Source organism: Ornithodoros turicata, chromosome 3 (assembly GCF_037126465.1).
Source record: "Ornithodoros turicata isolate Travis chromosome 3, ASM3712646v1, whole genome shotgun sequence".
Taxonomy (NCBI): Eukaryota; Metazoa; Arthropoda; class Arachnida; order Ixodida; family Argasidae; genus Ornithodoros; species Ornithodoros turicata.
The window spans coordinates 88,286,541-88,574,898 of NC_088203.1; the positions used below are offsets into that span (position 1 = coordinate 88,286,541).

At 46.7% G+C, this 288,358-nt stretch overlaps 1 protein-coding gene and 1 long non-coding RNA gene across 2 annotated transcripts in view; one reads left to right on the forward strand and one right to left on the reverse strand.

Moving 5' to 3' along the window:
- Positions 1 to 727, forward strand: part of LOC135387445 (uncharacterized) — a 1,057-nt gene extending 330 nt beyond the window's left edge. The window contains exons 1-2 of the long non-coding RNA XR_010421117.1: positions 1 to 66; positions 547 to 727. The exon at positions 1 to 66 is cut by the window's left edge and continues 330 nt beyond it. This is a non-coding gene — a long non-coding RNA (uncharacterized LOC135387445). The remainder of the gene's footprint in view (positions 67 to 546) is intronic.
- Positions 728 to 5,062: 4,335 nt separating this feature from the next.
- LOC135388777 (zwei Ig domain protein zig-8-like) lies at positions 5,063 to 233,481 on the reverse strand. The gene is made up of 5 exons (XM_064618568.1): positions 233,050 to 233,481; positions 20,721 to 20,929; positions 18,337 to 18,498; positions 15,493 to 15,849; positions 5,063 to 10,769 (listed from the first exon to the last, which is right to left on the reverse strand). Exons 1-5 carry the CDS (start codon positions 233,171 to 233,173, stop codon positions 10,650 to 10,652), a joined length of 972 nt encoding a protein of 323 aa, XP_064474638.1. The 5' UTR covers positions 233,174 to 233,481; the 3' UTR covers positions 5,063 to 10,649.
- Between the last annotated feature and the right edge of the window lie 54,877 nt (positions 233,482 to 288,358).

A 288,358-nucleotide genomic window follows, 5' to 3' on the forward strand; every position in this document is an offset into this window, starting at 1 on the left:
TAGGGAGCAGACGTATGTTCTCCGCGCTCGCTCAGTTTCTGCCTGGAAGTTGCCGCGGGGGAAAAGGTGAGTGAGTGATTTGACGCGCTCCTTTTCTCGTATGTTTGCCGTGTTTAGCGGTGACCGCGCTCGTGTTAAGCCTTTTCTCGCATGTTTAGACTTGTTTTGCGGTGTCCAAGCCTGTTGACGCATGTTTAGCGATGTGTGGTTCCCGCCTTGTGTTAGCTGCATAGTGTTGTGGTTAGGGCTAAGCGATCGCCCCCGTAAGCCTCTTTCCTCGTATGTTTGCCGTGTTTAGCGGTGACCGCGCTCGTGTTAAGCCTTTTCTCGCATGTTTAGCGATGTGTGGTTCCCGCCTTGTGTTAGCTGCGTAGTGTTGTGGTTAGGCCTAAGCGATCGTCCCCCCCGTAAGCCTTTTTCCCCGATGTGTACTGTTTTCTGTTTTAGCAGTAGCGGTTAGACCTTTTCTCTCGCATGCCTAGACTTGCTTAGCAGTGCTGTCATTTTTACCCGCCGCTAGTATCTTGTTCTGTCTTTCTCGTCTAGAGCTATGATGGTGGCGCCATCTGGTGTGATGCCTTGCAACTAAGTGGCCACCTGTCGTCGATCTCTGCAACTGCTGGGTGCAAACTACCAACATGGCGGACGCTGGTCACTCGGGTGTTGCGGAGCGGCTTCTTCGCCGCGGCATCGTTGATTTTCGAATAAATTGTTTCTCTCCACTCTATTTCTATCTTTTTATTTTATTTTCTGCCTATTTTTTTATTTTTTATGACCACGATTATCCGGAAACGCACATCTTGGTCTGGACGCAAGATAGACATTCCCCAATTAGTGTGATGGCTCCCTGGAGGGTGCTGATTAATGTGGGGGGTCCCAATTAGCTCTAATTGCTAATTAATGGCGTCCAGGCCAGATGTGCGTTTCCGGATAATCGTGGTCAGTACTTACTACTGATGATGGGGACACACCGGGTGTACTGATGCGCGCCTACGACTGTTCGCTCTGCATCCTCATTTCCACTAATGCCCACATGACCTGTGATCCACTGGAAGACGATAAGTGGCCCTGTGCGCTTGCTTTCCTATAGACTTGCAGAATTTCAATGACCACAGGCCTGAGAGAACCACGGGGCCCCATAGTTGCCACACACTGCAACGCAGATCTGGAATCCGTAAAAACGACCCAGGAGCGAACAGGGCTGTCAGTAATTTTCCGCAGGGCGAAAAGAATACACTTAAGCTCAAGCATTGTTGACGATGTTTTATGTGAGATATGATAGTCATCTGAAATTGACTCTAAAGATGTACAACCGCAAGGCATGTTCTGAAGTAAAAGTGTTTGTCCCTATTTTTCTTCGTGGTTCTAAAAAAATACCATATGGTAATTGTTATTCTGGAATGAGTAACTTCTCCATGCGGACGGAAAGTGCAAACTACACCTTGGTGCATGTGCACTCGACCACACTTATATACAAGGAGATAATATGTGCGCAACGTCAACGGCAGCACAATAGCAACAGCAAAGATATACGCTACAGCGGCAAAATATCACATCATCACACACGCACAGTGTACGAAACTGAATAGACGGATTCCCAAAGAACACTGTCGAATAAAATTCACAAGTGCGGTCTGTTGTGCATCCCTCTTGCTGGAGATAGACCTTTTGACATTGTAAAGGTGTTAGGTGTCTTGCTGTTGAAGCGTGTTTGCTATCTAATTACTGTAGCGGGTCGTGGACAACGACGAAGATGGCCACGCCGCCTGGAGCACCGGCCTCAGTTTCACCGGCGCGGCCATGGAAACAGGCCACCGTCATCGCCTCTCCGTGGCATACCATCATCGCCGGTCGGGACTCATGTTGAGGGACACCACCCCCTCTACATTTGGTGACCCGAACGATGAACATCAAGTTCGGCGCAATTCGGCCCTTCACCATCCCAAATTTCTGACCACACCATCGACGAGCAATACCACGGCACGCTATACCTGGAAGCCATCATCATTACTCGGCTCATCACGATCACATCCCGCCCGACACGCCGACCGCTTCTGTCCACGCTACCGATCCGACCGACCCGACCATTCCGCAACGACCCGGCCGCTCACTGACCATCGCATGCGCCCACCGGTTCACGGCTTCCAGGGACCGACCTGCGCTGTCCACGGCCCCCGGCACACTCACCACCCCCCGCTTCATTTCTGCATCTCAAATCGCATCCGCTGCCGGCCGCGACACCTGAGCAACGTGCTCCCCGCCGGTTTCGGCAGTCGCGGCCGTCGACGCCACGGCACGCTTCAGCCGGCGCCTCGGCACTGCTCACAACTACGCAGCCTCACTTCCTGGGACCCTACGAGCTCTCGCTCCTGTGGCGGTTGCGGCACCCCAGACTACGACTCCAACGTCCGACCACGACTTCTGCGACGTCAACGCTCATTTCTCGAAAACTTCATCTCGGCCGCTCCTATCAAGCTCATCAACCTCTGCCTGCAACGTGTGCTGTGCCACCCGTGGACATGTCCAGCAGTGCGCGTCATCCCCGGTCGCTCCTGCTCTCTCTCCTTCGGTGTAGACGATCGTTCTTTCTCGCCGCTCCGCGTCTGAGGGGGGTGCACTGCAGCGGGTCGTGGACAACGACGAAGATGGCCACGCCGCGGGGGATGACGGTGGCCTGTCTCCATGGCCGCGCCGGTGGAACTGAGGCCGGTGCTCCAGGCGGCGTGGCCATCTTCGTCGTTGGTCCACGACTCGCTACAACTGAATAGGAATAGCTGCGACGTCGCGATTCGTCGCTTGGCAGCCGGTGGAACCGCATATCCGGCGGTTGCCATTCGGCAGCTTTCAACAACACAGTGACAGACACTTGAGGTGATGTCGAGGAGCACGCGAAGGTCGTCGTAGCTCGGACTTCCGTTTTCCATTGAGAGACCTATTGGATCAGTGAAGTCATAAATCATATGGCAGGTCGAGTGCTTTGTGTGCTTCTTGTTTTTACGTAGATATGTCGTTTTATGCGGAGTGTGTTGCATAGTCGCGTGACCCCTTTAGACGGCGCCCTGCGCTGTGAGTAGTTGAGCGTTTCACGTCATGCAATGTTGCGCCCAGCAACAACGGCAAGCCGGTTTTCGTCACTACCACCAGTACCACCACCATGTGCCCAGACGAGATGAGTTAAGTTGAGAAGAAAAAAATGAAGAAATCGAAACTCATTAGGAGAGCTGGCTACTCCAGATCACTTCGAAAAACACCAGCGGCATGGCCGAGTGGGCTAATCCCCCTCTCCCCCACTCCTTCCTGCTGTCCTCTCTCCGTCTCTCCATATCTGTACGCCGCTCATAGCCACAGTTGCTTCGCGGCGTTAACATGCAGTCAAAAAAAAAAACTTTCAAAAACAAAAGTGGTTAACTATACTATGAGTGACAGAGAAACTCAGTCAGTCACTCACACACTGTCCACACATACTGTTACACACACTATCAGACGCACTGTGTCCTCCGTTTGACGCTTGTTTGACGCTTGCGTTTGACGCCCCCTCCCCCCCAGTTCTAGTCAGGGACCCTTTCAAGCTCTGTTTTAGGGTTTTTCTTGTCAGGTTCCTTGTACGATATTTGCAAACTTATATACCTATAAACCTGGGCACGTATAGTCTGCAAGGCGCAGGGCGGACCAGTTTCAACAGACGACTGCAAGAAGCCGTCAACCTTTCAACTCCAGACCGTGCGCTACACAGGTGTGGTGTATCGGCTCAAGCTGTCCTGTGGCAAAACGCACATATGTCAGTTAGCACGCGTCGTAAATGTAAGGCTGTTGGGTATGTGCGCTACAGGGCTAAGGGGGCACCGAAGGTACGTGTCAGACAATGTCCCATATAAAAGAACTTTTGAACGATTGCGAAGTTTTGTGGACATCCAGGAAGGTAGAGCACAGGGAAGATAATGTAAGCTACCTCTATCTATCTTTCCGGGTATACCAGTGCTTAAGCACGGAGTCAGTTTTTCTTGCCTAAGTTGACCTACTGCGAGGCTGCCCCTGGGTAAAGTCAGTCTGATAAGGGGTGCACTCACGGATCTTCGGGCATGTATCCCAGTTGCGTGTAATAAAACAGTGATGGTAGGGAGTGCTGCCCGTGTTGTCCTTATTCGCTCGTGTGTATCTGAATCGTGCACACCCAAGTTGTGAATGTGATCCTAACACCAGCATCTGCTTTTTCATTGAGTTAAAGAATGGCAATTGATGACAAGGCACCCAGTGCCTCGCCATCACCTTTTCCTGACCTGCCATTCCGCCATAAGCTACCCTAAGGTGTCGTCCGAGATATGCAACTGGTCGTTGGTTGGCCGTTCAGTGTTGTGTTCGTCCTGCTATGTTTCACTGCCCCAGCTACTGCCACGTTACTTTCGTGTTCAGCACATCTGTTGATGATGATGATAATTCAGGTTTTTATGGCGCACGGACAACTAGGGTCATAGTGCGCCAAAGCTATGGTGAAAAGACAATGGGGATGGTTGGTGACAATGTAAAAGCAGCAAGATTAAACTAAAAGCATAGTTTTAGAAATGTTTAGATAGTAAAACAAGATACATGAGCAGCTCTGTGCTTATTCGAACAAATATATTCTCTTTAATGTGCAGTCCAGTTAGGGCTGCTTATGGACGATGCGAGGACACAGCTTGCCTTCAGCCCATCCTTGTTTCGTGATCTAGGAATGTATCCTGGAGTTAGATACATGAATATTGTTCTGTGTCCAGACCCATATTTATCGATCCTTCGTAGTGCATGAAGAAGGTAGCGTCTCCTTGAGACTCAGGAGTGGGGATGATGCCGAGGACGACAAGGAACAGAAAACAACGGAGCTGTCTCTGTTTCGTGTCGTTCTCACCTTCATGCCAGTCTTCAGTCTCAGGGAGACGATACCTTCCTCACGCAAAGACCAGTTCGCTTGCTTACGAGTCATGCGTTCAACATCGTACTACGATAAGTATGATCATCTCTAGGATCGTGTGCTCTGAAGCCGTTAATGCTGCAAAACGTGCTTTAACAAATGTCAACATCGCCAGGCCACTGGCACAGATATGCAACTTTATTCCATGCATCAGCATGATCGAGTCTATGTACACATCTTTATACACAAAAGAGATGAACAATCCACATGTTTACATACAGCAGATCTCCGTCAGCAAACATGTACACGGTGGCAGAATTTGCCACTTCAAACGGGAACGGCCTTCGAGTCTCGACAACAGAGAACAAACAACGTCCACACATCCCAAATGTTAGGCGGGATATTCCTCAGGCATTCTACACACACAGCCGAAAGTCGTGAAGTGCATACATAATGACAGTGTCTGACGTCATTCCTACAAGAGAATGTACTCGTGTAGTTTTTATAGCAAGTCTAATTCCGCTCAACTTCCTTACAGAAGGAAGGAAGCACTTCCTCTCGTGGCGGAGTGCATCTAACGCTCAGCCCTCTTTGAACTACTAGAAGCAGTTATGTACAGGTCATTGTCGATTTCTTTAGAGTAGGTCAACTTGAAGAGCCTAAAGTGGTTGACAAAACATACGACGAAATATGGAGAAAGGGTACAGCGATTAAATGTGTACGACCGTCGCAACTCCGCAAAACCTTCTGACGGATCTGAGGCAATCAGAGTCCTTTCTTTGTACGACAAGGAATGGACGCGTCTGACACGAGCGGATTCCTTTCTTCTTGTCCACAACTTGTTACACGCAGAAAGCTAGGGCATGTTCGAAAGCACCAGAACAAAAGAGAATGGAAAAACGCCCCGGAGAGAAAAAAAGAGAAAATTTTCGGATTGATGCTGGGGTGGGGGGTATGTTTGTTGTGAGGAATAACGAAGGGAAACGTTATCCAAACATGAGTCGGCTTGCTGTTTCATTAACAAGAAAGAAAACAGCCTGATGCGTAACCATAATTCTCAGTGTTCCCTAACTGGTCGCTGTTTGGGGAGCCATCATACCATGCAAAGGTGCCATTGATGCGCGTTCAACTCTCTTCTTCTCCTTGTTTCTCCATTCAATTCAATGTTCAATTTCTCCTTGTTTTTTTTTCTTACAAACAAACAAACAAACTCTCTTCTTCTCCTTTTTTTTTTGTGTGTGTGTGTGGGGGGGGGGCTATAGTCGTGAGCATACCTGGGTAGTAATGTCATTACTGTAGTGAATTACTTTTCCTGGTAATTTGTAATGTAATGCATTACTTTTTACATTGTTATTTGTAATGTAATTTAATTACACTTGGCAGTAATTTTAATGACATTACTCATTACTTTTTACACAAGAATCGAGTGTGTGTTCTGTGTTTGCACTTGGCAGAGTGTTGGGGTCCGACGAGTTAAAAGAATTTCAACGCCCACTATGAACGGTGACACACTCAATCGGCACGGAGAGCCTCAGTTCCCTTCGACGAGCCAGTTGCCTTAGTTAGGGCACCCACAAACAAACGTTCTTCAGGTCAACGGTTTGTAGCCTTGGAGAATCATTGTTTGCGGGTCCCTTCCTCCAGACAATCTTCCTGTTGTCGTGATACTTTGTGGCACCTTCGTCTCTACATTGTGAAACGATACGTCATACGTGGCACACTAGCCTGACATGTAGAAGAGACAAATAGAAGAGCACTAGCTAATTGTTGTTGCATTATCAGCATACATTTCCCCGAATTTCGGGGAAGGCAAGCTTCGTCAACTTTTGTGTTTTTGTCCATCGTGGCCTTCCACAAAACTCGGGAACATGTATGCCAATAACGGCAAAGTAATGACTTTGTAATGTCATTACTTTTCGTAGTATTTGTAATGTAGTTTCATTTCATTTCAGTTGCAGTAATGAGTAATGTAATTTAATTAAATTCTAACTGGAGTAATGAGTAATGTAATTTAATTACATTTTAGAAGTAATTAACCCAGGTACGGTCATGACGATGCCCACTCGTGTGCGGCCAACAACAGCAAGCTATTTCGGCACCCCCTCCCCCCGCCATTGATGCTGTATTTCATATGTGTCCTACCGTCGAGACACCATTAAAGGGCCTGACAATGAAAGGACTTTCTGCCCCGAATCTAGAAAACAAACGCGATGACACCGGAGCGTGCAAACCAGAGAATGTGTGCCATAACAAAGTAGGCAGGAGGGCTTACAACAAAATAACACATCTATGACCCTTCACAACACGTTCGAATCTCAAAATAAGAAATGCATACAAATAAGGTGTAGCACGTGGACGGCAAAATGTTCACGCAGATACCATCGAAGGAGTGTGTGTCATATACTTCATGCCTGCTTTAATTTTCGCAGCATTTGAATAAGAGATGCACGTTCGCAACGTCGATGCCTTCTTGGCCTTCCCTCGCTCCTGACGCTTCACTCTCAGGTCCTCCTATCAGCTCATGGAGCTCCTCACACCTAACTGAGTGGAGGTATTTGAGGGTATATCCAACTTCATCACATGCAATACTCCTTGTGGTTCTTGTGACATTCTCTTCCAACGAATGTATAGGCATCTTGTTGCCGATAAGTAGGATCCGAGATGTCGTCCTGAGTTCTTCGTACGCGGCATATTAAGTAGCTTTTCTTGAGCAATCCCAGTGCTATGACCAGGCCAGAGGATTGATGACATCAGACATTTTCTTTCCTAGACAATCGTTCAGTACAATTTTGTGCAGTTGCTGAATATTTGATTGAGCACAACGGTGAGCAAAGTGCGCACGCAGCGACAATTTAAGACATAAGTTTCAATTAACTCTATTGTTTAACTCTATTATTAATTAACTCTAACGTTTCGCGCGGCTGTCCCTGATAGCTGTAACCATAAGATGTACCTCAGAGAGCCTTCAGTGTACTCTCCCGACCGTAGGAACATCAGGACGAGCAACAGACCCTTAAGGGAACCTAACATGATGAAAACAGCGCTAAAAGACACAGGACGAAGATGTAGACAGCATAGGACAGATGTGTTTCAGCGATGTTTTCGTCATGTTAGACATTTAGCAACTTGGCCAATTGTTTCACTATCATGCCTTAAGGGAACCATCAAACAGTCCTCTTACATTTCTAACACTTTTTCTGGGTCAGAAACTAAGACAAGAGGTCTGTGTCCTTGTAACATCAGGAGCAATCACATTATTGTCACTCATCCATAGTCAAGAGCACAATCCTTAGAAAGGACAGTTAAACGAAGTGCAAAGTCAATACGCAGGGTGACTAGGGGTAAAGTTGTTGCCGCGCTTCCTGCAACGGTTACTTACCTTTCGATCGTCAAATTGCACAACTGTGGTCCTGTTCAACCTAAAAACGGCAAGCTTAAGCCCTGTTTTGCTTCTTCCAATTGGCTTCAATAGGTGTCCGCATCGCACTACGTTGTGCAACAAGGGGTGCACCGACACGAGGACTATAGGCGGTGTCTGCTGGAGCTGCAACGTAATTTCTCCGGCGGAGTGATCTGTTAGGCATGCCGTGCTACATTTCGTATCGCTTTTAGGTTATAGTTTCCTGTTATAAGTTGAGCAGTGGGGTGCGATAAACTGTGCAAACCGAGTCTAACATCTGAGCTGCGCCTATTATGCATAACACAGCTCGAAAACCATCGGGAATGTGTTCGCCCGGATGCGTTTTCGCTAGACTTCTTAGAGGCGCATCAACTCTTCGCCGTCTGCTCACCAGGGCTGTCAACACTGGATACTTTTCGCGAAAATGGTTGCTTTCTTGTCCTTGTGGATTCTAAATATTTTGATTGGCTCCTTGACTAATCCCTGGAGACTTTTACTTGATTTAACTGGATTTTACTGGATCACATTGGATTTTACTGGATTTAAACGAGAATCGGCAGGGAATGTCTGTGTCGTCCCTACTTGTGGCATGCCTAGACCAATTCTCGTTCGTTTATGAGAAACAGAATGAGAATTGACCCTTCGTGCTCACTTTTGCAAGCCATGTCCAGTGCTAGGCCACTGGGTGCTACACCTTCGCCCTCTGGTTTTTCTGAAAACTCTTTCAACACAAAAAGTTGAGCTCGATGAGAAAGTAGTCAGAAAGAATCATCCCTGTCCACTAAAATTGTTTCTTTTGCAGCCAACAACGCCACTAGTCAGTGCCTGGCAAGTAGATGCTTTGACATAATCCTGTAATTCCGTGTGTGCATTGTGCTGTATTCAGGCGTGTCCATTTTGGGGTATCATCTGCCAGTACTTTGTACTTGTACTTGCCCTCGTTTCGTGTAATGTTTTCAAAGTGGAACGCTGCGTTCGTGGTATGGTGGCTACTTTGGACGCAGCTACGTCTTACATAGGAATACTTTTGGCAACTTTTCGTCACTGAGACGGCTATATATTTCACGTCATCTTGTCCCACGGTGAGTTGGCTCACATCTCCATTTTTCTCTCCTAGCATAATCACCATTATAACGAAAAAGAAACTGGGCGCACGTTTCGTGACCTGCTCCTGAATCGGCAAAAAATATGTCAACCATTACAAACGCGGTTATCACTCTGCTATTCCTAAGGTGACAAAGCAGAAGTCCTGCCCAATGCTTGTAATTTATTCCGGGGTAATAGTGTCCACTTGTTATGCGGTGACATGAGTGCGACCGGTTTGTTGAGTGATAACTGAGTGCACTTCAAGGGACAAAGATAAAACATTTACACATCTCTATTAGCAGCAGCACAGCGCAACACTATCGGGAATTCGGATGAGTTTCGCTTTCTTTCCATCGTTAGTCAAGAAAGCCGATGATCACCATCAAAACATGCCTCCCACTAAAATAAAAGCAGAGTTGGAGACGCCGCTTATGTTCGCCTCTCTCTCGTGCAAAACTCACTATGGATATTCGTCTATGTATAGTTCAATGTAGAAAGACACCGCTCAACGTAAAACAGAAGGCGCGTCATTTTTTGCAAATATTGACTCCCGCAAGGCACATAATCGTTGCAGGAAGCACGTTGAGGAGCTTGTTTTTGCAAAAAGCAAAAATAGCTTTCAGTTATGAAAAAATATGGAACACGTTTGATCTCAAGAAACTTAAATAATGTTTAACTTCAAAATACTCTTGATCACATAGTCGTACAGAACGCAGAAAGTATTCAGCGTATGAAATTTCTTATCTTTACGCGTGGTCTGCGCAACGTCCTAAACACTGAAATTATATTCGACACACCTTGACAAATTCAACCATATGTTTATGAGACCTTGCGCCATTCCACCTGTACGAGACGAAAATAATTATAGCTGATATATTTTGCCTTTGAAAGCTTGCACCGAAACTGCCGAACTTCGACATGCTGCGCCATATGTCGTGAATTCTAGGCACTGTTAGTTCTTACTCCATGTGAGCATTCCATCGACTGATAAACACGCAGTTAAACTGCACACCTCATGCTTTCTTAACACGTAAGCATTGCACTTCACTGTGGAATAGCACGTAGACGTGAGAGAAACCCCGTGCTATCCTCAAATGCAAGTACGTTTGGCACTATTCGCAGTAGATACTGGCACCGATGTCGTGCAGCACCGATTCCAGCATTGCCTCCAGTTCGGCTGGCCTCTGGGACGGCGGTAGGTGAGCACTTAAGTTTCCCGGCACGGGAGCCGCAGTGTCAGTGTGGCTGTTCACTGGCAGGGCTTTCGCTGACCTGGTATCACCTCTTGAGCTGGCTCAAAGCCACGAGCGCGAGTAGGCCGATACAGCAGCAAGCGGATGACAGAGCAGCAGCTCCAGATAATGAAGCTGTTGTTCCTCGCTGTATAGCAGCTGGCTTCTCACCTGAAACAATGCATAACTGTGAGACTTCTGTCATGCACATCGCTTTCGAGGGTATCCACTTTCTTCAGGCGCGCACAGATATGCAGGAAGCTGTGATATGGTGTGGCTAGGCTCAAGAAAACATATCTGTATATCGGTTTTCGATCATTATGCTGATAATGGATCAGCACCTGTCATAAAGATGATGCGTGGGTATTGTAAGTGCACCGTGTAACATACCGAGTGATCCGCAAACAAAAGAGCTGTAGAGATGACGGCATTCCTCTACAGCTCTTTCGTTTACTAATAGGACCTAGTTGGAAACAGCTCCCCAGCTGCCTCTAGTGTAGGGCCCTGTAGCAACACATTGCAAAGGACGAAGGGGTCCCGCACCACCGTGCGTCACATGGCGCGAGCCTAGTTGTTTTCAAAAGGAATGGCCTGCCTTGAGCGTTCTGTCAGTCTGGGTTCTGCGAGCCCTTAATAAACATCGTTCCTCGATTACGATGGTCTATTCTATCTGATCCGCGAACGAAAAGATAGTGGTGCGTATATTAGTTGAAAGGCGGCTTCGCCTTTTTCAACTAATATACGCACCACTGTTTAGACCGTTAACAACATGCAGAATTCATAACCAGAACATCGGAAACTTTGATAAGTCACTGCGCTCCACACTTTCTCGCACGTTGTGGCTGTGGTAGGTGCTGAAGCGAGTCACGCGACCACAAAAAGGAACCTTGCAGGAGTGACGTACGGGACTAGCAGGGAAGTTCAAATCTTCCATGGTTGCATGGAAGCTTAAAGGATGGTGCCACAAGCAGCAAGGGCCATAATGGCGTCAAGCGGACATGTTTTCTCTCACGAAGTAAGTTAAGAAACTGAATGATAGATAGACTGTAGTAAACATTTCAGTAATTTTGTTGACTGCTAACTCTGTTGCCGACACAAAATCCGATCATCAACACCACAGAATATCCCGTGGATGTACGATTAATGCCCTAACGCGCGTGGTGGGATTCCTACGTCCGATGCATGGTCTTCTGACATCCAATGCGGATGAAGATACAATATACGTATAACGTCCAGCACGGATATCCATGGGAATGCCAAATCTAGTTCGTATGTGCCGCGCAGGTGTGCAGGCTCTGTCGACCGCGAGGGAACTGCCTTAAACAAATATACAAGGCTTTTTTTTTTTTTACCGAACTTAACGAAATTTAAGTTCAGCTGGAGTGATTGCCTCAGATCGCGCTCACACAGAAATGTCTGTAGATTTGGAAAATACCTGCGAAAATAGCAGAATAGTAGCTGTGCTGGAACACCACATGTCCGGTAAAATTCAGTCACCAAAGCAACGAAAGAATTCGAAAGCGGAAATAATTTCTACCTGTCGCGTGAGACTGTTTAATGTAAGTATTCCGCCAGCAAGTGGTGTTAGATGAAACCACAAAATTAAGTAGACATATTCGAACTATTCTCTTATTTCGAGAGGTGTATCTGCTCTCGTAAATTAATTTTCCTTGTTATTCATATTCTCTGCGGACCTGTTCTAACCGCCATTGGCTATGTTTTGGCTGGCCAGCTGACTGGCTGGTTGTTGGAGTAAGTGGAGCGGGTGCTGAGGTGTCACAAGTGTGTTTTATGAGTGGTGATTGGTAGAACTACCGACATTCCCCATTTGATCCCCCTTCAGGACGCACATTCCCCGGGGCGTCAGTCGTGACGTTGCCCACCTATGTGGGGCCGACAACGGCGAGCCCTTTCAGCATCACCACCACCGCCATCGCTCCCCCTTCTGTAGTAGTTAGGACATCTGCGGGATTCAACGACCCGTGCTGTTAGTACATTGTCCGAATTTCATGTCGCTTTGGTCTGCTGTGTTCTGCATGAGATAGTTACTCAATCTGTAAATTGGGTTTTGTTGTTGTAGCTTCGTTTAATGAACTGTTCATTTTAACACAATGTTAGATCAATTTGACATTGACGTCCCAAACAGTCTAACGTTGTCACTTCAGCAGGACCGTGGTGCAAAGGCAGAAGTGGGATATTCTGCATGAAGAACAAGCATCATATCGCTGGATGAGTCGCGCGGGTGTGCACAAGCTATTACATATGTATAGCAAGTCGATATTCAATATGATGTTCAATATGAGCTTTGTTCGTTGCCCAAAGTCGAGCAGCCGTGCACCGTGAATGAATTCACGCAGTGTTCCCATAAATCATCTAAGCAATTTTTTTGTATTGCGTGTTGCTACTGCTGCATGTTTTGTATAGCGTGTTGTGCACTGCACACATCAATCTACAGTATTGTAACTCTCATTCCGCCTTGTACCTGCGTGAATACTTTGTTCCTTAATAAATATTTTCTACTTTACCCCATACTGATGTTGTCGTTTATTTCCAAATTCCATATAATGCCCCAAAACAGATCATACAGCAACATCCATAAAACATCCCATCATCGTCTCCTCATTGTCCCTGCAGATATCCGTCGAACATCTCTCCTCCTCCTTGTTTCTCTCCTTGTTTCTCTCACTTGGACCATTGGCCGTAGATATTACGGATGACACGCATTATCCATAGGATATCAGAATATCCGGTTTCGGACATACCACAGATATCCATAGGGCGGTCTTTTGTTGTTGGGTTTGGAGTTCACACTGCACAGTTCAGGACTGGGCTTTACCAGTTTAATATCCCTTTAACGCAAGTGTCATTCATTTCGTTTATTGGAGCTGTGCAGTGTGCACCCCAAACGGTTTTTTGTGTGCAATAACTAGGTTACGGCACATTTGCCGGCAACAGAGTTATCAGTCACTTGCGAGTAAAATTACGATTTTTTGACAGTGTACGAACACACGCAACGGATATCGAAAACACAAAATGTACGACAGAAAGATGTTTCAACTTGCTCCCACCGACTTGCTTGACACTTATTAACACATAGTAGTTGTTCTTTGAGAACAGAATGTGACAGCGAATATACAAAGTTGTTCCTGTTAAATTTTTCTGGTGAACATATAAAAATACTTAGGCTTCGCCCCCCCCCCCCCCCCCAGATGCCCAGGCATGGCGACTTGCCTGGCGCACTGGTATGGTGTAGCAAGGTCACAGCTTAACTACGTTCGTCTGCTTCAGTCAGAGCCGTAGCGAGGCAAGTTTGCGTCCAGAGCAGGGTAAATCTGAAGCTCCCACCCCCCTCCCACTGCCGTCAGAAGCCATGTAAACAAAGAAATGAAAACGCTTATTTGCGCTGCCGAGATCGTAAATTCAAATACTCTTCGTTCCCGCTGTATCCTGTCCAGCCAACCAGCAAGGGCCTGCCGTTCCTGCGCCCGGGGCGGCTGCCCCTCTCGCGCCCCCGTCGCTACCCCTCCCCCCGGCTCTCGCTTCAGTAGTAGGTCACAAAGAAGGACACTCTGTAAAGAGAGGCGCTTGATTCACAGCGAAGCTCGATACGAACGAGAAATAGGGGGATATGTTTATTAAAAAGAAAGGAAGGAAAGGAAATAGGGAATAGGGGCATATATTTATTAGACCAAAGACAAAAAAGTGGGAAAGGTCAGCCAAGCGAGACGTTGGCTTGCTATTCCGCAAAGAAAAAAGAAAAAGAAATGAAAGAAGAAGGGAATAAATAAAAAGAAAAGAAACGACTTTGGAAATAAAGGATAAACTAACAAACGGTGAAAGACGGATGAGATAGATTAAGGACAAAGATGGCAGATAAAAATGACTAACAAACGATGAAAGAAGGATTGATGGAGAAGAAAAGGATGGCTTACAGAAGAAAATTACGTTAAAAGAAAAGCATGAGGTTAATGCGTTGAGGGTGAGAGTGCGGCACTGAAGAATGAGATTGCACGACTGGAGTTCACAGGCTGCTCATAAGACCTGAATCGCTCAAGAAAGGGAATAAGTAATAGTGTGGTCTGATAAAGTCATCATGACGAAGTAAATGTTCGTGCAACGTACGGACATTTGAACGAACATGGGAGTGCTGCCATGTATCACATGCCCAAGGATAGAAAGACGGACCTAGTAGAAAATGTCTTGGTGACAGCTTCACGCTAATAGAACTTCTGGTTCTACGGCTTTTCAGTAACGAGCAGAGTTTCCGTATATATTTCTATATGTATGACAAACAGCGTTCGTAGTGAATGTGATACAAATAACATAGTGGACAGTAGCAATCATAACGTTATGTGTATATTGCCGACAAAGTTTGCAGACAGGAGTTCCACATTTTTCTTTGCGTCTCTATGACTGCTAATCGAAACTTTCCTTAGATGACATGGCTACCAGCCTACCAGCTATAACTCTGAGAGTGAAACTTTCAACAATCCCTCCATTTTGGAAGGGGCATGTATTATGTACGCCATCGCCACGCTCTCTGCTATACGACAGACGAATACAAATTTATCTGACGAAGAAATATTGGAACCAAATTATCCTGCTTTTTTAAAATAAATGAACCCACCTATCCATACGATGCTGAGAAACGTCTTCACTCTGAATCGGCACAATCAAGTTCTTTATGGATCCGGATTACGGCACATGCGACCCGAAAGTTCTGGAATAATCCGCGCGATTTCTAGTCGAGTTTGGTTGAATCCAGAACATGGCTGATCATGCTTCATCTTTGATCCTGGCGTGGTTTCAGCATTCTCAACGCGTGCCGGTGTCGTAAATCTTACAATAACACCCCCTGTTTAGTGCTAACATTGCGCGTATTCCATGACCTCACCATTGAGCACAAAGACGGCGACAGTAACGCTGTCCGCGTTAGACGGTCCACAGGTGTAGTTCCCCGAGTCGGCGGGCACCGCGTCTTGGATGATGAGGCGAGAGATGGCGGCGTTACGACCCGCACGACGAACCATCGTCTCACTCTTCGCCGTATCATCGTAGTTTATCATGCGGTTGTTGTGGAACCAGAAGACGAACACCGGCGGCTCTGGGCTCTGCGTGATGACGCAGGTCAGGTTGATGGTGGAACCCGTCTTGAGGAAGAGCTGACCAACACCATTTTCCACCTCAGCCCGGGCTTCCAAGATGCGTAGATGAACGAATAGGCTCATCTTGGGATCCGTGCTCACCTGCAACGAACTGATGCCTCAAACACTCGGAAAGGAAACACAGAAAGGTCACTCAAGAGCACGTCATCACGTCATCGAACGAAGACGGATTTCTTTTCAAGGATTACAAGCGTGTCATTTCTACTGCAAGACACATGCTCCAATTGTGGATTCTTTCAATGAGAACATCTCCATGGTAGTTGGTCAAATCATCTTGTTCAAATGCCGTATGGAAAATATAGATTCCATCCCACCTCCCGCACGATGCCCTCTCCACCGGGCATGACTCAACCACCTCCTTGTACTTGACCTACTGACGGCCGCCAGGTGGCGGGACCCACCGATTGTGACGTCATTGTACCATTGTATCCAAGTGTCATTTGTCATTCTTCAGTCCTGAAGAAGGCGGAGCTTCCGCCGCAGCGTTGACTTCCCCCTTAACTTTCCACTACTAAAAATAACTCCCCTTTTTAGTACTTCCTACATCTTCCTTGTCTGTCTCAGATTTTGTTAGTACCTCTATATATTATATATATATATATATATGAAAAGCAGAACCTTGTTTCGGTGGTCATTGTGATCATTTATTTCTCACTTTTACCACACGTGAGTTCGTGAGGCGTGCCAGAGAAGGCAGCGCGGAGGGAGAACTCGCCCTGAAATACCGAGAGGGGGAAGGAGCACAGTGCCGCCTCATGCGTCGAAGATGAGCTTTAACTTGCGGAAACAAAACAAAAACAAATATATCGGGTGACTCTATCGGAACTGGCCTTATCTTAGGTTGCATTTTCTGTTTCCTTTTAATCTTTTTCCAGGACGCGACAGGCGATAGTGTGCTCTTTCTCCCTCTCACATTGGGGGTGAAAGAAAGACGCGTCTTCTAAGAAGCGCAATGAACAAAATAAAGAAAAAAATGGCGTTCCTTCACGAATTTTTTGCGGGCGATCTATCGAACGGATTTTTGTTCTGAAAACGGCTACGGTATCAGGTGACCGAAAGGAACAGATGTTCTCATTGGGACAACTTTGTAGCTTTTATAATTAAAAAGTTAATTAATGAAAGTTAATTAGGACATTGCCTTTGGACTTTGCTAATGCCCTGCTAGGGAGTGCCCTTTAGCATATGCTATATTGCAATTGATTTCATCTTGGAAAAAGTGTTATATATATTTTTTTTAAATCTGTTCACACTTAGCGTGGACACCCTGTATATATATCTATGTAACTGAAAAGAGCGTTTGCGAAAAAGAGGCACACAAAATCCATCTTCTTTTCTTTTATATTATATGTAGACGCATATTAAGTTTCTTATTTTGTCTTGCATCCCTTGCGCCCCCTCGTACAAAATTTTAGAATTGAGTTGCAAGACATACTGATGGATCAAAACGTTTCCCAATAAAAATTGGTTATATAATTTTGGAGATACACAAGCGCAAGAAACGGTAACATGGGAAAGCTTCGGTTCACCACGACATATCCTCTATTTTTTATCCACAAAACCTATTGGACCAGAATTGCAAGCTTCACCAGCAATTACGTTATGAGCTTTAAATACGAGGGTGATTCACTAAATAACATTACAACTTTAAAATTCTGGACGCTGCCTCACACTTAACATTCTAGCTGCGGGTGGTAGTGCATGTCTTCTACTCTGTATACGTTGTGGTTAGCGACCTCCGCGTATGGCACGTGCAAGCACGTCAGAGCTAATTGAAAATGGCTGCCCCGCTTCAGGTTTGCATCTCGACGGTGGCGTCTGCGGCCCGTGGTGCAGGAGCTCTTTGTGTCGTCCCCGCCCCAACATGCGACTCTTTCCTGGGTCTCTGTCTTTTCTGTGGCGACTTTTCCGCAGGTGGTCACCGCGGAGGAAAACCGGAGAGCCTGTATGCGCCGCGCTGTGGGGTGCAGCTTTCGGTTCTACAGCTCAATGCACACATGAGACCCAGAGCTGTGTAAAACATCCTGGAACCCGTTAACACTTTCAGGTCATGCCGTCGCAAGCTCTACCGTATCAATCAACGAAGCCTTTGACTGAGTTAAGGCGGAGATTTGGGCAAGTTGGTACATAACTACGTAAAAACAGCGCAGAAACGGGACACGAAGAAGACGGGAAACGTGCACACTGTGTGTGCACTTGTTTCTTGTTCGTGTCACGTCTCTGCGCTGTTTTTATGTAGAAGCCTTGACTTTGCTGGTAATTTGACCGTTTCAGGAAAAGGGTTTATGGCATTTCATTCGCATGCGGCACCTGAGATAACACTTTTGCGCAACACCTGCATGGGAATTTCGCGCCCTGAACTTGTGAAGGCTGAAGGCTTCACAAATTCAGGGGTTCTGCAGTAACCCCTTTAACCCCCCTACCGTCACCCCTGTACATAATAATAATGAAAATCAACGATGTCGGTGGGACCACCGTGACTGATCTGACGCGAAACCAGCCGCCCCAATTGGTTCGGATGGCTATAGTGCATTAATCCCCTAATGCCCCTTGCCTCACTATCCTCAATACCTGACACTCGTAGAGGCCTTGGTCGCTGAGTTGTGCATAACGTATCTGCAGCGCCCAGTCGTTGGAGCGGTCCAAGTGGATGGGCTGAAAACGAGGGTCTCCGATATACGTATCCAGCCCAACCGTCAACACGTGCAGGTCCCTGCGACGGATCCATGTCACCTGCAACCCATAGAACGGTATGAGCAACGTGCTGACACATACACCGATCACACTTGACAATATGCACACACGAGCACATTTCGTATCGCTATGCAAATGTAAAATATAGGAATGAAAACAAATTCGTGCCAACGTAAAGACACTACATAGGATGAACTGTAATAACCAACTTGTTGAAGTACCTTACGTGTCATATGTTCCGCTATAATCATTGTCATGGTCTTCGGAGGCAGATTTAAAACAAAAGAAGAGACTACAGCCATACAGTAAGTATGGGCCGTGCAAATAATGGCTATAACTCTTTATGCGCGTGATCTCCACTTCGACTCCAACAACTGCACTCTCCTCTGTATGTGTGACCTCCCCCTCAGAAGCACGTGGAAAAATAATTCTAGGCGTGGTCTTAAATATGAACGAAAAAGAATACACAGAGAGGGAACACTTCATTTATCCTATGTCACATTTTTGTTTCAGATGCACACACAAGGACTTTACGGCCCCCTATATCGGAAGAGTGGCTGACAGGAGACCCCGTCAAACCACACAAACTTTCAAGACTCAGTTAGGCAAAGAAATTGTAGTTTGCTTATTACTTGATACTCCCTTTCTTTTTTAGTGACGTACCTACAAGCCCTTACCTAACTCATTCCGAGGTCACCGTTCTACCAACGCATGCAGAAAGCAGTGGTAAGCTATAACCAGCAAAAGTGTTATTTAGGACCAACGCGCGTACACAACTAAAGAGACATCACCCATCGACTGCAGCAGCCAGAAACTCGGGCCCCAGTGCGTCAGAACAGATCAAGCATGTGTGACATGCTTCATCTGGACCTGCATGATGTACTGGAGCCCCATAGTATCGATGTATGCAGTGTAGTAAGTAGTAGACTTAGTAAGTAGTGCAGTTAGGTGCACGCCCGTTCTAGGGCACTTTGGTGCCAGCTCAGAAGAACCCCTCCATCTGAACCTGTCACCGTCCCTGCTGGTAAAAGGTGCTGGTAAACATGACTTGTGCGTCCGTAGTCACCGTAAAGGGAATCTGCGCAAGCAACTCTGTAATTCTCATGTTGACCCTTACTGTACGTTGTGTTGGGTTTCTCCGCCGTATAACCTGCTGTTGTTCAACATGTGCCGGACTACATACCCGCACTTACCGATTCAACCAACGGCGCGGACTTTTCCTCATCTACTAATTTTGCTAGTTGACTTGGTGAACAACTGTGCCCATTGACAGCCCTTACGGGTGCTGTCGACAGCGCAAACTACGTAGCTCATGGAGAAGAACCACACCTTTGGAAAAGTCGTTGCAAGAGCAACCCCTTTCTTACTCCGTTCTATCCACTTTTCCCCTTCTTGGGATAAAAATGAAAGTAATTGCGAATATATTTACGCGTAAGCTGAGACAACCGCTTCTGGTGCCTTCACTGCGTTGCAAGTGACATCAAGTGTTCTTGGAACATTGAGTGCACGCAGTTCTTACGCTATGTTAAGGGGACAGCGCACACGTGCATCGATGATAGCTTGTCATATTTTCGTACCTTAAGAAGCTGACTTATAGGATATTTACTGCATGGCGCGCGTCTGCATAACTACAGGTAAATGATCCCACTAAAAATAAAGAAAAGAACAGTTCGCAAAGGAAGCCTATCCGTAAGATAAGCAAAAACTAAGTGGCAAGAGCACTGCGCCATATTGTTACGAAAAGTCACCTGGCACACATCTTAAGTAAGGTTTAGAGTCACTAAATAAGCTACGCTTCCGAGTATCGACACTGAGTACCAAGACCGAGCATGCGCCATCTTGTTTCCGCGCTATGCTACCCACGCGCGCTTCAGGGAACTTAAGCACGTGATGCCATCTATCGCGCGCGGGTGAAATGTTCCTTTCGTTTACAAGCAGCTCATCAAAGCTGACAGCCTTGAGGTCCCCCTGACTACCTCGGGACGCTCCAGTTGGACAATACATGATCTCACAACAATCATACACACTTCTCTCTCCCACAGGGTGCACTATGTTGGCCGTCTTTGATCCACAAATGGATCCAAATGGGGACGGTACCGGTGTGGTGCGGAAACAAGATGGCGCTCCTGCTCACCCTTGGACCTCAGTGTCGATACTCTGAAGCGCAGCTTATTTAGTGGCTCTGGTAAGGTTCAGTCTGTTACCGAGAAGCCACAATATGAGCCCGTTCGAGAAGAGTGAATGAATATTAAGTCACTCACTGTTTTGTCACCGAGGTTGCTGACAATGCAGTTGAGATAGACGGTCTGTCCTAGTTGCGTGGTTACGTTGTGAGCAGGACCAAAGGAGGGTTGCGTGTGGCCGGGCCAATAGTCGACGAAGCCACCACCTTGGAAGCCTCCCTGCAGCTGCGGGGTTCTTCTCGCTCTGCCATCCCAGTCCACTGCCCGAGGAGGTTTACCCCAGGTGCCTGCCGGATAAAACATCGTGGTGAATACGTACATTATAAGACAGGAGAGATTAGCTAGACGAATGACGGCTTGCTATTCCTCTAGAAAGAGACAGAGTAGGAAAAAAAAGTATGCGAATAAATTGGCGTTGAGCAACCAAGTATAGAATCATAGCAAGTACAGCTCACAGTTTCATGTCCCTGAGAAGGTTCTTCCACCGGAAGATCATCCCATGAAGTACTAAATGTTCAAGTATATCGGTGTGGTTGATCCAGCCGGTGTGGTTCAAGTATATAGGCTTATCAATGCGGTGCTTATCTTGCCACGAAAAAACAAGGTCGATCTACCTGTCCAACCCTATGCAATCGAACTTTCAGTATACATTCATTTCCTTGTATCCTTTAGTTGTTCAAAATCGAGCCGGCTCAAAATGCTTTACAATTTGAGAGTTTCGTGAATACACACTACATACAGTATCATGTATGACAAGTTATCCACTATGACATTTTTGTATTGTGTGATGTGCACTGCATTCGACATAATATCTCCCAGAGCACCTGCAGCGTTTTCTGAGAATACCCCATGCTTAACCACTACAATGAATAAACAGCTAGGAAACTGCTCTCCATTGCCAGGTGAACACTAGGCAACCCATTGCCACGCCTTAAATCCTACATCCTTACGCAAACAGCCATGCCAATGCGTCAGCAACAACTTTCCGCTTCACCCTTCTATGCCCTTTGTCAATATTACTGCATGTGTCGTGCGGAATTTCGCAAACAATCGCCGTATATTTTCTCTCTTGTAAACTTCAGACTCTGTTGCCCGTATTCACCAGTCCCACTTAGCCACTGGTTTAGTGACGTCTGGTTTAAGTTGATCACGTGATCTCTCCGGCTCTGAAGTCCGTTTGACCACAACGCATGCGCATTATTCACATTGTCACGAGATGGGTGAGGGGAGGGAGAAATTAGCAGACGACGGAAGAGCCGCAAAGAGGAAGACTCCCTTTCTTTTTGTTTGTTTGTTTGTTATGAGGTTGATAAAGAATAGTTCAGGCGGCGCTGGCTGGCGCTGCTACAGGTGGTTGCGGGATGGTGTGTGGGTGGCCGGCGGTTAAGCCTGCCTTTGTGTTTGTTAATATGACCGGTAAAACAATGTACAAAGAGCGCGTTTGCCATGTTTTTGAAGAGGCAGGAGTACGTATTCTCGTGGAGGCGATCGTTGTACTTTTGTCAGTGTTCGGTCGTCGATTGTGGTTGCGTATAATAACTGCACCTCCATGGACCATCGCTTGTTTATCGTTTGTTGTGCTGCATATGTGGTGAATTGCAACGACAGCCTTTCGATCGCTGGGGCATGTCAGCAGCGTGTTTTTACGCTTTCAAGTCTGGTGTCATGTGCGCAGCGTGTGTGCAGGCGTATCGTAACGGTAGGCTGCCTGTAAGTAAACAGCAATAACATTGGTGCAAGGGTGGCCATATCCTGCATCGGGCTCCCACACGCATAACTTTTATAGCGTTATGCTTTCAAGAAATTGACGTGGTACTTTACAAGGTGTCACAAATCTGCAACGCGTTAAAGCATCGCTTCGCTGGCTGCGTTTGTTCGGGCGCACGACTGAAAACGAACTGTGCAGTCCTGTTTACATCCGCGTCCTGTGTGTGTGCGTGTTAGCGCTGTTTTCGTTATGTTACCCAGGGTGCCCCTGCCTGTGAGTTGTGTGGAAGTTGCCAGTGTCGTGACCTCCTGTCGTTCTATCAGTGCGGTGCTATGGTTAATTGTGACCTCCTTTATCTCCGTATCTCTGCATATAGCATTCTTGTACAAATCATCAAGCACTGAAGTGATTTATTCTGTTCAGCTAACAAAGACTGGCTGTGCTGTGACTGTCAGTTGCTGGAATTTAACAGAATGGGAATGTACACACTTGTCCTACAGTCATATATTGAGCGCACTTGACATCACAGACGCCATATCTGCAAAAATAAAAGGGCACACTTTAGTGTCGTTACAATAGATCCGAGCCATTCAGAGTTTGTTGTTTATTGATACCACATACACAAAATACAAACAATCTTCTCTTTGCTGTTAAAATTGGTCAAATATCTCGTACAGAAGGTCTTATTTGTCTCAATAATGGTGTTTCAAGGGTGGAGCAAACATACAATGGACACAGGCAAACACATACAACAACAGCTGCAACATCAGCTACAAGCAAATCCGTGCTGCTATTTGCATTGTGCTTGCTTGTTCAGAGTCATATATTATTGAGGAAACGCTTACATACCTGGTCAGGGACTTTTTCTGCGCTCATTCTTTATAAGCTCCTCTCTTGACTTCATACTGGCATTGTAAACAATCTCACTTCCATTATCATTGCACCATTACATGCCAAACAATCACCACCACCAACACCTAAAAACTCCCCACAGCTGATGCCATGCTATAATATGCCAGCTGAGGCTTTTAATTTAGACTTTTTGTTCAGAACGAATTTCTATGGTGATGCAGTTGCAGTTACCACTTCAATCTGACACAGATAGCTCAACTTTGACAGTAAAATCACATGAGAGGCCCGTGTGAGCTCTGCTTCTCCTTTGGCAAGGCTGCTCTGAGAACTGCCACTGTCCAATTGTGCAAATTAAGGTATTGCACGATTACATCAGCAGCTCTATACAGCGTTCTTGAGAATTTTCTTTTTTAGCTTTTAAGTCATGCTATAGTTCCCTGACTGTTCCCAGTTTTCTACACTGTCCTGTATTGCAGACAACCTGAAATACAGATGGTAAAGCTCTGAAAAATTTGTGCATGTGCCCCATGCATTTGTGCACTGCGTAGTTACGCAGTTATAAACTGCACAGCTGTGTGTTGAGAGACTGTGCTATTTCTTGAGAAACAACACCATGGAATATCAAAGCAAACAGCAGCACTGATCATTGTCTGCTAGCTTTCTGCATTGATATGTAATGGACAGTAAGTGGAAGGCTGCAATGGACAAATGAATGCAATGCAAATAAGCTCATATAAAGAAAAGAATGAAACTTGAAATCAGATGCATCTTATCTACAATGTGCTGCTATTATTTTTTAGGAAATACAGGATTGTATATCTTTCTTCCACATTTTATGTTATCTTTTGAGACACTTTGGCAGTTGTAACTTTGCAAAAGCCGACATATTCATTCAGCTGTGTCAGCACAAAGCTACACAACCAGACAGTATATTAGGGTAGTGAACGCGGTGTACTGCATCATCAAGGACAAAGTCTGGGAGCAGAAATGTGGGACATTGCTTAATATTCAGAAAAATAACATAGATGTTTTTGCATGGCTGACCACCTAACTTCAATAGCCAGTGATTAACATGCGATGTCTTCAGCTGGTGTAGTCTGGAAATTAATAGGTGACGTATGGGGAGGGGGGGATGGTTTGCAAGTTAACAGCACCCAACAGCAACAACAGTTTCACAGATTTTGGGCAAACACATCTATGTTGGCACACAGGAAGGGCATATAGTTATTTCATTACTCTTTGTTGAACTTTATGTACCCATAAGGGTGCATTACAAAAAAAAATGAGAGCGGGCAGGGTTACAAAAAGAAACAGAGGTAGAGGTAGTGCAAAACTCCTCTTTAGAAGAAAGGAAAAATTCTGCATACACAACCGCAATATTCCTGAAGCAATGGTTTCTACTCTTACAATGACATGTTTTTCATGCATTTAAGCAGGGTTAGTCACGTTCCAGCCACATATCTGTACGACAATTAGTTTTCTTCACGTTTTGCATTGAAGAACTGCTTTCCTGAAACAAACTAAATAAGAAGGTGTAACTTATGTCACAGGCATTTTGTGCGAGTTATGCAGTAAAACTAGTATGCTTGAGGCGCCACATATTCTCCTGGTGATGATGTGAAGGAAGGAAGCTTCAATCTTTCAAAATGTAAATGAGTGCCGTAGTGTCTTGCATTGTAACAGCATCTATAGGCACTCTTTCCTGTGGGCTTTCGAGTGACAGATTCATACATATTAGAATCATTTGTAATGATGCTGATAACATTACACCCTTAATTACATCAGAATTTTGTGACGGTAGTATGCCCATATTGCGTTCATTCTTCATTCACTGCTGTGCATTTAGGAGTGGAGTGTGAGTCAAGGCAGAGGTGAGCTAGTAAGCAATGGGAGTACCTGTTCCTATCAGGTAATATACAGGACATGTCAAAAAGGAAGAACCGTGGGCACTTAGCACGTACCTGTACTGGTGTAAGGAGAACGAAGTTGCAACATAATTGAAAGTACAGTGAAGTGAAGTGTATATTAGAAGTGACCATTGGTTTGGTTCATGCAGTATTACTACAATTTCTACTATTTTATACTTATTGCTCGAACTCAGCTATTTAGAACACATTGAAGACAGACACAACAGAACGAAATTACAGGCATTTGGGCATTCATGATAAATAGAGGCATGGTTGCAATGTGGATGTGAATGCAGATGTATAGAATAAATCTTGTGACCTGATTACACAGGGGCGTGTTTTTCTATTCTTAAGATTTGCGCCTTACAGCATATGAGACTACACAACAAGTGCACAGATCACACCAGTGTAAAGCTGGAGTGTCGTTGACATCCGTGTCGCCACCATGTCATGACATCAGTATCATGACAGCTGTCAACAATGCATAGCATGTGAGATTTACAAGGAAATCTTGCAAAAAATGAGCATGCCTGGGTTCTCAGATCACATGATCTGTCATACATCTGCAGTCACATCATAATGATACCCATGATTTAGCACAGACAATACAAATGTCAATCTGCCACGTGGTGACTGTCCTCAGCCTAGCTGCGTTTCAGACAGATCAATGTACTTGTGCGCCGCAGTACAAGGTGGAAAAACAGCACTACAAATAACAACAGGTCCCTGTGATCTACATATATTTCACAGTACTGGTAATTGTGTTACTGGTTCTCTTTGCACCGGCTCAGACACGCCCTACATGTCCTTCCATCACAGTTCCCTTTTTCATGATCTCTATTTGCTCGTTATGTGTAACAGATAGCATTTCCGATATTCAATCACTCTTCATGTCCAATGTACAGCAGTAATTTCAACTCTTCAGTGTTGGTACTTCCTGTGCAGTAAGAGTGTCAGCTAGTGGTTCTGCTTTTCATGCTAAACTGCCCAATGGAATTCCGCTCTGTTGCACTATCAATGCATTGGAGTTGTGTCTCCATGCACAATGTAGTAAATATTTCTTTTTTCCATAGCATGTGGCATGGGACAAACATCTGTACTTCACAACAAATACTTGATATCCTTAATAATAATAATCCTTATGGAAATGCGTAACAAGTTTTATTGATTTAATGCAAAGAAACAACTCAAAAGCATGAGGTACAGGCACTGCTGTGCCCATAACAGATAATTTGGAAGAAAAGAAACAAAGTGTTGGACATACACAGTGCTGCTCACACAATGAAGGGGAACACTGTGTGAATCATGGTCATGGGCTTGTATTGGCAGTAATCGCATCCCAGAAATATGTTGCTTTGATAAAGTCTGCAGCCAGGTTCCTTGTGTTTTGTCTCTTGCGGTGGCAGTCTACAAAGCCACATCTACTGTTAGCAGATGATAAATGTGAGCATAAAAGCAAGTAGCTGTCACCTTGAATATTTTCTATTATTACAGTACATCATCATTGCAGAAATGGTGGTTGTTGGCATATTTGCCCTCCCCTTCTGGTGTGGTGTGCTGGAAGTGGTAGCGCACACATTTTAGCTACACATGTACTTACATGTGCGTCCTTATAAAATTTTGAGACCTTCACTTCTCTGTGGATTTTCTCCTGAACCGGCAAGGTGAAACCTGCTCACAATTTTGCATGCAGCATCTGCACACACCTGACAGTGGTATCGACATCATGACTACATGGGCTGCTTGACACTCTAGTGTTGTGTTTATATGCCCCGTGAAGGCTCTTATTTGTCCATACAAATTCGTCGACACAAAACATTGCTCACAATATTTCCTTGTATGCCTCTGCGGGATATTTCTACCTGTACTTTTATCGAATAACCAAGTCTGATATCCTAAATACACGCTATTTTGTCAAAATTTCTCCCAGTCGACATATACAGCAGCACTCTGCATTGAAGCCGATAAGCATAGCCAGATCTCACCAGCACAAAATTGCGCCAACAAACATGCTCATAGTGATTTCCAAAAAACATTAGTGCTTTCATAATGACAGAACACAATAGTGCTTTCCTATAGGGCTTGCATCTTTCTGGGCAAGCAAATCAAGCTTCCAAGGGGATCTAGAGCTTCCTCCATATGTAGTCCTTTCCAGAGTCGGATCTGAAATATTGTACCTTGTTAATGCACTGGGACATCCAACATATAACTCCAGGTACCCTCTCAATGCTACTATTTTGGAATGTCACTCATAGCATTTCAAAGTCGAGCTACGTGCTTGATATTTGTGCCTCTACATGCTGGGTAACATGTACCATACTCCGCTGTATAGCTGTAAGGCACATGGAGGTATAACTGCTCCATGGAACCTCCCCTCCCTCTTGTGACCTCCGTTTAGTTTAGAAGACAAACACGATGGATGCATTTTTAACAGGAAACACTTAACAGTAATCTAGGAACACAAAGCTCGTTCACAAGTATCAGCGATCACTGAAGTGTGCAGCAAGTCGTTAAATGTATCAATCAGAACCAGTAACGGCAGCACAGTACGAACTATTGTTAGTGATGTATAACAGAGGCACTAGGGGCTGTATTAAAAGTACCACGCACAATCAGCGTCGTTTTTGTTGCTGGAAGTAACAGCTGTTTGTGCACGACTTCCTGTCAGCTTTGGATCGGAAAGTGACTTGTGTCTAGCTGCCAATGTTGACATCACTAAATTTGACGATATTGGTCCTAAATTAGGAGAGCGGATTTCAAAATTTCACTTCATACCGATCGTTAAGTTTTAACTCACTGGCGGGTTTATTACTTCACTTACTTCGCTCACCTGTTCCTCACAACGTTCTTTTTGCTTAATTTGCGCAATTTCGACTTGAAAACTATTGAAAACTTGAAAACAGCGTCCAGCAAAAACTATTTTTGGGTTGTTTCTCGAAAGGCTCATTCACAGCTGCTCCGCGGTAGACCGGCTTTAAACTACCCCCATCCCTAGTTTAAATCAGTCCTATGCAAATACATGGGAGTTAGACCATCGCTAGGCCGCCGGGTTTACGTCGTGTGAACGGCGAACGAAATGAGACGTTGAGGGCAAATATTGATTGGAGTGCAAAAACATTCGCCTTACAAACGCTTCTAGTAGCTTTATAAGTCAAAACTTACCTGTATTTCGCCGAAAAATTTCCGTCGAAGCGTAGATTAGGCCTATGTGTTGAGCACACAAACTCCATGGAGGCCGCCATGGGCCTCACGGTAGCCGGGTTAGACCAGCGGGGTGGTTGTTCGTGATTGGCGGACGAAGTACTCACGTGATCAACTTAAACCAGACGTCACTAAACCAGTGGCTAAGTGGGACTGGTGAATACGGGCATGTGAGTGCGTGAGTTCGGCGTGAGTGAATGAACTCTGATGGTGAATAATTTACGTGTTCGTGAAACTTTCTTCCAGCACTTTACCTCATTCATAGCATGCAGTACGATGAACTACCCGAGAACAACAACGGCGCGATATGCCAAACTTTCCATGTCTCTCTCTCTCTCTCGCAACCAGCTAACCAAGCACCTTCAACATATTGTTGCACTATTGACTCCACTATCAGTCACAATGAGTGCCTCCGTTGCCAATTTGATGGCATATCAGATGAGCGAAGGATCGATATTTAAACAGAGAGAGACAGAAAATGAAGATCATTGTTCCATAAATGCGGACCATGCTAATCCATAACACGTAAAGCTGACTGCTCAAGCGCGCGTTTGAGCACTCGTCCTTTTTCTACGCATTGCAATGCATTGGAGTCTTATCTCAATCCTCCACGAGACGCGACCTAAAAGAAAACCAAATAAAGGATAAGACGATTCGTGAACACGGCAGTGACTTTCCCAGTCAGCTAAAGGTCTTATACTTTTCTTTTTATCGGGATTGAGGAACACTATATGTACTTCCCCATTTTGCGTCATTTTGCTGGATTGCGCAGCCGTCGCAATTTTCGATAGCGCTTAGCCAGCTTTATGTGGAAGCACGCTAAAAACGAAGTGAGAAATCCAATACGCGACAGTTTGCAGCTAAACAGAAGAAAAGAAAAAGAAGTGCACGGCACGAACACGAAAAACGTTCATTGGCCGGGCAACGTGCGGTTTGTCCAACTGATTTGGCTAATGAGCGCAGGCAGCTCATTTCCTTAATGGTGCAAAAGTGTCTGAGAGAGAGAGAGAGAGAAAGAGAAAAAAAAGGAAAGCGAGAGCGGAATGAAGAGTAAAACATCGGTACGCTTCGGTTCTTCCTGCGAACCCCATTTATTACAGGGGATGGTTGCACGCATTAAAAAAGCTTTATTGTCGATTGGTACCTGACCTTCCCCTTGGGAATTCAGGCACAAAGTGTCAGCACCTCCATTAATGTCCAGGAAGGAACGCTAATTCATTCCAACTGTTTTCTGTCCTTGCGCTTCGCTTCACCCTTGTATGGTCCGATAATGTACGCTCTCAAGAAACAATTGCACTTCCGGGAGAACCCTTAAAATGTAAAAAGTACTCTTCATCTGACAAAGAAATGGTGATATAGAACACTATGAATTTGATGACAGATGGCTATGTGCGAAGAATTTTGTGCAGCCTCCTGGTAGCCAGGGCACTCACGCACGGGGTACATCAGGGTGAAATACTTTCTTCTGCCCTCTTCCTTTATAAATGTGGTGCGTAGGTCTGTGAGCATCTATCTACGCCAACGTTAACATCGACAGAAGATATAGTTTCAAGGCGTATAAGCTGTAAGATAAACGTTGGAGGTGTTACCTCATCTACTCGGCCGCCCACACCCACGGCGCCTATCTTGTTCTCATGGTCCTCGGTCAGGCAGCTCGAAGAACAGCGCATTAGGAGTCAATAGCAGTTCAGTCAGTGTTCAGGCGAAAGGAGGGCAACTCATTGACAGAATGGCGTAAATGCAAGCTAGCTGGTGGATAAATTCCATGATAGGCAAGCCTGAGCGATGAGCAAGACACGTAAACAAACACAAACACGAAGGCTCAAAACCAGCAGGACGTTTAATTGATAACAACGAACTTCATGAACATGTAGACGGTGCGAGGGAAGACAGAGAGAGGGGAATAGGGAATTGAGGACAAAATGAGTTGAAGGTGGCCAAAGGAGGCGCTTGAAGGCCGGGTGGATACATACAGACGGCACACTAATACAATTGCCCACACTCTGTATGGCCAACGCTTCTCTCAAAAGACGTTTTCGCCTGTCTGGTTCCCACGCCAGCACCGCCGTCTGGGACCATAGCGGTTGACAATTATTACACATTCTTAGATGATCCAACAAATTTGAATCTGGGCTGTTTTTATGCTGGCCCAAAATTTGGTTAAGCAAAAGCAAAAAACAGCCCAGATTCAAATTTGGTGGATCATCTAAGAATGTGTAATAATTGTCAACCCCTATGGTCCCAGACGGCGGTGCTGGCGTGGGAACCAGACAGGCGAAAACGTCTTTTGAGAGAAGCGTTGGCCATACAGAGTGTGGGCAATTGTATTAGTGTGCCGTCTGTATGTATCCACCCGGCCTTCAAGCGCCTCCTTTGGCCACCTTCAACTCATTTTGTCCTCAATTCCCTATTCCCCTCTCTCTGTCTTCCCTCGCACCGTCTACATGTTCATGAAGTTCGTTGTTATCAATTAAACGTCTTGCTGGTTTTGAGCCTTCGTATTTGTGTTTGTTTACGTGTCTTGCACATCGCTCAGGCTTGCCTATCATGGAGGGCAACTTAGCAACTATGGCGTGGCTTTATGTAATTTTCAGAAGTGGACACATGGTGGGAGGCTAAGAGAAACGAGAGGGAAGGAAGGGTATCAGTGGGCATCCTGAGACGACTTCCAGGGAAAACCTATCATCTGAAAACCTGCCGGAAAACTAGGAAAATGGTCGGGCAGCACGGTCGGTAGTAGGATTCCATCCCAGCATGTTTCAGTGTGTAGCATGACCTCTGAGTTACCACTAACGAGCCCATGACACATTTTATTGACCAGCTGAAACAACGACCGCATATCTAGATGTGGGTGACATGCTTCTACTGCAGGAACGACTTTTTTTCTTTTTTACGCTGGCTGGAGGATGGGACAAGATGCAATGAGTTTTTGGGTGGGTGTGTGCTTTTTTTTGTATTGTTGACTCTATGAGATGAGCCACAGAAGATTGTGTACTCATCTTCCTAAGCTTTCCCTAACCATTTATCCCGCTTGTTACCCCACTGTGTGTGTGTGTGTGTGTGCTTTTGCGAACAAAAACTTGAAACGACAGAAACAAAAGCTAACACTCAACAAAGAGTGAAAGACCTCGTCGCGTTTTTGCTTTTATATTAACGTTGCAAAGTTAACGGTGCGCAACCGCTTGTCGGGTACTGAGACGCTTCGTATCTTTACATTCTTTTCGAGGGACCATGAGAGTTGTAAGCGTTCTGACAGGAACGACCAACGCACCCAAATGTTCAACGGAGACGCCAAGCCGCGAAGCTTGCAGAATGCGGGATTTCTCGCTCGTCTTTCTGCCCGGTGCTTCCGTTGCACAATATGTTTCGAGAGCAACAACGACGAAAAAAGGACAAAGACATGACGCTTTGCCTTTGGCCCGAGTGCCGTCCAGATATCTCGTTCCACTATTCCGCGTCCTCACTTTTGCTTGAACTTATGCGACTGCAACATTGAACACGAAGGAAACTAAAGAAGCCGGGCCCTACTCTATTCGACGCTGGCCCACAACACGTGACATCATTGTATTTCCTCCGAAACGTGTTTCACTTTATACGAGCGAACGCTTGGTTCTCTCCGCAGTATGCGGCTAGACTTGCGAAAGAAGTGTTGTTTCTTCTTGGACCTTCCCGTTTGAGCTGCATTCGGTGGTAAAAAAAAAAAAAAGGATGGGTGCAGGAAGGAAGTTGCACTGCCAAAGTCGGAAACACCCATTCGAATCACGTCGCATAAGCTCAGTGGAGCCCGGAAGGAATGGCTTTGTCTCGCGGGCTTCATGCAAAATGCATACGACGCGACCGGTGCTGTTCAAAGGGAAGAAAGGCAAGTTTCCCGGTTTCGGTGGGGATGAGTGGCGGTCAGCTTTGATGTGCCGCCTAATGAAAAGGGAGGAGTATTGTGCAGAAACTTTTCCTGTGTGCATTAGCGATGCTCGATGCGCATTCCGGATCAGGTGTTCTTACCACTGGGATACGGAATTACGTTCCGAAGCGGAGTTTGATCGGTCAAACGAGGATAGTTGCTATTCAGTTCTCTGTCGTCGATGGTCTTTTGATGAACCCACAGAGGATGGGCGTATAAGTGCTGTGACGGAAGAGGGCGCGTTTGTGGTGTGGGGGGATGCCCGCATCGTTGAATAGCACGATTTCTTGTACAAAAAGTTGGGTGTGCAGTAACGCAAGTAATTCATGTCGCGTATGAATATTTAAAGGGTGTGCACCATGCTACGTGCATATGAGAGCCTTTTCGAAGACCGTGAACCCCACAGAAAGGAAGGCAAGAACCGTCCTTTTTTAATGCCCATGTAGAATCATATCTGTTTGAGATTATAAATAGAGAAGGGAAAAAAAAAGTCTACCAACCAGCCCGCTTGCTCCGTAGTTCCATGTCCCTGACTCTAGATAGAAATTTTGATAGCCGGTAAACCGTGCAATGAGAAGGACAGCTGCCCTTTGTAACGAGGGTATAGGCCTAGCTGTGTCATGATTTCCGCAGAATTTGTCCATACGTGATGATGGTGCTAAATGAACAACTTTTCTTCCTGGTCATCTATCCACAATTAACAGAAGCGCTTCCCTGACGAAAGAAACTGCACAGCAGAAGTCGCAAAGAGAAAAGCAAGCAAATGAATAAAGGGAAAAAAGATATCCATGAACTCTGGCAGCAAAATTGGATGACCAATACTGATGCTGCCCTCCCATTTTCTACACGCCATGTTTCCGAAGATTACTTGCGCTATGAAAGTTGAAGAAAGCAGAAGAGGGCATTGTGCTTTACGTATATACCTTTGCACTCAAGTGCGTTCTCAGCGTCAACATGTGCCTCGCTAGAAGACAATGCTACAGATTAACTTCGAGCAACGCTGCCTCAATAGACATGTTGGATTTCAGTTTAATCTTTTAAATCATTCAGTGCTTTCACACGTCAAGCGTCCTGGAACACCTGGTAGCACCAGTGCGACCTACGTTTCCATTGTTTTCTTTCTGTTTCTAATCTAATCTAATCTAGTTGACGTTGAATGTTTGGTAGCCGAGTGAAATTAGCGCTATTCACTTGCCCAAAACACAAGTGAAACGTGCAATATCATATATCTATGAGAATCCCAATATCTTTATGTTTGGAGTTCCATGACAGTTGGAGGAAAGGACGGGTCGGGCTCTGTACCCGCTTGGGTTTAGGGGGCGGAATCCCACAGCGCGTAGGGTCACCAAATCTGAGAAAGTCTAGGAAAACTCCAACAGTGGTCCTTTTCCTTTTCTTCGTCTTTCTTGTCGGGAGACTGACATATAAGTATAGCTCACCATAATATAAGCCCGAGTCAGGCCTCCACAGCTCCCCGCATTTGCGGCAGTAGAAAAATAAAATCACGTCACAGTCACGTGGTATTACATCGTCAGGCATCATGACGGATGCCCATTGGCCGCAGGAGGATGCGCGCTCCGGGATTGGTTGATAAGGTTTCGAAATATTGACAGTTCACTTTTCGCGGGCAGTCGGCCAGGCGGGCAGCTCCAAGCAAGGTCGCTGCGTCTCTGCGGCTCGCCGATGTCGGTTGACCACAACGACCAAAGAGGAAGTGTATGCACGGGTTTGTTCGTGAGTTGTAGTGACTCTGGCCATGTACTGATCTCCGATAAAGTGTCAACCTACGGACATTCTTGCCGAGTCGGAACTGGAATGCTTGGTGAGTTGACGCCTGAGGAACACTTTAGAGCGCTGTCGCATTTTCAAATACAGTGACTAAGAAGAGAGTGTTCGTAACGACAAAAGTATTTCCCGTGACTGTGTGACCCACGGTGCAGCGCCAGAATGAGAAGAAGATGCTCATCTGTGAAACGCACGCACTCGTGGACTTCGCTCGCCTCCAGAAGTAGACTGTGTGTGTGCTTTGCAAGTTCGAACTTGGTTTGGTTGCTGTCTATTCAAGGAACGAAACGTCCTGTACGCACGTGAATATATGAGTCAAACATTTGAGTTTATACGTTGCATCAATAAATATGTATTTAGCCTATCAAAAATGTCTTAGTTATTTTGGAATAACGTGCGCCAGATATGAAAACCAGTAGAAGTCAATGGCAGCCAGGGCCGGCCGAAAGCCGAGCCAAACGGAGTGGTTGCTGATTGGTTGGCTGCTAGGCATCACGACGCATTTTCATTGGTCGTATGTCCAGTGTTGCCTGAATTATCTCAAAGTATGGGCTCTATGGGGAGCTGTGGGCGCCTGCCCGAGTCTCGAATAAGTTAAATGAAACAGGAATGCCCAGTGGATGTTATTAGAGGGTTTTAGAGAATCGTAAGCGCACCCCTGTTCCAACTCCCTATATGTCTTCCGAGCGCGATACGAAACACCCTTTGGAATGTGTTAGTGAACATGCGTACAAGGAAGGACGTCTAAGAAATGTGCCCCCCCCCCCATATACACACACACGAAGAGAGGATGATGAGAAATATAGCAAACAAACAGAGCCATTATGTAAAATGGACTACTATATGTAGATTATCCATGGCTACAGCTCTTTTTCAGTTACACATTTCACCTCAGATGTCTGGCGACGGAAAGCCACGAATTAATATTGTTACATTCCACGTGCTTTCCTAAAATTATCCTTCGCTATATTCTTCTGTTGCACACTAGTAACTGACCTTCGTTCACCCACATGAAAAAAAGAAGAAAAAGAAAACCCGATTACGCAGCCAACACACCCATAAGCGCAAGCGCATACTTGTAGACTGCACTGCAAAGGCGAAACCCCTTCCTCCATGGATTCCCTCGCTGCACCGGAAAACAGGATAAAATCACTTCCCCTACCCGGGGGGGGGGGGGGGTATGTTTATCGAGAAAGGAAAAAGAAGAAAGGAATTTATATCCTAGTGCATTTAAATCGTCGCTATAAGAAAGGCGGGAGAAACCATAAAGCGAGTGCAGCAACAAGGTCTGCAGTCCTATAAAGTCGCCATTACCTCCATATGGTGGCATAAATAAACAATCCTTCCGGGAGAACAGAAACGACTCGGCTCGCTCACTAGATATAGACCAGCTATCTAGCTGATTTACGTGGCCGGAAGCAGCCAAGAGGCGGCGGTTTCCGGTGCCGAGAAACCCATTACGTTGACACATGACAGCCACTTTTCTCGTCCACTGTGCATAGTCGAATGCTGCCCATAGCGGACAGTAGTAGCCGTATGAACCATTATATATGTAAACCATCGCCGTGTACATACAAACTGCAATATGAAAGAGAGTATTATAAGGCATATGCCTGCATTGGACACTGGAACACCGCGAATGCTGCAGATATAATTTTAAATACTATATGAATGAATAGATGAATGTGGTTCATATTCGCAACGCCGTGCCGGGAGGTCTAGAAAATTACGGATGGATTTGGTGCTTTTGAATTCAATTTTGTCTCAGAATCTACATTTCATTTCTTACAAAATTACTCTCGAATTTCATTTTGGTTTTCATTCAGTACAACGGGGCATAAAGACAGCAGAGCACCAAGCACAGCTTTCTTTTCATTATTATTGTTTGTTAATATCTGCGTGACATTTTTTTTTGCCCGACATGCGGGGAGCTTGCACAGAAAGCCCCGAAAGCTCTCTTCACGTTTCTGGATACCATAGGACTTCGATCAATATTGTTAAGGGGCTCATTATCTCATTCCCCGCATCACCAGCAGCAATGCGGTAGAGTATCGCCCCTGGCGATGAAACTCCCCAGTGATTCAACATCCCGAAATCAAGTTGTTGTTTTCCACAGAAAGTATTCCGAATCAATACCATCTTGTGTTAGCATACTGTACTTGTTTACAGCTTAAACACGGACACAGGAGCACCTCAACGCTTTCCACGCCAGTATGGTCCCATGCACGCAGTGAAAAGGTCTAACGCGCGGTGTTCCGTGCCTCACGGTGGGCCTTACTGTGCAAATGTCATCTCGGAGTTGTGTGACATTTGAATTGGAGCTTGACCCAGGACATTCAAGTAAATCCCCCCCTTCATACTTTTTTCCCGTCTTTCTCTTGTCTTTCTATCGTACCTCGTGAATTCATCAGCGGAAGAGCTGGGACATATACCGAAGCTTACTGAAGAATGAAGGTGCAAGGAGTCTCCGTCGAATAAAGGTCGTGTGCAGTCGTACAGAAAACGAGTCAAGATGGGGGGGGGGGGGATATATGCTTATTAAAGATAAAGAAAGGGGGAAAAGTCAGACAGGCCAAGATGGCCAGAAAGGTAAGCTTTTGAGAGCTCATAAGTGGAAGCACCGTTTCTTTCAAAACGTCCACCATAAGAGTATTTTCTGCGAGGTCTTAAGTTAAAGCCTGTCGTAAATGCGTCTGTAATTGAGGCTAGTTTAGCTGGTGGCGTTCTATTGCCGAATGAGCTCCATGCCGATATGACGGCGTATGTTGTTCGGGGAAGCTCCCGTCGCGGGCAGGCCATCACAGCGCGCTCTGTATTTGCCAAGTAGCGTCGGAGGAAAACCCAGGAAGAATATCGCGACACCACAGCCGGTGTCGGAAGGTGGATCACTACCCTGTCTCGGCGTGCAACAGTTTTTATTGCGATGTGTGGTGCTACGAAATGAGAGCATGACGTGGTGAATAATACTTTGTACAAAATTATGTACATTTCGTAATGTAGTGTGCTTCACAGAATATAGGATAGCGTGTGACCCATGCACATGCCAGAAATTACGAGCTTCACATTAACAAAATAATCGGCTGTACAAATATTATGCACAGGGGCGCAACACAACAACTACAACAACAACTTTATTTTTAAGATGACGAATGGGGAGCTTCATCGCCAGGGGCGCAACACAGGAGTAAGATTAAAAATAGCTGGAGAAAAAAAATGACAGAAGAAAACAACTATTAAAGGGACTGTAAAGTGAAATATAACCACCATATTTTAAGACTGTGTGATGATGATGACACACAAATCGTCACCTCTCGTGTCGTCATACTTTACGTACTAATTAATTCTGAACACTTATAGAAACCGAACGGTGGCGACCTTCTACGCTCGTCGACGACAGACTGGGAGTCGACCGCGGAATGGCGGACACATATATGATATTGAGGTACTAGATAACGTATCTGAGACAGGTTACTAATTACTATTAGACCTGCTTTGAAGAACAACAGAAACTCTGGAGAAGTTCGGTTTAAACTGTTGTAACGGTTGTATCGTGTGTATCCCTTTGAGAAACATCTGCGCAATGTGTGCCGTCTGTTGCATTTTCCCCTCTCCTGCATCTCTGTGTCGCGTGCTCCTCCGCCACAACCCTGGTCCCGGCTAGAGTAGAATGACCAGAAGATGTGAAAGTCGCTTTTTAACGCATTTTGTGAGCAAAACCTCGCATCCAGGCGATTTCTACGGATGTCAGGTTTGCGTTCTAGCGTTCCGGGATGCACCAACCACAGGGGTGGCATCCAATGTGTTGCTCCGTAGACGAAAGCGTGCTATGCGAACGCAATGCATCCTGGACAGGTCCTGGTCGCACGTCACAGCAAACGTCAAGGCACACGTGACCTTAAAGATGGCGGCGTCCGTGATCGGCGGCCAAACCGTTTGTAAACAATGCGGTTGTTGTTTCTGCGCGACGTTTTGGATGTCTTTGGATAACGGTAATTATTTTTATCCGATAATCTCGCAGTAAAACGCGCAGTTTTGCACATGAGGCCTCGTACTGTTGACGACTTCCAAAGATGTGATGACGACCGCGCGTTAAGGTCCACTGAGCCGATGCGATGTACTTAAACTAAGGAGAAATGGGCTACCATGTTGCGGAAGAAGCACCGCGTAGTTTACGCTGGCAGAACACGTTCATCTCTTGGCTTTATGACGACGGAAATATGTTGGTAAGCGGCAAAACATGTAAAACAAAGTCACATGATATCAAAATGACGTTTTCTATGACGTGCGACCAGGACAAGATGGCAGTTTTGCCAAAAGCACCCGCTTGAGGGTAGTTACAACAATGGCGGGTTTGACCCCGTGGCACCAACCGTGCAGCTTCGACGACGAAACGCTACGCCTTACAAGATGGCTCGCCTAGTTGCTTGCGTTTTAAATAGATGGTGCGTGAGCCGCCGCAGGGTTGGCAGGTTGGGAGTCCGCAAGTTTTCCTTGGCGCAGGAACCGGAGAAAAGGTCCCCTCAAAAGTCCGTCCCATGAAGTTATACTTTATCGCTCGTAATTCGAATCAGTGACTATTAGACCGCGAATTTTCATGTAATTTTTTTTTTTTAAATTGGTGACATGGTCTTGTACTTGAGCGCTTAAAACACGATTCTGGTCCAAACCTATGGGACTGATTAGAAGAGTTCTGCAGGAATGTAGCAGCGTGGAACTTTCAGCTACCGAGCATGGAAAGAGGGAAATGTATTGTAGCGACACAACCTCGGCACCCAGGAACTCGACACCACGGAGATTATCATGATTCATACCTAAAAGCGCAGTTTGAAATTTGGAATTTTCGACGCATTATTTTTAAACTGATCTATCGGATCTATCGGATAACTATCTATCGGATCGGACGTATGTCCTCTTCCTAGTTCTGGCAGTTAGCTCTCTTTCCTGAACCAGGTACTAACGGCCAGATAACCAAGGACACTTCCCTGTCAGGTATATAGGCCACTGCTACAAACAACAACAACAATTTATTCTGACGATGAAGTGGGGAGGTTTTCCACTCCAGGAGTGGAACGCTACCCCATAGCTAGAGGTCTACTATGAGTGATGACGATGACGACGAGAGATGACGGTGATGATAGGTGATGATCGGAGTGGCGATGGCGATCCTGATCGTGATGGTGGGAATGTCCGAGGGTGCTGTCGGGGTCACAATGAGTCCTTTAGACCAGTCGCCTAAAAAAAACAACTACATGACGTAAGGCCACCCTGGAGTGGGCCGCGGTGTCCGGCCCGAGGATGCACGGCAAGTTGAAGGGGCGGCAGCCAAGGGTGGCAAGCTGTCATTGCAGTGTACACTTCTCGTTGATATACGTCCGACAGCGGAGGAGTATGTGCTCTACATTGGCAAGTACACCACACTCGTTGCAAATAGGGCTAGCCTCACAGCCTAGCTGGTAGCGATAGAACGGGGTGAAGGCTGTAGAGGAGGTGGTGTTCCCCTACATGAGTCCTGACCGGCGATGATGGAGTGTCCCAGCGGGCAGATGGACGTGGCCTCACACTAGGACGGTGCCGGTAGAACTGCCGTGCCAGAGCCGTAGCGCGTGGCAGCAGAGGCACGTCTTCGTCATCACACACGGGCCGCCACATCACTCCCCCCCTCAGACGCGGAGCGGTGTAGAGCTAGCGGTTGGGGTCCGCGTCGATACATGAAGAGGAGGAAGACGGGCGACACGTGGAACAGGGACGACTTGTTCAGAAATCGCAGTAGCAGCAGAATGGTTGGTGCGGGCAAGCGCTGACCGGGCGGGTTCCAGGGGCGGTGTGAGGGAGGTATGCCGAAGTAATTCAGAGAGGGGCGACAGAACCGCGACCGGTTCGTGAGCGCTGGGCTCGTAGTGTTGTCGCCAAGGAGACTGCGGGGAGGACCATCGTGAAGCACGGGGAGACCGGGAGTAAAACTCACTGTGGCCTCCGTGCGTGTCCCCGGTGGAACGTTGGTCCCAGAGCCTCTTGACCGCATGTGGACGAGCTGCCAGTGTCTTGTATGGAAGCCTGGTGGGAAGGCGAGGCGGGCAGGGTTCTTGGACCGCAAGCGTAGCAGATGCGGGTGGGGCGGTCGACAGTGGCGTACCGCGACCGGTACAGGAGCGTGATGCTCGGGAAGGTGCCGCTGGTGGAAGCCCGAGGAGTGCCATCACGAAGCGTGTGGCGACGTGACGTGGAGTGTGGGACAATTGCGACGTGAGCTGGGTAGATGGGTACAACCACGGTGTTTCGCGGCCGGGCGTTGCGATGAGTGGAGCCGCGGTGAATTGACGTCGTCGCCTAGCGGTTCCTCGGTAGAACGTTGCACCGTACCTTCGGAGGTGGGCTTGCAGTAATTTGGGATGGTGCTTGGCCGAATTACGCCGAACATGGTGTTCATAGTTCGGGTCACCAAATGTAGAGGAGGTGGTGTTCCCCTACATGAGTCCTGACCGGCGATGATGGAATGTCCCAGCGGGCAGATGGACGTGACCTCACACTAGGACGGTGCCGGTAGAACTGCCGTGCCAGAGCCGTAGCGCGTGGCAGCAGAGGCACGTCTTCGTCATCACACACGGGCCGCCACATCACTCCCCCCCTCAGACGCGGAGCGGTGTAGAGCTAGCGGTTGGGGTCCGCGTCGATACATGAAGAGGAGGAAGACGGGCGACACGTGGAACAGGGACTACTTGTTCAGAAATCGCAGTAGCAGCAGAATGGTTGGTGCGGGCAAGCGCTGACCGGGCGGGTTCCAGGGGCGGTGTGAGGGAGGTATGCCGAAGTAATTCAGAGAGGGGCGACAGAACCGCGACCGGTTCGTGAGCGCTGGGCTCGTAGTGTTGTCGCCAAGGAGACTGCGGGGAGGACCACCGTGAAGCACGGGGAGACCGGGAGTAAAACTCACTGTGGCCTCCGTGCGTGTCCCCGGTGGAACGTTGGTCCCAGAGCCTCTTGACCGCATGTGGACGAGCTGCCAGTGTCTTGTATGGAAGCCTGGTGGGAAGGCGAGGCGGGCAGGGTTCTTGGACCGCAAGCGTAGCAGATGCGGGTGGGGCGGTCGACAGTGGCGTACCGCGACCGGTACAGGAGCGTGATGCTCGGGAAGGTGCCGCTGGTGGAAGCCCGAGGAGTGCCATCACGAAGCGTGTGGCGACGTGACGTGGAGTGTGGGACAATTGCGACGTGAGCTGGGTAGATGGGTACAACCACGGTGTTTCGCGGCCGGGCGTTGCGATGAGTGGAGCCGCGGTGAATTGACGTCGTCGCCTAGCGGTTCCTCGGTAGAACGTTGCACCGTACCTTCGGAGGTGGGCTTGCAGTAATTTGGGATGGTGCTTGGCCGAATTACGCCGAACATGGTGTTCATAGTTCGGGTCACCAAATGTAGAGGAGGTGGTGTTCCCCTACATGAGTCCTGACCGGCGATGATGGAATGTCCCAGCGGGCAGATGGACGTGGCCTCACACTAGGACGGTGCCGGTAGAACTGCCGTGCCAGAGCCGTAGCGCGTGGCAGCAGAGGCACGTCTTCGTCATCACACACGGGCCGCCACAAGGCCACGTTCAGACGTAACCTGTGGATTAGCGACTTCGGGTGACGAGGAGGCTTTGCAGGTAGACGGTATGACAGCGTTGGGTCTACACTTCGCATAGAGGACCTGACATTGCCACAAAGAGCATCTTGAGTCATCCTGAAAGTCATGGGTCAGCTTTGACGTGCGCCATCCCAAACCCATGAGCAAGCCATATTATCGACGGCAGAATACACATCTTTTTCCTGTATTTGTATGAATAGTCTTGCTAATTCTAATATAAACGAACTGCCATTTTAAGGAGTATGACACGCATAGGATTGACGTGGGGACGGAATGATTCCCGAGCAGTGTGGCCATAGTACGTAGACGTGATATTCTGTGTATTGGGTGCTGTGCTTTCATAGCGAGTACAATGCAATATCTTCATCGATATGATACCTCATATATATATATATATATCTTTTTTATGATATCATATTCACAGATTTCTTCATAGATATGCAATATCTTTAAAGATTTCAGTTCATAGTTGCATGAGCTCAGGAGCGTTTAATGTACAATTATTCGTACTTTAGTGAATGCACACGGTACGCTGTTTTAAAAACTGTGTTGCCAAGAAGCACAAACCAATAAGAGAGCAGGAACGAAGCAATCTTTGTGGGGTGACCTTTTGAGGGGACCTTTTCTCTTCCACTCGAAAATTTGACAACTGATTGCTGAAAAGAATGCTCAATGTACACCAGGCGAGTATGTACCTGAAGTGTCCAGGTTACAAGCTTTCAGAAAAGTACAGAGTTTCTACAAGTTCCCATTCACTTTACAGTCCCCTTAAAGGAGCATTAAAGTGGTATCTAACATGGCCAAAAACTGCTGTCATCTTGTAAAGCAGTACGTGAAAAGCATTTCCACAAAATATTTCCGTCCAAAGTTCTTTCACCATGGTGCACTTAATTTGGAAAATCGCTGCCGCGGTGACAGGCCGGAGCGCTCCAACTGCAGACCACACCCACTCTACTGTAACATTGGTGGTTGAGAGCCCCTCATTCGTTCGTAGGAAAAACCGTCTCCTACGAACATTGGAAGCTGTTTCTTGTTGACTTCTATTCTTTATATGATTTATATAGCGTTTTCAAAAAACAAAAAAAACAAAGCATATATGCAGCCTGAGAAAATAAGACAATAATAATAATAATAATTTTTATTAGTGCCCAAGAACGGCCGCTAAGGCCATGGTGTTGGCGCACACAATACACATAACTCACAGTGGATACAATACAGACATAAACGCACAAATAATTATGTACAGACATATATATATAATACATAGACATATATATTATTACGGATTACGATCACAAGAGTAATATATCCGTGGCTCCTGTGCAATCTCAGAATTCACAGTAGCAGAAAGCAAGCGATGGCGGCGGTATTGTGGCGCCACCTGTTAGCCACTGAACCAACTGCGCGGTGAAAACGGTCGGACATGCTGCACACTGTCGAGAAGCACGGAATTTTCGCTGTACAAGCGCAGTTAATTTCAGGCTGCACCACTCGTTCTTCCCGTGGTGTCTGCGGTCTCAAAAAATCGTAGTTGTGTCGTGGACAGCCTTCAAACCACGGAGGAGAAGTAAGGAGACCGAACTCTGCCGCGCCGCCGTTGAAAAAGTGTGGTCCCGATTCCTCGAGTCTAATTGTGGCCGCGGCGCGGCGCTCGCGCTCCGTCAGGTACTTGCTCCTCTGAAATGACGCGCTTGTAATGCGCTGTGTCAGACTTACTAGTGCGTCCAGTGCAAGCAGGAAAAAATATTTTGATAAAGAAACACGATTGTCGTGTATCAATGAACGATCTCTCTTTGCATTTTTCGCCAGGAGTTGTTGTTGGTGCAACGCGGGAGGCTTTCATTTTACAATGTGGGGAAGCCGCCGTCAAGGGGGATCCGCGTTTGCTCGAGGCTTGAATGTCTAAATAAGCGTAGTGCTCTCGCAGTTAAGAAGCTGTTAAGAATCGCGGAAGTATGTTTTGTTTTATTTGACATCAAAAGACACCCGAAGGAGCACAAAGGTTGTTGTTTGACATCGTACAGGATGGTAAGTTGCACCACTGCGAGATCTACATTGTCAATGGTGTGCACTGATTATTATTACTTCCCACGAACATCTCGCAGGGAACATCTCTGAGGAAATGATGTAATTGAGCACATTTGGATTCCAGCTGTTGCACGACAGCGTCGTAGCGCGCGTTTCTACCACACGCTTCGCGTGCACAACGCTTTGGGAAGCCGGAGCTTTTTGTCGTAATTGTGAAGCATCCGCTAGGGTACAGAGGATAGGGTTACATTTCACATGACACCATACACAAATTTAATACCAAGGTGCCAGAACGCACTTTCATTCACAGGTTTGCAAACGCGGTAGAGGACTGTGTACACGTACTGAGTCCGTACAGTTTAAGGAAGAGATTCCCCAAGACGATTTTCATCTTGGTGTCCGGTTGGGGTGTGAAGCCCATATCTACTGGATTTGGGGCTTTTTTAGCTTGGGTAGAATACCTGGTGTAAACGTTTTGAGCAGCATGCTTGTGCTGAAGTAAATTGAAACTCCTAGGCATGGAACTGAACATCAAACTCAGTGTTATCCAAGATGTCAGTGTTGGACAACAAACATTAGACTTTCTCTTCTGTTCCCAAAACGTAGCATAGCGTGTCACTAAACGTCGCCATACACAAATTTTTCTTAATTGCTTTACACTTACGCAGATAAAACTTTCCCAGTCCCAGCTTATGCGGCGACACCACATATAAATTCTACATATTCCGAAAAGATCGCGTCCGGAAACTTTAGAGATCTTCAAACATATCATTCTCTCCACGCCATTTAAATGCGTCTTTTCAGCACAGCCTTTGCTTCTTTTGGAGTAGGTCCCACCTATGACACGAAAATGAGGCAACAGAAATTGCAAAACAAGATTGGAGCTGACCAGAAAACATTAACTCATTGTTGGAGAAAGCGTTGTTAATTTTTATAACACAAACACTCGTTTTTAACGCTTCTTAGTAGAGTATTCGAGGACAAACAGCGCATTGCCTTGCAGGAGATTTCGCGGAGCTAGTACCGGAGGGAACGCGAGCGCCGCGCCGCGGCCAACAATAGACTCGAGGAATCGGGACGTCATTCTCCAGCCGAGTTCGGTCTCCTTACTTCTCCTCCGTGCTTCAAACTCTCCATTTCGGACATCACGTAGCCGGAGAACGCATGGCGTCTCCGAAGCGGTAGCAGACGCTCCGGCCTGCGCGATGTTGCTCACCTCGATCATGTGATCCCAGGTCCAATGAGGAGCGTCCTCACCACTTACGTCACATAGTGACGCGCGTGGTGGCGCTCATCACGTGCCTATCGTGAAGGCGAAGGAGGGTGTTTCGCGCACGGTAGGTTCGGGGAGCTATTGCAGGCGTCCCAATTTCGTTACTGTTGCACTAATTGTGGGAAAACCGTTTTCGGCCGCCTAACATTCCATACTGACCAAGAACATAAACAAAGTTGTGGGCCTCTAGACTGCTCCTTTAAGTGATGAAAACGTGCGTCCTACGACGGAATACGGGATATGGGCCGTATCGTTAGCATCATATGCACGTCAACCTACCCGGAACACATACAAGCTCAACGCGAGTAGAGTATACAGAAGCAAGCCACACCCAAACCTGTCCGGGGGGTATTTTCAATGGAGAAAAACAACGACAAAGGGCAGGAAGGAAGCGTGCAACATCACTACTTAAGTAAACCCGTTTCTTGAAGCTGCGATGGAGAACGTCCCAAAAGAAAGTAGCATCCCTACATGACACTGAAGCGAGTTTAATGGCTTCTTCGTCCAGAAAATACGACGGTTTAAATTGGTCTATAGCACCTAGAATCATATGTTGCGGAACCACACATGGAACGGTAACGTTCCAATGGGTAGGCAGTACAAGGACGTGTCCATTTTCCATCTCATGGTTATAGGTCAAATCGCCAGCACCGCACCACCAACTGGGTGGGGTTCAAACATCATACGGTACACTGAAGGCAGAAATAGCATATCTATATATGAATGGATTATGAGATGATCGCTTCAGATTTTGTTGGTGCTTTTTTAATATGAATTTTCCGTAAAATCGTAGCCCGAGGAAATCTGATCGAGTCTATACGGCTTCTTTGAACCCCGAGATAAGCAACAGCGTGTCGTAAACTCTTGACAGGATCAGCTAATCTCGAAAAATGGCGGAATTGGACTAGGCTACAAAAAAGGGTACAGCTGTTCGCTCACAAAGCACACACTGCAGACCATCTGACGAACAAAAGGGCGCAACAATCCCGATCCACCCAATTTCACTGGTGAGAGGCAGAGTCCTGCGTGGGTCAGAATTTTGGACCCGCATACCGAACCGTACCCGCGAGTGCAATAACCGGAACCCGCGTTAGATTCCAAAATGAAACCCACAACTGCCCGCGACCCCTACATTATTTTTTTCTCCAAAATCGCAGCTATATATGGGCAATGTTGGTCCAGTACTGCTCCAGTATTGAGCCAGTATACCCGATATCTGGCCAATATTGGGCCAAGATACTGTGCTACTTGTGCCGTGCTGGTGTCAAATATGACACCAGCGTCGACCCACGCAATATTGCAAATCGAGATCCGAATCTGTAGGAAAGTGTGGGTTACACGCTACTACCTGCGGGCCGTGCGGGATTCGAGCAGGAAAGGGCTGCCGCAGGCACATCAGCTCGTAGTACGTAGGCTGTCAAAGAAAGGCGCATATGCTCCTGTTTGCACTCGATTAATGTGTATTTTTACGACAGTACGTGCAGTAGCTAATGCGGGAAGTAAAGAATGTACATATTTGCTACATGCGCACGGTCGCATGTGGAAAGACACCACGTGGTGTTTTAGCGGCATTAAGAAGCGTCCCTAAACGCCCCGAGACTCGCGCACAATTAAGCTCAATACCCAAATATCTAGGGGCTTTGCTAGACCGCCGGGTTTGTTAGGAAGTTGGGTGCAGAATTCCACCTCATTAGCCACGATCCGCAGCATCTTACGCGAGCTAATGCGGTTGCCGCTAGCATCGCAAAGCCTTCGCACGTGGTATAGCCTAGTGCACAATGTATGCTATAAAGTGCTCTGGCTGCATAACTTGTTCAGGCAAAGACTTTAATTTGAAATGTGTGCCTTCGGAAACTGTGAGTATGCGGATCTCCCAGGGCTGAGCGACGGAGTGGTTCATTGTAAAATGCGAAAAGAAGAGGTGAAAGTGGGCACTCGTCGTCGCACCGAATAGTTTATGAACATATAGGCCACGGGAAGCAGCACTGCTTTTGCAACCGCGTGTTGACACTCCGGTATCACATTTGAAGCCCATCTAAACGCGACGCGTCATTTCGTTTACGCGACGCTGAAGCTTGAAAAGGAAAGCATTACTCACTTCATCGAAATCGTCCTCGAGACCCAGCTGAGTCAACGCCGCTGACAGCTCGAAGGGACAGCAATTCTGCGGCGGTGATTCTACCACGTGCGCATTTGTAAACATCGTGCGGGCTTTAATAGCGTCCCAAGAACATGTGGTATTAGCTCCTGAGAGAGGAACAACTTTATTTTAGATGATGAATGGGGAGTTTCATCGCCAGGGGCGATACTCTACCCCATTGGTGCTGGGGATGTGGGGAATGAAATAATGAGCCCCTTCACAATAAGGATCGAAGTCCTGTGGTGGCCAAAAAGGTCGAAAAAGCTTTGAGGGCAGGGCGTTGGTGGGCTGGATTTGGCCAGGGACCAAGCAATTTTGTGAGAGAGAGAGAGAGAGAGAGAGAGAGAGACAGGGAGGGAGGGGAGTCCAGCTGATTAAGAGACCCGGAGAATGCAGTTCGGAACGGTTTCCCGAGAGAGAATAGCTAGAGTCCTTGCGACTATTTTATAAACTGGATTCACCAGTCTTACGAGGCGATCTCTGCATCTTGTTTCGTAGGAAGACGCATGCATTTGTAAACGATTGGGATAGTACGATATTGCAATAGAATGTACTATTAACTACTCAAGTCAAGAGCAGCGCTAGTGAGTCTTTAAAGGATTTGTAAACTTTGGGCGTCGACCGATCAGGACCGGGAGGTTTCCAGGACAGGAGTGTGGCGATGGCTGCCACCACGTCATCAAGTGCAATGGGGTCACTCAACGCATCCACTACACCTTGAGGGACTTGCGGCAATAAAGCAAGCTATCAAGGCGCTGTATTGGTACTTGCTGCACGGGTTTGCGACAACCGGATATTCGGGAAAAGTAGAATGCAGGAGGAGAGGAAGAATGAGGAAGCAATCTGGTATGCAGCTAAGACCCCTGCTGAAGAGGCCATACTTCACACAGTTGCAAACTCGAATAAATAAAATCTCATCCTGTACAGCATGACGGATTTGAGCTGCTACTTAGCATCCTGTGGGCCGTTCATTATGGACAATTATCCGATCACGCTCTCTCGCATTCGATGTGCTACGAAACATCAGTACGCCACCACAATAATAATAATAATAATAATAATCAGCTCGTGTTTCTGCGGCACTGCGCCACTATATTTCGATGCATCAAATCATGGATGTCTTCTTTCAGCCGCTGAATATGCTTAATACAGTCAGAAAAGGTCACTGGAGTTTCAGTAGGCACTTCCTCGGTCAGTCAAACAGGAGACCTCCTCTTCAGCTCCGGAACGGGATCAGATATTAGTAAAACGTACCGGCTGCTCCGTCATCATGTTGTCTAGCACCAGCCTCGATTTACTCGCCATTACATCTGTCTTGGGAGTAGCAGTGGAGTGACAACAGCACCGGAAGTACACATCCGGCAGGGCTACCTTCCGAAAAGTTATAAAAGACATGGTTCGTCCCCGGGAATATACTATGCTAAGCTGCTCCTGAGAGGCAACAGTGCTTTGTTGCATAGTTATAACATCAAAGCGCTGACATCTAATCAATCTTAAAAGAGTAACACATTTGTCCCGCCGAGAAAGACCTCGCACGTTGACTGTGACTACCTCGAAATATTATTGCCCGATTGAACGTATCCCTTCTTTCCGGGCATGCCGCTACGCTACCAGGGGATGACATGCTCACCCAAGGACGTCCTGAGAAGTGGGCCCTTCTTCCTGCCGTTGAAGCACGATCTGATACAGAGCGCCATATAACCGACTCGTTACGCTTCCGAGTAGACCGCCCCAGCTGCAGAGTGCTCAGCATACAGCTCCGTATCTTCATACCATAATGGAACTGATACGTCCTCGGAGCCATTATTCCATGTTTGCGCATCATTCAATGTTGTGCTTGTTGTGCTGGAGTGCTTGATGAAGGACTTGCAGCTGTTGTAGGAGCAGGATAGCTGTAGGTACATCCCTGGAGGAGAACTACGTCGAACGGAATGAGATCTCTCGCCGCATCACGGACTAGTGGTGCAGGTGCGTTCCTTACGTCGGCGCTTCAATCTTGGATGTCTGCTGCAGGATGACTAGTAGGAGAATCTTCGAATAATAACGTGAAGTAGATTTACACGTAAGGTGAGTCAGCCTATTTGTGTGGACAAATGCGGCACGTGCCGCAGGGTAAGGAGTATGCGGACAGTTTCGACCACATGGAGTTCTTTTGACGTGCACCGGAAATCTCCGACACACGGTGCTTCAGGCAATGTTTACCTCCCCCACATTGCTACCATCCTCGGCCGAGATTGAACCCGCGATCTTGAGCTCAGCCCAAGCCAAGATCGCGGGTTCAATCCTGACCGAGAACGGTAGCGATGTGGGGAAGGTAACAGCTTCTTCACGCTTATTTGCCTTCTCTAGCTCAGCGTCCATCTCCGTTGCGTTATCGTTTTCCTCGAGGACACTCACAGCGTTCGACTGCTGCTGCGTATAGGTTCGTGGGAAGACTGGGACACGTGGCCAAACATGCGGCGATCTCGAAGAATCCTATCTGCATCATTTACGTTTTATTTTGTATGCAAATTAAGATTGATTGTCCTGTAACCTAACGATCAATACGGGCGATATGATTTTTGATTTTTTTCTTTCAATTATTCCTGGGTGACATTTGTAGCGCAAAATATAAACATATTCGCAAAGCGGAACTCCACTCATATTTTCAATATGTGTTGAGTTATTCTTCCTCCCAAACTTCTGTTCGGTGTGCTGCTTCTCTTCCGAGTGTCAAGCGAATCCAGCAGAGTGACTAATATTCAGGGAGTGACTGAGTGATTGAGTGAAAAGTGATTCTACAAGGTGTGGAACGAACCACATAGTTGAAACCGAAGCCCGACTCGCTAGCCGACGGTTACGCCCGCGCTACACTGATGACGTCACCAGTGCAGCGACAACAGACATGCGTCGTCAAACGGCACGTTGTTGAGGAACTTGCTAGGGGTTCCATTTCGTGCAGGAAGAAATACAAAAAAAATCCGTTTAAAAATCATCCAGTGATTGCATTCTGGAAGAACGTTGCTTCAAGTATGTTTTTACGAACAACAACAATTATATTTTGACGATGAAGTGAGGAGGTTGTCCACTCTAGGAGTGGAACGCTACCCCATAGCTAGGGCGTTTAATAAGAGTGATTACGACGATGAGAGATAACGATGATGATCGGAGTGGCGAACGCGATCCTGATCATGATGGTGGGAGTGCCCGAGGGCGCTGTCGGAGTAACAATGAATCCTTTAGGCCAGTCGCCTAACAAAAACCAGCTACATGGCCGCCCTGGAGTGGGTCGTGGTGTCCCAAGGGCCGAGGATGCACGACAGGTTGAAGGGACGGCTGTATATTTTTACAAAAACAACAATTATATTTTGTTGATGAAGTGGGGAGGTCTTCCAGGCTTCCATACGCTTCCATATCACTCGAAGACTTGTATAGGTTCCTCGTTGGGGCACAACGAGCGCAATTAGTAACATTATACTGCAATTGCCTGCAATGCAGCGCTTTGTACCGCAGCCATTCCTCCACTGCACGGCGATGGGGGGAAAGCCACATCCACAAGGGATTAAAAGGTATAGGTACAACAACACTCTTTTCTTTTATTTGATGTGCACTTTGAAACTAATAAATCTAAACTGAAATCCGCACGAAGGGCAAAATTATGAGCGCAATTCAATGAAAAGCTTTGGTGAATAGGGTTATTTTGGTGCAAATATGGTGAGCTAGTTCAAATAAGTCACTGCTACGATATAAGCTAAGCCAACCGTTCAGCTCGAATGATCCGTATTACATCGCTTCCTTATTTCAAATAGAGTTTCGAGATGTTCGGGTAAAATAAATCAGTTCAAAATCGGCGACTTGAAGCTCTATAACTGTGTACTAGGACGAAAGTTTAAAAAAGCTAATTTTATACGCAATAATATATTATAAAACAAAAGAAAGCAATATTAGAGAGGACTGCAAGGTAAATCTCAGCAAACAGGCGCACGTCAACAGAACCCCAGGTGGTTGAAATTATCCGCAGTACTGCCCTGCGGCGCGTGCAACATGTCGCCACACATATATACATAGCTTGCACGTGACGTCACACCATAGCTTTACCCGTGCTTTTTCCCTCTTTTTGGTGTACAGGCGTACCGTGCCTATACGCGTGCTACTTTTCCCTCTTTCTGGAGAACGGTGCAACCTATCTGTAGGCAGACTTACATGTAATATACACTACCATTACCATTTATTGTTATTAGGCCTTATTGCACGTCACTGAAACGCAGAGAGCGATAACAAAGAATGCCGTTTAATGTGTTTGACGCGTTTGACATGTAAATGCAAACCGGAACTTATGAAAGTTTCGGTTTTACGCGAACACAGTACGAAAACCTTATCAATGCTGCCAATTCGCTGCCATTACGTCTTCAACTTATTAGACTACACGCCAGTCAGCTTAGTAAAGTCTCCTCCTTCCTCCTCAGATAAACATGACAGTACCAATGAGGAAGGATCATATAACAACAACAACAACTTTATTTGAATGATGACGAGTGGGGACTGGGCAGTTTCATGGCCAGGGGCGATATCGTACCCTATTGCTGGCAAGAACGCTATAAACAACGACGCGCCAATCGACTTTCATTCTTTGCTTATATATCCACGCAGATTGTGGACGCGTTTAGTGTACCGTAGGTAATGTCACATTGAAGTTATCCACAGTGCACTCTCTAAGCGGGATAGATAAACAGGGCATGTCGGTAATGTCGAAATTGGCTCGACGTTGTTGGCCACACGTTAGCGGGCATCGTCACGACCATAGCAGAAAGGGGTGAAGGGTGAGAGGCGAGGTAAGTACAGCACGGATGTGTCCGATATGCACTGTGGGTGGCGAGTACGCTAGAGGTATCTTTGCGCTAGATCCGGTAAGCAGGTGGTGCTGGTGGTGCTGGTGGGACTGCTTGCCGTAGGCGGCCCTGATCGGATGGGCAACGTCACGACTATTTCAGGAGGGATCGTGCGTCCTGCACCAACTTCACAGGGAACTATGTCTTTAAGCAGGTGATGGTGGTGATGGTAAAAGCAGGATGGTGAAGCCGGTAAGTAGGGGGGAGGGGTAATGGCAGGATCGGCTCGGCGTTGTTGGTCACACAGAAATGGGCGTGGTGACAACTATAGCAAACAAGAAAAAAAAAGAACGGGTGGAGGATGGAGGACCAAGGGTAGGGTAAGAATACGTAGGGGGTGTGTGAGTTCGTCGGAGACGGCAAATGCTAGAGGAGTCGTTGAGCAAGACCCGCGTGCTGCAGAAAGAGAACGAGGTTTCTTGCTTCAGCGGAACGTTCGTCATAGGAACCAACAGGGTAGAGGATGTCCGCTATCGTGCTGGTCGGCATGCCAGCTAACGTGCCTATAAGCAAGTGGTGATGGTAGTGACGGTGAAAGGGTTCTCCGTTGTCGGCCTCACAGAGGATTGCAACGTCAAGACTAACGCCCAGGGCCGACAAGGAAGGGGGGGGTCGCAGTACCTTGCCATTGTTGGCCGCACTCAGGTGGGCATCGTCACGACTATAGCAAAAAAAAAAAAAAAGCAGAAAAATGGGAGACGAGAGTTGACGATTTCGAAATGAGGCCTAGGCAGGATGAACGATACTGATGGGACGGAGGTGTAGATGAGAGGTGCACTGGAGTGGTATTTCCACGAGGCCCGTTTCTTCAGGAAAACGCACGAGGTTGCGTGTTTCTGTAATTCGCTCTGCATAAGAACCTCCGGGGAAGAGGACGTCTGCCACTATGCCAGGCCTGGGGTGGGAAAGGTGAGGTGCCGATAGGCAGGAAAGGGGGGTAATTGCAGGAACGGCTCGCCGGATAGATGATGAAGGGTGGAGATGCGTAAAGAGTGCATAAGGGTGCAGAAGGACCACCGGGGTAGAGGATGTCCGCTAGCGTGCCCGAGCTGGAGCGAGGGACATGGGCTTCGCGCGCAGAATAGTATACTCGGCAGTCTCGTAGGATGTGTTCGATTGTGTTAGGCTGTTGTCAGTGGCCACAGCAGGCGTCACCCCTAGACCCGATCTTGAATAGTTGAGAGTTGGTGAACGCGGACCCAGTGCGGAACCTATGGAGCACGATCTCTATGCTTCGAGGAAGGTTTTTCACGCGAAGAATGGGGCGATGATGGTGCATGATGTCCCGTATCCCAGGGTGGCGCAGTTCAACAAGCGGCTGAACGGCCATTTGCCTGTCGGTGTCGTCCGGAGTTGGCAAAATATTGCTGCACCCCAGGTGTGCCGAGGACGCTAGCTGGTCCGCCCTTTCTCTGCCGCCGGCACCGACGTGGGACGGGATCCACTGGAATACGATATCACGTACGGTTTGTTTATGATGAGCGCACGATCTTCTAATACTGAGCGCTAAGATGTTGTGACACATGGGGTTCATCACGACTCATAGAGCGCTTCTCGAGTTTGTGAGTAGGACTGCCCTTGCGAACCCTCGCCCCTGAACCGCAGCAGCTGCGTGCTGGAGAGCCAGGAGTTCAGCAGTCGTAGAGGATGTCCGGTAGCGCGATGTTCTCCCTTGCCAGGCCACGTTCACTGATGGCGTGTGAAAGGCACAAGTAGCACTTTTGGTACGGTCGTCCATAGAGCCATCAGTAAATTCTAGAGCATGTGAGTGGTACACGTCACTTATAAGGTTCTCAGCCGCCACTCTAGCGACCAGGGGGCTACATTCCCTCTTTTTATGAATGCCCGAAACGTAGAGTGTTATACCGTAGAGCGTTGTCTAAGTACCGGAGCCACCTAAGCTCGGAATGAATACTAACGGGCTTTTCCTTGTCCTCCAGATAAGTCTGGGTAATCCCAGAGAAGCTGGGTATTCCAAGCGCCGTTCTTATTCCTGTCCGATGGAGCCGCTCAAGAGCCTGCCAATAAGCGGGAAAGGGGGGGGCGAGGGGGTGCACGCCCCTCTGTGACACTTGTCTCTTATGATGTTAATAATTGTCACAAAATGTGTGCGCGCCTCGCACTTTCTACAAATCAGGAGGGATAACGGAACCAACAATCATTTTATTTTGGTGATTATGAATGCGGAGTCCATCGGCAGAGGCGATGTCCTACCCCATCGCATGCAGTAATTTGTTGAAAATGGGACGATCAGTCTCAGAGTGAGAAGTGAAGTCATACATCGTCCAAAAAGGTTGTATTGTTGAGCCACAGAATTAGTGAGCCCATCTTCCTTATCGCTTTAGCGCACGGTTCCCTACATCCTCCGGTTAGTAATGCCCTTAGGTGGGCTGGAGTTTACCATAGATCAAGTCGTTTTGCCACAGTGCTGGGGAGTGGTCGGCACTCACTGTGATGCTCATGGCGAACTTCAATCTGAGGGTGTGATGTGATGTGATGTGATGGTGAAAAAAAAAAAAATATTGGTCCAATATTCGGCCTAGATGTGCTGCTTGGGTTGATATCATCGAATGGCTGAGGACCCAGGAGCTTTACAAGGTCAAATGGCCGGCATCCACGCGAGCCGGAACTTGGTTCTAGTGTCCTGCCTATAGTGTCTAGCGCTGTACCATTTGCAGTGTACGTGATTTGTTCGTTGATTTAGTGCGGGAGATGCAGTACTTCGAAGGCTGCGTTACCAGCGGTCTACTCCTTACTCTTCATTGATTCATCATATTGACTCGTTAAGCTCCAGAAAGGTACTATTCCAATATCTAATGAAACCCACCGCAAAACTGCGAAAAACACTCTGATTCCTGAGCATGCTAAATCTGCGCAAACACTGTACATTATGCACGGCAGGTGCGCTCAATATCCCATTTTCCTTCGCTGATATTCATTTGGAGAGAACACGGCCGCGTGTTCTGCAGATCATTATCCTTCATTCGTGAAGAGATTTGCTCCCGTCGGAAATGTTGATAAGCCTTCGATGTCGTCCCCCTCCCCTCCCACACACAGGGACGTAAGCAGGTCCACTCGGTTCACACAATCACCCAACAGAGCGCATTTCGGAAGTCATCAAGGGCACGCATTCCTCAACACCACGGCGGCTTAATTGGAGTGCGCCGAAGGGACTTCCGCAGGATGTTGAAGCCGCAATGGGCAATTCTCACTTGCCATTACAGGTTACGCTGTTTCAGCATCCCTTACCGGAACCCTTCACCGTACGGGCACAAGAAACTTGTTCAACCACCAAAACAGTGCGCTCTTCTATAAAAAAAGAAAAAAAAAAAGGGTGGAGCAGTTACACCTTTTAGTAGGTAATAGTTGCCGCATATGTTGTGCCTAAAAGGTTACAAAGTTCTAGCTGCTACCTACGATTGATAGGGTTAACGCTTCTTATCCGGTAAGCGAGGGGGCGTACGCCATTTTGTAGCAATTTGCATATATGATAATTGCTTTTACCACCCTTTTACTCCCTTTATCAGACGCTATGTTGACCTAGGTGCCAACTATAGAAGTTACTCCCTTTTCACTGCTTCTCTTTCTTAGAGTTTGTAAGGGCCTCAGGAGGAGTGCCACGGATATTTCGAACAGCGGCTGTTCTTCTTGTGTACAACGGCGTCAACATTTACATCACATTTAAAGAGCTAGATTTAATGAATTTGAAAGGGTAAATATATCGGCCGCTCTCGTCCTATAAGGCTCTCCATTTAGCATTTCGTCGCCGGTTCACTTGATTTTCTACCCAACGACACAAACAATGGAGTTGCATTGGCTCATTGAGCTCAAGATCGCGGGTTCAATCCGTGCCGAGGACACACCAGCGTGAGGGCTCGGGGTAAATCTACCGGATTTCGGTCTCATGAACCGTGGTATCGCTCTTAGCGCGGCCTTGCGAATCCTTCACCGAGTGGAGGACACACCAACGAAAGTATTATAGGGGCACTGGATGGGACCATTCGTACGGGGGCCTTCCTCGAGCATCAACAACCCGTGATCAGCAGTAGTACCGCAACGCTTCCACGCAGCTATTTGTGCATATCAGCAGAAACTGTCGTCCCTTGTTCCTGCTTCCAGCCTGGTGTCAACTTCGCCCTCATCTATGGCAAAACCAGCGGCAAGGCCGAGCGGGTTAAAGCGCGCGTCCCTCTCGTTGGTGGTAGCCAAGGTCGTGCTGAAGACTGGGAGGGGGTGGGTTCGAATCCTACCAGCGGTTGTGCTGTCTGAGGTTTTCCCTGGGTTTTCCGAAGACTTCCCAGACAAATGTCGGCACAGTTCTCCATGAAGTCGGCCCAGGACGCATATTAACCCCTGTCCCCCACCTCTTCCTGCTGTCCCCGCTCCATCTGTCCACACCTGTACGCCGCTCATAGCCACAGTTGCTTCGCGACGCTAACACGAAATTTCAAAAAAATATATGGCAAAAAAGGTTCTACAGAGCACGGTTGCAACGAATGAGAGTCTGTCAAGGCGGGTGGATCATGCGTCAAATATATCCTGGACAGCAAAAGCCTGCTCCTGGCTTCCCGGACCTCTGCAGGACATTATATGGTGTTTTGCTTGTGCCATTCAGCCAACTCGGGAGCGCCGCCTCCACTCGTGGAGCATTACTACATCTGAGACTTGCCCCTACTGCATGCACACATTGGGAGGCAAACGAGCATGTTGTATTCAATTACCACATTGCACGCATATTCTGGAGCATAGCTAGACGATCCACATGCATCTGTGGTCCCGTGCAATTTGGTCAACGTCTTCCGCATCGTCTAAGTGTGCTGTTCACCGCGTGTGGCGCAGTGGTGTCGCGGACTGCTCGTTGTCGGGCAGTAGCCCAGCGCCGACGTACAGGTCCTGTATCCCTCTTGCTGCGAAGGACGCGTGTTTTGCTCACGAATGTATTGCAACGTGTGCTACTCGGCCTTGCTGAACAGGAGTTCCTCCGCAAGTGGCGATCTCATCCTTCACTTCTTGTGCGCGAATAGATGTGTAATCCTAATGGGTGTATGTATATTGTATTGCACATACTATGGGTTTTATGTACTCATCTATCTTGAGTGCATGTCAATGTGTTTGTGTGTCTATTTACAGAATATGTAGACAGTATGCTATACGTATATACTGTAGTATACTATGTTGACAGATGGTCATCCCAGCTGAGACAGCATTGCTTACAACACTGAGTATTTTCGAGAGAACCTTTGCTTCATTTTTGTTGGTTTGGTTTTTGAGAACAAAAATGACGAATAAACGGCTGGCTTTGGCGAGGCGCGCGACAGCACATTCTACTTCGCCACTCAGTCAGTGAACGGAACACTACCGTCTACCTGTAGCTGCCCAACAAGGGCTATGGGCCCAGGAGCGCAGTCACAGCTGCAGCAAGAGGAAGGATTTTGAGCAGCCGCAACACTGCTACTGCTTTTTGAGGAGTCGCGCCGGAAGAGATTGACTGAAGATGGACGAGGCTTCGAAGAGCACCCATGTCGAGAAACTGGAAGGGTACAACTACCCGACTTGGAGATTCAAGGTGACAGTCTACCTTAAGACGAAAGGTCTGTGGACAGCAATTCAGGACGATCCGCCGATAGCCACGGAAGCCAGAAGCTCTTGGAACAAGGATGAGGAAGCTCTGAATGTGATCGTTCAGACGTTATCAAGTAGCCAAACCACCTACGTGATTAACCAGACGAGCACCAAATGTGCGTGGGACCGTCTGGAGCAAGTTAATCGAGGACAAGTCCTTCAAAAGAAGTTAGCCCTCCGTCGTAAGTTAAACTCAGCGAGATGGGACAAGCGCGCCGAAACGGCCATCCAGTACATGCAGCGCATCGGGTCGCTTGGGGAGCAGCTTCGGGTTCTCGGCGATAATGTTGAGGATGCTGAGATCGCATCAATTGCCATTCAAGGTCTACCGATGGCGTACCATGGAGTAGCGCGAACGTTTGATGTTTGTTCGATCTCGGACCTTACACCGGAGAAAGTTAGACACGCCCTTTTACGGGAAGAACGACAACAGACCGAAAATGAGACTGCCGACGAGGCCGCCTGCAAGGCTCGTACTTACCACAAGCCAAGAGAGGAACACTTCAAGTGTTACAATTGTGGAAAACCCGGCCATGTTGCAAGGAACTGTCGCTCCAACGGCAACGGACTGGCGAGGCAGTCCAACTACCGTGGGAACTTGAGGACGAGGAGAATCCCGCCCATGGACCAGAGGTGGGCAGTGGCAAAGAGCACGGTTTGCGAGAACTGAAGAGGCAGAACGCCTAGCGGAGAACTTTGCCTTGCGGACCACTTCAAGTGATGAGCTCAATTTAGCCAGAAACACCAGATGGTCAATAGATTCAGGCGCAAGCAGTCACATGACCGGTTGCAAGGACTTACTACAGGATTTTAGAGACAACACTGCCAAGAAGGTATCTCTAGCGGATGACATGGAAATCGCCTGCGTAGGTACAGAGACTGTCTTATTCAACGTCACAAGGAATGGCCAGCGCAACAGGTTGTCTGCGAAGGATGTACTATATGTCCCGAACATGGACGAGGACCTAATATCCGTGTCAAAGCTGACAGACAAAGGAATGGATGTTAACTTCTCAGGCGAACAGTGTACTGTTTATCAGAATGGCAACTTCGTTTTTGAGGGGTTAAAGGACGCAGGAGTCTACAAAATGCAAGCCGAAGTCGTGGTACCGCAAGAACAGGCAAACGTGGCAGACAACCCAGCAGCAGGATGGCACAGGCGGATGGGACACTTAAACTATGACACACTGAAAGTGATGGCCAAAGACGGATCGTTCGAGGACTCCTGCCAACCAACGATGATAACTGCGACTATTGTGTGCTAGGGAAGTGCACAAGGCTCCCATTCAAGCCAACCAAGAATGTACCCCGACAAAAATACTAGAACTGCTTCATATGGATCTGTGCGGCCCCTTCCCGCCATCCCTCGCAGGGAGCTGGTACATGCCGGTCATAGTCGACTGCAGCAGGAAGGTGACTGTTCATTTCATGAGGACGAAGGATGAGACACCGTCGGTTATACAGAACGCCGTTGAGCAAGCTGAAACTCAAACCGGCGAGAAAGTACAAAGAAACCGGACGGATAACGGTGGTGAATTTGTGGGACGGAAATTAGAGCACTTTCTCAAGGCAAAAGGAATCGCGCATGAGAAGACAGTACCATACTCTCCCGCGCAAAACGGCGTTGTCGAACGCATGAACCGGACTTTGGTAGGAACTGCCCGTGTGCTCCTTGCGGACGCCAAACTGCCGGAAAAGTTCTGGGCGGAAGCAGTAAACGCTGCGGCACATGTGCGAAACCGGTGCAGTAAGAGGGTACTGCAAGGGGCCGTACCAGAAGAGGTATACACAGGACAGAGAGAGAGATAGAGATTTATTTTATTGATCCATCAGTGTGTACAAGTTAATTTGGTAGGACCGCTAGGCGAACCTGTATTGCGGTCCCGCAAATCTGATGTAATGCTAAATGTGCATACAAATTAAATATATAGATGAGCAAAACAAAAGTAACAACACTGTAAGTACAGTCCTACATGAAGAAACAGTGTCAGTCACGACAAAAATATGTTATCTCACATCTTGCTTGAGAGCATATTTCTAAAAATATGAAGGCTAGTCGCTTTTTTAACCTCAGATGCAAGTTCATTCCAATTTTTGCCTGCGAAAGATCTAAATGAATGTAAACCATAATTAGAACGTGGACGAGGAAGTTGAATACAATAATCTTTATTCCTTAACGTATACGGGCCTGTGAAATAACTAATCGAGATTAATGAGGATTTAACCATGTTATGAAGAAGTTTATACATCAAGAGAAGACACTTGTACTCGAGTAATGTGAAAACATTAAGAAATTGAAAGGCGAAGGCAATTGAGTCAAATGGTGAAAGACCCATTATAATTCTCAAAGCTTTTTTCTGAAGCAGATACAGCGGCGTAAGATTTGATTTGTATGTAATACCATATGCTTCGATACAATAAGAGATATGACTATGGATGAGAGCGAAATAAACATTTAACGATACACTGATAGGAACTAAATATTTTAGGCGGGACAACGCAAACAACCCTTGTGAGATTTTTTTTCGAACGAAATTTATATGAGGTTGAAATGTTAAACACGGGTCTAGATATAACCCTAAGAATTTTACTGTATCTACTGCTTGTAGCCGAGTGCCACAGTAGCTAATGTCAAGATTTTGATGAGCAATCCTCCTCTGCCTGGGGTGAAAGACCATATAACCAGGGTGTCGAACCGAACCCGAACCGAAAACCGTACCCGAACCGTTATTTTTGCCGGAACCGAACCCGAACCCGAACCGAAATTTTCATGACACTGTTGAACCCGAACCGGAGCAGAACCGTAAAAAATAATAGCGGTAACCGGTTCGCAACAAAACGGTTCGGACATAAAAGAAGTCAGCATAAGAGTTCCTCTCTATCCCCGAACGAAGACACATTGGTATCATCATCACGCGCCTATATCATAAATTTCAGAAATGTTCACCTAGCAGTCAGACGACGACGTATAGTAAGTATACTTTCAGCGTCGTTTTAACATGTTGAAGAGCAGTTGTCCTTGTGAGTGCCGCGGCTAGCGCCCCACGCACGCGGTGCGGCGTCTACTCTTCAGAGACCAGGTGCCACGCGGACGAATGAAACACGAATGGAGTAGGCCAGTTATATAGCTCTACAGGACGAATATGTGATCAAATAAGCGCCCAAGATTTCCCTTTACACGTGAGCAGCACAAATTAAACAAGTCAGAAACATGAGAAGTGGAGAAGGAGCGTACGCAGAACGGTGCCTGTTTGATTGGTCGTGCTTTGAAAAGTAAATGTGGTTCTGCTTATTGGTAGCGCAGTTGTGTCGTCGTGACACATTGCCGTTGTGTTGTGGATTAACAAGTACACTGCTGTGAGCTCGGACAGAGTAAGGCTTGCAGGCTTATTTTCGACATGCTTCAGTACGGTTTCAGATCGATTCACGCTACGAAGGCACTGTGCTGGCAAGTACTGTCGTCTATGTTACGCTGTCCATCTTATTAGGCTTCCTTTAAGTGTATCTTGCTGGCACTGTGCGTGTGAAAAAATATATTTTGGGAACAGAAAGTAGCAGGACTACACCGCTTCAACGGCGTGAACTCTAGTTGCAATAAGTGTTCATCCATTTCTCATTTCTCTCACTAAAGGGCTACCTCACCGCTAGAGACGTCAATGCAGACAACAGCAGTAAGCTATTAGCCACGCATTTCCTGATAAAAGCAGTTTTAAGGAACATATATAACGGAAGCGTTGAACCGGTTCGCGAACCGGTTCGGGGCTGCGAACCGGTTTGCGAACCGGTTCGATTTCTGGCCTGGCCGAACCGGAACTAACCGGAACGAAATCAAAACAACGCGAACCCGAACCCGAACCGAACCCGTATTTTTTGCGGTTCGACACCCTGCATATAACACGACTTTTTTAAATTAACTTTCAGCTTATTTGTCGCCATCCATTGGGAAAGCCTGTTAAGAACTAGGTTTGCCTTTTCAAAAATTTCATTTATTGACATGCCATCAACAAATATGTTTGTGTCGTCCGCGTATAATATGGTAGTGGTTTGAAGTACCTCAACGAGATCGTTGACATACACTAGGAACAAGAATGGGCCCAGAACAGAGCCTTGTGGTACGCCACACGTAACATTTTTTAAAGATGAGTAATCATTATCAATTATGACATACTGTTTTCTACCCGTTAAATAATTTCGCAAAAAGTCGAGCGGAGGACCACGAATTCCATAGCACTCAAGCTTCTTCAATAAAATTGTATGATCAATTAGGTCGAATGCTTTTGTTAGATCGATGAAGATACCCAGGGTTAGAATTTTGTTATCAATGTTTTTTTTTTTTTTTCAGGTATTCAACTATATCCACCAAAGCAATTTCTGTAGACTTCTTTTTTGTGAAGCCATACTGTGAAATCGAGAGCAAATTTTCTCGCATAAAGAATTCTTGAAGCCTGGTTAGAATGGTTTTCTCAACAATCTTACTAAAAATTGAGAGTAACGATATTGGACGAAAATTGTCAACTAATAACAATAATAACAGGAAGGAAGCAGACAGTGAGCTATTTCAAAGTCTTTGGATGCCAGGCTTTCGCATGGATCCCGTCGCAGGAGAGAACGAAACTCCAAGCTAAGAGCAGGAAAAGCATTTTCCTGGGTTACTGTAACGACCGCAAATCGCACAGGCTATAAGACCCAGAACGGAAGGTTGTCTTCGTCAGCAGGGACGTCAGATTTCTTGAGCATCGAAGAGGTTCGGAACTCCTACAACAAGGCAGCAGCGCTGACAGGACCGCTCCTAGCGTCACCTTTTACGACACCATTCAGAATAGAGAGGCAGGTAGCTCCGATGCCTTAGAAACGCCTCCCCGCTCAGAAGAAGACTCTGAAGCCACCAGAGAAATGTCAACGGCTTCAAGTGAGGTCAACAGTTCCAACAGCGAGGACAACCCTGCACGAAGATCCAGTATAGGCCATCACGCCCGCCTCAGCGATTGCAAGTTGACCCTACAAAGAAAAAATACTGCGAGACTGTGGAGCCTTCTACCTACCAGGAAGCATTATCTTCACACGATGGTCCAAAGTGGAGAGAAGCAATGGACGACGAGCCAAGTTCACTTCATGATGCGGGCACTTGGACCTTGGTTGACAGGCTACCTGGGATGAAGGTTATAAGATCCAAATGGGTCTATAGGATCAAAAGGAATGAAAAAGGAGAAATACAAAAATATAAAGCCCGTCTAGTCGCCGTGGGTGCAGGTCAGGTCCAAGGTATCGACTACTATGAAACTTGTTCACCAGTGGTGAAGCTGACGAGTCTCCGTATGTTATTAGCTCTGGCATGGTCATGCGACAACTAGATGTGAAGATGGCCTACTTACACGGAGTCCTCTAAGAAGAGGTGTATATGGAACAACCACCAGGCAGCAGTAAGATGGGGGAGAAGGTTTGCAAGCTGCAGAAGCCCATCTATGGATTAAAACAATCTGGAAGAACATGACGTTGGACAAAACGCTCCGTGAACTTCATTACAAACGACATGAGACGGACAGGTGCGTGTACGTCTTGCAAAACGCAACGGACAAGGTTCTCCTCAGTGTTTATGTCGATGACATGTTGATGGGCGCAAACAACAAGAGCGCACTCAAGAGAGCGATCGAGCAATTGGGCAAGAAAATCGACTTGAAAGACCTGAGTGAACCGAAGTACATCTTGGGCATCGAGGTCAATTATGACAAGCGCCAACGGAAAATAACCATACATCAGGAGAAGTACATAAAAGAGATTTTGGGAAATTTTGGAATGGGAAATTGCAAGCCAGTGAAGACGCCAATAGAAAAGGGACGCCATGCACAACTCACATCCAAGTCAGAAGATAGTACCGCAACGAGGGTCGATAGAGACCACGAAGGGAAAGACGTGCCTTTTCAAAGTCTGATCGGAAGTCTCATGTATCTGGCACAAGCGACGCGACCTGATATTGCCTTCGCAACAAACTTCTTAAGCCAATTCAACAACTGTTACAACGACACACACTGGAAGATGGCAAAACGTGTACTTCGCTACCTGTCTGGAACCAAGACGATGGGAATAACCTACACAGCTTGTGGCTTACCAACTGTGGGCTACACGGATGCAAGCTTCAATGAGGAAGAGACTGGGAAAACGAGAAGCGGCTACGTTTACACGATATCCAAAGGCGCTGTTAGCTGGAGATCCGCCAGACAGCAGGCCGTGACACTTTCCACATGCGAGGCCGAGTACGTTGCACTCACAGAGTGCATCAAGGAAGGGAAATGGCTGAAAATGTTCTTGAACGAATTTGGCCTACAGAAATACTCCACAGGAGAAATGTTGTTGTCATGAGAAATGTTGTTGTGGTTGTCATTGCGACAACCAGTCCGCCATCAAACTGGTGGAGAACCCCGTGCACCATCAAAGGACAAAACATATCCACTTGAAATATCTCTTTGCTAGGAACGAGATCGAGAATAAGGAATTTAAAGTCTCCTTCGTACCGACAGAACGCATGATCGCCAACGCCTTGACAAAACACGTACCTCACCCGAAGAACGTCCTGTGCGCCCGAGGTTTCGGACTTGACGTCTCTTGAGGACACCGGCCACAGTAGCGTATCAGCTGGTTTGGGTGGGAGCATGTGGACAGATGCTCATCCCAGCTGAGACCGCATTGTTTACAACACTGGGTATTTTCGTGAGAACCTTTGCTTCGGTTTTATTGGTTTGGTTTTTGAGAGAGAAAAAAAAAATAAACGGCTGGCTGTAGCGAGGGGCGCGACAGCACATTCTAGTTGGCCGACACTACCGTCTACATGTAGCTGCCCAAAGTATTGTCAGGTTTATTCTCCTGCTCCCCGGTACAACGTACTATTCTCCTCCACACAACATGGCCCCCCAACCTCCCCATCCTTCTCCCTCCTCCCGGAAGCCCCGCATCACGTGTCCTCACTCCCGCTCTCACGAGACCTCGCGAGAGCGTACATTAATTCTGGTTTGGTTCTCCTTCACAGTATATAACTTGATTTATTGGTTGTTTGATCACTTCCCTGCGTCTTGAACAAATTTCCCCACTACAGTGATCAATGCGCGTTAACGAACCACAGGATGTCGAAATTATCCGCTGTCCTGCCCCGCGGCACGTGCAGAATGTCGCCACACCGCACAAAGGTACGCTGATTCCCCTTATGTGTAAATCTACTTCCAATTATTATTATATAATGCGGTAGGAAGGAGGTAACCGTGTGCAACGAGTCTAGCTCTCTTGGTGTCAGTTTCGCAGAGACTGTTTTGGGAAATCGCCAGGTATCGCTGTAAACCAGGACTGGCAAGCGACACGGATATTTTGACACTGTAAGCATACTAGTTATGCACACCATTTTTTCATAGCTCTAAAATAAAGCGGGAAGTATAATTTAGATTTAATGTGTATTTAATACCGTCGTATGTCATTTAACATGAAATAGTTGCTAAACATTTCCTACGATGGGGATTTCTCGGCTATTCTTTTTCTCCAAAGGTGCTCCATTTTTTCATGTGCCCACTGTTCAAGGGCTGATCTGGTTTTACATCTATTCAAGGTCTCTCATCCATGTGTGACATATAGTAGCACGGGAACTAGTACCCTCGTAGCTGCCTGACCCGTAACTGTAGTCTTGCAACAATGAGTTAGGCCGTTTTGAAGCAATGCTAACCTCCCGTCACGTCATTTCTGATTGCCATTTAGTGGCACCCGTCCGGTAAGTAATTATGAGCAATGAAGTATCTAGTACTTTTATGGAGTAAGCGTGCTTGACATGCGTAACACACGCTGAGCGAAGTTATCCTCTTGTTATTTACTCATTCACGTAGATTTCCTTCTCTGATGCAGCACAACTGGCTTTGGAACGTTCCTTCGCATTATTTTCCGCATGCCTACCAGATTCTCTTCGTGCAATGAGATGGAGAGCGAGTTGGCTGAGTACCATGATGAGAGAAAACACAAGAAGACACTGTCCCTTGTCCGTCCCTGTCGTCTTGAGCGTTCTCTCATGAAGATTGCCGCCCTGCACAAGACATTCCTTATGGGGAGAAAGAAGTTGCTTATTACCGCACGTGTCGCTCTGTGTGGCAACACGTGTGAAAGACCTCTCCGCACACAGAGACAGAGGGGAAAAAAAAGGTAACCTGGGGGCGACGTTCTTAGAAGTACATCGCCATAGCAACGCAAGGGGGGTCGTCGAGTCAAATTAAGTCCTGAGCAAAGACTGTGGTCGTCGGAATTGATCTATTTATGGCCCAGGAGACGCCCAGCTTGATGTAGGACGCGGAGACATTCCACAAGAAATTATGTGCTGTGGGTTACTGGGATGGAACACGGGCCAACGGGGGCTTTTTATAAACTGTCGTCGGCAAGCTGCCCTCCTCAGATAACGAGAAAACGCCTTTCGACGACTGCATGACGTCAAGTGCAAAATATGGGACATATGCCAACTGGATGTGCGCAGATGAAACGGATTAACAACAAGCAAAGGCATAAGTTGCACTTCGTGTCAAATTTTGCTCTACGAAAATTATGAAAAGGCACAATTTCCCTTCGCAAAACAATAAAGTAGCAAGTGTAGTGGCAGTTCGTGATCACAAGCGTACAAATTATTATGCAATTACTACTCCGGTACTAGCGCGGAAAACAGTTTCATGTATCAAAGACGTAAATTCGGTGTTTATTACGGCTGCGCATGAGAGTCGGCACTTCGTCGTCTACAATCGGGGGGTGGCGCAGCGAACGAAATGGTTCGCGCAGTCACCGCTTCACAAAATTTTGGCGCTTGCTTGGAAATGTGGGACCGCTGATGTAACGTCTTCTTTTTGTGTTAATTCTATTTTCTCTTGGCGCGCGACGGGTCAAGCGAAATCTTGTACAAACATATGACAACTCGTGCTCACCCATGCCAAGTCCAATACTGTAAACACGCATATCGCGCTCAGCCAGACGGAACAATTAGTGGCGCGGCTTTTGAATGCGCACAGGCTGTCCAGCTGTGTCCTGAACTTCTTCGTCGATCTGTTGCTGTTCCGTGCTGTGTTGTTGTCGGACGAAGGGTTAGTCACCAGTCGTTTCGTGTGATTTCTGCAATGCTTGCGCATATAATAAATGAAATTCCTCGTAACACAAAAAACCTAGGTTGGACACGACGCGGTTGAAACACGTTGGTGTCAACATGTTATAGCCTACCGACATTACGCGGCAATTGCGAAACGAAGCGTGTTTTCGTTATTTCCTGTCATCCTGGGCTTACAAATTTCAGACCACGTTGTGGTGGTGCAAAACGCTTCATTTACTTGCACAGTCAACGGAAATGAAATAAAACTGCAAAGAGGCTGCATAACTTTCCCATATCCTTGGACATCAGTGGAGAAGGACGAAAAAGGCAAAAGAGAAGAACGAAAGAGAAGAAAAACAGGGTAGTGGAGAAAAATGTGTGTGCGTGGACCGTAGCTGCTTGGAACGTAAAGTGCAAATGGAGGTTTCCAGTTTGGTCGTGTATATAATTCGGGCCTGTTGTGCTCATCCTGGTAGTCACTAACCATGGCCCCAGACTTCGCCCAAGCACAGATCAGCATGCCGTGAACTGGGTCTCTGATGTTTCATTCGTCTAGAAGTGACCTTCAGCTCGTGGTTCTGTCAGTCTGGATCTCGGAGTGAGAGCATTTCATAACAAATTGTCATTGTGAGTGTCATCTTGCCTATCCGCGCAAGAGCTTCCAGAAATCCTTTCTATCTTTCTTTTTCGTCCTCGTCGTGGATGCCGACATCACATGACCTTGTCTCGATTAGCAAAAGGCACACGGCACACTGATTCCAATTCTTCTGGCCTGGCGTACTTCCTTCTGTAATCGGGAACTCTAATTCGCATGCTTCGAGGATAGCGAGGGTCAACAAGCTCTGGCAGGAGGTAGTCGTTATAAATTCGCGCAAGGTACACCACACTTCTCTCGTTCCAAAAGGCATCGTCCTCTCTCCTGTACGCTTGCTACCGTCCGCCAGTTGGTCCTGATATTTTGCGAATGTTCCGGTCACTATACACGGCATGTTCAGCGCGGCACAGAACTGAGCATGGGCTCAATATCGCGCTCCACTAGAGAGGACTCCCAAAACTACAGCGGTGTTCACGTCCATATGATCTTGTCCGATGCTTGGTGGACGCTGAGTGTCAGCCACACCCTTTAGTCTGTACATTTTGCACTGCAGTGTTGTTCACTGCGCAATCCTTTTCTGCGTTCAGAAATGACTTTCATGTCCGCAAGTGCACAACAATGGGTGATGGATTCCGAGCGCCTTGAAGCTACTGGACAGATGCATTAGTGACAGGCAGACGTAACTGAAGCCCACAATACTGACATGTAACTAAAGCCCGGAATATTCAGTCATATCTGAAATACGCACTTCGCTGCTGTGAAAGCGACGTCAAATTGCACAAACAATTGCACATGTGAATTTGTATGAAAGTCCAGCCTCGGTATAGTCGTGTCCCTTCACGTCGAAGTCCTCGGTACTACGGGAGGGAGGGAGTAGAAACAATGTTCAGTTGGTTCAGCAATGGTTGGTTCATGAGCTACCAGCCTGTGCATAGCAACGCGGTCGCAATTCTTGGCGTCAGTGACGTCAAGAGGGAGTATCCTCACAACGCATTCTTTAGTAATTTCTTAGCCGTTTTCTGCTCAGGATGCAGAAGCACAGACGACGGGTGATGCCAGCGCCCACGAAGGTGCACATGAAGCGAAAGTGACGACACAGAATTCCAGAATACGAGGCTGTACAAAATGCATACGTGCTGTAAAACATACTGGGGATGCCTACTTGGACCCAGTGTATTTTTCTCTGTAGTCTGGATTTCTGACTGGTGTACTGCGGGAATGGCGAGGATCAACAAGCTCTGGCAGGAGGTAGTCGTCATAGAAACGCTGCAGGTGGACAACCATGTTGTCGTTCCAAAAGGCGTCGTCCCTGTCAATCCTCTCCACTGAGACCTTGCTGGCACCTGTCCAGACTACGAAGAGGCAGTACTGCAGGCCTGTCACATGGAGCTGGCCCTGGACTTGGTGCCAGTACGGGTGCGTCCACTTCAGTTTTAACTTGCCTTCCACCTCAGTGCAGTACACAATCTTCTTTGAGTAAACAGCCTCAACAGGAGTCATGCCGTATGCCGACGATGGACATTTCACTTCGACAAGGCCGTCGTCCGCAATCAGGCCGTCGGGGCTGGCTGCCAGAAAGCTACAGACCTTGTCAACGAAAAGACCGCACCCGACTGACTTCTACTCCCTCGTAATTTTCCAACTCCGCAATCGCAATGGGCTCATACCTCCTCCCGTGCCTCAGTGAAGCGGTATCGATGTCCCAGTACGTAACTGCACCCACACGACTTGTAGAGGGGCGCATCCTGCATACTCTAAGCCGGCGTTCACACGGGGCAACTTTTCCCAGCAACTCGAAGCAACTCAAACCAACGTCTTTTGAGCAATTTGGAGTCCACGTTCACGCGCAGCAACTCGGTAGCTCCACCCACAAGCAACCTTATGGCGACCGGACAATGTGGGTTCGAATCGAACTGGTGGAATCTTTTCTTTAGCTGCTGTTTATCAGATTTCAGTCAGTTTTATTGCCCCAATAGATCATTATTGCCTTCCAGAAGTGGCAACTGATACGTTTCCGTGAAGTTCGTAAAAAAAGAAAAAGTTATTTTTCAGCTGCACCTGCAGGATTTGAACCCATGAACCCACGAACGAAATCCGCAACGCCATCGGGAGTCACGTGGCAATGCTTCCCTCTCTGATTGGCCGATGCACGAGCAACTTCTGAAGTTTTCGGTCGGGGTGCGATTCGCAGCAACTCTGAACAACTGGAGTTGCTGGAGGTTGCCGGCTGACAGCAACTCCAAAGTTGCTCATAGTTGCTGCAAAAAGTTGCCCCGTGTGAACGCTGCCTAACAACCCTGTTCGGCACTCATGAATTATTTCCATGTCCGCAAGCGTGCAATTTAACGTTTTGCAATTGAACATTTTCTTGCATTCCTGTTTTTAAAACACAATTTCCAATGGAGTGAGGCTAAACGCGACCGTCGCGGCGTGATATGGAGAATGACATGCCACGTTCATGCCTCCCCCCCCCCCCCCCCGAGAAAATAAACATCGATGAATGAACAGCTCATGTATAGTATAGTCCGTTCACGTATTTGCGGCTGCGTGTGCTCGTGCTCCTGCGTCACAGTCAACGTCGGCCTCGTCGTCGACCTGCACGTGCAGCGGTATAGCATTTCCAGCGCTCAAATTGTTGTGTCTTGTGACAATACCCTCCATGAGAGATCGCAGCACTGCGCTGTAGGGTGCCTGAATGCGCGCTCTCTCTCCTCCTCCTTGACAACTCTCTTTCGCGTTATGAGACGACGACGAAGGAGGAGAGCGCGCGCATTCAGGCACCCTACTGCCCTGCCTATTCCGAGACGGTAAAATACACGGCTGACTATACCCGACGAAAACTCATGTGCCAGGTCAACGCCTTAGCATAGATGGAATCTTTTTGGTGGTGGTCGTTCTTCACATATTTTTTTAGTACTTAATGATTTTAGATTTGTGATTTTCGCTCTAGTTATTTTGTGAGCGACCGAAAACTTGAAAGATGGTAGGCTCCGAGTCTTTCGACGCCGGCACAAAATTTTCTGAGCCACATATCAAAAATCCAAAAACATTAAGTACTAGATATTCGTTCACTCTTTCATTCAAAAGAAACTCGATCAAAATCGAGCAGTTATTGACGGCGCTAGACGAGTTGGAAAATGTATGGGGATTCCCATAGTCACGCGAGGGGTGATGCACCGCCTTAAGCAAATGTCACGAAATGGAAGCATCCCTTATGCTCAAACCATTGTACACATCAACGGCAAAAAAGGCAAGGGAGCGCGGGACAGTGCGTGCGTTGAGAGACATACGCCCAAGACAAAGAGTAAGAAGACAAAGACAACACGACCCCAAACACAGCAACCCTTCAATGAGAAACAAACTATAGCTACACTCTTTAAAATGGACTTCACCATATAGAATGCTCCTAGCCAACCATCATCTCGAATGATGTCGTTATCTGCCCTGGTTTGTTGATAAAGGGAGGCGTACGCCTCTTTTGTGACACTTATGCTGTTCATAATTGTCACAAAAAAGGCGTACGCCTCCCGTTTTCAACAAATCAGGGGCGAGAACATTGTCATTCAGGGTTATGGTTGGCTAGGAGCGTGCTATGTGGTGAGGTTCATTTCTAAGAGTGTACAGGGTGTCTTTTTTTTGTTTTTCTATACAGATTTTTCATTAAAAAACTATAAGGGCTATAGACATCCTCTTTTCACTTCTATCTTTTATCTTCTATCTACTTCTATTAAAAGGGAACAGAAAATGCAACCCAAGATATGGGCCGTTGCTGAGTACCGAACGATCCATAGACACTGCGTGTGTCGCATAATCTCTTCCTCCATTGCTGACAATTTGCTTTTCGCATTATTTCAAGTGATTTCGACGGCAGATATACGACGTCGCTGTTGCCCAAACGGAAACCATACACCCACATGGTCCAGCGGGGTGTGTCCTCCTCGTCGTTCACAGTTGGCTGAGAGAATTGGATGGCGATGACGTAGGCCCGCTTCGAAGGCGTATATCCAGCGGTCACGCCCCGCTATTTTTGTCTGATAACTGCGCCCCCGTTGTACTGAATACGGTTAAAAGTCGATGTGTCTACGATAGTGAGGGATCATGAGAACGGTTTCCTGCAGAGTACTCGGAATTCGCGAAAATCATTTCATGGTCCCTTTAATTTGCTATGGCGTTTTCATCCTTTCTTCATCATCTCCATATAATGTTCCACGTGCAATGGGGTAGGGTACCGCACAGCCGCGGTGAAACATCCCATCTCATCCCCATCTCCGTGCCACCGGCCTCTCGACCAGCCTCTAAGGCCCTTTTGTGTGTGTGTGTGATTCTTTTCTTTCTTTTTTGTTTTGTTTTCTTTTTATGGAAGGAATAGCAAGTCGGCCTATGCCTGACTAACCTTTCCTCGCTTTTTTTTCAATAAACATACCCCCCTCCCCACCACCATCTCATCGTCAGCATCTATTGCTGTTGTTGATTGAAGGAATTTGTAAATGTAGCAACCATCCCATCAGTGCGTCAGTTGCGGACTCTTTTTGGCCATAGTGAAACGGTATATATCACATTTCACAAGTGGATCATGTAAGGTTGTAAACCCGGCGGTATTATGATGATCGAAATACCGTATACCGGCAGATTGTTTCATAGCAGTGAAATATCAGCCGTCATCAATGAAAGCGCAACGCACAGCGAACAGCAGAGGGTGCCTGGACCGAAATTTGAAATCAATCGGGGCTTTTTATGTAGCCCAATTCGGTTGCTAAATTCAGCAGGATTTATCAGTCTAGTTTGTGTAACGCAAATAGTTCTTTCCTATTCAAACGCCAGGACAGAAGAGGAAAGTGGCCATGTGGCACAGGAGCACGACCAAGCGCGATTTTACATCATAGGCGCTCATGTGGCGCAGATTCTTAAGGATATGGGAATCGGCACGCGTTACATTTTACAAAGCGCGGGGACACTGGGGTGCACGCTGGACCGTTCAACGGTTAACGCTCGGCTGCTCGCCCTGTCTAACACGTATTCTATTGCGGCTGTTCGAAATACCAGCCACATTAATGTGTTTCAAAAAAAGCAGATGTCAATTAAACATCGCTTTACTGCGAACGAAAAGCGCGATAACAATAAACGTGACTGATTAAAATTGTGGAGCTGTATGTATGCAGATGCACCATAGCGTGGATTCCTAGTTGTCATATGCCATTTTTCATGATTACGCATAATACGTGGTATACCACGACCATGCTATGGAGCTGACTCCTGCGAAGTTTGGTGTCCCAGTTATGAAATCATTCAACCTGTATGTCTTCCTTGAGTTTTTGACAGATGTGCGGTATGTTAGTCCTGCATTCTTTCAGCTAGGCTAATGTAATGGCAGCTGAGAGAAATGGAGAAATGTGTCTCTAAAGGGTGCCGTGTCTACCATGAAAGCCGACATGCAGGGTTTGCTCGCGATGTTCACCTGCATGTGACATCCCCTTGCTGCATTATCGGTAATTTGTAATATTGGCATTTAATTGCTCCCGGAGTCTAGACTGACTTGCAAGTCAGTCTGACTTGCAAGTATGTCAAGCAACCCACAGGTATAGGTACCCTTTATCGCTTCAATCCGGAAGCCGAGGCAAAAGGCTGGAGAAGGTTTGTATACGTACCGGAATCAGACACACTGAGTACTTAAAGTACGAAGTACTGAAGTACTGCTTTAAGTACATTTCCGAGTACTTGTACTCTACTTTAAGTACATTGCAAAATGTGCATTTTTACTGTAATTTAACCAATTTTATCCGGTACTTTGCCATCATGTACTTTAGTACCTGGTAACTGCAACCTGAAGTACCTGGCAACTGGTAATGCAAAGACAAAATTCAATATCAAAGAAGATGTCAAGAAACTTTTTCGGTGATTGGAAATAGCATTTGTTTAAATTAGAATGCATTGGCCAAGCGTTTGAAATGTTGAGAAGTCATCATCGTTAAAAGCTTTTATATTAGTTAGCAGTTAAATATGATAAAGATGAAAATACATACGCATGTTATATGCACAGCGACCGCGAAAGGCACCTCGGTGATTAGTGTTTTCTCCAAGGCTTGATTTTATGGCTATCATTTAGACTGTTCTTTCCATTAGCAGTCGTAGTATGAAATAATCCTTCTCTTTCAGCATGCCTGAGTGACTTCTCATTATTACGAGAAGAAATAAAAAGAAGAGACTAGGAGACACGTGCGATTTGTTTTACGTTTTACAATGCTGCGGAATTTTTATTTTATTTTTTCATTGTGCATCATATTTCGTCGTAATTGATAATGTAAATTTGTTTTTTGTGTGGCATATGTCAGGATGCAGCGGGAAGTGCTCGGAAATGTAGAGTGCCTGTCTGCTTGCCTTTGGTTTCTTGTCTTTTCCTCTGGGAGCGTGTTTTCTTGATTCACGTTATACCAGGACTTCGCTCTATAGCTCAGCCCGTGTGCTTATTAATGCAAAGTGCACCACGTGTGTGTTTCGGTTGATATTCATGAGTAAGATTCACGCTCCAGGCCTGATAACTATGTAGCACTTGCCAAAAATGCTAGCTCAATTTTCATTTTTCTTTCTTTTCTTTTTTTGTAAATCTTCATAAAGCCATAATTTTCTTACCTTTGGTCACTACGTCACACTGCAAAGTGGAGTGATAGGAACAAATTTTTGGTACCTCAGTTGAAGTACTTGAAACTACTAAACGGTAATTTATTTTAAGTACATCTGCAATATGGTACTCTATGCACTGTACTTAAAGTACCCGTGACGCTATGTACTAAGAACCTTACTTTGAGCACAATTTTTGCCCATATCACTGACACTAACAACACGTCTATGCTGCTAACAGGAGATTGCTCATGACATGTCGTAATTTACATGGCGGCATTTCCAAGGCATTTGAAGATTAAACGAGAGTGTCTGCGGGGGAAATCCTTACATGAAAGGCAGTTAACCTTCGGTTAACATTAGGTGCACGAATTCAATACATCTATATACGTTACCTTATCTATCACCAAATGAAAAATTTGTATTTGCCTGCCAAAAAACAAAGTCATGTCTAATTCGTGCTAGAACAGCACAGCTATTATTTGATGTTCTTGCGAACGTAGTCGTGGCTTGTTGAAGCGTAGTAGCTGAAGCGAGGAATATGCAAGGACACGTCAGTCATAAACCGAAGAAGAATAAAGAAAATTGAGTAAGATAAAAATGGCCCAGCAGGATGGTCAAGGAAGAGGTGGTGATGGAGGAGGAGGAGTGAGGTCTGCCTGCTGAGACAAGGCGACAAGTTTCACTCCTTTGTGAAAGGGGAAGGGGAGAAAGGGGAGTGAAAGGGGAAGGATAGAGGGTCAGAAACTAAAAGAGATGGAAAGTTAGAAACATGGGGATATAGAAATTAGTAAGAAGGGAGGGAGAGAGAAGGAAAACGTTCACGACAATCCCATAGAGGAAACGAGAGCTAGGGGCGCGTGAAGCTAAAGCTAGGAGGAGGAAGAGGTGGTCGAAGACACACGAGTACACACGCGAGCCCCTTTTATTCGCAGAGTCCTTCGTCGTCGTTCGATGCCGCTGAGGCTTGCGATGGACGGGCCGCAGGGCTCGATAGTACAAACGTAACAATGCCCATATAAAGACCTGTGTTGAATCCAAAGTCACATTTCACAGTAAATATATTTCTCTGAATTACTTCGTTGTTTTTGTGACGTGTGTTGGCCCGCAAAGACAACTAAATAATTACTACGAAATTATTATTGACGAAATAATATAATAATATATTATTGTAAATATAAATATAAATAGCGCATGTTTTGGTTTCTCGGCTGTACCATTTTACCGAGTCTAAGGGACTTCACCTGAGTTAAAAACAAACAAAAAACAAGGGATAAACGCAGATTTCAACGTGAAACTTTGCCCACCACAGTGACGTCAGCAGCGACGACAGCGGAGTGCAGTGCATGCTTTTCTATGAAGCACGGTGCATGCATCATACGTGTGACATCAAACGTGCTGGTTGTCCACGAAGAAACCCCATTCGGAGTTCGAGGGGCAAAAACCGCCAAAATATTCGTCCATATGAAATATCAATCCGTTTAAAAGCATCTGCTTGTTGGATCGCTGAACAACAACAACAACAACAAATAAGTGATGATGACATAGTGGGATGTTTCGCGTCGTTGAGTCAGCTCTTCCAAACATAGCACTTCTCGAATAAAGTGTATCAAACTCCATATGTGTATGTGACACCGAAATATGGGCACTGACCACTTTAAGGGGAGTAACCGCTATAGATAACCACAAGCACGACACCCGAAGTGATTGACGTGCATCTCTAGGACGCTGCGCAGAAGTGACACTCCGGACAAATAAAAATAAAAATAAAAGCCTGCATATTTTATTTCCTTTGGTTTGGTCTTCCCTCTGGCTTGGTCTGCTTGGCCGTTCTCTAATCCGTCTTACGTACCCTTTCATAACTGTGCATTGCGCTTAGAGTATACGCCCAAATAACTCGCTCTGAAGCTTTTTGGAAGCTGTCTGCACGACCGTTTTCAGTACGTGGTCGCAAATGGAGTGAGTTCTGAATTAAGGAAGGTTGACTGTGGTGTACCCCATGGTGCCTGGTCGGGTCCTGTGCTATTTTTGCTTTTATTAATGATGTGGTAAACGTTTCTAACAGTGCCGTGCTTACGCTTTACGCAGATGACACAAATGTGTTTTTTAGTAGTTCGTCTTTAGTATCGATTCAAAGTCAGTTGAATGCATTCTTATGCGCTCTGGACGCCTGGATGAAGGCGTCCAGGCGAAGGCGGTTTGAACTTGAACGTCAGGAAAACAAAATACATAATTTTTAGGCCCCGTGGAAAGCTGCTTCCCTTTGAGCCGGTGATTACCTTAGACAATTGTGCTGTCGAGAAAGTACAGTAGTTACTCTTCCTCGGTGCAATCTTCGAAGAGAACCTCTCAATGGACAAACTATGTTCGCTTTTTTAAGTGTGAGGCAGCCAAAGCAGTAGGCATTTTGAACAGAGCACGGTATATACTCCCAGCAAAAGCCAAGATTACGTTCTGTTATTCCTGTATCTATATACTCTCATATTTACTACTGTATGCTGGCATGATGTTCCACAACATCCGTGAACCAATCTGCTCTGCAGCGTATGCAAAATAAGGCACTCCGTGCTATCGGTAACATTTCCTTCGACTCATCTGTACAGCTTGTTCTGAGTAAATACAACCTACTGGATGCTTATGACATCTTCAGGCAAAAGTTACTAGTAAAAATATTTACTGAATTTACTTATCACCCTGATAGGTTTAAGACTACTTTTGCTAAGGTAGGCTCCTCTACGAGCTACTATTTATGAGAGGAGAAGCTTGCAAGATGTAGAATGGACTATATACGGGCGCCAAAGAATGAACAACCTTTTATAATGAGCACTATAACCTTATTCATACAAGCAGATCAGTGGGCGAACTGAAGCGACGGTTACGTGGTAACATACTGTAGAATTTACACTTTGACTTTGTGCTCGCATTGTTTCTTGCGCAATCGCGGCTGCCTGCGCCACCTATCCATAGTTCACAATTGGGTAGCAGTAACTACCTCGAATAATTGGCAGACAGACCAGTGCTCACTGAGGGGTGTACGAGTATTCCCGAAATAGGCCAAGCCATCGTTCCACACCGTATAGCTTCTAGACTCCTTTCTGATCCGAAAGCCAACCTGGTTGTTGGCGATCTGTACCCATTTTCTATAGCGCGTATAATTCACGTTCATTACCCGTTCAGTGGGCTAACATACTAATTTCGTTGGTCACATTTCTGTCTGTTAGAGATTTCGTTTCAACGGAATAAGATTTTTTTTACAGCGGAGCTCAATGCCCCGATCAGGGACATAGCAACAGACGACCTACAGGAGGATATAGCATCCCACACCGGAGGTCCCAGGACCCGACGAAAAAAAAAATCCTGGCAACGCCACTGGCCCTAACCTATTACCAAGACGGCCAAAGTATTCTCCAACATAATTTCAAGTAACTTCAAAAACAGATCAAGTGGCACGAATAGCCAACCATCATCCCGAAGAACATCGCTCTTCTCTCACCCGATTTGTCGAAAACGGAAGGTCTTTTTGTGACACTGTGCAGTTACGTTAATTATCGCTAAAGGGCGTACGCCCAGCGCCTTCCACAAAGCAGGAGCGATCAGGAGAATCAAGAGAGGAGGTATCATTCTGCGCAATGGTTGGTCTTGAAGGGGAGGGAGAGAGATATTTATTAGAACAAAAAAAAAGGAGGAAAAGTCAGCCAAACTGTATGTCGGCTTGCTATTCCGCAAAAAAAAGAGAGAAAAGATAAAAGAATGAGGAAATAAATGATAAACTAAGAAAATGTGAAAGAAGGATGAGATAGATTCAAGATAAATAAGATTTAAAAGAGAAAGATGAGGGTAGTGTGTATGAGGGTATGAGGTGAGAGTGGGGCACTGACGAATGAGATGACACGACCTCAGTTCACACGCTATGCATGAGACCTGTGTCGCTGAGGAACATCAAAACTGCCTTTGTCACAGACCGCTGTGTGAGATGTCGTACCGAGCCGAGCAGAGTGGCCAGAGAAAAGTCTCTGCACCACGGCTCGAATAGACGTCGTCCGAGCGTGGCTCGAAGGGCGTCGTATCTGCGGTAGCCGAGGAGAAGATGTGAAATATCAGCTTCAACAGCGCAAGTAGGCCATTCGTCCGAGCGGAGAAGACCCATTTTATAGAGACGCAGAGGGAGGGGTCCTGGCGACATTAAGTTGTAGTCGGTGTAGAATAGATGCTTCTCGAATCGAGCACTGCTGTCTGCCAACGAAATCCATCGATGGGTCGATGGACCGGAGGTGATCGTTTCATCGGACAGCGAAGTTCCTTTTTGAGAGTGTAGCACGGTAACGTCGAAGGGCAAAGCACAAATGTTTGCAAAGCGTTATAGGTTCCCCTGTGACGGGCATTTACAAGGCGATAAGCGCGTGCACCACCCACCGGTCCGATTCCCTCCATGTGGAGCCATCGTCGCATCTGGCCCATGTTCTTAATTAATGTATCATAGATAATCCACAAGTTTCCCCAAAGAAGACAGCAGACGAACGAGTATCACATTCATATCGTGTGCTCGTGTTGACACCAAGCATTGCTACATAAGTTTTTCACGTGCGGAAGAAGTTAAAAAGCCACCGTTTTTCCCTCGCGAAGCGGTCGCCTACACAGCTTTGTTTCTGCGATCCCGGCGTTAAGTGCAACTGAGCAAAGATGGCGCCACCGCCAGCCAATATTCCCGTTGGCACAATAACAGCCGTCGCCGTTATCAGCTTTTGGCGAAAACATCCGATGATGTAGCCTCCCTTTTTTCTTTACTCGTTGGTCCCGTCGAAGGGCAAAGCACCGTTGTTGTGAGGCTGCGGTCGTAAATTATATGCGGGAGGAAGCGTACAGGAAACAATCAAAAGCGGTTCGGCAGGAGATTAAAGAGCCGTGTAACGGCATACAAGCATGCATCGCACTTTCCATTCAAATTACGCGATCTTCAGAGCGGTTATACAACGGGGCAGAGGAGAGGCACTAGCATTTGTTATTCGCCCTGGTGGCGGCTTTGGCAGTTTGCGTTCGATGCTTTAGGAAAATGAGGACCCCCCCCCCCCAGGAGCACTGGAAGTTTGTTTTTAAACGTGTTATGTAACGTTACATAACGTGTAGTGTAAGCAACTGTGGCTATGAGGGCATACAGACGCGGACAGATGTAGAGAGGACAGCAGGAAGGGGAAGGAGGGAGCAGTGGAAGTGTGGAAGAGAGTCTTGACACTCGTGCTCACTCACGGTGCTACGTTGTACTATATGGTACATCTATAGCTTCGTGCTCTACAATTCGTGAAACGGAATTAACCGAGACGAGGAGCAGTTTATTTCGCTAATAATAAACACGGCAATGGCACTGCGAGGCCATGGTGGTGAAGGCGCAGGTGATTTATCCAGCCCCACCCCTCACACCTCCCAACAGCGCCCCAAATGTTTGGCGGCAACACCTTCCTTTTGTTACCTGCGCACCCCCAACAACCTTCGTTGTTTCAGCATTAGACACGTGTCGACAAAGATGCACAGACCTATAACGACCGCAGTGCTTGCGATTCTGGATAAACCATTGGGGTGCGCTAAAGTGATCAATTGAGTAAACTCATCCAATCCAGTGACTTAGAATTGAGCTAGTTGGGATCTGTCTTGATCTAACACTCTTAGTAATGAACTTCACCGCATAGCATAGCTCCAAGACAGCCAATAACGAATGATATCGTTATCTGCCCTGATTTGTTGAAAACGGGAGGCGTACGCCATTTTTGTGACAATGACGAACAGCATAAGTGTCACAAAAAGGCGTACGCCTCCCATTTTCAACAAATCAGCGCAGATAACGACATATCATTCGATATGGTGGCTGTCTTGGATGAAGACACAGATGTGGGAAGTGACAGCAACTCCGCGTCGCCTGATGGGGGGGATGATACTACGACACACCTGCCACCTTCAACGAACCTCGTGAATACTGGCACACACGTGATAAGCGATAGCGAGAGTTCTACAAGCAATGACATAACTACATCAGGGAAGCATAACCACGATACAACCGCGTCAAGGGAAGGCTTTGTTCCGACAAAGAAGGGAGCCAAGTTGGCAAGCGACTTGCAGCGCGAACTGAAGCGAGATCTGTTCGGAGATTCTGAAACCTCGTCAGATTAGAGTACTCCAAACATGGGTGAATAACAAATGGCAACTTGCTGTGCATCTCGTGCTCCTCTTTCTAGCAATAGATTTGCGAGTACGCACTCTCAACGTACAGGGATTTCGGAACCCGGATAAGTAGGCGGAAGTGATCAACTTTACCGCAGCAGCCAGAATAGACATTCTCCTTCTGCAGGAAACTAACTTTACTACAGTGCAGGAGGTTTAGTCGTTGAGAGAACTTTTCGTGTGAACTGTTTTTTAAGCCTTGCATCCACTCGTTTCACGCGTGTAGCAGTGATTGTTTTTCGCTGACCTTTGCTATTAGGAGCTTTCTCCACTCTGGACAGCGAGGGACGCGTCACTGATGTAGACATGAACATTGCGGGAAACAACTTCGCATAGTTAATGTATATGCCACTGCTCAGATGAACTCCACGAACGCACTCTTCGCCGACCTTGATGTGTATCTGCTAAGCCCATATTCTACATTTCTCGGGGGAGATTTCAACTCGTCTTGAATGGTGTGGGGGATGTGCGAGGGCCTTGTGCTGGACGAGCTGTATATGGAATGTACCTGGTACGGGAAGTCTTTACAGCGCGACTGTGGCACCTCGCACACGTGAGCGTTCCCCCGAGCTCTGTTGTCCCCTTCACTACATTCAGCCTTCATCAAATTATTCTGGCTGGTAAGGCACACTACGTCGCACCACCGTGGACGCTATTTGCAAGTGTTCATCCATTTCTCCTTTCTCCAGCTAGAGCACCTAGCCACTAAAAACGTCAATGCAGACAACAGCAGTAAGCTATTAACCACGCATTTCCTGACAAAAGCTCTTTTATGGGAGATATAAAACGGAAGCGTTGAACCGCTTCGGGGCTACGAATCGGCTTGCGAACTGGTTCGATTTTTGGTGCGGCCGAACCGGAACTGAACCGGAACGAAATTCAAGCAACTCAAACGTGAACCCGCACCATACCCGTATTTTTTGCGGTTCGACGCCCTGCCTAAAAGGTTGCAAAGTTATATACCTGCTATACCTGGTTGAAGTCGGCACAACAGATTAGCGCAAATCCCAAAACAACTTTTAGTTGCAGTTGAGTTTGAGTTTGATTATAGAAAAAAAAAAACGGAAGATATTGAATTCGTCACTGACGAATTCTGCTACTCCCACAAGGAGAAAGAAAAGGAGCTTGTACCTCTGGAAGATCCCCGGAGGTCGGGTGGTCTCGTAGAATAGCGCGTAAGACAGCAAACAGCAGGGGCACGATAATATCTAGTACTTCTGATGACAATCTGCTACAGTTATCTTTTGCGGTTTGTCTAGGAGCCCGATGTAAGGACTCTTTCGACCTGGTATTGTACGCTGAAGTGGTCTTCCTGTCGGAGGGCTCAGGGAAGGACTCCTCGAGATGTTTCAAGCTTACGTGAGATTTAGAGCGTGATTTTAGTTGCAGTTATCTTAGTCATCTACCTTCAGTTCTTGTACACAATGTGCTCAATGCCAATTGCACTGTCAATGCTGGGAAAGCTACACTCCCTGAAAGTGCATTGCTTCTGTGGTTTTAATAACAGCTCTTACGCACATGTTCTACTGCACTTGCGAAGAGGCGGTAGCAGATGAGGTTACCTTTACACCCTTTCATTTACACCCTTTCGTCAGACGCTATGTTGACATAGTTACCACCTTTTCACCCCCTTTTTTTTCCTTAGAGCGAGAACTTTCGCTGCACTACGCTAGACACCGTACGTATGTGCGCTCACATTTCTTAGAGCCTCGGAATTAACGAGCGGTTAAACAACGCGGAAAACTGAACCAACATAACGACTTCTGTTCTAAGACGATGTCGCGCTCCAGGTGTCCATACAAGGCGCAAGTTGCAGAGATAAATGCGCGTTATGTAAGTGTGCCCGCAGTTGTTGCGGATGTCCGAGAAAGCGACGTCATTTGGTCTCTTCGGTATACGCGTTGAAATTTTTAATACCGTAGCCAGGCAACCACAACAACGACAATTATATTCTGACGATGAAGTGGGGAGGCTTTCCACTCCCGGAGTGGAACACTACCCCATAGTTAGGGGGTCTAATATGAGTGACGACGATGATGAGAGAAGGCGGTGATGATCGGAGCGGCGATGGCATTCGATCGTGAAGGTGGGAATGTCCGCGGACGCTGTCGGGGGTCACAATGAGTCATTTAGGCCATTCGCCTAAAAACAACCAACAACATGACGTAAGGCCGCCCTGGAGTGGGCCGCGGTGTCCCAAGGGTCGAGGATGCCCGACAGGTTGAAGGGGCGGCAAGCTGTGATTGCAGTGTACAACTCTCGTTGATCTAAGTCCGACAGCGGAGGGGTATGTGCTATAGGCAAGACGCTATATGTATGCCACAAAACGTTTCCAAACGACTTTTACCAGCGACATGGCCGAGTTGGTGGTATACCAGCAACTCGGCATACATTTTGTGGCATACATTTGGACCTTGGCTATAGGCAAGGTCGTTCTGAAGACTGCGAGGTATGGGCTCGAATCCTGTACCAACGGCTGTGCCGTCTGAGGTTTTCCAGGCTGGTTTTCAAGCAGACTTTCTAGAGGAATGTCGGCACAGTTCCCCCCGAAGTCGGCTCATGACGCATACTGACCCTCGCGTCTCCATCTCCTTCCTCCTGTCCTCTCTCCATCTGTCCACATCTGTACGCCGCTCATGGTCACAGTTGCTTCGCGGCGCTAAGACGGAATAAAAAGAGACTTTGTCTCTTCCTGAGATAGTTGCCCTTTCCACAGTAGAGTGTCAGTAAGCTACAAAGACAACAGTCGAGTCAGCGAAAGGAAAAGATACAAAAAATTGAAGGGAATGTTACGCAATTGTAACGCGACTGTCAGCGTCAGCTGTGTGGGAATTGAATCGATATTTCATGGTTCTTAAAATACAATGGTTGAAATGGTTGATCATCATATGATGTCTACCCCGGCCAATCCAGTCGTGCCTTCGTAATGTCCATCTCTATGCGACCGGAGATAGGAATAGAGAGGACAAAACACGTCGCAACCACATTTTAGTAACACGAAAACATACAGTGACCACCCGCAACACACCCGCGGTGGCGCCATTCGACATGGCTACCCAAATTCATTTAATGATTTAATAAACTCTACCTGCTTATCTGTAAGCGAGGCCGTGGCTCACCAACACACACAATGTCCCTTAGGAGCGTTGTTGTCCTGCCTTTCAGCATAGTGCGGTTCTAGTGTTCCTGTTTGTGTAGAGGAGCCTACCTCCACAGGTAGCTCTCCTGCTTGATGGCCATACACATACAATGACAATACACACACGGTGTAACATGCAAGGTAGTTCTCCTGCTTGATGAAAATACACACGGTGCAACCTCCATAGGTAGTTCTCTTACTTGATGACAATACACACTTATCTTTCTTCTCTTTGATCTTTATCGTCTCCACGACTGGGCGCACATGCCGGTCTTTCGATTTGCCGATTATTTGCGTAGACTGATACTTAGCCTGACACCCGCAAGTAATGACATCACTAGCTAATTGCGAGCCATTAGTGTCACTCCGCTTAACCTTCGCTTGGTGCTCCCTGACCCCTTCGTTAATACATCTCTCTTCCACATCCCTCTCTTTTCCACAGGACAGCGGAATGGAGTAAACTAACCCCCACCATACAGTCCGTGTACATTTCCCGGTGCCGTATCGAGCACAAGGTATCCTTAGGAGACCGGGAAAACATTCGTAATATTAGAATATTAGTACATCGTACGCAAAGGCGATAGCGTACGTAACAGATAGCGTAGTTAGTTCTGCGCACTGCGCGAAGCTCTCTTTCGGTTATAGGTATGCGCAGAACCGTCAACGCTATCCCTTACGTACGCTATTGTCTTTGCGTACGTAGGTAATAGAATGGTGGTTCTGCGCACTACGCGAAGCTCTCTTTCTGTTTTACACCCGTGCACAGGACCACAAACACTCTCCCTCACGTACGCAAAGGCGACAGCGTACGATGCACTATGTCACCCCTTGCATCGTACGCTGTCTCGCCACCAATCCAATCTCTCCGCTCTTTCCAGTCCATTGGATGTGATGGATGAACGTATTCTTTTCTCAAATGCTTTGTCATACGTGCGAGCTTAACCGCATTGTATATTGCTGGTTGGATTACTCTGCGGGTTACTGCGGTTGGATTACCTGTAAAATGTCACACACGTCCAGATTTCGAATGATAGCTCCTGCACAAATTGCGATAGGCGCGTGAAATTACAATATGTGAGAGAGCAATCAATTTTCACTAGTTTGCCGTCAGGATGCCGTTTATGGACCGCTTGACGGCCAAGATTTTGTGGATGTGACATAAAGCGGCGTGCCGTTCACAATAAGCGTGGCACGTCAATGGTGGTCGACGAGGGCCCAGAGACATTTCGATTCAGCCTTGGCCAGTTTCATCTGCCCACACCAGGAAGCGAGCAAGAAATCGCAGTTCAGCTTATTGGGAATTTCCAGAGATGTGTTGTAACTACTTTTTAGTAGTTTAACTATAACTACTAACTATTGCATCAAATTGTAGTTTAACTACCAGTGTAACTACATGACCCCCCCCCCCGTGTCCCCCACTCCTTCCTGCTGTCCTCTCTCCATCTGTCCACTCTGTACGCCGCTCATAGCCAGAGTTGCTTCGCGGCGCTAACACGGAATAAAAAACATCACAGCCGCACTAGTTAAAATTAATTTGCAACAACTAGGATGTATAGTTGTTTAACTACATTTGTAACTACTATGATATTTTGTATTATATCTACGGTCGCTTAGGCGTACACACTTCCTACCTCTAAAAACAGAACTTCACCGCATAGCACGTTGTGCGCCAACCATTGCCACGAATGATAGGGTTATCGCTTCTGATTCGAAGGGAGAGGTGGGCGTACGCCTTTTTGTGGCAATTTGGATACATGATAATTGCCACAAAAAGGCGTACGCCCCCGTCTCTCTTCGAATCGATAACCCTATCGTTCTTGGCTATGGTTGGAGCACAGCGTGCTATGCGGTGAAGTTCTGTTTTTAGAGTGTAGAAATAGTGCGTGGGTGCATGGGGAGCGAGAAGAGAGTGGGCTCCCACACTCGGAACAATCACAGCACAGCAGGCGCCCCTCCATACCATACTGATGTAGTCGTAAGTCATGCAGTGATACAGTAATGGCCTCCAATCTGATGACGGAGGGGGCGTAAGCTTTTTGAATGTTCTGTGTCTGCCGATCGTTACGTACCTTGATTAAAAGACAAGTACAAAAGACGTACTTTCTGCTCATGTGCATTTGAAACAGAAAATGACGCCAGTGCCCAGTGCTCTCTAGGCCCCGTGCGCTCTGTGCTATGCGTACTCTAACCAGTCTAACACAACCTGTTTGACTGACCAATGCTCCGCCAGCCGACAGTCCTGTCGCAACATGTTGGATACTGTCCTGACTCCCCGTCGAAACCCCTTCTCGCCCCACGCACTTCGCGCTCTTGCGCCAGGCAAAGCATGCATCTCCATGCATCTGCGTTGAGCATTGCAGTGCGTCATGCAATTCTCTCCCTGAATGAGAATGCCGAATGGCTTTTGCTGACTGCGTCAGATCCACCGCGCTGATATTTTGTGGAAAAAGGGCAAGGGTGCAGGCCAGCTGGTACATGGTGAAAAAATGGAACCCGAGAAAGGGACAGAGGTTGGACGACACGACACGTTTGTGAATGCGTGTGATGCGCAAGATGAAAAAATTCTGAGAGTTGTCGCTAATAAGCACAAAGAAAGAAGGCCGTGACGCACACGGACGGCTAAGTGAAACCAATGTGAAGTAGTTGTAGCCCGCTGTAACCTAACTACTGTAGTTAACACTACAAAAAATAAGTTTAACTCGTAGTTGTAACTACCATTTTGCGAGTAGTTTCTAACTACTTTTAAATACCGTACAGTAACTAGGGTTGCCACCTTTCGGAGTGAAAAATACCGGCCGAGGGAGAGGAGGTGGAATAGAGGGAAAGGAGGAAAGGCTCGTGGGTAAGGGAAAGTGGGTGAGGAACGCTCTAGCTGGCTCGACACAACCACGAACAGCTTTGCACAACCAGTGCTCTTGTCCCCGCCGAACACAAGACGTAATGAATAACAATGATAATAATAATAACAACGAATAATCGTAATAATGAATAACTAAGAAAACGACTGGTGACTGCGGAAATTTGGTCTGTGCTCCAGATTTATTCAAGCTGTAGTGGAATGTTGAAGGAAAAACCCCGTAAAATCCCTTATGAAAGGTCTTGAGCCACAAATACCGGCAAAAGGCTGCCGGTATCACCTTCTTACCGGCAACCGGCAGAGCGCGCAAATAACCGGCCGTGCCGGTATAATACCGGCCTGGTGGCAACCCTAACAGTAACTAGTTAACTACAAGTAGTTAACTATTGCTGTAAGCAGGGTGTCGAACCGAAACGTTTTTCGTTCCGGTTTTCGTTCCGGTTACATCATAAACGATCCGGTACCGGTTCTGCTCCGGAGCAAAAAAATCATGAGCAGAATTGGCGGACACCCCGATTTAGTTCACGAAAGTGGCACCACGTGGCGTATCTACCTTCAACTCTCCCTCATGTTCTTTTCCCCCTTTCTTCCTATCCTTTCCCTTGTGCTCTTCGATACCCCGTCGGTAATCCCGCTGCCATACGCACAACGGAGTACAATGTGCTCTTCTGGCCTAGATCTTCAAGTACACCAACAAAGCTGTGAAAACCAGTAGAGCTTGGCCGTGTCGTGTGTTTTGAGATTTTGCCAGTCGTTTTCCCCCTGCAAAGGAGTCGCGTTTGACAAAATCGTCTGCGAGGTTTCTCTCGGACTGCCAAACAGAAATTTCACGAACTTTGTTGAGTGATAGCGCATGGTGTGTAAAAAACAAAGTCCGAGCTGCTATGGGAGAAAAGAGAAAGGTCCCGTGCGCGCCTACGCGGTATATCGATGTCCGTGAATACAAAAAAAAAAAGAGAAAAAAAAGAACCGCATTACCTTTACTGCCCGCTATGGTTTAGTGAGCATCGTCATGAGAAAATGAGAATATGTCACAGCCTAGCGAGTTATGTTTTAGAAGGAAAAAAAGAAACAAACAAGCTCGTTTCAGAGTAAAGTTCTGGTTTCGGTACCAGGTTTCTTGTCTTGATCGCCCTACAGTATACGGGGAAATTTCGATATCTGCGTGTATTCCGTATTGTTAGCTGTGCTCCTAACAAATGTTACAGTTAGAAGAAATTTTGTCATTACACGAAAAATATAATCATCTGTTTTTTTTTTAATCTCCAATTATAAAGTGCAGTATCAGTTACTGCGCAGTAGGTGTATTCGCAAGATTTCAATCTATGCAAAAGGTGAAAACAGTTCACTTTTGATCGAAGTCATCAATAATACAAGGACAAATAGAATGTGTCAGCGTAGCATGTCGTCTTCTTTAGTGCGTCACTGAGGACAGAAAGAAAACCGAAACAGAGGCCGTCGTGAAACCACAGACATGTACTCAAAAACGCTATTCTCTGAAATGTAGCAGGTCACTGTTTCTTCGTGCAGAGGTACATTTCTCGTACTGGGCTCACTTCTTCGATACCAATGAACGAGCTTCGTGTGTGTATGTGTCGTCCCCTCCTTTGCTTTTTCAGTCGTCTACGGGGCCGTCTCAGACTATCGGATTGACAATTTCAACAGCATTGTCCATTATTGTGTTTGACATTACGGTGCAGGGATCCAGGACAATTGCTCACCGGACAATTGGTCACCAAAAAACTGCTGAAGCCGGATAGTTGCTAACCGCCTCTTTCACCGCACTTATATGTCACGATTTTTGTTCTCAGATGTCATAATATTATCATAATCAGTCCGCGCCACGGAATGCGGTAAGGTGGTTGCATGCTTTGCCCCCCCGCCCGCTGGAAGCACAGGGCTGCCCCCCCCCCCCATGAAAAAAATCCGATAAGAACGCCCCATGGACGCAGGTCCTGACAAAGACTCTTCAAGCGTGCCTGCATCTCTCGCCTGAACGACCTCTCGCCTCCCCGTCTTCACTGGTGGATTTCCTAGCTATTTGAAGCAACTTAGACAGCTAAAAATGAAGTGTATCTAACATTAAAAAGTCAAGCGCCATAAACGCGAAATCAAATCACAATATAAGTGTGGTGAGAGGCCCGGTGAGTAATTGTCCGGCTTCAACGGTTCTGTGGTGAGCAATTGTCCGGCCTCAGCAGTCTTTTTTTTGTGTGTGTGTGTGAGCAATTGTCCGCGCCCCACGGTGCAGGACGTCTCGGTGTACGCACATTTTGGTGTACGGACTAACGGGAGTAGGACAAAATGTAGTTGTGGATGTGAAAGAAAAAAATTATCCCGCAGGCTCCTGCGCGCCCAAAAGTACAAGCGCATGGTTTCGCACGGCTCATGAAACACATCACAACTGACCAGGTGGTGCTACCATTTGTTCTCCCGATTTGTTAAAGTTCGGAGACACATTTGTTTTTAATGAGTTTATGTCGAAAAGTCGAAGGGCGGATTATAACAAGACCGAAAAATAAAGAGTTCCAAGAGGATGTCGCAACTATTAAATGTATCTTTAGGAGTAAGTGAAAGGCCGATAAATACACTAGATTATTACACTAATGCTTCGCCTTTACCGACATAACCCACTAGTACGGGAGTCCTACCACGCTTCCATGCTTGTGCACATGTATGCTTCAGTCATGCGTGTGGTTAAAAACATGACGTTGAAATTTGATGTTCCTCTCTAGCCGCCCTCCCTCACCAGCCGCAACGAAGTGTGTTCTCCTGAAAGAAACATTTTTCTGTTGTACTGTGTCACTGAACGCGACACATAACTTGAGAAAACAGCGGGCAAAAGACTTGGTGAGCATTTGTCTGCTTTGAGCTTTCGTACTGTGAGCAAATGCCCTGGATTCGCATTTTTGAGCGTGCAGGAGCCTGCGGGACCGTTTTTATTTTATTTTTCGCCCACGCAACCACCGACCTTTTTTTGCTACACCCAGCGGGATCCAGGACATTTGCTCACCGGACATTTGGGCACCGTCCGAATGCTTAGGGCGGACCAATGCTCAACAGGATTTTTACGTGCGTCCTGTTTTCAAAAATTATGTGTCGTGTTTGGTGGCAACAGTATACCTAATAATAATGATAATAATATAATAATAATCATCATCATCATCGGATCCGGACATTTCGGTGCATAACGTTGCTGACGTGTCCCGGAAAAACGGTCTCGGGAATGGCTGTCACAATGTCGACATATCGTAACAAAATAAAGGGAAGAGGGCGGCTTGGCATCAAAAGTAGTGTTGTCAAGGAGTTTGGTTTACATAGAGAAGAACGTGCTTTACGTATTTTTTGTGTATTATAAATTTAAGACCTGATCTGCATGTGTTTGTGGTCTCTGGTGGCTTTTAAACATTTGGGGAATTTTCTTTCTTAATATTCTACACCCCACGTTCTGGTCGGTGCTGTACAGATATTTATTTTTTGCTTATTTTTTCAAGAGTAGATGAAGAATTGCTTTGTCATTTTGTAGTGAGTATTATCTCGAAAAGGGTATCCTCAAGGTACGGATACTATGCAATTTGAATTCCATTTGTTAGATCTTGAGTGGAAGCATTTGATTAGATGTTATTCCCATTGTATTTCTACATACTTTTTCCTCGGTGATGGCCGCGTATTTTCAAGGCCTAAACAACGACATAGAATTACCGTGGTGCCCCTCCAAAAGCTGTTAGACTCGCTAGCCATAAAATTATTGCGGTGTCCTACAATAATAAAATAATTTCAAATAATAAATTACGTGATTGACAATTATACAGGGTGCTTGCTCTCACGTGTCCAGAAATTTTATTTAAAGCGAACGATAAAAGAGAAACGAGCTCCATTTTTTAGCTACTTGAGAAAGCAGTACCTGTTGCTTACACAAGTAACAGAAAAGTACCACTTGGTTTTCTTTTATCGCTCGCTTTAAATATGATTTCTGGACACTTTAGAGCATACACCCTGTATACTGCTTCTGTGGTTTCACCTCAATCTTTTGTTTTCGTAATTCGAGAGCAAAAGCTGACTGACTGAACCTATGCGTAGTGCAAGTCGGAGTACATTAAACGTGTTACTTTTGTCGCTCAAGTCAATTTTTTTTTGTATAGTGTTTCGTTTACTGCGGACCGCATTATTTTTAACATAATTCATCACAATGAATCACTCCGGGGATGGCCATAATATGATAAAATGGCTTATTCCATGCTTTAAGACTTTTGTTCCATTTATGGAAACTTGAAGGGCAGCGGGAAGGTGCAGAGTTTTTATCGACACCAGAACGCGGGAACGCGACATGGTAACTTGGTAAGCTTTTTGGAATACAAGGGAAATAACGGCTAACCAAATGCTTACACCAAAGCGGTAACCGACAAGTCCTCAACAAATTGAATTAAAATTGTATAATATCATAATTGATATTGTTTGTTGCAATAAAATGAGTTGAGTTGAGTTATCAGTACCTTGAATATACCCACTTCGAGATAATACTACAAAATGACAAAGAAATTCTTCATCTACTCTTGGAAAAAGGAAAGAAAAATGAATATCTGTACAGCAGCGACTACAACATGGGGCGCAAAATATTAAAAAAGAAAATGCCCCAAAAGTTTAAAAGCCACGACAGACCACGATCACATGCAGAATAGGTATTAAACCTATAATAGTAAACCAAAAAGCACGTTCTTCTCTATGTAAACCAAATTCCTTTACAGCACTACATTTTATGCCAAGCCGCCCTCTTCCCTTTGTTTTATTACGATATGTCGACATCGTGGCAGCCATTCCTGGGACCATTTTTCCCGGAACCGACGTTGCAGTGATCTCCAGCCCCCGCCGCTGTAACGCTTTGCACCAAAACGTCCGTGCACCGAAATGTCCTAGACCCAGTAATAATAAACTATTGTCCCAGGAGAACGTACTGTGCAAACATAGTAAAAATCACTTCTGCCACTAGAGTTATAGTAACAGTTACGTTTTTAGAGTAACGCGTGCAACTCTGAGAATAGCATACAATACAACAAGTGCAGACGCCCATCACGGCTTTCGTACGTTGACTTCGTCGAAACTAACATTCCCATTTTTACTTTATTCACATCACATCACATCACATCACATCACGCTTTCGTACGTGCATATGACTCTTAACGTTTCAGGCCCGTATCAGGCCAGGAACTTGAAAACACGGAAACACTACATTTCACGTCTTTGTTGCATCGCACTTGTTATTTCTAGCTTGTACTGCAGAAAACCAAACTAAAAATTCCACTGGGATGCCTTTGCTTTGTGTATTTGGGGAGAAGGTTGCTGCTTCCTTTTCGTGGTTCCAGAGCAAACTGTCCAGCGGGGTGCACAATTCCCTTATTTCAACTTCTGCGTCCCGGTTCTTTGGCAAGAAACAACCGGCTCATTTCAACCGACCCCAATTCACTCGTCGCATTGCTTCTCCCGGCGAGTCAGACATTCCTCCATTGTCGCGTTCAACCTAAGAATGGCATTGTCCGTGCATCCTGTTCTCCCTTCATGGGAGTTGGGACAGGGAACTGGGCTACAACCTCTGTCACGTGGAAGGCCTGTAGAAATTTTTAGGTAGTGTACGTCACAGGAAAATTCAACCATCAAATTATGCCCATATTATTTATAGTCCTGAGGTATAGCCATGCATTTGCAATGACTTGTGAAAAGCACATAAATCCCATACAGCATGTGTAAACTACAATTGTCTGCGCCTTGTGCCTTTCACATATAAAACATTGTTGCGTCTAATTTACTTATACTTCGCTACCGCAAAGAAGAAACATTAAAACACAAAGAACATTAAAATCAGGGTGAATGAATTCCAGAAGTGAGCGGGGTCAACCACGTCATTGAGGTATATTTAAAATGCTGTAAATACAAAATGTATTGTCACATGCCACCAGTGACAACCACCATGCCAGTGGCACGTTGCGACTTTCCCTATTATATTCTGTAAAATTGAAGGAGCCATGCCTTTGTACTAGAACCTCAATCACTCTTCCAGAGTAGAACAACGAAATTAACCACGTCGTCACGTCAATTGACGTCGCACGTCAATTGACGTCGCACGTCAGTGTAAAATGTACAGACAACTATATTAATTTATGACATCTCAAATACCTGTCAGATAACGTTCAATCACGCTACAAATGTGGTACAATTATCAATGTGGTAGTCTCACCGACCAAACGCTCAAGGCGTAAAAATGCTCACCAAGCTTTTTGCGTTCCTGTTGTTTTCGCAAGTGTCGTAAACAAGGAGAAATGGCCAAGAGAGACCGAAGGGCACGGCCAGCCGGGGCGTCGGTACCTCTTTTCCCTGAATTGTTCGAAATCGTTATGTGTCGTGTTTGGTTTGTAGCACAGTATGAAATGTTTGTTGCAGGAGTACACACTTTGTTGTGGCTTGGGGGATCATCATGTTTTCAACCACGCGCATGACTGAAGCTCCTTACAAGTAAAATAATTCAAACACGTGCACAAGCACGATAGGACTCAACTGGTAATGGGATATATCAATAAAAGCTGAGCAGGAGCGCAGGGCATTTATTGGTCGTTCATTCACCTCAAAAGATATCTTTAATAGTTGCGAAGCAGACTGATTTAACTAGTGAAAATTTCGCGTGACTGACAAGTGTAAAAGTGTATAAACATAGTGCAGTATAAGAATAAGCGTGGTCGTTTCGTGCCGTGAACTCTGCTTTTCTTTTTTCTTTCTTTCTTTCTTTTTTTAATGCTTCAACAGCTACATAGTATATATGGTGAGATGCTAGGAAGATTATCCGTATATTCCTGGTCGGTGAACCTTGGAAAGGTATTTTGTACTTCATACCTCAGGGAGCGGTGCTGATGTGACGTGGTGTTCTTCTGTACAGATAGCGAGCACTAGAAGGATTGTGCACTATGCCGACTAAGCAATTTTGGTTCAATACCTCCAAACAACAAAGAAAAGCGAGTTGGATATATAGGGCTACAATGACTGACAGCATCTAAGATTATCACAAACTTGAGTCAATGGAGTCATTATTGTCTGTTATAAGTTATTACCCAACAATTACCATTACCCCCATCGCAGGAAGACTGAAGCTGGTCTTTTAGCAGCTGTTGGACGATGTATTGCTTCTAAAAAGTTCGAAAAAAATGATTTGAGGAATATAACAATTTATTATTCGTTATACGATGACTCAATGGAAAGGATGAAAATAAATTATGAAACTGTCAGGGTAAAATCGAACGGATGAGCAAATGTCCGGTCTTAGCTAATATAATTACTTAGTCTGTATATTATTAATTAATATCCCAGATTATAGGACCCGGGTCTCGTTCCCCTGTTGCACCCACTGTCAGCGCATTTGCTCAAATCTTCGTCCAGACGGGCGTCTCAGACGCCAAAATGACATTTTGATCAACTTTGATTGAATTGATAATAACACTTGATATAAAATTGATATCAGAGATGTCATCATCTAATTATTTAGTCTGTATATTATTAATTAATATCCCAGATTATAGGACCCGGGTCTCGTTCCCCTGTTGCACCCACGGTCAGCGCGTTTGCTCAAATCTTCGTCCAGACGGGCGTCTCAGACGCCAAAATGACATTTTGATCAACTTTGATTGAATTGATAATAACACTTGATATAAAATTGATATCAGAGATGTCATCATCTAATTATTTAGTCTGTATATTATTAATTAATATCCCAGATTATAGGACCCGGGTCTCGTTCCCCTGTTGCACCCACGGTCAGCGCGTTTGCTCAAATCTTCGTCCAGACGGGCGTCTCAGACGCCAAAATGACATTTTGATCAACTTTGATTGATCATAACTCTTGATATAAAATTGATATCAGAGATGTCATCATCTAGTTATTTAGACTGTATATTATTAATTAATATCCCAGAGTATCGGACCCGGGTCTCGTTCCCCTGTTGCACCCATGGTCGGCGCGTTTGCTCAAATCTTCGTCCAGACGGCCGTCCCAGACGCCAAATTGACATTTTGATCAACTTTGATTGATAATAACACTTGATATAAAATTGATATCAGAGATGTCATCATCTAATTATTTAGACTGTATATTATTAATTAATATCCCAGAGTATCGGACCCGGGTCTCGTTCCCCTGTTGCACCCACGGTCGGCGCGTTTGCTCAAATCTTCGTCCAGACGGCCGTCCCAGACGCCAAAATGACATTTTGATCAACTTTGATTGATAATAACACTTGATATAAAATTGATATCAGAGATGTCATCATCTAGTTATTTAGATTGTATATTATTAATTAATATCCCAGAGTATCGGACCCGGGTCTCGTTCCCCTGTTGCACCCACGGTCGGCGCGTTTGCTCAAATCCTCGTCCAGACGGCCGTCTCAGACGCCAAAATGACATTTTGATCAACTTTGATTGATCATAACTCTTGATATAAAATTGATATCAGAGATGTCATCATCTAGTTATTTAGACTGTATATTATTAATTAATATCCCAGAGTATCGGACCCGGGTCTCGTTCCCCTGTTGCACCCACGGTCGGCGCGTTTGCTCAAATCTTCGTCCAGACGGCCGTCCCAGACGCCAAAATGACATTTTGATCAACTTTGATTGATAATAACACTTGTTATAAAATTGATATCAGAGATGTCATCATCTAATTATTTAGTCTGTATATTATTAATTAATACCCCAGATTCTCGGACCCGGGTCTCGTTCCCCTGTTGCACCCACGGTCGGCGCGTTTGCTCAAATCTTCGTCCAGACGGCCGTCTCAGACGCCAAAATGACATTTTGATCAACTTTGATTGATCATAACTCTTGATATAAAATTGATATCAGAGATGTCATCATCTAGTTATTTAGATTGTATATTATTAATTAATATCCCAGAGTATCGGACCCGGGTCTCGTTCCCCTGTTGCACCCATGGTCGGCGCGTTTGCTCAAATCTTCGTCCAGACGGCCGTCCCAGACGCCAAATTGACATTTTGATCAACTTTGATTGATAATAACACTTGATATAAAATTGATATCAGAGATGTCATCATCTAATTATTTAGACTGTATATTATTAATTAATATCCCAGAGTATCGGACCCGGGTCTCGTTCCCCTGTTGCACCCACGGTCGGCGCGTTTGCTCAAATCTTCGTCCAGACGGCCGTCTCAGACGCCAAAATGACATTTTGATCAACTTTGATTGATAATAACACTTGATATAAAATTGATATCAGAGATGTCATCATCTAGTTATTTAGATTGTATATTATTAATTAATATCCCAGAGTATCGGACCCGGGTCTCGTTCCCCTGTTGCACCCACGGTCGGCGCGTTTGCTCAAATCTTCGTCCAGACGGCCGTCCCAGACGCCAAAATGACATTTTGATCAACTTTGATTGATAATAACACTTGATATAAAATTGATATCAGAGATGTCATCATCTAGTTATTTAGATTGTATATTATTAATTAATATCCCAGAGTATCGGACCCGGGTCTCGTTCCCCTGTTGCACCCACGGTCGGCGCGTTTGCTCAAATCCTCGTCCAGACGGCCGTCTCAGACGCCAAAATGACATTTTGATCAACTTTGATTGATAATAACACTTGATATAAAATTGATATCAGAGATGTCATCATCTAGTTATTTAGATTGTATATTATTAATTAATATCCCAGAGTATCGGACCCGGGTCTCGTTCCCCTGTTGCACCCACGGTCGGCGCGTTTGCTCAAATCCTCGTCCAGACGGCCGTCTCAGACGCCAAAATGACATTTTGATCAACTTTGATTGATCATAACTCTTGATATAAAATTGATATCAGAGATGTCATCATCTAGTTATTTAGACTGTATATTATTAATTAATATCCCAGAGTATCGGACCCGGGTCTCGTTCCCCTGTTGCACCCACGGTCGGCGCGTTTGCTCAAATCTTCGTCCAGACGGCCGTCCCAGACGCCAAAATGACATTTTGATCAACTTTGATTGATAATAACACTTGTTATAAAATTGATATCAGAGATGTCATCATCTAATTATTTAGTCTGTATATTATTAATTAATACCCCAGATTATCGGACCCGGGTCTCGTTCCCCTGTTGCACCCACGGTCGGCGCGTTTGCTCAAATCTTCGTCCAGACGGCCGTCTCAGACGCCAAAATGACATTTTGATCAACTTTGATTGATCATAACTCTTGATATAAAATTGATATCAGAGATGTCATCATCTAGTCATTTAGATTGTATATTATTAATTAATATCCCAGAGTATCGGACCCGGGTCTCGTTCCCCTGTTGCACCCATGGTCGGCGCGTTTGCTCAAATCTTCGTCCAGACGGCCGTCCCAGACGCCAAATTGACATTTTGATCAACTTTGATTGATAATAACACTTGATATAAAATTGATATCAGAGATGTCATCATCTAATTATTTAGTCTGTGTATTATTAATTAATATCCCAGAGTATCGGACCCGGGTCTCGTTCCCCTGTTGCACCCACGGTCGGCGCGTTTGCTCAAATCTTCGTCCAGACGGCCGTCTCAGACGCCAAAATGACATTTTGATCAACTTTGATTGATCATAACTCTTGATATAAAATTGATATCAGAGATGTCATCATCTAGTTATTTAGATTGTATATTATTAATTAATATCCCAGAGTATCGGACCCGGGTCTCGTTCCCCTGTTGCACCCATGGTCGGCGCGTTTGCTCAAATCTTCGTCCAGACGGCCGTCCCAGACGCCAAATTGACATTTTGATCAACTTTGATTGATAATAACACTTGATATAAAATTGATATCAGAGATGTCATCATCTAATTATTTAGACTGTATATTATTAATTAATATCCCAGAGTATCGGACCCGGGTCTCGTTCCCCTGTTGCACCCACGGTCGGCGCGTTTGCTCAAATCTTCGTCCAGACGGCCGTCCCAGACGCCAAATTGACATTTTGATCAACTTTGATTGATAATAACACTTGATATAAAATTGATATCAGAGATGTCATCATCTAATTATTTAGTCTGTGTATTATTAATTAATATCCCAGAGTATCGGACCCGGGTCTCGTTCCCCTGTTGCACCCACGGTCGGCGCGTTTGCTCAAATCTTCGTCCAGACGGCCGTCTCAGACGCCAAAATGACATTTTGATCAACTTTGATTGATCATAACTCTTGATATAAAATTGATATCAGAGATGTCATCATCTAGTTATTTAGATTGTATATTATTAATTAATATCCCAGAGTATCGGACCCGGGTCTCGTTCCCCTGTTGCACCCATGGTCGGCGCGTTTGCTCAAATCTTCGTCCAGACGGCCGTCCCAGACGCCAAATTGACATTTTGATCAACTTTGATTGATAATAACACTTGATATAAAATTGATATCAGAGATGTCATCATCTAATTATTTAGTCTGTGTATTATTAATTAATATCCCAGAGTATCGGACCCGGGTCTCGTTCCCCTGTTGCACCCACGGTCGGCGCGTTTGCTCAAATCCTCGTCCAGACGGCCGTCCCTGACGCCAAAGTGACATTTTGATCAACTTTGATTGATAACTTGATATAAATATCCCGGAGTATCGGACCCGGGTCTCGTTCCCCTGTTGCACCCCGGGTGTGCCCTTTGGATATCCGGAAGGAATAGCCCTTCGCCTTTCGAACTCTTTCCGAGTTTAGACGCATGCGTATTACGATAATACTAGAACTTAGTGCGCGGGACGCCTAAGAACAGATTCTTGTCTGGGACGCATCTTTAAAGGCCCAGGGTGCATCAGGGTTAACACTCACACACCGTGCGGTGGTTGATATGTGGCCTGGAGGATGTACAGATTCAAAATAGGCGATGACATTTCAAAAATTTTACTTTCTTTGTCGAAAAATCATAGTCCAAAAATGGGCCCTGTGCAAAAATCGACGAAATCCCCATAGGCGCAATGCATTAAAATTCATTTGACCTGGGTGCACTAGATGTACATTCTGCTACTGCCATTCTTGTTTCCAGGGGTTCTTTACATGTTGTTCTTACTTCTTAGACGATGACATCTTCAAATTTTTATTCAGTTTTGGTGTTAATTGGCGTAAACACAATTTCTTATTGTATTCCTGTCCTGTAAGGTCGCTTCCCGCAAAGCAGTTCGGTATAGCGGTGGAGCGTGCCGACGGGAGGGTGACCGCGAATTCTGCGAATGAACGGTTCATACCGGTTTTTAACCGGTTCCGCTTCTGCTGGAAATATTCATCCCCATAAAAAAAATAAATGTTACAAAATGTAAACCCGTTTTTTCCGCATACATGGTATTTAATATTAATAAACAGCTGTGAAATTGGTGGCTCCTGGTTCCTGTAGGTTAGTGTCTGTTCAAATGTGCTTTCTCCTTTCTCGAAGCACATGCTACAAACGGACTTGTTTGTTGTGATGTCATACGTAAAGTACTTTCTTGATGGATTGGAGCGATCGCGTCCTATCCGAATGTCTGTTGCTAGTGTCTAGCCAGCAAGCACCACCGCACGAGTACGACGCAAATGGAACACCTTCACTCACAAACGCGCTCGATGGCTCCGTTTTATTTTCTTCGTGTCCTGCCCACAAAAGAGTTGCCATTTCGCACGAGCTTGCCCTCGCATATACGTAAATGTATTCAACTTAGCTGCTTTCAAACACGGGACGCGTTGCGCGACATTACCGTTAAGGAAGCCGTTACGCAGCCCCCTTGGGTCGCTGTTTAGTTGAGAGTTTGCGGGGATCAAATTAAAACGAACATTACGGCACATTGCTAGAGAGTCACATGTACCTCTAAGTCTGTGTGCGTGCGCGAACGATGAACCATTACAAAGGGAGCCTAAGGGTCATAGTATATCGACATACATTCCACCGTAACCGTAACCCTCGTATAGTATCCATGACATGACTTCAGAGCACACGACGTCTGTTTCATTCGCCTATCCGTATTCCAAACTGGCGAAGTTTTTTCTTGGACCGAAAACCGTTAAATATATTTTCCGGTTTCCCTCCTGAGCGAAAAAAACGTATACGGTTTCGATTCCGTTCCGGTTCGCACCAAAATAGCGTTTTTTTTCGGTTTTCGGTTCCGGTTTTCGGTTCGCTCCGACACCCTGGCTGTAAGTGTAAGTGTGCTTATTGTGCGGCCTTCTTTCTTCTCTGCTGTGTTTGTGCTTATGCTTGGATCACACTCTGCGATGGTCACGTGACGCCTGTGTTCCGCGGCCGTCGACCATGAGATCTCAGGTGGGTCTTGCTCACGCTGTAAAATAATCCACTACAGTCTGTGTGTGTGCAATCACACTGCCACAACAAGTTTCTATAGGTACCTGTGTAACTACCGGGAGGTATAGTTTAATTAGTAGTTTAACTATACCGCAATTTCCGGCACATAATGCGCGTGTCCTCGTCGTCGCACTCTGGTTGGAGTAACGATTGGAGAGGGAAAGAGGCCCTTGTCGCTCTCCCCCTCGTTTGTTTCTTTATCGCACCGCGTCTGCCGAGAAGAAACGTTTCGGCGGACGCACTCGCTCAATAGGGAGATTCAGAAGATTAGAAGGTCTTCAGGATAACGGTTCCGAAAACATGTTGAGTCAATCACCTGATTTCTTTGAAGTGGCTGGCATCGCCTTGCCGATCTTTGATTTGACAGAGCTTCCTTTATCGCATAGTTTTCGTAGAGCGCTTCCTATGTGCTAAAACTTGTGTCTGCACTGCACTCCTCGCGTGTTGTCGTCCACGTCGTCCGGGAAAACGGGCAAAACGAACGCCACGGAGTTACAGCGTAGGCGGTGCGCCGCCATTGCTGCAAGAGCTGCAGACGCGATGGGCAAAGATGATGAACCTAAATGGAGTGCGCCCGATAATGACATTACACTCTGCCAGATGTTCAGAAATGCCCACCAATGAGTGCGGTGGATTTAACAGGAAGTGAACACGTTTCCAGGCGAAACCCGTGTTTCTGCACGAGGCCCATGACAACTTATGGTCGAGTGCCGCTGCACCGACCGGACGCAAGTCATGTACGGTCACAACGCACGCACAGTCCTTCGTCTGCTGCTACGCAAGGGCATTTCGTACACGTTTGGTAGTGGCCCAAACAGTAACGCTACATTAAAGGGACCATGAAATTATTTTCGCGAATTCTGAGTACTCTCCGGATACGGTTCTCACGACCTTTCACTATCCTAAACAGATCGACTTTTAACCGTATTCAGTGCACCGGGGGCGCAGTTACCACGCAAAAATAGCATGGCGTGACCCCCGGATACATCACTTGGGAGACGGCTTACGTCATTAACATCCAGTCCTCTCAGCCGACTGTGGACGACCGGGAGCACACACCCCGCGAGGCCACGTGGGTGATGGTTGCGGTTTGGACAACAAACGACGCTGTCGTGTATCTGCCGTCGAAATGAGTTGAAATATGGCGAAACGCAAATTGTCAGCGATGGAGGAAGCCATTATGCGACGCACACAGCGTCTATAGGAATCGTTCCGTACGCAGCAGATCCCGAAAGACCACCGACGGAGACATTTTCTGAGGAAAAAGAAGCTCAGAGGGGAAAACGTTGTTCCGCTAACCATGCCGTCAGTCAACGGCTACATTACACTTCCAGCAGGTTCTACAGTGTTAACGAATAGATACGATCTTAGCTCCAGGTCAAATTAAAACATATATCACGACGGAATTTGCAAGGTGGCTTGCTAATTTTGTGATCTGCTCGCAAAAGACCGTTCGCTAACCGGCAGCATGGCCTATGTTTGATATTACGGCCAGTGGTGGTGGTGGTGCTGGTGCTGGTGAGAGCGCTCGCCGTTGTCCGCCTCACATAGGTGGGCAACGTCACGACTGACGCCCTTGGGGAATGTGCGTCCTGTGCCGACTTCTCAGGGAACTGTGCCGACATACATCTGGAAGCGTCTGGGGAAAACCCAGGAAAAACCCCATACAGCGCAGCCGGCACTGGGATTCGAACCCGGCTATCTCCCAGTCTCGATGTGACATGGCCAGCTAACGCTAACCACTCAGCCACGCGAGCTGGTTACGGCCAGTCCGCCATCGCAAGCATAGTAGAAGCCGCCGCTCACGGCCCTGGTTAATATAGAATATTTTCGCTGGTTGAGCAATTGTCAACTTCATCTTTCACGGGGGAATGCTTCAGTACATATGAACAAATTGAAAGTAGTCGTAGGCTTGTCAGATATCCTTTCATGGTCCCTTTAAATTCTTTTCCCTCATGGCTAAAAGCTTTGGTTCCCTGGTTTTGGTTCCGAGGACGCGAGCAATTTGGTGCTCTCAGGGTGCCAGTCGCCTAGACCTGGAGCCTTTCGTGACGGACGTTAAAGGAGGTGTCGGCACAAAGCACGCAGTTGAACTGAAGGAACTGCGATCGGAATACTGGGTGCCTGAAATACATGTAACCGGGATAGTTCGTTTTGAAACAGTCGGAAACATTAAAAAATAAATGTAATCGAATTTTCCTGGCTCCTCCCGGCTGAATTCGGGCAACGGTGTGCGGATCAACGTCACTGAAGGCATATGAAGGCAGGCTGTTCGTCACAAAATGCGGTGTTCCGTCTTGGAATCTGCTGCAGAACACTCTCTAGAAACACCTGCCTCCATGCTTTCGGTGCCATCGGATAGCAGGGTTGAAAAAAATCCGGTTATTTTAAAAACGATCCTCTCCAGTGGGCTTTTTTGGATAAAACCCGGATATTTTTGGAGAATATATATAAGACTAGAAATGTGACACAGAGTAAAAACAAATGTGCTTTGCTGTTCTTGATTTCGGGTGACCTCTCATAGTTTGTTTACGGAACTGCCTGTCCCAGCAACATTGTAGCAGTTTCTATTGTTTTCCGAAAAGTGGAGTTCCGTGCACGCGTGGTTGAATGGCGTGGACCCTACACGCCTGGATTAGCTGCCGTGTTTCGACGTACTTCGGTTACAGTGCCCTCCAGGAAGCGGAAGAAAGTCTCTCTCTTAATGGGCAGAAGTAGAAGAAAGCGGGAAAAAGTGAAATCTGAAAAGTTATAAGTTAAAAAAGTTAGGTTACAAAGTTAAAACAGCTAAAAGCTCATGTTGCGCATACCTGGGCTTTTGCAAACAGCCAACACTACAAGAAAATAAACCAGGAGTTTTCCGTGTGACGTTGAATTCAGACTGTCTTTCACATCACATCTAAAGAAAATCTCTAAAAAATCCGGATAAAATTGTGCAGATAAAATATAAATAAAAAGCCACCGGATAAAATCCATGTGGATTAAATCCAAACAACCCTGTCGGATTGTAACCAGCCTGGCGAAGAAATCAGGTGAGCGATTGAGAATCTCGCCGGCAATGCCAGTTACGTCACGGGAAGAGGCGAAGCAGGGAAGGGCTGTTTCAACGTCAGTCGATTTCGAATTCGATGTTTTTGACGTTTTCTCAAAAATGACAAGCGAATTTTGCGAAATTTTTTTAGTGTTTCTTCTTGGAAGGCATCTCCAGGTGGATACCACATTGGCTTTATAATTCCGTATTCTTCGCGGACACCACCTTAAAATACGACGCACCGTGTGCTGAGTTTTTGGCGCACGATAAAATTGTGGCGCTACGCATGATCATGGTTCTGTTTTGACAATGTATTGTGCGACTTATTTACTGTGACAACAATAGTTGAACCTCTGTATGCAATAAGGGGATAAGTCGAAAAATCCCAAACCGAGAAAAGGGGCCTGATCAGATTGTCCGTCCCAATGACGCACATGCATTTCCCGTTTCTTACTCTCCTGTAGCGCGGCCAATAAATTGCAATACGGTCCTAAATTTTCTTTTGCAGGCACATACTGGTATATGTAAATGTCATAGCAGCGAAAATTGTGTAAACGGGATAAGTCGACTTATCCCCTTATTGCATACAGAGGTTCAATTATCACAAGCTACTATCAAGTGATAATTCACCTCACCGTGATGCTGCCTCGTTCGCTGAGCATGAGCACTGTCTGGCTGAGCTAGTGCGCGATATATAGGCGTATATATACACTTTTCTTTTAAAAGTGAAATTTTCGGTTGGTGCGTGTTACCTGCCGGAAATTACGTTACACGCTATTACCCATGATCACACGATTCGGCTTCCCTCGATTCGGCATCGGGCTTCCTCGGATCACTCGATTCGGCTTCCCAGTTTTGGCCTTACATGTGTATAGGCGTATAGAGAACGACATGACCACAGCAGGGACGGTCCCAGCGAAGTACTTTGGGAGAGGGGGGGGGGGGGACGTCTGCGAGCCTTTTGCCAGTTGCTATTCATTTGGGTGCGAGGGGGGGGGGGGGGTTATGGACACGGGCTCAACCTTTTCTCACACGAAATCCTATCACTGGTTATCCAGTTTAGGTCTTATGAGTAACAAGTTTGGGGTGCGCCCACTTCGCCCTCCTTGAGAGTGTCACAGGGAAAGAGGCGAAAACTGGATCAGGCTATGCTTTTTTTGCCTTGGGACCGCCACTGGGCCACAGAAAGAATGTGTAGATGATTCGTGGCCCTACGTCGCAAGACAACTATATGAGCGTGAGCGACGCCTCAGCGGTCGCTCTACGGATTCATTTTGTCCACCTATAGGCTTCCTTAACGCCAAAACCGCAGCGCACCGTATTTCACGTTCCTCGAGGAAGACGGCGTGTCGAAGCGACTTGTACCCTGCCACCCAGACGCAAAACAAAACGCTTTCGTTTTACACCACCAACAGGCTTTTACTACTAGCAACGCAGTTTTGTTTACAAAACGCACTGTTTATTTCTACAGAGAAGACAGACATGAGAAGACAGAGAAGCGTTGCTGCGCAACGGGCCCTGTAACTAAGGAACGCAAGCATGCCGCTCTGCGTTATGAAAATATTATTGGATAACCCTTGCGCGGGAAGACCTAGCTCGCAGCGTGCATTATAGCACCTTTATTTTGCCCCCCCCCCCCCACCTCACACACGCTATTCTACAACACTGCATTAATAATTCGCGGTTTTACATCGCGGGACGCTCTCATAACGAACGACGCCAAAGTCGTCGATCGGCGAATTTTTTTTTTTTTTTTTCATTTTAATGAGCTGTACAATAACGGGTCATCTCAGCACACGGCAGATCGCACAGGAGGACGACGTATCTATAAGGAATTCGGCAAGATTCACAATCGGCATTGGTGGTCAACAATTCAAATAGTGAAAAGTCCCGAACGGACGTGTGCCGGAATTTAAAAAAAAAATGCAACGTGCAAGAGGGGGCAAGAAAGTACTTCCGACGAGCAGGAAAGCACGCAGAGTATGCGCGACAGTGAATGATCAATGAACATGAACGAATTTTTAACAATGGACATGCCTTTGGTCCCTGAGGGCATGTAAATAGATTAATAAACATGGGATGTTAGTCAGCTTGAAGGAAGATCCCAGTGAAGAAGGAAGACACGAAGCATGCAACTGCAAGAGCGTAAGAGTGTCGTATACGTTTGTTTGTTCGTCCCCCTGTCTTTTCTACAAACTCAGTGATATGCTGCCTGCGTTTTGTTTACACGAGCTCGCTTGCATGATCATTCTATGCTCAAAATGCTTCCTTCTCTCTTTGCGTCAAAAAGCGCAACAACGTGAAACGATAATGACAGACCAGTTCAAGATGTCCCGGCGTAACGGCTTTCGATATAAAATCTTTACACGCAGGAGGGCGCAACGATCTCTCATCCAACGAGAAAGCAGACGAGGACTAAGCTGCAGGCTTTCTGCTTCGTTCGGTGGTGTATAATAATCGAATGACGCGAAGAAGCATCGCAAAGGTCATAAGAACTCGCTATTCTCCTCGATTTTTTCCTCTCGACGTAAGACAGTCAAAGCGGCTGGGTCGTTGGAATGTGTTATTTCTTGTTCTTTGTATCGCGGGAGCTTCTGCGACCGAAAGCTGCCAAATGTCGCAGTGTCGGCTGCCGGACAGCGAAGGCTGTTTGCCGAAATGCCACGCGAAGGAATTCCTGGGAAAGCGACCAATCCGGGAAAAAGAAAGAGAACACTATATGTAGCGTCAGAACTAATATATATATATATCTGTCGTGCACAAATGGCTCGGAAGTCATACAAATAGTCGACGCAAGGAATCGTGATCAATGTTGGTTTGTCAATATTGAAAAGCCGGAAAGATGTTAGAGGGCTATTCCGGGTATCGATGTAAGTTATGTTACAGAGAGTGTAATAAATTTACGACTTGTCTAATGTGTACATGTTCGATTCGATTTATCTTCGATTAGTTGTTCGTCACTGGGCCATAGCGGTCAGTCTGTGCATTGCCATAGGCATTCTGAATAAGCGTTAAACGCAAGAAATCGATACTGGCAACAGGGTATGATGAAACGCAAGCTGTCGTAAAGGAACAATTAGTGAGATTGAACATGGCTCGAATCCCTGTTTCATTCCATCAGGACACACAACGCGAGATATTTTTTTATTGCGCGGTATATTGTCACTACGCAATCAGATAAAAAAAAAGAAGAAAGAAGACAACTCTCGGAGAAAGCAGCCCCGGACGGAAGGCACGCTCTTTCCGCGTGACGTCCTCGGCGCTCCTTGTTTGTTTGTTCTCCGATCAGTGGCTGCTTATACCCACTGCAGCAGCGCCTGTCTACGTTACGAGTCACATGACCGGCCCTGCCAGGGGAAAGCTGACGTCACGACGTACCCTCCTCCTTCCCCCTCGCTCTCTTCGTTGTCCTTTCCGAGAGGAAGGATTATTCAAAGGAGCGCGCAACAGAGGATCACTCGCACTCCAGATCACATGAGGCCACATGTCGTCATTCTTTGGCAAGAGGTCATTTTATTTGTTGCAGGATACGCAAAAAAAAAAGGGGAAAAGAGACGGGATGGTGGGGGGCACGTGAATGCTCCTTTAAGGTTTCCTTGGGGGAAGTGACCGCACAGAATCTGAAGACTCAGCAACTCGTCCCCTGTTAAGGACTACTGTCGTCTAACTCCTATGATGCCGAATGTCAGGGACCAGATTACACACAAACCCAACGTTTATTTTGGAGCTGCTACGTATCACAACTTTCTTAGGGGAGGGGGGTGACGATGGGTAGACGAGCGAGTGTGCGCATCGACAGTGACTAAAAAGTTCGCACCCGTGAAGGGACCTGCACCAACATCAACAATGTTAACATGTATCCTTTGCCATGGTTCGATCGGCCATACCCACGGGTGCAACGAAGCTGAACATGGGTCTCTGCATTCATCCTGGCAATGCGGGCAGGAGCCCACCATCTTTACAACCCCGCGATGGCTGGCATGTAGTTCGTTCAAAACTCTGGACCGTAGCTCAGGAAGTACTACTACACGCATACCCCATATGAAACAATTCTGTTGTGAGGACAGCTGGTGTCGTCGAACATAATAACGTTTCATGTCCTTATGCTCGCTGTGATAATGCAACCCTTTTACAGTGCTTTCCCAGACCTTGCACAAAATACGATCTGCGTAGGTTGTTCTTGCAATCTCTCTACTAGTCACAGGCAGTGTTGTTCATCCCAAACCTACGAAATGAGCCTCCTTCCCCTTCGTTGGCCCGTTCCTCTGGAAGTGGAAGTCTGGAAAGACAGTCGACCACCATATTTTCCTCCGATGGCTTGTACTTCAACGCGTAGTTGTAAGCTCATGGTGTTAAAGTGCATCGCTGTAATCTTGCAGCTGTGATTATTTGGCATTCCGTTTTTCGAACCAAAACTCATTCGGAGTAGTTTGTGATCAGGAAGTGGCGTCCGTATACAAATAGAAGAGAAATTTTCTGACTCCAAAATCAAGCACAAGTGCTTCTTTTTCTACTTCACTGTAGTATGTCTCTGCGCTGGTAAGTGTCCTTGATGCGTAGGCTAAAGGACGGCTCGTACCATCTTCATACACGTGAGAAAGTACGGCACAAACATCGTCAGGGCTGGCGCCGCACGCCAGTTGCAGTGGCTTGTGCTTGAAGTGGCTTGTGGCAGTGGCTAGCGCACCAGGACTTCAGTTGAAGTGGGCACCTTGTTGAACGCGGCTTGACAGCTGCTGTCTCACGTCCACGTAACTTCTCTTAAAGTCTCTTAAAGTTCTCTAACTTCTCTCGGTGTCCAGAATGCCATCGAGGTAACAACATACTCCTGGGAGTGTCTTCACGATATTATACATTAACTTCTAGAATATGGAAGGTGCAGGTGTAATTCCGAAAGGTAACCTGTTCACCCTGTACAATCTCAAGTGAGTATATATGGTGAGGTACTCTTCGTCCATCTCTACCTGTTGATAAGCACGGCTCAAATCTATACGTGAGAAGCCTGCCCCACCGGCAATATCTGCTAGTAGCTCGTCTATTCGTGGAAGCAGATACTGCACTTTCGCGACAGCCGGATTTGGTCACCTTGTAGTCGCCGCACAAACTAATAGATCTGTCGCGCTTCACAAGGGGGACCACTAGCGTAGCAACGTCGGAAGTTGTAGTTCGAGTTATAACTCCAAGCTTTTCCATAGCTTCAAGTTTGACTTCTACCTTCGGTTCCCTGCCCGTTTATTACGCCATTTTACCTTCCTCCTGCGTACACTCCGCCTCAATGTGACTTTTACCCCACAAATGTACGCTGTGACACAAGCCTCTGCTCCACCTGCGGTGTCGTGGCGAACACCCAGCACGCAAAGGCGGATACTGTGTGATGAGCTTGCTCGTATCAGCAGGAGACCACTCAACTTAGCTGCACTCCTTGGCCCCCATGAAGATCCTGTGCTCCATCGTCGGGTTCTTCACCTGTTCATGGATTTCCTGTTGTCCACTAGGTTGCTCCAGACGCTTTAGTTTGTTCTCGTGTTTTCATCCTTCCCTCATCGTCTTCATATAATGCACCGCGTGCAATGGGGTAGGGTACCGCCTCGCCGCGGTGAAACACCCCATCTCATCGTCAGCATCTATTGTTGTTGTTGTTCTACCTTCTTCGGCCTTAATGCATATGGAACGTGACGTGCTTTCAAAAATTTCGGGGTGGTTCCCTCCAACAACTGTAACTTCGCGTTCTCGTTGGTGGTGGATCCTAATCGTTTGAAAACAGCTGTTTATACCTGTCAAGCACCTGCTGGAGCGCTTCGCTCTTGACTGACATTCCTGGGATGCACTAATTCGGTTAGGAAGTCTCCAGTTTAAACGGACATGACTTAACCAATTCCTGCCACTCATTGGAGATCCAGAATGCTGCAAAACATGCAAAGTCAATTCGTGTTCAGCACCGTTACGACAGTAATTATGCCCAGTGATTTGACAGCTTCTCCCGTGTACATACCCAAAATGATACCTGTAGGTCACAGTCTGAGTGTCAAAAAATTCTCTCGGTACGAACGTTCAGAGATGACAGACACTGGTGCTCCGGTGTCTCGTTCCATCTCTAACGTATTTTCTTGCACGGTCATTGCGAACCGGATGGGACATATCGATCCTGCGTTTTTGAACAGCTCGAATGTTGTCAGGTGAATCTTCGGTTCCCAAGTTCAAACTTCGGAAATACCTGGGCGCACGTTTGTGGTTACCGGGGACCTTTCTTTGTATTGCTCTTACAAACCCCTTGTAAGTGTTGTTGTCTACCATATTTGTAACAAGTAGCGTTCCTGGACGAACAATGGTTTACGGCATGTCCATAAAGACCACAGCGAAAACACGGAGATGCTGCTGCGTTCGACGTACTTCAAGAGTTTGTTCGTCCGGTGACCTTTTGTGCTCTAAATTTGCAAAGGTGTGCCTTCTGTGGACTAGCACTGTCGCGGCATGTAGCGTTTGTAGTGTTTTTAGTCGCCCGTTCCAGCGAAAGAGCTTTCTCAACCGCCCGTTTAAACGTGAGCTTCTCGTCCTCCGAGGAAAGGCTTTAGTGATTGTCTAAACGGTATAATCCGCATACAAAGCAGTCGCGTAGAACTTAATCCAAAGTAGCTCCAAATCTGCAGTGGTGTTAGATGCTTCAACTCTGCCACAAGCTCGGCAATGGTCTCCATTTCCTTCTTCACTTACTTATGAAACCTAGCACGCTCGGTATCACACAACGCCTGCAGAGAGAAATAGTCTCTAAGAACTTCCGTGAGCTGTTCTAACTTCTTCGTGTCCTGCTCAACGGGCGCTAGTAAATCAACTAGCAAGCTGTACGTTTTCGAACATATAAGACTTATGAAAGCGTATAGGCGGTGTCAAGCTCTTCTATCTTGTTAACCTTGAGATCGCCACAAGTCGTTTTTCGTAACTCAACCAATACGAAGTAGCTTCGTCAAACGGTTCCAAAAATCCTACGGAACGTGACATTGCGTTCTGTGGAGCTCTCGTTTCGCTTGCCATAGAGAAGAAGCTTTGGAAACTACATACTTGCTGGTCTATCAAATATCCACGGTATAACTACGCTGCTTTACTGCCTCTTTCGATTCGGCATCCCATCCTCCCGTCGCCAACTTTCTTGTCGTGTATCTCTAATGATGCCGCCGAATCCTAGCACCCGTTTGCATAAAAGTTGCGCGTGCAGGAAGCGCTGCCAAGGAGTATGACACCCGTACTAAACTTTTATGCAAACGGGCCCAGAGACCAGACAGCACACAAACCCAAGGTTTATTTTGGAGCTGCTACGTATATGCTACCATAGTACGTCTCTGCGCATGAGACAAAGAAAAGGTTGGAAAAAGAACGTGACAAAGCGTCTGTCCACTCAGAAAGCAGCAATAAGTGGATATTCGCAGGCGGGGCCACAACACTATGGTGAAAAGATGAAGCAACGTGGTGGTGGTGGTGGTGCTACTGAAAGAACTCACCGTCGTCGGCCCCACAGAGGTGCCTCACTGTCACCCTGAACAGATTAACCTCATGTTTTTTAAACTCATCTTTTTCTTTAATCCATCTCATCCTTCTGTCACCGTTTGTTAGTCATCTTTTTTTAGAAGTCATCTTGGTCTTTAATGTATCTCGCTCTTCTTTCACCGTTTGTTAGTTTACAATTTATTGTCTCTTTTATTTTGTTTTTATTTATTTTATTCTTCTTTTATTTATTTTTATGTTTTCTTTGCGGAATAGCAAGCCGACGTCCCGTTTGGCTGACCTTTCCTCTCTTTTTTCTTTGTTCTAATAAATATACCCCCCCCACACACACACAGGGGTGGGTGACGTCACGACCAGACTTGTACGTAACGGGTAACGGGTAATTGCGTTACTAGTAATCAATTACTTTTTTGAGTAATTTGTAACGTAATCGATTACTTTTGGGGCCCAGTAATTTTTTGAGTAATTCAATTACAATCTTCAGTAATCGATTACCAAGTAACCGATTACTTGGAAACTAAAGAATCCACATTGTTCGGGACGCACAAACACATATATGGGATGATTTACCGCCGCGAGAAGACAAAACCAACTGCCCTCTGCAAGTTCGGTGCAAGGCAGCTGTCTTATCTCTAGGACTTTTCCCGCAACAATTACTTACCCGAGGACCGCACGTGTAGTGTATTTTTGAGTCCACTGTCCTCTCCCCATTCATGTGTACTATCTATCCGTAACCCGGCCTGTATGCAGTAAGTTGGACTGTAGGTTGTACCGTGAACCTGCTGAGTCATTTGTGGGAGTTCCAGTTGGAACTCTTTTCTGCTTTTGCAATTCTGCTTCAATGCTGACTTCGTTTTTGCTTCGTTTCGCTTCGTTTTTGCTCAGTTTCCTTTTTTTTGTGGATATCTTTTTCTCTCTATCTTTTTTTTATATCGTTTTCTCAGATATCGAAAGTAATTGGCAAAGTAACGCGTTACTTTTCAAGGCGTTACTTCATTACTTTTTCCGGCAAGTAATTTGTAACGGTAAAAAATTACATTTTCTTACAAGGTAACGGTAACGGTAATCAATTACGTTTTTTAGTAACGTGTACAAGTCTGGACTAACGCACTCGGAGCGTCCTGGGCCGACTTCTAAGGGAACTGTACCGACATATGTCTGACAGCGTCTGCAGAAAACCCAGGAAAAACCCCCAGAGAGCACAGTCGGTACCCGGATTCGAACCCGGGTACCTCCCAGTGTGAACGTGACATGGCCAGCACGCTGACCACTCGGTCACACGAGCTGGTGAAGCAACGTGGACTTCACGTGCAGTTGTTGTGGTACCTTCTTTGAGGGGGTATTCAATGAGACCGTTCTACGTGGACGAGGGGAAAGGAAAAAGCTCATGGGCTGCGCGAAAGGCTGGCCTACTTGCACAGCGTAGCCGATTGCTAAACAGAATAGAAGTGACGACCCCCCGAGCCGTGCTTTGGCCAGCGGATCATCCAGCGAATAAAAGTACACAAAACATGCACCCAAATACATTACAACTAAAGGGATATTTTAATCACACCGGCGGTGAATCGTCCACCTCATCATTATCCAATGTGTGACAAACGTTAATCAACGTTTATTGAACAGAAATACAAAGAAAAGACACCAGGAACCACTGTCTGGAATCCCAGAAAATCCAGGAAATCCTCTGTCCCTTACTTGCTTGTCCTCGAAGGACGAATTCGAAGTGTGTAAACGGCCTCGCGTACCATAGAAAGAAGCAACGGTTCCTTGAACATGAGGAATACAGAACTGATGTCGTCCAGATGGTTACGTCTGATGTTTGTGTATTCTAAAAACAGTCCAAGTACCGGGGGTAGACATTTATTAAAATACGTAGGCCACACCGGCAGCACAACAGGATAAAAACAACTTAAAATATGCACTAAGTGTTAACGTTTCGTGGCCTATTCAGGCCCCATCTTCAGAATGAGGTCTATCCGTCACGCGTCAGCTATTTAAACAGGGGGGCGTACCTATCTGGAACCGGACCCGGATGTTTGTTAATTTTTGTGTATTCCTCTGGCTCAAGGAAATGGTGCCCCTTTCTACTTGCTCTTCCTGTCAAGGTGACCGCACTCTTGATACTCTCTGGATCATACATCGTTTATCACGCAAAAGGCTTGCCACTGCCGCCACCTTACTTCTTTCTGGAACCACTGTTACGTAGTGACGTGCCTGAGTTCCAGGACCCAATCACCAAGCGCGAAGTGGTGACAAAGCCAGTTTAATCATAAAAAAAGACAGCGTAATTCGCTTTTAAAGAAACTGCAATAATAGAGAGTTTTACTAAATAGTATGCTATCGCCTTTGCGTACGTAAGGGATAGCGTTGATGGTTCTGCGCACGCCCATAACAGAAAGAGAGCTTCGCCACCAATGCTATACACCAATGCCATACACTCTAAGAAAAAAGGGTGTGAAAAGGTGGTAACTTCTATAGTTACCACCTAGGTCAACATAGCGTCTGATAAAGGGCGTAAAAGGGGTGGTAAAATCAATTATCATATATCCAAATTGCTACAAAAAGGCGTACGCCCCCCTCGCCCACCGAATCAGAGGCGGTAGCCCTATCGTTCGTCGGTAGGAGGTAAAACTGTGCAACCTTTTAGGCACAACGTATGCGACAACCATTAGCTCCTAAAAGGTGTAACTGCTCCACGCTTTTTTTCTGAGAGTGTATGTTACGTACGCTATCGCCTTTGCGTACGATGTACTGAAACTCTCTAATGAGTTCAGTGCCACATCACATGGCACGCCACCCTCGTGCCCTTTCTTCGTTGTCTCCTTGGGCCAGGCAAAGGACGACGACGGTACATACATAACAGGCACCCAAATCAGCTACACTTTCACACCTTTATTGTTTATCAGTTTTAGTGATCATTTTTTGAACATTTTTACTTGTGTATCTTTTCCGATTACCGTATATTTTATTGTTTGTGAATTTGTCGTAAAAATAAGTATATAAATAATATTTATTTTTAAGCACCGCTCCAGTGAAAAGTGCTCCTGGCTATGATTTATTTCAAATTCATACCCACGCTTGGTAAACATCTTGTCACAAAGCTGTCTTGAAGTCCGGATATATCGTATCATATTTGATGTTTAATATCTAATACTAGTCTGACACAAGCGAAATTCTCATATCCGGTTTGTGTATCCGGTTGGTATGAGGGGCACAGAAGACACCTCGAACAGAAGAACAACCTTCTGCTCGCAATATCTTCCGCAACGAATGGCCATGTCTACCGAACTCATTCGGAAAGCGCAAGAACTGAAATAAAAACGAGGAATCGCATAACGCCAAATTACAGAAATGCAGATAATACGGAGGCCAGGAGCAACCAAGTTGATGCGTATTTTATATCGCTTGCTGGTGATTTCAAGGATGATGAATAGGAAATCGTAAGGCTAAAGAGAAAAAATATAACACAGCTGATGATGCTGTGATAAAGAAAAGGAGAAAAAGGGGGGAATAGCGCTACTTCGATGTGGTGGCGGCATCGCTTTCGTTTATCTTCGATGTGAACTGTATATGTGCTTCAGTTCAGTGGTACTGCAAGGAGGTCGACACTCGATCCAGAAATGTCATTCATGGTAGCTTCGTTTTTTCTACCAGCCAACGAAGACACTACTTAATTGATTCCGGCTGAATTTCCTCTTACGGTAGCCGGTAATTATACACCATTATCGGTAAAGTGTCCTCACCCAATTACCATATGTGAGGTGTTGTGGAAAACGGAAGCACGTCCTATTGTCCTGTGAATGCAACAGTGAAGCCTGTCGCCACCTGCAGTCGCACTCGGCAGCGCTTTGGCAGTAGTACTGGCCTTTCAAGCAGCCCCTCATTGTCTTCAGAGTGATTGTGATTGAGTGATTGAGTAAAACTCCTTTGTAATATATTCCTGTGTCATCCAAGCAGGTATCGAGCTTTGGAAGCTAGCGTTATCGCTGGAACAAAGCGGAACCTTGGATGTGGTAGCATATGCTATACAGATAATGCGGAATGGGTAGAACGCTACAGCCAGCCCGTGCCGCCGCCGTCGTAATAAAGCAGCTGTCTAGAGGAACACAACTTTCTGTTTTTGGTCGGTATAGAATGTGAGGTGCCCGTAACCGTTTTCGCACAATCAGTACAACCGTAGCGAGCTCGCGACGCCTACAACAGCACCCCGAATCTCCCGTGCGCGAAACACACTCCTTCACCTTCGCTATAGACACGCGACGAGTGCCGGGACGCGCGTCATTTTATGGGAATGCTTTTGATACACTGCTTTACTACAGCAGCTTTTGGCCATGTTGGGATCCCACTTTAATGCTCCTCTAAAGCGTTAGCACACGGTGGCAGCGATCCCTGGAGTACAACGTTGCATTTGAGAGGGGCGACGCTGGATGTGGGCGAGGAACACTCGTCGACAGCGAAAGTCCTCCAACTTCACGGGCTTCACGGAATGGCGCTGGTGGAGGAAACAGTCGAAGATTCCCTCTTCGCACCTGTGAATGACGAGAAGCCTGTACAAGTTCAGGTCCGTACTCTCCTGCACTGCAGGAGCGAGATATTTTCGGGACGTTCGACCTTCGATCGAATAGATGAAAAATATGAGATTGCCCGTGACAAATTTGAAGCACGTTTCAAACATTATCGGAACCTTGTCCAGGAAACAGCGAACTTTCAACTGCCGACGGCAGACCCAAGTGGAGTCTGTGGATGGCTACGTGGTTGCCTTGCAGGAGCTAGCTGTTAGGTGTGACTTCGGAGCCGTGAAAGATCGGACAACAAGAGACAAGTTCGCCGTAGGCCTAAGCGATAGGAAGTTGTCTGAGACCCCCCAGATCGATTCCACGTTAACGCTGGAAAGAGCGTTAGTCAAAGCAAGGTTAAAAGAGGTCGTGCAGTCTCAACAACGGAAATTACGGAACGAAGTCCCTGAGAGCGCAATCTATACATTGTATACTCACTGAGTTGCTCCTCCGACGAAGTGTTCGGTATTGATTTCGTAAGGCGTCGATCAACGTAAACATGGATTTCAGAAACCTAGTCATCAAGTGGGCAGAGACGGTGCCCTGGACTCATTCAACTGTGGGCGCACCAGATATTTTGCGAGGGTGTGCCGCGGGTACCTGCAACGTTATCGGACGACTCTAAGCATCCAGACGGACCGGAATCATAGAAAGAGTAGCAACGTGATGGTAAGTAATTGTTCTGAGGTTGGAACATACAAAGGGACAAACAAAACAGAACCCTCAAGGGGAGACAGAACAGTGACAACTTCCTGGAGACATAACAGTTGAAATAAGGCAGTCGTTGGAAAAGCCAGACAGCTGCGGGATTTGAACCGCGCATCTCTCGATTACCGGTCGAGCGCTTTGACCAATTCGACCACGCTGGCATCCGCTTTCCGCGGATGCCAGCCCCAGGCCCCAGCCCAGGCCCCAGGCCGACATGCCTGGAGGCCTCATTGGACCGACGGGACACGCATTCACTCTCACGCTCTCGCCAACAGTTATCCTCCTTTCACACACACATACATACTACACAAGTACGAATCGCGGCATCTGGTGAACATGATGGAAAGTAATTGTTCTGAGGCTGGAACGTACAAAGAGACAAATATAACAGAAGCCTGAAGTCGCCTGGGGACAGAACAGTTGAAAAAAGAGTAGCATCGCTTGATTCCACTCATTTCTTGGATTCGGTAGTCACAGACACCAGGAGAGTATAACCTCCCTTTTCGTAGGAGTGCTTACATAGGACGTTCCGCTGGAGGTGAAGATTGATTTCGGAGATAATGTAAGTGATATAGTACATGATTTTCCTTGGAGTTCCTGAAGAACTCAGACCTGCCGAACTGCTACAAGGGCCTAATAATGTTGCGCTGAGAAGTTTCATGCGGAGATACGACGGCAAAACACATCAGTTATCCAGATGGTTCGTGTAGGGACGAATTTGAAGACTCCACTTTTAGGTATCTCAGCCCCGGTGGGGCGACAAGTTGTTAAGTTGTCAAATGGAGCAGGCCTCACTACAAAAGATAGACATAAGCACGCAAACCTGTTTAAGGGCCTTGGAAAAATGTCAGGGGAGTACCGCGGGGAAGACTGCCCCTTTTGTTCTGTTCCTGCCTCCCAAGGAGTTCTCGTACCATTGAGACGACTGGTTATAAGTACGAACTTAACATTAGGGAAGCAACTGGCATTATACGAAAATAGAAAAAAAAAGTAGAAAACACACTGTATCCCAATCGCTAAAGAAGCCGTCAGGAAGCATAAGGATATGCTTACCCAACTTGATAAGTGTGTAAAACGAGAAATATTTATTCACTTTGGAAGAGTATTGGGGGAACGTCGAACAAGCAACGTTCTTCAGAAAGCTTCACGCAGATTCTGGGTTTTCTCAGATACAATTTAAACAGTCAAGAACTTAACCTCTTGATCGCTATTGCTTCCGCAGATTTGCTTTCCCATTACATCGGTGCCCGAGAGTTTGCGGAGGAAAACGGCGCAGATACTGGACAACTTGCCTGGGGTCTTAAATCGAATGGACGATGTACTCTTTTTCGAAACGATGAGAAAGGAACGCGACAGCCGTTTGGGGAGCAGTTATGGAGCGATTATTGCCAGAGAATGTCAAGTTAAATCCTGAGAAATGTGACTCCCTCGAGAACAAGATTTCATTCCTCGGCGGAGCTATTGGCGAGCACAGAATTTATCCCTCCTAAGGTTGATGCGGTGAGAGCCCCGAAACTTCCACGCAAACTTTCCAACTTACGGCGAATACTCGGCAATGCTGAACCATGTCGCAAAGTTTACCCAGAATATATGTCGGTACATGAGACAATTGATGTTCTGAGGCTGGAACACATGGAAAGGACAAATACATACAAAGCCTCAAATGCCTAATAAATTTGAGAGAAGGAAGTCACTGAAAAGGTTAGCCAGCTGTAGGACTGGCATTGCGTAGGACTGACTGTGGACGGTAGTTTCGGCCTCCGTTCGTGCGTTTCTTGGACACTGGTTCTCGGGCATGCCTAGCAAGCAGCTTTCGAAGAGCTAAGAAAGAAGCTGTCCTCAAGAGACTACCTAGCAAAGTACGACCCCACAATTCCAACAACGGTGTCGGTTGACGCATCTTCCTTGGGGGTGGGACCATTCTGCTCAGGCTGAACCTTCCGGCGGGGCAGTCGTTTGCGCCGTCAGTGGACCTCAGTCTTGGGATCTCACAATCGTTATCGTTACGTTTAAACATGGCGCGCTCCGCCCGCTAACTCCGGCTCCGGCCCGCGAATCATCGGCGAGTACGAGTTTGGATGGCCTCTGAGATGCATTTTATGAAGGTGCTTCAAAACTCTCCATTTGCGGTGAACTGCGATTGCAGCTCCGTAAAAGTTAGTCAGTATTCCTCAGCCACATCACAGGAACAGTACGATTAGTTCAACGTATTTTCGAAAGTATAATATTATAATAAAGAGTCCTAGTGAATCATAAGCTCCCCAAGCAGCACAATGTACTGAAACTCGAGTGCAATAGGGGTGGACGGTATGTCTTTTATCAATTGTCTTCAGTTTCACGAGTCTGTTCAAGGCCTTCCACCTACCCGTCCACCCCTATTGCACTCGACTTTCGGTACATTGTGCTGCTTGGGTCCCTCCCATTCCGACTCCGTGTCGCTGTCAGTCAATCAGATGTCATTAACGTGACGTCAGCCACTCCCTAGGAATCAGTCAGATTGGCTTATCATCCCAAGCAGCACCATGTACTGAAAGTCGAGTGCAATAGGTGTGGACGGGTAGGTGGAAGGCCTTGAGGAGACTCGTGAAACTAAAGAACACTGATAAGACACATACCGTCCACCCCTTTTGCACTCGACTTTCAGTACATTGTGGTGCTTGGGATGCTCCCGGAAACGTTCTCGTGAAATATCTACACTGTTAAAACAGAACTTCACCACATAGCTCGCTCCTAGCCAACCATCATTCCGAATGATATCATTATGTGCATTGATTTGTTGAAAATGGGAAGAGGCGCCTATCTGGGACAGATTATCTTGTCCCAGATAGGCGCCTCCCCCCTGTTTTGAACAAATGATGACACAGAATGATATCATTCGGTATGATGGTTAGCTATGAGCGAGCTATGTGGTGAAGTTCTGTTTTGACAGTGTATGTACACCTAAAACTGGCTATTGCTTATAGGTCCACTGTTACAAAAGCAGATAAGGGAAGCAAACCAAACGTGGACGATACTTTCGAACAAAACACATTGACCTCTGGAATAACCTGCCGAACAACATAGTGACGATCACAGATAACTCACGCTTTCAACAGTCTCTGATAGAACACCCGTAAAAGATTAACACTGAACTAACCCAGGCAGCACAATGTACTGAAAGTTGAGTGCAATAGGGGTGGACGGGTAGGTGGAAGACCTTGAACAGACTCTTGAAACTAAGGAACATTGATAAGACACATACCGTCCACCCCTATTGCACTCGACTTTCAGTACATTTTGCTGCTTGGGAACCTGTTAAAAGTTTCATTATCATTATACTTATCTTGATACTTTCAATGTAGGTTGCACGTTAATAAGATGACAATCATCATCATCGTCATATTGTTTGGTATTTTTTATTCTTTGAGTTAACGTTGTATCTTTCCCATTGTGTTTTTTTACTGTTTTTTTTTCTTACACAGCATTACTATGTTCTGTTTCGCTTATGTCTCCCCCTTATGTAATGCCCTCGGGCCTTTAAGGGAGAAATAAATGAAATGAAATGAAATTTCAACTCTTCACGGCCGCTGCACGTTCGACTGGGTTTCGTTTGCAGAAGCTACCGGCCTCGGTGGCTCAGTTGGTAGCGTGTTCGAATTCTGATCCCGAGATCGCGGGTTCGAACCCGGCCGAGGACGCCAGCAACTTGGTGGCAGGGTACAAGTTGCTTAGACACGCCGTCCTCCGCGAGGGACGTTAAATACGGGGTGACGTGTGATGAGCTTTCATCGCACGTTAAAGAACCCTCAGGTGGGCAAAAGCAATCCACAGACCGACCTCTGTGGCGTCGCTCATGATCGCAGTTGTCTCGCGACGTAAACACCCAATTATTATTATTATTATTTTGCAGAAGGTACACGATCACTTGGCGCTTTCTTGGCGAGGCTGTAACTGTACGAAGCTGTGACGAGACGAGGCTGTAACTAAATGTCGGGCAGCATGCACACTTTGAATGCCACCAGTCCGCGAACAGAAGTGATCCTTCCCAAAGAGTCCTGTATTGTTCAGAGGGCACTCTCTAAAAAACACGAGATCCGTACTGCATGGTATAAAGTGCCACCTGGAAATAATAAGCGACAATCTCCTTGCGTTGTTCAGCGGTATAAAAGAAGAAAAAAGCCAGCTGACGTTATTCCTTTAGGAGTGTTGCATTCGTCGTTGCATTATGTGCACTCCGTTGCACTACCCTGAAAAGATACATTCTATCCCTCCTTATTTGGGTAGCGGTCTCTATATTCGCCATCTGTTTTCTTACGAGATTGATGCGCGGTGTGGGCCAACGGCATCATTTCACGCTAAGCAGCTTCCGTGTTTTAGGCCTTTTCTTTCCGCAGCGCGCCAGAAACAAAGGATATTCATTCTAAGATAAACTTATGAAATTATCGATTCCTCTTGTATTTATGCAGAGGCAGTACGGTGTACCCGAGATAACAGGGTTAATTAAATTTTGTGAGCTTATACAGGGATGGTTCTTCGCGTATGCAACTAATTTTGGACAAAAGAATGTTCGAGAAAAATAGATACCACAGAACTATTGCATCCGACAACTATCGCATGAAATATTTACAATGCGGGTTCCGTGAAAGCTTTAATGTCATAGCTGGCGATTAAACGAACTCAATTTCGTCAGGAGCGTGAAAATAATAAAAAGGAAGATCATCGAGGAAAGGCCGGCACGCATGCTGCATGTTTCTGTGAATACCGCGCTGCGTAAGACTCTGCGTGGCCCCACACCGTGAAAAAATACGCCTGTCATACCGCATGGGGCGCAAATCCCGCCGCTACGCGCACAGCGGGTTTGGCGTATGTGCTTTACGAAGTGTTGGCAACATTCTCCAAACCAGACCATTCACCTAATGTCACGGAAACCTGGTGCGTTCCCGGGATGCTATACCACTGGGACCTACTCGCGATCGCACCAGGTGAAATATCCTCCGTCCTTAACCTCTGGATAAAGGTGAGACGAATTCACCGGCGAAAGTTTTCCGGCCGCACAGCGGACACTTAGCAACACCGTTCCGGACAAATAAATGAAGAAGAGTGGTCGGGCTGCCCTATGTCAATCGACACACGCCCCATGCGCCACACAATGAGACAAAGGAGAGATGCTAGTAAAGTTAACAGCAACTAATTTAATTAATGCAACAATTTCTATCTAGAATTACGAGAACACTATCAACAGCATGGTTAACATTTGTTCAAATGGAGAACAGACAACGGTAACATCGAAATCACAGGTCGGTTAGAGTTCTAGTACGTATAGGGAAGGAAATGGAATCAAAGTCTTAGCTGATTGATGATTGATGCTGGCAGTCTTCAGATGGTCCTCTTGGTGTGGCTGGTAGACAAAGTCCAAATCGATGATCACTGCACACACTTCACTTCACCAAACGATATTGACAAACCATCGCAGAGGGAATAACTGTTTTGAAATTGAATTTTGGGGAGCTGGTGCTGAGACGTCCGACTTCTGGTCACATGTTTACCGACTGCCCCGAAACAGAGGTCCTCAAGAGTTTTATTCGGTGTCGCATGGCTTTGACGTCTTTGTCAGTCGCCGACGTCGCATACCTCTGGCGCCTAACACACACTTGCTACAATGCACTTTAATTGATCACAGAAGTGGAGGGACACAACTGGTAAACAACGGAGGAGGAGGAAACCCCTAAGGTCCACCGCAGACATTGACTCTTAACTATTTGCGGGTGTCCAAAGGAACGCCGCTACATGTGTTTTTCATACAGCTACGAGACTTCCGCAATCTCTTGTTACACAGGTACAAGCCCATCAAAACACCGTAATCGGTGGCGACGGCATAAGCCGCCAGTAACGGCTGGTACCAATTTACCCCGTCTACGTGCCTGCTTAAGTGCTTGCCCCGTCAAGACTGAGCATAATACTTCTATTGTACACAGCCCTTCTCCGAACAAACGGACCCATGTGTAGGCGACAATTTTAGCCACTTTGGCTCTGGCCACGCGGGTCCGGCTCCTCGGGCGTCGTTAGAACATGACAGAAATGCCGCCGAAAAGGGACAAAATTGCCCGATTCCGCGACACCTAACCAGTCAACAATACAACATTCTGCTCTCCTTCCTGTTCTGTCCTGAAATGGTTGTTTTTGTGTGCGTTCTTTTGTAATTGATTTGCATTCGGTAAAATAGACCCTCACGAGCGAACGTTGTTGTACTTGGAGATGTCATTCCGCAGCTTTTTCGTAAGAGCGGCCATTGCTAAAAAGGAAGTAGGATGCTGGACCGGAACCAAAAGTGAGTTATTGCGCCGTGAGTGGTTGCTATGGACGCCCATGAACTGACTGCTGCGTAAAATATCAAACCTGCTCTGATGCACCGAATCACGCGCTCCGAGCAGCTACGATGTATAAAATTTCGCGCTGGGCGTGAAAAACTCAGCTTTTACGCAAGAAAAACGCACCATGCGGTGCGGCCTTCACATCGTTAATTTTCATTACTGTAACTTCTCTTCGTGAACCTCACCTCTTTCACCTCATTTTGTCAACACATCTGAACAGTTACTGTCACGGCAAGGTATAGTATGCGTGTTACGTACTCTCGTTTGAAACAGCGCACATGGGGTGCACGCTTTGACGACAAAACCTGTTTCTGCGATCTCCGACGGTGTTCCTAACTTCCTAATCAACCAAAGCTTGCCACTGCACTTTGTTAAGTCATGTCCTTTCTGCCCTTTCTCTACACGGGTTTGGTTGCGCTCGAGTGAGAGGGTAAATAGTGACCCGTTCGAAACCGATTCCTGCCGTATCTGATATCAAAGTGCGTTCAGCTCGCTGAAGGCTCCACAATCAATAATCATGATGGCTCAACGATCGCTTCGTGACCGTGCGCTCCATAGCAATTATTTGTACACGTGCCTCTTCTGTACGGACGACAAGGACATAAGGACACAACGCCCTCCATGCTCTGCACAGTAGACGTAGTCCTATGTGTTGTCGTAGGAAACGACAACAAAAACAAAGAGGTCTTAAGCAGTACAATGTACTGAAAGTCGAGTGCAATGGGGGTGGACGGTATGTGTCTTATCAATGTTATTTAGTTTCAAAAGTCTGTTCAAGGTCTTCCACCTACCCGTCCACCCCTATAGCACTCGACTTTCAGTGCATTGTACTGCTTGGGGTACAACTGTGTTGCCTAACCTTTCATTCCAACTGTAACACTATAGAAATGGAGAGGGGTTAAAAGTTGAACAGGTTCGGTTCATTCTTGATCAACAACAAAAAACCTGCAGAGATAAAGGACAGACGGCAAACACAGCGCACGCACCGAACTTCAACCGTGGTATTTTATTTATACAAGCATGTCATAAATACCCTTAGTATGTTCACGACCCCTGTAAGATGCCCCCAAGAGCCTATTACTCTGATATCTTTATCTGTTCATTTTATTTTCTACCTAGGAAAAGGAAGTTTATCGTACGCAAAAGCTGAAATGTTAACGGTAGAAGTGGAAAACTCGTACCTGTAAACCTTCCGTACCAACATATAGTACTACTGGTAGTACTTGGTACTTCCGTACCAGCTTGCGACTCTATAGTCCGTGGTTATAAGTGCAGGTTAGAAGAAATTCCCTAAAACTACATAGACAGTTTTGCACCTCGTGGTTATAGATTGCAATGCTTAAAGCATGCCTGTAATATAAATTTTTCGTGAGGAATTTTATTTATTGATTCATTTACAAAGTACTGCCGGTATACCGAGATGCCAACTGCACGAGTGGACTACCAATTAGTAGAAATAAAGCAAGGAACATAATCCCTCATATTCACTCATAATAAGCCAGTCCCACGCAAATCGCGGCATACTTCTCTCTCTCTCTCTCTTTCACCATTGCCTTCATCATCACGAAATGAGATAAAGAGTCACGTACCAAGGGTCCTATCCACAGTGGACACAAACCGCGCAAGATAAGCATTGACAATTACCAGAAATAGAAGATTATACTAACACATGCTAGAAAAGAATATGCCTTTGTCGGGTTACGGAGAAGACCATTTAATTAAACGATGGCAATGAATCGCACAGACAGCAATGCGTTTCACACTCTCTTCACAGGGGGAGTTCTTGAAATTGTTAACTGTTCAGTAATAATGCACTATATGACGGTGGTGATTAGTACGTTTTGTGCATCCACGTGGGAAACAAATGTACTAGTCGTACGAAATTTTGATATAAGTACCAGTACATAAACAAAGCAGCCTCATAAAGACGATGAAAGATGAAAGTCACTGAAAAGGTAAGCCAGCTGTAGGGATCGAACCCACATCTTCTGGATTGCCGGTCCAGGGCTCTACCAATTGAGCTAAGCTAACACGCCTCTCCAGCGACTTTCGGGGTGCGTCATCTGAAGGGACGACAAACCAGCCACTCACTCTCACTCACCCTCCTTTCTCTCTTACATTTTTGTTCACTCATACACACATTCGTACGACGGAAATCGACGCAAGCGGCACCTGTTGAACAAGAGATAAACTTCTTAGGCAATTTGAGGCTTTGTTTTTATCTGTCCCTTCTATGTTGTTCCAGCCTCAGAACATCAGTTTATCTCTTGTTCATAAAGACAGCAGGACGCGTCTAATCGGTAACGTCGTTCTATGGACGACACCTCTCGAAAGCCAGCCACCTTACGTCAGCCAGGTCTATTTTCGCGAGCTCCCTCCGTACATATGCAACCGATTTCTCGCCGTCTACGAACCGTCGAGAGATTAAATATAGGAGGAATTTGACAGCGTCTCTCGTGGAAGTTCACCGAAACTGATCTGTAGCGGACGCCATAAATTATGAATTATCAGCTGGATTTGTCCGGAAAACAATCTTTCCTCAAAAATAAGACTTATCGTAACCAGGTCCACGTGATTTTGCGAAGTTTCACCGTCAAAGGCTGCACGAACCCTGCAGACGGTAGCGAATCAATCGTTAAATTTATTGCTGCGCACTTTGCAGATTACATTACACATCAACGTCTCTTCGGAGTTTTGTTCGGGGCAGTACAACGGACGTCGTCGAACACATCTCATGAAATATTCACCGATACAAATGACCACCATCTCGTTGCAAAATTAATGATATCGTTTCCAATTTGTAGGCGATGGCAAACAATATATTTTCGCTGCTCCTATAGTAACATCGAGCGGTCAGTATGAAAATTTTATGCGCCAGTACGTAACGCAGCGTATGCTTATGTGTTATTACTTGCCCCGCGTCCTTCCTGTTCATTCTGACGAGAACAACGTCGTTAACGGCCTGATTCAATGTGTCGTGTTTGTGATGACATCCATCGGCACTTCAATGCCAGCGGTCGCGCTGCAGCAGCGTTAGACAGCATTAGGGAAAGTACACACGCACTCTCCTGGAAGAAACACATGCTCTTGGGAAAGCATATGGTTCTGCCAGTGCTGTACGTAACACCGTTACCGCAGTCGATACTTTTTTCGGTATAGAAGTGCGGATCGTGATACTTTTTTAGATCGGTGTGGGAAACGTTTTTTCGTAAAAAATTTATGGTAACACGACCTTCGTATCGTTACCGATAGCGATGTCTTTTTAGCGCCCCACCTTCCTTCACCGACCATATTTCTTACTGCTGCTCATCGTCAGCCTAGCGCTCCAACAAGAAACCTGTGGACACGCCTACGTGCTCCACAACGGGAATCATACCAAACGCATGTTCACTTTTTCTTCGAACCTGGAGGAAATAACCGCGCTGCGCTCAACAAAAAGGTTGAGTGCAAACGAACAGAGGTTAAGACCTTGACAGCGTACTCTGGATTCCACTGCTACGCTGCCGTGTCGCCCTGAGTCACGGTCACATATACTGCAGTATTGTTGACTTCGGAGGACACGTTTCCTCGGTCATTGGACTCCACAGTATCTGTGTACAGAGTCCGAAATATAGACCAGTATGCGTTGATTTCAAGAACCTTGACATTATGCACACGGATCTTTCCCCACAAAACCTGCCTCCCCCCTCACTGTCCTCGCACCATTCGCTAGGCTAGGACGTCTAGTTTGTAGGTGTCCTTTTATTAGCTCACGAAAGAGCTCGAAAAAGTATGTGTGCCCAACGCCACAGAAGTTTCGAGACTAAATCCTTCGGCAATGGTATTCGCGTATTAACAGTCTCTGTCCCTAAGAGGTAACATCGGTCTATCAGAGAGTGCTTCGTTTCCAAGTCGGGAGAAGCTCACGGAAGAAGATGCGTGACGACGTTAATCCACCTCCAAAGAGATTAGGGGGAGAGTATTTCGACGCAGAACCCGTTGACGGAAGTTTGCTTTTCGTGCTCAACAAGGCTGGAATACCGATTACACCCTCTTTGTGCTATGAGGGGTTACTCCACCCAGGACCGTCTCGTGTCCTTTCCCGGAAAGGAAAAGAGGCCGTACCGACAAAAAGGACACATGTTCACGTAAAATACGATTTTCTTATGGTGTATTCCGTAGGATTTTCCCCTTTCTGTCTCGTAAGAATACCCCCACGCCCATGGCAACCCATTAGGGCAGTGCTTCCCGAACTCTGCTACCCTGCAGCCCATGAAAAATAATATAGCGTCGCAACGCAACTGCACGTCTTTTCGCGATGCCAGAAGCTCTTCGGTTTCAGCGCGTGAACCATGGGCCTACTGCGCGGGGGCTTCGGGACTTGGGCCCACCCCCCGAAAATTTACTGGATTCCCCCCCCCCCTCCCCGAGTGGCCAGGCACCCAAACTTGACGCTCCCTATCACACAACTGCGCTACAAAAAGGAAAGCGCACGTCGCGGAAGCCAACAGCAACCCAGTTTAACACAACAAAGCCTTTATCATTTATTTTTATAACAAATCTCCACTTCATGTCGTATTGCGGCTCAAAGGAACTGCCTCTTTCCGCCTTCCTTCATGCTCCTGCATGCACTCTTGCTCGCGTTCCGTCAACTACCAGAGAGAAATGAAAAATTTAGGGCGATCAACGGGATTCATGCGACAGAAACTAGTTTCCACCCCCACCCCCCGTTTCGCCCCTTTACCATGATCACGTCTTGTTCGGAATCACATACACACAGTACAGCCTAACCCACCGCTAACACGACTATGACTTCTTTTAGACCCCTTGTTAGCCAGACCTCGCTTCCATAAGGGTAGTGGAGTTGCCGGCCCAATGTAGAGTTGGGCCAACATCTCCATATTTTTCTTTTTTCTTTTACCATTCAACCAACGACTACGGAGCCGATCTCCATATTTTTCTTTTTTTCACCAACCAATCAACCAACGACTACGGAACGCGCGACACGTGTCCGGACCTGCACGGGAGAGAAGCGCATCTGCCGACGGCCGAGCGCTAACCTGCGCACGCCCGTTGCATTCCCTTGTGTAGAACCGTGAGGCATTGTTTCGGCGATGCTTTGAGATACATCGTGGTCACCGTGCCCTGTATAGGGTTGAACTTCACGGAAAGAATTTACCGCGGCGCTTTGTTATTATTTCACGGTAAGTCTCACTTGAAATCTTATAACTCGCTAGCACACGCGTGTCATATATAAAAGGGCTGCACTGTCACTTGCATTTCCACCGTGGCACTACCGTGTCTAAAAATGTTTCCTATCTTTTTTCGTGGCCTACAACTCACGCGAAGTCAGCCCGGTTGTGGTGGTGGTCGTTGTTTCACTGAGCAGTCTGCCTCCCTCATAACCGACCCTGACGGTGTGAACGTTGCGCAACGTAGTTGGCGCTGAAATGTTATTTGACACTTGAGCTAGATTGCATCAGCCGAGCTAGCAACGATCGCAATTTTTTTAAAAGTATTCAAATTTAAATGGAAATAAAATAAATGAAAAATAAATTCATAAAAATAAATTTAAATGAAAATTCAGTGCCCCTACTCATGAGGAACAGTCATTCCTACCGGCATATGTTTATTTATATTTTTAAATTTAAAAATATAAATGAACACGTGCCAGCAGGAATGACTGTTCCTATGAGTAGGGCCCTGAAATTTGGGGAATAAGAACGATGGCAATAGGCAGGCAATAGACCTCTCCCTGTATGTAAACAAATGACGTCATAGTGTTCGACAGCCCCACCAGTTTGGTAGAGTTGAACTATGCTCGAAGCTATGAGGGCGAACAAGGTCGCGCACGAAAGCCACGGTTTTGAGGAGATTACGATGGTCCCTACAAATGGCCATTCGTGGAACCCAGCTCTCCCCTTCCAATCTGTTTCGGTTTCAGTCTGTCTAACGACGTCATGATGACGTTCCTCGGGTAGAGGTTTATTAGGACCTCAAGAACAGCAAAATAGGCAATAAAATACAAAACTAGGCACGTTAATCTGGTACGCTATTTGGCCTTACTGGTGCTTCAGAACGCTCCCATCCAGGGAAAAAGGCTACGGTACCGTAGAAGCTTTGACTTCTTGCCGACCTTGGTCTAGCAGACCTTTCCTTTTAATAAATGTATATCCCCCCCCCCCGTCCTTTTGACTTCTTACACACGAATGCTGAGGCGGCCTGGAACCACGTGGTATGGAATACTATTTTTAGTTCTCCGCCCCCGTAGATCTCGAAAGGCCAAATCTTTTCATCAAATATACATGAACCCCTTCTAGAAAGCCAAGGTACTGAAGGAAACCAAACGCAAAAAAAGACAAAAAAGCGCAAACACCCAGAAACGAAAAGCAAAATGAAGCACTCAGCATGAGACGGAAAGGCGCACTCGGACTTGTACATCTAAAAAAGGCTGCTATAACATCTGATAATGTTCAAAAAGGCTACAGTTCGACAGAGTAGATAAAAAGGCAGGCAACTAAATAAACTACTTATAACCAATGTGAGCTAGTTTGTTACATCAGGGTTTGTGAAAACCATGGCGGAGTTTGGACACAGCAACTCTGAGTTTCGGCGCGACGTTGAGCTGCGACGTGTACTGTGTTTTCATCGACAGCGCCGCAATAGGCCAAGTTCGCATACGTATGCCGTGGGAAACGGAAGAAGGCTCCTTTAGCACTCGTGAGTGCGTACTTTCCTGCCAATCCTGCCCAAAATTCCGGAAGCGACTTAAGGGCGACCCGCACACAACGTTTTCTCGACGCAAAAACGCCGAGCGCTCGGCCCTTTTACCTGCCTGGCCGGAAATGGCCGTCTGCACAGCCGCTCAGCTATGTGGGCATCTACGGTGTGGACGCAGACGCCAAGTACGCGCAAGTGGAAGACAGAATGGCCTGCTGCAGGAAGGGGACAGAAAACAATTGGGGACACGGGAGCATGTGCTACAAAAGGTATGCCATCTCACTTGCAAGACATTGTTCGATTGTTGTTTCCCTCTGGCCTAGAAATCGCTGCAGCCAGCAGAGTGTTCCGGACAGTCTGGTATATATTCTGCGGCTGGTTATGTCAAACAAAGTACTCATTCCATTTGCTTTTGTGCCTGCGTCGTCCGTTTCTTGTCGCGACTCATTCATTCTCGACGAGCTGAAATGGCAACATCAGCGGGAGTCCAACTCGGGAGAACAGCGGACGGAAGCGGAAGGACAAGCAAGAGATTTCCACGCTGATACTCGATGCATTTATGCAAGGTTATACTGCACGTTTTTCAAATATCTGTCACGCATTTTATGCCAGCCTATACTAGCTGACACTCATGACGGGAAATACCGCTAGGGGCCGAAAACACAAGCTTCTTTCTAATTGCGTGTTAGCGCCGCGAAGCAACTGTGGCTATCAGCTGCGTGCAGATGTGGACAGATGGAGAGAGGACGGCAGGAAGGAGTGGGAGACAGGGGGTTGGTATGCGCCCTGGGCCGGCTCGAGGGGGAATTGTCCCGACATTCGTCTGGAAAGTCTTCGGAAAACCGAGGGAAAACCTCAGACAGCACAGACGGTGCCAGGATTCGAACCCATGTCACCTCCCGGTCTCGGCGTGAAAGGTGATCATCCTAAGCATTATGCCGCGAGAGCTGGTAACACAAGCTTTGCGCAGGCTGATAGGCTGCGTCGAGAAAACGCCGTTCGAGGGTGGGCTCGACGTTTCTCTGTCGGGGAATGACGCCACGACCTCAAAGCTCTGCGTCGAGGGAACGCCGTATGCGGTGCCCGCTTTAAGCGGAAATTGTTCCTTTTTCAAGTTATCTATAGCCGCTTCGCGATCCTGCACTGAACCTGTCGCGACCCACAGTATGGGATGCACAGTGCTTTTTGTTGTTGGGGGGGGGGGGGGGTCGTTTTCTTTCCGGGAAAAGCTGCCCAGCAGTAAAGCTGATGTGCCCCATAATTATGACTGTCACACTAATAGTCTCCAACACTATGTCGGCGCTCACAGTTCCACGGAGTTCCACGGCTTCATTGATGCCCTTCGACTACTATACTCCAAGCGCTCCAACTTATGCTGCCAGGCACACGCATGCGCACGCCAAGTGAGCCTCCCTACGAACGATTCTTATATTTGGTCTTTTATTTTACTATGACCCTTTTCAGCACAGCCTACTTAAGTTCTTTTTCTTTCAAGTCGCGCATGATACGGCAATTCGAAGTATCCAGCTTCTGGAAAAATCAGGCAGTCTGAAAGCTCGCTATTATCTTTCCACACGCTCCACGTGCTCAGATTTCCGGCCGTTTACCCGTACTCGTCCAAACAGCTTAAGCACAAAATGAATCACGGGAGAAACAAGAATCTTTCGAGCCATGAACTCCGGATGACATTCCGTTTGCCTCGCACCATTGCCCTCCTCAACAGGCAAAAACGGAGAGAAAGAGGACAAAGCGATCGTTACGGAAACAGTCGGATGCACATATGCGCCTTGTGCTCATTTCCCTGACTGTTATTACCTCAAGGTAGGTGTAAACTTCGGCGGAAACGCGACGTAAATTCCTCGTAAAGCATGCGCTCCGTATCCTTTTCATCTTGAGTCGAACCGTGAAAAAACGCGATATAAGGCAGGAAAGACGTGGTTTGGGCAATGTTTGTCCCTGCAAACGTCCAACGTGGAAAACAACTCAAGGAATCCGCGAAATATATTACCCGGCGTTGTATCTGCAACTGTTCCATTTCGTACGTAAAACAAAACAACGGACTACAAGGTGATCAAAATGAGTATATTTCGTAGCAAGTGATAGCTGTTCTCCTCCTTTTAAAAGCAACTCTACATAGCTCGCCGATCATTCTCAAGTATCGTGCTCCATTAAAAAGTGTGGCTTACAATATCAAAATATGCGATTCCGTTCTACTGAGCGTATTTAACAAGAGAACATGCTATTCAAAAAGCAATAATCCGCGCCGTTCTCCTTCCTTCTTGGTATTCAGCTACGTCACGAAGTTCCCACAAACAACAAATCCGCAATCTAGGCGCTGGAGATCAGTGACGCTACGGACCCCTGGCCAATGACTGGGCTGCGTCGAGACAAGCCGTTGTGCGCGGGGTCTACAGCATTGTTCACACTGCCGCGTTTCAGAGCGTGTGGACGCGGGCTAACGTTGGTTACCGTAGCATCGGACGCGTGCGAGACTTTCCGCCCTTCCATTCCGCAGTGAACCAATCGCCGCGTGCCGCGCATGCGTGTTGAGGCGCTTCTCCTCCGTGTGAGACGAATACGCCATAACAGTAGGCCATCTTTTCGCGCAGTCCCTTCCGCGATTTCCTTCCCTCGTCATCCTTTCATGTGAACCTTTTTCGAATGGGGTAGGGTCCTGCACTCAACGCAGGGAAACATCCCACAACATCATCATCCATTCATCTATGTTGTTGGTGTTGTTTCGCGCAGTCCCAGTATCCGCAGTATTCGCGTGCACTTTGGTAAACTGCCACCGTAACTAATGTGAGCCTTAATGGGCTCCTCTTAATCCTCCTCGTGAACTGCATGTAACGTTGTGTTAGTGTTTATTTTCTTCTTTCTTTCTTTCCTTTCGTTTTGTTTCTTTTTGTTTCTGTTTCCTTTTCCTTGCTTTTGTTTCTTGTTTTCTTTCTCTTTCCTTTCTTTGTTTCGATTCCCCCTTTTTTCTTTTTCTTTTTCCTTCCTTTTCTTTTTGATTCCCCTTTTTGTTTTTCTTTCTCCTTCCTTTTCTTTTTTGTTCTCCCCTTCCCCCTTGTTCCCTTTTTTGTCGGAATAGCAAGCCGGCTCTTTGCCTGGCTAACCTTTGCTTTCTTTTTTTCTTAATAAACATATCCCCCACCTCCTCTTCATCCTCACAATAAGTCAAATAGTAACACAGTAAGGAATGGAAACGGAACAGTTACGTATAGAGTACATTGTATTTTCATCTTTCAGAGACGCACCTGTGCAGCACGGGCGTGGATTGTTCTGCTCTTCGTTAGCCCTAAGGTAACCCAGCTATCTTAAACCCGAAATAACTCCTCACCTTCAGGCCGATGGCCAAGAATGGTGATGGTGGTCGTTCCGGTCTCCCCGGAACGCACGACGCGGTTCCCCGAGGCCGTAGTCGCTCCCCGGTACGGAGAAACCGGTCGAACTCCGCCCCTTGCGAACGGACACTTCTGTCGCTTCAACAGCCTTCTCTGGCCGAGAACCGAACATCAGGCACAGAAGTGTATGACGTAAGTCAGACCAGTGATCCAATGAATTGTGATGAGGGGGGGGGGATATAGGTTTATTGCAAAACAAAACAAAAAACACGAAAGAGGGGAAAGGTTAGCCTGGCTCCAGCAGCCGACTTGCTATTCCCGCTTACAAAAAGGAAAAGGGAGAAAAGGAAAAATAAAGTGAAAGAAGAAAAAAGATAGACAAATCGGAAAGAGCGAAAGAAGAGGCGCAGTCACAGGCTCAGCGCGAGCCTTGTGTCGGTAAGGAAGCGTACGAGTTCCCTTCCGACGCGCCACTGAATGGGGCGTTGCAGAGGGCCCAGTAGCGTTGCCAGTGTGACCTCCCTGAGCCCTAGGGCAGCTTGCCGCTCCATCAGAGTGGCACGGGGAGCGGCGAACAGGCGACAGTGGAGGAGTAGGTGGGAGGTGTTGCCCTCGGTAGAGCAGGCTGCACATGTAGGGGTGTCAAGCGTGTTGAGTTGGAAGAGCCGTGTTGGCGTTCGAGCCACGCTTAATCGAAGACGGTGGATAACGGACGCCTCCCTCCTCGTGATGTTTGGGGGAGGGACGTATTGCATTTTTGGGTCGATGGAGTGCAGAAATGTGTTGGGCGAGATGGCACGTTCTGTGAAATCTTGGACACAGCGAGAGCGCAAGCGACGTATTTGGAGCAGGCAGGCAGACATTGAAAGCGGGATGCTGAGACTCAAGGCAGCCGTGGTATGGGCACGTTTCGCAGCAATGTCGGCACGGGTATTTCCGGGCAACTGACTGGGTACCCACTGGAGCCGTACGCTGTGGCCGGAAGCCAAGAGCTCGTTGTATCTGGCGAGTACAAGCGTGCGGAGATCGCAAATAGCACTGCACCGGTACGGCGCGAAGGTCTCCAATGCTGACTTGCTGTCCGTGAAGATGGACCACGAGTCGGCCTGTGAACCGGATATGGCGTTGAGCGCTTCATAGATGGCTGTCAGTTCCGCTTCGGTGGATGAAGTTTCATGCGGCAGCTTGAAAGTCTGCGTAGTATCGCTGTGAGGTATGTAGAAAGCTGCAGACGACGCGCCGTACACAACCGAGCAATCTGTGAAAATTCATTGAAAATTGTGATGAATCACTCGACCAAGATATGGGGGACCCTTTCACGCTGGTGACTTACAAGAAAAATAGGCCTCAAGGCATCCCTGTATTGTTCAAGCCAGTTGACCCTGGAAAGTCGTTTTGGAAAGTCAATCCCAACGTGGTAGCGAAGACTATTCGCTCTGCGGCCCAGGAATCAATTCTCCGTCATCGTGTCAACGCTGATGGCTCCATGTGCATCTTCGTCCAGACGGAAGGGGCAGTGTCTAATCTGATGACCCTTAGTGAAGTGGCTGGGGTGGCAGTTACTGTCACCATCCCCTCCTCATACGTTAATAACATGGGGAAAATCTATGACGTCCCACTGGAGTATACCGACGAGGAACTCACCTCGTATTTGGGAGAGGATGGCGTCATAGCCGCTCGGCGTCAAGTGCGGCATGTCTCTCATGAAGATGGGTCGGACCAGTACATCCCCCTTCGAAATGTCATATTGACCTTCAAGTCCAACAGAAGGATACCTGAGGAAGTTAAGTTTGGCTTCTCAACGCATAAGGTGCATGAGTATGTGGAAGGTCCAGTGCAATGCTATCACTGCCAGAGGTTCGGTCATCTTGCTCGAAGCTGTCGATGGCCACCATAGCTGGGCGTCCTGACTCATGAGGACCCTCATGAAGACGCCTCACCCTCACCTCATCGTCGTGAGGTGAGGGTGAGTGAGGCCAGACCACGCTGAATGTTCCTCACGAGGACAGTCGTGAGGCATTGTTCCTCATGAGGCCCACTGTGAGGGCCCTCATGAGGCCAGTCGTGAGGCCAACGTGAGGGCCGTGAGGCTCCTCACGGATGAGGCCGTGAGGCCCTTTGTGAGGAACCTCACGGATGAGGCTGTGAGGCCTTTCGTGAGGGACCTCACGGATGAGGCCATGAGGCCTTTCGTGAGGGACCTCACGGATGAGGTTGTGAGGCCTTTCGTGATGGACCTCACGGATGAGGTCATGAGGTATTCCGTGAGAGATCTCACGGATGAGGCCATGAGGCCTTTCGTGTGGGACCTTACAGATGAGGTGATGGGTTCGGGCTCCTCTTTGCTGATGCCAAACACTAACGTTAAACCTCACTGTGACAGTAACAACTGTTACCGAATTTATCGAAGCACCGCACGAAACCCTATAAACAGTTTAATGTCGCGCAGTATAATTGGTACCAACTACTGACACAGTAGTTCAACGCCGACGTGTCATGTGAACATGACGGAAAGTTCTTTTGAGGCTCATGTGCCTACTTGTGACTTGTAAACACGTCAGGTCATAACGGTATTCACGAAGCGAGGGTTCGTGAGGATGAGGGGATTGAGGCCATGAGGGTCCTCATGAGAAGAAGGTACGTGAGGCCATGAGGGCCCTCATGAGGTGAGGGCACGTGAGGATGAGGACTCGTGAGGCCACGTGGATCCTCATTAGGCGAAAGTACGCGAGGCGCCGTGAGGACATGAGGGCCCTCATGAGGTGAGGACACGTGAGGATGAGGACCTCGTGAGGCGATGATACATGAGGCCATAAGGGTTGTGAATAGCCTCATGAGGTGAGGACATGTGAAGATGAGGATGGTGAGGACTCTCGGGATCCCGATGCCCTGAGGTGAGGTTTGTGAGGGCAAAATTTAAAATGGAATGTGAGGGTGAGGGTAACTGAGGTTTAGTTACTGGTGAGGAAAATCTGGTGAGGGTGAGTGAGGCCAACAAAGCCTGTGCCTCGTGAGGTGAGGATGAGTGAGGCCGCAGGAAAATGCACACCTATGATGGCCACTACGGTGCAAGTTCTGCTCTCAGCCGCACACGCTCAAGGAATGTACAGCGCGGCGCCAACAGAAATGTGCAAACTGCGAGGGACCGCATGCTGCATCGCATTCTTTATGTCCCCGGAAGAGGGCAGCTACAGGGCGTTTTCAGGCTCGTGTTTTGACCAACACCCCTTCCCCTTCCCCTGGGATCAGGAAGGCACGACGTAGTGCACAAACGGACGGAGGTTCAACTTTAGGTCTCCAGGCGGCCAAAAGTGGTCGACCACAAACTACTGCGAGATCCCAAAGGGCACCTCAGCAGGTCTCAAAACCAACAGTCAAAACCCCCAAACCACAAGCATTTAAGCCTCAACCGAGTAGGCATGTGCGGCTCCTAGATAGCCAGCATGACATCCCTAATGCTACCACTCCTCTCCGTGCAACTTTCCACTCCTAGAGTGGAAAACCTCCCCACTTCATCATCACAATATATATGTTGTTGTTGTTCATCTTTTAGAAGTCACATTAAAGTATGAAATTCGAAGCCATCCGTTGTCGATAACGTCAGCTATAGCTGTTTCTCTGTTTCATTTTTTTGCTTTTTTTTGTTTCTTTTTCCAGCTTGAAACTGTAGGCAAAGCAACAATAGAGTGCGTAAATAGGAGGTTGTTTCAGTACTCCAGGATGTGTGCTGTGAAGGACTATACGTATCTTTCTCGAATCGTTTTTCATATTTTTGGTACCCAATTTGAAAGAGAATGGAGTTTTTCAGTAATGAATTCTGCACACAGCCTCCCGGCTCCACAATAACTACACGGCTCCTGTTCGTGTGTATATTTATTATTTTATAGTATATCAAGATATTTTATGGTAATAGACCTCTCCCTGTTTGTAAACAAATGACGTCATTGTTTTCGACAACGCCACCAATTTGGTAGAGTCGAACTATGCTCGAAGCTAGGGGCGAACAAAGTCACGCCCGAAAGTCACAGTCTTGAGGGGATTACGATGGTCCCAGAAAGGGACGCGACCTTCTGTCCTACTTTTCTTTCAATAGGAGGCACCGAACAAGTGGCCACTCGTGGGACTCAGCCCTCCCCTTCCGTAACGTGCTGGCTTGCTGAGCTCAAGATCGCGGGTTCGATCCCGGCCGAGGGCGGTAGCAATGTGGGGGAGGTAAACATTGCTTCCAGTACCGTGTGTCGGAGATTTCCGGCGCACGTCAAAAGAACCCCAGGTGGTCCAAATTATCCGCAGTCCTAGCCTGCGGCACGTGCAACCATGTCACCACACTGCGCAGACAAATGTTACGTGTAACAACACGGTACCATTATTTTATTAAACCCCCTTCCGAATTGTTCCGGTTTCAATCTGTCCATAACGTCATGATGACGTTTCTCGGGTAGAGGTCTATTATCGTCATTTCTTTGCTGTGTGGCCCTCCATGACGTGGTCAAAGGTCAGTGCGGAAGATCGCGCAGAGGAGGACCCATTTCCCAGGTGGCAAGGCAGCAGTTTATTCTAGCGCGGTAAGGATACCGAATAGTTCAGCATCGGTGGATGACATGGCGTAGGGCAGTAGTAGGGCAGGCAGGGCACTACACTGTGTCAGTTCTGAGGCGTTGTGCACTTTCTTACGCCCAGCGTCGGCGACGTAGCACAGTCTAAGTGCAGTTTGCATAGCTGTTTAAGACGCGCGTTTACGTGGTCTTTGCAATGACCTATCGTAGTTCATTCGGACCAGGAATACAGGTGTGCATAGAAAATTCCCTCTCTTCCCTTATGATATGGTATCTCTGATGCACCTTCGACATCGCAGACCGTCGAATAAAGGAAGAACAAAAAAAAAGAAAAGCTACGAAAGGAAACATGCTGTGCCCATCGTATTTTTTGGGATGCGTGTAATACACGTTAATTTACGTTCTTACGATCGCTTGCCCTTTTTGCTCGCGTGCCCTCTGTCCATGTCTGTGCACTGGTTATAGCCACACTTGCGTCGCGGCGCTAACCCAGAATAAAAAAGAAAAGGCCATGCACAGTAAATCATTTTATACATTTTTTTAAGCACATGCTTGTCTCATGGCGCACTGCATTTTTTACACCATGCAATGTGGGTGTTTTCTGAAACACCCTTTAATTGCGTGTATTCCACATAAAATACTCTTGAAGTTGGTGTTGAAAAACAAGAACACCCTTAAAAGGGGGGTATTCTATTGAAAACGTCCCTTATGATAAGAGTACGAGGTAACTAAGTTCCTTTTTTTTGGTAACTTGTAACTTAACTCGGTACTTTTGCGCCGTGGTAATTTTCAGAGGAACTCGTTCCTTTTTCAGGTACCTTCGCCAAAGTCACTTAAGTTAAGTTCCAAGTTACTTTTAACTCGCTTTTCACTCACGCCCACATGTTTCCTTACTTCCTCTCTGGTTCCTTCATGAAAGTTTTTGCCATAAAACGTGATATTCAATCAATGACAGTATTTTATTCAGGAAGTAAGAACCGCTGCCATCGAAATGAAGCTGAACCATTGTGCGCCCACAGGGAGTAAGATGCATACGTTCGAATACACCTCTACCAGAGAAGCGTCATCATGACATTGGTAGAGAGACTGAAACCGAAACAAATCAGAAGGAGAGGGCTGGGTTCCACGAACGGGCACTTGTTCGCTGCCTCTCACTGAAAGAAAAGTAGGGCCGAAGTTCGCGTCCCTTTAAGGGACCATATCGTAATCCCCTCAAGACCGTGGCTTTCGGGCGCGACCTTGTTCACCTCTACGCTTCGAGCGTAGTTCAAATTTTGGCGCTATCGAACACTATGACGTCGTTAGTTTACAAACAGGGAGAGGTCTATTGTTGGACATAAACGAAAACGATCTAAGCGTGTTGCACTCTCCCGCAGGCAACTCAAGGCCAACTCAAGCTATCTCAACTGCTCACGCGCGCTGCACCTGCATAATGCTATTTTGTGTTCGAAGTAACCTGGAAGTAACTCGTCCATTTTTTAAGTCACTCAGTAACTGCGAGTTACATTTCAGGCTGAAGAACCTCGTTATTAACTTAGCTTCATTTTGCACACGGTAACTTAACTTGTAACGAGTTCTTTTTGACGGGTAACAACTCAATCTATGCTGAGGATGAAGTGTTTTCTGGCAAATACTCCTTCTCAAATTGCTAATGAAATGCTAGTTCCCCGCGGCAGCATGCCGAGCCATGCAGTCCGACGTTATTCCTTGTATGGCAACAACCATCCTGAACGCGGCACAGTTCCAGCCGTGGTTCCAACGTCACAACTTAAACCGGAGCGCAACGCGTTACAGACACCCCTCGTTCGCATAGCAACACTGTGAGTGAGTGAGTAAAAAAAAATAAGCAAATGGAAGCAACACAAGAGGTGAAGATCGCAGCGTCGTAATACCGTCCGTGCTCGTGCAATGAGCGGAGTCTCCATGCTGCGACCGTCAGACGATGCCAGCAATGCGCCCTTGCACCCTCGGTACAGCCTATTCTGGCATACCAGGTGGATCACATACTGAAATATAATTTGTTGGGGCACGTTCGTTAAGCGTAGTGCTACAGAACTCGTCTGTAACGGTGACGGGAATGCGTCTTTGCAATTGACGTACGCCTGCAACGAGTCAAAGATACCTGCTAAATTCCTGACATCCCTCCCTGTCAAATATTGTGTTTTAAACTCGAGCGATGTGATTACCTGATGGGCGGAGCTGTCAAACTAATATAATTTTTCTCTCACACATTAAAACACCATTTCCAACATCATATTCCCATCGAAATGTGGTGTATGTCCATATTATACCTGTAGTAATGCTCTTTTTACACCTTTTGCTTCAGTCTGCAGGATAGAAAATGATATTTTTATAAAAACACACCTGTTTTGGACGAATAAAGGTGTACAATGATATACGGTGTGGCGTATAGTTTCAACCCGTACAACAAAATTCACATGCCATACGTTATTCCAGGCACGCACGGACATCTGACAAGTTTGCACCTCCAGGTAACCAGAGAGAGGCTAATCAGGAAAGTGCAAGCATTCTTTAACGGCCCAGGCAGCACAATGTACTGAAAGTCAAGTGCAATGGGGGTGGCCGGTATGTGTCTTACCAATGTTCTTTAGTTTCACGAGTGTGTTCAAGGCCTTCCACCTACCCGTCCACCCCTATATTGCACTCGACTTTCAGTGCACTGTGCTGCTTGGGACAGCCCGCCACACGCTCCATAGTTAATAGCGCGGCTGTCCGTCGTCGCAGTTGTCTTCGTTCACGTAACACATACCTTTACACGTGTGTAGGATTTTGCTTTTGACTGTAGTGACTGGTCACCATACCTGAAAGGACAACGAGAGGACATTGAGAATCCCTACAAAACCCTTCTTAACTTGTCAAGCACTGCTTCAGGAGCGACTACGAACAAAATGTTTTCGCTGGTCTATTTGGTTGTCTTATCAACGTGCACTTGCATTTACAAAAACTGCGTGAAAAATCAGCCTAGTGCGAACCATGTGATCGGCGCTGTCCGATGTGCTGCCGCAATGAAGGAGCACTACGTGACAAAAGAGCAGCGTAGCGAGAGCCCGTGAGCCAGTCAACCGATAGGAACTCTGATCGGGTCTCCCACGTCACAGAGTGACGTCAATCTTACTCATTCGTTTACAGGATCACTGAATTTACTTGAGGGATATCTCGTGCCTCTCTGGAACCAAGAGCTCTCTCGCACGCTATAAGCTAGCTTACGATCATTCTTCTACTTGACCATGCCAATCTACCGCAGCCAACGACGAAAAATTTACGAAGGTGTCTTTCACTGCTACTTTAAAAGAGCGCAAAGCTTGCCCACTCAAGCAACAGGGGAATTTGTCATCCTGTCTTCCTCTTTCCTCAGCCCATCAGGACACGGTTATCAAGAAAGGTGGCCTCCAAGCGAACGGGTACGCCACAGAAGACGGACACCTTCAGATGGCCTCCTTTACTAACGCAAGACCAGAGGCCCCGGATAAATGTGCGGATCCACACGAGGAAAGAGGCTTGAGCGTGGTCAAGAAGTAAAACGAACGACAGGAGGTAGGTGTGGGCAGTTACGCGAGGGGCGCACCATAAATTTGCTCCTGTGGGTCATCTGTCCCCCACAACCGGCCATTTGATTGGGGATTGTTGTAGGGGCCAGCTAATACCATAGTTTGCCCCTAGATGGCAGTACAGGTTGGACGGGTGCAGAGCCGTGTATAAGAAGGGAATCTGCATGGCTATTGTGAGGAACCTGAAATCAACGAACCTGTCAATCACAGTTGCGCGCCTCTCATTGGTTTTGTTGTTACCATGCCCCCCCCCCTCTAGCGCTTGACTGCCACACAAAATGACGATGAAAAGAAACACGGTGAAGAGGAAATTTCCTGGCAAAAAAAATCGAAAACTACTCAGATTTTTTGCTGCAGATGTGCTGCTTGCGGCACGGTTGTTTGAGATCTGCACCACGTGGTTTAAACCATCTCGCATCTCCAGGTATTGCAAGATCATTAATTTTCAGTGGGGGAATCTATTTATTTTCGAGGAAAAGTCAGCCAGAAAGGGCGGCTTGCTATTCCTTATTAAACAATTCCTCAGTGCGTTTGTTTATTTTGAGTTAGAAACACGTGCAGCATATGGTCCACCTTCCGATATAATATTGGAACAACATGTTCCAGGGTAATCAAAAAAATATGGGCTGCAAACTACTGACAGGCGATTCCGGAGACAACCCTGTCGCGAGCAGTACATCCTCTGATAAGTTTCCGCTGCTAAATCAGTTTCAACTTATGCCATCGGTATCTATCCGAAAATTATATGTCTTATCGTTGTTGTTAGGCCTCGTGAGTACGGCGGTCACGACAGGCACTGTGCTGTACAATTTTCACTCTAATTACTGAATTTTATCAACATAAACATTCTTGCCCTTTTATTCCAACGAGTCATGTTGTTTAATTTAAGAACTCGTACCGACGACAGGATGAGCACCAGCAGGTGGCTCTGCCGGCAGCGGAACAACGACGGATGGCAGACGGCAGTTACCTGGCGGCAGTCTACGGGAGATGCAACAAAATCACTTCTGTCGGCACACTTCTGTCGGCAACATGCGAGTGCCTGTCACTGTCTTGAAGCATCTTGACGCTTAATAAATTTTTCTACAACAACAGTAAGGGAACAGTTGCCAGCGGTTCTAATTGTTTATAGTGATACGCTGACTGAGCACCATGCTCCTCTTCTTTCATCTGTTTATCTCTTTTTTAAAGGATAACAAGTCTCTAATCTTTCGCCTCTCATAAATAAACACATTCCCCCTCCTCCTTCGCCCGACAATAAAAAGCGTAAATCAATATGACGTGAGAAGCGTTGAAAGAAGGAATGAATCTCTTACAATTCCTCGCCACATAGTCTTCCTAAGTAAGGAAGACTATGTGCGAGACGCTCCTCTGTGCATGGTCCCCTCTTTTGGACAGCGTTTTCCCATCTCCGCATAGGGAAAACGAGAGCGCTTCTACTTGAGCATCGAAAAACGGTCACCAGATCGCCTTATTTCTAGGCCGTTTCCTCGCGCTATAACTGTCTGATTTGTGTTCTGAAAACGGTGATGTTACCGGCAATGTTATCTGCTCTGCGGTACATCCCTTCGTCGACACCAAGAGCGTGGAGTATCCTATCGGATAGTAAGTCAGCCTTGGAGGTCCTGGCATCGTATTCGCCCAAAGTTATCAACGACATCTACACGGGGATCCTTTGCCTGCACCGCTATGTTGTCGTCTCTAGGGCACAGTGTGTGGTTCCAGTGGATTTCTGGACATGTTGGTATCTCCGGGAACGCCCACTGTTCGTTCTAGGATACTTTGTATCAGTTGCTCGCCGATTCTGCAGCCAGGTGAACTCGTGCAGCTGGGTCTGTCACTTCTCTCCTGCTTACCTCGTCTGTCTGCCGGCTAACCATTCGCCGATACTGCACTCAGGCCTCTCTCCAAGGTGCAGTCAGGACGAACTCTTTTCTGCGATGGATTGACCCCACGATGCCTCACACACTGGTAGGCCACTACCCCAGGGAGGAAGAGTCCATGCTCCACAGGCTTCGATTGAATGTGGCGCGGACTCCACTGCTTCTCTATAAGATGTGCCAGCTTTCGTCACCCAACTGCCCCACCTGTCATGCTGAAGGAGACATTCCGCACCTGCCGCTCCACTGCAACCGTTACCGCCAACATCGTCTTCGCCTACGGTCGCGCATCGCTCGCCTCAGTATTTCGGACTTTTCCCTAGCTACGCTGCTAGGCCCCACACAACACAGTCAGGTGACAAAGGCACTTGTTCAGTTCCTGCGGATCTGTGGCCTTCTGGGTGAACTGTGATCAATTTCGTGGTTGTTTTCCTATTTTTGTTTGTTTGTTTTTATCTTCTTTCTTTTTTTTTTCTTTGCTGCGAATTGCGAGCCGCCGTAGCGCAGGCTAGCCTTTCCAACCTTTTTTTTAAGTATAACAAACATATCCTCCCCCAAGGAATTCCATGTCCTCATTGGGTCGATCTCGTTCTTTGATAATTATAAAGTACATTAACGAAATTTAATTAATGCGTCGTCACAGTAGCTCGCCTGTGCCCTTTTAAGGTGGGCCATTAGGCGTAGACTACATCGCCTTTGGTTAAAACTAGAAAAAAGTGATTTTTCTATTTTTCTAAAAATATTCTATAGTTACGTCGGACACCATGTATAAAGAAGCCGTGGATTTCTTTTTTTTTTTTCTACACTCCACTCCACTCCACACGCCAGCCTTTATTACACTCCAGTAGAAAAGAGCATGAACGAACAAATAAAACGAAGGACAACACATACACAATTAAGGCGGATGCGCGAATGGTGTTTCACTTGCTGAAACAACTCGTAAGCAAAACATTCCCCCGTTCTATGATACTTTATATCAGTTGCTAATTCGACCATCACGCTTTTAAACCTCGTAAAGCGTACGACGCATTCGAGCACGTTGTTGTTGTTTTCTTTTTTTACTTTTTTTGTCCCGAATACTTTGCTGCGCCCTTTAATAACGGTAGCGATGAACGCCGGCTTCGGGAAGCACGAGCAGCACGGAAAACAGAGGCCTCATCTTCCATTTTTACAGTTGCTACACGAAGCAGCATTTTGGCGAAGATATTGCGGCGGCAGCACCATCGGAAAGGCGGCGAGCGCACTTCTGCAACGTAGCTATGCATGCGTAATGAAGGAGATGCACCTTTTTTCTCCCTGTCTTGCTTAAAGTCGGAACGCGAAATATGCAAATTCCTGCGCACGGACGATGGAACTATCGCGTCGCCGAATTCTTCTGGGAGCGTCGGCGAAATGCTGTGCGGTGACACGAAGAGAGAAAAAAAAAAAAAACAGCGAAAGGGGGAAAAAAATCCCTCAAGAGGTTTCTTCGTCACACTAGATCACACACCACGCTTCCCTTACTTCTACTTTCATTTTTTATTTTTACTTTTTGCTCCTTTTAATCTCGTACATCGTGCCGTGCGTCTTCTTAAAGTAAGCTTCTGTGTTGTGGTTACTAAAATTGACTCCAAGGAATGCGTCTCGAGGTAGCATTTATAGTGGGTAGAAGGTAAAGGAAACAGTGTGAAGCGAGTGACAGATCACGTACCTATATTTGCGGCAAAGAAACGTGCGAGAGTCATCGCAGTTTTAAAGTGCTTCCGCGAGTAGCACAATTTTTACGCGGAAAGAATAAACAAAGATGTGGATATCTTTAAATCGATGGTTGAGATCAATACGTACACCGTCCTGACTCAAGTGTTTTTCCAATATCTCGAAAGGGTATGTGAATTTTTTTTTCCTTTTTCCTTTCGATTTTCCTACTACCGGGGTGTAGTATATTGTATTGCTCGAACGAGATTCTGAACTGCCGTTTTCGTTTTCATCGACGGGATTTTTAACTGCGAACAACCATCGGACATGACTCATATTTGATCCAATCCAATGAAATGCAATATCTGCGGCATACAACTAACCGAATGCGTAGATTCGATGTCGATGCTTTATTTACAAGCATATCAAACCGTAGAGAGGAGAGAACGGACAATGTCCTACTTGACGGAGCTTTATGACTGCCTATCTGCTGTTCCGTGATCAAAAATGCATTTTATCGATCCCTTCTAACTTTTCACGCTGCACGAAGTCCAACCTCCGCTACGGAGAGGCATAGCTCCGAAGAGTGAACGGATATTCTAATGGAGGCAGTCCAAGCGGCCGTTGTCCGCAAGAAACCTGCATGGAAGTGCGCCGTATACACAATCCGCGCCCAGTCGTCGGCTGACATTCAAACACGCAGTTTAAATCTGCCACAGCTGACCCACAGAGCGTCGAGGGCGCAGTCGCGTACGATGTTGTCGGTGAAATTGGAACGGCCGACATAACTCTCGCCGTCTGATATATAGTGCGGAGAAAAATCTCATTCGTCACCCCCGTAGCATCTGGCGCAAAAAAGGAGGAGGCCAAAGCCACGGCACGAATCGATTCTGACGTCTATGCCAGAAAGCTTAACCGCTGCCCTTGAAAGGACGCGCACAATGGAAGACTTTTCGGTGCGATGCTACACAGAGTCGTAATTCCAGTCTGCTGGTGCGTCCAGGATTTCGTCTGGCCACTCAATCAGCCACACGCGTTTCTTTTTGCTGGCATAAGAAGCCCCGCGATTGAGTTCCAGCTAACGACGTCCACGGGGCTTGATGCTTGTTGTGTTTTTTTTTCTCCTGTGGTCCCTAAAAAGCAGAAACTTTGAAAAGGACTCCGTGCCCGAAGGCTGAATAGGGAGTTTCGCGAGGGCTTTCGGCAAAGAACCTATTACATGCGCTATTCTTAGTCAGTAATGAAACGGCGTGTAGCCTGTTGTCCACATATTTCTATATAGGTTCTACAGCTTACCAACTTGTTGTGCCATTCATTCGCGGACATACATGAGCGGAGGATGTGGTTATTGACTGAAAAACGACCGTGATTGACAACCAAAATCGTTGCTCTGCGTACCCATATTCTGTACCTATACCTGTATACTCCGAAATAAGTCCTTATGCGTGCATCTGGCTCAATGTTAATGAGGAACGAGGGACAAGCGAGGATTGGACCATGACTTGTACAGTGAGCTACTCAGCACCAATTAAAAAATATGTTCTTTTCAGTGCATGCTCAGTAAAGTCGTGTGCGCTTGATGACCATATTGAGACCACACTTTTTTTTAGGAAACAATAAAATGTTTCGGTTTTGCATTACCCTTATCCGTTTCTTCTCTTTCTCTGTTCCCTGTTTTTTCTAGAGTGCAACCCAAGATAAAATGCGATCAGGCTTGCAAATTTCTAATTAAAGTATATTATGTAACCAAATTATTCGGTAGCAATACAACTCTTCCTCTACTAGCCAACAACTTCCGCATGTACAATACCAGCTAGAGGGCCTTCCTGTCCGGCACAACCAAGTGGACCGTGTTACAATTTTAGAAGTTGTGAACATAAAATAAGTCTGTTCTTCTAATATTTACGTCTCTTTCGCACAGCCCTTTCGAGCAAGTTCCTTATTTGAGCTATCGCAATGTGCCCGGCGGTCACTGGTCTCCTCTGCGTCCCAGAGGCAGGGCCGGCGATAGGGGGAGGGGCGAGTAAGGCGACCGCCTTTGGCCCCGCGCACGAAGCCCTCAACCAGGGATTACTTTTTTTTATAACATATCAAGTATGCACATAATCGTATGAAACAGGCCCCGCGATGTGCCTTGGCCTCAGGCCCCGCACAGCCCTAGCACCAGCCCTGCCTAGAGGCGACCTTAGGCAACACCACCGAGATAAGACAAGGCCCCTTCACATCCCCCTTGCACGTGGTAGTTTGATGGCCTCGCCCCAATCACACTGCGTAGTTGGTGTGACGTGAGTTTTCACGTCACACCAGCTACGCAGTGTGACTGGCGTGAGGTCACCAAACTGCCATGTACGAGCTAGGAGGATGTGAAGGGACCTTGTCTTATAGGTGTGAAGGGACCATGTCTTGACATGTATTATATATATATATATATATATATATGTTTCACACTAACGTTTTTCTCACCTGTGTTTTTAACGGAGCTAAAACGGACCTTTTGGAATCAGTGGAGCTCGATCGCCTTTAGCTTGTATTGTTGAAACAAACGGACGACAAACACGGTCGTGTGAAGCCAGCCTTACTCGGAGAATAGAGTCGCGGCACATAACACGCTCCCAGTGAACCATCCATCATGCATGCATTACTGCGTCTGTCAACCAGATATAATACCGGCGCCTGTATTAAACGCACTAAATACAGCGGAGAGCATCATCTACATCAAATTGGATCTTAAACGAGTATCACATGAAGTTAGAAAATAGAAAGGCTGGCGTACCAAATTGCGCAGACAGGAATAAGTGATGACGTTTCGAGCGAATGCTCTTCTTCAGATGTGTAAGACAGAAACCACCTATCATTCTGAAGAAGAGCATTCGCTCATCTGAAGAAGCGCATTCCCTCGAAACGTCATCGCTTATCCCTTCCTCCCCACTTTGGTGCTTCAGTCTTTCTATTTTCCGTGTTTTTCTCAGCGTACTTTGCCGGTACAAAGTTTACGCAACGCGTACGCCAACGGCGCATACGTTCCACAAAGTGACACAGTAGCAGCGAATGGAACCGTACGGACTTGTTAACAGGTGACTGGGTTACCTTGGCACATGTTTGTAGTCCGTACGGTCCCACTCGCTGCTATCTTGTCACTTTGAGGAAAGAATGCGCCAGACCGTGTTCCGTACACTTTTGTCCAGCACTGTAAATGACAGCCCCATTTGGATTTTCGTTCAGAACACGAAGTTGGGGAGCACCATCAAATAATACCTTTGCGCTGCAAATGGTCGCATATTTAATGCTGCATGTCGGCTGCATGAGTGAACATTAAAGGGACACTAAACAGCTCACGAATATTCTCCAATTATTACGCCCTATGAAAGAATGTAGCTCACGATATCCAATTAAGAAATTAATTTGCTTCTAGCGAGCGTCTTTACCACGAAACAATGCCGTTCAAAGAGCATAATCCGCGTGAATCTCTCCTTCCTACTCGGACAGCACCGACGTCACACGTCTCGCACATGTAACAAAGCTGCATTGCAGTCACTGGAGATGGCGGGGATTTCGGACTCCTAGCCAATGACGGGCCTCGTTGACACAAGCAGCAACGTGCGGGGAGAACCGGTTGTGGGAACATCGCTGTGACCTCGCGGAGCAATACAGGGCTGAAAATATAGTGCGCACATGAAATGGAATATTTTGGGCTTTTGGTACCTTTTTGATCTGGCTACCTTAGGATTGACAAGTGTAAATATGTTTAGAACTGATCTCACTACCCGATATTAAAACAAAGTCAATGTATAGGCGCCCTGCATTTTGAATAGTTGATGGTGCGCGACGTCAAAATGACGTGGCTCTATTGTCGTAGATTCGGATTTGCAGTGAAGTCCAATCAGGGGTTGAGCGACGAGCAGCGTTGAGCGATGAGCGGTAGAACACCAGAAAATGAAAATGAAAATAAAAATCACTGTGGGGATGCTTGACTAAGGTGTTGAAGAGTACTCGGCGAAAGGGCCACTTGTGATGCGTTCTTAGAGACGATATATCAGCTTGGTATCTCTCAGGAAGGAAGCCAGTTTTGAGCTTTTGACGCGTCCTGTCTTTCCCGTTCTTTTTTTTTTTTCTACGGACCTGCGTTAGTCGTTGCCCACCTTGCGAGGCCGACTTCGGCAAGCAGTTACACCACCACCACCACCACCACCACCTCTATTGTCGTCAGGGCATCGAAGGGCGGGACAAGAGCGCGAAAGAGTGCAGTGAATACTCGGTCGGTTTGGAGCCATTCTTTACTTTTTTTGATACAAAATGCATTAGAAAAAAGTGCACTTTGCATACGGTTATTTAGTATAATAGTATTTAATTTTAACCGTTTAATAGTATCCTGTGTGCAGAAACATTTATTTGCTAGCAATACCAAGATTTTCCGAATTTATAGCGACGCTACTACTTGTAAATTAAGTAGCGCGGAGCGGCAGTGGCGGATCCATACCTTGGGTTCGGCTCTTTGTTAAAGCGCGTAGTGCAAGAGGGAACACAGGGAAGTCAAATGTATAAACCGACGTTTTGGGGGCGATGCCCTCCCAGATACGCCACTGCGCAGCGGTATCTCATTATACTACGCTTTGATAGCGGGGGGGGGGATATATTTATTAGACGAAAAGGAAAAAAAGAAAACGGGGAAAGGTCAGCCAAACGGGACGTCGGCTTGCTATTCCAGAAATAAGAAATAATAATAAATAAATAAAAAGAAAAGATAAGAATTAAAGAAAGAAAGAAATAGGAAGGAATAAGAAAGAATTAAAGGAAGAAAATTAAGAAATAAGAAATAAAGAAAAAGAATTTGGAAATAACGAAAAACTAACAGATGATCAAAGAAGGATGAGGTAGATTAATGACAAAGATGACAAAAAAAAGATGACTAACAAACGGTGAAGGAATGATGAGATGAATCACAGAAGAAGAATGAGATTTCACGACTGAGTTCACAGGCTGTTCATCAGACCTGAATCTCTCAAGAAAGTCAGAACTGCTTTGGTCACAGACCGCTGTGTGTGATCTCGTACTGGGCCGAGCAGAGTGGCCAGAGAAAAGTCCGGATTGGTTTGGTAGCGGATTCAATACTAGCTGCAAGCTAGCCTACGATACATCTAATTCTTCTTCGACAATCAATACCCGTGCTTAACTGCAACATCATCCTGCGTGATTTTAGTGTACGTGCGCGTATGTTGCATGATCGATGAAGCCTGCAATGGATGGAGCGCAAAGTACGCACTGACCGTTTTCGCCTCAGCGTAACCAGTTAATCAGCGCCGCATGCGAACATGCAACAGACTAGCGCGTTCATCCTGCTGGGCTGCCTCGAAATATTCATGGCCGTCCACTTAGCACTGGCAGAGAGGCTGTGGCAGAGGCCATTTTGCGCCTGGCCGCGTGTATATGCCGTGCCCCTGTAAGTGGGAGACGAAAGTTGAAGGGTACTTTGCACAGCTCAGCCGCGCTACATAAACCTCAGGGACAGATTAACAATTCCAGCGTCGCTGGGAGAAGTGAGGGATATGGAAATGCTCCGCATTCTCCGCTGCATAACGCGTGCTGTATATATACATAGGACAGCTATTAGCGCACGCGAAAACGGTACAGAGTGCGTTTAAAGAGCGGCTGGTCTGTTTGGAGTCTCTTTCACGCTGTAGGTCATTCCTGTCGGTATGCATGCGCCAGTGAAGAGTCGTATAATGCATGTACCTATCGCGAACTGGGTCAGGGGAAATTATTCTCTGGCAACTGTGCGTCGAACTGAAGCACGGATAGGGGTATCTGCATGAGTTTCGTGCGTTTTGGTGTCTCTCTACGCGCGACTCCCGCTTGGCCTCGTTCCCATGTTGATGATGATGATTGAAAGAAAAAAATGGGGGTCCCATGGAGGTTCCCATGTTGATGGACGGCGAAGCCATTGGTTAGATCGGTGCGCCATGGCAGAAGCCTTGCGACTCGCGAAACAACGGTAACGCTGTGCCATCTCTTAGGCGAGAGCAGAGGCTTAGGAAGTGCCTGCCTTCCGCGTCCTCCTATGGCCGGCATCCTTGAGGCGGAGCCTCCTTCGCTCTTGGTCAGCAAACGCAAGGATAGTCGGTAGGACCAGGGGCAGTCAGTTTCATGAACAACGTCTTCAGGAGTAGTCCCGTGAAGAACAGCGCCAGTGACCCTTTGACAAAATGATAGGTGCTGACGGTGCTACCAAACCATGTAGGGTATCGGAATGACATCCTTCGCATTCGCTCTTCGCATGCAGTCTGCTGCCCGCGGTACGTGACAAACGCCTGAATCTCACGTAGATACGAATCAAGATAATGGTCTCAACGCATAGCGGTCGCGGGAGCAAAAAAACCTGCTTCGTGGCGAGACAATATTCACGCTTCCCTGCAAACGTCAGCGATAAAAAGATACAAGCATGAGATGTGGCTGTCCCAAACAGGAGTTCAAGTTCAACCATCCCACTTTATGAATTGTTCTGGAACGTTTCCAAAATCGATTACACGTGCGTCGATGATAGCATCATTTTGAAGGCGTATCGATCGAACGCGTGAACTCTAAACACGGAACTTACATTTTCGGAGCGTACAACATGCTGGAAGAACGAGTTCGAGTGATAAGTCTAATGTAACATCCTATATCTTTGTGATTTGCAGGGTATAAATGTCTGTGACGTATCCGTTCCACGTGTATCGCTGAGCTTCTCCTGATGTGACGGGGGATACATGTTTATTTGGAAAAGAGGAAAGGTCAGTCATACGCAGGGTCGACTTGTATTTCGCTCGAAAGAGAAACAACTGTGAAAAGGAGAGAGAAAAGGAAGAAACAAGAATAGCAGGAAAATGTGTACTAACAAGTGGTCGTCAATACATGGACCGTTCCCCCAGCTTATTCGCTGCGAGATCGCCCTATAGGGAGCGATACCGTCACCTTTCTAGTGTGGATAACACGGTGGCCGATGTTCGAAGCTGATGGTTGTTTTCCGTAATTCACCGGAAGATCACCTGTGCCGCGATGGCACCATACTGTTCAGTTCCCCATGCTCCACCTACTGCACTGAACGCCGAAAATAAACGTATAAAAGCAGACGACGACGCGACGAATACGGACACGTTACCCGGACACGGGATACCCACACTACGTTAGTCCATCGTTTCTCCGCAGCGCGCCGACACCGTTCGATATCGGGGCGAATAGGGCTGTAGCAGCACAGTTTGCACAGCGCCATTTCGGGCCCAAGCGGCCACGGATCAGACAATTGGTAGTCTTATCAGCGGGTTCTGCGTGGTGCTTCAAACGGTATGGCGCCAAGGAAAGCTACAAAACCAGTAGGAAATCCACACAAAAAGCGGTGCACCTTGCCAAGTGCGAACAACTCCATGTGGAAGACAGGACAGAGAGCCTTAGGTATGAACCCGTTTAATGGTAGAACAGTAAGAGAAGAAAAGGATCACGCGATGGAGCCATTGGTCGTCGTCTTCGGAATGGGCAATGTGGCAGGTTTCTACAGCCTGCCCCCGGGCGAGGTGTCGTGGTGCCCTGAGGACTCGAGCTTGTATATGTGCTGGATGGCGCGTCTTATGAGCTTTTGCTCAGGGGTTCGTAAGAGGCACACTCTGACTCTACCGTCAGAGCCTGGAAGTGTACGTTCGACTAACCCCAACTTCCATAAAAGTCTGTTGACGCCAGGTTCTTTGATGATGACCAGGTCCCCGACGTCGACGTTGCATTGACCTTTGGTCTTTGAGTGATGCGCGGAGCGGAGTTCTGTCAAGTACTCTTTCTGCCATCTTTCCCATACAGCGTCTATGTATGCGTCACGTCGTTTCCACATGGCGTGCATCGTCTTTTTCGACTGTGCAGCATCTTGCAGCACTTCTGCCGAAGGGGTTGAATTCGTTGCTGGTCTGGAGAGCAGTGGTCTTCCGATGATCATAGAGGCTGGTGTGAGTGGGACGGGCTCGGCATCGTCGGTATACACGAATGTGAGGGGGCGAGAATTAATCATTGCCTCCACCTCGGTTAAGAGGGTTCGCATTTCGGCAAAATCGATGAGTCTCCTCGAGAGAGTCTTCCGTATGGCGTTCTTCACTGAACGGATCAGCCTCTCATAAAACCCACCCCACCATGGGGCTCGTTCCACAATGAAGTGCCATTGGATGCCCCGTGCGGATGAATGGTCTTGAACGAGTGGATCTCTCAGGACATTGCGGATTTCGTGCAGTTCTTTCGCGGCAGTTTTGAATGTCTTCGCGTTGTCGCTGTACACGCTGCTGCATATGCCACGCCGAGAGGTGAACCTGCGGAATGCCTGGAGAAACTTTACAGCTGATGTGTCCTCGCAGAGTTCTATGTGTACTGCTCGGGTGACAGCGCAGGTGAACAGGGCTATGTGTACTTTGGTGAAGTACCTTCGATTTTGGCGCAGTGTCAAGGGACCGGCGAAGTCTACGCCTATCACTTGGAACGGGTGACTTCTGGTGATTCGATCGGCGGGTAGTTGTCCTTGGACTTCTGTGGAGGCTCGACTGTTGTTTCTTCTGCAGGTGATACAGCGTCCAAGTATCTGTTTGACTCTTTGGCGAGCACGGATTATCCAGAACTCTTCTCGGAGCTGTACCAGAGTGTCACGGACGCCGGAATGGAATACACGGTGATGTGCGTCGGTGATCAGGAGCTTTGCGTAGTGGGAGTACGACGGTATGATGGCCGGGTGTTGCTCCGAGAAGGCCTGTTGGCTGGCACTCAAGCGCCCGCCTAGTCTTAGAATGCGGTTGCTGTCAATGAATGGTTGCAAGTCACTTATCTTTGATGTTGTGCGTAGTGGCTGCTCTCTAGAGAGGCAGTCTAGCTCCTCGGGGAAGCTCGAGGCTTGGACGTGTCGAATCCAGTAGCACTGAGCATTTTCTATTTCTTCCGTGCTCAGTGGGCCTCGGTTGGTGTTGCGCCTCGCATTTTCGGTGAATCGAATCACCCAGGCGGTTACCCGGTGAAGCCGGTTGAGGTCGCTGAAGTTTTCGATGGGAATCAAGGATTCCTGAGGTGCAAGCATAGTTAGCACGATTGGAGTGTCCGGGAGGGTGTCGTCTGACTGTGCTACGGTCAGTGCTGTGTTTTCGTGTGCCGGCCAATCTTCCGAAGCTTGTTGTAGCCAGGATGGCCCTTCCCACCATAACTTGGAACTGATTAAATGCTGCGAGGTAATGCCTCTAGTCAGCAGGTCTGCCGGGTTTGACGAAGATGGCACATACGACCAATTGTTCTGTCCCACATTCTGCCGTATCTCTCGGACTCTGTTTTCGACAAATTGGCCTGGCTTAGTGGCGCTGCCACGAATCCATTGGAGCACGATGGTCGAGTCGGACCAGAAGTGATTCGTCGTTGGAAGCTTGAAGTTCTCCTGAAGGAACTTCGCGAGTCTGGAGGAGATAAGCGCTCCTAGAAGCTCCAGACGCGCGAGCGTCACGGTTTTGAGAGGAGCCAGCCGGGACTTTGAAGTGAGCAATTGTGTGGTAACTATACCTGTGTCGTTCACGATACGCATGTAGGCAACGGTTCCATAGGCAAGAGGACTTGCATCCGAGAAGAAGTGGAGCTCGGCGCCGTTTGTGATAGATGCACCTGGTGTGTAGCAGCGTGGCAGTTGAATGTCGTTCAGACGTTGCAGGTCGGTGTGCCATGCCTGCCATTTCGTCAGTAGGTCTTCCGGTAAGTTGTCGTCCCATGCGAGTTGACGTTTCCAGGTTTCCTGTAGAAGAATTTTGCCGGTTACTGTGCACGGTATGACGAGACCTAGAGGGGATTTCGGCTACAAGCGTTAGTGCCTTCCTTTTGGATACCGGGTTCTGGTTGTGCTCTTGCGACAGGGACTTAATCGGCAGTGACAATACGTCCTTCTCTTGATCCCATGTCACTCCTAGTACTTTGGTAGTGTTGTTGATCAGAATGGCGTTCGGCTCGTTCTTAAAGATGTCACGGAGTTTTGCGCTGTTGGAACCCCATTTCTGCAATGTCATGGATGCCTTGGCGAAGATGTCCTGAAGTTCTCGATACGTCTGACAGGCATCCTCTTCGTTAACTGCACCCGTTATGACGTCGTCTACATAGATGGCGTCTGTCAGTTGCTCGACGGTTGCGGGGTGTTCTTCCGCAACACAACGGAGATGGTGACGTAATGTTGCTGCTAGGAGAAATGTGCTGGGAGCTGTCCCGAACGTCACCCTTGTCATGCGCCATGTCTCGACGTCAGGCAATGGCTGATCCGACGTTGGTGGTGTAGAGTACCATAGGAAGCGGAGCGCATCACGGTCTTCCTGGCGAATGGCGATTTGAAGGAAAGCCTTTTGGACGTCGGCAACTAACGCAATAGGATGGAGGCGGAAGTTCAGGAGTAGGCTGAGTATGCTCGGGTTGAGGTTCGGTCCGGGATCGAGGTTGTCGTTCAGCGATCGTGTGAAGTCGTCATGCGAAGAGGCATCAAACACGATCCGGACCTTGGTTGTTATCCTGTCCTCCCGAATTACGGCATGATGAGGCATATAGTAAATATGAGCTTGGTCGTTTTTGTGGGCATCATGCGATACTCGTTCTGCCACACCAGAGAGTAGGTATTCGCGTATGGCGGTGTCGTACGTGGCGGCTAGATCGGGAGATTTCAACAGTTTCCTGGTGACTTGCGTCAAACGTCGCTCTGCTGTTTGTCGGTTAGGTTCCATGGAGACGTTTGCGCGCCATGGTAGCGACACCACATATCGTCCATTCTCCAGCTTAATGGAATCTTCAAATTCTTCCAGTACGTGACTGTCTTTCTGTGTTTCGGTGGCCGAGATGCCGATACTGTCCAAGGTCCATATACGATCCAGTAGTGTGTGGAGCTCTCCTGAGCATTGGGATACAGTGTTGAGCACAGCGATTTGGTGACAACTAGTCGTCTTGACGGAATATGCTGGCGAATATGGTCCCTGTAACGTCCAGCCGAGAGTGGTCTCAACGGCTTGTACTCCTTGGTGTAGGTGGTGCGTTCGACCGGTGGCGAAATCCCAATAGTGGTCGGCGCCGATCAACAGGCTGATTGGGGCAGGATCGTCTGGAGCGGTAGTATCAGCGAGCACAAGTCCATACGTCTTCATTTTTTCCGTTATTTCCGTTGACGGAGCGTCAAGAACCTGCGAACAGATTCGCTCGACTACCAGCGCAGTGATGGTTTGTTCTTCTATCGATGAATTGCCGAGTATATGAAGCTCGACGACGTTGACTGGCTGGGGGCGACTCACAGCGTGCCCGAAGGATCCTATCGAGATAGTTTCGGTATGAAGATGCTTGCAGCGCAGTGCATTGGACAGTCCGGTCGAGATGAACGTTCGCTGGCTGCCGCCATCGAGGACTAGTCGCGCGTGCAGGGCAATGGTGGATCCTCGGCAGCGTGCAGTTGCGGTCTGAAGAAGCACTCTATGTTTGGACGGGACTACTGTAGCCTTCAAGTTAACGGTCTGAGTGGCTTCATTAGGACGAGGACGGTATGAGGGGTCACACATGCTGGATACGTGCCTACCAGAGCAAGTTTTACATTTTGGGGTGCCTCTGCAGAGTTTAGCCGAGTGGTTCGGCTTGGTACAGCGGTAGCATCTACGTTCAGCGGCTAGCATCCGTTTCTTGTCTTGAAGAGGTTTGCTCACGGTACAGTCTGAGGTAAGGTGCGCCAAGCTACTGCAGAAGATACACTTCTCGCGTCTGGTGGTGCTCTGCAGAGTCGTCAAAGGATCACGAGAGCTTTGTTTGAATCGGGATTGAAATCCGAACCTTAAACCACCATTTCCAGAAGGAGCTTGGAACGTGTGATGGTGGACCTGCTCTCGGTAAGTTATCTAATTTCCCAGAAACGTTAAGAGCTTTGAAAGCGCTTTCGTGTGGAAGTCCTGTGGCGACGACTGATCCGTATCCCCGGTGGACTGATCCGTGTCCGTGTTTTCGCCGAGAATGCGTTTAAATTGTAAGGCGAGGTCCGTAGGGATCGCGCGCAGTAGAATAGGATATAGCATCACAGAATAAGATTTAATTCTAACGCCTAGGCATTCCAGTCCACGACGGTGCGCTTGAACAGAGTCGTACAGACTACGAAGTTGTGGGACCTGTCGGCTTGATTTGACAGGTTCGACGTCTGCAAGACTTTTCAGGTGATCTTCGATAAGAGCAGAGTCGGTCCCAAAGCGATCACGGAGAAGACTGATGGCTGTGTTATACGTCGCTGCCGTTATTTGTAAGCCACTAATTGCGTTTGCAGCGGGACCTTCCAAGGCAGCCATCAAGTAGTTCATCTTATCGCCGTCGGCGAGAGTGACATTGTTATGAACGATAGATTCGAAACGAGTCCAGAATTGCTGCCATTTGCCTTTCTGTCCATCGAATTTGACGAGATCAAGCGTAGGAAGGCGAAGGGTTCGACGCGGAGGAATGGCAGGAGCTTCGTTGGTATTCTGAGAGGAATTAACTGTGTGAGCAGCTGGAGGCGCCCGTGATGGGGAGTAGTTTGCCGTCAAGAAAACGTTGGCACGAAAGAGGGTTCTCCGAATCTTATCTTCGTACTCGAACTGTTTATCGTATTCTTGTTCAGATTCCTCTTCAGTAAAAAGGGGTGCGAGGGCATTGTCGACTTCGCGTAACGCATCGTCGATTTCGCGAAGGCGTGAACAGTTCTCGTCAATGTCATAGCGATCAGTGAGGGGATCGGTAGCGAGGAGCTGCTGGAGCTCGTTGACGACCGTAGTGGCTTGCGTTCGGAGGACTTTGCGTCGTTTGATCAAGTGTGAGCGGTCCATACCTGTGTGAGGGACGATCGATGATGACAGCCCTGTTGCCTTCTCGTTCACGGCACCAATGTGGAAGACAGGACAGAGAGCCTTAGGTATGAACCCGTTTAATGGTAGAACAGTAAGAGAAGAAAAGGATCACGCGATGGAGCCATTGGTCGTCGTCTTCGGAATGGGCAATGTGGCAGGTTTCTACACTCCAGACCATGTATTTGAAAGTGCCACGTCGTCTGCTAAGCTATATACCGCGAGTTGCATATTTTGTGGCGCTGATATTGCTGCTCACTCGCGCCACCAGGCCCGCAGAAACAGGTCTATACCACTATGTATCTTTATACACAAAATTACCTTCCGTATGAGGTCGTGCATCACGCAGAAGCCCCCCCCCCCCCCCCCCCCCGATTGCGTATGCTGAACAACAACAACAAATAAGTGATGAGCCCGTCCAATGTGGATGTATTTTCGGGTACTGCGAATGTACAAAATATTGCTTGGCTAGCAGGAGGTCAAGACATATCTCTCTGGCTACTTTCCTTAATATCTCATTGATAGCGAGCTTCAAATAATGAGCTTTGAATAACAATAGGTGGTGACGAAACCCGGCTTGCCGGGAGGCAAGGAGGTTAACGACGACGACGAAACTGTGCCGACGTAGGATTTTTCTGCTCCGTAGTCATTCTTACCAGAATCCCTGTTTCTGCCTCTACTACTGCTGAATTTCCCCCTCCGAGGGTGGACATAAGCAGGTCTTGCCCTGCTGCGCGACGCAGAAGGGGCTGCGTGCTCATGGAAGTGGTCGTGAACGAAGATCATGGGTCGTCAACGGAGGAGGTCAGTGCCGGCGACACTGATTCGTCCCTTAGCGGCAGTACGATCCTCCTTCGGAAGCGGATGAGCGATAGCCCCGCGCTTATCTCCTCTGACGCTGACGATGATGAACGCCCCTTCCAAGATGTTGCCAAAAGGGCACGAAAGACTGCCCACCCCAGCCATGGACGGCCTCCCAAACTTGAGGGAACCACAGTGTTGTTCGCGCCACTGGACCCGGCGTCCAAACTCGCAAACCTGAATCATCTCAAGCTCTCCGAATTTCTTGCCTCTGAGCTGCCAGGAAGGATTAAGGAAATACGACCCAACTATGCAAAGAACATCCTTGCTGTGGAAGTCATTTCCCTACCGGCAAAAGCGCCCCTCTTGAGGCTCGACAGGATCTGTAGTGTTCCTGTCCGCGCCCACGAACCGCGCCCCCTCAACTCGTGCTACGGTGTTATCACGGATATCGATGCCTCGCTCTCTGACGATCAGATAAAGGAGGCTATCAGGTCTGAGCCTCCGGTTCTTGCAGCAAGGCGAATACGGAAAGACGCAGGAGCTGTGAGACTCACTTTTCTCGGGTCACACAGACCGAAGGACATCAGCTTCCATCTCCTGACAATGCGAGTCAAGGACTACTTACCGCGCGCCCCACAATGCCGCAATTGTTTGAGGCACGGCCACGTAGCTGCGTGCTGCAGCCGGAGAAAGGTTTGCGCAACCTGCGGAGCGTCCCATGACTGTGCTGTCTGCCCGCAGAATGACCCCCTGTGCGTCAACTGTCATGGGAAACACCCAGCGACATCAAGCGAATGTCCCAAATTCAAGCTGCAAAGACGCATCGCCAGAGAGCGCTCGCGTTCTAGCAGCAGCTATAGAGCGGCCAAGGAACAAGTCCTAAAGAAGGATCACCGAAGGAACCGCAGACGAAGACGCCGAAGATCTGTGTCGCGGCCACCAGCCTCTACGCCTGCCGCCGCAGCCCCGCCGAAGCAACTTGCCTGGAAGGACAGTCACTTCCCACCACTACCCCCCCACGACAGTGCGCAAGCACCACCGAACTCTGCACCCAAGAGCTGCACGGAAGCGACACACTCCCATGTAGCCCGCCGCGCAACTCCCGCTTCATCGTCTTGCACCCCAGCTGACATGCAATCAGTGATAATTAGGCTGCTTTTCGTGGCACTAAAGGCCATAGTCTCTGCGTGCCCCGAGTGTAACGCGCTCACTGAAGTCCAATCGATCCTTCAACTTGAAAACGCAATCGCCCCCTTATTGCCAACCGAGCCGGTTGGGCGCTAAGCCCCGGCTGTGTGACGGCATCGCTCCCTGGACGGCGAAATGGCGGTGCCAACAATAGTGCAGTATCAGACGACAACAATCTTCCAGTGGAATTCAAGAGGCCTTCAATCCAAAATATCAGACTTTCGCCAGTTTGCGTGGCGGCACAAGTTCCACCTCATGTGCATCTCGGAATGCGGGCTCCGAGCGGATTTCCGTCTGTCGAATTATATCACATATGTCTCACAACCAAGCGGAACAAAAAGTCGGGCAGCCATCTTCATCCGCTCGGACATACCAGCTGTGCAGAGGAACATTGTGGCAACGGGCGCAGGGGAATACGTCTGCTGCTCGATTCGAGTGGGCTCCCGGGACCTCACAGTTGTCTCCCTCTACATACCACCTGCTGTCCCATATGATGTGAGCGACCTGGAGAACATCCTGGACAGTGTTCCTACGCCGTATGTCTTATGTGGAGACTTTAACGCCCATCATACCATCTGGGGCAGCGTGCGGTCCGACCCGCGAGGACAGCGGCTTGCTGCGCTGCTCGAAGAGAGGAACCTCCACATCCTTAACGACGGTTCCCCGACCTTTGTACAGTCACCACACCGATCGTCGTGCCTGGACCTGACGGTTGTGTCTGCTTCGGTTGCGCGGCACTTCACCTGGACTGTTGGCGCTGATATGCTTGGCAGTGATCATGCCCCGGTATTAATCAACATTCGCGGAGCACCTGGGACACAGCTCAAGCGCGCAGTCAAGAGGACCGACTGGCAACGCTACAGGGCTGCCGTTGATTCCACCTTCCCAGACCCCGTACTTGGGAACGCCAGCCACGGCGACTTCTGCCGCTTGGTGGTCGGCGCCACACACTGTGCCACGAGAGTGTTTCACCTTCCCACCAAGTTCTTAGCGGTCGACGCGGAGTACGCCAGATTACGTGCGATCCGGCGGAGAGCAGAGAGGCGGGCCCGGACCACGCATCTCTTGGCCCATATGCTGGAAGCGCGACGGATACAAAAAGCCGTTCATAGACACATCTGTAAATTGGCCAGAAATCACTGGAGGAACTTTGCTTCCTCCCTATCTCCGCGAACACCTCTGTCCCGACTATGGATGGTACTCAGAGGACTAGCCGAACCTGTTACCCAGAGAGACCCGTTCCGATCACTCTCCGTGGCCACAGGACGCTCCGAATTACAGCTGGCAGAGGAGTACTGCGGCAGACTTACGTCCCAACCCCCCGACGGCTCAGCGTCAGCCCGTGACATCCCGGTTGTCCCGGAACCACCAACTGAGCCCTCTCTGGATCAACCGTTCTCGCTAATGGAACTGGAATCGGCTTTGCGTCGCTCACCAATGCACACATCCCCCGGGGCAGATCTCGTCACCTACAAGGCTCTCCACAACCTCCCGCTGCGTGGACGACAGCTGCTTTTGCAGATACTCAACGAGTCTTGGTGCGCCGGCGCTGTGCCCCAGGAGTGGAAGGTGGCGGTTGTTGTTCCCATCCTGAAACCCGGAAAATCACCTCACGACATAGACTCCTTTCGGCCGATAGCCCTCACTAGCTGTGTGGCGAAGATCATGGAGCGCATGATTCACGCACGGTTGAGCTGGTACTTTGAAACCACGAGGTACTTCCCCGAAGCCATGGCGGGCTTTCGGCAGGGAAGATCGTCCATCGACAGCGTGGTTGATGTTGTGTCTAGCGTTCAACAAGCACAGTCTGAAGGCCAACTCACAGCCGCTGTTTTCCTGGACGTCATGAAAGCCTATGACAGCGTCCTCCACAGCGCGGTTGTCGCAACGCTGCAAGAGTCGGGTGTCGGGGCCCGCATGACGGCGTGGATCCGCGACTTCCTGTCAGATCGGTCTCTATTTGTGCGCACCACGCAAGGTGACACAGCCCCGTTCCCTGTCCATCGCGGCGTACCGCAAGGCAGTGTGTTAAGTCCGCTCCTATTCAACCTCATCATGGCTTCACTCCCGATGCACTTGTCTGAGCGCACCAACATTACAATTTACGCTGACGACATTTGCATATGGGCCTCTGCCATGCGACGTGACGCCATTCAACATCGCCTACAAGACGCCCTCAACACCATCGTGTTATACCTTGCCGATAGGGGACTACGTGTCTCCCCGAGCAAGACCGTCGGTATGGCGTTTACCGGGCGGTCATTCGCCCGCTACCCTCTTCATGTCTCTGGAACCCCTCTCCAATTCGTGCCGCACTGCAAATATCTCGGCGTAATCATTGACAAACGCCTGTCATGGTCCCACCACATCAAGGCACTCTCGGCCAAGACGTCCAACTTTGCGAACGTCCTGCGACGGGTCTCTGGACTGTCGTGGGGTCCGTCTTGTGACGACCTGCGCCGAGTACACCACTCCCTCGTGTTAGGCCTGCTGCGCTACAGCCTCCCGGTGTTGCACGGCCTGAGTAGGACTGGCGAGCATGAGCTCCTAAATATCCAGGCCCGCAGCCTTCGAGTGTGTCTGGGCTTGCCTAAGACGACCGAAACATACTCAGTCCTTGCGGAGGCACGTGAACCACCTGCAAACATCCTGCGTGACAGGGAGACCCTTCGAGTCTACACGCGGATCCTAACGCAGCACCCCTTCCACTATCTCCGACTCATAGGAAGTGACTGCCCCGACTCTGCCTTTGGTGGCGCTGTCGACCGCCTGCGGGTGGTTGTACCCCAGCCCTCTTCTACCGTGTCCTTTGCCCCTCCTCTGTGGGCCCTCGACCGGCCCTTCGTGTGCTCCACTATCCCCGGCCTTGGGCGAAAGAATGACACTCCTTCCTTTGTCGCACGTCAGCTTGCCCTGGAGCACCTCTCCACGCTACATGACCAGCGGCTAGCAGTTTACACCGACGGGTCGGTCGTACCTGACAGAGCGAGCGCAGCATTTTATGTGCCCCACGAGGACATCGAGCGCACCTTTAAACTTGCAAACGAGACGTCATCCACGGAGGCTGAACTCTTTGCCGTGTACGCGGCGCTTGAGCACATTTCCATCTCGCCACAGGGAAACTGGTCCATCTTTACAGATAGTAAGGCAGCGTTGGAGGTCATCAGCTCACACGGATCCCAGACGATCAACGACCTCCACGCAATGCCTATCTCGTCATACAACTCCGTTCTCGCCTCCGGTCATACCGTCTGGCTCCAGTGGGTTCCCAGCCACATAGGCCTCCCTGGGAATACCCGTGCCGACGCTGCTGCAAGGCGCGCACATAGCTGTGACAGCCCCATCGCAAACCTACCGCTCACGGCATCAGCTTGCCACCTTAAAATCCGTCGATGGTCTGCCTCTGAAACCCGCCACTTCATTGCAGACGCTATTCGATGCAACACATTTCTTCGAGCCATCGACCCCGCGATGCAACTTTACCCCTCCCAACACCTTACCAGGGCCGAGGAAACCCTCCTTCATCGCCTCCGCCTTAACGTCGCCTACACTCCGTCACTCCTGCACAAGATGGGCAGACGCGGCAACGCAAACTGCGATGCCTGCGGCGCCATCGCTGACGTAGCCCACCTCCTGCTAACGTGCCCGACGTTCTCGGCGCCCCGTGCCGCCCTCGCCCGACGCCTCCAAGCCTTGGGCCACCACCCCCTCTCGCTCGCTACACTCCTCGGGCCTGTCCCGCGCCCTGGGCAACGGGATGTTACCAAGGCACTCTTCGAGTACCTCAAGGCCACAGAAATGATGACCGCCCTCTGAAGCACAGGCGGCAAGCCTCACCGCCCGCAGCACATCGTTCCCATCGCGGCTTCTCCCGCATCTGTTTTTTCCTCTTTCTCTTTCTTTTTTTTAAGGAGTAGCAAGCCGGCACTTGCCTGGCTGACATCTCCTTTGTGTGAATAAACATATACCCCCCCCCCGGCTTGCCGTTGTTGGCCTCACTTATGTGAGCTGCGTCACGACTGTAGCCACGACGAGATGAAATGATGTGATAACCAGGGTGTCGAACCGAACCCGAACCCGAACCGAAAACCGCACCCGAACCGTTATTTTTGCCGGAACCGAACCCGAACCCGAACCGAAATTTTCGGAACACTGCTGAACCCGAACCGGAGCAGAACCATAAAAATAATAGCGGTAACCGGTTCGCAACAAAACGGTTCGGACATAGAAGTCAGCACAAGAGTTCCTTTTTATCCCCGAACGAAGACACATCGGTATCATCATCACGCGCCTATATCATGGATTTCAGAAATTTTCACCTACCAGTCAGACGACGACGTATAGTAAGTATACTTTCAGCATCTTTTTAACATGTTGAAGCGCAGTTGTCCTTGTGAGCGCCGCGGCTGGCCACGCACGCGGTGATGCGGCGTCTACTCTTCAGAGACGAGGTGCCACGCGGACGAATGCAACAGGAATGGAGTAGGCCAGTTATGTAGCTCTACACGACGAATATGTGATCAAATAAGCGCCCAAGATTTCTTTTTACACGTGAGCAGTAAAAATTAAACAAGTCAGAAACATGAGAAGTGGAGAAGGGACGTACGCAGAACGGTGCCTGTTTGATTGGTCGTGGTTTGAAAAGTAAATGTGGTTCTGCTTATTGGTAGTGCAGTTGTGTCGTGATACATTGCCTTTGTGAGGTGGATTAACTAGTACACTGCTGTGAGCTCGGACAGACTAAGGCTGGCAGGCTTATTTTCGACAAGCTTCAGTACGGTTTCAGATCGATTCACGCTGCGAAGGCAGTGTGCCGGCAAGTACTGTCGTCTATCTTACGCTGTCCATCTTATTAGGCTTCGGTTAAGTTTATCTTGCTGGCACTGTGCGTAAAAAAAGAGATTTTGGGAACAGAAAGTAGCGGGACAACACCGCTTCATCAGCGTGGACTCTATTTGCAATAAGTGTTCATCCATTTCTTATTTCTCTCGCTAAAGAGCTACCTCACAGCTAAAGACGTCAATGCAGACAACAGCAGTAAGCTATTAGCCACGCATTTCCTGATAAAAGCAGTTTTATGGAACATATAAAACGGAAGCGTTGAACCGGTTCGCGAACCGGTTCGGGGCTGCGAACCGGTTTGCGAACCGGTTCGGTTTTTGGCGTGGCCGAACCGGAACTGAACCGGAACGAAATCAAAACAACGCGAACCCGAACCCGAACCGAACCCGTATTTTTTGCGGTTCGACACCCTGGTGATAACAGATGAAGGAATGATGACTGCGGGGGTAAGGTCTAGGGCAGTCACAGCCAGTAGTCCGAGCAGTACTCCTTTGAGCGAGGCCAGATTCCTGGAGAAGCTGCGAATTTTTGAGAGTCTTTCTTAGAAAGAGCCTCTGGGTTGTAGGACATCATCCATCGTATACAATTCCTGCAATGGCCAAGGTATTTCTCCCGCACCGCAGCATATGCAGAGCAATGAAGCAGGATGTGTTCGATAGTCTCAATTTGCTGACAATGTATGCAGTTTGCGTTGTCTAGAGAGCCAATCTTGAATAATTGTGATTTAGTGAAAGAGCTTCTTGTTCGCAACCTGAAGAGCAGGTTTTGGGTACTGCGGGAAAGTCCTTTCAACGGGAGATCAAGTCGATGATTTTCCAGGATGTCCCGGATGTGTGCATAAGATCTCATTGTTGACCAATTTTCTCTCGCTGTCTCCCGGTGTTGGCAACTAGGGCTAATGCTGTGGTGTGCAGCAGAGGCTAGTTGGTCCGCTTTTTCGTTTCCATTGATGCCGACGTGGGACGGGATCAATTGCAGGGAGATGCCTCCACCGATTGACTTGTGTTGGGCACATGATGTTCTGATACACCGGGCTAGAATGCTATTGCATGTGGTGTTCATCACCATTTGGAGAGCGCTATACGCGAATCCCTGAGGATGACAGCTTTGGTAACAACAATAGCTCCCCCGCCAAACGCACAGCCAGCAAATGATGTGCATCAAAGTCATTTTCCTTACTTTAATAGAGTAAAAGCATGATGGTGCGCCGGTACGCAGGCCAATGACGCCGGACCCATTTTCCGTGAATACAGCGAGTGGGTGTGGCCTTACGCCCACGAGGCGCACACGACACAAGAGCGTTGCACGATTAGAGCATTGATTCTCGAATTCCTATAACATCTACATTTTATTATCGTAACAGTGTAAACATGTAGCAGATGTACGAGATATTTTTAGTCTTGCCTAGATTGCCTGATTGTGACAAGGTTATATCAGGTGACATATTCATTAAACACCTATGTACCGATCACGACACACTTGTCTGAACTCGCCTTTCAGTAGTTCTGCAGCCCATATTTCCATGGTTGCCCTCGAAAATGTTGTGCCAATATTGCATTTATAGGTGATGCGGACCATGTGCTGCACGTGTTTATTACTCGAAATAAATGATCTTGCATTACCTGGGATTTGAGGTGGGATAAGCCACAGGGTGCTCATTTCGGACGAGCGTGTCGCATGTCGTGTACATCGAGGTTCAAGCGTTTACCGCGCACGAGGACGCTATGACAAACTGAAACATGGCAGTCATCGAAAAAGTCACACAGCGCCAGGTGTCGTCAAAACACCCACGCCTTTATTGCCGACCAAGTGCGATAATGATTCCCAAAAGTCGCACCCGGCGGCCCATATAAATGTAGACGACATCCTCTCGACCCCCCCCCCCCTGTTTCCCCCGTCGCGATGCCGCACATCTCCCTATTGCAGCGCATGAACGTCAGCCAAAACGATGCACTGACATGTTATTGGAGTTACATTGAGAGCGAGTCCTGTTGACCGAAACGGTCTTGTACAAAGCCACACTGCACAACTGCATGCTTCGCTCCCCGACGCCGCATGCGAAACTGTTTTCTTATGTTTTTTGGCGTCCGCCCTAATTCGAGAAGACGCCACTTCGCGGTGCACCCTGAAGGCCGTGCATGCCGCGATAGACGCAGACGCTATGGCCTTTAGTGTGTGTGTGTGTGTGTGTGTGTGTGTGTGGGAATATATATTTATTGAATGGAAAGGTCTGCCAGACCAAGGTCAGCATGCTATTCCATTTAAAAAAATCCAAAGAAAACGAAGAATAAATAGAAAGGAAAGGACGAATAGGAAAAGGTGAGTCTCCGTAAAAAGGAAGAAAAACGAAAACGAAAAGAAAAGAAAGAAGGGAAAAGGAAAAATATAGCAACGAAGAAAGAAGAAAGAAAAAAAAAGAAGAAAGAAAACGGAGGTGAGACTCCTGGAGCGCGCAGCTCAGAGCTTTGAGGCCAGGCCAGTGCACTTCAGAAAGTGCAGTAAAGCAGTTGTGACGGCCCACTGTTGGTGCTGAGGCACAGGGCCAAGAAGTGCGGCCAGCGTGAGCTGGTTGTGCCCGAAACGTTCGAGGCAGCGGAAAAGGGTAGCTCGATGGTTGGTGTACTTGGGGCAGGTCAGCAGGAGGTGCGATGTGTCCGCAACCACTTCGCAAGCATCGCAGAGGCCCGAGATCTGCCTCCCCATCATGCGCTGGACCGGTGGCGTGTATGCCAAGTTGAGGCGCAGTCGGTGGAGGAGTGTCTCTTGTGGCCTTTGGAGACGTCGTGGTGGGGAGAACTCCACCGCCGGGTCGATGGAGCGAAGCAAGTCGTTGAAACGGGCGGATTCTAGAATGAATCTCTGCGCCTCTTGGGCGGCCCAGCGGCGGATCTGGATGCGGCAAGCCGAAGGGGTGAGCGGTATGCGCGCCGCGGCGTCGGGTTGTTCGTGTGCGCGCCTGGCCGCAGCATCTGCTCGATCGTTCCCGCCGAGGCCAATGTGGCTGGGTATCCACTGCAGACATATATTGTGCCCGGAAGCAAGGGCGGTGTTGGCTAGGGACATTGCCATTGTGTGTAGGTCGTCCGTTGTTTTGGTGCAGTATGAGTCGAGTGTCTCCAGTGCCGCCTTGCTGTCCGACAGGATCGTCCAGGTTCCTGGGGGCGATGTCGTGATGTGCCGGAGGGCCGCGTGGATTGCGAAGAGCTCGGCTTCGGTGGAGGAGGTGGTATGGGAGAGCCTGAAAGCTTGCTCGATGTTACCTTGAGGAACGTAGATGGCTGCAGTGGCCCCATCAAGTGTTACGGATCCGTCTGTATAGATCGCCTGACGCTGTTGATGATGCGTTGATAGGTATTCGAGGACGAGCTGACGCGCAACGGCTAACGGCGTCTCCCTCTTTCGGCCTAGGCCAGGGACGCTGGTCAATACCTGGGGCTTGGCGAGGGCCCATAAAGGAGGGGCGTAGGATACACCTGAGGAGCGATCCGGGAGGATAGCCTTAAGACGGCGGACGGCGCCGCCAAAGGCCGATGCGGGGCGGGCATCCTCAATGGACAGCAGGTAGTGGCAAGGGTGCTGCGTGACAAAGCGCGCAAAGATACGGAGCGTCTCTCGGTCCCGTAGAATATGCACGGGCGTCTCTTGCGCCTCCGCAAGTACGGTGTAGGTTTCAGCCGTGCGTGGCAGTCCTAGGCATACCCGGAGGCCGCGCGCGTGGGCATTAAGGAGGTCTCGCTCACCCGTTCTACTGATCCCGTGGAGCGCTGGGAGGTGGTACCGTAGCAGCCCCACCACAAGTGCGTTATGGACGTGTCGGAGGTCACTGCACGAGGGACCCCACGACGCTCCAGAGATGCGCCGTAGCACGTTCACGAATTTCTTCGTCTTGGCAGAGAGGGCCTTGATGTGCTAGAACCATGACAGCCGTTTGTCTACGATGACCCCAAGATATTTGTAGCGGGGGACCAAATCAAGTGGCGTTCCGGCGACGTAGAGTGGGTAGTTTTTAAATGAGCGGTTGGTGAACGTCATGGCGACTGTTTTGCTTGTGGAGACACGTAGGCCTCTGTCGGCGAGATATATCTCAATGACGTCGAGGGCTTGCTGCAGGCGCCGCTGAATCGCGTCTCTCCGGGTGCCTGAAGTCCAAATGCAGACATCGTCTGCATAAATTGTGATCTTGACGTTGGCAGGTAGGTGTGCGGGGAGTGAGGCGATGACAAAGTTGAACAGCAATGGACTCAACACACTGCCCTGCGGCACCCCGCGGCTTACCGGGAAGGGAGCTGTGTCGCCGTGAGCAGTGCGCACAAAAAGGGTGCGATCAGATAGGAAGTCCCGGACCCAGGAGACGGCTCGGACGCCTGCACCAGATTCTTGCAGAGTTGCGACGACGGCACTGTGGAAGACGCTATCGTATGCTTTCATGACGGCCTTTAGTGGGACTGAGTGGGCCTTACGACGTAGATTTTGACCCTCGTGCACAGGTGAAAGCAGGCGTGAAAAAGCGAGGCTGTGCGATACATCGAAAGCGCCTCCGCTCGGAAGGCTGACCTTCCATATCCCATACCAAACAAACAAACAAACAAACAAACAGGTTCCTCGCGTGCAGGCGCATTTATGAGAAACCTCCGGATATGCTGCCACGGGGTTCCTTGTAACACAGAATAGCGGGCACGGAGTGGCGTGGCATTTTTGTTTTCTTTGGTGGGCTGCCGCGGCGACCCTCCTGGGAGTCGCGACCCACAGTTTCGGAACCGCTGCATTAGGCTACACTGTCACGGCTTACCTGCGACCCATTCAATAGGGACCTGATCCAACAGGACACGCACTAACTATCTCCACATGTTTGCGTTCCTGTTTTCTCATACACTCATGCATACATAGAAGACAACCACAGGATGAGGCAGCTGCAGTGTGAACATGCTGGAAGGTATAGCTGAGCTGAGGCTTGGAGACACAACAACAACCTTCTCACGCATTTTTAGCCTTTCGTTGCAAGCCCGTTTCTCTTGAGGCAAATTCACTGACATTCAGCAGCATAGTAACGCACTGCTTACCTCCATATATCGTCATTTACTGCTTACCGCCATTTATCACACCGCCGCAGTAGGGCTCGAAACCCGGCATCCCGAAATTCTCTAATATTTTCGTGTCCCTAATTCCCGAGATTTGGCGAAGCCATGTACTGGGGTTTGGGATGCTAAATTTAGTCTTTCCTGGCAACCAAAAACAACAACAGATATATTCTGATGATGAAGTGGGGAGGTTTTCCTGGCAACCAATGGCTGGTGTTACGTGCGAAAAGCAAAGAACGGTATCCGAGCAACCGTGTTTTTCAGGGGAACCCTTCCCCCTCAGATAGCCGCTGCAACACGAAACCTAACCAACTGCATTGTCCACGACACATGACAAACACAATAGCTGCTGATCCAACTCGCCAATGCCCAGAGCCATCAACTAGCATTAAAACTCCGGCTTTTTCCGACCTGTTAGACTACACAAAATATAAATATCCTAACTCTCTCTCTCTTTCTCTTTCTTTTCCTGTTTTTCGTCTTCGTCAACAGGTTTTTGAAAGTGAAAAAAAAAAAAAAAAAAGATGGAGACAGCCTTGGCAGAAAACTGGACTAGACGCCTTCGAGAGGCTAAGTTCGTTCAGTGTAGAGATAACTGGATACGTCGAGAAAATTAATTGGAACGCCACTATTGAACAGGTGGTGGTGGTGGTGGTGGTGGTGGCGATAGGGCTTGCCGTTGAACAGTGAGCAGCACGGTCCTCAGTGCTGTCCAACCAGGCGCGTTCCGAATATTTATCTCGCCGCATCAAGTTATCTCTACATTGAACGAACTTAGCCTCCCTGAACACACCATAGCCGCGTTTATTCCTCTCGGTCTAAAGGGATAGTTCGCTAAGCTAATCGAAAGCAAAGTATGCTGCAGGAACATTTTACACCGAACAACTATCCTGCACGACGTTTCGCTCGATATCGTCGTCAAGCCTCCTCGGCTTTTTGCTTCCCCTTCCAACTGAAAGTAAATTGAATTGAATTGACTTGAATTGAGTCATTATCTTGCCGCGAAAATTTGTAGCGCCGGCGCAACCACAGGAAGGAGAAAACGAGAGCCTGTTATCAGCGTGACGTTGCATGACGTTCTTCTAGGTGGTGGTGGTGGTGGTGGTGGTGGTGGTGATAGGGCTTGCCGTTGTCGGCCTCACGTATGTGGGCAACGTCTTCAACGTTCTTCTAGGTGATCACGTAGTAGCGAAGATGGCAGCCAATTGGAGGACGCGAGGCCACCGATTGGCCTCGCCTGACCAGGCGATGGGATTGAACGCCCCCGTTAGGTCACAGTGCTGTCACATGATGTCGTGTATACGGCTGTATGCGCGGGAATTTCAAATCGCCTTGACTCCAGTGCTTTGCGATGCCGGTACAAAATTATACCTTACGAATTCACGTAACGCAATGCAGAACTTTGGTAAAGTATAAAATGTACTATCCTTTCCAACAAAAATATACGATCTGATCCGTCCAGAGCGAGCTGTCCATTTAACTGTAATAGAAATGTATCATAGAGTTGTACCTCAGCGACAGTGATGCATTTCTTAGCTTGAGCACGACTACGAACTGCACACCGTACTGCTATTTCAAGTAGCGTGGGTGGGATGATACAGACTTATACAGCCTCCTGACGACAACTGTACAAAAATCCCGAGTCGGATCAAAGGATCACTGGGTCTACTTTTAGAAAACTCGAAACCCTAGGATTGTAAAACCGGGTATCGATTGCGAACGCTAACTGCCAGTATGCAAATGACACAATATAATAATCAGAGCTGCATAACTTACCCAGAAATGGTAATTAGGGTGCAGCTACAGTTACACGACTCAGAGTAATTGAACAACAGGAAGCATTGTTGTTGCTTACTTGACTTACGTTTGCCTTACGTGATTTATTTGACTTACTATACTTACATTTTGTCAAAGGCAAAGTGTACGTCACTTAGAAATAGAGTTACTCATTAAATGTAATTGAGTCGCTCTCGAGTTACTTCAGGTTGTGTGTGTTTAATGTACTATATGTTACGTAACTGCTCATATCAAGAGCCTATAAGCTTACGTAACGGACTAGGTCACATAAATGGTTATGCGAAGACGGAAACTAACATGCAGCAAACACTATTCCTGAACGGAAGCAACACAGCGCATCTAATATCAACGGCAAAATAGTTGTTCGTTAAATGACACTATACATAGACATAGTAGTATGCATTATGAAAGTGGTAGGTACACACCACCATAAATTATATTTAGGAGAACAGAAACTAAAAATCTACATCTATAACTGGGTGTGATATCCACACCAAGAGCTAGAACCTTGTTTGAGTATGTTATGCTTTAAATGAATGCGAACAACAACAACAACAACAAATAAATCGTGACTATGGCGAACAGCCGTTGTGAGGACAACGGAAAACCTAATTATTAGGAATCGGCGTTTGCTAAGAGGCAATATTGCAGGAATATTGCAGATGGAAACTGACGCGGACTCGTCCAAACCCCACCAGAGAGTAACTAAATTAAATTACAGCTACAGTCGCTCATTTTTACGAAAGCATTTAGTAGAGTAAATAATTGCTTCATCGTGAATTAATTACAGTCTCTTAATTACTCGTAATCATTTACTTCACCGCTCTGGTGATATATCGAATACGTTATCCTGAACGTTCCCTTTGAAGCCCCTCTACCTCCCATCATTCATGCAGTTGCGCCAGGATTGCACCGCGAATTTTCTTCGATCGGCGGAACAACAATGGCCTCAAATAGACGAACAAATCGTAGCTCTCTAAGCGCTGCAGAGGGGACATGGAAAGCGAGAGATGTTTCTGTACACCTCGTCTGGGAATGTTTACTTTGGATCGATCGCCGTTCTACACAGTGGATGGAAAGCCTTTCCCAGACGCATCGGTCGTCCGGATAAACCACCCAGCTGGAATGTGCAGCAATTACGTGTTCTTCAATTGCTGCAAAATCTACCTGCTGAGCACGGTAAGTAATATGCCTCGAGTGTTGCGCTCACAGTGTCGATAATCTTCATCGCCACAGGGCTGTTCTCTCAGACGAAGCCTGTGCGGTGGAAATTTTGCAACGAACTTTGTAACGGTCGACTGCACAACAACAACAACAATAAATAAAGAAGAAGTTATGATGACATGGGATGTTATCCCGTGGCAGCACGGCGGGTCGACTGCACGGTTTGGACGGAGTGCCGGAGTTTCAATCTCGACGTTTATTATGTCCAACTAACATCGTTTTCGGCGTGCCACGCGCATGGTGGGAGGGCCTTAGAGGGAATATTAATACGGCGATCTAAGCAGGACACAAAACATTATTACTATTATTATTATTATTATTATTACTATTTTGTTGCTATTGTTACGTTCTGTGGAAGCAGAAATCGTAAAATGTACTACCCTTTCCAACAAAAATATATTACCTCATCCGTCCAGAGTGAGCTGTTCATTTAACCACGACAAAAGTTATTGTCATATGTAAATGTAATGAAATGTAGCATAAAGTTGTGCTTCAGCGACAGAGATGCAGTTCTTAGGTTGAACACGGCTAGGAAACGCACACTGTATTGCTATTTCGAATGTCGTGGGTGCTACTATACTGCGTCTTAACAACAATTGTACAAAAATCCCGAGTCCGTCCAGGGACTGCGGGATCAACTTTTAGAAAACCCGAAGTCTCAGGATTGTAAAACCGGGAAGCGATTCCGAACCCTAACTGCCAGTCTACAAATGTCACAATATAATAATCAGAGCTGTCTAACTTACTCCAAAAAGGTAATTAAGTTGCAGCTACAGTCACATGACTCTGAAAGTATCTGAGCAGCAGTAAACATTGTTGTTGCTTACTGGACTTACATTTGCCTTACTTGACTTATTTGACTTGCGAGACCTTCATCTTGCCAAAGGCGAAACGTAATAGGCGCGTTTAGTAAAGACGGATTGCGAAAACCGCATTAAGTGGGCTAATTTGCATAATTAAAATTTCACTTTACGTAAAGGTAATTAAAACTTTTTCGAGCTGTCACGCAGAAGCACTTCGGAATTCGGCGCGGTTATGCTCTTCAGAATGCGGTGCTTGTCACGCGCACACATGCGCACTACGGTTGCTCCTTTTCGTTACGAAAAATATCGGCTGAGTGAGCGAGTCCATGAGGGAGAGGAGGGGGAGCAGAAGACTGCACGAGAGAAAGAGAATAGGAGAAGGATCAAGAGAGGATAGGACTTGGAAAGAAGGCAAACTCATTTATTAAAGTCTATACTTTGCATACTTGTCCAGTGTCTTTCTTTTTTCATTTCTTTCCTGGGAATAGCAAGCCGCCGTAGCGCAGGCTAACCTTTCCCTCGTATTTTTTAATATAATAAACATACCCCCCCCCCCCCAACAAACTCCTTCTGCGGTTGCCCTGTTGCCTTTCAACTGACGCGACCACCAAATAACCCGACGGGTGAGGACCCTGATACAGGCATAGATTACTACCACATTGACAGCACGAGCGGATGTAATTCCTAAAAATGGGTTTTACTTCAGAAAATTACAAAACTACTTGGATACACTCGGAGCGACTTGTGCCATAGATTGAGGCCGTCTGCATTCGTGTCACGCATTAATTAAGCTAACTTGTACATTTAAACTCGGAAAATTGCAAAGCAAAAGCGACATTTTTCTTCCTGAATTCGGAAGGCTATGTCCATAACACACTAGTATTACAATCAAAATCACTGGGTTTTTCACAATATTTTCACAAAAGCTTGGCAGCCGAAAATCAGTCGCTGGGCGAAGCGCGCTCGCTGATATCTACGGTTGCGGAGCAGTTCGCTTAGCGCTAGAGCCCCCCCCCCCTTTTTTCTGTGCAACAACAAAATAAAGCCACGCCGTAAGCGCATTTTTGTCCATAGCCACGTGTCTGTCATCAGCCAGTGATATGACGGGCTGCGTAATGAAACTTTCGACGGTAATACAGCATACTGTCACTCGCTCCCACTGATCTCTATGTATAAAGGCTGGATCGCGTATGGGAGAGGGGCTGGTGGGAGAGAGGTACGCATTCGGGCCGCCATGTTGGTGGGCCCTAAAAGGTTGTGTGTGCCCATTGGAAACAATGGGAGGCAACAGAGATTGTGAGTATTTATTGCGCTACAGGCGTTGATCATTGTTTGTCGTCACGCGATTTTGTAAGGTGCCAGTATACTGATGTATCCTAACAGTGTTTCGCAGGTGCCCTGCTTTTCGATTCTTAATAACGTTATGTTTTGCATTCCGAAACTAGACTGTCACTGCAGTGCAGCGCTGGGAATTGTACTACAGCACGTTTCCCAGCCAATATTTCAATAAGAAGCGATGTGAGGTTAACAAGAACCATGTATATAATATCCTGTGCTGCGTTCTGGACAAAAATTTTTCCGTCACGAACGGTCCGGGAAAAGATATACTCGCATGACAGAAAGATATCGTTCTGTAGACTCTCAGCCGTTGTTTTAGCCGTGTATGCGTTTAGTATGATTTATATCAAGCATCGCCGCAGAAAGAGTCTTTTAGTGAACGACATGGGTGCCATGCCTCGCACATATGGACACACCCCAGATAACAACATGTCTCCTAAATGACGTCCTGCCGATGCTCCAGTGGATATCCCACAGACCGTAGCTTGGACATGTCATGGTCATGTTTGGGATGATGGCCTGTTGGTTTCTTTGGTGTATATAGAGCACACAGCACAACATTGTACAGTGAGAGCTATGAAGCTGACTGAAAATAAATTTGCAAAATACCAGTGGTCGGCATAACCACTTTTAGGTTGCTGATGAACTGCAGCGACTAACGTCAGGATGTTAAAAGTGCTCCAAGTTGGAGCACTTTAAAAATTTGTCACCCTGTGGTTGGTTGTTAAAGTTCAGCTACCTCAAAAGTAGTTATGCCACTACTGGTATTTTGCAAATTTATTTTCAATCAGCTTCGTCACTCTCATCGTAAAACGTGATCATATAGAGTATATTTCACTATCTGCAAAGTTGGGGTACACAATCGCTTAATGCATTCTCTTTCCTTACAAACGATAATTGGCCCCGTTGGTCAACAAGCAACTGTCAGGGTACCGCTGGCGTCATTTCTCCAGATTAGGTCCCATGTCAGCCGCAAAAGGATGTTCCAAGTAATCTCATCAAAATATCCCTGGCTGGTCCACACAAAGTTTGAACAGGATGTTTTCTGATTCGGGATATTATGGGACCGCGAGGACATCCAGGGGCCGATACGTGTTATCTGGGACCGTCAAGCAGCTCAAATAATTACTTCACGCAATTCGTTCGCGCTCGTTAGAACAGTTAGTCAGGTAGTGATGTAAGCTTAATCAATTAACTTACTTAGGAAGTGGTGACACCTGCTTGAGACACAGGACTTATCTCTTTTTGAAGTACAGCCCTTCTATGTTTGTTTGTTGCTTCCTTCATTTGTTCTGCGTATTTGCAGGCGCGGTTGTGCCAAACTGAATGTCCATCCAGCACTGGCTTTGTCATGCTTGTTATGTGAAGCACGTTACAAAAACTGCAGCTCCACATCTGAAACACCAATCAGTATCATCGTCATCTAAAAGGGGCACCGTTGTGAGACCAGACACGCTTTCTGGAGATCTTCTATGGCACTTTCCGCAGTTTGCACAATTTTCTTCAGCATCGAAGTCTCTCATAGGAACCACTTTCATTAATGACTCCCATCTTACCCTTTGATGTGCAGGGCCCTCTTGCACTATACACGTATGGTCTGCAAATTGCAACAGAACGATTTGGAGCTTGAAACAGTTGTGCTTTTGTCATTTTGGACCTCGTGTATCCTGTCTGTGAAGTGTAAACAAAAAAGTCTAACACGATATGCTTTTGTAAAGAAGATCACTGATGATGAGTAAAGAGAGTATACATTTTTCAAGTTCTACATTTATTTCTTGCACTTATGCATTTCAGAATACAATGAACGTGCAGGGATCGAGGTCGCAAAAGACTACATTTATTGTTTTGTGACCTTCCTACAATGACAATATATATTTTAGGGATGACAATGGACAGGTACACTCTCTAAATTTGTGACACTCAATTTTAGGTTGGAATGAGCAAAGAATAGCAACTTCCCTCCTGATATTTTCTCATATATGCTGAATTTTATATTTAATGTGATCAACGGTAGATGTAAACAACATCAGTACCAGAGAAATGCATCCTCAATAAATAAATTTCTTCTTATAGCATATATGTGCATGCCTATTAACTGAAACGATTATCACAGTTCCCTGACATGTTTTAATTTCTGAGAGGGTACTGTGGAGGCTGCTTAGATCTACAACAGTTCACACAAGGTATTATATACTGTGAATGCCTTTAAAAATCCCATGTGACACATATGCTTTTACTTTCTGGAGGTGCTGTGGTAGTCAAAGTTTGTGGGCATTACGCAGGTTCTGCACCCATTTCTTGAGTATGTCGAGGCAGCTGTGAAGTAACCTGTATTGATGATTATTCCAATTTTTATGGTGCATCGACAACAAAGGCAATAATACATCAGAACATTGGTTTGGGTGCAACCAGTTAAAAATGAATATGTTGTTTAATAAATGCATTGGACAAATGTTAAAACATCAGTTTAAAACATGGCTTACAATCCCTGTATCTTCTAAAAATTGAAAAGATTAAAACCTATTCTAAAAAGAATATGGGGAACTCTTCTAAAAAGAATTATAATTATTATATTGCTGGGTGAAGGAGCCTAAGGTGTGTTTCTGATGTCAACATGTATGAAAATGTGCAAATTTGAGAGAGGCTAACCACAGTGCGTGCACTGAGGTGGTTCCTTCCTGTAAAGTAGAAACCAGTGGATGAGGAACTTCATACTTATCTGTACACCCAGTCGCACAGATTATTCACTGGGTAGTCCACATGACGAAACCTGTATTGACGAGACACCACTTCTGCCTTAAAAACTGCTACAAATAGCACGGCACGCTACAAATTATTATTATCGTAACAAGCTGACGATACAGGTGAGACACAAGGCGTTATCCAAGTCGCGCCACACCACCGTCACGTAGCATTCTGTGTCACAAATCAAACCAAGGCACAAAACAATACCAATACATGAAAAAGGTGACAATCTTGGTCTAGTTACGACGTAATACCGAACTTGTGCGCGAAGGTAATTCAAAGAAATGAATGTGTACTCGCTTCCGTAGAGAACACCGTGTACCATGCTAGCAATGCATGCAAAAAAGCGCTCGAGTGCTCGCACATATATTGATGACAACACTACCAGTGTACTATAACATGTTCTTTCAAGCACATTATGCACTCAAACTGTATTTGCGACCAGGTAACATGCAAGTGTGCTCGATTGAACCTCGGAAGAGCGATCAAACAACCTGCATCCAGTGCTCGTTTTGAACAAAAAAACACTTCATAATGGTCAACTAAATATACAGAATGGACGCCTATTTATTCCTTGATAAAGAATTACTCACCTGTAGAAATTTAGGCCCTGTATCCTTGCCAGTACGGTTGGTACGACCGTAATTGCAAGAAGTTGCCATGATCGCTGCGGCGACTGTTGTGGGTACAGTAAGATGGCGGCCGGTTTCCTCACGCTCGCGCTCCCCATCCGCGATCCAGCCTTTTACAATCGAGATCAGTGCTCGCTCCACTTTGCCTCGATTCAGGCGGAGTCAGCAGTTCCGCAAGTCCGAAGTTCAGCAAGCGAGACTTGGCGAGCGATGGATTTTCGGCTCCTAAATTTTTGTAGAAACCTAATGAAAAACTCCCTGATTACCTATCCATACACTTTCCGCTTGTGGTCATGGTAGTGAGCCGCACCTCATGTGGCGAATTTCCCCATTTATCATGATTAATTTATCTGTTGTTGTTCTTATGGCCATGCGCAAAATGTTCAAAAACAGATCTCAAAAGGGTGAAAGATTAGGCTAGTTGGTAAGTCATTAGACGGTGATGGTGATGAGATAACGAAGAAAAGGGGGGATTGTAATTTCATGGGATTATGCTAGTAGACCGTTGCTAACGCCACCGTGGACCTACCGTATCTATCGGGACCAATGGCAGCGTGGATGACTCTTGAATCTTATCAATTCATCGGGCGCGGTATATACGGTACTTCAGATTCCCCGTTATCACCGGCATACTGACGCTTGCAATTACGAGCAAGGAAGCACGACTGAAACTAGGGCGCCTCAGTACTGAGGCACCTGTTACGAAAGGGAAGAAGCGACCGAGACTTTCAAACGTTTTACTGACCACAAAACAGAATTGCAGGGCGCGCCAAGGGCGCGAGCTCTCAGCTCCTTCCTTGTCTTTCCTCAACAGCACTCTAAGTGAAACGACACGGAAGCGACATAGATGGTAAGTTTATGCACCATCAATGCGCCTTTACACAATAGTAGGAATCCAGACGCAGTCGAAAAAAAAAAAAAAAAACAAGAGTGGGGTCTATTTACATTGGCAAAGTCAGCGAGAAAAGACAGCTTGCAAAACGGGGGAGGGGGATATGTTTAAAATGCCACAGCGTTTATTTTATTTAGTCCTTAAAAAGAAGGTGCCTCAAGGATTCTATACGCGATCCTCCTGTTTACGAACGCTGTGCATTTCTGTCAATTTTTGAAGGTCTGCTGAGCCTCCACATGTTTCGATGACGCGGGGAGCGGGTGACGTAATCATAAGCCCACAAATTGCAATGATGTCATGTCATGTTCTGGAGAGGGCATTCGCCTCCTAGCAACGACGACGGCGTCCAGGAGGGTCACGTGTTGGAGAAGTCACGTGACGCTCATCGAAAGAAGGGAAAATGAGAGAGATGTCTTCTCCCTCCTTGTGTTTTCTCGAAGGTCGGAGTGGTCGGAGTGTCGGTATGTCACGTGGGGCTCCGCTAACGGCGGAGTGCAAAAAGTGAGCCCCCTGGAAGATACGAAGGGCAACAACGTTGCCAGATGAGAGCCGGGCGCTCCGTCGGAGCCTAACATGACGTCAGAGCTCTCAAGAATAAAAGTAGATTTTCTCTAGCTTCCGCATAACGTAGAGACATAACATTTTGCAGGAATGTAAAGTGAGGCAAGAAGATTTCAGTAATAGAACTTGGTAGGATTCTGAAGAGAAGAGATTTAGTCATTTTAGGCACTTTAATGGTTAAAAAAAGCAAAGTGAAACGTTAGCCATACTAGAGGCTTGCTACTCCCAAAAATAAAGACAAACGAAAACAAAAGGAGAAAAAAAAACACACCGAAAACTGTTGAGAATACAGAAGCAGACAGCTCCTTTACTACAGCGGCATAAGGGGCGATATATGCACCCGAGATTTTTTCTGACGCTCCCTGAATAACGACAGACGGAATTTCTAGACAGGGGTTAAAGTAAATTCTATTATCTCTTTTACCCTAATCCGCTTCGCTTGGAGGGGTCGAAAGACATTCGCCCTGCGGCATACTTTTTTCACATTGTACCAAAAACTAAAACGTGGAATGATCGATGGCAGACGCTAGCTCTGTAAGAATGCTTGTTCGCTGAGTAGTTTGCACCTTGGAGATATCCTTCTTAATATTGAACACGAACTATCTGCTTGAAATCAATATGTCTGCAAAAATGCGAAGACCCCGGAGTTACGCTTTTCAAAAGGTATTGTCATCCTACGAACTGTCTCACAACTTGCACCGTTATCACCGAGACTGCGATGCATCTGCGTCCTGAGGGGGGGATAGGGGAGTACAAAGGTGAATACCAATATACCAATGGTCTTCACGTATTTATATTTGTTCTCGAAGATATTTATTCAAAAAGGTGCCCCTTGGTTGGTCTGTTCGCTGCATGTTGTGCAAGGTAGCGCAAAATGAAACGTTGGACAAAACGAGACTCTTTTTTTTTTGCGAACTCTTGCGAATGAACGACACACTTTACTGGGAGAGTATCGCCCCCTGGCGATGAAACTCCTACAATCATCATCATTCAAATAAAATGTTATTGTTGTTACTGGGAGGTGCTCTAGGAGAACGCTTTATCTGAGGTGGGACATGCGCATTGAAGAGAGAAAATATTGTATCATCCTGCCAGAGTGTAAACCTCTCCGAAAATGTGCTAATTTCTGTAGTAATTTTTCTTCCGATGCGTGCAGCAGCGCTTCACAATTCTACTATGTCAATGAAAGTTCTCATTTTAATCCTCTATTTATTTAGCTAGGTTTGCGCAAAAGACAGGGTCTCTCTGTTTGCTGGTTTCCAGCAGAAAAGGTTATTTAGGTAAGGGCAGGGCTGGGCATGTATTACAATACTTTGTATTATAATAGTATTACTGCAATACATTTCTTATTTGTACTATGTATTGTAATACAGGTTTCAGCAATGTATCTGTATTACGTATTATAATACGCAAAAACACGTATTACAAGTATTATAATACTCCAGTAATACTTCTGGGATTTTGACGTGTTCGTTCACTTCACTCCGCGTATGCGCTATCAGCACGGTGATAATCAGGTCAGGCGGGTCAGCACCCACCACACGTCTTAGGTCATCCGCTCTTTGAGCAGCTATTCCTTTAGGGATTAGTCAGTGTACCTTCTCTGGTCATAAAATTCCACAGAAAGAAATCAACAATCAGAAGTGTTTCTAGCTCTGTGAACAAGGTTAATGTAGGCACCAGGGCCAGCTTCTACTTCTGGTACGCGGGAAATTTTCGCCCCCCTCCCACGCTGGGAGGTGGTGTCGGCTTAGGAGGAACAATTGCCCTCTACCCTGGCTAGTCTTAAAAGGGACAGGTCTTAGACCGTCTTGTGGCATACTCAATATGCCACACGATGTTCTTTGCTTCTACCGTACAGGAGAGCACTCGAAGCAGGGGCGGATCCAGACCCTCGGTTTGGGGGGGGGGGAACGATTTCTTTGTCGAGGTGTGTAGTGGGGGAGAGGAGGGAGGGAAATGCAATGTATAAACTGACTTTTTGGGGGGCGGCGATCGTCCAACCGCCCCCCCCCCCTGGATCCATCACTGACTCAAAGATTGAATTTTTGAGAAATGTTATCAAAGCCAAATAATCGGTAGTGCATCTATCGTTTCATACAAAAGGCACTTTAAATTGTGAAACAAATGTTGTGTATGCCCCGGGCTTTTCAAAAAATTATGTATTCATTTATTACCATAATGTATTATACTACAGTATTAGTATTATGTATTATAATACGCATTTTCAAAAAGTATTTGTATTAGTATTATAATACGCGTTTTTGTGGAGTATTATGTATTAGGATTATAATAAGGAAAAGATAGTATTACTGCCCACCCCTGGGTAAGGGTATGCACGGGGTATAACGCAACAACGTGCCATTTAGAAATGCACAAATTATCAATCAAGCAGCTTTATGCTTGCTCCTGAGGTGTTTCTTTTTCTCGAATTGTCTACGATTGAGTGAATATAATATACAAGAAGGCAACCGGATTTCGCAAAGCGAAACGTTCGTCACTACTTTCGTCACTACAACGTTCGTCACAACAGTCTTGCAGTGCTTTATTTGCATAAGACCAGCGCACCGCATGCGCAAAATTGAGATGACATAGATTGCATTGAGGATCCATTCGAATAACAAACTGATACTGTTCATTTTGCCAGGTTGTCTTATTTTGCCCCCCCCCTTCCTCTGGGCAAGCTGTGACGACTATGACTTTTGCATTTCACAGCATAGATTAGCGTATACAGAGTACTTAGCCTCCTACTTTTATATTTACAAGTCGGAAGATCGAGACCCCTAAGAAAGTTCTCATGATAAATTTTTCGGAATGGAATTGCGAATTAAAAATGCTGGTCACCTGAAAACTCCCACTGAAAAACTCTCAAATGAACTGAAAGTACCTTATTTTTCTCTCTCCCCTAACCCTAACACTGTCACATCCTATACGGCGGAGTAACAGCTGTGAAAGAGGAGCCACAACTCGCCAAGGAGCCACAATTTTCGAAGTGAGGAGGCTGGGCACGAAGACCCTTTGAATAAAATTGAAGTACGTTTTCCTAATGTGTCTCCCGTTTTTTTTTTATTCTTTTTTTCATAGTCCTGGTGGACTTGCTGCATAGAATCCCTCGTTCGAGAATTTGACAAACTGCACCGATTTCTGGTTGGATGACTTCATGACTGTCGTGGCCCACAGAGAAGGCAAGGTTGAGGACCGTGTCGCGATAGCGCAGATTTACTGTACAAGGATCGAATAAATGAACAGCGGATAGTAGAACAATCATACACGTTGTGGATGACGCCTTCTCTATTTTTGATAGAGTGAGGTGCTTTAGCAATCAACATACGTCACCTGTTGTTATCCACACTAGAAAGGTGACGGTGTCGCCCCCTATAGGTCGATCTCGCCGCGCTGCGAGATCGACGTATAGGGGGTGACACCGTCACAGTAAAGTTGTTGTTGTTTCTAGTGTGGATAACACGCCGACTGATTTACGGAGTTGATGGTTCTTTTCCGTAATTCTTGTGTATATTCACCGGAAGATCACTTGTGCCGCGATGGCGCGATACTATTCGTTTCCCCAATGCTCCACCTACTGCACTGAACGCGGAATAAACGTGTAAAAGCAGACGACGCGAGGAAGCTATCCACACTATACGGTAGTTCATCGCTTCTCCGCAGCGCGCCGACACCGTTCGATCTCGGATCGAATACGGTGAATTTTTTTAGAATGTCTGGAATCAGTCCTTTTTTTTTAATTCCATGTTAGTCGAGCAAAGTATGAGCAGCGTACAGACGTGGACAGATGGAGAGAGGACAACAGGAAGGAAAGGGGGCACGTATGCGTCCTGGACGACTTCAAGGGGAACTGCGCTGACATTCGTCTGGAAAGTCTGTCAGAAAACTCGGGGAAAACATCAAACAGCACAGCTGGTGGTGGGATACGAACCCAGCGCCTCCTAGTCTTCAGCACGACCTTGGCGACCGAACGCATATCATCCCCCCCCCCCGACTCGGTAATAACACGCTCACACCAACAGCAGCCATTTGAAGGTAATGTTTGTCTACCGCTGCGAGCACTCGCTCACTAGGAAGATAAAGAGCGCCTTTGCAAGGTTACTCTGTAAAATCTAGGCAAAGTATATTTGAAGCGGCTTACGGTGCAAGACTCCAGAAGCATTGAAGAGAACTTAGCGCATGGTTCTTCGTCATTGCTCAAAGCGTTGAGAGCCAGACGTCACATGTACTTTAGCGAGGGTTGAATGGTGCCTCTGTTAATGGAAAATGCTGGCCGCGGACCTAATTCGTCAATTATGGTTTTATAATCTACTGCCAAGTGATCTAATAAGGGATGAGAATCCGAAGAATAAGGAGTTTTCATACCCCGAACACATTGTCGGGTATGACGTGGATCAGCGCAAGCCTGTTTGAGAGATCGTTGTCGTCAGCACTTCACATCCAGGGTTGAAAAAAATCCAGATATTTTTAAACATATCCTCTCCCGTGGGCTTTTTTTGAATAAAACCAGATATTTTTGGATATTTTTGGACAATATAGACAAGCCTAGAAATGTGACGCAGAGTAAAAACAAATGTATTTTGCTGTTCTTCTTGATTTCGGGTGACCTCTAATAATTTCGGTTTATGAAACTGCCTGTCCCTGTTACACTGAATGAGTTTTCATTGTTTTCCGAAAGGTAGAGTCCCATGCACGCGTGGGTGAATGGTGCTGACGCTACACGCCTGGATTAGCTGTCGTACTTTAGTTACAAATCAATGCCTCCAGGACGCAGAAGAAATTAAGCCTCTCCCTGAATGGGCAGAAGAGGAAGAAATCAGGAAAAATGCTAAATCTGGAAAGTTCAAAAAGTCAAGTTAAAAGGTTAAAAAAAGGTAGTAGTTAATGTTGCGCGTACCTGGGGTTTACCAACACTACAATAAAATAAAGCGGGAGTTTTCCGTGTGACGTTGAATTAAGATTGTCTTTCACATCGCATCTGGACAACCATCCCTAAAAAATCCGTATTAAATTGTGTGGATAAAATCCCAAAAATCCACTGGACAAAATTCATGTGGATTAAATCCAAACAACCCTGTTCGCATCGGGGATTACAGCTACCTGTCGGTAGCTGATCGCGTCTGATGAATTAAAACACAATATGGCGCTGAGACTACTCATGGACGAAACGGTTACGGTCTACACGCCTAAGGTTCGGCGAGTGAGTCTCCCGAACGTCTGTAGAGGCAGTTATACAAGCGGGTGTACAGCAGGCTTTCTGTTCTGCCTTATTTCAACGAGGCGCTGCCGGCCCTGAAAACCCGAGGGAGAAGGACAGCATGATGATGATGATGTTGTTGTTGATGATGATGATGACGATGATGGGGAGCACTGCGCCTCCGTCAACTATCCATGAGGCGCATAATTCCGTACGGGGGCCAGATGTCCGCGTTGTTGATCCTGATTGCCCAGTGTTATGTATTACCCAAGTTATCCAAACGTGAGAGAGAAAACGTACGCCGCCTGATCACGATTGCGCGGAAACCAGATCTTGCGGCAGTGCAAGCAGGCTTTTTGTCAAGCAGGGGTCCGATTCACAAACAAGCTCGTAAGATTCGCTACGATGTCGTAGTCTACAACCGTCGTAAGACATCGTCGCAAATCGCGGGGTTCAGTATTCACGAAATGATCGTAAAGGAGAGGGAGGTTCATGGTGGGCAGAACCAGCAAGAAAGAGCAGCTGACGTGCTTCCTGAAATGTGACCGTGGGATTAATGAGCGAGGGGGCCCGAGGGTATGTTATTGTTATAGCAACGACGTTAGCTGAACCAATGGGACCCGTTGCATCCTATGCCACATGCCACGGTGTTTGTCAACAAAGTAACGCGGTATTTTCAGAAGTGTGTTCTGATGTTGATATAGAAGACACCCATCGGGTCTCAAAGCGTGTCCACCGGTCGAATTTTACGGAGAGGGAGATAGATACCCCCGTGAAAGGGTACAAAACAAACAAAAACGCTATCGACGCCAGTGGCGATGGAGCAGAAGGAGCTAAAGACAAGCAAAAGGCTTCGAAGCACATCACTGGATCCCTCTTCGCGGTTTCTGGAATTACACGGAACTTTGCAGAAGTAGAAGTGGACAGACTTTAAAAGTTCGAGCAAAAGAGAGGTATACGATGTGGACGTTCGCAGGAACAGCACAATGAGAGAGTTCATTGGGAATTACTATAGTTGTTAGGGTGGATATTACAGAGAGGAAAGGAAAGGACGGTTATGAAATTTCTTAACATTCACAACTATATTAATTTCAAACGCCAGGAGGACGTGTAGACAGCAGCGCAGCTAGGACCGGTGATGCTATACTGCAGGAAAAAGTGGTTGGGGCCATTGACCGAACTGCTGTCCATGATATTCGTGGCAGTTTCGATATTGGTGTGTGTGTGAGGGGGGGGGGGGGTGAGTCCACTAAACATTCTCACCACAAATTTGTGTTAATTAATTCGCTGAGAATGCTGTGCTGAGCTCTGACTCAGCACAAGAACTCACCAATCCAGGCCCATCCCATCGACCATGTCCAACGACGCCCCTTTCAGGGAGTACGTTTTCTCCCATGTGTACTTACCTTCAGAAAAAGCGACTCTAAATGATATCTATGTAGAGCCTGCTCAGCAGCCTCAGGCATCCGCCTCATGGTCAAGCAAGGACTCATGTTTGAGCAGGGGCATTCAGAGTAGGACCATGCAGAACCACAGGGATACTGTAACTGTACCTCCTCATGCTTCCTCACGTGCATTCACGGTGTGCAGTCAATTGAGTCAATAATTATCTGCCTGTGTTCTCAGATTAGTGCGTGCATGGCATTTCATGAAGGCGTCAAGATGACAGCCGCACTGGGGCAGAGGAGGTTTTGGAGGCTCACAAGAAAACGGAGAAACATTTAGCAGGCCTGCTAGTTCTGCAAAGGCGAATGCTTGCCATAGAGCAGCATAAGTAAGAGGTGAACTCATTGCCAGGCGGAAGCTTAAACCATGGCTACAGTGAATAGACTGCGTAGATAAGTATGTGGAATCTTCATTTATTTAGTTGACTTCAGTTACGATATTATTTAGGAGCGTATTCAGACATAAATGTGTTTTCTAAAACAACCACACTCTCCATCCCCCGGGCACTCCACCTGCACAATTTCAGAATATGCACACGTGGACGGAATGTTCACAGAATCAATTGCTTACGCTATATTGCATGACAACTGCCTGGACATGACCAAACATAATTTAGAAGTTCACTCGGTGTGCGAATGAACTTCACTTGAGCGATCGCCCGCTCCACGATTGGACTTGTTACACCAACGACGATGCGGGAACAACTGCTTTGTCTCACGGCCGCCAAATCTCCAATCACCAATTGGAAGCTTACACTTGAATAATAATAATAATAATAACTTTATTTTTGTTATGGTACCCAAAAACAACCACTAGGGTCTACTAATTGGTGCACCACATAAGGTTATACATGTGAACAAAGAAAGTAAAATATACAAAACGACGGTAAAATACGACAGTAAAATATACAAAAAGCCAACAAGGTTAACAGTGAAACAAACGAAGTTAAATAGAAACAATGGCACTAATACTAGTAAGAAAATCACGAGAAGGAGCGAAAATGTCGATGTCATGGTGTTGTAAGGCGGAGTTAAACATTAGTTGTAAACGATTGATTGGATGAAGCTTTGCAAAAGAGTGAGGACAGAAAAGAAGATGAGACCTCAGAGAACGTGAGGGCACTCGAAAGTTGATGCACGATAGTAGTTCGGGGCAGGCGATGACAGAATGTATGAGCTTATACAAGAAATGACAGTCACGAATCGTTCTGCGATGAGATAGTGTGGGGATCGAGAGTTTGTTCAGTATATGATCGTAGTTATAGTAAGTGCTGCAGCCAAGATGACGAAGATGAAAAACAAAGATGAAGCGTCGCTGAACGTTTTCTTTGTCAGCGGACTGAGTGATACTGAGGCAGTCCCAGGCCACCGATGCAAATTCAAGAAGAGGGACTACGGTGGAGAAGAATAGGCGAAGGAAACAAGATGGATCCTGAAAGTTTTTGGTGATCCGCGAATAAAAGCGAAACGCAACCATCACCTGCACGTCCCCGCGAATAGCGTGGCACCGAGCAGTTGGTCGCCTCAAAGCGGGAGCCAACACGTCGCACAGGCTACACGAATCCCAGCACTTGACAGTCTGTGGTAGCGTAGCCAGTGACTCTCGGAGACGTCAGACAAGGTCACACGATTCCAACAAGCCCTCTCACATTGCAAATGTCGTTGTGGTTCCAACTGTTCGACATCCACAGCGGTCAAACTAGGCAGCCATGTTTGCTGTTGATTGACTTACGACAGCTCGGGGGCTCGCTTAGGATTTCGCCGTCACTTATGACGATCTTACGACGCCCGCGCTTTGTGAATCCGCGCTTTATCGCGACTTTGTCTTTCGACGGACTTGCGACAATTTTTGTCGTGCGAACTGTTTGTGAATCCGACTCCAGGATAGCAGGTTTATTGCCCACATATGATGCCCTTTTGTATGTGAATCTTTTTTAGGACCGACGTCCAGGTGCGATCAGCCTCAACCTGGATTAGAACTTGCAAAATTCATGGAAAACTCATGGATTGCAATTACTTCTCCTCCTTAGTCCCTTGATCCCGAAATTTACTCGCCGAGACTGCAAATAGTCGCTAACTTTGCAAATGGTCTCCTGAATGCAACGGTGTACGTAAACAGGTGCTCTTCGTGAATATGATGGAATATGGCTAAATAGATTGGCTAACTTAGCGATTTTTCACCTACAGACAGCAAGACGTACTTAGAAGGTTTGTGGGATCGCAACAAGATATGGAGCAAGCTGCGGAGGCATTGGCGGCGTACGAACAATGCGTGACACCGCGCCTTCTAGGCAGGACGCAGACACGAATAATGCTTGGTTCACACTGTTGCATTTTCATGCGTTACGGATGCGGCGCGACACGGTTGTCATGACAACGAAGCACGACACTCCGAAAAGCACACGCACCGCAAGAGTTGAGCTCGACCGAACTCCATGCGGTACGGGCTACCTGCGGAGATGCAGCTGACCAATGAGCGAACGCGCTCCGCGCAAGCGCATCACTGCTGTGCTGTCGCGTGCTTTTCCAACGTTTTTTTCCTTCTTTTCAGCAGAAGCGCTGCTGCCATTTGAACAACAAGTGGCCAGTTTACGCGCTCTGTATGACGCAGTTACGCTTCAATACACCTCAAAGTTTCGCATACCACATCACGTTGCCCGTTCATGGCTGCCTGTGGAAAGAAGACGTGGTGGAGTGGAGACGTGATTGGTCAACCACAAGCGTTTGACGTATCAAGAACGCATATGTCTGAACAGCGTGTCGTACGACAGCCGCCTCCGCACTGGATCCGCACCGTAACCGCAACGGAGAGAAGTTGTAGTGTGAACCACGCATAACGGGCAATTTCACGCAAGAATAAAATGCCGTAGGTGCCCATTGCACTTTTACGCATCGTAGCGGGAGTTATCGACGCTTATGTACAGCGCGCGCCCTCGTGAAGGTCGCGATTCGTGACCTTCAATTCAATACAGCTAAATATCCGATACAACGAAAGAAATTGCGGTCCCCGTGAGTTTCGTTATATCGAGGTTCAACTGTAAATAGCTGCTATTTCTTGCCAAATTGTCCCTATGCATGTCGTAAGATTTTATATCACTCGACATATCACTGAACACTGACGGTTTAATACAAAGTATTTTTGTTCACGCGCGTGAATTATGTACCTAGGACTATTAGAACTGAGCGTGAAGTGCAGCCACCACTCTGTGACATTCATTTAGTCCCGAAAGAGAGTAATTTTTGTGACAATGCATTTAGCCCACAAAAGGTCCTACTTAAGGTCGGATTCACCTTACGTGGAGATTGACTCCCAATGGGTAGGTCTTGTTTAGAAAAGAGAGTCTTTGCATCGAAAAGAGATGTTTTTTCTTCTTCTTTTTCTGTAGTTGATGTTCGTTCGTTGATGATGTTGGTTTGTAATATTTGTTGCACCGTTCATATTTTCGACTGGGAGCCCATCTTTCTTCTCAAGGAGCAGGTGCATTCCAAGGTTTCTGGCTTTCGGCGGTGCAATCAGTGGCAGCACGAATTCAAGCAAAAGGCCTACTGAAGCGGTTGCTTGAGAGGTAATCAGTTGGTTTTGTCACTTAAACGGCCCAGAAGGATATCCATTCCGATTGAGATTTGGGCTCATTCCTTCGCTGTCTACATAGAGAAACGAGACTGGCTTCGGGGAAATAATTACTTCCATAGGGGGCTGCCGTGGGGCACGACGATGTTGAACACGCATGGAGGTAATGCTAGTAGTCCGCTGAGTGAATCAACATCCTGGGATTGCGAGTTGTGACTTGCTCCTGATACCTGTGTCCCCGCACTGAATATCCAGTTCATAGGTGGACTCTTGCCTATCTCGCTCTCTATCTCTCTGTGGGTGTTCCTCATCCATTTTTCTGCTCTGACCGATTTTAACGATGTCAGAGAATTGAAGTTTTTGGGATAACACTGAGAAAAGAGATGATGATGGTGATGGTGGTTGCTTGCTTTCGCTTGGTTGGGAGGAGGGGGAAGGTCGGTTTTGCGGGCGCACAGTGTTCCGATTTCATTTCCTTCCGCTGCATAACCTACAGTAGCTACTACACTGTTAAAACAGAACTTCACCACATAGCACGCTCCTAGCCAACCGTCATTCCGAATTATATCATTCTGTGTCCTTATTTGCTGAAAATGGGAGGAGGCGCCTATCTGGGACACATTATGCTTGCCCCAGATAGGCTCATCCCCCTGTTTTGAACAAATCATGACACAGAATGATATCACTCGGTATGGTGGTTGGCTAAGAGCGTGCTATATGGTGAAGTTCTGTTTTAACAGTGTAGAACCTGTATATCTTTTAACTATTGTGAGTGCCTGACACCAAGTTGACGCCAAGTTTTTTTATGGTGTGGAGTGTTGTTGTTGTTGCTGTTGTTGTTGTGTAAATATTTTCTGAAAGGAATGTACACGATATTGTCTTTAGTTGTAACTGCATGTTGTATGGTAGTGTCTCGGGTATGTTGTATGTTGCGTGTTGTTCCCGTCAATACATTTTCCTAACAGCTACTACAACTACAAAGAGATGTATAGACGATGAGCAAGCGAAAATAAATTTGCCGCTTCATTTGTTACTCACTAACAGAGTCATCAGACTCACAATAAGCTACAAAATGTAGCGAACGATTCTTCATACTGATATATTGTATATGGATCACTCAACGTAGGTTGCGCATCAAACGAGTTACACGGTATGCTAGAAGACGGCACCCGCAAAACTCTGGGATGTTTCAAACCTATACGATATGGCACACACACACATTCCTTCGACCTTAGATCCTATTTTCTGGAGTAGTGTAGACAGGTCTGTATGCCGCACTCGCCTAAACACAGAGTGAACAAGGCTGCGCACTTTTCGTTCAATTCACGTACGTTTTATTATTGCAGAATGTCATACGAGGTAGTCCTCTGCGCTGATGAAATCTGACGGAATCGGGTAAAATTTGATTATTACTACTTCAAGCGAACGCTCTCTTGCAGTGCGGAAGAGCGAAGCGGAGAAGTGGGTGGAACATTTGACGATGCCCAGCGATGTGGATTACAAGCACGAGTGTGTACGGCAGCGATGTTAACGAACAGATATCGAATTGAATCTGAAGGCACGCTGCCGGTCTTTTCTAAGGGCGTAGCCCCCGACGTCGCGCGAACAGTGATTACCATCTCCTGGAGAAAGAACGAAGCTATGTACACTACATAGTAATCTTTTTGTGTGCAAAGAACGTTATGAAAAGTTCAAGTATTCGATAACGTTGTAGGTAATCAGGGGGATGCGAGGTAATCGCATAACAGGATCCAGCAGCCTATCATTAGCGTCATTGGGATCGATAAAAACCTCACGCTTTACACTGAATGCGCGGTTCAAACTGCGATGTACTCTTATAATGGTTACGAAAGAAAGTGTCTTCGCGTAACTGATTGTAGTACGTGCTCCATCAATCTTGAGGATCTTCAACCATCTGTCACAATTACTAACCAATCAAACCAAAACAAACGGGAAAATGAGCCATCCGGGGGATTTCCGGCCCTGGAGCAAGCTGCTTTTAGAAAGCTGAATATATTTGGTTTACTACTACAGCGAGAGCCTCAGGTGAAAAAGAGTGTGCAACACAACAACAGGAAACAGCAGTCGTCTTTTTGTGACCCCGACGAGATCTGAATATGATAGCTGAAAATGGTCCAGAAGCCGGGGGTTGACGTACTTGACGTACATTTTCACACCGGCGTATACAACAATGAAACAAAGACATAAAATGACCCCGAAAATCGGGGTTCATGCCAACGCCATCATCAGAGTAAAGTGATGACAAAATAATCCGTCACCTTTTATACAAAGCCGCAACCCGGTTACAAATCAGGATAAAAGAAATATAGATAAGGGCAACACGAAAACTACCTAATTCTGTGAGCATCTAAGAAAAGCAGGTCACGCTATCAACTCCGCAATCATCATCATCAAATAAAGTTGCTGTTGTTTTGGTGCCACATGTATTCTGGCACATGTAGGTCGTTATGGCGCGCACAGGAATCTGGAGTTTGTCATATCAAACTGAACAAAGGATGTATGAATACGCATGCCGGCCCACTCCAAGATTGCTGCGACACCTTGTTTAAAAGGTAGCTGACGGATGATTTTGTTATGAGTTTACTCTGATGATGGGGTTCGCGTGAACACTGAAACGTCATTTTATGTCTTTGTTTTACTGTTGTACGCCGGCGTGACAATATACATCCAGTAATCTGAATATACTAAATCTGCGTATACGAACAGCGTTAAATTGGTTCATTTTTTCGCTACGTCGTTGCCTCAAATAAAGTTGTCCCTGCGCTGTTCGGATGGCAAAATACTCTTGCCCTTGGTAGGAGTTACCACCACTAGAATGTCTTGACACTCGTCTGGTGCTATGTGGCTTTCGCTTTGGGAGCGTTCGAACTGGTGACGCAGAGAACTGCCTTGTGCTGGCTGAAGTAAGTGGAGTACTGCACGCGGGGTCGATGCCCCGGCTTCTACGTTTCGTTGCTACCCTCTCGTTTGCAATGCATTAGCGTCTTCCTGAGGTGTGTATCTAAGCAAACGAGAAACGTTTCGCGTGGCTGTGAGAGAGATATGCTAGAGCTAAGAAGGAACATGAGGGTCATATCTGCAAGTTCGCTTCTCCTGTGCACACTCTGGTACAGCAGCGAAAGCACGCTTTACAGTACACCGCCAGAAAGGGAAAGCAGGGCTGCCAGCTTTGGCTACTGTGCGCCCTAATGGCTGTTGCTCGACGGTTGTGACGCTCAAATTTGGGCAATGGCGACTGAGCTATTTTCTGGGTACTTTGCGGATAACCCTCGTCGCCGTATTTGAGTGCCCCGTTGTTTCATCGTGGAAATGTGTCGCATGATGATCCATGACCCTGAGGTTCTCCGGATTGCAATCTCTTTTGTGTGTTGGGATTGCAACCCCCCCCCCCCCCAGCGGGGAAAAAATTAACCTGCAGATACACTGCTTCGGTCTAGTTCATGATCACTAGGAGATTTTGCTTTGTACAGCTCCCGTCGAAGTTAATAATAACACTGGAAGCAATTCTGTCTCATTTCCGAGCGTGATACAGCCACCCTGGGGGAATATTTAAGTTGGGAAAAAATCCTTGCGTTAAAGTAAGAGAATAATTTTGTTCAATTAATATTTCCTCATGGCCCCAACGGTTGCTGTAGTCGCGCTCGGGAACTAGACCGCATTTTTTCCAGTGTTATTATTAACTTTGACGGGAGCTGTACTTAAGTTCTGCGTGGAAACGATTTTACTACCCATTTGTAACTGTGCATCAGATATATATGTTAATTCTAATCCAAATGACACTTCAGCGTCCGTGGTAAAATGAGGTTACTGGAGCTCATTCCACATCAACTGATGTCTGCGCACATTGGCACCTGGCCACACAAAAGGGGAACTGGCTACTTTCCCATATCACGGGAATTGGTATTTTTCGGGACTGTGATCTGCAAAACTTGAGCGAAGGCACGCACTCTTTGTCTGATTGCACTCCTTTCCTACTGGTGTTGTGTTTCGCATGACAGTCACGACTCCTCAAAATGAAGCCGTCCTTCCATCCTGGAAACGGGTGGAGTGCCGGAAAAGAGTGCTTAGTCACAATATTCATACCCCCCATTCATCATCTCACAATAAAGTTGTTTGTTTCACACTAGGCTCGGAGGAACCGGAAGAATAATTCAATCTTGTTGTTGTTGTTGTTTTTCTAGTACAGCAGTTTTTCATCTGGAGCTATTCTTCTTTTCTGACGTAGTATTTACGGAATCGTTTATGTGGTTGGCAAACAAGAATTAGATTTCATGCAACGTTTTTGGCGTTACGGTCTCGCCTAGACTTAAATTAATTAAGTTAACGTAATTCCCTTAATTTCGTGAGTATAATGAAATTAACTAATGAAACTAAATGAAAAACCAGGGAACGGTAACGGTAGCGGTAAGAGATTACTTTTTTTTTTCGAAATTGGGGATGGTATCGATAACGGAAACGGATACCGCGATCCTCCAACAGAAATGATCGTCTGGTAGTGAATTCGGGTAATGACTGTTGTGCGATGATACGAGTAGCTTTTCATTTTATTTTTGTATTTTTGTGACTTCATTCCCTGTAATATATGCCCTGAATACTACACGGGAGCATGGAAAGCACAATATTGGATCTCGAGGGTGCATTCGTCGCTTACTCGCCCCAGTCCGCATGACCATAACACGTGCAACCTACACAACAGACTCCACGACATAGCATGAGGACGTAAGCCTTGTATCTATTTCTTCAGTTCACCGTGGCTATGGCAGCAGTAGCGTCACTAGGAGGGGAGGGGGGGGGGTATATATAAGTTTAATAAACAGGAGGTGGCGTCCACGTAAGGAGAGGTCAGCCAGACCTATGTCGGCTTGCTACGCCCTGGTGGAGCAAAAAAAAAAAAGAAAGAAAAACGAAAGTGAAAAACGCCTGCCTGCCAGCCTGCGAAGAAGCTGGCGTCACTAGGGTAAGCGCCACTCCGCGAGGGAGCTGTTTGCGTCACCCCTCATTAACTGATCCCTTATCGTACCACTCTCTAATAGGCTAGTCAGACGGCAAACGTAACTCCGTTAGCGGAACGGCCATTGCTTCACCTGTAGCCCAATCACCATTTCGAATGACATCGTTCTCTGCCTTGATTTGTTGAAAACAGGAGGCGTACGCCTCTTTTTTTTTTGTGGTATGAACTGCATAACTGTAACAAAAAAGGTGTACGACTCCCATTTTCAACAAATCAGGGCAGAGAACGGTGTCATTCGAAATGATGGTTGGACTACTGGCGAAATAAACGGCCTTTCCGCTAACGGACTTAGGTTTGCCGCCTGACTAGGATATAAAAGCAGAACTTCACCACGTAGCATGCTCCTATGCCACCACCATGCCGGATGACATCGTTCTTCCATCTGATTAGTTAAAAACGGGGGCGTACGCCTTTTTGTGGAGTTATGTTAATTGTCCCAAAAAGGCGTACGCCACACGCTTTCCACAAATCAGGAGTGAAAACGGTATCATTCTGTGCAATAGTTGGCCTTCACCGTGGTGAAGTTCCGTGCTTAGAGTGCATGCGACGCACGATGCACGATGAACTGCAATTGTGAGTTTTGGTGCATGATACGTTACCGCCTTTGCATACGTAAGGGATGGCGTTGGTGGTCCTGCGCACGCGCAAAATATGAAGAGACCTTCGCACATTGCGCAGAACCACCAGGCTAGCCTTTACGTACGCAACGGCATTAGCGTACGATGCACTAAAACCCAATAATATTACTCCACACACAGAAAAAATATCGCGCGCCCGCAAAAGGGCTCCTGACGTTTTTTTTTTTGACGTCATCGCGCCGATGAGAAAGGGAGGAAGCTGGGGCGTCGCGTCAGCCGCCTCCGTCGCGTCACCCGGTGAGGACCGACCCCCCCCCCCCCCCCTAGTGACGCCACTGTATGGCAGCATTATACAAGGCCTTTCTTTTTAGCGGAAAAAAAATTTCATGAAAAGGGGATGTGCCTTAGGACGCTTTTACATTTATCATTGGATTACTCGATAGGGCTGCTGCTTGAAAACGGTAGTTTTTTCTCAATTAGTGGACTAATTAACATAGTCATTTTAATATATGTTAAATAGTTAATTAAAGTTAGTAAGTTAAATAGTAAGTTAAGTAAAGCAAACAGGTTATTTTGAACAAAATGGTGTGCCGACAGAGCTGAACTAGCTGTCCTCCCGGAGCTCTTTAACAGCCGTTCCATTACCGGAAACAGGAACGGAAATGAAATTGAAGGGCTGGTATCTGAAACGAATAGCGGAAACAAGAATAATGCTTTCACGGGAATGGAAACGGTACCGAAAATACACCCGCTTCCCTCCCTGATGAAAGGGCACTGAAGTAAATTCTAGGCACGAAATCGCGCTCACCTCTGCAGCCGACAGAGAGCACCTGTAATTTTCTATAATTTATTTTTATCAAAATATTGGCGTTTAGTTTTTACGATAAAAAGTTCAAATCCAATCTTTGTAATTAAAATATTTGTGTATAAAAAGCTTACGACGCAAGGCAAAGCGTCAGAACGAGGGGATTTGTGCTTCTCCATTCTCTCTTGAGAAAACACACAGGCTGTGAACGTAATTATTTTCACAACTAAACCATCCATTGAAATACGCGGGGAGATGACCAATTACAGAGATTTGAAATGCAGGTCAAATATTGAGAGCGTATGAAGTCCTGTTTGATCAGGGGAACGTTTTTAATTGACTCGGGAAGAGATCCTCAGAACCTTCGCAAACATCTGTAACGCATTCCTGCGCGGTCATACATTCACCATGCGGAGTGTGAACCGAATATCGGTTACAATAGCGGAGATATATTCACCAGAAACCACTACCGAAAAGGCGACTTTGGAACCCGTCGTAAAAGCTATAGACATGAGGCCATGAAGCACGTGACCTCCCCCTGCCTTGGTATCAGCAAATGACACCAGAGACGTCATGCTGCTAGTAAGGGGGGGGGGGGGCTGCAATACGTTAAAAATCGCTCCGCTTCGTTTCAATTAAATGTTTGTTCATGAAAAAAAGAACTTAATTTCCGAGAACCGCATGCTGGTTCCTTTAAGGTGGTACTCCGAGTCGTCTGCCTCCAATGAATGATGAGTGACGCAGTCACCTTATGGTACTAATTCGCGTCTGCACTGAAGCAATTGCAAGTATATCAGAAGTCCACTACGAGGAATTCAACCCTATTTTGTATGCTATGGTTTCCAGGCCGTCGAGGTCAGAATAAAAATAGATAAGGGTGCATGCTTATACCTAATTTATTCAGCAGAATAAGTGCCACAAAGGCATGTAAAAGAAATCGAAACAACTATCTCGCCTTTATCTACGGCAACGCCATCCCGAATAAGCACGGCCTCTCGATGGGTCCCCTTCTCCGTTCGACACGAGAACATGGTGACCGCCTCTAAGTTTCTCAATGATCTACGTCCTGCAATGCTTTGCGAGGTATAGGAATTGGGAAGCGCAAGTCATTCTCGTTGAGAGCGCTGATATCACTGTGTTGACGCAGAGCTACCTGCACGATACGTGACGTCTACGATTTGAAGGTAGAAAGGCGCGTAATACAGGGGTGCCTAAATAGCAGCTGTGCCGTAGAGGAGATTGCGGCGCGAACCTTACCCTTGATGCACTGTTCAATTTGTAATCAGCCAACAATGAGTAGGAAGCTACTGGTTATGGCTGACAAATCAAGCGAGTGAAGAATGTCTCCTAGACGGTTCTCTATGCGCCTCACAGACAGACATAAAGGGGGGTGGGGTATATGTTTATCAAGAGAAAACAAAAGAAAGGAAAGGTTAGCCTTGCAAAGAGCCGGCTTGCTATTCCAAAAAAAAGGGAAAAAGAAAAAACGGAAAATAAAAAGAAGGAAAGGCATCATAAAGGTCTACCATGATCAAATAAAAAACGGAGACAGATTGATCGTATTCCTACCCTCTTAAAACGGTCACTTCTAATAGAGGTCAAAAATGTAAAAGTAAAAGGTACAATCTAAAAACGGTCACTCCTCACGTTACCGCTGAGAACAGATAACTCCTGCTGTAGAGGTTACATAATGGGTAGCGAGCTTAGACGAAACTCTCTGGTGGCCAGAGGTTACAGGCAGCGTTATGATCACCCATCAGGAGTTACACGATCACAATGCGCTCGACGTAACCCGTAAACAAGCTGTTACTCGTAAACAGGTAACGCTTATGACGGTCCTGTCAGCGGAATACTTTCAGGTTTCTGCCGCGAGAAATGGTCACACCCTATTTCATAAACCTCTGTGCACAAACATTACCGTGCACACAGCGCAGAGAGAGAGCAGGTCTGAGAATTAATTTCAGCGTATTTTCGGCATGCTTTCCATCTTGACAGCCAAAAACATTCTGTTATTACGCGACGTTGTGCAACGCCGTGTCACCGCCCGGTTACGCTAGCTAGAAGTTATCCTATATACCTTTTACTTTTAGAGGTAAAGCTTATATATTTTTTTACCTCTATTAGAGGTGACCGTTTTAAGGGTGTACGCCGCGAAACTGGAAACTTAACATCTTAGAGTGCCAAGATCCAAAAAGTTCAATTCTGCGTTCACAGGTCCACATAAAGCACTTAAGAGCTAAAGTACCAGAGTAAAATATAGTAAAGGGCAATGCGTCCTGCTTTGCTAGCTTCCGTATCACTTAGCTGAAAACTACTGTGCTGGTCTGGGCTCATTAGCAATATAATCTGTCTGCGTGATCACCCTTGCCAATTAGCAAAACGAAAATGATGTAGGATATTTTACGGCGGGATGAAACGTTGCCTTGTTTCCTTATGCAGAACGAAAATGTCGAAAGGCAGCAAGTGCGGTATCATTTCCTTCAGCATCAGGAAGTGGTTAGGGAGACAGAAAAACTGGACAGTACTAAACTCAATTTTATAATGTAAGCGAGCTTGTGTATCGACGTGTACGGTATCGATTCCATGAGCATGAGGAAGGGGGTAGGGCCAGAGGCGTGTTATGCAAGTCGACATGATAGGCGAAGGCATTCGATCGGTTGTGTCGAATTAGAAGCAGGCCAGGACGGCACAGTGAGAGCACCTGTCGGCAGAGGGGGTGATCGCCTCACCCCCACCCCCGCGTTCGCTCCGAGTGTCCCGCCACACCATTTATCATCTGTACGTGTCGTCCGAAACAGACTCGCTTTCAGCTCTGTTATCGCGTAGTGTGAAAACGAACACTCGTTTAAAAAGGGGAAGACGAAATTCACCCGAATAGGTACACTCCACTCATTACCCCATACGATATTGTGTGTGCGAACCTGCTGCACGAACAGCAGCGACACGCCACTCAGTATAGCCTTTCTTGGACAATAAAGCAAAGAACAATCAGAAACACGCAGATTTCGCTCCAGCCAAGGAGTTCGACTTGTGTTTGATCAACGCACGGAGACATTCGAGGCGAGAAAGGGAAACCCTTATCCTGCTGCGAGAAGTTTTTTTTTTAAATTACGTGTTAGCGCCGCGAAGCAACTGTGCCCTTGAGCGGCGTACAGACGTGAACAGGTGGACAGAGTACAGCAGGAAGGAGTGGGTGACAGTGGGGTAAGTATGCGTCCTGGCCCGACTTCAGGGGGAAGTGTGCCGACATTCGTTTGGAAAGTCTTCGGAAAACCCAGGGAAAACCTCAGACAGCACAGCCGGTGACAGGATTCGAACCCGCGTCATCTCCCAGTCTCGGCGCGGAAAGCGATCATCCTAACCACTACGCCACGGGAGCGGTTTTTTTTTCTTTTTCTTAACGTTTATTATAGATCATGGCGGCTACTGTTCACGGGAGCTGGTGCGGCGAGAAGTCTTTAAACAGTTCGTTGGTGTGCATTTTGTGTAGCATACTATTTGCTGTCTGTGCTTGAGACGTGGTCAGGGCACTCGGGAGTGTCTTTTTAGTGCAACAATATACTGACACCCTTCGCAGACGAAACCATTGCACTCTTGACGAGAACAAAATTAAAAAATAAAGGAACACGCCACCGTTCGCATACTTCTATTTGTCTTATCACACTTAATGAATCAATCAACCAATATTTCAGTTGTGCTGCTCAAACGCCAATTTCTTCTTCGCCTCAAGCTAATCAAGAACGCGAGGTGTCCTTCCCATGCGCGTTACGACCCCAACAGTCATCGGATTGCAAGGATGAGTCGTTTGTAATAAGCACATCAATGGCTCCTCTAGGTTAGGTTAGGTTGGGTTGGGTTAGGGGGGGGGATATGTTTAATGCAAAGTAAGAAAAAAGAGAAAGGAGAAGGAGAAAGAGAAGGGAAGGGTTAGCCACGGTGTGGGCTTGCTATTCCCTAATGCTTTCAAGCAAACAAAAGAAGACACAAACAGCTGGGATACAGAAAATTATGAAAAAATGCAGAAGAAACAGCTCCTTCACTAATCGTTGCGCATAGGACGCATCAGAGAATGCCCAGGAGTTTAGATTCCCGAAGGAATCGTGTCAGCGCAGACGTGACTTCAGCGTGCTGGGTAGGGCTAAGTAGCACCGCGAGGGAAAGCTCTCGGTAGCCTAGATGAGCAAGGCGGCGCCGGAGACTCGATTGGTGACCTTCGTACCGCTGGCAGGCAATGAGAATGTGGCACACCGGCTTCTACGTTGCACGTTGGGCAAAGAGGTGATGGGTGCTGATTCATCTTAAATAGGAGGAGAGGAGTTCGGGCCACATTCAGCCGCAGCCGATGAAGCAGCGATTCCTCGATGCGCGGGTGGCGGCAAGGCACAGCATATGTCATTAAAGGGTCAATGGATTTTAGGAAGGCATTGGTTCGTATAGCTTCTTGCTGAAAGAGCTGTGTGCGGTTGGCAGTGAAGCGGCGGATTTTCAGCTGGCACATAGAGTGCGCAAGGGGAAAGACAGTTGGTTGATCAGCGTCGTGGGCTTGCCGAGCAAGGGTTAGGTTAAAGCTTCCAAAGCCCCTGCACCTGTCTCGCATTGATACGTTCGATTAATTCTTCGTTCCTCATCAATAGTAAAAAAAGCTACTCAAGGCAAAAATATTGTCTGCGTCCGGTAACAACAAAAAATAGATTATGACGATGACATGGGGTCTGCGTCAGGAACTACACCTCTGACCTAAGAAACTCATGCTTTCCATCTTTGCATCACCATTTTCCTGCTTCAATGCTTGTGTTCGATAACACTTTCTGAAGAATAAGCCGATCCTATCGCATAAGCTGTAAGCCGATCTCAACCGTGTTTGTCAATGAAACGGCATATTTTCGGCGGTTACGACAGTTATGTAGCTCTGTGTCCTTTCACTTCACCCAGTTGTTCGTCCGTGCCTCGTTATTCTAATAGATAGATTACACGTATCCACAACATGGTTAGAGCATCTGCAACAGTATGCTAACGGCGTTAGCACTTTTGAAGCGTGACGTGGGGAAGTATTGCGGCTGTCCCATCCTAGAGTCGGCAGTGTAACAGTGTTAGTTGGTGTGATCCCCATCCGCTGAGTGCGCCACCACGCGGCAAGCAGACACCTCGAGGTACAGAACTCTCTCACACACACCTCTATGCATGTTGTCCTTGCGAGTACTCATTCCCATATGTATCATCATCATGTATCAAAATGGAGATGCATGAAACAACACACATGAAACAGATTGACCTAAAGTTTCCACATAAAACGTGCATGTTCAGGACCACGTTGCCTTCCTCTCACTGAACCAATCACTTTTTTTACTTTGGAATTGTAACTGGAATTGTTACTTGTTATTGAAACCACTGTTGATAAGTACAAAAAAAAAACGCTGTCTTTCCGGAGTTCTTTGTGGTGGTGGTGGTGCTGGTGAAAGGGCTGGAGAAAGGGCCGTTGTCGGCCCCACCGAGGTGGGCAACGTCACGACTGAGCCCTGGGGGAATATGCGTAATGGACTGACTTCTAAGGGAACTGTGTCGACATATGTCTGAAAGCGTGTGAGTAAAACCCAGGAAAAGCCCCAGACAGCACAGCCGGCGCCGGGAGTTCTCAATATATGGCAGCACATACAAAGGACCAATAAGTGAAGCGTAAATTATTTTCTAAATGAACGTAAATTAAGGGCAAGGAAATGTGTAACTCGACTCATGCGGCTACTTCTCCACCCTCGCTCACGCTACTCGTGCGGCACAAAAGCCCGGAACAGAAAACAAAGCCTCGCGTAACCATCCCCCTGTTGTTCCTTCCAGGCCATTTCAGCAGGCAAGGCTATTACGAGCGACAGAGACAACATCAGGGGAAATCCAATTCTGGGGATACACTTCTCGCCGCTCACAGAAAGCAACAAGAGAGGAAACTCGTTTCAACTCTTCCCCGGCACTGTTATGGTTGTCTTTTCTCTCTGTCTCTCTCTCTCTCTATTTTGTCATTCTCTTCTCTTCTTTTTTTTTCTCTCACTTGCACCCGTAACAGAATGAGAAAGATCAACATACAGCTACAATGTCAAAAAATAAGAAAGAAAAAGAAATAAAGAAGCAGGAATTGAAAGCGCACTCTATAAGCACGACGCCAGCGCTGGTCCACTGAGTCAAATTTTTTTAAGAGATGTAGCGCACGTGCCCCGAGAAGAGTGAATTAAGGACCGATTACACGTACGGCGCGCAAAGACGACGAAGCCTTTGTGATGCTGCTAGACTGGATGTTGATGCAAGTACTCAGCAGCTGCTCCCCTCTGTGTGCTGCATTTTACGGTATACTACACCTCGTTCTCTGGAACTAAGTGACTGTACTCGAGTAAATAAACACATGCTGAAACTTCTCTCCCTTTTTCTTTTTGTTGTTGTTCTTTTCATCGAGGGCGATCAACTCGGCACCCCGTGCACGAACTCATTTGGCAATAGATGCACTACTTATATTGAGATAAGATAACGATTAAAAGCGCAATGAAGGCGATAAGGGACTACATAGAAACGGCGTTCACGCCGGCGAACACCTTTTGTGTGAAGTCCACCCTTGTCTTCATCCAGTCCTTACCAAGCAGCACAATGTACTGAAAGTCGAGTGCAATAGGGGTGGATGGGTAGGTGGAAGGCCTTGAACAGTCTCGTGAAACTAATGAACATTGATAAGACACATACAGTCCACCCCTATTGCACTCGACTTTCAGTGCATTGTGCTGCTTGGGTACACATATCTCGGTACAATCAACAGGCTCTTCTAGTCCTTATGTTACTCCTAAATATGGTCAGCGTCCTGATTTCCAAAGGACTACCTTTTATATTTGGGTCATGTGAGCGTAGCGTGCCCTGCACACACATGCGTTTGTCCGTTCGTTTTTCCTATATTCTGATTCACGTTCTATACCCCTGCTTACCTTCGAAGGAGACAACATTCTTATAGCGAGCTCTGTATGTGGTCTCAAGGCAGTTGCGGCAGCGACGGAAACCAGTCCCGCAACGATCAAAGTCACTGTGGCGTTCAATTCACCTGCGTGAAAGGGCAGAAACCGTACTCCTATGTTTGTGTTTCTGTCAGTTTCCTGAAAGATGCACGTGCTGCGGGCCATCTTCTAAGACGCACAAGGCTCACAAGTAAGTTATGATCTGAAAGATGCACTTCACGAAAAGTGAACGAGTGCCAGCGGCGAGGCTCAAACCCACACTTCTCTGATTGCCGGTCACGTGTGCTACCAATTACAGTGCGCCTGTATATCAGTCGCGTCAACATATCAAGGCTTCCTTCACGATGACACGTTCACTCGGGCCCATTCTCTCTTACATTTTCTTCCATGTACGCTCACGTTCACACAAGTTGGTGAGGCTTGAATATTGTGCTGGCCTTAACTGTTCGTTGAGGCTCTGATATTTACGTTGCTCGCAAGATATTCCGAAAGTGAGCTAGTCAATTGCACGGGCAGAATCGCACGAACTCTTTTTCTTTGAATGATGAAAGATGGAAGTCACTGAAAAGGTTAGCAGCTGTAGGACTCGAACCCACATCTTCTGGATTACCGGTCCAGGGCTCTACCAATTGAGCTAAGCCAACACACCTCTCCAGCGACTTCCAAGGGCGTGTCTATCTGTTCTACGTGTCTATGTCTATGTGTCTATGTGTTCTTCTATGTCTTCTATGTGTTCCCAGCCTCAGAACATCAATTTCTCATGTTCAACAGATGCCGCTTGCGTCGATCCCGTCGTATGAATGTGTGTATGAGTGAGAAAAATGTATGAGTGAAAGGGGGATGAGTGAGGGGTGGTTGGTTTGTCCCTTCACATGACGCGCCCTTGGAAGTCACACAATCTGTAACCGTTAGGTTACAGATCCCGATCAAATCAGGAGGGCTTTCTTCGCTTATTTTAGTGACATTTTTGGCCGGAGTGTACCACCGGCTCCCGAAGAAACAGTTTCCGAGTTTCTTCGTGAAATGCCAAGGCTGTCCAAAGAGTCTGTCGAAGGCATTAATGGACACAGTACCCCTGAATAGGTAGCCCGTGCTATTGCTTCTTTAAAATCTGAAAAGTCGCCCGGCCCAGATGGCCTTACTGCTGAATTTTACAAAACCGTACCACTCTCGCGCCTTTACTATCAGAGGTTTTTAATGCGGCTTTCGAATGCGGAGTTTCTGCCAGTTTCTTTTCGTGCGTCATGCACTGTGCTTATCACCAAGGAGACTGACCCGACGGAGAGGCGTAAGGTTGGAAATTACCGCCCTATCACTCTGACGAATGTTGATTATAAAATCGTCACAAAGGTTCTTACAGAGCGCTTGCAGTGTGTCATCACGGACATCGTGGATGTCCATCAGGCGTACGGCATCGAAGGTCGCACAATATTCACCAATGTTCACACGGCGCGCTCGATTGTAGAATGTTGTTCGCTGTTAAGGATGTCTGTGGGAATGTTGAGTATAGATCTGGAGAAAGCTTTTGATAGAGTAAGTCACAGTTTTCTATTTCGAGTGCTGACTTATGTAGGAATCGGTTCAACTATGCTCAAGTGGATCCAAATGTGTTATAATGATGTTGATAGCCGGTTTTCTCTCAACGGAGTTGCTTCAGATCCACTCCGAATTCGATGCTCGGTCAGAAAAAGGTGCCCTATGTCAGCACTCTTGTTTTCCTTGTACCTTGAACCCCTTTGCTGGTTCATCTTAGCAGACAGGGATTTGCGATGTTTAAGTCGTGGCCACTATAGCATTAAAGTTCTAGCCTATGCTGATGACGATGCCTTTTTCTGTGGCTCAATAGGCGAAGTGTCACGCGTGTTAGCACATGTTCGCCAGTTCTGCTTGGCTTCTGGTGCGCATGTCAGCTGGTCAAAAACCTCTGGTTCTTGGTTGGGAATGCCACAGAGCTTCCCTACCCAGTTGGCGGGTTTGTCCTGGTCTAGGTCCCCTTCTGTCTATCATGGCGAACCATTCCTCTGGACCTGGTTCGATCGTCAACGAGTTCCTGGATGTCGCGTGTCGCTAAGCTGCGGCAGTGCGTCAGAACGTGGAATCCGCTCGAACTGTCGGTCTGCGCTCGGGCTTTTGTGCGCAATGCGAGGTTGCCTTCGCGCATTGGATATTTCCTGCAAGTGTTGCCTTGTGGGAGGATACCTGTCCACAAGATTCGCAAGAGTTTTTGCTACCTTCGTTTGGAACTCGCAGTACGAAAGGACACGGCGTGAGCATCTCTTTCATGGCCTCTCCAATGGGGGTCTTCACTTGGTGCACCTTTTTGTCCGTCAGCTTGTGTGGCGAGTCTGTTTCCTCCGCGATGAGACTCATCCGTTCCTGAGACACTGTATTTCTACTTTTTTGAAGGATAAGCTACCTGGGATAGTTGTATCCACAGTGTACGACACACCACTCTACATGTGGGGATTCTACAAGGAAGTTGCTTACGCTATACACTTCCTCGCCAGGCGGTTTTCGTATGAGTTCATCTTCCAGGTCTCGCGTCGGTCCCTGTATTGGGCTGTTGTTGACTCTCTTTTTCCCCCTCCTTTCTACCGGCAGCTTTTCGGCTCGGGTCCCGGGGAGGATGTGCTCGTGCGAGTCAGGAAGATGCCTGTAGAAGCTAAGGTGAAAGACTTTTTCTTCCACCTACACACAGGCACTCTACCTGTGCACGCTTGGCTGCGAGAACGAGGTTTCTTCGTGGCTTTCAATAACTACAACTGTAGGCTCTGCCCAGAGGAGGAGACCATCGAGCATGCTTTCCTGTCATGCAGGGATGCTTTCTTCTTCTGGGACGTGTTCCAGCGTGCCTTCAAGAAGAACATCTACCTGAGTGCGCGGGCTATTCGGTACCTCCTGATCCGTCCAGACGGCGAGCTCCCGTGGGACGTACTTATTTTGTTAGCTCTGTACTCGTTGTGGCTATCTCGTCGTATTAGAGACCGCAATGATCCTCCAGTCGGCTCCTGGCCTTTCTTCAGGAGGTACGTGACGTCATTGTGTAGGTTTCTCCTCTCCCGAACAGGTAGTGCGGAAGACCCTATCTGGCTCAAAGTACTTGAGCTTCTTCTGTCAAGCCCCACGGAGTATTAATGGACTGATCCTGGTCCTCAAATCACACCCAAACTTTTGTACATACTTCATCTCAAGTATGTATTCTTGTGTCATCCCTCTCAATCACATACAGCATCTTGTATTGTAAATGACATCTACGTCTTGAACCGTAACAGTGTGAAATAAAACGTTCTTTGAAAAAAAAAAAAAGTGTTAGCTTAGCTCAATCGGTAGAGCCCTGGACCGGTAATCCAGAAGATGTGGGTTCGAGTCCTACAGCTGGCTAACCTTTTCAGTGACTTCCATCTTTCATCATTAATTTCTTAGGCACTTTTAGGCTTTGTGTGTATTTGTCCTTTCTATGTGTTCCAGCCTCAGAACATCAATTTCTCATGCTCTTTTTCCTGGTTTTTGTGTAAAATGTAAAACGTAAGAATATAAGATCGTCGTATTTATTCTCCGAGTATTACTCAATCACTACACGGTCCTTCTCCACCATTATTCATGCGCACTTCAACATGTGCTAGGCTTTGTTGCCTGGAGGGTGTCTTATCGACCTTTCGCGAGCGCTCTCCATAATCCTTTCTCTCGCCGTCGCCAAAACAACCGCTGCCCCTGCCTTGAGGGTTTGTTTATACTGCAGGAACTGCAGAGACGTTAACTTGCACCAGGAACGTTAGGTTAACACAACAACAACAACAACAGATGATGACGATGAGATGGGATGATGGTTAACGCAAATCGTGTAAGAAAACAATGACAAAATAAGGATAGAAGGTGGTTATACATCTGACAACACCGTGAACGTCACACCGTCCTGCCCAGTTCATAGCTTGGTCACATCCGCATCCAGGTCCGTCAAACAGACTCTAAAGCCCAGACTTGCTGGTCATCTCAGCTAGTGAGAGTGGTTCTTCAGAAGACAACCAAATGTGAAATTTCTGAATGAAGTGAGGCGTCAGTCTATGGCCCATCTAACCGCGAATTCCAGTGGTAATTGCACTGCAGAAAATCTTACACGGGCTTCAGTGTGCATGTTGCAGTGGTCGCTCCAGTGCAAGGTGCGCCACGTTCCATTGGTCGTTCTGTTCAGCCTTCGTTCGCTTCTTGGCTGAACCGGCACATTACACTGTGCTGCACGAAGATGGCAAAGGGAGTTCACCATAGGTAACCATCACCAGGAACGGTGGGCTCAATAAAAGCAAGGTCTACGCTGCGGTGACCTACGCGCTTGCTGAGGTTGGTTTCACGTTACTAGGCAGCATCACGGCAACATCCACAAACACTGCTGTGCGCACAGAGTCTAGGAGGTGAGCCGGGCTTGAATCCCTGTACCTGCTACGTTTTCCCTGGGTTTGTAGCGACAAGCGCAGCGTGATCGCTCTTTGCGGGACTGTCGTGGTTTGCTTGAGGTTGATGAAATGCAGAGGGTATGTCCCCCATCTCCTGCTCCCTTATTAAGTTATTCTCAAGCGCAGGGTGTGCTGGTTCGTGTTTGATGTGGCGTTCACTGTGTTGTAAGGTAGGTCCCGTATGGAACACCCGTCACGCAGGAAACGAGCAGAAAAACCGAAGCGAAATGCGATATTGACGAACAACGACTGCGGTGTATTCTAGCACGGAGCTTAAGGGTGTGTCTCGGCGTCCCGAGAGCTGCGGAAACGCGGATGGTGATAGCAGAAGCCCGCGAAATACCCGTTGAAGTCCTACGGCAGAGGGACACCATTCGCCATTACTTACGCCTCAGAGCTCACCACCGCCGCCATCCACTAATGGCAAAATTGTGTCGCCAGAAGGTTCTGCTGTTTTCTGCAAAATGAGCGGTGTCCACGACGCCTCCGTGGTCGCTTCCGTTACCATGGATCTCACTGTCAATCCCTGGTCTTAACGTCAAAAGAAACCAAGTGCCTACATCAGTTCGCAAACAGCTAGCAGCGGATATGATGCATAGTCGATATACTGACCACACTGCAGTTTTCACTGACGGATCCACCAGTCATGAATGTTCATCGTCTGCGTTTGTTATCCCAACGGACGATGTGTCGCATGGATACCGTCTCTCACACCGCACATCATCAACGTCGGCTGAGCTATATGCTATCCTGTTGTTTCTGCGTAAGACATCGTGTGACGATCCGCGGACCTGGGTCGTTTACTCAGATTCAAAGGCTGCTCTTCAATGTATAGCCAACATGGGGATACGTGGATCGCTCACCTCAGTCGTCACTCCATCATATATGATATACTCCATGATATACTCCATCAAGTTCACCGTCTAAGCGATCACGGTCATCACATATCCCTGCAGTGAGTCCCTGGTCACTGTGGTTTGAGCGGAAACGAAGAGCCCGACAGAGCGGCAACAGCTGCCCAACAGTCTCGGGAGTTGTACCAATAGTGCCAATCCTCTCAGCCAAACGGGCGCAGCCCAATTTTGAACATCAACTACTTCTGCGTTGTAATAAATCGGACATGTAAGTTGTGTTCATACGTGACCTTTGGTTGTGCGCAACATTGCTTGTATTGGTTTGCGGAATGCACTTATGTAACTCAACCAAAAAGGTACATATTATAAGGACAACTGGTGAAGTAACGCACAAAGTAAGGCATTACTTATTAGAAGTAACGGCGTTAGTAACGCGTTAACTGCTATCGCAACAGTAACGAATAACGTAACGCGTTACTTTTTGAAAAAGTAGTGAGTAACGGTAGTGCACTACAAAATAAAAGTAACTTCCCCACCTATGAACCGCAGGCCCTGGCAGGTTGGTTGGACGGTATAAAGCTGGAATGAGGAGAAATAGCAAAACTGTCCCTCCTAAACCCCACCCCCCAAATAGCAAAACTGTCCGTGTATACGCTCCCCTCAACGGGTAACCCTCACATATAACCCGCATGTGTGCTCATCTATAGTCATGTTTACTTGAAGCGGAGGCTGCATTCTACCAATTGTCACTTCTCGCGTCAAGATATTATCCCCGTATCCTATAAGGCGGCGAACCGTGCTCTAATTAAAAAACACGAACACACGGAGAGAATACAGACAAAAAGCTCCCCAAAGGGAAAGTTTCGTCGGCTTGCGCATATATTTCACCACGTGACGCACAAATCACGGCAGTGCATGGGAGGCGAATTCGTGGTGAACGACTGGAGATACGGCACCCTGCAACTCGTGCGCCCATTGTTCATGACCTCCATTATCGTCCATCATTAGGTATTTCATTTGCACGCCGTTCCTTCTCGGACGACATTCACGGCGGAGCTAACGATCAGGGCCTTCGCATCCCCGTAACCGTAGGTTCCTTGCAATGCGATCCACTATTTCGTGCCGTCATTTGGAATAGTCGCAGAATGCCCTGGAAAGCGTGCTTTCGCTGCACAACGCTCTCGCACTGCGGTGAAGTGGGATATGTGTATGCCCGCATCCAAGCAGATTAACGGTTATAGCGCGAGTTGTAGGAATGCCGTTCCCAAAGTTTCGAAATAGCGTGTCATTAGTTTTGCACTGCATTTCATAAATCGTAGTATTTCAGGTCACAGTTCTGTAGGCGCCCGCCCGTAGGCGAAAGCAGGGGAAAGTGTTGTAACAGCTAGGAGCACGGTTACAATAAAGGTGCCTAACATTCAGGGTGTCTTCCGAGTTTAACCTCCAACAAACTGTTTCCGTAAACAGTAAGCGTAAACCGTAACATGTACCGTAGTTGAAGCAGAATGCGAAATTTAAATCGGTGATGTCACAAACCTTTCGAGCTTCGAATTCGTAAAAGTTCCCAGAAGTTTGACTTGCACTGCGCAGGCGCGTCTATCTGCTTCCCGGAAACGGAACAACAACTACGTGAATGACGATGGAATGACGTGATTTACGGAAACGGAATCATTTCCTTTACGACTCGAAGAGCTGCCAAGTACTTGCGCTATATTTAGATTATGGCGTTCCACGTCCCAAGCAGCACAATGTACTGAAAGTCGAGTGCAATAGGGGTGGACGGTATGTGTCTTATCAATGTTCTTTAGTTTCACGAGTCTGTTCAAGGCCTTCCACCTACCCGTCCACCCCTATTGCACTCGACTTTCAGTACATTTTGCTGCTTGGGGTATGTCTGTGTGCTACATACTTGTTGCATTAGCAAGGTGGATTGGAATCTCCTGAAAAGCTTGAAAGCGAGAGAGAGAGGGAAAAAAGTATAAGGCCAGCCACCTTGTGGTGAATGAGCCCGTTCACCTCGCGGTGAGCTGGCCTACACCTGGTGTGGGGAGCATAGTGGGAAACATCGAGACACAGGCACAACAGAGGGTTTCAAACGTGATTTTACTCCCTTGGAGGTATTGGCTGCCAGGGATGTCGTCGGACCTGCCCGGGATGATGGAGAACCCTCGTACGACGTGACGGTGAGGCGGCAGCTGGGATAGAGTGGGAAGTGCAGTGTAGGTTGTAGTCCACCAAGGGCCGGTGTCTGCCAGGTCTGCGGTTCGAGCCAGAAGTTTCGGTCCAGTTCTTTTCCAGCGAAGTCAGTCTGCACCCTCTCTCGCTAGCGACAAACTAAGAGCCGTGGCCCACTGGTCACGCGGCCACACCAAACCGGATGCCACTACCTCAAACCTGTGCAGGTATGCATCCAGGTCATCCCTCTTCTCATCGAACACCGGCATGGCTTTCTGCATACCCGGCCGAAAGCCATTCCCATCCCTATTCCTAGATGGAGTACGAGTGGGATCACCATTGACATTGACTCCCGACGCCTGCACTTGAGCCCGAAGGGACAAAACCCTTTCCTCCGCCAGCAACAATCGCTCTTCTGCCTCCCGCTCCGCAGCTCTCGCGGTTCTCTCTTCCGCCCTAGCCTCCCTCTCTGCAGCCTTCCGCTCCCTATCTAGGGTCACCTGCTCGTTTACCCACAGACGAAGCTCGCCTTCGGGTACTCCCAATGAACGACCCGCCGCTATAAGTTTCTCTAGCTCTGCGCTCATAGTTTCCCTCCTTTGCTCGCCATCCACCAAAAAATAGTGGTCCTGTCGCGGACGCCAGAAATTGTGGTGAATGAGCCCGTTCACCTCGCGGTGAGCTGGCCTACACCTGGTGTGGGGAGCATAGTGGGAAACATCGAGACACAGGCACAACAGAGGGTTTCAAACGTGATTTTACTCCCTTGGAGGTATTGGCTGCCAGGGATGTCGTCGGACCTGCCCGGGATGATGGAGAACCCTCGTACGACGTGACGGTGAGGCGGCAGCTGGGATAGAGTGGGAAGTGCAGTGTAGGTTGTAGTCCACCAAGGGCCGGTGTCTGCCAGGTCTGCGGTTCGAGCCAGAAGTTTCGGTCCAGTTCTTTTCCAGCGAAGCCAGTCTGCACCCTCTCTCGAGCTGCACCTGCAAGGAACTGCCTCCGCCGCTTCTCTTCGTCCTTCTTCAGCGCTCCCATGCACCAGCGCCACCACACACCTGCTACCACGACGTATGGCTTTTTTCTCAATGTGCTGGCGCAACGGAGAGACGCCTCCGGACAAGCAGCCGTGTTTTTCTGTGTCGCTTGACTTCGTAACATGTCATTTGAAACTTTTCGCTCAGACAGACGACATAAGGGGTATATAAGTCTGATAGATGCCGGTGCATTATTACTATTTATTTTATTTTGCATTTCTTGTGTTAGTGGTTATGAAAACTATGCTATGAGGCTATGGGGTGGCGTTCCACTCCTAGAGTGGAAAACCTCCCCACTTCATCGTCAGAATATAACTACTGTTGTTGTTGTTGTTGTGAAAATTGTTGCTTTCAATAACTTTCTGTAGTTGCTAGCGCGCTCCTGTGTGGTGGTGTCGTTCTTTCTCGGTCCCTGTCCGTGTTGCGCTCGTTTCATTGTGAGCTTGTACTGTATAGCACAACCCAATGTTTGGAAGTGTATGATAAACAGACGTTTAAAAATCGAAGAGCTATATCAGTCACAGTATATTTAACTCTTCATTAGAAAGGTCAGGTCTTTGCGAACCCCGGGGATCCTGACTAGAAATTCCAAAGTTCATCGAAGCTTGCGAACCTCAGGTACGTTAAGCATTAAAAGTACTCAGGCTCACAAGATCGAAGTTCGCAAGAGGTTCACGAGTTCTATCCCCAAGAGTTCGTGACATCCCTAAATTTAATGTAGCCAGTCCCGAGTGGCTCGAGACTAACATCTCCATTTTTTTTCTTTTAAAAATCAATCAATCAATGTAGCAAATCGTTCTCAATGTAGGGTCGACGCGCAGACGATTATGAACAATCGCTAGATGAAGCCCACATTTCCTTGAGTTCGAGGTACGAAGAAAAATACAGAAAATAGGCGTTACACATACGTGACTCGTATGTGTAGTGTCTGTTTTCTGTATTTAGATTCGTTTTCTGTATTTAGACTCGAGTCTTGTTTCTGTAGTGTATGTTTTCTGTATTGTTCTTCGTTCCCCAAACTCAAGGAAATATTGCCGTCATCGAACGCCCACCAGCTCGCGTGCACACTCCTCATCTGTTCCTTAAGCGATAGCTAGGCTCGCTCCCGCCACATATCGCTACATTGTTTAATTATTATTATTGTATTTCTGATCCCAGTTTTTTCACTCATTAATGTATCCGAAAATAAACAGGAAGAAAATGTTTTGAAAACTTTCTTTTTTAGTCCAGTTCCATCTCCAAGTAAAGTAAGATTTTTGTAAAAAAAAACAAAAAAAACGAAAATTTATTTCGTTGGGTGTTTCTAAAAACGGAAAAGAGTGAAAAAGAAGAAAAAAACATGGACACGGCCGGAGCCGCTACTCCAGACGCTTAGAGTGATGTAATGTCAGCAATTCATTTCTAGAAAAAGCAATGCTCCTCAAAAGTCTCGTCGTGAATGAAGTCAGAGGGCGGGATATATCCGACTGCCTTTCAAAAGACGCGAGCCATGAGTCTTTCATATCTTTTGTCGAGAAGAAACATGGGTAAAAGTATAGCTCGAACACATGTTCCGTTTCTCATGTTTATCCTTCTGCTTCTTCCTTTTTGTTATGGCTGGACAGTTTTTGCCCCAGCAGCCGTTATGGTCGCCTATAGCCATCTTTCCATACCCCAACAACAGCAGCACGTCTTCCGAAAAATGTCGCTAAGAGGATCACAGAGGAAGAAGGAACCGCCGTTCATCGTGATGTGTGTACCAACAAACGGGTGCGCAGAGTAAAAACACGGTCGTCCCCCTCGGAGATGTGACAGTTTCCAAGAACGCTTTGTCTGGGCTTCTATTTCCATCGCTCGGAACCGGAGCCTAATGCCAATTTGGCCGCCCAGAGCAGCGTCCAAAAATGAATGCCATTTCGTGGCCCGAGGAGGATGGGGAGGAGGACATCATTACCACGCGTCACGGAAAATGTAGCCTCGGAATAGCAGCACTCGGAGGTATGCACGCTCACTTCAGGTAGTGAGACCTGTAATGCAGAACTGCGTGCTGCAAGTTGCGTTTCGGCTAGTCAAATTACGCACGGAAAGTTTGCGTTATTGCTTGCATTATAAAAGGCAGTTTAGTCCTCATGTCATTGCGTCTGCTTTCACGTCGCTGGCGCAGTCACAGCGGTATGCGTATGATGGCGTGAGACAAGAACAAAGCCAATGCGAATGTGTAGACGTAATAAGCGATAAAGCGAAATTACGAACCTCGTTTCTTCTTCTTTTTTTTTTTTCTTTTGACGTAGACCCTGTTGTGTGTGTGTGTGTGTGCCGTTTATTTTACCCAGTAAGTGAACGTGAAAAGAACCCATTAGCGTGCAACACTCCAGCAAGTACGAACGTCCACGATCCTCTAAAGCCAGTAGTTATCGGGAAAAACTTACTGTAGTTCTCTCGGAAGAGATATAACGCGGTTCCTCGATCACTTGAGCTGTTAATCATTCAGGAAGTCTCGCTAAAGGTATGGATATTTAACGTGATAAATTCTGGAATATTACCATGATGTAAGCGGCGATGATAAATTAGACGACAGGAAGACAGCGGAACGTCTTAATTGAGCTGTCAAAAGTGATTGTCAAAGACTGTCCTCGTTTAATCAGTCTATCCACCAGCTTTCCTGCGTTCGTACTATTATAACGTCTCTAGCAGTCAACGGACGTTAGTTCGTAAGCCACTGCGAATCCGCCGTAAGGAGGACACGAGGACACACATTACTTGACGATTCGCCTTCATTATTATTTTTATTGAATACGACGATCGAGTAATATGATAACAGCGTTTGCATGCTGTTAGTGACAGAAGGTGAAGTACCGTTAAATACAGCTAGCAATTGCTAATTTAACGTATCAGTGGTGTAAAGAGGTTCATATTGACTTTCACCAAACGCGTCTGCTATCAAACGGCACGAAGGGCACGTTTGACTGAAAAGCCTGATCAGTGCAACAAATAACAAAACAATCACGTAATTTTCGAGAACATCCCGACAGGTCCACGACACATCCGAGTATGTTCCTTCCAGATTCATAGATTAGATGTCTTGCCCTCGAAGTTAAGTAATTTGACGTCTATCATTACAAATGGCTGTATTCAAGTCCATTCATTGTTTCGATGACACCCAAATGTTCCCCAAAGTGAACTTAGCCAAACCCTGCTTCTTTGAACTTGGCGTAATCCGTAGGCGCTGTTCGTTTAGCCTCCGTGCCCCGTACACGTTCTGAAAGAAATTTCAGCGAAAAGCGATTGCGAAGAGTGCTGCCTTTGGCTCTCTCTCAATCTGTAGTACCTGGCATCAACAACGATTAGAACTTCCGGATAGACAGAATGGTAACTTACAGGAACATGGCAGCGCTGACACCATAACACTGTGACGCCGTATGCACCTGGTGGATTGGTATTCACGTCAGCTCTTCAACGTGCATCGGGTATTGACAGTGTACTTTAAGTGTATATCTTGAAATGCATCTTGTGTGCATCGCTTTCTAACACAAAATATAAAATCAACGCAGATGCATTGATCCTCCAAGCGGTTTTCTTGTGCACGGAGACTGTGCATCGTGTACGACTGTTTCGCCGGCGCTTCTTCGAGAGATGTCGATAACACAGAACATAGAGAGAAAACGCCAGGTAACTTTAAATCCCCCACGTTTTCTTTTTTTTTTGCTCCACCAGGGCGTAGCAAGCCGACATAGGTCTGGCTGATCTCTCCCTGCGTGGACGCCACCTCCTGTTCATTAAACTTATATATACTCCCCCCCCCCCCCCCACGTCGTTGACAACAACAAAAGTGCAATATAACCCGGGGCATTCTTAAACAGGGAACTCTTCACACAAGTTCCGTGAAGGATTTCTAACACCAGCATATCACACGTCGACCCATATCGACTCCTATTCAGCGTCGTTCATCATCTCATCATCAACTAGTACAATGCCAACAAGTCGGCACCGCCCACGACAGGGTGGCGAACCCGCAACACTGTCGTTAGCCAAGTTTCCAACTCAGTCACTGAGGCCAGTAAAAAATTCGCGAGAAATGCCTTTTTTCGTTTTTTTTTTTTTTTTTTGCCTGTGCGCTTTGTTGTATGATCTCTTGTGACAGAACTATGCATTAAGAATGCATGAAATCTGCATGCAATTATGCCATGGAAACGGTAAAAACATGCAGTAAAATCTGCAGCATCACTTTCGAAACACGTTTATATTCGCATGACTACCACATCTAAATAAATAAATAATTCGGGGCTTTGCGTCGCGAGACAATAACTGCGATCATGAGCGTCTGTGGATTAATTTTGCCCACCTCAGGGTGCTTTAACGTGCGCCGAAATCTCGACACACGGCACACTACATTTAACGTCCCCCGCGGAAGACGGCGTGTCTGAGCAACTTGTACCCTTCCACCAAGTTGCCACTCTCCTCGGCCGGGTTTGAACCCGCGATCTTGGAACCAGCAGGCGGACACGCTGCCGACTGAGCCACCGAGGGCGGCGCCACATCTCCTTAGGCTACGAGCTCGTCGACGTCACCCTAATGCCAACGTCACCCTATTCTGTAGCTTTGATGTTTGCCTGATATAGGATCGGCATATAAGCGGAGGAGCTACTCTTTACATTGTTCGTGGTTGCAGGAATTTAGCGCATTTGTTGCAACTCATGCAGAAAACACCCATCCTCTAGTATTCGTCAATAACGGCAGCCTCGAGAATGATTACCCCACGCGTGACTCCTTTACATTGGTATGTAGGTGTACCCGCAGGGTCAGTAAGGGAAATTATGGGCCGCAGGGATGGATCATGCCCATGACCCCTCCTCACGTCTCCATAAATATAGTCTAAGTATTTCTACTTCATATGATTACGACGGGCCTTTGGGTCGTGCGGGCCCCTGAAAAGGTCCGGGACCCCGGGCGCCATCCTCGGCTGCCCCACCCTCTCGCAGGCCCTGGGTGTACCCAGCTATGCAAGCCTTCGATTATGAGGTCTCGGTCAGTCCTTTCATCTCGCTGCGGTGCAATCTCCATCAGCGTCGCCTAATATGTTTTATGAGGGGTACATCAGGCCTCCTGCCGGTCACCTCCACAAAAATACGTCACAATATATTGTAGCTGCCCTATAGGGCCGGTTCTGCCGTCGCTTTTCACTTTCCGTTTTCTGCCCGTTTCAATATTCTCAACCTCAGATGTAGTGACGCCTAACAAGTCAAGTTTTCGTGTTACTTTACACACGTTGTGAGTTGGAGTTGGAGTTGGAAAGAAAAGTATGGAGATGGTGGCTCCACACGAGTTGGCGGTCGAAGTGTGCATTTACGCAAAGAGATACAACATATAACTCCAAACATGCACTAACCTCCAAATTATGCAATTTCATTCAATTTAAAACTGGTTACTCATGCGGCCTCAAAAACATGCAGACATTTTTTGTTGAAAGTCTAGCATGCCCAGACAATAAAAGCATTGAATACATGCAAATCCGCGGTCGGATTATCAGCGTTGCGATCAAGTTACGTAGCCTGATTACGCAAAGTTTATTGTTTCATCACAATAATCATACGACTAAGTGATGGGGATACGTATTCGTTGGCGTCGCTCTGACAGCTCTGTAGCTTTTGATGGCGCAAGATTTCCCGGGACGAATAATGAATATCCAAGCATAAGACCATTTGCGGGAATACGACCACTAAGTGCTGCAGCGAACCAAAAAGCCGGAATAAGCGACACAGAAAGAGCGCTCGCAAATGGTTGTCGCCCATGCAGGGAGCAAAGCATACAGAGAGACACGACTAGAAGCGATTTTTCATGCTTGCTCAAATGGCAATTCGAGGAATCAACGTCCAGCAAGCAGCGATAAATATGCATTATGCCGCCCCCGACTGCCTGCCTTCCTTCCTTTATTTTCCCTCTGTGTTCTCGCGTCGAGAAAGAATTCATAAGGAAGGTTGACAGATGGAAGTTGCAGAAAAGGCTCATCAATTTCTTGGTGAACACGTTCCCGCATTCTTTCAACTATGTGGCCAGAGGCAGCGGCAGAATTCTCTTTGTGAAACGAGAGATTTTGTAAAAAGAATGGGTATACCCACTCGCGGCTCCTTCAGTCGCGCTGTTAGAGAATAAAGCGTATGGGACACGACTGGACAAAACGGTTGCAGGAGCGAAGAAAATACAGCGGAGATACTCGGCTATATACTGTATTCTCTTCAGGGCAATAGTGCCTAGTTATAGTTGTCACTAGAAGTGTGCGCGGGTGCTGTTATATCCGTGTATCCGCGTGAATATCCTCGTTTGCCGATAGAACTACAGTCAACCCCCGATTTATGAACACCCTTCGTTTCTCGAAAAATCGTTTATAAATCGAGGTGCAAGGTGCGCGGCAGAGAAATGGGCTGAAACCACAACAGGAAAAACACCAGATTACGTTTATTTCCCCCGTCACGGTGAATCCAATCGAGAAAGGCATTCATGCTAGCCGAGGGGGAGAGACTGTTTGCAACGACAAATATCCCGTTTGTCACCGGCTGTCAGAACTGATCGCTTTCTCTTGGAGCCAGGAGGTGTTTCCATCTTCTGGATATGATTGAAACTGACGACCGCTCGGCAGTCACAGGTCGCCCGGGAAGTAAAACTTTTCCACTCACGAAACAGGTGACCTTCATTCCTTGTTCATCTTATTGACGCGATCCCAGTAATTCCTTGTGCGTCAACCTCTGGACGGCTCTGCCGTCCCCTGTTCATAAATCGAGGTCACAACACATGTGTTTTTTGCGGTTCATTCCCTGAAAATCCGTTCACAATTCGGATATCGAGGGTTCATAAACCGAGGGAGAAATACATGGAAAAAGTTAGGTTCCTTGTGACGCCGTTCATAAACCCAGGAAATTCGTAAATCGAGGGTTCGTAAAACGAGGGTTGTCTGTATAAGGATCTGACATCCGCGCGAATAAGCATGCGGACAGCACCTCGCGTGTCTGCGATGCCTGCGGATTCCCGCATTATCCGCAAATAAGCACTAGGGCCTGAAACCACTTGCGGAATACATGTGCGGAAACCGCCTGCGGTCTACCGCTGGGCGGCGAGAAAGAGCGCTCGCCGCACAGCAGCCGATACCACCTGTGGTTTCCGCGGCACTCAAGACATTGACGCTGGCACAAGAGCCTGGCGCAATCTCCGTTGACCACCTGATTGGACAAAGATGCGCGGCATGCCTCTAAAAAACGTTGCATTGCGCGGTCGAGGAAAAGTGGAACGCGGAGGCGGGTTCTCCCTCATCGGGCCAAGAATTTTCCTCTCCGCATACGCCCTACCCGGCATTTTTGCCACATGTGGGTACGCGGCCTCAGTGTCTCTGCCGACCGCTGCTGACGCCCCATGGGGGAGCCAAAATTGAGAGCACGCAGTGAATAAAAAAATGAAGTGTGCCATAGTTTGGAGCGTTGACAGGAGTTGGAGGATGCTGACTAGCTGGTGCTTTACTGAGAAGAGGAGGAAGCCCGAGACAGGGAAGAAAGACACAACACACGCAGAAACTTTTTCAAGGACTTGTGGACCAAGAAGACAAGACGGGCGCGTGACCACGGCAAGCTGTTGGTAGAGGAACCCACGAACGGCACAGGAGGAAATAACTTGCGGCGAAGAGTAAACTTGAGTGCACAGATATCAGCTTCGAACAAGGCTATGGTGGAATCGATTTTGCAGAGGTTAAGGAACGCACCATCACAGAGAACGGGCTCATGAGAGCAAGCCCAGTGTCCACACATAAATCCAGCGTTTCGTAATATGATTGACAGTAGTTGAAGGGTGCTGACTAGCTGTGCATAACTGCGAAGTGGACGAAACCCCAGACAGGTAAGAAAGACACAACACACACAGAAAATTTCTCAAAAACTTTTCTGTGTGTGTTGTGTCTTTCTTCCCTGTCACGGGTTTCGTGCTCTTCGCAGTAACGGCTATTAGTTGCTTATCATGCCTATATTTTATAGTAACGACCCACGAAACAACACAATACTGCTGCACAAAAATTGCTGATGAGTTTCTGTAGTAAAGTGAATGGTTTTTCACATCACACGCTTCAGAAATGCCAATGCATTTTCTAGCCAGTTTCTGATGTATTTCTAATGCGAATTGACCACCACATTTCTGATTGTACTGTGAGGTAGGTGAAATTCTAATGAGTGTATGATGTATCATCAATGCATTTCTGCAAGCGACTGTACCGAGTAACCGATTTTCGATGCTCAGCTTACGGTCCTGCACCTTTGAGATACTCGCTTCCTTCAAGCGATCGATGGTTTCAAAAGGACGTGCGACACCGATGTCAATTTCCCCTGACAAAGGAGTTTCGTCACCAGGGGGTGGGGGGATCTATTTATTTTGACAGGAAAAGTCAGCCAGAATGGACGGCTTGCTATTCCTTGTTAAATAATTCCTTAGTGCGCATTCCTGGGCTAGTTCAGAGTATGGCGTCAGAGGTCAGAGGTCTTCCGCGGTCCCAGTCACGATGTCACATGCTGCTGAGGAGTCTGGAATCACCACCGCTTTAGTACCATTATACGCATTTTTTTTATGTCTAATAGGAGTTAGGCAAAATAGGCACCAACGCCGGAATAGGCATTTATAGCCACTGTCAAATCGGTACAGGAGGTTCCCCAGCACGCAGTTCGTGCTACTGTATTGAAAAGCCACTATTGGAACCACACACGAAAAACAGTCATTTGCCCAGGAATAACAGGTCTACGTCTAGTATAACGAACATCGTTATACGGTACCAATCGACCAATTCTTTCGGAAATTACGTAAGTAACAAACATTACTTTGCTTACGATCGCGTCAGCCGGCTACATCACGTTCCGTCATGCGAACCAACTGGCAGCTCTATCAGGCCACACTGGAGTCGGCTTCGTCAAGCGATGCACTGGGAAACCAGCAGGATTTTGCGCGTACTGTGGCAGGTGTTGCGCAGGCTGCTACTAGTTGCTTCCGTGTCCCGGCGTGCTTCTCTGCAGTCGATGCTAAGTACAAGCGGCTTCGTGCTCGTCGTCGTCGCGCGGAACGCGGTGCCGGTCACGCTCCTGAACTGCCTCGAAGCCAGGCGGGTTCAGAAAGCTATTGGGCGCCATCTGTGTCAGCTTGCGCGGGACCATTGGCGCAGGTTCACGCCCTCTTTATCCCCTTGTGCGCCGCTCTCCCGGTTATGGGGAGTACTACGACGCCTCTCTTCCCCTGTCTCTCAGCGGAATTCGTTTCGCTCCCTGTCCCTCTGTACATCACAGCCTGAACTACAAATTGCTGAAGATTTTTGCGCAAGACTTACCACCAGCACCCCCGGCTCAGCGACGCCTGCAGTCCCAATCCACGCGCCAAGTCATCCTGTCCTGGACACGCTCTTCACCCTCTCTAAACTTGAAACTGCACTTGCAGCCGCTCCTCCGCACACCTCACCTGGGGCAGATCAGGTTACCTATAAGGCCCTTTGGCATTTTCCCCTGTCGGGCCGCTTGCACCTCCTGCGGCTTCTCAATGAGACTTGGTGCACCGAGTTCCTGAGGATTGGAAGACGGCTATGATGATTTCAATACTCAAACCGGGACAATCGCCGCACCACATTGACTCTTTCCGTCCCAATGCCCTCACCAGCTGTATAGGGAAGACACTTGAACGAATGATTTTCACACGTCTCAGTTGGTTACCTGAGACTGCTGAGTATTTCCCGTAAGTGATGGCGGGTTTCCGCCCGGGCCGCTCAGCGCCGGACTGTGTCATCAACCTAGTCAGTCAGGTACAACAAGCCAAAGCAGAGGGATTATTGACTGCCGCTGTAACTGCCGTTGTGACTGCCGTTCCTCGACGTAAAGAAAGCCTACGACAGCGTTTACCATGCTGCTTTCCTTGACGCTCTTGCTGCGGCTCAAGTTTGCGGCTGCCTTCTGCGATGGATAAAATACTTTTTATCAGGCCGCTATCTCTTCGAGCGCACCGCTGGTGGTGACACCACCAAGCACCACATGACCCGGGGGGTCCCGCAGGGCAGTGTCCTGAGCCCCCTCATCTTTAATCTCATCATGGCTTCCCTTACCCCGTTGATCCCTGCTCACACATCCATCACAATATACGCCGACGACATTTGCATCTGGACTTCTGCAACCCGTCGAGATACGATCCAGCACCGACTGCAAAGCTCTCTCCATGTGATTACCACCTATCTTGCCTCCCGTGGCCTAACAGTCTCACCGGCGAAGACTGTTGCCATGGCGTTCTCGAGGAAATGCTTCCGCAGGTATCCGCTCTACATTGACGGCTCCCCTCTGACTTTCGCCATTTCATACCGATACCTAGGTATAATACTTGATCGCGACCTAACGTGGTTCCGCCATGTGAAGATGATTACACAAAAGCGGCTGCCTGAGTTCACGTCCTCAGACGTATCGCTGGTGCGTCCTGGGGCCCGTCCTGCTCTGATCTTCATCGCGTCCATCAGGCCCTCGTGTTGGGGACACTGCGCTACAGCCTTCCTATCTTGCATGCCCTCAGCAAAACACAGGAGCGCGAGCTACTTAACATCCAGGCCCGCGGCCTTCGCATTTGTCTGGGAGTATCTGGAACATCTCTGTACTCTTACTGTACTCTTGCTGAAGCACGGGACACGCCTGTTCCCCTTCTGCGAGATGCTGATACACTTCGAGTATATTATTGCTATCTCACCAGTCACCCTCACCACTATCTTTGCCATATTGACGACGAATGCCCTGAGTCAGCTTTCGGCTATATATATATTCAGCTATCGCCCGCCTGAAGAATCATCTTCCTTCCTCCTCAACCACTCCCAATTAAGCGCCAGCATTGTGGACTCTTGCGCGTCCTGATATCTGCTCCACCATCCCCGGTCTCCAGCGCAAGCGTGACACTCTCGCACCTGTAGCCCTCCAACTCGCTCTCCATTTTCTGCACTCCACGTATCAGAACCATCGTCAGGTATACACGGACGGCTCAGTCACGGCAGACAGCTCGGGTGCTGCATTTTATATCCCGGATAGTGATTTTCAGTAAGCCTGTGTCCTTCCATACCCAATGTCTTCTATGGAAGCAGAACTCCTCGGCATCCTGTCGGCTCTACAGCACCTGCTCGGTTTGCCGGCTGCTCAGTGGGCTGTTCTGACTGACAGCAAGGCTTCACTGGATCTTCTGCTCTTGTTTCGCCCCAGCACCATATGCACTCTCCACACGCTCATACTGCAAGAACTGACACAACTTGCGGCAACTGGCCATTCTGTGACGCTTCAGTAGATCCCGGGACACGTAGGCCTCCTTGGTAACACCCGCGCAGACACAATAGCAAGAGACGCAACATCTATTAGAGCTCATCCTGCCACCCCTCTGCCCCTAACGATCTCTGCCTGCTCCCTGCGCATTCGCCGGTGGCGCTGTGTCCGTACCCGGCAGTTCCGAGCGGACTCTACCTCATATCATTTCGTACGTCTCATTGACCCCCTGCAGGACTTTACTATTGCCTGCCGGTGCAATAGAGCTGAAGAATCACTCCTCCACCGTCTTCGAATGAATCTTGCACGGACACCCTCACTCCTGTATAAAATGCGCCAGACGAACTCTCCCAATTGCGCTACTTGTTGTGTGGAAGCCGACATCGAGCACTGGCTCCTACCCTGTAGCCGGTACCTCTCACAAAGACTCGTTCTCCAACACCACTTGCGACAACTTGGCCTCCCTAACGTCTCTTTGGCCACCCTGCTGGGCCCGGTCCTGCACATCCAGGGAGCAGTTACGACTGCCCTCTTGAGCTTTCTCCGTGCCACCGGCCTCTCGACCAGCCTCTAAGGCCCTTTTGTGTATCTGTCTGTGTGTATATGTGCGTGTTCCTTTTCTCTCTTTTTTTTGTTTCCGTTTTCTTGCTTGCTTTACGTTTTCTTTTCTATTTTTAGTTTTCTTTCTTTTTTCTTTCCTCTTCTTCCTTTTTCTTTCTTTTCGTTTACTTTCCTTTCTTCGTTTTCTTTTTATGAAAGGGATAGCAAGTCGGTCTATGTCTGACTAACCTTTCCTCGTTGTTTTTTCAATAAACATATTCCCCCCACCCTTTCATTTTTAGGGCCCTATATCTAGTCCTATTTGTGCAATGTGATTTTGCAGTAATCTTCGGCAGGCGCTCCTCCCTTACTGTAAATATTGTACCTCATAAGATGTTTTGTTGGAAAATCGTTATTTTGCTGTACGTGCTGTACCTTCCTGTTGCGGTTTTGTTGCACATACTTGGGTTGATGTCTTGCCGTTGTACGTAATATACCATCTTTTTGTTTTGGTTTTATATAAATACTTGACCGAACAAAGACAACATGACCCAACAGTGAGGGAGCGCAAACCGGTTGCGATGAGACGAAGCCAAGAAGATGCACTTAAAGGTGTTCTGCACAGTCCGAAAAACGCTGCTACTGTTTCATGCATCTCATAAAATCCCCGAAGGAGAACAACTCTGCAAAGTTTCGTCGCATTTAGTAGACGTAAACATATTTTAAAATCATTCCCAAGTATGTAAAAACTCGCTGGCTTTCAGCTGTTGGCAACCTGTACTGCACGAACGGAAGCTGCCGCCTTCGCGTCTTCGAAGCTATTTGGCTCCGCTGCGACTTCCGACTCGCGGCGTTCTCGGGCGAAATGGCCTTCCAGTCCGGCTCACCTTGACCGCAACCGGCTACCCCGAGATCGGAAGGGCGCACGCCTGACGGCTGGCATGGAGGTGTGACGTCGTATTACACACGAAAATGGCGCTTCTTTAGAAACGAGGAAACTGAAACCGAACGGTTAAACCCAGTTAATTACCAGTGTTCTGAAGAACCACAGAAACCAATACTAGCGGACTATGAGATTTGAGTTCACGCAAGGATTATGCACCCTACATTAGAAAAGTTTCGGCATGTTTGTCAAGTTCGCGATTGGCCTTGCTTTCTGGCCAACGTGGCGCCTGCACGCGCGCGCGTACCACAGCGAACTGTTGCGCGCGGACGGTACAGCTATCGCTGTCACTTCTTTGCACATGAATGCGAAAAGGAGTGGACTTTTTTTTTTTTTTAAGTTGAAAACACGCTGACGTTATGCTACTCCAGCAGAACTTGCAACTTCCCTTACGTCATTTTGAGAGGAAGCTCCAAACCGCCCATAGTGCTGCTTTGGGCGACGTCTGGTGAGAAATAACCCCCAAATGATCAAGCAACAGTGGTCTATGTTCCCACCTCTGATTTGCGCTCGTGATCGCTACGTAGCCGACCTTTCTTCGTTTTAGAGCCAGTGTCATGCACCTGCAATGTGGCTGTGCCGCCGTACTTGAGGAGCAATGCTCAGTTGGTGACTGCTTCGACACAATGTTGCCCATAATTTTCAATTTTAATTTTCTAAAAAACTAAGAGTGCCAAATTGGGACCAACTTTGTGACGTAAGTGTACAGAGAGCTCCGGCTATCAATAAATAAATTTTCTGAGATTGCATCTGTACTGCTTTACGGTTATCTTTTTTTTTTTTCGTTTGCCGCATATACCACTACGTTAGTGGAGCAGCACCTGTCCAGGAATTGGTCTGAATTATATTTACAGTGCGCTAGCAGCGAGCAGGTTGCTAAGAAGAGCGCCTTTTCCCGAATTGACGGAAAATGAAGATAAACGTGGAGTCGGCTCTTCCAGTTTGTAGCTGAAAAGGGGACTTGATCGTTGTCTAACGAGCTGACGAGAGCCGGGGCACATGATACTGCACATGATAGTTACTACGCTTCAATATGTATCGTTCACTACGTCATCCACCGCGCCTTATACCGTACGTGAGAATACTGAAGAAAAAAAAAGAGAAAAAGAAAACGCTTTCCTACGTGACGTACTATCCACAAATCTTCGAGCACACGTACGCGCAAAGATGCGACGTCACAGAGTGAGGTATTCCCTTTGGTAGCCGCAAGGACGTGACCTCTCCCGCGGTTCCTCACTGGCGGTAAACGCCTGCTGAGATGTTAGGACAGGATTACTTTCGATATTCGTAGTGCCGATTTGAACACTGCGCGCTTCCGAACACACATCTTTCCAACAATCCAATCTTTCCAATCAATCAATATTCCCAATCAATCAATCCAATCTTTCCAAAACCAAACTTCCAAGGAATCCGCAAAATTCCACAGATTCGCGGATTCTCGATGACATCATTGACGTCATCGGGAGTGGACGCCCCTCTCCTTGAAAAACGCGACCGTCTTCCCTTTTCATTTCAACTTTGGAAGCACAGGGGTGACACAAACCCGCCATTGTTGTAACTACCCTGAAGCGGGTGCTTTTCGCAAAGCCGTCATCTTGTTCTGGACACACGTCATACGCAACGTCGTTTTGAGGTCATGTGACTTTGTTTACATGTCATTTTTGCGCTTGCCGACATATTCCCGTCAGCGGAAAGTCAAAAGAGTCCAGCGTAAACCATACGGTGCTTCTTCCGCGACATGGTATCCCATCTGCCCTAGTTTAAGTAAACCACCACCACCCCCTCTCGCTCGCTACGCTCCTCGAGCCTGTCCCGCGCCCTGGGCAACGGGACGTTACGAGTCGGACTTCGAGTACCTCAAGGGCACTGAAATGATGAGCACCCTCTGAAGCACAGGCGGCAAGCCTCACGGGCCGCAGCACATCGTTGCCATCGCGACTTCTCCCGCACCTTTTTTTTTTTAAGGAGTAGCAAGCCAGCACTTGCCTGGCTGCCAATACACTGGATGCCACCCCTGTGTTTCGCCGTCTGCAAGCAACTGTGGTGAGGAAACGGAAACGTACCTTCGGGGAGTAATGTTGCCAGACATATTGCAGTCTGCGCTCCTTATACGTCATACTTTTCAGAACTTGAAATTAGTTTTAAGATAGTTCCGCTTCGCATAGAGAAACAATAATTTCAGAGAATACAGTGCGAGACGCGCGGAATGCTATGGCATAAATTAGGTAAGTTCCTGAAGACACCAGATTTAGTCACGGCATTTCGACATTTAGTCTAAATTAGCGTAAATTAGCATGAATAGCTTCTTAACACACGAAATTTAGGCTGTAGTGGCACTAGTTGGTGCCCTCGTCATCCTTTCATATGAACCTTTTTGGAATGGGGTAGGGTCCTGCAATAAACGCAGGGAAACATCCCACATCATCATCATCACCCATTCATCTATGCTGTTGTTGTTGTTGTAGTGCCAATCAACTTCTCCGATAATCGTTTAAATTCGACTCGAACCGTGCCTCACCTGTTCTATTCATAGTGGACTCATTTATCGAAGTCTAAACATACCGAAAACGCAAAAAAAGAGAAAAGAAAAGAAAAAGATGAAACACTATTCACATGAGACAATTAATGACAATCCAGAAGATGTGAGTTCGAGTCCTACAGCTGGCTAACCTTTTCAGTGACGTCCATCTTTCATCAGTATCCACATGTTTGCTATGCAGAAGTCCAAGTTGCGAGTACAGCACATGAGAAGTACTTTTTTTTTGGGGGGGGGGGGGGTAGGAGGGGGGTGAGAATTTACGTTAGGAGTAGCAGAACAAGTCGGGAGGCGAGCTCAATTTCTCCTTTTTTTCCCTTACAAACAAACAAACAAACGAAAAGGTGAAACAGTTTACGTCAGACACGATGTGTCGGACTCTCTCTTCACGGTAATGAGCTTGTAGAAACATACTATTCCACGGACAGAACGGTAGAGGCTAGCGCAACAGAAAAATCACATTAAACCCTTCAACACCGGTCAGCCGAGAAAAAAAAAAGGAATGGATGCGGTTGGTCGGCGAAGCGGCGCCGACACGTCAAACCCTCGTTTGACCAGCCTTGTTGTATACGCGTTGTAACCCGAGAACCCCTCCTTTGATACACATAAAGGCTTTTCGTGTCTCGCACTCGTTATGCATCGCGAGGCTCTTTCACCGGAATATTGTAGACCGCCTAAACGTTGCAAATGCTTCCCTACGTGACTAGCGAAGTTGCCCCCCGTTTAAGCACGCAGCGTGTTTGCGCTGCTTTCGTTTCATTCGAACGTCATTTAGAAGCGTGCAACTATATGATTCCGTGTACGTGTTGAAGGGTGCCCCGTGATATACGTCTCGACTGCTAATCTCGACTCGCAAACAACCCTTCAGAAGTGTTGTTCGTTACACGTTCGTAAATTAGAATCCAGTGACGAGCACACGCTTAAAATGGGAACTGCAGCATCGGGCGTAAACCGTACCTGAACAAGAGGTTAAATTCTCGTAATATGCAATGCTTTCCGCCAGGTATTGACCTGACCGTCGTCACGAGAGACATTTTCAACTGATACGCCGATCTTTCCAGACCGTTTGATACTATCAACCACTCTTATTTATACTGTTGGGGCTCTTTTCTTTGGGATTTACAGGTTCGTTTTAGGCATGGTTTAAGTCATACCTTGATAATAGGTCACAAGCAGTGTCGATAGGGAGTAAACAAAGTTGTATTTCACCCATACAACAACAACAGCAAATAAATTGTGACTATGACACATCCACCCATTCTGCCGGCGTGCTGCATGGCCGACCTTTCCCTTTTGCCTTTCCTTTTTCCTTTTCTGTTAATAACCCCCACCCATCCATCCTTTCTGGAGTTCCTCAGGGTACCTGACTAGCCCTCTGCTTTTCAATAGCTATGTGAATAGTCAATCTAGTGTTATTGACAGCGCTCAAGTTTTTCACTATGCAGGTCATCATACGCTTCTTCTGGCAACCCATGTATCAAACAGTGAAGCCTTATCTACTTTGTAACGAAATTATTGACTGCTTATAGATTGGTTAGCTTCAAATACCATCTGTGCGAACCCCGCTAAACCTAAACTTATTTTTTTCCGTAGTCCGTTAAAACGCCCAGTATGTGATTTACTTTTCCATTTGCATGCTTCAGCCTGTCACAATTGTAACTATAAACCTTCGCCTTACTATACATAATCAAAATCTTGGCGTTCACTTTGACAGCGACATGAAATGACACTCATAGGTCATTTTTGTTGGGGAAATTACCCTAGTGTTGCTTGCCTTTTGTACAATATTAAGATTGTTTGTTTGTTTGTTTGTAAGAAAAAAAAACAAGGAGAAATTGAACTCGTCTCCCGACTTGTTCTGCTACTCCTAACAAAAATTATCACCCCACCCCACCCCCCAAAACTTAAGACAATATTAAGATATTTACGCTTTATGCTATTCGAAAGATGATTTTACAGTCCCTAGGTTATTCCCTTCTAAGATACGGTATCACAGTCTTCTTCAACTATTCTGAAGTATAGAGATCTAGGATTAACGGTGTTTGAAAGTCGGCCCTAAAAAGCGTGTCATATAGCTTTTTTGAGTTGAATACTAACCTATTTATTCGGAACAACCTTCCAGTGTTCGACGATCTGTTCGCACAAATTGTAACATTAAGATACTATTGGTCAGATGATTTCAAAAAAAACTAAATACCTGTTCTCGACAGCAGCAACAACGACAACTTGTATTCTCAACGACATTGTATTCTCAGCGACAACGACAACTCCATTGTAAGATGATGAATGGGGAGTTTCATCGCCAGGGGCAGTACTCTGCCCCATTGCTGGTGGTGATGCGGAGAATGAAAGAATGGGACATTCAGATTCGTATTTCTTACCGCGCATCCTTACAAACTACGGCAAAGGGCAGAGAGAGTATTGCATTCCAAAAATATTCCATAGTCTCGGACCGGATTTCTTACATCTCACATCCATGCGCACTGTCAAAGCCATGCTTGAACAGTTTACATTCGATTGTCCTGAGTAGTCAGTGCTGTCTCTGTACATTCATTGCTTCTGTTTGGCTTATACCTACTCTTGTTGTTAGGTACATTGTTATAGCGTCACATTTCATTGCCATGCTTACATTTTAATGCGTTAGCATTAGGACTGTCAAAATGGAAAAAGCTGTATGTATGTTTGTGTCCGTGTGTCCGTGTGTGAGATGGTGAAGCCTCACCGAGATAGCGGTATAAGTGGACATGCAAAGGGCATATAAGAGGGTAAATGTAAATGGAGGTAAATGATTTCAAATTGAAGTAGTCGAAGGTAATTAAGAGTAAGAGGTAAGTGTGATTGGAGGTATTTAAAGGCAATTAAAACAAGAAAGTTGAGTTCAATAAATATGTCATAAAGAGAAAGATTAAATGAAATTAAAGAATACTGAGGGTAACCGCAGGTTATACCGGGGCTAATTAACGTCAATTGAATTGATAGTAATTATGGCAAGTAAATGTAATGAAAGGTAATTAAGGGAATTCAAGATGACCTCATGTAACCTGCGGTTACCTAAGGTAATTAAAGGGTAATTACTGGGTACTTGAAAATAATTGAGGCAAATTAAAGGTTAAATAAATGGACTTACATATAGTAATTGAAAGTGTCAAACCGGGAATAGCATTGACTGGAGGTGGACAACCGGAAGTCAGGTTAGACCGGAAGTGGAGAACCGGAAGTCGCGTTGGATCGGAAATGCATACTGGAACTCAAGTATAGACGGGATGTGGATAACCGGAAGTCGGGTTTAGACTGGAAGTGGACAACCGGAAGTGGATACCCGGAACTCAAGTATGGACCCGAAAAGGCGGTTACTGCTAACGCATCTCTCTCACATTTACCGCTAAATCACCAGTCAATTTTTGTACCTCTTGAGTTTCCCATTTTAAGTGTTATTCTGAGTGTTCTGCGTGTTCTAGGTTCCTCGGTCCCACTGTTGGTGCTAGGCTCTCTTGGCGGAAGCATATTGCAAGCTTGGAGATCAAGATCCACCGTTGGATTGCAGTGATCCGTCACTTGACAGGCATGAGATGGGGCAGTGACACGAGCTCTCTGTTAGCCGTCCACAGGGCTTTGGCTCGAGGGTCCCTCGCGTATAGTTTGCCGGTGCTTAATGGTCTGCCGACATCTTCAGATCATAAGCTGCAGTGCCTCCTGGCGCGAAGAATTCGTGTGTGCCTCGGCGCAGCAGAGACCCGAGCAGTTATTGCTGGAGCGAGGGACACCCCGCTGGATGTTCTTCGCTACGGTGAGACCTGCCGGCTTTTCCTCCGCCTTTTATCCCACCATCGGCGGCACCCGCTCGTATCGAAGATCTTGAGGCGCAAGCACTGCAAGGTGCGCTCGGTGATGACTCAGCTGAAGCCTAGCGTCCCGCGTTTCGTAGTGAAGATAGTGGCTCCCAGTGCTCCTCCATGGTCTCTGTCAAGCCCAGTCACCCGCCTAACTCTTCCTGGCCTGCATGGAAGGAAAAGGGATACAGCCCGGTGTGTCTCCAAGCAGCTTACCCTGGACATGATGAACGACAACTACACGGCGTCAACCTCAGTTTTCACTGAAGGATCATCTACTCGGGGTGGATCGTCCTCGGCACTTGTCATTCCATCTCAGTCAGTCTCCTGTGGTCACCGTCTTTCTCACAGAACGTCGTCTACGTGTGCCGAGCTTTACGCCATCCTATTTGCTATGCAAAAAATATCAGCCAGTCCAGCTCGGTCCTGGGTCGTCTTTACAGACTCAAGACCCGCGCTTCTGTGTGTGGCCAACTTGGGGGTACATGGATCCCTCGATCCTGTTGTCTTTGACATCTTGCAAGCTTATAAGAAGACGACCATTGCAGGGCACACTGTAGTATTGCAGTGGATCCCCGGACATGTCGGTATCAGCGGCAACGAAGAAGCAGACAGAGCCGCATTGAGCGCCCATCAGCACGCAGCTTTTTACCCGATAATGATGTCGTCGGGCGACCGAAGACACCTCCTCTCGACACTCACGGGTCCCAAGATGCAAGCTCACTCCCTTCTCTCTGATGTAGATCCTCCGCTTTCTCTCGTCCTTCCTCCGCCGCTACCGCGCCCCTTAACTGCTCTTTTCCACCGCACGAGGCTCAACGTTGCCTTTACACCTGCCTTTCAACACCGTCTCGGCTCCACCGTCTTCCCTCTGCCCCAATTCTGGAGTACACGGCGACCTCAGCCACGTCGTCCTAGCTCGTGGGCAATACCGCCACGAGTGTGCCCTAATGGAAGTCTCCATGCAACGCATTGACAAGCGGCCGTTCAACCTAGCGAAGATCCTCGGTGCGTGGTCGAACGCTGCCCACCAGACGCAGGGCCTTCCTCTTTTGGCGGAGTACTTGTGCTTCACCGGTCTGGCGACGGCTCTTTGAAAGCCCCCATCATCATCTCTTCATCCTCTCCCAACGCGAAATAGGGCAGTGTACCGCCTCAGCGGCGGTGAATCGCCCACCCCATCAGCATCCAATATATGTGTGTGAGAGAGAGAGAGAGAGTGTTCATCACTCTGTCTGTCTGTCCCGCTCACAAGCCTTTCAGACTCATGCGGGTCACTTGTATTTCTTTATTGCAGAACCTCGCAATAAACTCAATTATTATTATTATATGAAACGTCGCGTTTGGGTGCGTCGGGAATGTCAGTGAAGGACATTTCCAGCATCCTTTTACTGATCGATTGGTTTCTTTTCTTTTCGATCGATAAAGCAAACACTTTAACACTTCAACTTTAACTAGTATCACTTTGCTGGTATACTGATAATATTTTACCAGGAAGTAACTCGAGAACAACCGAAAAGTCCGCTGAATTAGAGCACAGTCACACCTCGGTACGTAAACATTTAAAATTTCAATGTGAACCCTCCTCAAGATAAGCGGTAAAACTTTACTCCAGACAGCTTCTTTACTTTTTAATTTTTTTTTTTCATTTTTTCTTTCTGGAGGTGAGACGTGGAGAGGGGAATATGAAGACGTTGGCTCCAACAACAGAGGCTACTCCAAATCACCTTTGTCTGAAAGTAAAGAAGTAATCGGGGTATGCGCGTGTAGAAAGAAGAAGAAGAAAAAAAAAACCTATTCACATGTGAAAAGAGCCGCGAACTCCATTGGAAATTTCATTCTTTTATCTTCGACGTACACGTTTAAAGGCTGCTTCAACGCTTAACACGCTCCGTGCCAGTCATCATTCCTATAACACCGTTCTCTTCCGTGATTCGTTAAAACGGGAGACGCAAGTCTTTTTGTGACGCTTCTGCAGTTCCGTTAAATCAATCAGGCGTGGTATCCAATGAAATCAAACCAGAAGTGATAACGGTATCATTATGTGCAATATTTGACCCTCAACGTGTTATGTAGTGAAGTTCTGCTTTTAGAGTGATAGTGCACTGCATTCCGAATGTGACGCCATCCGTATACCAACGATTCCTTTCGCAGTCGTTGTGCGCGCACACCGCATCGACTATAATCTCGCTACCATTTCGGCTACAAAATTGGTTTTATTGCGCTATGGCTACACCCGTGTCCCGACGAATGCAAGCTGGCGTATAGAGTTCAGTTTAGCCGAAGAGCTTCCCTGCTTCCACTTAAAAACGTTTCGCTTTTTCATCCTTGATCAGTGCGGAGCACTCGTTTTGGTCCTCGCGACGTATAACAAAAGAAAAGAAAAAGGCGACTCTTTTTCTTGATATATAGAACCAGCAGAAGACAAAATAGTGTTCGAAAGGCTGCATATATATAATTCCAAGCAGTTTTGCCCCCCACGTTTTCTGCCCTGCGGAGACGTAGTGCATTGTTGAACTCCGTGTGGCAGCGTGGCTCCGCGATCGCGAAAGGAGAGAGAAAAAAAAAAGAAAAAGAAAGAAACTGCAAAAAACCCATACGTATTCTATAGCTTAGTTCACCGAAAATGCATTTGCTGTTCCAAATTCTTGGGTTCGTAAAACGAAGAAATACAATGGGGATTTTCGCGTCTCACGACGAACCGTTCAGTTTAGAACAACATTCTAGTTTCGAAATATCGGCACCTCCCGACTTGACGCTCTTGCTTCTATTGACCTTCGCCAGATCGCTCGATTCTCTACTTTTCGATGTTCATAAAATGAGAGCGTAAATCTAGCGTTGATATACGCGAGAGTTCACGTTATGATTGATTCATTGATTCGTAAAAAAAAAAAAAAAAAACTGGAGATGAAGTTCACTTTATATTCTGCATAGTATGCCATATTTCTACGTAGAGTGTACGAAATATGAGACGTATTAGAAATGAAACACGTTTTATGTTTCCGCGCATGTGAAAGAGCAGTTCAAGATGTTGTGTGTATCAAACTATACCAAAGGAAAATAAACTGGAAACGCGAACCCTTATAGATAGACGCGCAAGACAGACGACAAGTAACATTTTTCACGAAACAGTAAAACATTACCGTGGACTGGGACACACGCGTGTGTGTTAGGCTAATGCTGCGCCTTCGAGTTCGTCGAAGGTCGAGAGAATAATCACTATTATAATAATCACTATATTATATTACCACGGGTGAGCATTGAAACATGGAATCTACGCCCATGTAAAAGTCTTTACATTCGCGTAAAAAAAATCTACTACAACACTGCGATCTCTCAAACCTATAGCATATAATAAGCAGTAATAACATTAAACAATAAAAAACTCTCTAAATTCAAATATATCTCCCTACGATAACTCGTGAAAAACTGACCGCTTACGGGAGACCTACATATTGCGTAGTGGCTTTGTTATGGGTTCATATGTTTCAGTTTTCCTCTCTCGTTTTCTTTCTTTCCTTTTTGTGTATGCTTTCTTTGTGCTAGTGCTGCTTGGTGCTTGAGGTATCAAACACATTCCTCTTTTTCTTGTTTTCGCCAGCTTCAACATCAACAACATTCGTGTCCTTATTTCTTTGTTCTTCTGTTTATATCAGCGTGCGTCGCATATCCGCTCATCGTCGCGTTTCTCTTTTTGAAACTAATATCCCAAAGAAAGCACACAGAAATACATACACACACACACACAAATAGAAAACAACCAGAGAGTTAAAGACATGACACCTTTTGTGACGAAAGCTTCAGCGCTCCCGACAAAGGGGGAAGCCGCTTGAAGACATCCTAGAAGAGTGAGCCACCGCACCGGTGTCCTCTGCGCACGCCGCTTTACAAGGGGCGACTCCGCCATGCATCCAACAAGAGGGTACCTGATTTCGCACCCACAAACTCACAAGCCGGCACAGTCACACACGGTAGAGCAGTTGCCTCTCGTCGCCGACATGTTTCGGAGCAGTGAGCGAGCACACAATCACTGCCATCACCACTGGCATTGTATCAGAACACCATTTCCGAAGTAGCTACTAAAATCCACAAAATAAGCACCGACTGAGGGGCACCTATCTGCTCATCTGTTGCACTACCGGCGGTGCGCGGGCCAGCAGCAATGCAGACGACGGTGCCTCTGCTCACGTCGCTCCGGACGCTGCGGCGCGAGGAGCGACGGTGGCGACATGGTGCGGAGCCGGCGACTTCCGCGGCTCTTTGAATGCGCCAATTTGCCGTTAGTTTCGCATGTGACGCTTCATTACGAGGAGGCAACGGAAGGTTGTTGGAGCAGAAGATTCTATTCAATCTGAGCGTTAAACAACAACTTTATTTTTAAGATGATGAACAGGAAGTTTCGATCTGAGCGTTCGTCTCAATGATACACCCTAAAAAGTCAATGTAGACAATGACACGCTGTTGTGCGCAAGGTTCTCGGAACGCTCGCGGACTTTGCTTATGTGTTTCGCTAACAATTTGGGGGATTGAAATTTGCTTCGCTTGGAAGTCGCGTCACCAAATCAGCGAACAAGGCATCCGATATCTAGCTGAACCCCACTGTATGCATACGACAATGGCGACGTTCATAGGCAAGCAGCAACAGGCCTCGTCTTGGATGAGCGGTTTCGAATGTGCTAGAAATAAGGATGTGCGAATATTCCGAATTCCGAACCGGATATGAAAGCACGTATTCGAATTTCGATTCGAAGCGACGTATTTGCCAAATCGACTATATTGAATAATTCGTAAGCCACACTCGGAAGCCCAAAAGCAACAGAAGAGATAGGGCATAGTACGAAGTGAATGAAGCTTCATACAATGATTCATAAGTACATATCATGTGTGCATGCTGTGTATATGTTCGGTTTGGTTATAATACTATTCGCTTTGTATTCGATTCGTTTTTAAAATCACCATTCGCGTAGCTCGATCTTGAACCGTTGAATCGAGACAACGTTACATAAAGTTATGGGATATGCAAAGATAGGACCGTGACGAACCAGCGTAAATGAATTCTGAATTTTGAAAATGAGTCCTTGTTGCTACGTTAACCACGCAAGGCGATGCGTAAAAGTTAGACTTTCAAGTGTCACCGTCTCATTTGTCCCCGCTGATTGATTGATTGACTGGCAGAAGAAAAAAAATGGAGATGTTAGCCCCAAACTACTCGGGACTTGCTGCTTCTCCCAATTGCATAAATTGTGATGAAAAGCTAGGATATTCCGTAGTACAAAATGGTCAAGGGTATCTCATCATCCGACGCTACACGTCTTTCTCCCTTCCGTTATCTCCCTGCTTTATGTACGCCATTGATCCGAAAGGGACGTAATAATGGTGATGCTGACGCAGTAAAATCTCAGTTAATTTCAATCACTATGCCTTGATAATTAGCTCTTCATTTGTATTGTATGTTTACGTGCTTTGTGTAACAGTTGGTGCGTTCCTGCTCCAGCAGCAGAAGGTATTGTCCTTGGTCTAATGGCCATTATTCTTGTTCACGTGAAACGCGTAAAGAATGGTAGTTATTGGATACTATGTGGGATACTGTGTGATGGGCTTGCCCGTATCAGCAAGAGACCGCTCAACTTAGCTGCTGTCATAATTGCTGTCGTCCACTGGATTGCTCCAGACGCTTTAATTACTTCTCGCGTTTTCATCCTTGCTTCATCATCTTCATATAATGTTCCACGTGCTATGGTGTAGGGAACCGCACCACCGCTGTGAAACACCCCATCTCATCGTCATCATCTATTGTTGTTGTTATTACTATGTATGTTTCTCGCAAGGTATACTCTAAGAAATGAATAATTGGAGCCTTTTGAGGAATACATACATTGTCACAACCATTTCTTCCTTTCGGGACAGAATGTCTGGCATTAAATGCGACGTCAGTGTAGGGACTCCGCGTCACGCTTTGTCCTCCATACTATGTTCATACTCTACGTCGATGAAAATACTCTGTCTTTGCATTTTACTGATACATCAAGTTATAAGCACGAGTAGGGCCCAATTGAGTCAAGAAAGCCAAACTGTCAAGAGATACAAGGCATACAACAAGGAAGAACCACTACCTATTTCTGGTTCTGTAGGCAGAGTATTGCCTCATTACGTCGCGTTGTTCCATGAAACTCGGCCATCTTGACGGGGATTACTTCATCACGTTTTTTTTTATCCAATTCAGTTTCATCAAATTTAACAGACGTTACGTATAGTCTGTCACATTCAAGGGACCATTCGCGAAGCCTACAGATTAGTTGCAGTGTTGGTGAGTAAAATTCAGGGCCAAGGCGCTAAAATTAGGCGTAAATACTCGATGGCTAAGAGCTGTGATTACTCCCCAATTTCGCCTCCCCTTCCTTCTTTTATCTTTGAGGTTAGTAACACTCCACATTGAAATTCTCATCTGCAGATCGTATTGACTTGTTCCTATGTACCGTCGAGGAAGGGTTATTCTCGTCCACTCTGAAATCTCTGCTAAGTCGTCATTCTGTCACCGACGAGCCAGAGCTCACGCGATTTGAGCAGTGCGACAGTTATCGAAGAGTTGTTCGTGACACATGTCCCCCGATGTTTGCTTCCACTGCCTCTTCTTAACGAACCTCTCGGTAAGAAGCGTTCTCCGGCTAATTAGTTTCTGTTTTCTCGCCTTCCCGTGGCGTCCCTTAATCAAACCACTGCGAGCCCAAAAGTCAACACAGCTTTTCCTCCCACTTGAACAAGTTCGATTATGTGAGCGTGTCTGAATGAAGCGATTGTGCCGGTCACGGATGGAAGGAAGGAGAGGTTTCGCTTTCCGAGCACGAACTTGGAAAAAACCTCGTTAGAGATCCATTGCGTCGGGCAAACTTGCTGAAGGGGGAGTTAATCGTCGCTAAGCCCGCTCCGCCACCCACGTTCCCGCTGGGCATTCGGGAGATGCGAGTGGGAAAGAGGTGATTCCCCTTTCCTGGAAAGCCTTGCCGGTGTTGGCCTCACTCGCGTGGGCGGCCTGTATTCTGCAGTGTTGTTCGTAACGCAGTTACAGTAATCGATACTTTTTTCGGTATCGGAGTGCGGATCGTGATACTTTTTTAAAATCGGCATCCGATACGTATTTCCGTTACAAATTTACGGTAACGTGATCTCCGTATCGTTACCGATACCAGTACTTTTTTAGTGCCCCAAGCTTTAATCACCGACCATCTTTCTTACTCTTATTCATTGTCACTGGTTCGGCTAGCGCTCGGCAAGAAGCCTGTGGACACGCCTACGTGCTCTGTAACGGGAATTATACGCACACACACACATATATTGGATGATGATGAGGTGGGCGATTCACCGCCGCTGAGGTGGTACACTGCCCTATTGCGCATTAGGAACGGATGAGGGGACGATAATGATGATGGGTGAATCACTTTCAGAGAGCCGTCACCAGACGGGTGGAGCACAAGTAATCCGCACGAAGACGAAAGCCCAACACATGTTCACTTCTTTTCTTCGAACCTGGAGGAAATAACCATGCTGCTCTCAACAAAAGAGTTGAGGTCAACGAACAGAGTTCAAGTCGTGGACAGTGCGCTCTGGATTCCACTGCTACGCTACCGTGTCGCACTGAGTCACGCTCACATAAGTACTGTGGTGTTGTATAACTTCAGATAGGTTTCCTTGATCATTGGACTCCACGATATGTGTGAGCCTGACAGTAACGTAATCGTCATATCGGCCTCTGTCAGCTGCCGGGGAGAAGACGTCTTGCTAGGATGGCAGAAGACGACTTTGAGAACGAGCTATTGATAAAAATCAAGCAAAGTGTCGGAGCTGCATAATATATAAGCTGTGCTTTTACTGCAAAACTGTCTTCTCCCAATTTGCTATTATGCAAATGGGGGGCTCACGTAAGTTGCATCAACTTAGTATTTCCAACAAAAACATCGGGCAATTAGACTGCGTTACTATTATTTGAGTGTCGGTAGCGGTACTGCGGTGCTTTAAAAAAAGTATCGATATCGGTATTTCGATAGTTTTTACTCAAGTAACGGGTATCGATAACGCGATACCATATTTCGGTAACGGGTACAACACCAGTATTGTGCTACCTGTGCCACACGCGTTCTTAGAGGCAATGCAGAACAAGAAATGGAGATCAAAAGCGTAAGAATATAACGGACGGATACAGAAAACATGTCGAGATAGTGGTTGCACAAATGTGACTGCCTTAAAAGTAACCTCTGAGTGATTGCCTTGAGCTGAGGTGAAACTGGGAAACTCGAGAAATAAATGAGTGGAAAGGCTGATGCACGAGGTGCGAGTCCATCAAGCGGCAGAATGTCAGTAAGTCACACTGAGACCGCTATAAACTTCAGAACCTGTTGTCCTCTCGAATTTTGTAAAAATACAGGCATGTAAATCCTGAATGCTTAGTTGGGTTTCGTATGAACACGTATAAAGAAAGCATTTGTAGTGACACTGAAAAAGGAAAGCTCCAGGCTCCGGTGCCACTGCCACGCACAGTCCCATACTTATAGTACCCGAAAATGAAATATAAATGCAATGAATAAGAACTCTCCATGTATTTGTTGCATAGCCTATTGTAATTGTTTGGCAGTTTTTAGAGAACGTTTTGCTCTGAAAATTATTGCACATTTAATTTCCACAACGCAAGGAAAGTGCAGAACGAATACATACAGGGTTAGCATCCGCTAATAGGCCGTTGATGACGTCATCGTGAAGCTACCGCACCTATACTGGAACCAGCAGGTCACTGGCACTTTCTAAGAATCATGGGAAAAGGGTCGACCTCCGTGTCCAAACTAGCAGACGACGCACGCTATGGATGCTGAAGGTGGATGTGCCTGGCTCTAGAAATATCTTTAGAAAGTGGTAAAGCGCGACTGTCAGAACGTGACTAATAGGCTGTCTTTCTGCGTGTGTACATAAACTAATTTACCGACGATAAGTACGTACGTATAACGGCTGCAACAAGCAATAGGCCTGTTGCACTAACCAGGCGGCGGTCATGCTGCGCCTGATGTGATTTCTCCATGTAGTTTTGCTGATGTGCAGTACTGTGCAAAATAAATCAAATGTTAGTCAACAGACATTTGTTTGATGATGTGAAGCGTAAGTTAGCTAGAACACGACAGCAATTATGTGTCCTATTCACACGTGAGACTAAAGTTACAGGTATTTTTCCATTCAGCAGAAACTAAACTTTTACGCAGTAGATGACACGTTCGACATGGTTGCGAACTTGAGCAATGTAGTCATTATCTTGCATCTGCTACTTTCAAAACTACGCACTAGACATGAAATGGGAGGCACCAGCAGAATTTGATCTTTGTTCTCACTACGGCCTTGAATTCCAGAAAGCCCTTTATCAATCAGTACGAGGTCCCATGGTGAAATCATCTTAATAAGCTGCTGTGCTTTTTGTCTGTTCACAGATTCACAAGGTATGTGTCATTGTAAAACGTCAAAACTTGTTTCCGTCGTCTGTTATTCGAAAGCTCGAATCACGTTCTTTCACATATTTGTTGCCGAACTTAATCACACCTGCTGTGTGCCAAATGGCATGCGAAACGTCTTGTCTGAGTCCTAGATGAAGGTAGCTGGAATCATTCCATTGAGAATCTTGTAAACATTGATATCACACGGCGAACAGCACTAATCCAACGGTGGCTGCGACACCTTTCGCATGGTTTGTTTGTAAGGCTGTAGAGACATGTTTGTCTTCTGAATTTCTGTAGCTGTGTCTACAACCTAACAAGAATAACAACTAAATTTTAATATTGCGATAATAATTTAATATTGTTTTCGCTCTCGTGCGCTGCTTCCCGCCCCCATTCGCAGGAAAATCACCCAAAAATGTACACATGGGAGGCAGCTGAACTAGGGACTAGTTTGCACGTCTGTCGCTAGCTGGCTCTGCGAAAAACACTAGCGCAACAGGCCTATATACCTGGCATTGTAGACCTGAAGGGAGTGGTTATCCCTTCACAACAGCGCAGCAGCCACCCATACTGCTTCAGGAGCCGCTGGGAAACCAATTTTAAACACACGGTGATCCCAAAGCACCTTGCCTATCGGAACCTGTGAGGCGCTGGACCAACACCTCCTAGATAATAGAAGGCCTGCGCACTGCCCAAATCACGGAGTCCTGCGTGAGCTTTGCGAGCTGCTTCTAGCTTTTCTTTTGTTCGCTCTCTCATTGACGTCATAGCAGCATCCACAGCGACCTTCGTGTGTGACGCTATGTCACGTGGGGCGCAGACCTGATGCTATCTAGGGGGTGTTGGCTTGACACGGAAGCGAGGACACTGACGTCATTTCCGCATGAAATTACCGGTGACCGATCAGTCGATTGGGTGCCGTAGACACAGTACTCGGCAAGCCACGTTATCAACGGTCTACGGAAACTCGCTATTGACCCCACATCCGCCGCACATGAACGATGCTGCAGTACACTGGTTTGAAAACCACGCTGCTTGCACTCCGAACGCTCCTGAAGAATTTGACTGATTCGAACGGCGCGCCCCGTGCCCGGAGTGACAACGTAGGATACGAGGTACCGACCTATAAAATTTAACCAATGTCGACGAGTCGTGCACAACAACCCCTCAGTGGATGAGACCGCTTCGTTGCACGCATCTGACGCACAACAGCGGATTCGACCTTGCTTGATTCGAAAGCGATTGAGCGAAATGTGCAAACCGCCTAATCCGAACATAACCGGCGTTGTCATTACTGCTCTCAATGAAGGAGCATTTGCATTACGCAAGCTCTAATAAAAGGAAACGAGTTCTGAAGCCTGCGATCACTCGCGCGTTAGCAAAAGCGTGGATTTTAAGATGTGACTCCCACGAAGAAGAAGAAAAAGCAACGTATTTTCGTTTGACAGTTGAGAACTGCCATGTTCCCAGGAAACTTGAAGCTTGTGTTGTGTTCGTCCCGTTGTTACCTCAGCCTTTGTTACCTCAGTTGTGGCCTCAGAACAGCTACTTTTCATCATATTTTCGTCTCGTTCCTATGTTCATATAGTAGTGTCGCTTCGTCAGAAAGTACGTATTGTACTAAATATTAAATTGGCAGTAAATATTCAATTAATGGAATGGACGGCATGCACTCTAAAGTCTGTACCATATAGCATACCTTATATCAATCTATACCCGATAAATATATAAGGCACACCAGTGAAATTTTCCCGCTGCATTATAGGGTACAGGTCTCAACAATGTCCACAGCCGCACGTATATTTATTTATTTATTGGTTTTTCCCCGAGGGCCCTTACGGGCCCTTGGGGTATATGAGGAACAACGAAATGTATAAGGTATATTGTCGTTTTATAAGGTTCAGTGTGGCGCAACTTCGTTTGGCCTTTTTTTTTTTTTTTTTTGTTCAGATATTGCCCAAAAAGGTCGGTGCATTTAGATAATGCAAGAACGCATCCAGCAGAACCGGCTGTTGATTTGGCTCGGATTCAAGGACAATACGATTCTTTTCGCTTTTGATATGGTTTTAGTTTGATTAAAAAATGAAACATTTGGAATATTGACATCATATTTCCGCTATATTTTCGGTTGCAACAGTATGAAGCGTAAACTTTGTCGTTATATTCAAAATGGATATCTCCAGGTTGTAATCAAGAAATGAAGTAGTCAGTTGTTCATAAGCTGTGTTCTTTAGTTGTGCGCATCGCAGAATGCTAGAAAAAGCGAATGCACGAAAGCAAACATAAACGGCGAGCCTGTTCGTGATGAAGTCTGATACCCTCCTTGGGGGAACTTTTCCCGTTTTTCTTCTTATGTTTGTGTGCCCTTCCACGACTCGGGTACGTGGTAACGGTATCGCATACGGTTCACAGTTTAAAAAAAAAGTATAAGTGAACTACAATAGTGGGCTATTGTACATTTGTTATGCTTTCTGTTCTAAATCTATACTTTCGGAGTACATAGAAAAGGTGCAAAGTGTCGACTCCCCTCCACGAGGGCATAAAAGAGGTATAAATAGGAGCTGAAGTAACATATTTATGCCTGATGACACTGTCTATCTATACCGCGTTTACACCACATGTAAGGTATACACTCTATATACACTAAGGTGTATATAATAAAGCTTCACACTCGACAACGTGGGCTCGCAACAGCAACAACATCCCAAGAACAGTTGATTGTGCGGCTCTGTCAATAACTTGGCACTCTGCCCTTTTAGGTACATACATACATGATATGATGGGCTTATATATAATATGCATATATATTTCCATATCGTATGAAAACCGCAATGTGAATGCAAAATATTCATACGTGGCAAAGCTAGATGGAACGGCAGCAATGGCCAATGGGGAAAGCTGCACGGTGTACACATTTGTTCCTTATTGTACGTATTGCAGGATAATTGGTCAGCTGAAAAGGCTGAGTGCTAACAAAGCACACCTGCCCTATCATCGTGGCATGCTGTGTGCTTCATAACACAGATAAAAAAGTTCGCAGTGAAGCGCAAGAGGTAGACAGCAACCCCGATCACGACCACCAGCTGGTGCCCAGTTACGAAGGGCGTCAGGATGGCTTCCGGTACAGATACACCATCGTACGTCAGCATTTAACGTGGGCGTAAGTGGACCAGTCGGAACGTATTACTAAACACAATGGACCTTTTTCACATACGCGTCGAAACCTAGCGGCTCTCAGTAAAGGTTGTTCGTTTCTTCCTCTTTAATCCCCGTGGCTTGCCAGTTGTCGGTGATGATGACGGTTGAGTTGTAGATACTCGACAGCAGACGATCTTCAACACTTGGTAACAGGTTTATTTACAGCAACAGATTTTAAGTGGACAAAATTTACATGTTATGGCAAAGTCACTCTGAGCTCAGATCCGTTTTCTACGGAGTCCGCAGGCCAAGTCCCCCTCATTTCCCAAACTCCCCCGCTCCCTCGGCTGTTTTCCGTCCCCCAGATGTCCTCCTTTCGCGCTACTCAAACGAAACACTCAGCAAAAATATAAGAAAACAACAGCCCCCGCACAACCGTTAGCTCGACTGACCGAAGGTAGGTACAGGTCCGGTACAATCCCTACAGTTTGGCAACCTGAAGAAGCTGCCCTCGTCACGGGCGGTGAGGGGCATAGGAGGGACCGGCGAGAGAGTAGGATCGCGATAACGAAGCCCCCGGGCGCGGGCCTCTTCAGGAGCACGCCCGACCCGACTTTGCCCGATGTGTGTCTGATTGACACACAAGTCATATAAACAAGGTATATTATACACTATGCTACCAAGCCATGAGCGCCCGGGCAGGACTCATCCCCGGGGCCCTTAAGTTCTCTCGCCGGCACCGGCCGATTGTGAGCAGACTTGATCCCCCGTATTTGCCTGCTATTGCGGGTCATGTGGTAATGCCGAAAAGGAAATATAGAAGGCGAAGCTTAAAAAGTTCGAGGACTAAGAAATTTGCGCTTTATAGACTAAAGCCTCCGATGCTCGAAGCCCATCTTGCATATCACCAGGGAGGGGGGGGGGGTGATGTAGGGGGAAGATGTGGTCAGCCTGCTCCGAAGTGGCGGCTCGGTGCACCCAGGGGAGGGAGAAGAGGGGAGGGTGAAAGACGGAGGGGAGAGATGATGGTAGCACAGGAGAGAGGGACGGGTGTGCGAACCCTCTTGCTCTGGGATTTGGGTGGTCCATAAGGAATACCCACCACAGAAAAGATACGAGCATCCCTCAGTAGTCTTCCATAGGATGCTCCCAGTACCACGGTAACCGTCAGGATTGTTGGCGAAGTTACCCCATCCGCCTCTCGCATATCACCAGTGTGCCGCCCACGACAAGTCCTTCTGAGAAGTGTCGTGGAACCGGTGGTAATGGCTAGAAGCCTTCTGACCGTATAGTATAGGATGGTTAATGATTGCATTTCGTGCAACAAAAAGATTAGAAAAACAGTCACAACTCCCATTTACATACTGTTTTTGCGGATGGAATTGATTTATTCACTTTGATTTTGTAGTTGCAGAGCTACAGATGAACAAAAAAAATCAACAATTTATAGTGCCTATAATGCCATTTTTAGCGCCTAAATCTGGAACTTTTATCGGGAATCTGGAATCTGTCTTTTATAGGCGCCTAAAACAAGATTTTTTCGTGACTAAAAATCCGAGCTCATAAGGTCTGTAACTTATGGCGGCGTGCCTTCTAAGGACTGTACCTTTTAAGGTTTCCTGTAGTACCGTATAAAATAAAAGGTATATTTTAGCAAAATTTTACCTCTTAAAAGTTTTTTTTTAAGAAGTACAGCGTTTAGAGTGTAGACGCAGGCCAACGGGTGGAGGATATTCATGGAGAACACTACCTGAGCTTGGGCAGCAGAGAAATAAGGGCGGCACCGACGACCAGTTCGCTCTTGTCCACTTGACCACACTTGTCCCTTTCTGCCTGCGCAATGCTGATGTTGGCCCAATAAGACGGAAACAGCTGTTGGTGCCTCCCTTCAAATGCTCGTTCCGATGTTCACCGGGGAGGGAAACAAAGCAGTGAGTGCCTGCTCTTCGTTTTTAGGGTGAGGGCAGTACTATTTTTGCAATGCGATGTGAGCAAGCATTGCGCTTGTCCCATCCTCCAAAAGGGCAATACAAACTGCCGCATGACTCCGAAGCAAACAAGAGCAAATAGCACACTATCCACCGAAGCGTTATACCGCACTGCTATATTGCTTTCAACAGAACTGTTTTGTTCATGAAAAGGACTCAGAGATAATCATCGTAAAAGCTGCTGTGTAACATTTCGGCGGTGGTTATAAGGGATAGAGCTAGAGGAAACATAAGCATTAAGATGCATCGCATTAGTCTCATGATTCAACCATATCATGTCAGAAATTTCGTCGTATTGAGCTCAGTGGTCCATCCAGGGCTACAAGGCTACATCTATGGGAGGAGCGGGGAAATGTGACATTGCTAGGGTTCGGAGTCCAGAGTCGTTCCTGCAATCCCGGGAGATCTGGATTGCTAAATGTGGATCCCGGAGCGAGATCAGGATTTTTGTGCACCAGCCCACAAAAGGTCGTATGTTGCTGCATCCACCTGCGCGCCCACGACGTTCCAAATAGTAATACAGTACGCGTGTCCTACCTATTTCTGCGTTTTGCTTTTCTCTCCTTATAGTCCTCCATAGCAACTATTGCGATCTGGTCTAGAGTAGTCAAGTCTATTTTTCTAGAAAGACTGTCTTTCTAGGAAGAAAGAAAAACAGGGAGAGAGGAAGAGGGAAGCACTTCTTCTGCCGGGGGGTTGCGACCTTTGTCAAGTCCTTTGGGCTTTTTTGTCCCAACTCCCATCCAGAGTGGTGAATAAAGGTTATTATTAATATATGCCCCAGGGCGTATGATATTGCTTCTAAGTCATGGCAAAAATCATTTATATTTAACATTAATGACACGGAAAGAAAAGAAAAGAATAGTCCATTGGAACCGGCACTGTGATCTCGACGTTGTGGGAATCGCCGTAATTTATCGGTGAGCCAATCGTGCCAGTAAGTTTAAGTAAGTGATTTTTTTTACAACAGCCAGTTAATAAATGAACCAAGTCCTCACATAACAGTTTATTGTGTGCGTCAACAAATGATATAGTACGCAGTAATACAAGCAGTGTTTGTGCAGTCCTGTCTGCTTGTCTCTAAGCGTTCAACTATATACGGGTAGGTCCCAAGCTGAAGTTCAAATTCTCTAAAGCACTAACCTCTCTCCATCCATTTGAACCACTATTCACAGCACTGGTCATGCAAAAGCACCCCCCCCCCCCACACACACACACACCAAGTTGTAGTTAGGCACTGGTGGGATCTTAATGATTGCTTCGCAGCTGTCAGTTGCCGAACACGGCCTGATATAGAAACGCTCGGAAGACAGAGGATAATGTGGAGGGCATTCTCCTCTTACATAGAGCGAGAAAAGAATGCCGCTGAGATCGAGCTTAACGAAGAAATTATGTCCGGAGACAACCTGTTCCTGGAGCCGATAGTTTCCAAGAACAGAAAAGTGCGAGAGGCGTTTGCAATGAAAATCGAGTATCTCTTTTTTGCGTACTAATAAATGAAGGTGACTTACCCACTCTGTTCAAAGTGAGGTGAGCCATGAAATGTGCTCTACACCGTGCCTTGCAGCTGACGCCATCGCAGTCCTTCCGTTTTACGTCCCCTTATCACCGCTCCCACACCTAACTGCTTTCCTTGCGGATTACTACAGCGCACGCATACGATATGTATCCATATATGCATATCTTCGCCATGGCAGAAGGAAAACATTTAAAGTAAATCTTCGTATAATAAGAAATACCAGAAATAACAAATATTTATACCTGTCAATTGTTAAATATTCATTCGCCTTTTAAATTGCATTTTCAATTTTGAGGGTTTATGTCTGTGAATTTTTACTGACATGACGTCTCAAAGAAGAAGGTTCAGAGAATGAAGAAGTAAAGGAAAGGTTTGACATACGGGAGTATAACATTCAAGTGTGGTTCCCCCTGGAATAGCAATTCGAATGAGGAAAATAAGTGTTTCGTAGTTGTTGAACACTTAATTAAGTTAAGCATGTTAGCAGCGCACAAAAGTACAACAGAGAAGAGAGACGAAAAATTCCGCTGCAGAACAGAGCTAAACTGAACTGAACTGAGCTGAACTGAGAGACGAACAGCGGCGGAATTGTTCGTCTGACTTCTCTGTGTCCTTAGTTTTGTGCGCTGCTGGCGTGCTTAACTTGAGGAAGTGTTTTCCACTTACCAAGCTGGATGGGAAGTGGGAATTTCCTGCTGTATCGTTAAAGGCCTCCCATAAGGTCAGTTCCGTTCCGTGATAAACCCAAATAACTTTCGACTTTAATAACATTTCTCGGACATTATAGCTGTGGATAACGCTACCACATGGACCGCCGTTGCCTAACAATAAACAGACAATGGAAAACAAACATTGCAGGTCATTTTGGACGAAGGCTTTCGTGATTTTCAAAAACACTAACAGCAAGACTAAGGGCTGCTCCACACGAACGTTTTTTTCGTCCGAGATTTTAACGGAGGCAAAACGGACCCATTGGAACATACGGGGCTCGACTGCCCTTAGCTATCATGAGGTCGACGTTGGCCAAATTCATGTGAACATTTTCGGCATATCTCATTGAAAAAGGTGCTGCGTCACTCCATCAAAATGGCGGACGGGACCTTTCGGTGTTTAACGGGATCGGTGATGTAATTCACTACCTTCCCTCTTTTTTCTTCTCCTGCGGCCCCTTGTCGCCGACTCTGGCCCACACCACCTAGCAACAAGGCCCGATCGCTTAAACGACGTGACGTAACAATTAGGAGTCTGCCAATCACGGTCGTACTTTCTCCGGCCGTTGCTGTCGTGGAGACGAGCTGCAATTAGCCGTATGATCCGCCACCGGTATCCACAGAAAGCCTATGTCTGAATTCGTCTGACGCTATTGGAAGACATCCTGATTTTACATGCCTACGTGCTAAGGAGGTATAAAGGAAGCATCAAGCAGGCCTTGTCTATCTACACTGATAAAACGGAACTTCACCACATAGCACGTCTTAGCCAACCACCATACCGAATGATATCATTCTGTGTCCCATTTTCAGCAAATAAGGACACAGAATGATATCATTCGGAATGACGGTTAGCTAGAAGCGTGCTATGTGGTGAAGTTCTGTTTTAACAGTGTAGGTGGCCTTGCTATGGCAGGCAATGTGCCACTTTGGCGGTCCTTCTTCAAGCAGTACGATGCGCCGAAAAGCACACTCGCAGTTGAAGGTTGGTTGGTTGGTTGGTTGGTTGGTCGTCTCCCATGTCTCGGTGTGGAAGGTGGTTCTCTTCGCCACTAAGCCAGGGGAATTGGTGTACCGAGGGATCGGGGAAAAGTGACTTTAGGTACTCCCGCAAGTCGAGTGCGTAGTCTGGAGAGGAATTGTGTCAGTTATAAAACAAATATATATTCTTTAAAAGTATAACAGTAGCGCAAATTTCAAGTTATTATACGAGCACTGTCAGCCGTGCGAATGTTGTCTTGGAAGAACAGGTGATGCACCCTTCCCAAGAAGTCACTCTTGTTCACAGACTGTTGCATAGCTCGCGACTTGCGAGAGCCATGTTTTGTTGTGGGTACAGGTGGAACGTTACAGGTCATAGCCCGGCACTGAATGCCACCACCCGATGGAAACACGACCAAAGACTTTTTATCTGTGTGTGTGTTGTTTTTTAATGTGCTGTTTGCGTCCGATGAAGGTGATAGTGGTAGTGGTGAAAGGGCTCGCCGCTGTCCGCCTCACAGAGGTGGGCAACGTCACGACTGACGCCCTGGGGGAATGTGCGTCCTGGGCCGACTTCTAAGGGAACTGTGTCGACATATGTCTGAAAGCGTCTGAGAAAAAATCCAAGAAAAACCCCAGACAGCACAGCCGGTAGCGGGATTCGAATCCGGGTACCTCCCAGTCTCGACGTGACATGGCGAGCACGCTAACCACTGAGCCACGCGAGCCGGTACGTCCCATGAAGAACGTGGGGCGAATGTTTCGATGTCCTCATGTAGTGGGAGTTGCATTCAATGCGATAGGCCCAATGTTGTAACACACAATCTACCCATGTGAGAGAGCTCTTGCATGGGCTTCCAAGACACAAATAAAAAAAAACTTACCGTAGGTTTCCCTTAACATGAAGCATTGCCGGCGATTGCGAAAGCGTGTTAAAAGATAACGATAAACGATGCTTTATTGCAACTTCCAGATAACGAATACAATCAGGGGGAAGCCAAAAAGCAGCACGAGGCTGCTTGACAAGGGCATTACCCCTTTAATATAATCGTCGCGACGGCATCCAGCGAATGAACAAAATCATCTATGTAGTGTGAAATATGGAACGCTATTTTAAAACTAACCTTTAAACTACCTAATCTTTAAACACAACCTTTAAAACTAGCACAACCATGACAATATACTGATAGATATATAGAAAAAATAGATGTGTAGTGGATCCGCGAAAAAGCGGATTGCCTCTGAGTCTTAAATGACGCAAATTAGAAGCCATGTAACTGAACCCCTGGCTATCCGACGGAGCTTTTAAGCGTGTTATGGGAGGATTATTTCTTTCTTTTCGGACTAACAAAGAAACAGCAACGCCTATTCATTTTCCCTTACCATAGAAACGATCACTCCCATGCCACCCACTGCTGGTTCTTTGAACGTGAAGGCGGAGAAAGCGTTAATTTTCGCGCCGAACTTTGCAAGCAAATAGCGCGTCTCGAGCGGAGTTGTTAGAGCAAACGAACTCAATTAGTAGGCCGTGTTTCATAACGACGTGTTTGCGCCAAGGGCATCGATGCAAGACATCATTAATCAACTGCCTCATATGACTACATTACGTGCTGCAAAAAGCAAACGACGATGATTCCTCAGATAATGAGGAAGATATTTCTTTTCTCATGATTAACGAGCTCTAATGAAGTCACAGAGGAAGGACACAAGCAGATAAGGACAAAGGGAGCTGAAGAACTTTTTTTGCGCTCAAAAAAAAAGCGCGTGCGGTGCTAAATAACGAAAAATTATCTGTTCCGTGAAACAGATGTCCAGAAGGAGGACGGGAGGGGGGGGGAGCGGGGGGCATTCGAAATGTGCTTCGTGTGTCAGCCCAATTTTCACTGATAGTGGAAATGGAAATTAAGATATTTCGCATTGGGACCAGCAGCAAAATCTATAAAGATTGCAAATACAACGTGGGGATTCCATTTTGTGCAATTAACCGGATCCCTGGGTGCGAGGACAGATCCTCCAACGTGTCGATATTCCGTAGCGAGCGTTAGATGCATCACATCAGCGGTGATTCGCCATCAGTCCCACAGTGTGAAGGCCAATAGCAACGGTGGTATAAAATACAGGCCTACTATCGAACGGTTTTCACGCGTCGTCACCTAATGTTTGGAGGGCGCGAGGAGCGGAGGGAGTTGAAAGAAATGACCATAATGCTTGCTATATGCGAGTTCAAGGTTTGGGCCCTGCGCTATAACTTGAGCAGCTCAAAGTGGACTGACCTATATGTAACTTACTCGTATATACTCCACTCAAGTTACTGACCCCCCCCCCCCTTTTTTTTTTTTTCTATCACATCACATCACAAGTTACTGAGTATGAAATACTTTCGCGAGGAACTTGGCCTCCTACGCATATGAGGGTCGTTCAATAAGCAATTAAGTGACATTCAATAATTTTATTGACGGACATTGAAAATAAATGTTCTGGGTTCTGAAAATGAATTGACTTGAGTTGAGTTGATAAGAAAAAAATTGAGAAATGGGCACTCCTTACGAGAGCCGGCTACTCCAGATCACTTAGGAAAACAGAAATGGCTATCTACAATAAAACCAATGAGTGACATCTCCATTTTTTCTTTTAAAAATCAATCAATGGATGAGTGACAAAGACAGTCAGTCAGTCACTCACACACACTGTCAGTCACAGTGTGTCCACCAACTTGGGGATCGGCACAAAATCACTACACACGCCTGCAATGCGTGGAACTGATGGTTGGGTGTCCAAGGGCACAGAACCTTAACAACAGCAAATGATCTGACATCCAGCCGAGCTAAGGAAGCTTGTAGAGATTGTCTGTGCTGTGATACCGTGGACAGGATAATAAGGTATGTTCAGTGTCCTCAACAGTCCCACAGATGTCACAGTTAGGTGAATCCGCCTTTGCAAGCTTGTGAAGAAGACATCGGCTGTAGGGCACGTTGAGGCGGAGCCGGTGGTAAAGTGACGCAAACGGCCTAGGGAACGACGATGCCGGGAAATTAGAGGCAAGCTGCGGGTCAACGCGGTGTAGCAGCGAGGCGCGGGCCCCGCCAGAGAGCCATTGTGCCTCAGCCAGTTGGCGACATAAAGCAGTCAACGTGGCCCTAGCGTCGGACTTGCTAAAATAGATGAGTCGTGACGCTCGCTTCTGATGCGCTCTGCGTGCCGCAGCATCAGCCGCATCATGCCCAGGTATGCCGCAGTGTCCTGGAATTCGCTGAAGGAACATGTCGTGTCCAGCCGCCACCGCCTCTGCGTGTAGTTTTATAACATCAGCAACTATACAGGGTTGACAGCACTAGTAGTTCTTGCAGACAAAAGGGACTGCAGAGCAGCCTGGGAATCCGAGATAATAACCTACTTGGTCCGTGAATGAGCCGACGGTATATATTCCATAGCCATGAGCAGAGCGTACAGTTCAGCTGCTGTCGATGATGTCGCATGGGACAAACGCACTCCGCTTTCAACACCACAGGTGGGTATGACGAAGGAATTTGTCGATCCAGTCGTTGTAGTGGAGTCATCTGTGTATACTACAACTCGGTCTTGGATGTTATGTATTAAGTCTGCAGTCAGCTGCCACTGGACACAGATAGGCACATATTTCTTCACAGAGAGATTCGGAACCGTCAGCCTCACCCTTGGGATTCCCATACTCCAGACAGGAAGCGGTGACTTGAGCCGCTTATGTCGGGGTAGTGTACCATGCTATGGTTGGAAATCTTGTGAGTAAGAGTAGCACGACCTCTGATGTATGGCCTGAACTAGGTAGTGGAGATTATGCCGCGTAGACCAACGGGCGAAATGCCGAAGCGACTCTATCATCCGAAGGGCTGCCAGCGGTGGTTCCCTGGCCAGCTTGATTTATATGGATGCGTGGACACCTAAGCATACTTTGACGCTTTTGGCCAGTACACTCTAGCGGACGGACTCGCAGTCGGCCGATCCTCGTGTGATGTCGGCAAATCCTTTCTCCTTTTCTACGTCAAGGGTCACATGACCTTCTGACGCCATCCGCTCAAACGTTGCCTGTCCGCGTACTGCTGATGATGGCCCAACAAGGCCTAAACAGCTGTCCAGTACTGACATGGCGACGTTTGACATACAAACATATGCTACACGTGCAGCCAAAGAGCTCTTGCTAATTTTCTCTTCCCTTATACACTTGACTAGCTTTGCACTGGGCTTTCAGAGCTGCCTTAGGACACCCTGACGGGAGTCATCACGTGCCACGTGACCTTCTGACGCCATCCGCTCAAACGTTGCCTGCCTGTGCACTGCTGATGATGGCCCAACAAGGCCTAAACAGCTGTCCAGTACTGGCATGGCGACGTTTGACATACAAACATATGCTACACGTGCAGCCGAAGAGCTCTTGCCAATTTTCTTTTCCCTTATACACTTGACTAACTTTGCACTGAGCTTTCAGAGGTGTCTTAGGACACCCTGCCGGGAGGCATCACGTGCCACGTGACCTTCCGACGCCATCCGCTCAAACGTTGCCTGCCTGCGTACTGCTGCTGATGGCCCAACAAGGCCGAAACAGCTGTCGAGTACTGGCATGACGACGTTTGACTTACAAACATATAGATATATATATATATATATATAAAGGGAGAAAATTAGCCAAGGCTCTTTGGCTGCACCAAGGGCCCGAAACTCGGCAGTTCCTTTGCGGAATAAAGTGAGGCGCTCCATGCGTTTCACGTCATCGGATGTCAGGAAACGTCATAAATTGAACGTCATGGAGACATCCGGTGGCTAGTGATTACTGATTGGTTCCCATGAGGATGAATTCCTTTTCTGAGCGATGATTGGCCGTTTTCAAATTTGTTCGCGAGCGCTCGAACAGGCGACAGCGCGGCGGCTGTGCCGGTTGGAACCGGCCTCCACGGAGTCACCGGCGTCCGTTTCGGACGGCTGGCGTTGTGTAGCGGTTGTGTTGGACTATGAGTTCTGATTTTTCCTGTTTAAAAACGCGAGCTGTATCATGTGAGTGTCCTCGAACAGCCACAGCTGCCAGGGAAGATGCCTGCGCAACATTTGTGCTCTGCTTCTTGGTGTAGAAACTATTCGAGCGTCCGAACGCCTCGTACCCGATACCTGGTCAACGACTGCCGAGAGGTAAGTCATTTGTCGTTGCTTGTTGCCTTACAACACCGCATTCACTTCGTGTATTGTGAATAAGTTGCTTAACAGTTACCGGAGTACGCGGTGACCGAGACAGACAGCGTAGCTTTGCAGATACGATGGTAGACTATATTTCTTTTCGTGAAACAATATCATCTAAAAGTTATGATTAAATACCCGTTCACGTCGTACTGTATAAAGGTATGACGCTACTGTAAGTCTGATTCTTGGTGATTTCGCTCGACAAGTTTCGTCCGACGCGTTGACTTAGTAGCTGTTCTGTACGTAGCGCCAAAGCCAAGATTGTCAGGCTAATCGGTCTGAATATATCATTGTGAAGTAGCGCAATAAAAAGTATTTTTGTACTAAGGTCGCTCATCACACTGCATGGCTGCAAGCTTCTCGCAACCCTACCACCGTTCTTATTTTTCGCTTTCAATAGCACCTTTATTCTTTCTATTTACATTGCAACTTTCACATGCATAACTGTATATCTGATACCAATTTTTTTCATCTTGCAGCCACTGAGCTCCAGTTCCCGGTAGCAGTCCTTGCCAGAGGCAGTCCGACATAATCAGGCTTCTTCAAGCAAATTCTGGAGCAATATTAATGCCATCCTGTGTACGTCTTGCTTGCATAACCGTATGTCGCACAATAAAATACTTCATGTGACAAAAACAACCAAGGCTCCGTCGTATTCCTGTAACTCCCACTGCATTCTGACAAACGCGAAAAAAAAAAACAGTGCATGGAAGAAAAAAAGAAAGCACAAAAGAAGACGGGAAGCAGGGCAGAGAGGAGGAAAGTAGTGAGAGAGAAACGGATGACACGTCATTTACGTCATTCGCGACATAATCAAAAAAGAAAAAAAAATAGGGTGGCTAGTCCTCAGTCATTGGTCCAGCTCCGGAGGTCACGTGAGTTTTCAGCTACAATAGATTTCTACTACAGCTTCGCGCCCCTGGCTGCACGTGGAGTATGGGTTTATAATTGATCAACGTCGCCATACCAGCATTTATCTATGCATATAGATAAATATAAGTTAAGAGGTGAAAACTCGGATGGGCACGAAACAACGCAGGAAGTATTAATTGAAAAAGAAAAATTTTGTGTATATATATATATATATTTATACAGGGTGTCCCAGAAAACACGTCATTGAATTATAATAAGAAACCACCACCTAGAATCATGCCGTCAACGGTCAACGGCATTTGTTCTTACTAGGTTTTTCCCACCTCCTGATGTGAATGTCGTGTAACGTAAGTTTAATTATGTAAATTTTTGCGAACTGAAGTCGGAAATTTGTCTAGGAAAGGTCACTTTTTTACCCCAGCAATGTGTGAAGAGCGTGTCCAATTTACTCAACTTAATTATAATTGACAGGGATATTCAGGAGCTATCCCATCGGAAAAAATAGCCCAACAAACTACTCTTCGGAGCTCCCGGAGGATAGCGTGCGACGAATTTTTCAGCGCAATCGTTGTCAGTCCGACGAAAGGAGGTTGGAAACTCCGCCCACACCGGGATAGTAGAAAGAGATAACACGAGCATGGCTTATCGCGTCCGGCTTTCGCTGAGACAATGATTTCCCTCTCCCAATTTCAGGAACTGTCACTTTTTCTAGTATCACGCTGTGGGCTGGGTTTGGAACCTCCTTTCGTCGGACTGAGAGCGATTGCGCTGAAAAACTCGTCGCGCGTTATGGTCCGGCGCTCTGAAAAGTATGATGTTCAGCTAGTTTTTCCGATGGGATAGCTCGTGAATATCCTGTCAATTATCATGAATTTGAGTGAATTCGGCGCGCTCTTCATATCGGTGTGGTAAAAAAGTAACCTTTACTTGGCAAATTTCCGAATTCAGCTCGCAAATATTTACATAATTAAACTTACGATAATTGACATTCACATCAGGAGGTGGCAAAAACTTAGTAAGAACAAATGCCATTGACCGCGTAATTCTAAGTGGCGTAGTTTTTTTTATTATAATTCAATGGCACGCTTTCTGGGACACCCTGTATAGTGTAAAATGCTTGAGCTCATTTGTTACGTTACTCCTAAGACGCTCCCATTTCTTAAGACAGAAGTTAACCTCGTCTATTTTGGTTGGGCGCTGGGCCACTTACATGTACGTGCAACCATCTCATCGCACATATTCCGGGGTGCCCCGCCCCTGTCCTCCTGTGGCGTAGCAAGCAGGAAAAGGCTATGCCAACGCGTTGGTCTTTAGGGCATGTATGGGAATGCTCGGGCTCTGTCGAAACTAGCGGAGAAAACCGGTGTTCCGTGGACTCATAGCGAGCGAGGACGGCGACAAATGTTGATAACTGAGAATAACAGCCCATCTAAGCATAAGATGTAGCTTCAAGGTGGCTCCCTCGCTTACGCTGGTTTTCTATGGCTCCCCCTCCTCCTGTGAGCAGAGCTTCGGCTATCCACGCCAGCGGGCATGCACCAAGAACATACCGCAGGAAAGGAACGATTTACTTTTGTGAGTGTGTACTATTCTACTCAAACACTTTTCATGGCTGCGTAATCAGTAGTCTACCCAATCACTTTTTGTTTCTGTTAATTTTAACTGCTTAGTAACTCGAATGCATTTGAGTATATCGTACAATTCTGAAACGGTCACGACTATGAAACACGCAAAGAAAAGAAAATGCTTACAACTACTATAGTGAAACAGGACGGAAAACGGACGTTAAGTTAGGAGTGGCAGAACACCTCGGGAGACGAGCTCAATTTCTCCCGTTTTTTCTTACAAACAAACAAACAAGAAGGACATTCGCATGCGTGAAAAGACTCCCTGCTGAGGCTAAACAGGACAATTCATAGAATCCTTATTAAACTCTGTGTCGCTCACCTACAATGCTATCCGATTACAGCAGTGTCCCTTTCTCGCTACGTCATTTAAGACTTAACACTAAGTCTCATCAAGAAGATTACCTTGTTGAGTTGACGATTAACGACGTATCTCCTACCCGCTACACTTTTAGGTGACACCGAGAGATATCTTCCAGCCTTCGTTGAGATCCGCGGTCCTTTGCTGTGGAGATAAGTAGTCGATCGGAGTGTCATCACTTTGAGTCATCGATTCAAAGCGTTCATCGACCGCGTCGCACACATTCAGCCGTGCTTTTTTCCTCCTTCCTTTTTTGAGCTTGTGGTCAATAGTTGAGTACTTGTGCGTCAGCACTCGGAAACACTGCAAGACTCAAAGGAGACCATCGATAGCACGGAAAAGAACACGTGCCACCATATCCACAGCATTCAACTGTCACTAAAACCTTATGCAAGGTGCTGTTTCTTTCTTTCTTCCTCTTTTCTGCACCCTGCTGCGTTGCCAAGAGTGAAAGTTTTGCCAAGATGTTTTGGCGCTTAGAGGTAGAGAATGCTTGCAAACCGACGAAATATTAGCTGCACGCTGTCACTCTCATCTTCCGCCCAGCGATGCCCTGCTAACAATAGGCGCACGTCGTTTTGACGTTGCGCACCGTTCATCAGTCACAAGAAAGGACGCTCACACATTATTTTATTGCTTTATCGGGAAGGTAGTAAATCCGAAACATCATACCACTTGAAACTCGCAAGTTCATACCGCACCAAGAGTCCTTAAAGGGGCGCTAAACAGCTCGACGAACTTTCTCCAGTTATTATGCTCTATGAAAAAAACGTGGCTCACAATATCGAAACATGAAATTCATTTACTTATAGGGAGCGTCTTTACCGCGAAGCAATGCCATTCAAAGAGCATAATCCCCGTGAGCCTCTCCTTCATCCTTGGAACGGGGACACGTCATCAGGTTCTAACGTATATGCACACCGCATTCCAGCCGGTGGAGGTAGGGGACATTTCGACCTCCCAGCCAATGGCAGACAAGCGGCAGCTCGCGAGGGAACCGGTTGCGGGAGCATCTCGGTGACCTCGCGGAGAAATACAACACTGAAAACATAGTACTCACATGAAATGCAGCATTGCGAACTTTTGGTACCGTTTGATCTGGCTACCTTGGGATTGACAAGTAGCAACACGTTTAGAATTCACCTAACTTCCCGACATTACAAGAAAATCAATGTATAAGCGTCTGACATTTTGAATGGTTGATGGTACGCGACTTCAACATGACGTGTGGCTGTTGTCACCTGAGCATCGCAAAGCGGGGCATAAGCGCGAAAGAGTGCAGTGAACATTCGGTGGGTTTTGAGCCATTATTTAGTTCTTTTGCGACAACCATTTTTGAAAAACGTTTACCGTCAGAAACGTATCACAACCCATTAAAAAAATTCACCTTGTATACCTGTTTATTGTCCCTTTAATGTTTCACTTCACGCGCGCGCGATACGGCAGTTTCCTAGATAGCAGCCATCTTGCCTGACGTCACCCGGTCGCCATTAGAGCAGCGTGGGGGCGTCTATCGTCAGTGACAACATAAGTCACACACTTGACCCCGCTCGCACACAAGAATCGCTCCGCCCGCGCGAATGTAGTGCGGCGCGGCCAGGTTGGGACTGAGGGAGAGAGAGAGAGAGCCGGCACCACATCGCAAAGCTGGTGCGTCGTGCAAAGGCTGGTAGCCAATCGCAGGAGCCTTCAACGGATGAGTGGGCGGTCCCAGTTGCAGGACCTAAGTTGTCACTGACTAGGGGCGTCATGGCCGCGCCCAGTAATATTACGCCGGAACCAACGTATATCCTTAGCACACCGCGAACGGGGATGAATATCCGACAGTAACGTTAATACCATGCGCTTACTGGTGGGGTCGCTTCTCTCAGTGACCAAGACACCAGCGGTACGCTCCGCGAGCCTACAGCCTGGCACAACGGGGTCCCTTCATTGGCGAGGGAGAGCGAAACGTCACTGTGTTCCAGTGGCTGGAATGCGACGTGGCGATACTATAATCGCGACAGCTTTGTGACGTCGCCGAGAGTCGCAGGAAAGCAAGGAGAGAGTCGCACGGTTTATGCTTCTTGAATCAATGCTTCTACGTCAATACGCTCGCTGGAGCTATAGATAGGAATCTTGTATACGTCGATATTGTGAGCATTGGTCTTGTGGACGTCGTTAATTGCGCGATGTTTGGGAGCTGCGTGAGAGAGATAAATCTACTCCAACTACATTAATAATTCCGGGCTTTACGTCGCCAGACAACTGTGATCAGAGCTGACACATGAAATATTTTCAGGAAACGTAGTCCTAAGCGTCATTTGGAAATTACTACACCATTTTACAGGTGCTTAATTTCACACAATGCACGTGTCACACCACGCTAAAAACATTGTTTGTCTTACAAAATAAAACAAACAAAAAATTACAAAATGCCACGACAAAATCTCACCTCAACGGACTCCATCGGCAGCGTCCAGGATCGTGCTCAGAATTGCATGTGTTGCTGTGTGCTTCTCTGTCATGATTGCAGAGCAATGAAGTATCATGTTTATCTGCGCGAAGAAAGAAAAACGTAAATAATGAAATGCGGTCCTGCGATACATCGTTACGAAATGCAAACATATTACCGGCATATTTTCATTCAAGAGCGATATAGTTTGGGGCCATACACGACGACCCAATAAACTCCGAAACGTGATGAGCCGAGCGCAAACGCCGTGTCCTAGATACACGAGGGGGAATTGGCTCCGTGTCCCCGGAGGATCCCGCTGTTACCAGCACTGGTACGGTTTCGCTTTCCAAACGGAGTATTCGCTTCCTTGCCTCCGGGAAGAGAAAATAAATAAATACAAATATTGTTTTCTCCGCCAGTTGGCGCATCTCACATCGCGCAGAAAGAAGTGGTAAAAAGCAGAATTTGGAATGTGCGCCGATGGATACTAAGATTCACAGAGCGAAAGTCTGCTGAGTTTATACAGGGTATTTCACCTGAAGTGATAAAAACTTGCGACGTACTCGCCGGAGGATTGTGGGATTTTCGGCAATTCCGTTCTGGAAACTTTTGCTGCCGTATAGGAAGGCTTTGGACAATTTTTAATTGGGAGAAATTTATTTTTTCAATTGAACTTTGAAAATTGCCAAGCGAACCTCACTTTTTTTAAACAGAAATATGAAGTCCTCCACGGATAACCACGGACCCAACAAAAACTATGTATAGTATCGCAACAGAAATAGCCCAAAAACTATTAACAATTCCGCTTTAGCCCCGCCTGCTCTTATTGCCGCAAAGAAGAGCGCACGGAAGATGCGGGGAGAGGCGGAAGTGTTCCCGCCTGTTGTTTTACCTTTCTTTCCCCCGCTTTGGCCTTGATGCTGGTGACAACCATAGTATCACAAAGAAAACAAAATAACCGTCTTGTTACAAAGAAGGCAAAACAAATGAAGGCGGGGACACTTTGTCCTCTAGACGCAGATTTCGCGCGCGCTTCTTTGCGAAAATCAAGCTGGCGGGGCTAAAACGTAATTTTCACTTCTTTTTTTTTTTACTATTTCTGTTGTGATACTGTGCATAGTTTTTCTTCGGTCTGCCGTTATCCGTGGAGGACTTAATTTCTGTAAAACAAAAAGTGAGGTTCGCTTGGCAATTTTCAAAGTTCAATTGACAAAAGTAAACTACCCTGAATTAAAAATTGTCCAAAGGCTTCCTCAATGGTGGCAAAAGTTTTCAGAACCTATAATTTCTGCAAGATTCAACAATCCTCCGGCGAATATGTCACCAGTTAGAATTTTTTTATCTTTTTGGGTGAAACACCCTGTATACAGTGCTTTACGGAACGAACCACAATTGTAACCTTCCTTTTTCCTCTGGTATCAACGACTGCAGTAACTGTCTATTCACACTAGCGACTTTCCCCAGAATGCTCCAGCGGAAGATGTGCAAAACAACGTTAACTTTCTGCAACCGCGTCAGCGCGATCGCACAACGTCACGGCTTTTCGTGCGCCTCTAACTATATGGTCACAAGATACTCCGTAGCATACGACACGGGCGATGGTGTCGTCTGCTATGAACGTAGCACTCCACTCCGATATTCCTGCGCAGTCCGAATGCTGAACACAAAACGAGGCGGAACTTCCACGCAAATATCAGTGTTTACCTTTTCTTCCGCTAGAATATTCTGTGGGTATGTCACACGTGTGAATGCAGTCGAACTCGAAACTCGTTACTATGACCACAGCCGTTCTCGCGGATTCTGGTCACAAAGCGAGTGGTCATATTAACGAACACTACGAGTCCTATCATACCCTTTACCTAAGCTTCAAAAAGTCAGAAATTACGGAAGCTGGTAAGAGCATACGAATAATGCGGCATTTTAAAATAATATATAACACTTGAGTCTGCGAGGTCCTGCTGTGTGCATGGTCGCTCCTTGAATCTGAGGCATATCCGCTCGTTCGTTCCGCCAATCAGCGCTGTTCTCTCGCGCTTCTGAGACATGAGCGATGGGTGCTGTATGACTGCAGCTGGTCACAATGATCATATGACGAAGGACACTGGTCTTGTGAGCACGTGACACAAGGGGCATCATGAGCCACCCCGAAATCTGAGCCCGCATTTTGGTCGTTATAGGTCAGAAGAACCGCCGATTCAGTGACCAACACTCATAGTAACGAGGGAAAAGTACATGTGTTCGCCCCCAGTTGTGCGGCAAATACCGGCCATGGTCATATAAACGAAATGTCATATTAACGAACAAGAGTTACAAGCGAAGGTCATTGGAAGGGAACGATTCCTGAGACAAAGGGTCATAAATCGGGGATGTCGTATTAACGAGTGTCATATTAACCAAGTTCGACTGTACACTGTAAGGTGTGTGTTAGAGGACTGTGTCACACATGCAGTATGCACCCCAGACTCTACAAGCGGTACTTTAGCGCATAACACGCTGAGCGTCGACCGTAGGGGACAACGATATCGTCGTCAGTCCCGACTGTAGAAAGCGCGGAAAACTGGGATTCCCGGTGGTGAGCTGTAGCCACGAAAGTACCATTCAATACGGGAAGTGTTGTGAAGAATATGTAAACACCTCTAAATATAAAGCTCCTCTAAAACTCCGTACCGCCACGGTACCACCTTCCTTTTCAGTTCTTTTAACACTGCACTAAAATACGTGCAAAAATTTCTGAAGACATTCAAGAAATGAAAGGTGCCGTTACCTATACCTCGATAACAACACAAAAGGAACGGTTGTTCGTGATTTATTTATGCATTCCCTCTCCCTGTCTTTCACAATAAGGCCGACAATGCGAAGCACGCTCTCATTGCAACACCAGCGATGAAATTATGAATGCTGATGTGGAATGGGGTGTTTTCCCGCGTAGGCAGAGTGGGACCCTACCCGAGCGCCTGTGGGTTGCTATTATTTGATTAGTTAGCATGAGTTAACGGCAAATAATATTTCCCGATGTGTGCAAGAAGCGCGTGAGCGTGAGAATAATACGGATATCATTCAACTTCGCGTGCGCTGCATATTTTGTTGTAGCACGCATGTGGCCTTTCAATATGCACTCTGTTGAATGTACTCTGAGAAGGATTTCGTCAGTAAACTTGCTTCGTGAACACTTGCTAAACTTGCTTCTAGCGCGAACACGAGAATTAGAGCAGATTTTTAAGCCGTCTTGGGAAGTAACTTAGAAGTAATTACTGGCTGAACAATTAGCAGGTGACTGAGCAATTAATAAGTATAGTTGATGATTGAATTAATGAACAGTTCTGAAAGTGGAGAGACTAATAGGAAATTCTGCAGTTAACTGTAACGGGACTGGAGTAGTAGTAGTAGTGAGTGACCTCACTTAACGCTTTGTGAAAAAGAGTTGTTAATTACGGGTACTCAGAAAGTGTGTATTGTCATTAAGTAAGGCACCTGTCAGTACTGTGTATTGTCATGAAGCAGGAGGGCTACCTATGGAGGTAGCCCCATTTGGACAGACACTAACTTCACGTTACCATCCTACAAGCTAGATAACAACACACCTAGGTGATTATTTTATTGATGAGTAGAGTATTGATTAGATGAGTCGAAGTTTACAATTCTTAGAAGAGACTAGATTTGTCACAGACGAAACGCCGCATGGGCAAGAGAAAGCCAGCATATACCCGTACGTGCAGTATAGAATCGATGGTCGCGGAAGAGCTATAGGAGGCACAAGAAATCCTGCGCTCCATCGGCGCAGACAACGAAATGACCTAATTATTTTATTTGCAGACATTGGATACGCGTCGCTATGGAAACCGCGCGATCTCCGGGGAGACGACGGCTTTGGCCTGCGGTGCAGCGTGACAGATGCATTGGACGTGGAAAGGATTAAGTGCGGAGAAATCTCCGCTCCACCGTGGACATACACACGAATGGATTGTTACTTCGTCAGAGATAAAGTAGGGATTTCGTCAAGCTATAAGGCTAATGATCAACATAAGTAACCGACTTTTCTGGTGAAGTAATAATATTAATAATAATAGTGCCGTGAACACGTAAAGAATTTCAGAGAAACGGATATCAATACTCACAATACTGATAGTGCTAGGTATTCCTGGCAAGACTATCTCCATTGTTTTTCTTTATCACACCGCCGTCACCTGGTCAACCTTTGGTCCAACATCGACTGGTCCGGCTCCACTTGACACGCTGTGCATCTGACCTCCCTACAGTGAGCCAACGTTCGTGCGTTTTGAATAATACTGAAACTGCAGTGGCTTTGTACTCGGTGAAATGATAGTAAATTCACAAGAATGCACCGCTCATTCTAAGAAAAAAAAAAAGATGAGTCAAAGGGGGAGTAATTGCAACTTCTATTCCCCTCTGCAAATAAACCCATTTTAGTCCCCTAAGCCCGACGTTTACTCCCAAGGACTGCAAATTGTCACCGAACTTCGCAAATGGCCTTCCGAATGCAACGGTCTACGTAAATGTGTGCTCTCATAAGGCTGTACTTGGCGATTTTCCACCCCACACAGAGGAAGAAATAGTTAAACGTTCCTTTTCTCCCTCTCTCTCTCTCTCATATATATATATATATATATATATATAAAGTAAAATAATAAGACGTGGACGACAGATTACAGGAAAGTTAACAGAAACAAATTTATTTAATGACTAATTTAACACATAGATTATAATATGCTATGAAATGTTTAGAAGAACGGCCGACGTTTCGTCAGCAGCACTGTCCTCGTCAGGACAAAAGAGGGTCAAGGGTTCCACATTGCTTAAATAGGCTCGGTAAGTGTCGTCACAATCGGTGCAAGTATGTCACGTGGCAGTTGTCCGTGAGTCATATTCTGGAACATTCCGCAAGGTCTAGTCCGAGTGATTAATGTCATTCTTCTTGGGGAGCCAGCTCAGGGTGAGCTGTAGCTGAAAGAACAAAAAAGAGGAAAATAAATGGAAAGAAAGGAAAGTGTATCCCATCTAGGCAGCCAGATTCCTTACTGTTGAAAGTACACCGGGATCTTCGTTAATGATTGATTGGAATTTGTAAATGAGGTAAGACTCGCGTTGTTCCCTCCCTCTATCGGAGCAAAAGTTTGATTGAAGAATAAAAAGGGCGACGTCATTTATTAAATAACCAGGCTGTTTGAAATGACGAGAAACAGGAAGATTTGGCTTTTTGTTAACGTCCGACCGGTGGTTGTTGAACCTGATCCGAAAAGATGTTTTGGTTTGACCTACGTATTGTGCTTGACACGCGTTGCACTGAATGGCATAAATGACGTTGGATGAATTACAGTAAAAGTCACCATGAATTTTGATCAAAATTTCATAGCGTTCCATAACATATTATAATCTATGTGTTAAATTACCCATTAAGTGAATTAGTTTTCGTTAACTTTCCTGTAATCTGTCGTCCACGTCTTATTATTTTACTTTTATTCAACTTCGCAGCCATCTGATATGTTAACCTCTTTAACCCATACAGGGTGTTTCACGAAAATCCCCCGGCTGAATAATTCGTGATCAGGTGGCGCTATCGAAGAAATTCCTTTTTTGTAAAGATCCTTGGAACATCGGCCATGAACCGAGTAGTGAGCGGCTCATTCGCATACGCTCATTAATTAGATAAACATCTTACTTCGCACGCTTACGGAACTTCTGTTTTACGCATCGTTACGCATGCGACATCAGTACGTTACGCATGGCATCAGTACGAACAAATCAACCGTTGTTGATTGGTTCGCAGATCATGTGAAGTTCCCCACGTGGTTCCTCGTAGCTCTTCTCAGATATATATTGTACACTCTAAGAAAAAAAGGTAGAATTTTCTACCCATCCCGGTAGAGTTGTATTGCAACCACATTTCTACTCAAACCAGTTTTACCTTTTGGGTGTAACTGCAGAGTAGAAACAAACTACCGAAGGGCAGTTAAGCAAAACTTAAGTGACCTCCTGGACGTAGCGAGCCTGGAAATTACTAATCCTGTTTACAATTACCGCCACCCTTTAACATATAAAGTTCCACAGTGCCGGACGTCATATGGGTTCCAGAGGTTGCAATGTAATTTAGTTAGATTACTCAATGATAATACATGCGATCTGCTGTCTATACATAGAAATGATTTGCTAACATACTTTTGTAATATAGAATAATCACTACTGTTACACTTCTGTAGCATGAGTAAGGTTCGAAGCTGATCTCTATTATTGATGACTGAGTGACATTTTTGTACTCGTTTACCATTGTGCATAGTGTTGCATACATTGTGATTATTTAATGTGCTGCTGTAGGGGGTAGAGGCCTTGTCAAGTCTCCTGTGACTTTTTAGCCTCTGCTCCTAATCACTTGTGTGATGAAATAAATAAAAAAAAAAAAAAACTACAGAGTTGCGACCCTCGTTTTACCAGCGTGGGTAGGATATTCTCTACTTTTTTTTCTTGGACACAACGTGAGAGAGAGGAGCAAGGGAAAGGGACGCTGTCGCTTATACCCGCGGTGGAGAAGGCGCGCGTGGATTGGCCCGAAATGGTAGAAGTGCTGTCGTTCTGCAAGCTTGAGAAAGAAATTCTACCTTTTTTTTTTCTTAGAGTGTAGATGCAGGAGAGCTGGTGGATGAAGTCCATGGTGAAGAAGCCTGAGCTACGCGGGCAAAACGCAGAAAAGGCCACGTGCATTCTGATAGTGCAAGAAAATCTCCATCCCCTCACTTATCTCAACTTTACGCGGCTTTACGTGACATCTTCTATGGTTTACCCATAGCACGGACTCCTTCAACATGTAGTAGTATTGCATGCCTCCGAAAGGGAATTTGACAGAGGAATGGCACATTACAAGCCAGTATCTACATCTGTGCAAGCTCAAAACGTTGCTGACGGCCTTTCAAAAATTAAAGTGAACGCTATAAAGCGCAGGAAGGAACCACCACTTCGCTGAACCCAAGGGAGCGGGAATAAAACGAAAGAAAGAAATGGCGAGCGGAGTCAGTCAACTGTCCGCTGCAGCATGCTCATTAGGGACCTTAGCAGCGAGACTGCGTGCATGCTGATTAGGGAGCCATTAGTGTTCGCTGTGTACGCCCTATAACAGAGCCATGCGCGGAACAGCAGAATGTGCCCACATGCTTGGAGAACACGTTCTTCTTAACAACAACACTTTCGGCGGCAACACTGTGTAGGAGCTCCCTTCCACACTTTGCTTGCTATAGGGCTGGCGACGCGTAGAAGATGAGAAGAAGGGCCCTTTGTATACCGCGTATTGCTAAGCGAAAAAACAAACAAACAAGAACAACAAAAACAAAAACAATGGACAATAAAAGAGAAAGAGGACCAATCAAAGTCATGTAGGAAGTCTCTTCGGCGCTACGCTTATTAAGAATTATTCGATCAAGTTTGTTTGTTATTGTTTGTTTGTAAGGAAAAAAGAAGAGAAGTTGAACTCGTCTCCCGACTTGTTCTGCTACTCGTAACATAAATTCTCACTTCCCCCCCCACTCACACACACACGCTCCCCAAAAATGCTTTTCATGTGCTCTATACTCGTAAGTTCTCTATTCACTATGCACATGTTCGCTATTCAAAAGTCCACTATTCACATGTTCACTAGCAGTCCGCTATTCACAATTATCCCAAGATCATGCACAGATAATCCTAAAAGGTGGTGTCTATCCCACAGCTCTGAAGAAATTTCACAAGTGCCGCCATGGCAGCATCCCTAGTGTTCCGTGCCCAAAGGCCCAACGCCTTCACTATATTCGATCGAGTGCTACCATTGGCCCTCCTTTAGTAAACGTTGATGTTAATGAACAATAAAAGCTGCAGGCCATTGAATTCAGAGTTTTAGTGCATCGTACGCTATCGCCTTTGCGTACGTAAGGTATAGCGTTCGTTGTTCTGCGCATGCGCAAAACATAAAGAGAGCTTCGCGCATTGCGCAATCCCTTACGTACGCAAAGGCGATAGCGTACGTTGTACTAAAACTCTCTAATGAGGAGCATAAAAGCGGTTACATTCGCTGCACCCCTTGTGCGATTGTATTGTGCGGATTGCGTCTGTTCCTTCTGTTCCTCGCCCTATCTTATTTTGCAGAGTATAAACAACGTGGCAAGATTAGGAAGCGATTCTCCAAGTTCCTGCTACCGTCAGCGTATCTCTGTCAGATAGGCTGAAAAAATGGTACCCGCGTTCTTTTATAAGCGGATGTATTACAGAGCAGTGAGCAAAATTGCACGTTACCTCCTGTATTCGTACCAATGAAATAAAATGCATATGAACGCTTTTAACTGAGCTCACTATCCTGAGGCTCCGACTTCACGCTCGCTGTACGTGGGTGTCGTCGGATGTAATTCCCTCAACCTGAAATTTGCCTATTTTTGTTCAGACAAAGATTTTGCAGTTGTTCTCTCGCACTTTCAATGTCGATGAACCACATCTTCGGCAGAAGCGGAGTTGTAAGGGCAACAAAACAATATATGAGTGGGTGTACAGCTTTTATTATTCATAAACGTCGATGCAGAAAAGATGCTTCAAACTGTAAAACCCATGTCTGACCAACAGTAGAAAAATACTAGCATCGAGCGAACGATATCGCTAGTGAACGAGTGCAGCGAATGATCTCGATTTTATGTTGCTCATTGAATGAAGTGCCGATTTAAACTTCGCACGAAGGCATCATACGTAGTGGGCCTTTGTTCCTGCTCTTGGGCCTTTGCTCCTGTATCGCGAAATCCAGCGCCATGAGCAGGGAATCAACTTAACGCAGCGGCGCAACTAGCCGACACATTAACAAACTAACCACTACACCTTAGGCGTTTCAAAGTGCCTCGAGTATCCTTCTGCGAGTTCGTCAGGCTATAAGACACAATAGAATCAAATGCTCGCTTCTTTGGATCTTTTTGTTCATTTTCCCCTGCCTCAGACTTCCGTGTGGCAACAAGCCGGTCTCTTGCACTTTTTTTTTTCATTCTTTCGGTAAACGATACGCAACGCCCCACCCCTCCTGATTTCCACTAAACGCCAACGGTTACTTTAGTTCGAATGACGTTCAATGACGTTTAGTTCAAAGAAGCTTTGTGACAGATATATCATTTCTTTGCTGTACGTGTGGAGTGCACGAGGCCGTATTACGAAATTGGAAGCTATTTAAAACGCTTATAACTTTCAAAACTGTTCAAGCTACCGTAATGACTGCGGTTGCGTTGCATAAACAGCATCTATATATAATCATGTGATAATGCATGCGTCAAAGACAACTGTGCTGTGGAAGGGGCGTGTTTCACAATTGAACCTCTGTATGCAATAAGGGGATAAGTCGACATATCCTCTTTTGACTATTTTTGTTGCAATGACATCTACGTACCAGTAAGCACCTACCAAAGAAAATGTAGCACCATATTGCAATTTATTGACCCGATACAGGAGGGTGAGAAACGGATGGTCGTGGTGGTGGTTGGGGTGGTGATGATGATGATGATGAAACGGCTCCCCGTTGTTGGCCTCACAGGGGTGAGAAACGGGAAATGCATGTGTGTCAGTGGCACGGCCAGTCAGATCAGTCCCCTTTTCTACACACGCGTACAAATGGTGTAGCTTGAATTTTGCTACAATGCGGAATAAACCACTCCACTCGAAAACGACGTTCTTCCTGCTTCACGTGACCGTGTCAGCAGTGCTATACTGAGCGTTGTATTAGAAAAAATAAAAAAAGGAACGTGAGCACTAAGTTAATAAGTCGTATTAGGCTGGTCATCTAGACCATAATTTTCAAGATTATGCTCGTTTAGCAGTACTATAATAAGCCCGATCCAGGTTGCTCCGCTACCTACACAGGTGGCTTCACCCTAACTGACATCACTACTGTTCCGCCATCAAAGTCCTACTTGTGAACACTTTTTTTTTTTGCACGATAACCCTGTGCATCCAGTGTTACACTGAGAAAAAAAAAGGATATGTCATGCTCCTGGACTTTTGTTCGATTTCTGCCAAGTCACAGAACCAAAAACGATGCTAACAGGACATGCATTAAAACATACATATGCGTTACACATTTTGCATTTGCGTTATTCGAGACAAATCAGCTACAGTTCTTTTACCAAATACTCACTTGAAGTTTTCTCCGTCTGAGAGTTTTCGACTTATAACCCCTTATTGCATACAGAGGCTCAATTGGGGGCATGAATGTCGTCAGTCCTGCGACATTCACCGCGGGCGTAGCACATTTACATTGTGTGCTCAAATAAATGAGGTGTCTAACGTTTAGCCTCCTGAGCTCTAACCGTACGTACGTATGACATGAAAAGAACATTTTGCATTGCATTTGAGAGCTCGTACAGAAAATAGTGTCCGAAATGTGAATTTTCTGACATCATCATCATACGTGAGACAAGAACGCAATCACGGAAAGCGTGTCCTAAAGAAAAGAGCAAACTCCAAGGAATATAAACAGGTGCCATTCACTAGTGCAGAACGTTCTAGAACGACAGAGGAAGAATTCACGCTTTTTGGATGTGGCCATAAAATGTTTTGGACGAAATAAAAAGCGATTCGATGAAACGTCCTCACCGGTACGAAAATGTCCTGCCCCGTATACACACAAAGCAGAATGTCTTTTTAGGAGCATGAACTAGAAAATATTTCCAAAGAGGTTTGACCACGAAAGAAGACTTCCGATGCGCCTGTACGAACGCCCAGGATACAACAACAACAACAACAATAAATGAAGAAGTGATGATGACATGGGATGTTTCCCCGTGGTAGCCACAGGATAACTCCCGCTTCAAGTATGCGTTGTCTGTACTCCGCTGTATAGAATATAGAAGAAGAGGAACAGACGCAATCTGAAACCTGTCCACAAAAACGCTCCTGACGAGCAGCTTCTTCAATTTCTCCCCTTTTTTATATGTATTCAACTCTCGCTCAACGCTATGTGTTTTTGGGGGAACAGAACCCAGCGGGACCATTACTTCCGTCTATGTAACAGGAACATTTTCTGCGGCGAGTGTGGGAAAAAATGGTCCCGCAAACTCCTGCATGGCAAAAACTACAGGCGCGTAGTTGTAGATAGCCGATGAGGTGATCAAGAAAGAACAAAATAAATAAATAAAGAAAGAATACAATAAAAACAAAGAAAAGCACATCACAACCGACCGCGTGTTAGCATTTCTTTTCTTTTTTCATATGTTAATGCGGAGGCAGTGTCATCCCTTTGATGGTGCACATGTGCGCTACGTGCATCCCCTGAGCAGAGAGAGAGAGAACAAAAAAGAGGCAAACTGAGTAGTGAAACGTCTAAAAGGTGCCCACAATCGACGTTCGAAGGTCATCTCGACATGAGGGGCCTGATGCCTTTTGAGCTCGTTTTGAGTCAACAGAAACTCAAAAGAATATCAATGTGAAGTGAGTTGACTCAAAGAAGAAAGAGTTCCTCTTGCCAAGCGCTCAATACAGACACTATTGCAGAACTGCCATTGCTTTTCTGTTCACCTTTAGCAGTATTTATTTATTTGAGTACACTCAGGGCTTTACAGCATTAAAGAGGGGAGCAGGATAATACAAAGCGTGTAAACACTAGTGGAATAGAACAAGTTCAATAAAAAAAACAATATTAACAATATTACTGAATGAACAAATATCACCACTACTCCACTGGAAACACGGTATGCAGGTTATGTTACATTAAAGTGATGAAACAGAGATTTTCTAAACTGTGCGCTATCAGTGATGGAGGTGATATGACTAGGAAGGTGGTTCCATTGTTGTGATGTCTTGGGTACAAATGAGTGAAAATAGGTTTTCTTAGCGCAAAAGGAGACGCCGACCTTTTGTCGATGATCCACTCTCGATGATATGTACGATGAACTTGTAAATAATAAACGTTTTAAAGCCTCATTGTGATAATATATTTTGTGGAACAAACACAGACGAGCTGTTTGACGGGGATGTGATAAGGGGGATAGATTAAGGGTTGACTTCATCAGGGTCACACTGGCTGTGCGAGTATAGTTACCGAGAATAAAACGAGCAGCACGGCTTTGCACTCTTTCCAGTTGATCAATGAGCGATGATTGTCCAGGGTCCCACACAGAGGCGGCATATTCCAGTTTCGGAAGTACTAATTTTCGATAAAGTGTGAGTTAAGTGGTGCGAGGCTGAGATTACGTCTAATGTAGCCCAAAGTTCGTGTGGCGTTATTAGTAATGTATTCGATGTGGTGGCCCCATGACAGATTAGTTGATACATACACGCCTAAGTGTTTGTAAGAGAAAACCCTTTCTACTTCGATGTTACCGATTGTGTACGACGGACAAGTGTTATTAGTACGAGCCCCCCTGAGGTGCTTACATATTTCTAAATTTATTTCCATGTGCCAAGCACCAGCTTGATAATCTATGAAGATCGAATTGTAGGCAGAGAGAGTCAGAGGTGCTAGTTATTTCCTGGTATATTACACAGTCATCGGCGTAGAGGCGAACGGAGCAGGAAAACTATTTAGGAAGGTCGTTAATGTAGATGAGAAAGAGCAAAGGACCGAGTACAGACCCTCGTGGTACACCAGATAAAACAGGAACGTGGTTAAATGTGGCATTGTTAGCGATAACGTACTGGTGGCGGTTCCTTAGGAAACCCCGAATCCAGGCCAGGACATTGCTATCAATGTTGAGTGCGCTTAGCTTGTGGAGGAGATGCAAGTGGTTGACCTTGTCGAAGGCTTTAGACATATCGATGAATATGCAGTCTGTTATAGACCCACGGTCCAAGATATAATGAAGGTCGTTGAGAAAAGAAACTAGTTGCGTTTCGCATGAATAATGCTTTCTAAACTCGTGTTGCCCTTGGTGGAAGAAACAGTTGGATTCGAGGTGCTGAGCAACGTGGGAGTAAATTATATTCTCCATGACCTTGCATGGAATACTTGTTAATGAGATAGGACGGTAATTTATAGGACAGTGACTATCACCAGACTTGAACAAAGGGACGATTTTTCCAATTTTTCAATCGCCTGGAAGGGAACCCGTCTCTAATGATTGCATGAAAATACGAGTAAGAAATAGTGAGGAGTAAGTTGCTGTGTTTTTTAAGAACTTCGAGTTAATGTTGTCTTGGCCACAACTTGATGACAGCTTCAGGTTAGCGATAATCTTCATTACACCACAAGCGTCGATGGTTACGGGATCCATGACAACGTAGTTTAGTGAATTTAGCCGTGGCAAAACTCCGGATGGTATACATGAGAATGCGTTTAAGAACACATGATTCAATGAGTCAGCACACTGTGACGGAAGAATAGCGTTGCATTCCACACTACGCAGTGAAATATCAGTATCGTCCCTCTTATTTACAACATTCCAAAATTGCTTTCGATTTCGTTTTAACATTTCGGGCAACGTAGTGTTAAAGAAATTGCCTTTCGTTTCACGCAATGTGGACCTGGAGTCATTCAGCGCATTATAATAGGCTTCGAACCCCAACGCACTCCGAGACCACTTAGCTGCTCTGAACAGCCGTTTCTTCCGGTTTCGCAACCGTTTTAAAGTGCTATTGAACCAGGGCGACTGCGCGCCAGTATGAACAAAGACTTTGGTGATGAAAGTGTCGATCAACTCCAGCACCTTGTTTTTAAATAAGTACCAATTAGAAACAACAACAACTTTATTTTCGACCTTGGAGAATGGGGAGTTTCATCGCCACAGGCGATACTCTACCCCATTGCTGGATGGAATGGGGGGAATAAAATAACGAGCCCCTTCACAATAACGATCGAAGTCCGATGGTGTCCAGAAAAGTCAGAAGAGCTTTGAGCGCAGAGCGTTGCTGGGCTGGATTGGGTACCAATTAGTTTCAACGGACCACAATGAAAAATTAGATAGGTAAGCATCAAGATAGTTGCATAACCCATTATTTATAGCACTAAAGTTAGCTCTCTTGTAGTTACGAAAGATTTTACGACGCTCATAACGATCAACTGAGATATTAATGTAATATTGCAGCGTAGAGTGGTCACTGAGTCCATCGAAGTTCGAAACGTCACTCACAATATCAGGACATGTTGTCAGTAGCGGGTCAAGAATGTTCGAACATGACTGGGATATCCTGGTAGGGTTCGTAACCAACTGTGTAAGGTTAAAGATTTTACACAATTCTAGGAAAGCGGGGCATTCATTTGACGTTGACATACACTGTGTATCGTGAGCTGCCCAGTTAATGGACGGATAATTAAAATCTCCGACAAGAAAAATAGGCAATCGAGGGAAGCGGCTCACAACCACATTTAATGCGTCATGTAATTGGTTCACAAAGTTGTTACCATACGACGGTGGTCTGTAGCATGAACCAATTGTGATCTTCCTGTGCTTAAGGCTACGGTTACCCAAACCGTTTCTAAAGGAGATGGGATGTCAATTAACTGAGATTGAAAATGCGTTGACACCGCAATAAGAACTCCGCCACCAGTTCTATTCCCTCTGTCATTACGGTACACATTGTAGTTTTTCTGACAATGAAACAACTCACTATTGCGTATTTTGGAGGACAGCCACGTTTCCGTTAAAGCAATGATATCTGCCTCACAGGAATCAATGATTGGGCATAATTCATCACGGTGCTTAACAACGCTACGAATGTTCGTGTACAAGACTGAGACACGGCCGTTGTTTGAATGCCGTCTAAGCGTACGTAATTGCTATGTTTGTGCAGACGCAGAAGGACAAGACACAGGAGGTTGACCATTAAGAGGACGGGTGTCGCGTTGTGCTCTATGGACAGTGGACCTTTCACGATTGTTATATTCCAGTTCTCGAACGGTGTCGGACTCTACATAATAAACAAAGCACTTTCCATTTGCATATAGCTTGTTGTAACCCAGTTTAAAAGCAACATTCAGGGTTTTTCCGTGTTCGACTAACTTTCTTCGGGCAGTGCGTGTGCGTAGGGAAAAATCAGGTACAACTGCGACAGTACTTGCATCCTGCCTTGGTTTGCTTTTCAGGATGAGATCACGTGTTTTATAGGATGCGAACTTGACAATAATAGGGCGCTATTCTGTTAGGCTTATATGACCCTATTCTATGTGCACGTTCAATGTTGTCAGTCTCTATGGTCAGCACGAACTGCTCTTGTATAACGTCTATGACTTTCTTCTCAGATTCCGCCCAATTCTCAGCACCAGTGTCCAGTACACCATGAACAACTATAGATTATTTCGTCTTGATCTGTCCTCCAGGTCTGTCACACTAGCTCTAACAGAAACATTGTCGGCACGAAGTCTCGTTATTTCAGTTCTACCATAGACGTTCTCGATTCAACAGTAACCAGTCTTGTATTTATCTGGGAAATCTTTTCTGTAATATCGGTCTGCGCATCTTATACCGACTTCACGGTAGCCGAAAGTTCAGCCTGTCCCCTTTCAAGCGTTGTCGATCGCTCTTTGAGCTCGTGTAACAGTATCGTATCTAGCTGTTTTGCCTGCGAATCTGTCTTCAGGGGTCCTAGATTAAGCTCAACGTCGCCAGATAAAACGAGTAGACGAACAGAAGTGGCGCACTCTTCGAGAACAAGCTGACAGACATGTTTCGCATACAGCAAACAGGAAACCACGGAGCGGATACAAAGTGGGCAATGCAAATCCAGAAGACATCTATTGCCTGTTTTAAATTTCGACAAGGAGACATCATTCCTCACCTGCATAAACAGAAGCAATGTAGTAACGGCAATCCACATTCTGGATTCGCAGAGCCCACTGCCGCTCCTTCCCCCGTCGACGCCTTTATATGCACTTGTAGGCATCAGTATTGCCGTGCTACGATGGAGGCCAAAACCGTTGTTGATTGGTTCGCAGATGATGTGAAGTTCCCCACGTGGTTCCTCGTATAGCTCTTCTCAGATATGATTGTAGAGCGCGTTGAATTGCACAAGGCTTGCGGAAGACACGTGTCGGTTCCCAGGTAATGGACAGTTGGTGGTGTATGCAACAACTGCATAAACAGAAGGAACGTATTAACGGCAATCCACATTCTGGATTCGCAGAGCCCACTGCCGGCCAGTATTGTGCTGACTCGAGTGGGGCTCCAATATGATAGATATTAAACGTTATTCAATACAAAATCTGTTTGGGTAATTCTGATTGCTTATGTCTTGTAGTTTAACAGCCTTCATCGTCCATTCCCGCGCGTCTCATCGCTCCTGGCGATGAAATTCTCCAATCATCATTAGAAAAAAAGTTGTTTTGTTGTTTCCTACGTGACTCGTACTACTTCTCACAGTTTTGGTAAAGCGTCAACTTATCGAGCTAGGTTCATCATGCACCGCAGCATCTGAAAACGCAACAATATCAACAATAAATGTAGGAGAAGTGATGATGACATGGGATGTCTCCCCGTGGTAGTCACAGGACCATACCCCACTTCACACAGGTTAATATGAGAGGATGAATTATGGTGAACGCGAAGCGACGACAGATCGTAGTTCTGTTTAGAGCTCTTCGAGGAGTCCAGTGGCTTGCATGAAGGCAAAAAGGGGAGCGAGGAGCCCGGCACTGATACGCGAGGGAGATCCATGGGCCAAGTACTTTGGACAAGCTGAATGCACTCGTAAAAATAGTTATTTTACATGGCAGCTATCACGTAAGGTGAAGTAGTATGTAGGGTAATTAAATAAACAAGCAAACAAATAAATAAATATAGTATCTGTTTATTCGTATTTTTAGTATTCATTACATTAGTATTTAAAAAGTATTTATCGTGGCTTGCGGTGTCGGTCTGCTGCGTGGTTATCGCTTGTTTTGCTGACAAATTTACAATGCAGGTACACACTAATGCAAATAACCATATCTCACATTTCAGTGTTTTGACGTTGTAGCCATGTACAGGAGCCGGCTATTGCCAATGGCGCGTCACTCTGCGAATGGGACAGGTTGTGCTCGTCGTGTCCCTCCTGAAGTTTAATTCAAAAAGTTCGTCCTCACTCCTCAGTGATAGTGGCTATATCTGTGGGTGTGCACGTCGGCGTCAGTCGACGTGCACGGAATCCCAGAGCATGGGATTCCCTCTCTTTCTGAGCATTTTATAATACTTTTTCATTTAATTTTTTATGTTACATGACTTCAAGGATTTTAAACAAAAACAGTACGTCATTCAAAGCATGAAAACTGTCATAATTAATTTCCTAGAATGCTATTCATCAAAAGTGCCTTTTGCGTCACCTGGACAGATTGTTATTCTATTCGCCTGAAACAGCGTTCAAACAGCGTTTGAACGCTGAGACAGCACTAACGCAATGTGCACAGTTAGAAGCAGCAAAGTACTCTGTTCGACGCTGTTCCCTTTCTGGAATTTACCACAATGGGCTCTACAGGCAGAAAGGAATGGAAATCGATGTGCTTTGGCCCTGCAAAGTTCAGGAGGCCCCCTGTTGTAAAACGCTGCTACTCTCCCGGGATTTAACGACGTCTTTCCTCAATTAAAATAACGGCCAATTAGAGAAAAGAGTCGACAATCTGCGGACGATAGCGAATTTTAGCCCCATGGCCGGTCGTCTTAAAGTCCGTCTGTAATTGGATACGCGACCCAGAGAGGGAATTCTTTCCTTAATCCCAATGTTAAGGGCGGAAGTGTTTTTTCTTGCGCCTGGGCTACGAATGCTGACTCCCAGAGTAACTGGGGAACATATTTAGCCTTGTTTATTGATCGTCGCTTAAAAAAAAAAGGTCGGTATTCATAAACTCGTTGGCTTACGCGTATCGTCGCCGTCTCGTGGTGGCTCCCAATTTTAGCACCATACTTGAGAGTCGCCTCTGCTCTATGTACCACGGTTGTTCGGTTGGTCCTTCAGTCGGTTAGTTGGCGGTGCCGTTCCATTACCGAGCGAACGTGGGGAACGTGGAGGCAGGTTATTCGGGGGGAAGATCGTGTGTCCTGGGCAGCCTTCACGACGAACTGCGCCGGCACTTGCTTCAGGGCGTCTGAAGAAAACCCTGAGGAAGCAGCGAGGTAGAGGCACAGCCGATGTCGGGATTCGAACCAGGGTCACCTCCAAACTTAACTGCGTGTTTGCGATTCCCTGCCGGCACTGATAAATAACACGAAGGGGCAAATTACGCGCGAGGCTTCTACTTTTCTGCTTTTGGTCAGGATGTTGTTTATTACTCAAGTAGATATGACAAGGTAGGACATAGCTACATTAAGACACTTACAATCGGATAAACCTAAGGAAACCAGTAAACATGCACGACCACGCGACCGTTCCTCAGAGAAGTATAACAGGTAGATCAGAGGCACAAGAACTCTACTTCACCTAGCATCATCAATTTTGCCTCTCAGTGCACCACAATGTACTTGTGTAACGACCAGATAAGAGGGAACATCAGACGTATGCTGCGACTCTGGACGACCGAGTTCTGTTTTATTTACTGGATCAGTTCCACGGGAAAATAACGCAGAGAATAATTGGTGAGGTTTCATTTAATTAGCTCCCGTTGTTTCGGGCGTTACACGGAAGGCGGTGTGCCTGTCCTACTTGAGGCAGGTTTGTCAGAAGACGGGGCCCCCATCCAGGGAAAAATAAAGTTGGCTATGTTCATGGTGCGCGCTAAACCGAGTTCCCGAACCGAGTTTGTCGAATTGTTGTAGACGTACCTCTGCGTTGGTATAGTCTAACTGCCTTCCTACGCTGACTTCTGTGCCATAGGACCATTAAACGGCCATTAAGCAGTTCGCCGAATATTTACGAATTATGACGTGCCCCACAAAGAATGAACTGGGGTTGCACTAGCGAGCGTATTTATACACACGGAAAAGCAACGGAACAACCACAATCCGCACGACCCCTCTCCTTCCTTCGTTAGTTCATTGGCTACGTCACGAAATTCCCGAAAATCCCGAAAATGGCAACACGGCATCACATGCCCTGGATGGGAGGGGGCATATGTTCGGGGGTATATATGAAAAGAAACGGCAGCAAAGCAACCGTCGGTTTCCTGTTTAAAACAGAAAAGCAAACGAAAGACGCTCATACGATGAACGTATAAAGGGACAGGTGAAGTCCTAATATATATACATATGTATATATATATATATATATATATTAGGACTCCACCTATATATATATGTATATATAATGCAGAAAAAAAAGTGATTAAATGAACAAGTAGATGACACTAGACGTGTTTGTTACTCAAAATTACATATACAGTACATACAGGGTGTCCCACCGAAAAAGGACCAGGGGCTAAAGAAAAAACGGAGTGCTGGACACAAATGGAACCAACTGTACGTGTTTGGCAGTTGTGTGGTCTATCCAAAAATATATTTTTCATCGCGCCTTGTTAATTAATTAGCGGTAATTAATTTCCTAATTATTTAATTATAAAAGCTACGAAGTTGTTCGAATAAGAACATCTGATCTCTTCGGTCGCCTGATACCAAAGCCGTTTTCAGAAAAAAAATCCGTTCGATAGATCGTCCGCAAAAAAATCGTGAAGGAACACCATTTTTTGTTTATTTTGTTCATTGCGCATCTCTAGAGACGCGTATTTCCTTCACCCCCAAAACGAGACGATGGAAGAGCACACTCTCGCCTCTTGCGTCCTAGAAAAAGATTACAGAAACAGAATGCAACAGAATGCAACAGAAGAAAACAGAAAATGCAACCCAAGCGGTGAAGTATATACCGTACATAAACTACGCCGACGTTTCTTGGCACTTCTAAACGATATAAGTTGTGCATTTGAAAGGTGTTTACCTGATCCGACTGCGTTTTACCTGAGCAGTGAAAGGACAGACGGAGCTTTTCACGCTTTTTCATCTCATCCGTACCTGATGGTGTTAAAGCAAGTTCTTCGAGTACTTTGAAAGGCCATATTAGCATTTCATGACGGCGATTCAGCCTTGATTTAACGATGCCAAAGTGGAGTCTCCAACCGAGTGCAGTGCTGTGCACACACAACGGTTACGGCATGATGGCGCTTCATAACCATAATTTTTGGCCGCGTTCCCACATGCGGCAAATGCGCGCGGCCACGCGAATGGGGTGCGGGAGAAGTCGTCTCCGCGTTCCGCTTTTTCTCGACCGCGCACGCACGATTTGTAGCGGCATATATATACCGCGCATCGTCGGCCAATCAGGACGCCAACGGAGAGTGCGTCATGCTCTTGTTTTCTTCCGTCCTCCCACGCAGTCTGCAGCACATTGACAGCGTCGTCAGCGTCAGTATCTTATGATATTGACGCTATTATATCCACGGAACCCGCAGGCGGTAACAGCTACTGGGCGGCAAGCACAGTGTTTGCCGCCCAGCGGCAGCCCGCAGACGGTTTCCGGACATGTGTACCGCATGTGGGTACGGGCCCTTACCGGTAAAGACTGACGGTACTGATTCCAAGCTACAGTGCTGATTCTCAATCATAACGTGTTTCAAAATAGAGTTAACGTGTTAGGAATTACGAAAGATTGATGCATTCTATAAAACGACGCTTCTTCCATTAAAGAAAATTGCAGAGAGTGCAGGCAAAGAGGTAATTAACGGCGTTTTCTAATTAGATGGACGTCAAAAAGAAAATATACGCGATCCATCCTTGGGCTGCTCCACGATTACTCCTTCGCGAAAATTTGGCGTGTCTGTCCAACGTATTTAATTGGATGTAAACGAACGTGTGTGCACAGGTAGTTAAAATAAGCTTAACGAAAGCTGAGTGAGTCGGAAGCAGGTTTTAATTTGCATGTGTTCTAGTACGAAATTGCCTTGCGCCCTCTGTCTCGCGAAATCCCGTGTCTAGGATAGTCGCTCTATACAGTGCAACTGCCATGCCTGGCTCATTCTGTCCGTTGATATGACATGACGAGGATAAAATGAAAATCTGCAATTTTATGACGGGAGTTTGGCCTCCAGAATTTAATTCATAGACTCGGCTCATTTCTGAATGCCACGCAAACGGTTCGGTACGTTTTATGTGTAGAGTGATAGGCATAGGTTAACTTAAACTAATTTTGTTTCTAAAACGCAACGAACAAAAATGTTTTAATATAGGATGGAAAAAATAGAGTATTTTGCAATACACATCTACCCGAGAAACGTCATCATGACGTTGGTAGACAGGCTGAAACAGAGAAACAAATCGGAAGGGGAAGGCTGGGTTCCACGAATGGGCACTTGTTCGCTGCCCCCTATTGAAAGAAATGTAGGACCGAACCATGTAGGAGCAGATCGCAATTCCAAAGACAAAAATAACAAAACGGCAAAGAAGAATCAAAAGAAAGAAAGAACAAAGAGACACTATAACAACGGAAAAGAAGAAGAAAAATAACGGCGTTACAAAGTCACATAGCAACGCTATACTATAACAGTACGATTACGACAGTACCATTACCATTACCATTGCTATATAACAAAGCGCTCTAACAACGTGTCAGTCACATGCAGTTCATGAGTCCTGAGGCTGTGATGAAATGGAAGAGAGCGGCAGTAACGGCCAGTGACAGCTTGGGGCACAAGATGGGGCCAAGGAGAGTGACCAAGGAAAAGAATAGGTCGAAGCTGTTGGCAGTTATGTCTGCTGCCGTCGCCTATCCCTATCGAAGCCTCATGCTTCTTGGACCTGGCGCCTTCTGGTCGCGTCTGAAGCCGGTCACACTCAAAGAGACGATCCTAGACAAGGTCAGAACACAGAGGTTCCTAGGCTTAGTCATCGACGGTTGGTACAGCGCTCGCTTGACTATCTTTGGTTCTCTATGTGAATCACGTAAAGATAAGATGCCAGACCTCCATTAGAATTGTTCGTCACCTTGGATGCCGCACCTCCGTCTGCCCAACCCGTACCGTTCGTTCAGTACACCAGGCGACAACCGTAGCGATTGGATTGGGGAGTGCCCTCGGCATCATGTCCTCAGCTCGCAACGTCGCGCCGCCTATGCTGACCCGTTCGCAACTCCTTGCAACTCAGCAACACCTGCTACGAATAGCACGTTTCCATAAGACGGACGGCGGGAGAGCACTGTTTCGGAGACTACAGCTAGACCGTACGCAGTGTCTCTATGCAAAGCTTCTCTGTTTGGCGTTTAGTTTATTTCAGTGTTTAATGTTTAGTTGTTGAAAATACACAATCGTAACATAACTGTGATAATGGTCACTGTTAAAAGGGTAACCGCTCACCGTGACTAAATGAGAGTTCCTTCCTCCTAACCATTCACAACTACAACTAGACTCCTGTTTGACAGCGAAACCGTAATCTACAAATACCAAAAACCAACTTCTCCACAGCAGCAATTTCGCAAGCTCGCTCCTATATTAGCTTTTCTGTTACATATTTGCCGCCATGCTCCCTGCTTCTTCTGCTGCTATGCGTTCGACAACGCGGGAAGACTCCGCGCGATCCTCAATTTACAAGCCAGAGAACAAGGAAAGGCAGGCTACTCCTCCTCCTCCCGCCCGTCGGCGAAGATGTATTTTACGAGGCGTTTGCGTCGCATCCGATGAGAAGTCAAGAGCGTGAGATATACGATGTATCTTCGTTACGTCCGCTACGCGTGATGCCACTTTGGAGCGCGGAAGGAAAAGTGTCGTCGTTTCCTTATCCGTGCCGTCTTCCCTTGTTCTTGGCAACTCGTTTTACGGCCTGGCTAACTACGCAGCTAGCAATTTAGTGTTTTCTCCCGGAAAAGGAGGTCGTACGTCAAGGGTCTCCCCCATTTTACCTGTCAAGAGTCACAATTTGTACCCGCAGAAAGGAAATTTAACGATAGAGTGAACGAGCAAGCTGATACTGCGCGGTGGTGCTCCTCCGAAACTCTTTTTGAATTACCCGCATATTTGACCATATTTTTAGCGTGTGCCGTCACTCTTTCGTTATTAATGGCGATGTCTCTCATTAAAATATTTGTATGGGTAAACAATATTAAGAGGGGGACAACAACAACAGAAAAAGTCGAAGCACATCGGTGGCTGGGCTCCGTGTGTAAGCCCTAGGGGTTTGACGTAGCACCGCGGACATGCTATCCGGGATGGGTGAAGTCATGGTGAGAGGTTTCTTAACTGCAACGCCCGTCGCCCATTTAAATTCTGTGTTAGCGTCGCGAAGCAACTGTGGCTATGCGCGGTGTACAGACGTGGACAACAGGAAGGAATAGGGTGCAGGGGTTAGTATGCGTGCTGGGCCGACTTCAAAGAATCCTGAGTCGACATTGGTCTGGAAAGTCACCCGGAAAACCTCAGACAGCGCAGCCGGTTGTAGGATTCGAACCCACCACCTCCCATGTCCCCAGCACGGGGCTTGACTGCCATCAACGGGCGGATGCTTCTGCCCGTTCGGCCACGCCGTTGTGGAGGGGCGGGCGGCAGATTTATTACGACAAGGAAAAAAAACAGGAGGAAAGGTCAGCGAAACGGTATGTCCGCTTACTATTCCGCAAAAAAATAAATAAATAAAGAGACGAGAAAATAATTAGGATACAAAGGATGCTAACAAAAGGCGAAAGAAGGATACGAGATAGATTGAAGACAACTAGGAGGGAACTAAGATTTAGAGAATAAAGATGAGGGTAATGCGTATGAGGCTGAGAGGTGAGGATGGGCCCGTTGGTGGGTTTGGTGATGTAGTACCGCTCTTAGCGGGAGCGGTGTCCTTTCTCTTACTCTGTCTATAAAGGCTAGAACATTCTACAGCAGCGAGTGGCACCATTTTACATGTTGTCGTCTGTTATTGGCACGAAGACATTGTGAGATGACACACAGTTTGGCCCACTAGTTCCTGTATAAAATTCAGATACGAAACTTTGTCTTTATGTTACATACACGTACGGTTAGAGCTCGTTTGACAGCCCATTTGTTTTACTGGGTTACGAGTGCTAGGAGCGGTGATCGTTGGCCGACTACAATACGCTTTCCCAAATCACGGAAGGTTCCAATTTAAGCTATAGCAGCCTCATGTAATTCTAAATAGCGTACAAGATAGTTGCTGCATGATCTCAGGAGATATAAACTGAAAAAGCTATGGCGAAGTTCTTCGTGGAAACTGAGAACTAACTACCGTACATTGGACCTTTTCATGCATACAGGGTGTTTCTTTTTAGGTGCAACATATTGACATAAAAAGGTGAGTTGCCTTAGGACGCTTTTACTTTCGTCATTGGATTACTCGACGGGGCTGCTAATAGGAAGCCGTATTTATTCTCAATTAGGGAACTAATTAGCAGATATATTTTAATCAACTTTTAAATTATTTACTTTAGCAAGCACATTGTAATGTTAAAGCCTGCTCTGCACAAGATGCGCTCGAACCACTGACGAAGCACGAATGTAATCGGAGCGCGCGCCACAGGCCTAATTATTTCGGCTCTGTCGTCTGTTGCGCACTTCTTGCGCACTGGTCTGCAAAAGAGCGACGGTGACGTCGATATCCGCCCTCACTCCGTCACGAAGGGTGCGTTCCACAACTAACCCTCTAGTAGGAGTTGGTCACGTGACAGAGTTGTACCACGTGACCATGGGGGTAGGGTCACCCTCGGGTAGGTTGTGGAACGGGCGCGAGTACGATTCTCAACATGGCGACAGCAGACGACATTGACATTTGGGCTTCGCGACATAAGAACCGCTGTCCGCTGCTTCGCTTTAGCGTGACGCTGTTTTAGTGTGACGCTTGGGGACACCTGCGTGGGTTCGTAAAGCATTCACGCCACGAATTAGAGGTATTTACAGCACGTTCCGAGAAAGGGTAGCGCTGTTCTCGTCGGCAGCTAGCTCTAAAACGCATAGAAACAGGTTTCGACCCTCACATGCAGCGATCTGATGTGTGTTGTATGTATGGTTCCGTGCATGTTGAACTGAAGAAAACATCAGGTCGCAAAATCGGCACTGGAACTTTCCTGCATCCTTTATGATGCTGCCGAGACAAGCAGCAGCAAAAGCAGACGACCGTAGATTTTAATGCAGACGACAGCTCTGACGTCACTACCCTTACCTACTCCCGTCTGATAGGGTGTAGAGCGAGTCGACCTCGGGTAGCTACTCTCGAGTAGGCAACCCGCTTTTGGAACGGGGGTTGCGACGTCATCGAGTAGGTTTTGGAATTGCGGAGAGTAGCTACTCCCTACTCTCGGGCCGACCCGGGTGAGTTCTGGAACGCAGCCTTAACGTTACAGAAAAACGTCATACGCGATTTAGGCAAACCCTTATCGCGGTATGTTTCACGCTCTGTCTTTTATTTTTATTTTTCCTTCCTTTCGTTCCTTCATGTGTTCGCAGTCGCTTGCCGTATCAGTCATTTCTTCGTGCCGGACACAGCTCTTGCCCTTCCGCGGCACGATAAGCGCTGATATGCAGTGGTGATGCGCAAAGCTCTTTGCAAACAAAAAGAAAAAACAAAACAAAACAAAGATTGTGAAACATTGTGTTGTTGACTGATTAGATGAGTCACAGAATTAGTTAGCCCAACCGCCTTCGTGTCTTCCCATTTCGCCTATTCCCATTTTGCCTAATGCTTCTTAGCAGATTATCTCGCCGTACTTTAGCAGGTTCACCGACCTCGAACTGCAGGGGGTCCCATTTGGCCTAATGTATGCTGCAGACAGTCCCACTTCGCCTACTAATCCGTGTTACGTAAGAAAGAAGGCGGTCCTCTGCCATGCTGCCAAAAGTCAATTTCGGATCTTCATATAACTTTACATGCAACCTTGTTGGTTTCACTGAAGCATGAGGTCTGTATTTATAATTCATATTACTCTAGGGTTTCTTCCCTCATCTGTTGGTTCACAAATATAGACTGTGCAAGAGTGAAAACATAGTTTTTATTTACATTTTTTTTAAATTAAAAGGGCAGCTTTGTTTTCTGCACTTCAAAATTCTTCCAAATTTGCAGCTCTACTCAATATGCATTAGATGTCCCACGGCTTCGAGGTACAACATCATGTCCCGTTCGCCATTCTGAATTATTGACTGCTCAATGACATTCTTAAGTAGCATCACAACCTTTTATTAATTCCAACGCCCTACGCCGGCTTTTTCAACTGACCCTAAGTGATTTCGGAGAAATTCACAGCACACCCTGGAGGAGACTAGAATTTGTACGACACCGACCAGAAAAGGAATTCCTGTCGGAAAATATTTCCGTGTATAACTCCCACCGTTAGATAATGCGCAGGCCCTCTTCAGAGCACCTTTTTACCGAAAACGCGCGCGTTATACACCGGAAAATACGGTAGTTAGGTTGAACGTGGGTTAAGGCGTCTCGCTCGGTGGTGTCGTGCGAACTGGGAGGCGGTGGGTTCGAATCATACCACCGGTTGTGCTGTCTGAGGTTTTCCCTGAGTTTTCCGAAGACTTTCGAGACGAATACCGGCACAGTTCCCCCTGAAGTCTGCCCAAGACACATATTAACCCCCTATCCCCCACTCCTTCCTGCTGTTCTCTCTCCATCTGTTCTCATCTGTACGTCGCTCATAGCCACCTCTCATCTCCACATAACCACATCTCGCTCATAGCTTCGCGGCGCTAACAAGAAAGAAAAAAAAAGAGTTAAATTAAACACGACTATGGTGACGCCAGTTTCCATATTTAACATCGCTCAGGTGACACTGAACATGGCTCGAAGCCTTGTTTCATTCGTCATGCTGTCCATCAGGAGTCACTATGTAAAATGTTTGTAAAATGTTTTTGTTATATTTGTACATTATATTTACACCTTATATTTGCAAATGTAAAGGGTCTTTGTTTCGGACGACGTAAGGTAGTTGTCCGACGAGCACATTCATTTCTTGCACACGTCATCATCGGGCCGGAGCGTGTAAGTAACGCCCACTTGCCGACAGTCCCGTTTTGCCTAATGAGATTGCACGGCAGTCCCATTTCGCCTAACGGCTGTTACCCCTCCCGCCTCTTTAATCCGATAATCCGGGTTAGGCAGAATGGGAATAGGCGAAATGGGATGTAACCTCTGCCTTATCGTTAAAATGCAGGGTATTTCACCTAAAGTGATAAAAAAGTCTAACTGGCGACGTACTCGCCGGAGGATTGTGGGACTTTCGGCAATACCCTTCTGGAACTTTTGCCGCCATTTAGGAAGGCTTTGGACAACTTTTAATTGAGGGGAATTTATTTTTGTCAATTGAACTTTGAAAATCAACAAGCGAACCTCGTTTTTTTTGTTTTTTTACAAGAATATGAAGTCCTCCACGGATAACCGCAGACCCAACAAAAATTATGCGCGGTACTGCAAGATAAATAGTCGAAAAACATTAGTAAAAATTACGCTTTAGCCCCGTCTGCTTGATTTTCGCAAAGAAGCGCGTGCAAAATGTGCGTTTAGAGGACGAAGTGTCCCCACCCATTGCTTTCGTTGTGATAAGACGGTTGTTTTGTTTTCTTTATGATAAGACGGTTCTCACCAGCATCAAGGTCAAAGCTGGGAAAGAAAGGCAAAACAAGAGGGGGGAACTCTTACTCCTCTCCCCGCATCTCCATTGCGCTCTTCTTTGCGACAATTGAGAAGGCAGGGTTAAAGCAGAACTGTTGCTAATTTTTTCGACTATTTGTGTTGCGATACCGTGCATAGTTTTTGTTGGGGCGGTGGTTACCTGTGGAGGGCTTCATATTTCTGTAAAAAAAAAAGTGAGGTTCGCTTGGGAATTTGCAAAGTTTAATTGAAAAAATATATTTCCCGCAGTTAAAAATTTTCCAAAGCCTTAGAGGGTGGCAAAAGTTTCCAGAAGGTAACTGCCGAAAGTTGCACAATCCTCCGGCGAGTGCGTCGCCAGTTAGAATTTTTTATCCCGTTAGGTAAAGCACCCTGTATTTAGATCTGTGGCTCGCAGTACGATTACTTTTGTACTTCATCAGTAGTTTGTGCGCATCATGTGCACAACACGCTTTGATATTGCAACTGTAATGTATTCCTTAAAGTCAATAATTAAAAAAGTCGATTAAAATATATCTGTTAATTTGTTCGCTAAGCAGTAGCCCTGTTGAGTTACCCAATAACAACAGTAAAATCGTTCTAAGGCAATTCCCCCTTTCATAAAAATTTGTTGCCGGTAAAAAGAAACACCCTGTGTATCGCATGGACTAGTTGCACCGATGTCAGGCATCTCTAGGAAACTGACCGTAATTGATCTTCACGAAGCACCATGAAAAGTACTGACCAGTCAGAAGGGCCCCCTTGCACCATGTACGCCTGCACGAGCCCCCAGCACTGTAAATCCGCACCCCCCTCGTTTGTAATAGCCTTAAAGGGACGGTCTCGTACAGCCGGGACGATTCTGAAACTTAGCCGAAACTAGCTTCACGAGTACTTTACACATACAACCGTCAAAGTTTCATTCGGAATAACCAAGTCGTTTTCGAGGAATTTAATAATAACGTAATAGCAGACGACGAAACCTGTGCTTCTCTCATGCATACGTCACGTATGACGTCGGCTTGAGGGTACGTCGTCGTTGTCATGGTAATTGTAACTTGCAGACGCACCTTGGATTGAGTCATCCCCTTTGCTCTCGAAATGGGGTCACTCAGGCATATACCTCCGCGAGCGGAGAATGTAGTCCGAGCATTGACTATGGGCTCTCCGATAATGTCGCCCGTAATCGGATACGTGGGAGCAAAGTCACGTGTTTTCTTTCCGCGAGTATTTAATGCGGTTTTTAAATAAACGCGCACTCCTTCTCCATGTACGCCGTCAGCGACACTTCATTCCGAAGCATGATCAGTGTGCAAAGGGGAGTGTAATGGAAGCGCGCGTAATATATTTTTGGTCGGAGCTGTAATGCGACCACGCGCGTCGATGGCCAGCGACTTCAGATTTCTGATTGTGGGTGGAGTTGTCTAGAGGGTTGTCCTGCGACTTTTAACTTGTTTCTGAGGTTTAACATAGTTGTTCTACAGTACCATGCTTGCCACTTCTTAGAATGTACGTTTTTCACTTGAGAACTGAAAGAAAATGTACGAGAGTTGCCGCGGTGCCCAGTGACTTCTGAAAGTCGTCTGCTCACGCCGATGTACTAGCGCGCGCAAAAGCAAACGATTTCTGTATCCTATCACGGACTTTCCCGCAGGGCGACGTGGCCGTTCTTATTGTTGCCAACACAGATCGCGGCATGCTCTGCAATCTTTATCAATTTAATTCGGTTATTTAATAACGGTGACGTGTTTTGTCGGGTAAATTCACAGTATTCCGTTTTCAACAAAGGGCAATCGAATGTTACACTCTATGAGAGGGGCAGGGGGTACGAGAGCGTCCCTTTAAATTTCCCTTAACAAGTTCTTAAAATAAATATATAAAATGAAATGGCTGCAAAATTATGCATGGGCCGGGGTTCTAACATTCTTTTCAATGAGTGCTGAACAAATTAACGAGAGTGGCTCTCCGACCGTCTTTCTAGCTTGGCGCTAGGATTTCCAATTTATAAGCAACAATGCACGCGTTTGGTCCAAATACAAGCAGGGGACTAGCTGTGTAAGCTATACGCTCCAAAGGCAGGTTGATTTAGCGCACATCGGACAACAGCGACAGCGCTCTAGCCATCTAACTGTCAATTCCAGCGACTAAAGAATGGCAATGCTGCGTGTCGTGTTTGTCCTATACGTTTGCTGCATGGGCTCCTGCTAGCTGCGGATGCCACACGGAACGACGTGCGCTTGAATCGAAATGTGAATGCGAGTGGGGGAAAAGCGAACACAAAGGAACTCAATGCACTCAAATAAGGATTGCACCATTGATTACCGTCAACTACCATTATTCAATTGAAGTATGCAACTGGGTGTTCCGAGGCCCGTGTTGTGTTCGCCCCTCTATGTGCTTACCTGCCTCATCCGGTACAACGTCAAATAAGGACTTTCGTCCGCAGCAGCGTGCTCAAAGCCAACGGGTATTCAGAATGAATGAGGCAAGCACATCCTTTTGCTGTAAGACTTTGCGTATGATGAAAGCGTTACACGGCGGCGGTGGTGGTAATGAAAGAGCTCGCCGTGTGTCGGTCTCACGGAGGTGGGCAACGTCACGTCTAACGCATCTGGGGGAATGCGCATCCTGGGCCTAGTTCTAAGAGAACTGTGCCGCCATACACTGTGACAGCGTCTGAGGAAAACCCAGGAAAAACCCCAGACAGCACAGCCGGCACCGGGATTCTAACCCGGGTACCTACCAGTGTCGACAGCCAAGTGAGCTGGCAAGCGTTACATAAATGGCGCGTACCAGGTCCGTAGCCGATCAGCAGATAGAGCGATATCGGTATCAATCAATCAATCAATCAATCAACCGATCGATCGATCGATCGATGAAATATTTTATTTGATATAACAAACACACAAAGGCAAATGTGGGACAGCGAGGGCAGGCCTGCGGAGCAGTCCCAAATAAATGCATGGTTCCAAAACACTGATAACATACAATAGCACATGCTGTTGGAATAATTTAGCAGCTGCCTCTATGTCAAAAAAACAGAGGGGTAAAAGAGAAAGAAGAATAGATAAATACCAAACATAGGCTCATGCATACAAAGGAATTCAAGCCAATGAGGAGATAAAAAAAAAACACATGACAATGCTCAGCAACACTACAAGCGTGATATGCAAAGGAATTTCAATTGCTTTTCGAATATAGAAACGTTTTATTCAGCTTTCTCAGTTCCACCGGCAACGAATCCTATATTTTAGATGCAATAAAAGTTAGCTCCCGTTTACCATAGTTTGTGCGAGGCAACGATGTCCTAAGATACATATCGTGTTAGGTGGATAAAATAAGGAACAATAGAGTTATAAATAAGACGATGGATAAAGA

Bases quoted from the DNA above. Each gene is read 5' to 3' on its own strand.
- LOC135388777 (XM_064618568.1), bottom strand. From the start codon at position 233,173: ATGGCGGAGTCGCCCCTTGTAAAGCGGCGTGCGCAGAGGACACCGGTG. The intron at 15,850-18,336 runs GTATTGAGGATA...AGTTCGTTGCAG, and splicing joins AAGGCCTCTACGAGTGTCAG to GTGAGCACGGATCCCAAGAT. The intron at 10,770-15,492 runs GTCATGGAATAC...GTTTCAGGTGAG, and splicing joins TCTTTGTGCTCAATGGTGAG to AAGCCAGCTGCTATACAGCG.